Source organism: Manis pentadactyla, chromosome 7, assembly GCF_030020395.1.
Source record: "Manis pentadactyla isolate mManPen7 chromosome 7, mManPen7.hap1, whole genome shotgun sequence".
NCBI classification, from domain to species: Eukaryota; Metazoa; Chordata; class Mammalia; order Pholidota; family Manidae; genus Manis; species Manis pentadactyla.
Genome location: NC_080025.1, coordinates 92,031,370 through 92,319,727, shown reverse-complemented (window position 1 = coordinate 92,319,727; position 288,358 = coordinate 92,031,370). Strand labels below are relative to the sequence as shown.

Sequence of the window (288,358 nt, the reverse complement as noted above, 5' to 3'; positions counted from 1 at the left end):
GGCTGGAGGACACAGCACTGGAGAGTGCGGCTCTGAAAATTTTCGTTTGCCTTTAGGAGATGATTTAATAGTGAACCTCTGGATGGCTTGGGAAACCGAGGAGACATATCTGTACATGACATGGGTAACTACACCACATGGCAAAGTGACTTGAAGTGCCGGCACCCACATGGTACTGTCCATTGATGCCAGACTTTAGGAATTAGAGTAATACTTCCTGGAATGGACTGAGGCAGATGATCCTAGAAATCTTGCTGGTTGAGGGTAGGACTTCCCCAAAAGAGAAGGGAGAGGTATGCTGTGGATATTTTTTAAAGGAGCTGCTTGTCTCAGTGTGTGGGGGGAGACAGGTAGGGGAAGGGGATGGCCAGGATTTGAAAAAAAGAACATAATAAAGACCTGGGCTTTGTCCATGAGGGTCCTCCAATAATGTGTTTAATACTTTGTGCTTCGTCCCTTTGTACTAGAGTCAGTCATAGTTAGCTGTGATAGCTTTCAGTTGCCTGCAATGCTTCAATTATTCTGACACACCCTTGTAGCCTGGTGTGAGTGACATCGTAAGGAATAAAACATGACAGTAAAGAGAACGATGCCTGCCTCACATGAAGTCCTCTAGAGGGGTGTCTGCTGGGAGAGAACAGCACTGCAGGTCAAGGGCATGGCCAGCAGCGAAGAGGAGCACCTGATGAGAAGCAGCAGCAGCTGAAGGCACGCAGCTCAGGAACAGGTGTGAGAAAAACTCTCAATCTCAAATATTCTGAAAGGAGGCAACAATGAGGCAGCATTGCAGTTGGTTTCCCCAGAAAGCAGACTCTGAGACAGAGATTAATGTGCAGAAAGCCTATCTGTAGAGCTCCTGGGACCACCCCTTGTGGGAAGGAAAGGCAGCATGATTGGGCAGAGGAAGAAGCCGGGCTGTGGTGCAGCCACAGCACAGCCTTGGCTGAAGCTGGAGGGCCCTTCTGAGCTGTCCAGAGCTGGGGTGCAGAGGTTGAGCTATTTTTCCTAAGTTCAAAGGCATAAATTTGAACAAGGAGGCTCTCTTCAACAGAGCACAATTCTTCCCATCAGCTGAGAGAATAAATCCCTCGATTTGGAACAGGGATTTGGACCACACAGCACATATCCATGATGGTGAAGAAGACTAGTATATGGGAAAATGTTAAAACAGAACATATACTGATATTTATCCAATTATCCAATGATACATATGTATATGGCAGAGGAAGAGAGTTTGAAAATAATTATATTAACATGAATAAGTAATAAGATGGTAAAGATGAGTATAAAGATTGTGATGATATGATGAGAATTTTCTTGGCATTTTATATTGTTCCTTATTCAAATTAATACCAAATAAGAATAATATATTTTCAGCCTACGTTGTAGTCCCATCCAAACTTGGGAAAAAATGTGTATTGATTTGGAGAATTCCCTCTTCAGCACCCATCTCTTTCTTTTTCTTTCTCTGTCTGTCTTTGTCTCTCTTTTTGTCTCTCTGTCTCTCCTTATCTCTCTCCCTTGCATACACACACACACACACACACACACACACACACACACACACACACACACTTAAAGAGACCTGTTTTGTTGGGTAGCTATTTGGATAAGTACTTTGATATGGATGGTCAGTGACCTAAAAGATAAGTTGAGTTACAGTAGAAGTTTGCTAACCTCTGTTAAATGTGGAAGAGGTTTGTTTTGCAGAGGGTGGAGGGTAAGCAAGCCTGTAAACAAAAGGGTGTTATTTGGGTAGTAAGGGGGTTTCTCATAGGTAGTGAAAGGGGTGAGGGAAGAGAATGAAGAAGTGACATCTGGTAGCCTAAGGAAAACTTTGAGGGGGAAGAACAAAGGAGGGGATTTTTATTACATTTTACCTATGCAGTGTGTACTGCTAACTTTCTTTTCTGTCAAACCACAAAAATCTGCAATAAACTTTTCATTACTCAACAGTACATTGTAGCATTGGATGTTTTCTGGTTACTTTTTGTTGCTTGTAACTTCAACAATGTGTGAGTACTGTCTCCTACTGGCCTTGATATCAGAAGGCCGAGACTGCTCACAGTGGCCAGCCCCAGCTAGCAACAAACACACTCACAATGAAGACAATCATAAAGCTGGAAGTTAAAAGTAGAGCAAAGAACTGTGCTCAGTATTATCATCAGGCACACTTCAACTACATCAAAACATTTAAAAACAACCTGCTTACACTATCACCATTAGAAAAGACAACAGCTTTGGACCTATGGATTTGATCTCATAAGTGAATTCAGTCTTATCTTTTAAATACCACTTATATATGGTGAGTTCCAAACGTATATTCCACCTCAGCTCTCTCCACTCATTCCAGGCTTTGGCTTGCCACTTACCAGGTTCACTTCAATGTCTAAAACCAGGTGTCTGACCTTCCCTTTGCAATCAAGCACCACTTACAGTTTTTAGCATCCCAGTTAATAACCACTTCAAACTTCCAACTACTCAAGCCCAAAATTTGGATGCATGTTTAATTGTGCTCTTTCTCTCATAAATTACTTCCAATGCATTAGCAAATCCTGGTAGCTCTACCTTCAAAATATATCCAGAATCTGGCTACATCTTACCACCTTTACCATTCCTCCCACAACATCACTACCTCTCACCTGGATTATTTCAGCAGCCTCTTACCTAGTCTCTCTGCTTCCACCCTTGTCACACTACAGCTTTTTCTCAGGACAGAAGTGAACACAAATCAAAGACAAAGTCTTGACAATGGCATACAAGATCTCTAGGTGATCAACTCTCTGCTGACTCTCCTGACCTCCTATCTGATAGTTCTTCATCTCTCATTTTCCTCTAGTCTCCGTGCTTGAACACTGTCCCTTGAACACTGTCTAGACCCTTTGCACTTGCTGTTTTCTCTATAGCAATTCTGTTCCCCCAGGTATATGCACAACACATCCTCTCTAATGTTTATGTACTTACTCACAAGTCACCTACTTAAAATTGACACCCACATACACACATCCTGTCATTCCTAATGCCCCTTCCCTTCTTATTTCCTTGGCACCTATCTCCATTTGATGTACTATATTTTTTAACTTACTTAACTTATTTAGTTGAGTACTATATGTCTTCCCCCACTTCCACTTGATGCAAACTCCATAAGTTTAGAGGTTTTGCCCTATTCAGTGCTGTATTCCTTTCCTGGCTGGCTAGAGCAATACTTAGCACATAGTAAGCATGTGATAAAATTGAATGAACTTAATAATTTGACACTATGAATGCTCAAGAATGCTAATGTCTTCATCTTGATCTTTATTTGAGGATTTTATCAAGTCTAATATTTTCTAATTGATCCTCTGCAAAAAGGAGAGTTTCATTTGACTATTTCACCATCTAGTATTTGTTTACTCTAAGTTGCTCAGGTCTGCTATTAAACCAAGATAACATAATCTTAACATATACTGCATAATCTTCCATGAGTATATGCAGGAGGCAATATAAGATGCCTGTAATCCAGACCCCAAATCCCAGCCCCTCTCTTGCAGCACACTCCTTCTGTAAAGCTACATATAACATTTCTAAGAGAATGAGATTGTTTGGGGAAGGTAGAATGGAAAACCAAGTGGGAAGCTTAAGAGAAAAACACTGGAAGTCATAATCTGTCTTTCATAAATTCACATAAGTGAGAAATTCATTTAAAAATGGAAATTCTAAAACAACCAGGAAAAAAAAAAGACAGTATAGACCAAATCTTTGTTTTTCTTTTTCTTCTTTTGTAAAACTGGCTTCCGTTTCCTGTGATTTCATCACCCGAAAGGGACTCTACCTTGGTAAGTACTCTCCTGGGGTGCATCTCTGCTTTCACCCCCATCAATCAGCAACACTTACTGAGTGCCCACTGTGGGCACCCTATACTGTGATGTGCCTACAAAGAATTAGAAGGCACTTTCCTTACTCTTAATTTTTCCAATTGGAATGAGGAGTATTAGAAAAGCTACAATATGTCTTTAAGTCACACTCCACTAAAGCTGAATTTGTAATTATTCAGAATGTTTATACTTTATCTAAAGAAAGTCTTTGTTAAGTAAATGAATTTTCCACAAAATTTCATGAAAACTGTTCAAATTATTTTAGACCACTGTTTTCAAGTATCTTTAAGCATTTAAAAACACTCATTTACACATAGTGCCTTGACCTACTTAGAAATAATTTTGATCTATTTGCTAATAGATCAGCAAAGTACATCTAAGACAGGTTTCTCTCAGATGTAGTTATTGTAACTTCCTTAAAAGAGGGGAAAAAACTATAATTATTTGTAAATATTTTCTCCAGGCTTCACAAATTTAGATGAGGATTTTTCTGATTTAATGTAAATTAGAATTTTTTTATATACTTACAAGTTTTAAGACATCTCTATAACTAACTGAAGTTATGTAGAAATACACACTCATGCTATATAGGTAGGGAGGGAAAGAAGAAGGAAAGAAGGAAGGAAAAAGTCTTAGATTTAGAATCAATGACTAAATACATTAATATTACATTTAAGGTAATGGAAATCAATTATGTGACAACTACAGATTACTCAGTTGGACCATCAGAGCTTCTGTGAACTGTTTCTATCTTTTCCAATTCATCCTCTAAATAAAGATATCTGTGTATTTATTGATGGTCTGGAAAATTTCCCAATGATGAGGACCATGCAATTTACATATTTTGCATCCCTAGTAAAAATATGGATTTGGACATGGCACATAGTTTAGGCTTATTATCCAAGAAAATCAGTGGATTAGGAGTCAAAACTTTTAATCCTAACCCTTCCATTTGTCATTTCTGAGTAGCAACATAGCATAGGTGCTTCAGAGCTCTATAGACAGAGAGCCTGAGTCCAAATTCTGACTTCACCCCTTACTAGCTCAATAAGCATGTCACAACCTCTGTGTCCCCCAGGTCCCTCATCTGGGAAATGAAGGTACAATAGTGAGTATATACTTCAAGGTTGCTTCTGTGAAGATCAAATATGTTATTGCCTGTAAAGTGTTTAGTACAGTGCCTGGCACAAAGTGAATGCTCCATGAATGTTAGCTGTAATTATTACTGCTATTGTTATTATGAGTAACTCATGCATTACCTGTATGTTTAGTTTCTTCATGTACTTGGTGAAGATAACTGCCCTGTCACACATCTGCCTTTCAAGCCAAACTAGCAATGTAACCAGAAGCAAGCTGGACTTAGTCTGTAAATGGAAAATGCATAATCAACACTGAATAAGTAAATCAAGAGAAAAAATACTGGATAATACAACTAAATGCCATGAAAGACATTTAAGTCTTTATTTATTGCTTCAATAGGACAAGCCACTGATCCATGCTTCTCTAAATAAGACTGATATTCAGCAACCTAATACAGGTTTTAATAAAGGTTCCTACCAGAGATGCCCACATTCATCTTCAAGACTCTTCTCTCAGAGTGTTGGGGTAAAGGAAATAAATTATGTCTTCATCAATATAGTAATAGCCTTAGACATTTAGTCCCTGAAATAAAAAACAAATCCATAGGCACTTTAGTAGCCTTCTACTTTCAGGTTAGAATTAAGTTCTTGCCCTTATGATAAGCAAGAAAAATGGTCTAAATCACTTTATTCCTGATGGAAAAAAGTTAAATGTGCTATAAAGCCACAAACAAAAGAAGGAATTTAGGTACTCATTGATCAGCAATTATTCCCTTTAAAACAGCAGTAGTTTGTGTATAACATTCCCTTTTGAAATTCTTACATTTAAAAAGCATCTTTACAATTTACAGTAAGTGTTTATATATGCTATTTCATTTGATCTTTATAACAACCAAGTAAGGGATATATATTATTACTATGTAAAGTAGATATTACTATTTTTAAATAAAGTGTCTTACAGAGTCTAAGGGACTAAGCCACAGTCAAAGAACTAGTAAATAAGGAAAAAGATTCACATTCTAAGTCAAATTCATTCAGCATTCAGTAACTTTTTAGCAAGCATACATTATGTCCTAAATATTATGCTTAGTTCTAGGGTAGTAATTGCTCTTTGCCCTTTAATGGCTTTTAAGTCTTCGGAAGATAATAGAAAAGCAACAAAGTCATTCAATACAATGATAATGAAAGTTACATTCATTCATTCAATATTTATTGTCTGTTGTATCAGTCAGGGTTCTAGCAGAAAACAAAGGCATAGTCAAAGTATTTAACTGAGAAGAGTTAAATGAAGGCCTTTCTACAGTGTTACAAGCTATAGTTAAGGAACCAACAAAAGATGGTGATGCACCAGCAAGCTAGCAGCAGAGAGAGCCTATTACCAGAAACCATGGAAGAGGGGTTGCTGCATAAGGGCTGTAGCCAGAGGAAAATCACAATCCTTAATTCAGTTAGAGCCCCACAATAAACAGTTGGTGATCTCAATTTAGGATTATTTAAGTAAGGCTTAATAAAGGCATGATTTATAAAGATAATACTGCAGTTCCCCAAGACTAGTAATAAACAGTAACAATACAAGCCTATTTTTTAGTGACATGGATGTAAATACCCTAAGAATCAGCTTAAAAGAGTAAAAGTGACTGTCTCTTTGGAGGGGGAAATAAATCATGGGGAGGTCATTCTCAGCCAGGGTTCCCTGGAGTAGATATTTAAACCTTAATGTCCTACAGCATCTGCTGTGTGTTATTAATTAACCTCTCTCTCTCCTATGCATTATGAAGGGGACTATGGCTCCACTATCCACAGGAGATTTGAAGAAAAAAATAGTCTCTCAAATCATATTCTTTAGGGCTGCATTTTCTCATGCAAACCTGGTTGAGAAAGGCATGTGTAGATGGACAGAATAAAAGTAAACTTTAAAAAGAAAACAGGAAATAAAAGGAAAAGGAATGGAAATAGTGTCTTTCAAAAGTTTGGCTGTTAAGAAGATGAAGGGGAAGTCCTGACAGATGCACAGAGTTCCTGGAGGAGGTGGGAGAGTTGTTTGAGATGGAAAAAGAGGCACTTTCACAACTGGTGGAGAAATAGGGAAATGGAATAGATGCTAGTAGATTTTAGGTGTGGGGCAGGAAGTTGAATAAATTAATACATGATAACTTTTATTCTCTCTGTTTGAGATAAGAAAGTTTGCATAATTCTACTTCATTCCCTATTGTTTTATGAAAATGAAGCCATTAGGATTCAATAACTGGAATCATTTTGTCTTTTTTTAAAAGGAGGCATCCAACTTCAACTTGATATTTGAGTTAACATCCACTAATAATCATTTTCTGAAGTGGTCTATTCAATTTACACCTCTCGTCTCCTAGGAGGAAGAATGTTAGTGGTGAGGAAAGCTGTCAAGTCCCTGATTGCTGCCTACAAATGTTATCACTTGCTACTGTTCAACAATGTTCTGATGAAAATATTACTACTAATGAAACAACATGCATATGTTCTTAGGATAGAAATAGTATTGCTACATTCTGTTTGCTTACAAGTAAATTAACATTGAACTGAAGTAAAAAGTAATTCCTTGAGCAAAGTTATCATGAAATTGTAACTCTGAATGCATGCATTTCATAGAAGATTGAAAGAGACTTCAAACTTGAACATTTTCCTAAAAAAATACCCCCTCCTCTCAGTAGGTATTATTATTGAATGAAAACAGTTAATGCAGTTCTTGAAAGCCAATTTCGTGTTTCTGGGCACACTACATGTTTACTGTCATAACTTCCCCCAAGGGACTGACAAAAGACAAAAGACAGAGCCAGAAATCACCATCAAATCAATCTAAAAGCAAGTTTCACACATACCAGCCATCTAACCAGTTGTCTATCTTAAATGCAAAATAAATTTTACAGAGATGTGTCCAATATCTTCAATGATAATGGCTGAACTGCAAACTTAAATGTAAAAGACTTTTCAGATATAGTGTATTAAAAAGTAAAGGCTAAGTATAAGAATTTTACATGACATAAGGAATAGCAACCAAATTTTTTAAATCAAGCCATAGAAAATTTGTAATAATTATCAAGTCTTAAGATTTTTCACATACTTGAATAAATAATTCCAAGAGTGAGACTTTATTCAAAGGAAATAATTTTATGTGCAAATGCTGTTTATAGGTAGAGATGTTCATCACGCCATATTTTTAGTTTAGAATTATTCCTAGTTGTAAAAGTTAAAAAAAAATTAAGTATTGATGGGAAAGTGGGAGTGGGCAGTGAGGAAAGGTTAAGTACACTATAGCACATCTATTCAATGGAATTTTATGTAATCATGAAAATTATTTTTATGGTATAACACTATGCAGCTGTTTAATGAGATAAACAATAAATATATAGAAAATAGTTAGGTATCCAAAATGTATTAAGTGATAAATATAGGTTGTCAAACTACATTTACAATAAACAAATACAAAATGAGATCTCAGTGTTGTATGTTTATATATTATATATATATTTTCTGACCATATGCATAGAAGTTAGTGTTTAAGTTCATGGACAAAAATTTGGAAGACTGTAAGATAAATTTCACAGCATTTATTTCTGTATGGTGGGATTACTGTTGCTATAGACACTTATGTATTATTTGAAATTTTTATAACTAACATGAATTATTCATATAATGAGACTAGAAAACAAAGAAATACCATTTTGCCTTAAAACTTATTTGCTTGATGTTTTAAATGGCATAGGGATATCCTCATGTTGTAATAAATGCAAAAGTAGGATATGAGATTGTATATATGGTCAAGTCTCAAATATGTAACAAAAAATGCAAGAAATATGCCAAAACAAGTAGTAGGATTTTGCATGACTTTTCCTACTCGTTTACACTTTCTCAGTCATTTCAAAATGTCAACAATGAATGTTTATTAATTTAAAAATAAGAAATAAAACATAAAGCTTCAAAGTGTAGAATTCTGGACAAAAGTACCCTAGGAACTGATGTCCACCACTGAAAAATTCCCACTGGAACATGCTCACTCAGTACAGCGTTTGTGACAGGAACTTCTTACCAAGGGACCACTGATTCCTTTTTACAAATGATCTTGAAACTTTTTGTGGAGTAGAGCTCCCAAATTTTTAGCTTCTGGGGTAACTGCATGGCTAACCCATTCAAGTAAGAATCAGTCAGTGGCTAAGTTTTTAATAAAAGATGAACAAGTCACATAATATGTCCTTGAGCTGTTAACAAATGGATAGATACAAAATACAGATAACAAAGCTTTAAATTCAGACATTAAAAAAGAGGGTGCTACTGTGACTTAAGAAAATTAAACTGGGGGTGAGAAAGTATGAGGAGGGCAAAAGTGTAGGACTTAAGTTGGGCTTTAAAGGACAGTCAATATTTGACTAAAATTGGGGAAAGTATTTCACATAGTCATCCTTTACATATAACTGGGTTGAAAATTAACATCTTACCACACAGATATGCAAAGAAAGTGTTTTGTAATGGTCATAATATATATCCTGAGCCCAGTACTGCAGGGAGTTGGTGGGGAGAGCGAAGGATGCAAATCTATCAAGTGATGGCTTCACAGTCTCTTAAACTTTAACTGATAACTGTTATTTTTAAGGTTAATGAACAGCCTTTCAAATTTCCTTCTGGAAACAATGGAGGAATAAGTCATTCTATATAAAAAGAATAGTTGGGGTAATCACAAGGTTATGAAAGTTCTGGATCAATTTCCTTCTCCACAGACCCATCCAGGTAAAATGAAGGCATGCCCTATCACTTAGATAAAGGACTTGTGAAGTTAGCCATGCTATCTTTCCCAAGAACAGATGCTAATTTTGGAAAGCTAAACTTCGTCTACAGACCCTATGGAAATGTTTTCTCAATTAATGAGGTCCCTCCCCCTTGCCACATTGTGAAATGGCCCACTCAGCTTCTTCCATCTGAGGGAGCTTACAGAGAAATAACACCTTCCAAGGAGTTACTGGGCACTTTAAATGCTGTTCCCTTGTTTCTCTAAGAAGAGTCCAGATTCTAGAAATTTCTTTATGCTTAGTAGTTTAGAAGTATGTATGGGCAATCAGGGAGACAAGGATGCTAATGCATGTTTTTAAGCATCAAATACTTCCCTTTCAGCTTTCCGACTGTGCTGCCCTCTGGCCTTGGTGACTGAGAGAGCTGCTTCATTGCCCACCACTCATCTGGGGGCTCTGGGCCATGTGTCTTCTCTTTGAAAAGACCTTTCCCTTGACTCTGCCATATATCCAGAGAGAGGAAGGGGTTGGGGAGGCAAGATCTGGGCTGAAGCGCCCTCTACATATTGTGATTTGTGATTCTTTCAAAGTTGCCTTTCCCTTCTGACCTTCATCCACTGTGTCTGGGCCAAGTCAGCTCTTTTGCCACTCAGGAGGCACTCATTCTCCATCAAGCATACTGCCAAGAAAGTTTGAGCATAGTGTTTATTACCAACCTGGGGAGGACAGCCATCAACGCCAAAAACTCTAGTCACTGGCCTTCCCATGAGGCCCCTAGTCCATTTCAAGAAGGACTAGATGCGTCCTATTTCTCCATATCCCAGCTTAGACCTCTCTTTGATTCACCCACCACTAACCAAATGTGTCCTGAGCATCCACCACCTGCCAGACACTGAGCTTCAGCTCAATTTGGAATAAAAAGACAGAAAGGCATGTTTCGACACTAAAATACATCAGAGGCTAAGGAGAAATGAAAGGCAAGAGTGGAAAAATTCCCTCTTAAGACTGGACTGTAGAGGGTCCGGGGAGGGAGTGAATGCTGGAGGTGTCTGGGAGGTAAGCTGGGGCTAGATTATGTACAACCTTTAATTCTGAAGATAATTCTCATGAGTTTTGATGAGAAGTGACAAATCTTGTGTCTCAAGCAGTGGTATTTCTGTGATTTATGTCAACAGTTTATTTTTGAATCTTAAAAAATGTTATTTTGGTCACTTTAAATATACCACAAGCACATTTTTAAACTCTTAGATTTTGTTAACACCTGCAGCTTTGTCATTGTACAAAATAAGTCACATTAAATGCTAAGTAGAAAAGCTTAAATTAAGTCTTTCAAGAATAGCTTCATCTGGAAACCAGTGCTTATGATGAACTTGGGAGCACTCCTTCTTTAATGCCCTGCTCATCATTCTGAAATTTGACTCTATGATAGAACCTTAAGGAGATGTGAAGAAAGGAAGCCAATTGCTTGCTGGTCATTCATCGAAATCATTATTGAGTGTTTATTAATATGTGATACTATGCTGGGTGCTGTTAAGGAGGAAGTTAAATGCATCATTTTCCCTCTTTCACATTTATAGCCCTAAAATAAATTTAATTCTAAAAATTCTAATGTCTTAAATCAAACTTCATATTGACTTTTAACCTATCATCATAAATCTGTTATGTGGTCTTCACTTTTTTCAAGAATCTCCCAATAATGCTAAATACATTTTAGTTATTGACTGTCCACTTTATTATTTATTTACTGAGCACAAATTATGTTTGACCTTTACATATATTACCTAATTTAATGTTCTCAACAATCACATGAGACAGACTTCATTATCCTCAGTAACCTGACTCTAAACAAAGTTGAATGACAAGGCTTAGTCATGTGGCTAAAAAGGGCCCAACCTACTTTTGCCTGATTGCAAAACCTGTTCTCTTTCTCCATCATGCATTGTCTGAGCATCAGGTTAAGAAAATACAATGTATAGAAGATCACAATGAAGACATATACTGGGTATGACGGAGTCATAAATGTTAGCATGTCTGATTTTGACTGATGGAGCCAGTAAGCAAAGAAATCTTCCCACACAAGGGCAGAAACCTAGGTCCAGATTTAAAGGATAAGAGCTTAACTAGATAGAGAAGTCAGCATGTTCAAAGATAAATATGATGAACAGGCATGTTGGTTTCAGAGACCTTCTCATGATTTGATAACATTAGAATGCAGAGCAAGCATAGAGGAGGGTTACAAAGTGAACTAGGCAAGGAATAAAACATCAAAAGCTTCCTAGGGTTTGCTTGTGAAGAAGGTCTTGTTTTCAGAAAATACAAGTTTCACTTATGGGAATCTTACGGTTATAACTGAGGTTCCTTTGCTCAAGTTGCCAAATGGAAAATATGGCACTCAGGCAAAAATAATTTGTTCATTCATCAGACATTTTTTTGAGTATTATTGCAATATGCCAGAAACTGCTAAGTACTGGGGATACAAAGATGGGTAAGATATTTTTCTATTTAGGATACTTCACTGTAATTGATGTTGAGTGACCTCCCATCCTCCAGCCTAGCACTCTCCCTTACTATAATAGCAATGTGGCTTTGAGGACTGACCCCAGTCACAGGCTGTAATGATCTTCCAAGTCAAATGTTGGAATTCCATCTTCCTTTCAAGTGAATGGTTCAGGAAACCATATTCAAGCCAAGCAGAGTTTCAAAATATCCTTGACATAATTCTTGCCATAGATTGACTCATCATCCAGTTTTTAATAGACTGATAGACAAATTGATTGATACACCACTTTATTCCAAAAGAGGACTTGAGACACCTGTAAATATGTACACAAAATAGCAGGATAAAGAATAAACTGCTGAAGAATTGAGAATAAGGGGCGTAAAAGAACAGTGAAGGACTGTTAGAAGAAGCACATTTGATCCTAAGGTTCCTAACAGAAAAAGAAAACATGAATAGTTATAAGAATCACCAATTCCATAACAAAATAATAATAATAGTAATAGCTTACATTTATTAAGTATTTATGTTCCAAGTACTGTCTAAGCACTTGTGATAGATACATTAATTCATTGGATCTGAAGAATAAGGTGGGTAAAATGTTTATGCTTATCTTTGAAAGGAGAGAAAGTGAGGCCCAAAGTTTCATAAATTCTTATAGTCTTAGATCTAATAAGTGACAGAGCTAAGAAGTTCATTGTTGAAAAACAAATGGGTAGCTTAGGGGAAGAATAGTATTTCTTAATGCATCATCAAAGAGAAATATCTCTCATGGGTCCTCATAAAGATAGGTTTTGCATTACAATAGTTAACTTGGTTGTGAAACAATGCAGAAAATTCCATGGCAGATAAATAAGATTTTTTTTTAAGTGTAGAGAAAAGTCCATGAGAGATAAGATTTAGAAGTAAACTCTGGATCCTCTGAAAGATCTTTGTATTTCCTCTCAGTAGTTATGATCCTTTTCTCTGACAGATGAGTGAGGTTTCAAGTTTCAAAAATACAGGCCTAAGCTGATTGTGAAATGAATCCTTCATTGAGGACTGGAAAATCTTCTTACCTAGCAACTATCTTTCAAAGATGTGTACACACACACACACACACATTTCTAACATGTTATTTGAAGTTACCAGTAGAATAACTATTTTGAGAAACAGTAATTTCTGTATTCTTTCTTACAATAAATAAAATAGAAAAAAACAGCTTTAAGCCTCATGTTTTCACAAAGCAATCTTCTTACATGTATTTCCTTCATCAACAACTTTTTTGGATTGTTTTTCAATTAACATTCTGACATTAAAATCATGAGTCAGTCTCTGGTGCTCTATTATCAGGCATGTGGCCCAGAGAGGCATGGCCTCTCCTGATAGGGTCCCTTCTCTACACCTGAATTGCTCAGTTCCGTCTTGACTTTTCTCCTTTTCTTTAAAAGCCATTATCAAGAAAGGCTCTTAACAATTCACTCTCACTAAGGGTAAATACGGGTGAGGCTTAATATCTTCTTATATCTTAACCATGGAAAGAACCTGAAGGATCCAGTCCCTGAATGCAGGGATTGTCTGAAGCTGACCAGAGCTAGTCTTTTAAAGAAATACTGCAAGTTGAGGGAGGGGAATAAGGAAGGGAGAAGCAAAGGGATTAAGTTTCAAAAGTTACAGTTAACTTCTCATTCTTATTCAAAAATTGTAAGGAAAAATATTTTCTGTAAATGAAGAGGTGAATGTTTTCACTATAATATCAGAGTATTGAGATGTAATATATTTTTGCTAAAGAATTTCAAACTTACAAAAACAATAAAGTCATACTTGCTTCACGAGACAAGTAGAACTCAATGCGTATCCACAGATCAATATAGTTCTATGAACTCTTTGCTATCTGTTTATAACAAATATTGATGTTGAGAATAAATGTTTGAGAGAAATAATTTTAGAGTAGTATGACAGATTAATTTTATGTCTATTGCAACAAATAACATTAAAACTGGGATTTGGTATTTTTTTTGTCTTTTTAAAAATATCCTTTTCTAGTTACTCATTTTTACCGTGTTTTACAAAAGCACTGGTATGCAATTGATTAGATATTTAAAAAAAGAACTGTCTCTTTACTGCAGATAGTTTGAGAAGCACTATGTTATAATATAAATAATATACTATAACATAAGTAATTTTGTCTTAAATAGGACACTCATATTTTGTTCTAATATAAACAAATGGTACCAGCTGTCAGAGGTTTAAAAATATTTTATGGGAGAAGTCTTCTATCTATTAATTCATCTTTTATGTGTGTGTATATGTGTGTGAATTAGGAAAAGATTTCCATTATGTGTGTAATTAAATGTATATACAGGAAATCAATATTTGAGAAATACTATAATCAGGTACTAAAAATACTGGGTGACAGAAAATAAAGCAATTTTGCAGGAATTGTTAGAACTCTAACTAAGGAAAGGATCTCTAGGTAATGGAGCTGTTATGTTTTTGGGAAATGGCTGGTAATGGAGAAAAGATAAATAGAACCAAAAGTTAAAAATCGCAGAATCCTACTTCTTTGTTTTGACAAATAAGTTTGAAATATGGAAGAAATTGCTGAAACTAAAAGATGAGCTGGTGGATAAGAACTGCAGTTGCCCTTTTATACACAGTTTACATATATAAATATATCCTTGTTGCTATTTTTTAATATCTAGAATCACATATTAGAAGAAGAAACCATCACTATCATATATCATAGCTTCTAAATTTTACATATATGACAACTGAAGACTTCAGAGGTTAAGTTAAAGTGCCTGAAATTGCCCAGTACTTTCAGAAAGGAGAAATAAGACTGGGAAGATTAGAATATAAATATTCTTATTCCCATGTCAGTAATTTTACGTGGCATCATGTTATGGGAGACTTTTAATGGAGCTACTCTCTTAATTCCTCAGGAAAAGTCTCCTACTTAGTACCTAAAGTAGTATATTTCGTAAGAATGAAGCTTTGCCTTTCTTATGTAAATCGATTAAAAACTAAATTTTATTTAACAAATTAAATGATTAACCATAATGATAGGACCAGAGGAATGTTGCCAACTAAACTTAATGAATCTGGGTGAATGATACAATTTGTGAAAATCCGAGAATTCAAGGGTTAAAATAAATCTTAACAATCTGTATGCACAAACTGGAACCATACAGCCTACCCTTGGGAAGAATGGCAATGAATCCAAACCCAAAATCTCTGTTTTTGGACTCATAAACTGTGATGATTTATCAAACAAAAGTTATTTCCTGCATACTTCTGCAATTCAGGCAACAAGCTAACCCTTTATTTAAAGCCTCATAATAACCCTGGGAAGATGGCAGTATTATTAACCCCATTTTACAGATGGGGTAATTGAAGCCATGAGAAATTAAGTAAATTGTAAATTAACAAATTGTAAATTAAGATTGCTTATATGAGATTGGACTTCCATCTGCTTCTGTACCCCTCATTCATTTTTCTTATACTGTTTGCGGTCCATGGTAAGTCAAGGTTGGCACCATAGTCAGCTGTGAGGGTGCTGGAGTTAGACTGCTTGTGTTCAAACCAGCCTTCATGGCATAGGAACTGTGTGTCTTCAGGAAAGTTACTTAGCCGTCATGTGCCTGCCATTTCCTTTCTTGTAAAATGGTGGTGGAGCTATGCTGAGGAAATCTAAGTATTTGGCATATAGTAAGTACTCACTCAATATTAGCTCTTCTTACCAAGTGTCAAGGAGCCAACCAGAGCTAAAGCAGACTTCTGGCTATCCTGGGCACGGCAAAGTCACTCATTATCTCTACCGTCCCCGTTCTCCCTGTCTATAGGCTCTCTGCCTGGTGGGAGGAAGGCAATCCAGCTTACACAGTACTTCTCAGAGAAGTCATACATTTCTCCTGCGGAGGTGAACAGACTCAGACATCTCTGGATGCCAGAACTGGCTTGGTGTCAGACTCTGCTTCTCCCAGAGGTTACCAGTGTAAATTTATATACTAAAAAAGAAATATTTGAAGATAGTAATTAAACTTTAAAATTGTAAACCAAATCAATATTCACTATAAGAAACTCTGAATGTCATACTTCTAATCAAGAAATGTATTGTTTAGAGTAGTAGTGCTCAGAAGCGGGGACATTAGTATGAAAAGCTTTCTGGATTTGGGTTAGAGACAGGGTGATCCAGAACCAGTTGTATCAGGTTCTCTGGGGATGGAGTGGAGGCATCAGATTTTCTTTTTTTTTTTTTAACACCCCCAGGGGCTTCTGAAGTGCAGTCTAGGTTGAGAGTCACTGGTTTAATGCTGCAGAGTAAAACAAAATTTCCTGAGGCTGAGGCTGAAAATCTGTATTTTCAGAAAACAACCCAGATGATACTGATGATTGGCTATATTGGGAATCATGAATTTAGAATATGTAACCCCTGTAAAATAGCTGAGGGCCTAGAATTACAGTTATGAAGTCTAAGGAAATATTGCCAATAGAGGCTTTCAGACAGAAAATAATTGGTAATAGTTTGCATTCCAGATTGTGATATTAGAAATCAATTCTTAAGATCTCATTATGTACCAACCTATAAACAACATACAGGAGTCGAAGGTTTAAGGTGAAATTTAAATGTGTATTTCCCACATCCACTATACTTAAATCATAATCCTTAACACTGAACTATCATAATTATCTTTTACCTACCAAGAATTATTTTCAAATGCAAATTGTATGAAACTCAGACCCTATAATACAGAAGAGACAGCACAAAAATCACAGCTATGTAGCAACCAAGCAAAAACAGTGCTGATTTATGAAACTTCACAGACTTAGAAATAGAAACAAAGTACTACATATTCATGAGATCCCATACAGCACTTGCCCATAAGTTACATCTCAGTGATTTGTAACTTAGTTAGAGGGAAAAAATAATAATCTGAGCACATTCAAACATATGGAACTTTTCAAAGGTTAAGTTTCACTAATTTCTGGTCTTATTTTATTTTGAGTTATAAATAATTATGAATAGACTGTAAATGGCTGGCCATAATCTAAACCTCCCAAAGAAAAGTAAACAAAAACTTCATCAGCAAAACAAGGGAGTAAATATGGAAAGAAGGATTTAATGAAAATCTTCATGGCAATGTTTTCAAAAAGTCATAAAAGCTCTTTAAAGACACATGTGAAAGAAGCAGATAAAATGTCATCATTCAACAATGGAACATCATAAACCTATATGCAAGTAGAGTTAAAATAAGAAAACAATCAGTGCCATGGACTCTTTGGACCAATCATAACATGCCAGAAATAATCACATAACTAATACAATAATGAAGACAATCTTACATTTTTGTTGAGTTACTGTGCCAATTTAGGTTCCAGTTTCATAACATAACTATCTCTGTTTTATTTAACTATACTAATGACAGATGCAGATGTCAAACACAAACACTAGGCCTACTATCCATGTTTAAAGTGAAAAGATTAAAGGCATATCCCTGGTGAAATCTAACAATTCAACCCAAGATCTGTTTATTTATTTTGGACACATTGGCTTTTTCAAAGAAATATAATTTGATTAATTGCTAAAAATCCATTCTTTTCATCCTTTTTGCACCCTGTGTTATTTTTTTTTTTCCCTTCAATGTGTCTTAAACCATAATTAACCCCAAGTAGCTCTGGAACATGGTGCTGTTCTTTAGCAACTGTGAAAGAACTTGTTTAATTTGAGAAAATTTACAATCTCGATGTACTCTTTTTGTATGTGTGTAAAGAGAGAGTGTTTGTTTTCAAGTGGCCTTAGTTTACCTGTGACACAAATAAATGTTCAGAGATAACGTATCACCTCCATTGAAATGCTTTTACTGCTCTTAAAAAAGCAAGTGTGCTACTGGGATGTATAAATAGTAGTTAAGCATTAGGAATGTGAGTTGACACAGCCAGTATAATACTAGACTGGTCAGACCCACATGAGCACAAACTGTTTAGATTCAGAGATTTAAGAGAGAGATGTGGGAGAGCAGTAAAAATGATCAAAGGATTTAAAAATAGAACCTATAATGAAGGCCTTGACAAAACAGCATTAATTCAGCAAAGGAATTTTTGAAAACTGCTTCTCAAGTATATGAAGAGAATGACATCAGCTGCTCTCCATCTTTATTGAGGAATGAATAAGCAAGAGTAAGATTAAACTTCATAGAGTACACTTAAGTGAGATATAAGAGAATTTCCCAAATGAGTTAATTTTTTAAAAAAGCAAATCATCAAAAGGGTCTGTGGAGCTTTCTTTCCTGGAGATATTTATAAATAAAGTATATATTTCTTTGCTCAAAATGTTTCAGAGATGTCTAACTGGGAGGGATAGTCTATTATCCTAGAATCTCAAAATAGGAACATCATGTTTCCCAATCACCATTTATTGCTATAAAATATGCTAAAAATGGAGACTTAACATACAGTATATTGAACTGTCCAAAGAATTCATGATCTGTAGTTAAAATATGCTTAATCCCTACTAGATAAACTAAGGAAAATAAGGAAACATCCTCTTTTAGTTAACCAAAATTTTCCACATGCCTTATGACTAAACTTTTGTTGTAGGCACCTCACTCTGTCCATGTGGAGAGGGCCTGTGATCCTAAGGATGTGTTAAGCTGTCAGTGCCTTCCCAACTCTCACCTGATGTAGGACTCCTTGGATAAAGACCCAGTCTAGTCCAAGGATTTGGCTGGACCCATGCACTCTTTGGAGCAGATACACCTTTTTGTCACAGCTTACCCTATCTGCATAGGAGAGAAATGGACATGGCAACAATCTGTCACTTCAGCTACAATGTTATTGCCCCTCTAGGAGGAAGTTAAATGTCAAGTAAAGAAGAACCTGAAGAAAATCAGCAGGCAGAGAAAATGAAACTTATACTTCTTCTCTGTCACTCTAGAAATAAATATTTCTTCAACAACAACAAAGAAGAGAGAGAGAGAGAGAGAGAGAGAGAGAGAGAGAGAGAGAAGAACCTGGCTATGGTCTCCATGTAGAATGGTTCTGTTATCATTTGTCAAAATTTTCAACACCGATCTGTGTCATGTATATATAAATAGCTAACATTTATAAAAGACATATGATATATAAAGTGCTTTTGCTAACTGGTTCTATTTATTTAATCTTCACAATCTTAAAGCCTGGTACTATAGCCATCCATTTTACAGATGAGGAAACTTTGGCCAAGATATGTTAGGTAACTTGCCCCAAATCACTCACATTTTAAGTTATTGAGTCAGGATTTCAAACCCAGACAGTCTGCCATAAGCCTGTGTACAAATCCATAACATCAAACAGCCCCTCAGTAGTTGGATTAAATTTTTTTAGGAAACAAGAAATCAGCTATTTCCATTCTATTCTTTATACTCACTAATCATCATTTTTCTAGGCCCCAAACACAGAGAAGAACCCTCCAAAGCTAGAATAAAATATACTTTAAAAATATATAATTTTCAGGAAACAAAATAATAGCTTATTGTCATAAATTCATTTATACACTGGCAAAACCTCTTTTCTTATGTCTATAATAGAAGGAAAACAGATTGACACTAATAAGCTGTTTCTTGTTTTTCATTGTAGTTTATTTGAAACAAGAGCTCATGAGTTGAATTGATAAGAAGCAAATTAACATATAAGGATATGAAGCAGAATGTATTTATACAAAAAGTGACTGTTGGTGTAGTAAACTGCTAAAGTCAACAACAATTGCAAGTAACATTTTTAAAGACAAATGACTAGAAGTAGTATATAGAATATATATTCATTTTATATGCATTTAATCTCCCTTATCACTGATCTTGAGTTTATCATAAATATCAGCATAACCTGGAATTTGAAGGTCCTAGCAGACATATGAAAACCAAGTTGAAACTGTAAATTTAATAAGAGCACAAGCTTACACTAGCTAATCCCACAAATTAGCCCCCATCTCCAAGTGTCCCACAGAAAGCTATTTCTGACCATTTCTCAGACCACTGGTCTCTGTTTCTTACACGAGATCTGCAGATCTGTCCATCCCAGCCTCTTCATCAGCCATCATGGCATCACCTCTGCTACCACTAAGCTTCCTGAGATGGCTTCTCCCCAGGGACACATGGCCTCTGCCAGTGGCAGTGTGGCTTGCTGCCTCCACCATTCTGCCCTCAGAGATGGCATATGAGCACAGGCTCATCCTAGATTCTGATGCAAGAGCTAAGACTAGTATGATTACCTTACGTTGAAGTTTTATAGACTTCATGGGTCAAGGGTGATGCAAGTTAAGGCCCAAGGCCTGTCCAAGGTAAGGAGTCTCAAAAGAGACCTACTCATTACGTTGGAACTCAGAAGCTTTTTTCTATCTTCAGAATAATGATGAACCAGAAATAAACCTGCATCCACAGCCGATGGTAAGGACTGATGACTTATTGGCGAACATAGCAAACAGCAGAGTAAAATAGGGTGAGAAAGGTCAGGAGGAGTGCGTCCCTTAGAAGTTGTGACCTTAGGATAATCTTGCACAGATCTGCAGTTTGGGGTTATATCACCTGGATAGTCCAGGGAACCTTAAGTGCTGTAATGTGGTTTAAGGTGGTCACAACTAATAGCAACTCCATATAGGAATCAGAAGCAAGTTCTTTCTGGAGGAAGAAACTTTCATTGTAGAATTCGAAGAATTTACTCAAATAAAATTTCATTTTCCATGGGAGGACATAGTTAAACATAAACAAGCACAAAAGAAAAAGGCCAGCATGAACAAGAAAATAGACAACACACAGACATTCCAAAAACTTTAGACATTGGAATCACCAGATACATATTATAAAACAGCTATTATACTATGTTTTTAAAAACAGTTTGAAATAAGAACAAGTTTAAAGATGTCTTCAAAGAGCAATGAACTCCAAAAACGGTCGCAGTGGAATTAAAAAAGGGTTACACAAAAATGTCTTCAAAAGAAAAATATTATAATTAAAATAAAAAACTCAGTAGATATATGGATCTCTTAGAATGGCCAAAATCCTGAACACTGGCAACACCAAATGGTGCTGAGGACATGGAGCAACAGGAACTCTTAGACACTGTTGGTGGGAACGCAGAATGGCACAGTCACTTGGGAAGACAGTTTGGTGCTTTCTTACAGAACTAAACTTATTCTTACCCTATGATCCAGAAATCACACTTCTTGGTATTTACTCAAAGAAGCTGAACATTTATGTCCACACAAAAACCCTCACACAGATATTTGTAGCAGCTTTCCTCATAACTGCCAAAGCTTGGAAGCAACCAGGTGCTGCCATTTTGGTGGCCACACTTGTGAAAACCACCAGTTTATACTATCACATTTATTTTGTCATTTGGAAAAATAAAAGGTATAGTTGATTTATTTGGTTTGTACTCATTTCAGTACCCCTTACAATATGCAATGTGGCTAGTTAGAAACGCAAGGTCTGGGGCTCCACCCCAGACATCCTATTAGTAACTCTGGGAGTGGGGCTCAGGAATCTGTATTCTAACACTACCTCCTGGTGATCCTGATGCCCTAGAAGTTGGAGAACCACTGAACCTTTCCAACCCATACCATACTCAGTGTTACTTATGTGAACGCACAGCCTGTCTTAATGTTTATTATGAGGATTAAATAAATGAACACAAGTGAAGATAAAAAATAATATGTCTTTAAAAGGGGTTAGAATAGCATAAATGGAGCTTTATTTTGTCAATATAATTAACATTAGTATATTTTTACTGATTTCATGAAACTAATATTTTATATAAGCAGGGAAAGATCCATATCAAAAACCACTTTAAAATATTTTAAAATATTTCATGTAAGTATGATTTTCTTATTTACAATTTACTAGTTATGGAAATTCTCCCTATATTGCTCTGTTATTCCAATTATGTATTATCACATGAGTCTAACATAATGCTCAGAATTGAAATCACACTTCTAAATCACAAAATTTTCTCCTTTTCTCTTATTTGTTTCATTCAGCTTTATTTGCCTAAACACTATCTTCACATCTATTGTATAAAATGACAGATTTCCAACTGAAATCTCAGTAAACACACACAGTAGTCAACTTTAATTAAAAACAATCACAAAACAAACTTTAAAGCATTTCTACCAATGTAAAGCTCTGTGGGAAAATTTCTTAAAGTATTGTGGGTGTATATTATGAACAAAACAAATGAGGTAGGGTAATGTTACAATAATGATCTGGAGCTGTGAGTCAAATGAGTAAGATTAAAGGCACAAAGAAACTCTTCCTAATAAACAAGCAGATAACTGCTGGAAAGAAAAATATGTTCCTTGTTTGAAATTAACTGCCAAACATTCTCAACCTACATAAAGCTGTCATAAAGGACATCTAAATCTGTCCTTGTTTGTAACATGTGTTGTGACAAGATTTGACAGTTTATCAAAGAACTATAATTGCCACCTAAACATCTAGCATTTTGTCAACTGCAAGTATGTTTAGTGAAAGCATTTATTTTACTTAAAATACAACAATCAGTTTTCTTCACTTTCTGAAAGAAACTGACTGAATTCCTTTTCTCCTGAGCTGAACAAGACAGATCAAGCTCTCTTTGAATTATTTATGTTGGAATTGTGAAGGGAAAAAGAATAATCAGTAAAGCAAGAAACTATTACCAAGGTAATATACATATTCTGGGTATTGACTCAAAAGACCTTCAAAATACAACAATTCTCACATATCTGTAGAGATGACATTTAAATATGCTTGCCTTGGGAAGGAGAAAGATAGGCATTTTTCTCTATACCACAATTTTTGTTTCCAGGTAATTTATTAAGAAATGATGGCTTAAATAGAGAGAATGTGTTATTCAATAGGCATCATACCCACGTGTAACTTTGCTTAGAAACAGTCAATGATAAGATAAATATCTTTCTCAACCTATGGAGATGAAAGTAAACAGGAGCTAAATTTCCTTGCAAGAGATCCATGTAACAGAGATTCTTTGTGGAAATAATATTTAAAAGTAAAAGGACTTTCTAGTCTCAGGTTTGAGGTTTTGTTCTTTGTTGCAGTTGTTTGATAAAAGAGTAAAGCTTTATGCAAAAAATTTCTGCACAACTTTTGAATTCCTTCTTCATTCGCTAAAACCTCAAATAGAAGGCCTAGAAGTTGCTTAGCAAGAAAAGCCCTATTTGGAAATTCAGGAGTCCCATGTTCTAGTCCATACTGCCTCTAATTAGCTGTTAGATCCCAAGCAAGTTGCTTCATTTCTCTGGGTCTGTGTTCCAGAGAATGGGATGTTAGACTGGGTAGTCTCTAAAACCATTTCCATCTTTAATATTTTATAATTCTAGACAAATCCCTGGAACTATGAGGTGCTGTAACAGCCAGAGCTTGGAGCAAAAATAGCAGCAAGACAAAAATTACTCCTACTTAACACCTCAAGGAAAATGCAACCAACTATGGGTTTTTAATGTTTACATTAGCATTCAGTCCTATTTAGGTAATAATGTCTATTTAAAAATCTGTTTTGTTTTTCTTTAAAAACTGAAAATGTGTGACACATTGAGAACACTAAGAGAAAAATCATTTTAATTGAAGCTGCAAGTACTTTTTAATGCTGCTAAATTGAGACACAAAATTTTCTTTAGAAATCACTGCAAGTACTCTGGCTGGGGATGAGAATTATATAGCATAGGTGGGTCTGTTGATTTTATGATAGGAAAGAACATGAATGAAGGGTGTGGACAGAAATGAGCTGGCATGCACTGTCAACCGTGAAGAGTTTGAACTGAGGAGAAAAGCACATTGATGTCAGGGAGACATGTGACTCATCAGCAGCAGGACATTTGAATTAGCCTTTTTGACATAGCTGTGTATATGACTTTATAATAATAGCGCATTTGATATATAAAAAATTTTTTTCTTAGCAAAGTAATGTGTTTCACAGACATGGCCAGATCTTACCCATTTCTCTTGTCTACCCATTTCTGAGTTTTTCCTATCCATAAGCCCATCCCAGTGAGGAAGCTCAAAAGTGGGGTGAGAAACTGTATTCAGCAGATTCTTTAGTAATTTCAAAATGTGAAAAAATGATGACTTGGTTTTTGACTAAATGAAAATATCCTAGAACCAAATGTCAGACACACTGTGGGGTAACTGGCAGAATTTCCAGAATCTCCTGCCTAGACTTCCTTCACTTATATATCAAAAGGTGTTTACCACTGCAGAGCCTCCCGACCATCTGGGGCAAAGGGTGGAGAGAAAATGGCCATTCTCTCCTCCCCTCCATTCCTGGTACATGACTGATCTGGCATCTGCCAGTCACCAAGGACCCGCCCATGGAGCTCCTGCTGGGAAGGAGAGTGGGAACCACAGCTGGAGGAGACAGATGGTGCTGAGCCTGGCTAGCAACTGTAAGGAATAAAAGCCTTTCTCCCAACCTACACTTGCCCTTGACTTATTTTGTCAACACAGTTTTTTGTTGAAATTCCTGGTATGTATTGTACCTCCCATTACTTCTTGGCCCATTCCTCCAACCCCAATGCACTTTGGAAGCTATGTAGTTAAAATTTGCTAACAAACACTTAACCATCATATATATATATATATATATATATATATATATATATATATATATATATATATAGTCATTCTTTTTTAATTATGAAATTAATGAAAGTTAAATACTATATTAACAGATGGCAATAAAATGTGACAGTCCTCCTTCATCCCAAACTCCCATCAAGCTATTCCCTCTCCAAAGATAATCATAATAAATAGTCTTTCCCTAATGATTTGTTGTTTTGACTATTAGTTAATTGTAAATACATAAATATTATACTATACATATTTTTGTGATTGGGTTTTTACATTTAAAAATGTGTTGGAGACATTTCCATATGACTACACATAAGTCAGTCCCTATAATGTCTGCCTGTGTAATAACTTACCTATCAATAGACATTTGTTAGTTTCCAGATTTGGCTTCTATAAGCAATTCTAGAGAGGTAACCATTTGTCATTCACCATCTTAAACCCTGTTAAATGATACAACACCTGACATACAGATGCCTTAGGAAATATTGACTGAATGCATTACTAAAGAAATAAAATATCAATATATTTTGGGGATGCTTGTGAATATTTCTATTGAGAAGATTCCTAGAAGCAGACACATTGGGTCAAAAGTTATATGCAGAATTTCCCTTGTAAAATATAATTATAGATTAATTATCTAATGATTTTGTGCTACCTGACATGTGAAAATAAGCATTTTGTGCTTACTGGCATTTTTTCATATGTTTATGACTATCCTTTTTTCTTGTGAATTGTTTATTCATACCATTTTCAAACTTTTTAATTTATCTTTTTCTCACTCAACTGGAAGAACTCTAAAATATATTTTAGACACTTTTTCCAGTCTGTAACTTTCCTTTTAAACTTACATGTCTTTTGCCTTGTATAAGTTTTATATTTTTATGTATTTAATTTTGTTTAAGCAGTCCCAGGAAAATTATATAGGCACTAATAGAAGAAAAAAATCCATGAACTGAAGGAAGATTTGGTTCTTTAGTTTAAAAGTGTGAAATGGGTGCCAACAGGAATTTTTTTTAAAAGATCTAAGGGCAATTTAGAGCAATGTGCAACTGGAAGATACTGTAAACCACCTAGTAACAACCAGAAGCTGCTAGTTTAGAATCTGATCTGACTTTCATTTCATTCTGGATGGCAGTGGTGATCCATGGATGGAGTGCCTAGGGTACTTGGCCAAAATGACAAACATCAGTCTTCAGTGGCAGCTCCCATCCAGTGCTGACCACCTGGACCTGGAGCTGGGCAAGGCTGTGACCAAGAAATTCAGCAAACATGGGACCTGCATGGAAATCAGCAAGAGTATGCAAGAAGAAGATGTCTATATTGTGCAGAATGGTTGTGGAGAGATCAATGAAAATCCAGTGGAGCTTTTGATCATGATTAATGCCTGCAAGATGGCCTCAGCCAGCCTGGTTACTGCAGTCATCCCATGCTTCCCTTAAGCCTGGCAGGATAAGAAGGGCAAGAGGTGGGCCCCAATGTCCACCAAGCTTGCTGCAAATACGCTGTCTATAGCAGGTGCAGACCATATCATCACCATGGAACCACATGCTTCTAAAATGCAGGGCTTTTTTGATATCCCAGTAGATAATTTGTATGCAGAGCCAGCTGTCTTGAAGTGGATAAGAGAGAATGTCTGAGTGGAGGAACTGTACCATTGTCTCATCAGATACTGGTGGAGCTAAGAGAGTGACTTCCATTGCAGACAGTTTGAATGTGGACTTTGCCTTGATTCATAAGAAACAGAAGAAGGCCAGTGAAGTCAAACCCATGGTGATAGTAGGAGATGTGAAGGATCATGTGGCTATTCTTGTGGATGACATGGCTGACATTTGTGGTATGACCTGCCATGCAACTGACAAACTTCTCTCACCGGAGCCACCAGAGTTTATGTGGCCTTGACTCACTATATCTTTTCTGGCCCAGCCATTAACTGCATCAGCAAGGCATCCTTTGAAGCAGTAGTCATCATCAACACCATACCTCAGGAGGTAAGATGAAGCACTGCCCCAAAATACAGGCAATTGACATCTCTATGAGCCTTGCAGAAGCCATTAGGAGAACTCACAATGCAGAATCTGTTTCCTACCTATTCACCCATGTCTCTTTATATTAAAATAACACAGGGATTATTCAATTTTAAAATAAAATAAGGTAAAACAAAATAAAAATAAAAATGGGCCCTGCCCATTGTTTTCTCTGGGTATTTGACAGAAAGTTCAGCAGAAGAGTCAGCTTACTCCTGTGTGGCTTTCCACATCCCATATCAAGTGTATTAGAGTTTATCTTAAATTGGGGAAAGAAAGAAGTGATTGTTGGGATTTCCTATCTGGGCTGTCTCATTCTGGCTTCTTTGATGATTTTGTGATCCTTACAGCTTATTTCAGACTTTGAGGGTATTGTACAGAGGTGTTGGAGAGTGACTGGAGAAGCCTTGACTTCTTTACGTGGGAGTGCTTCAGGGTGCTCTTTGTTCAGAACAATTAGTAATGCAGCCAAACCAATCCACCATCACGGTCTGTCCATCTCCTACCCCCGCTCCTCCTCCCCATCTTTCCCCTCCCCACCACTCGTCACAAGTTCTCCAGGATCTATGGTCATTGCATCAAGAGCCCTGGGCAACCGCAAACCTATACACCTGCTTCCTGAACCCCCTGTGAGGTAGGAGCAACAGCTTTCAGCTTGAACAGCCATCGGGTAGGATGATGAGAGGAGGCCACAAAGTGCAGCAAATGCTTCTTAAGAGGAAGAAGATGAATCCATCACCAACTGTTTGGAGACTATGTATCTTAGAATCTCCATCATATCTGTTCCTTTTGACTTAACTTTACCTCCAAACAGTTTGACCTTATTGGGTCCAAATGACCAGTGTACCAATCTTCTGGAGAGCAAATCCACTTTCAGCTATGTAATTTCTAATATTTGATTAGATATTTTTGATTTAACTTGATCTTAGCCTACGAACACTACTAAAATAGTAGTAGGTTTTCAAGTGGTATTGTAGTGCCTTTTAATAAAGCATTTACTTTACATCTCCCCCTTCTCTTTATTTGGTTGGCTTCTCAGATTTATATTTAAAAATAGGTGTTATTGTCCCTTGTATGGGAAACCAATAAAATGTCTGCATATGTCTGGGGAAAAAAAGGTCCACATCTGGTCATATCATGAAATTTCTGATCACCAATAAAATTCAAACATAGTCTAAAATCTTCTAAAGGGTAAGACATAAATAAGATAACTTTAAAGAAACAATATTTAGATTTCTGTCAGACTCTTCATTTGCTCTCCTAGGCAATACATCAAATGGAACAATTTTTTTTGCCATTCTAAATGAATATGATTTTCAAATAAGATTTCTTTGCCCAGCCAGGCTATTATTTAAATTTGAGGGCAAAATTACATATTAAGGTACTCAGAAACTTTACCACCATGAATGTTTCCTGAAGGTATCACTTGAAAATACAGGAAATAAAAAATATGTAAAACTAAGAGGAAAAAAAGAGATAATGGGAAGCAAAGAAGTGAACTGATAGAAAAATAATTTTTCATGAAGTTATCGTGAAGATTATCACAGTAAGATAAAGTTCACATAAAAATTGAGCCACAATGTAGAGCAAGTTATTTAAAAATCTGTAAATAAAAGTCCAGGTGATAACAACAAAACTTGAGAGGTTGAGTTTAGCCAAAATGCATTAACTACCTTAATCTAGGTAGTAACTCAGAAGAAACCTGAGTTTAAATATTTTGTAAAATTCAAGGAAGGACAAAAAAGAGCAGAATGAGATAAATTACTTCCTAACTCCTAGAAAAAAAGAAAAGGTGAGATGTCCATTATAATGGCACAATGAATGAAGCAAACAAATCCAGCTGAAGATAGGAAAGAAATGAGGAAGAAAACAGCAAATAGAAAATACCAAATATATGTCATCACAACTATAGTTAGTCATTAAGTTAATCTTATAAAAGATAAAATTATTTGAATAGGCAGAAAAATATGTAATGATATGCTGTTTACAGGAGATGCTAAAATTTAGGCATAAAGTGATGATGAGAAATATACCAAATAAATGCTGACAAAGAAGAACTAGGAATGATACTTTTAATCAAAGAAAAAAAATGTAATGTGTTTTGCTGATTAAACTCCCCAGTAAATTACAACCATCATGAATCTTTATGCACTTAAGAATCATACATTGAAATATAAAAAGAAAAACAAATTAGTGACAATGTGTGGAAAAATGTATAATCTATATTAACAGGGAAATTTTAACAAGACTGTCTCATAAATAATCAAGAAAAGATATTAGAGGATTTAAATAACTCCATTATCACAATTTAATAACTATTTATGGAAACTCAGCAGATAATTCACGTTTTTCCAACATCAATGAAAACATTTATAAATATTAAAAATAGCTCACAAAAAGTCTCCATAAGTTTTTTAAAAAAGAATTTATATGAACCATATATAATAAAGTGTATTTACTACAATTATCTTTATAATATTGTGAAAAAAATAAAATTATCAGTAAAATAGAAATAGAATGAAGCTTGCTTGACCTGATAAAGAAAATCTACTAGAGACTTATGAAGATACACTTAATGATGAAATATTGAAAATATTCCCATTAAAATCAGACAAATTTCTAAGGCAGTGGAGCAAAGCAAGGAAAAGAAGGGAGTAACAATACTGGAAAACAAGGATGAAAAACTGGCATTATTTGCATATATCATGATTGTCACCAGAAAAAAATCCAACAACTGAAAGAAAAACTATTCCTACAAGAGGTCAATAAAATGACTGCATGTCTGATAAATTAAATCATTGCCTTTCCTGAATGTCAACAAAACAAAATTTAAAAATATAACAATTGAAAATATATATATGTGAAGAAAGCGTGTACAACTTAGAGTAATAAAACCTGCTAAATGACAGTTATAAACTCCCATACTGTAGGATTTGTATTAAAAAATTTTACTAAGGGATGTAGATAAGACCTGAATAAATATATTATGAACCCGGAGAGGAAGAACAAGACGAGAGTTTCCTCTAATCATCTAGTCAGTACAAGCCAAATCAAAATCCTAATAGGATTTTTGAAAAAGAGAACTTAACAAACTTTTTTTAAAGTTCATCTGGAAAAATAAGTGATTGAACATATTCACAATATTTTTGAAAATATTTTTGCACTGCAATAAAAACACCAGAAAACTCCAGTAATTAAAACTGTTGCATTGATGCAGGAATGGACACAAATTAATATTGCAGAATTTTGATTCCTGAAACAAATTCACATATATGGAGAGGAGTTTAGTGCACGTGTACCCTACTTAATGGAGGGATTGTGTTACCAGAAAAGGTAGCATAACTGAATCAATTCTATTGAAGAATCACTATTATAAAGTCCCTCTGGAGATGCTTTTCTGGTATCCTGTCTTGGCAACCACTCTGGCAATCTATTCAGATTCTCTGAAATGGGGATGACACTACTGCCATAATTTTTCTAAATTCCTTCATACAATTGTTGGTTAATCCAGATCATAGTGACGCTTATCATGAGCTTCTTAATGTCAGTTGTCCCTTACCTGACTTCTTGATGATCTTAACATCCTGCTTCCTTGATTACTTCCCAGAAAGCACCACCAGCAGCTTTAAAACTTCCACTTTAAGTACCATTATAACACTATTACCTTGTTTATATAACGCATGGTCAATATTATTTTCACACATTTAAGCACTCATTTTGGACAAACTGTTTTCAGAGTACAAAACAAACAAAAGAGAGGCCATAACATAATAAATAACACACACTGCAGAATATGTTCACCCCATGGTTAGCAAAGTAGCAGATTCGCTAGATGAGAGCTATACTGTACTTATTCTTATTGGACAAGAATGGTTTAATACAATTGGTCACACTACATACCAGCTCCCACTGGCTGAGAGCTCACAACAGTACTTAGAGACAGAGGTTGGGAGAGAGAGACAGAGAGACAGAGACAGAGACAGAGAGGGAATTAATTCTGCCAAAGTGGCATTAAATCAAGTATGCACATGTATGATAAAACTCATATATAATGTCATTAGCTAAATAATGCACTAATCAATTGATGCTGGACAACTATTAATTAGGACACCAGTTTTTCTCATCCTTAAGTGATACATAAAAATAAATGCCATAAATAATGGTTGTAAAGAACACAACAAAAAAGCCCTGGAAGAAAAGGTGGAGTAACTTTTATATTCTAATTATGGAAAAGGCCTCATTAAGAAGGATGGAAAACTCGAAATTTATGAAAGATGAGACAGACATGAATCTGGAGTTCTACAGGCAGGAAATAGGCTGATAGAGCTACTTAGCTGCAAACATGTGCTACCCTTCAAGAAACAAGAAGAATGACTCCAAGGGCAGAGCTGCCAAGAGGGTGCAGAGGCCAGTTGGGCTGCTGAGAGTGGCCTAGAGGCCAAATGGGCTGCTGCCACGACCTCAGAGGCTGATGGGACCACTGCAAAGGCCGAAAGGTTAGACCCGTGGACCCCGCAAGTGGAGCATAAATCTACAGAGGATTATTCTCAGGACTTAAAACCTAATGAAATTTTCCCTATGGATTAGGTATGTGACTCATGGACCCAGTCTACCATCTCAGCAGAAGACAGGAATACGAATATTTATCATGGCAGGATCAGTGAGAACCCCTCTTCTCTAACAGTGGGGACCCCATGACATGCGCAAAATCAAAGGGGACATGGACAGGATAAGATGAATGAGTGCTGTCATATCTTTTGGGGGCCAGTGTTCCCTCACTACACTGTCTCTTTTTCCTTCCCTAGTTATCTTCATTTGGATCCCCTATTAGATGGGCATTATATCCTCTGGATATATCTTCCCTATCTTCCCTATCCTACCCTATCCCACTTCCTCATGTTTTTCATCATTATATTCTCTGTCACTGTGTTCTTGGAGAATTCTTTAACTTGATCTTCCAGTCTAGCTCAGTCTCCAGTTGTATTAATTCTATTACTCCCATCTATTGAATTTCTTTTTAGTATCAGCAATAATACTTTTATTTTCCAAATGCTCCATTTCTTTTTCATAACAAACGCATTTTTTGTGGTAGATGTCATTGATACTATTTTTCATTTTGTGGGATGTAATTTTTCTCAATTCTCTTTGTAGACATTAATTGTATTTAACTTTTAGTTCTATTTCCCAGTATTTACTGTTTTATTGAGAATGACAAAAATGGAGAGAATGAAGTACAGCTGGTGACTTTTCCTTTATGGCATGTAGATGTTTTGACTTCTGGATGCAAGGACTTCCTAGCTGTTGGGGTGACCATAACTTCATTGAGATACTGCACAGCTTTTCAAACCCAGAAGCCCACCCTGAAATTCTTCCCTCTTACTTCTAAGAACTATATGCTCAGATTGTCTCTTGTGGCAAAATTCTGAAGGCCACCAGTCTGAAAGTTGGAAAAGTCACCACTCTTCCACTTCTCTTTATGTGTTCATTGAATTCATTCAAATCAACAAATTGCTCATAAGACTATTCCCTTTCTCAATACCCAATACCTCTTTGAGGGTTTTTACAGAAATTTGCTACAATTATTTAGTGATCCTTTTATCTCTATGAACTACCAATTCTTCACCTTTATTAGGATTTGTTTGTTGATAATTGGCTTCCATATACTTTACCTTAGAAATTATTCACTTTCTAATTTTTTGATGATTTCCCTTCAGGCTAAATAAATCTTCATTTATTCATTCACTTCTGTTGACCTTCCTCATTCTCTTTGACCTTTCTAAAAACCACTGCAAGATTGATAACTATTTTTTTTATCAGGCTGACTTCACTTACAGGTACTTTTCTCCCAACTCTTGACTCTTCTCAAATTTCTTCTCTGCATCCATTGGTTAAGCTCATTTTCAGCTTCTATGGGCAAATGTGAAGGGTCAAGCCCTCTTCATATCACTAATGTTTCAGGTAAGCACTTGTTTAGCTTAATATCCTCTTATAGATTCTCTCTACACTTCTGCCAGACTTAATTTCCTAAAGTTTTATTTTCATTACCTTAATTCCATAATCAAAAATTTCAGTGGTATTTTTTTCATTGCTTACAGAAAAACCCATCCTTTATTTTGATGCAGGAATACCAAAATCTGGCCCACTACTCCCAAAATAAACTGTCTACTCTTTTCTTGTTGATCTATTCATTGCCCCAGAAAATACTGGCAAATCTCTGCCATCATTCCTTTACACATATTCATCTAACTGGCAATAGCTTCTCTGTTATCTCCCAGTTGACTAAATCTTACTTTTCTTCAAGACCCATTTCTTTACAAACATCTCAATATCTGACCTCTTTCTGTCTCTCTCTCCCATAAACTCCTATTGTCTGTACCATTCTTTACAATGTTGACTTCTCTTGTGAGATTGATTCCAGTAGCCATTTAAGGACTGGGAATATTTCATATATTCTTTATATCTTCAAGATGACTTTTGCTTAATATATACTAAGCAGTCAGTTATTACACTAATTTGATTTTTTCTAATTGATATAAGCCTTACCTCATGATGGGTAAACCCAGCAATAACAAAGTATGTGTCTTTGGAATTTTATTTATTTATTGGGTATATTTTCAGTAGATAACTGTTGCAATGAAAATCCTACTTTCTGAAGAGCATGCAGCAACATCGTGTAAAGTGGAAGATAGATAGACTGTGCAACCGGGAGACCAAATGTGCCTAAGTGGGTTCAATTTTGAGGAAATAGGCTAAATACCATTTGTTCTTAGATATATAGTAAAAAATGAAGTCTTCATTTTCCTACTACCTAATGCATACAAGGGATGTTTACTGGAATTCAGTCTGAGGATAAATTTCTAAATGTAATGCTGACAGTATCTCTTATCAGACAACATGATTAATGATGTTTTCTTTGGAGTAGCTTCAGTTAGTGTTTATTAAGATGCTTCCCAAATCCTAATGCCATTTCAAAGATACACTCAGATGATTATACTTATGAGCACCCTGTGAGAATCAGAAAAGATAAAGCAGTGATTGAATGGTTTTAAATAACACATTTTACCCAGATTTAATTATTATGCAACTAGTGACTTTGTTCTCCCTTTTTTATGCTATCATTATCTCTCTCTTTTCTACGAAAAACATTATTTTCTTTACCCAGATTTCATTGCTTAACAGTGCTTTTCAATGACTGGTATAACTCACTGCTGGAGGTAGGAAAGAAAGCCTCCCTTTTACAATATTAAATGGGGTCCGGTATCAGATAGGCCTTGAATCTGCTTTACAGTCCTAAAATTTGTGCTTTTCTTCTTCCTCCTCGCTTACCATTTGGCTTTTTCACTTAAAACCCCTACTGCTTAAGAAAGAATTAGACACTAGCCTTGTGAAGGTCTCCAGGAATAACAGGCCGTGCAGGGGAACCGCAGGACAAAGGCTTTGAGGTGGGAACATGTACATGTTAGAGCAACAGAAAGTAGACCAGTGTAGCTAGAGTGAGCAAGTGGAAAAGCAGAATGAAATTGAGTAAGTAAATTGGGCAGAGCCCAGAAGGTAGATAAGCTATCATACTTCCTGAATTTCCCTGATCACTAGTCACCATCAGATCGTCTTGTTTTTTGCCTCTGGCCTGCAAATGCTCAGATCTCTCCTAGAAAGGCTATGTCATAAATTATTACTAAGTTAATAATTAATACTATCAATAAATTAATAAATATTAACAAGTTAATATTTGTCCTTCACAGGGGCTTTCTGAATATAAAAGCAATCAAACATATCTAGACCTTTCAGATCATGAAAATTCCTGGCCTCCCTCTCTCCATCTCCTGAATCTCTGCATAAGAGGTCTTGGAAACTGTATTTTTAAGCAATTAACTGAGATGATTCTTAGGATCAGGCAAGCTTAGGAAACACAAAGCCCCCAGAAGTGAGATTTAATTTTGATAGAATTAAAGCAGAAGAAATTTGAGTGTGGAAGACAGTTTTGAGTAGTAGCATCTCAAATTACATACTACACTATTAATTCTTGTGTCAGCTCTAGTCAGTCTGTGCTATGTGAGCTGCCATTTTCCTCTTCTGTCTTCATAGTTTTCATCTCCAGTGGATCCCAAGGTTCCTTCCTGCTGTCTCTAGACACGACCTCAGGTTTCTTCTCCATGCAGGGATCCTGAAGGCCACTACCAACTGTTAAGACCTGTAGGCCATCCCTCTTAGAGGTCTATCCTTAGACCTGGGGGACTCCTCGGCTGATTTTTTTTTTGAGCAATATTTTATTATTACATAGAAAACTGTATTTGTGCTTGGGGGTTGATCTTTACTGCTGACTCAACAATATATACAGACATAGACCTCATAGCTGCAGTATCTGAAGAAAAAATGGATTTTGAAGTTTCCTCTTTAAAAGTGTATGCCTACAGACATATTTCAGAAATATGAGCAGTAAAAACAAAAATGAGCTTTAGAATTAGATAGACCTTAATTTTAATCCTGGATGTGTTGCTTACCAGTTATATATTACCTAGTTTATATTATATTACACTACATTATATCATATTGTATTTTATATATATTTATAATTATATATATATATAATTATAACTGGGTAATACATATATATTACCCAGCTAATATTTATCTTTGAATCTCTAATTCCTTATCTCCATGATAGAGAGACACAAATATTGCACACAATTGCTATCATTCAATATGAACATGTGTAAAAGAGAGCAGTTTTGGTCACATTGTGTGTACATGAAATAAAGCCTAGATTTCCTGCTTTCCTTTGCTTGAAACAAAAATCTTCCTCTATTAATAGACTTGCTTATAAGGTTTTTCCTGTGTTCCTCTATTTGGTAACAGAATTTGGATAGTATAATGAAGAAATTTTAAGTATTCTAAAATGTTATATTCACCATTTGATAATAAGCAAAATCCTTTTTTATGTGTATGGTATATGACCTGGACTTGCAAGGAAACCACAGCATCATAGTCCCTTAGAGTTAAGTGGGACTCTCAACATCATTAGTGCAACAAGCTGAATTCCTATAGGCAAATGATGAGAAAATAAGCTCAAATTAGAGGCCATATTTACAAAATTGTAGGTCCTGGAGTTAATACAATTGTCTAAAACGAAACTTACTGCTGCTTCAGTAAAGAGTAATTACTGTAAGTGATGTGCAATTTTTGAAGTAATATTAAGTTATGTGCTTTATACAATCATGATAAGTCAGGGAAGTTCATCTAACACAAGAAAAATATATATAACAAGAGTTTATATCTAAAAAAGTTTTCTACATAGCTCAAATAATCAGAAATCTAAATGAATCAGAACAACCCAATCCCTGCCCATAATGGTCATTCAACATTTTACTGAAGTTGAATATAAGTGCCTCCCAACTTCTCTTCTCTGTTTCCTCTGTCCCTCAGGCCTATACACTTCTTCAAAACAAATATCATTAGGCTAAAATATCAAAAAGTTAAATTATAGGCTCTTACTACCTGTATTATCACATCAGTTCCAAGAGTCAACTCTTATTATATGTCTCCCACCTCTCCTTCCTCAGCTACTCTCAGAGAGATTTGCTAGTATCTGAACCAATTCTAAAAGTCAGGATCAAGAGCTTCGAATCTGCAATCTGGTACAGGCTTAGAATTAATCACAGTAATGCAATAGTTACCCATAGTAGTTGAGATCCTACATATCCTGTTTCTTCCTTACTATCAATATAGCTCAGTCCAAGGTCTGCTACATGAGGATGACACCTCAGTCTCTGGACATCCCTTAGGTTGGCACACTCTGTGATGCCTCTTTGTTAGCCATTAGACCAGAATTTTCCTTTGGTTATCTCTCTTCTCCATATTCGATCAGCTCTGCACCCTGGCCAGTGTTTGGACTGGGGCCCTACACTGAGCCCAGACACTTGCTGGTGCCAGTGCCTGCATCCTTTCCTAAAGACAAGCCTGGAATGATTTTTCCCACACCTGCTGCATTGTCATATCTGGTCATCCCTTTTGCACCATCATCTAGAGTTCCTATCATTGTGTTCTATCAAATCAACCCTCCTGATTCTGGACGTTGCCAATAGCATGCCCAAGCATACCTTTTGGATGTGTGCTTTTGGAGCCTCCATCTGACCTCACTGGGGTTACTCTCTGTAGGGAAAATGGAAGTTCCTATGGCCAGGATCCTCACCTGACCCTAAACTACTTGATGATATAATTGGTCTACTGCTAGGCCAATGCTTTCTTATGCCCAATACCTGTGGGCAATGAGCCATTATTGCCGGTGTTATTATGTAAAGAGCTTCACCCAGTACTATGCCTGATGGCAGGGACTAGATGGATTGCAAGCACCCCAGAGGCAGATGTGATTCCAGCACTTGACCTGCTGCTTCAAGAGTCAAGCTTGGTATAAACCCTTTTACCTCTAATGTTCTGTTGTTATTATTAGGTCTCACTGAACCCAGAGTGGATTTGCCAGGTGGCAATCTCCCTCAGGCGAGACACCCTTCCATTTCCCATACCCTTAACTCTGCCACAGTGAATAAGCAGCTTTCCACCCAGTTTTGGTCTTCACCTCGTCCCTGCTGAGGCCCTCATGTGCCTTCTAACAAGGCCCACCTAACTTACTTCTACTTGATCCCCTGCCACTAATCTTTACCTATACAGTCTCTCCGTAATGCTGGCAAACTTATCTCCAAAGGCATCCTTGCAATGTCACCATTCTGATGCTTAAAAGCATTATAACAGCTTCCTATTTCCTATTGCATTTAATAAATCCATCTGTTGGCTTTTAGGGACTTCCCAGGATCCATCTGAATTTCCTGATAATTCCCAAGAGTCAAATATGACTTGCTCATGGCCAAGTCCTTTGCTCATGCTGTTGATCCCACACTGCCCTCCTACCTCCTTTCTGCACCCCCTACCCCCCAGTACTGGTCACTGCTCAAAGACAAGCTCAAGTAGAAATCTCAACAGTCTTTCATGACCCCCCCCCAGCTCTTTGATACATTAATCCAGTTTTTAACAATTTGATACTTAATTCTTTCCTAGTTGCTTCATGTGTTATTAGTCCTGACTTTCCTAAGAAGTTTGGAAAGATTCTATAAGAAATGACCATTTACTTTTGTATCCATAACAGTGCTTAATAAGATAATAGGAGGCATGAAGTAGACTGATAAAATGAGTACATTTGATTTTTAAAGTGCCCTGGAGGCAAATCTTTCATTCCCATTGAAAACACTGGACACTAAGCTGAGCAGTGATTCAATTATGTATGATATAGTGATTCAGTTATATGGTGCTTTTCTCTGTCAAAGTATCAGAGAAGGCATAAGGTGACTCCACCTGAGTAAAGCAGAAACAGGTGTTATAATCATGGAAGCCTGTCTGGAGAGGTAACTGAGATGGTACCTGAGTCAGCTGAGTTAAAGGGCCTGAAAATAACTGTTTCCTGATTGTTTCACCCAGAATTTCTAGGGAATTTATTTCAAACAGAACAGAGGACTTTGAAATACCTGAGGAAAAGTATAGGTTGATGAACTATGTTCCCAGGAAGAAAGAGAGAGGAGGGTGGGGGCAGGTAGTAGGGGAAGAAACATGAATGTAAATAATAAAGGCTCTAAATCTATGAACCAGCTAGAGTTGAACCAGAAAAAGCACTATAGGAGAACCACGCCTAGTTACATTTCCCTTGCATATAAATAGTAAGGTGCTAGTAAATGTTTAACAACCAGCTCTCTGGAAGAAGATTCCTGATTTGTACTGTTTACATATTTCCATGGAATAAATACTCCCTATGCCAAATTTGAGCTACCAATGCACCCTCAATGAACATGGAATTGGGAAGAATGCACCCAATCAGATTCAGTGACCTTGTAGGAGATGGCTCTAGCATACCCTTGCTTAAAAATTTAGGAAGACCATGAGAACTTCCTGAAATTAATGTGAAGTCTTGTAAATTCTCATTTAGTCTCCTGAGATGGCAATCAGTGAACCCCATATTGAAAAGGACCTAATTGTTTTTATTAAAATAAGACCAATGAAATAGTTTTCTGCAAAGTCTAGTCCTATTCTTCAAATAGTCTCTGGAGGCAAGCAACCCAATGTTATAGAATATATAGAAACATTTCTCATCATTTTTTCTGTCCCTGAAGTAATCTTTTTATAACTAATAATATTCATTCATATGGCAATCCGGAGAGGACTTTTAAAGTTTACTAAGAGACTGTTTGATCTAACTACTGTTCTACATGAAAGCATAAAAAAAAAAAAATCAATGGCTTGGTCCCTGCCTCAGTATTTTAAAAAGCCTTTTCTGTTTTTTGTTTTTTTATAGAGACCCTGGAAGTTTCCTATGAGAAGAATTTTACTTTTCACAGTGGCAACCTGTGTTAGTCAGTTTGGGCTGCTTTAACAAGATACTGTGGATTGGGAGACTCAAACAACAAAAATTGGAAGCCCAAGATCAAGATGCAGGCAGATCTGATGTCTGGTGAGAGCACTCTTCCTGTTTTGCAACCTTCTAGCTATACCCTCACACTGTAGAGAGAGAGATTTTGTGACCCCTCTTCTTTTTTTATTAGGACATTAATCCCATCATGAGTGTCCCACCCTCAGGACCTAATCTAAGTCTAATTACCCCCCCCCCACCCCAAAGGCCCTGCCTCCTAATACCATCACACTGGGGTTTAAGGCTTCAACCAGTGAATATGAGTGGGTGGGGTGGTGGTGGTGTAGACATCATAACCATTTTCATATGACCAATAGAAACAGAGGTTGGAAGGTTGTGGTCAGAGTTGGAGGCAGAAGGGAATTGAGAGATGAGCTAAAACAGAGAGTCTTATGGAGAGCTCAGTTTACCTGAAAAAAATCTTCTTTCTGCCTCTTGGGCCAACAGGGACAATAACCTAGCTATAGTAATATTAGAATTGTGAAGGTAAGAAACCATTTAAGAATTAGTTGACCAAACAGGAAGAAAACTGATCTAGCTAAAAGTTTACAAAAATAAATCAATGTTAGAGTGGTCTGTACAAAATAAGTTTGGACAACTTTGATTTATTTAAATGAATAAAAACAAAATGTTAATTTATGGACATAATTCGGTAGGCTAATTAGTCATGCAGTGCAGCATTGCCCTTCGACAGTTTATTTCCATCAGCAGAATTAATCACAGCAGAGCAGATGTAGTAGGGACAATCCAAGGTTAAGACAAATGATACAAAATAATGAACTAGAGCACAAGATGATAACCTGGAGAAAGTAATGATTTATTATTCTGCCAGAGCCTTCTGTGGATTGTGCAGCCACTTTACGCAAGCCTTTCTCCCTTTTAACCAGATATCTCTGATTGTAGTGATCTTTTATTTTGCATTAATTTTATCTGCCTTTAAGGTAATGTAACTGTGATAAGAGCCAATTAGTTTTGCACCATTGAGAAGCACAATGAAATGTGACTTAAGGAAACAAAGATAAAATTAACTGTCTAAAGGAAACTACAAGACAGTCTCATCTTTGCTATTTTCTTATAGGGCTAGAGTGCCATACGTTCAGCATCATAAACAGAAGGACAGCTATAAGGATATTTGAGTTGGTTCAAAGACATGCTGTAATGAACACGATTCTTCCAGAGTAACATTAACCAGTAATTTAATGCTAACTTTCCACAGGACTTGAGATCTATATCTACAGAATACATTACAGCCAAACACAAATGTGAGGATAACACCATGGAGAAGCACACCCATTTTAACCTTTAAGTTTGGGATTTTGATTACAAAACAATACAAGCAAAAGGGTCTCCAGTTGATCATCATCTGGCTTTATTACACCATCATCATCTTTTCCCTTTGCTCAATATACTCAGGAAAATTCCAGTGTTTCACTTCAGAAGTGTTGCAGAAAGGACAAACTTTTGGTAGAATTGAACTTTTGCATGTCTCTTGTGTTTTTTAGCTTATGCTTCTGGTAAGAAATGGATGCAAATAATGGTTAAATAATATAAACCTACTATGTTTTTCTAGATCTCATTAATCATAAAATAATAATTTTATTCTATATTAAGGTTATTTTTTAATGGTGAGAAACATTGATAATAAACGATTTTTTTAAAGCCATGACACTGGCATTCATAGGTCAAAGGAACAGAATAGAGAGCCCAGAAATAAACTCACACACACATATATATAGTCAATTGCTTTACAACAAAGGAGGCAAGAATATGCAATGGAGAAAAGACAGTCTCTTCAATAAGTGGTGTTGGAAAAACTGGACAGCTACATACAGAAGAATGAAACAAGACTACTATCTTATACCAGATACAAAAATTAACTCGAAATGGGTTAAAAACTTGAACATAAGACCTGAAGCCATAAACCTCCTAGAAAAAAATGTAGGCAGTAATCTCCTTGACATAGGCCTTTGTGATGATTTTTTGGAATTGACCCCAAAGCCAAGACAACTTAATAAATAAATAAATGGGATTATATCGAACCAAACAGTTTCTTCACAGGGAAAGAAACCATCAACAAAATGAAAAGGCAACCTACTGAATGGGAGAAAACATTTGTGAATCATAGATCTGATAAGGAGTAAATAACCAAAATATATAAAGGACTCATACAACTCAATAGCAAAAAAAACCACATCTGATTAAAAAATAGGTGAACTGAATAGACATTATTTCCAAAGAAGACGTACAGATGGCCAACAGGAACATGAAAAGATGCTCAACATCATTAATCATCAGGATAGGCAAATCAAAAACACAATGAGAAATCACTTCACACCCAACAGAATGGCTTATATAAAAAAGACAAGAAATAACAAGTATTGGCAAAGCTGTGGAAAAAAGGGAAAATTTGTACTCTGTTGGCGAAAATGTACATCGGCATAGGACAACAGTATAGAAGTTTGGAATTTGGAAAACAGTATAGAAGTTACTCAAAAAATGAAAACTAGAACTGCCATATCATCCAGCAATTCCACTTCTGAGTATTTATCCAGAGAAAATAAAATCAGTATTTCAAAAAGATATATGAATTCCCATGTTTACAACAGCCACAATATGGAAACAAACTAAATGTCCATCAATGGCTGAATGGATAAAGATGTGGCATATTTACATAATGGAGTATTACTCAGCCATAAAAAATAATGAAAATTTGCCATTTGCTATGACATGGGTGGACCTTGAGGGCATTATGCTGAGTGAAATAAGACAAAGAAAGACAGATACCATATGATCTCACTTATATGTAAAAGACAAAGACAAAAACAAAGCTAACATATACAGAGAACAAATTATTGGTTGCCAGAGGCAGGGGCTAGGGGTGGGTTAAATGGGTGAAGGTGGTCAAAAGTTATGAACTTCCAATTATATAATGAATGAGGATATAATAAATCACAGAGATATAATGTACATCATTGTGACTATGGTTAATACTCTTGCATATTTGAGAGTTGCTAAGAGAGTAGATCTTAAAAGTCCCCATCACAAGAAAGACAAGAAAAAAATTATGTAGCTATGTATGGTGATGGATGTCAACTAGATTTATTGTGATAATTTTGTATTGTGTACAAATATTGAATCATTATATTGTATACCTGAAACCATTATAGTTTATATCTCAATAAAATTATATTTCAATACAAAAAGAAACTGGCACTAAAAAATGGAGACAATAAAAAAGATTGAATTATTTGACATTATTAAGAAATTTGCATGGCAAAGTAATAATGAAAGATAAACAACCTTTCATTCAACCTTGTGAATATATACACAACATATATGATAAAGGGTCTATAACTATAGTATATAAAGAGAAATAAATAAGTCAAAGAAAAAATGAGCACCACAGAGAAAAATGAACAAGATAATAGGTATGAATATTCACAGAAGAAATAAAAGGGCAAAATAAACTGAGGAGGAAGTTGAATTCAACCTTTCTAATAATGTAAGAAATGAAGCTAAAATAAAATACACCATTTTTTTCCAAATAGAAAAAATAAATAAATAAATATTCAGCATTAGCTGGTAATAGGAAAAGATATTCACACATACGTCATTTCTAAAAGTGTAAACTTGTGAATCCTTTTTGAGAGCAGTTTGAAACTGTTCATAGTTTTTGATCCAGTATCCCAGTAGTAGGAATTTGTCCTGTGAAAGTAACCACTGCTGTCCTCAAAAATGTTGCTATGAGGATGTTTTTGTTAATGTAGTTTGAAATAGTGAAAACTAAACAGCAACCTTAAAATAATATCCACTGGAATAATATTCATTAAATAAGTTACAGCGTATCCATTCAAGGACATTACATCATTAAAGCCATTGGTTCTCAAACTTGTCTGCAATTTAGAATCATCTGGAGATCTTTTAAAAATTCCAAAACCCAGGTCACATTCCACATCAATTAAATCATAATTTCTTAGAGTGAGACACAGGCATCATTATTTTTTAAGCTCCCCAGTTGCACTGTGCAATGTTGTTAGAAACTATTGCATTAAGGTGATACTAGGAAAATATTTATTATCATGAAACAATATTAAAACAACCAAGATATAAAATGGTACTATGAGGATATAGACATGTTCTATAGAACACTAGCTTCTGCTATACTTAAAGGTGGATTGTCTTACTGAAGGGATAGCCTCAAGCCTCTGGTGACACACCCACCTTACCCAAATTGGACTGCTCCAAGAGAAAGCTCCTGACCTTCAGATAGCCAGTCTATGAGCTGCCCAGAAGCTCAGGGTATCTTTGCATCAAAATTTTTCACCAAGTAGAAACAAGCTGGGTCAATTAGAATCTTGCTCTAAGGAAACAGTAACTGTGAATTTTTAAAAAATCAGGCAGTGAGATTGAAGCTGAAGGAATGTACGAAGGGATGAGGCAGAGAAGGGCCAAGAGAAAACAAAAGAAGTGAAGAAGCAGAAAGCATTGGTAAACAAAAGCTGTGAAGCAAAGAGGGACTGATAGATAGCAAGCAGATAGTAAAAGAGATGGTTTGAAAAGAGAGATGCAAAATGAGAGAGACCAAGAGAGGACCTGAAGCGGGCATGAGTGAAGCTACACAAACACTTGTCGAGGGCCTGCAGAGCTTCCCTGGGCTCAGAAGAGCCACAGGGCCCAGTTGCCCTGAGGCCAGTAGACCCCCAAAGACAATTATCGAGGTAAATACTATGCATGGTGAGGAAAGTGGAGCCAGTTTCTAGGAAAGCAAAAGCTTAAAACTCCAAAGACCAAGAAGGCAAAACACCAAAGCAGAACTGAGGAAACAAATATTGGTAAAATCAGGAACAAACTGATACAGTGAGGACACTAGAATTCAGGTTCTGTGAAATTTAGGTTAATTTCCTGGCAAGACGCTTGTTTGTAGAGAAGCCCCTTCACCAGGTTCTCTGTACTGGCACCTGGAGATTTTTGAATTCTAGTTTGAAACTATATTAAAGCTGTACTTAAAAGAATAAATGGAAGACAATTTCTTTCCTCACCATTATGGTCCATAAAAGAAGCATTTGGTTTGTAATCTTAGTTACCCTGTTACCATGAACTACATAGGTGACTTAGAAAGGATCATTCCCCTCTCTGGGCTTATCAGCTTTTCATCTTTTACCAGGGAGGGGATTGAGCTAGTCTCTACCAGCCATAAACTGTTATCACTAAGGGTCCTATATAATAAAATCTAGGATTGTTAGGAATTTCCTCTCTCTGAGTAACCATCTTAAAAGCAAATATGCTTTAACATCGATCACTTAAGTCAGTGTGTTTTGGCAAATGTTTCAGTGTTACAGACATAGTATGCAAATGATGTTCAACACAAAGTTCAGTATCCTTGGGGGATATTTGAAGGCACTCCGTATGGAACACAAGTATTGACAGTCTTAAGAAAATCAATTTCCAGATTTTCATTTTTAAAATGATCTTTTTCTTACATCTGAGATTTGCCTGTGGTCAAAGCATCATGTCTATTTTCCTTCTTCACCTTCTTTTTTCCTAATGCTTTATCCTTACCAAAGAGGGCACACCTGAATTTAGGAAGGTTGCATTTCCCCAGCTTGCATACAAGGTATGGGTGCCAGACAAAGGGCGATTCAAAATTTGTCTACCTGTGAAACCTCCTTTAATCAAGATGCTGTCTAGGTTTCTGTTGTGTGTTTTTGTTTTTTGTATTTAATGATTTCTGGGAGGAAGTAGTGAAATATTCAGGTTTTATTACCTATGAGCATCTCAAGTTTGGATGAAAACAATGGTGGAGGTAAGTTGGTGGGTCTTTGTTTTGCTTTTTTTATGCATGTACTTAGACCATAGGAGGTATGTTTCCATTAACATTTGCTAAGATATTACTGATCCTGTCAATTCACATTTGTTTTTGCTTTGTGTAGGTCTCCTGCTCCATCATATGCCAACCACTTCTCTGCTTAGTTTTTCAATCCTGCCACATACCTATTCAATTTGGACTAACTTAAAGGGGATGTATTGTGGACTCTTCTATAAATAAGACACTCAGAAACAATCATGAAAAACTTCATGTAAGCTGAATACTTACTAATGACCTTTCAGTTAACCTCCACTGAAACCTGTCTCATTTTAGAAAGAAGGCATACTTAGTCATAGATATACCCTTTATTTAAAAAAAAACTATGTCCATCATATTAAGAAATGCATTCTGGTAAAATCTTAATGTTTAATAATAGTTTATAAAAAGCATAATTTATCTAGGTTTCTTTGATGGATTACTTAATATAAATATAATCGTAACTCAATCCCAGAGAAAATTTAACACTTGGAGTTCTATGATAACAGATAACAAATGAATTTCCAAATGTCATTTTAAGTGTACATTTTATTTCAGAGAGGTATAAGGTGTAAACAAATCCTTTCAAAACATAAAAATTTTAAACATAACAAGAGGCTATGTTAAGATTAAAAAAACAGTGGGGTAAGTATAATAAAAATATAAGAAGAAGGAACAATGAATACTTTCTGACAAAAGAACTTGATGTATCTTTCAAAGATGATTGTGGGCATCAAATCACTATGATATTAGATTCCATTAGCTATATTTAAGATTACTGTAACAGTTTTAATTTAATTATGAATATCTTAATATTGTGGAAATGGCACATTTGGTAACTATTAAACCCATGATAGCAAATTTAAATGTTGACTCAAGTGAGCAATTGAGTATCTAAATTTTTCAAAACATTCTTAGAGTAATAAAACAAAAAATTGAAGATTCCTAAGTGAGACACCTTATATTTGGTGTCCAGTACTTTTGTGCCATTACAAATGGTCTGTCAAAGATGAAAAAACATTCACGATATATTTTTCCCTAAATGATAGTCATAATATGATACATTCCAATTTTATAAATCTAGAGAATGTAAAAATTTTAACACTACCATCAATTTTAGCATTTCTAGTAACTATTTGAAATATACTCATGAGATTATAATATTAATATTAAATACTAATAATGGTTATCTCTGGGTGGTGGAATTATGAGTGATTTTTATTTCCATTTTAGTTTATCTTTTTTTCTAATTTTCCTATGCTGAGCACATATCATTTACATTGTAAGAAAAAACTTACTTAAAATAAACCTGTAAGGTGTTATCTTTGATTTGGCTGTCAACAGCTTTTCTAAGCAAAAACAATAAGAAGGACAAAAATTCCTACAGAATTAGGTTCTTATTTGGTAGATCTGAAGTTTTAGCCACAACCATTGCTAAAATAAAACCTTCCTTCCTGATCCTAAATTCAGCTGCCTTTACCCAGGATTCTCAGGATATTTATTCTGAACAAGAAGTGCAGAATCAAGCCCCCTAATAGCAACAGTACTACATTACTGAAAATATGCTGCATAAGTCTTTGTAAAAAAGCCAATCAGCCAAAAACATATTCTGTAAAGGAACCTCCTGCATGGACCTGAATTATAACTTACCTTAACTGAAAACTATAGAAACTAAAGAACACAGAAATAGTAGACAACTTATATTCCACATTAAGTTTGAATTATTATTCTGCAAGGAGTTCTAAGGCTGTTCACTGTGTATTAAATCTCAAACAAGTTACAGGTTTTTGGAACCGAACAGTAATTGGTTTGTAAAACTGGCTTAAGCATTTCCATCTGCACACATAAAATTTTGATTAATTTTCTTTCTAGCTATGTGGTGAGGCATAGCAATGTATTTTGACATTGAGTTCTTATCCACGTTTAGAGGGATGAAAGGTCATTATACTTTCACTCTCTGTTTAGACATTTCTTGATAATAATAGACTACAAAAATAGTACCAGGTGATACTTGGCTAGCTGTCAAATGGAGCTCTGCTTTGTCTAAAACTACAATTGTCAAATGACTTAATTCTGCAAACAGTTGACTGAACACTTTGGTTATGTTAGTCTCAGCTTGCATATTTTGGAAATATCCTGACCAGAAGACACCCTAATAATCCTTGGCTGATATACGTCCCTTTCCTCATCTTAAACACTGACTGCGAAATATCCCTTGAATTTAAAATAGAAAACAAAATTTTTCAGAGAACATAAATAAGAACATTCTAATAAGCATAGAAGAAATTTTACTTAATCTAGCTCAATGAGTTAATGAAATAGAACTTTGAATGGCGAAAGGAATATTAAGGCAAGACCATCAAGTCCTGAATCTACACTTACCTCAAATGTACCAATTATGGCATTCTGTGGGTTACATTTAAATACTTAGGGAAGAAAACATTTAAGTTTCACGTAGAGATAGAAGATACTTCTCCCCTAGAAGTGGAACTCTGAAATAAAAGCATCTCAAAATAAGCAATGATGAGCAATTCCAGTGCACTTTGATTTGAAATGGGGGCTCATGGAGAGAAGAAACTGTACTAAAGTTTGAACAGCCCACCAAACAAGTCCTCACCTACTTTTAAAAACCTATTTTTCATTTTAATATGATTTATTTGTCCAAAATACACTGCTGAGTGTTATTTATTTACATATAAAATTCCTCATAATAGCAGATATTTGTGCTGGATTTTGCTATCCATTTATGCTTCTCCATCATGGTTTCACCCTATAATTAATTGTCTACATTGTCCCCTCAAAAATTTTTCATAGTTTGTCTGCAGACTAACAATGACTACTGTAATTTCATAATTACTTCTGATGAGGTATTAGGAACAGTAGGCTTGAACACCAGAATTTGAACACCAATTCTAAAACTGACTGGGTGTTTGACATTTGACAAGTTACTTAAACATCAGAAATGTTTGTTTCATCTTCATTTAAACAAAAATAGTAATATCTACCTCACAGTTGCTGCAAATAAATAAACCAAGTAACCCAGGAAAAAAATTTACCAGCATTTCTAACATATAATAGTTCCCCAGGAAGTGTTCTGTTACATTGTATCCCACTGTCCCACATATTGGCTTACATTTACAGAAAAATAGCCATTGGAAATCTCTATAGCAATAAATCTAAGATATCAGTATCTATGTGAAAACAATATTCTTCTGATTATCAAAGCCCATTGAATCAGGTCAGAGCTAAATCTGCATTAAACTGAATTCCATGTCATAATTGGTCTAAATGTGTTATGTATTAACCATCTCATGCTCTAATGTGCTCACCTTATTGGTGCATTTGTTTAATGAATATCCTTAATAATTCTGTCATTGTCAATGCTATTTACTCTAAACTTTTAATTGCTTTTGGATTTCAGTTAGCAGTGTTGGTACATTAAAAGAAGAATATAGTTGTAGAACTTAAGTGTCAAACACGTGGTTTTATTTGGTTTAAAGTCTAAAGGCAAATGATGAAAAGAGAATTTGCTGCCATGGATAGATTGACCTTAAGTGCAGATCAAATAATTGAAGGCTTACTGCAAGGGGAGATTTATTAATGAAAACCTTCCTGCAAATGTAGGATTAACAACAAAGCAATTAAGGAAAAGTGAGTGTCACTCATTTACATGTGGAGAAACTATTAGTCATTTCAATCCTATAGTGACCTTTCTTTCCCCAGGAAATGACATCTTTGGAAGCAATCAAAGTTATACAATAATCACATTAGTAATTGGGTCCAGCTGCCATACAGAATTTTTCCTGGGACTCTAAATTTTTTTTTCCTGGTGGGGCTAAAAAAAAAGAAAGTTAATAGTGCTAGTCAATTAACCTATGTAATGCTACTCTGGATATTTCCATGGATATGTTAAAAGGGCAAGTTAATTAGAATAAAAAGAGACAACTACTAGTTTTCTTAATCAACTCCCATCTGTTGTTAAGAACTCATAATTACAACATACTTTCACTGATAAATAGTATATATAACAGGAAACAGAAGGGAGATACACAATCCCTTTCTTCATTGGAAAGGTTCTAGCTCAATTCGCCTCTAACTGGTATGCTGAGTAGATACAAGCTCAGAGTAGTAAAATCTCTACTTATTCAGTTCAGAATCACCATGGAAACATCTCCCTCTCAGTGAAATAATAAGATGGTAATGGAAACAGCTGCCACATAATGAACCTAGGCACAAGCAGAAACCAAGTACTCATGCCAAAAAGTATGTGACAGGATGGTCAAATAGATGGGATAGATGGGAGTGGGATAGGCGAGGAGTAAGAAGAAAGTTCATCGTGTGTATTAAGGGAAAAGATGGGAAGAACTGCATGGAATTCTAATATGGAAACTCTTAGAATTTGGTTATTGCAATGTTGTTACTGAATTTGTGGCATTCCCATTGCAGAGACAATGGGGTACGGAACTTGAGTTTTGATTATCTGAGTTCAGTCTTATGTTTCACACACTTCATACTTCAAGCTCAAAATATGTGGCTTGACTATTTAGAGTTCTATATTCTGCTGTGTCCTAAGGAAAATGTGTAAAGTGGGAACATTAGGAAGCCAGAAGGACAACTACATTTGGGGAATGAAAGGATATGATGCCTTCCCTTGAAATGCTCCCTAGTGAATACAAATTACACCTTCCTATTCAAAGGTGATCTGGGTCCACTGATTTCAAGATTAAAAGTAGAAATAGGTTGGAACTGATTAATTGACTTGGATGCATAGAGCAAAGGGAGACAAATGAGAAACTGTCTTGTGGAAAAATTCACATTAAAAGTATGAACCAGAAGTCTGGACCAAGAGTGAGGAACAAGGAATATAACAACATGGAATATATGCACCATATATACAATTGACATATAGTTGATACTTAACTTAAGTATCATGTTTATCATATTGACAATTGGTTCAAAAATCCTCCCTAAGGAGAGACCTGCTTTTGCTTGATCAGCCCCTGGGAGACAGGGTCTTCAGAGCTGTGAGGTAGTTAGTCGTTAACAGAGACTGGAAAATCATGGATCTTACCCTAGATTTCATTCTGACATAGGGTGAAAACTAGTCCCAGAGTAAATATTTCAAAGGAGAATAAGAGAAAAGCAAAGATTTTTTTGTTACTATACTACATAAGCTATACTGGTTTGATGTAATAATTGTACCTGGTAGCTTGTAGCATATATGGGATAAGGAAAAAGAAGCTGTTATAAAAAGAGAAAGAGGCATGACGAGGGAAAATAATGAGTTTGAATTCAGATGAAGCAGAACTACCAGAGTTTTCAAAAACTTATTGTAGATGGAAATCTTATTTATTTCTTCCATGCATCCCTGTATCCATTCATTAGTCAAATAGAACTTTATCAAATGCATTATTAGTGCCTCCACTGTGCTAAGTGTGGGGGGTGAGTGGGTAACTGTGAACAAGATAGATGTGGTCCTGTCCTCATGGGCTTCACCATCTCAAGGGTTGAGACCAGAGGCACAGACTATTCTTTCACGGAGCTTGACTATGAAAGTGAAAAATGGAAGTACCTAGAGGAAATGGTCGTGTTAACGATTTCTTCTTAAGGAGAAAAATATTTGACATGCTCATATCTTGTAAGGCAACAGCAAACAGAAGAGATTAAATATACTGAAGAGGGAATAAATGATAAAAACCCAGAAGAAGAAAGGAGAACATGGACTTGATAATCCTTACATGCACAGTGAGGGGAAGATGGTGGTACGAATGGGTGGCCGGGGAAGCAGTTAGAGTTGCTCCACTCTGCCAGCTTCTTCTACTCCTGCAGTGATGTGCAAAGTAAGAACAATGCTGAAAAGAACTGCAGGGCAGAAGTCTTAGGGGTTTTTAGTGGGGAGCAGTGGAAGGTTAGAATAGCCTATTGAAAAGTAGGCAGAGTTGCCAATTGGTTACAAGGCATTATTTGGAATCAGAGAGGAATTGTTCTGAATTCTGACTCCCTATACTAACTGTGACCAGGAGCAAATGGCTTAATGTCTCCATTCGCCTGTAAAATTGGGCCAATAATAGTACCTATTATGGGGTGGTTGTGAGGATTGGGGATTAAATAAGACAATGCTTGTAAAACATCTATCACAAGGATTGTTCAATCAATATTAGCTATTATTTCTATTAATACAAGTAAAAGGGCTGACACATTACTAGAGAATGTATGTATATCAACACATAACATTTTTAAGGGAGCCTCACACCGTTTTAAAGGACCAACTGAGAGTGAGTAGACTATACCCAAAGGCCCAGCAGTGGAGATGCTGGAATGGCCCCATTCTCTACAAGGCAATATTTTATAGCTGTGATTTGCAGCCTGGATATAACAAGGGGAAAAAGAGAAACTGTACAATTGATAGCTGAGAATCTGCAGCCAGGGTTCTGGTCAAATTCTTCATTTCAGATGCTGCCCCTGGCTAGTTCTTGATTAATAGTTTCTCCACTGATGGGTCCTTATGCTCTCTCCTGCCTCGGTCTGGCTGCTGAAGTGCTCCGAGCTGCTTCAAGAGATCACTCATTAATGCCAGTACAACATCTCCTGACTGGTATTAGCTGAGGTAAACAGGAAGGCTGCCAAAGGATGCCATAAGTTTTCATCCTTATGTGTATCAGTCAGAAAACCTTTGTTGATGAAAGGAATGGAATGGATGATGGAAGACACGAGCCGTTAGATAATGTATCACTTTTCGCAGTTATGTTTAGTAGTTTAATATGTGCAGTCATTACCCCAAAGTGCAGGCATAATGGTGGAAATTTCATACTTTTGCCATTTCAATATCTTAAACTCCTATCTTAATCCAATTCAGTAGCTTAAATTCAACGTCTTTCAGGCATAGTAAAAAAATAAATAATAAAAAAAAGTTTCCTTCTCTTTCTCCTCCTGCTCTTCAGTCTTCTCTTTTTTCCCCTCAGTGAACAAGTTCCCTTGCATCACTTAGTGCTGTGAGGGTGAGGATAGGGAATATCTCGTCCAGAAGCTGGATTCTGGTTAGCTGTGTCTGGGCTGTGCTCCCTGCCCCACCATCTTCAAGCATCATAACTTGCACATTTGCTGTGTTTAGCTGCTCATACTTAGTCTCCAAGTTATCATAGGCTGGCATCTGATGCCTGGTCACAGGATTCCATGCATTTGAAGGTTTTCTCATCCTAATCTCAGGGCCTTTTTCAGTCTCCCAGGCCTTTCTTCCGTATACCTCTTGAGAGCTCAAGGGCACTCATTTTCCCCTCCCATACTGGAATGTGTGTGGGCCTGTGTGAGTGTGCCTTCTCTCTGTTGCCCAGATACCTCTTACAACCATGGGCATCAACGTCCTATAGCATCAGGGTCCTTGCAAAGTTCCTCTAAGGTGTTTGTGATCTTCTCTGTTATTTTCCTTGAATTCCTCCTCAACTAATCCTGCTAAGCAGGATCTAACTCTTAGTCATGTTCCTCTCATATTCTTCTTGATATCTAGACGAAATATTATCTCTTTTCATACTGGTGAGAAAGATGCCCTGAAATTAAGTAATAAATTCTTAACATGTCATGATTTGTAGTATAAGCTGTAGATTTTTCAAACAATAAATTTGATTCATTAATGGTTATAAAATCAATTTGTTTTGTTAAAATTAAATACAAACAGAATAGAAAAAACTACTCTGTATCATGTAATAAAAATATTGTTTTATACAATGTCTGTTGTGTGTGTATGTTGTATGGTGAATCAAGATGTAAAACATATTTGTTTCTGAGTTACTATCAAAAAAAGATTGGAAGACTCTTTTATAAACTTTGCTCAGTTCTCTGGGTTCTGACCTTTTGGGACCTGAAGTATTTTTCTGCTTCAAATTGTTTGGCTCTTGCAAATCAAAGTGTTTTGACCTATTATCTTTGCTATACATTTTTAGAAATCAGTAATACCTCTTTATTCCAGAGCTATCATATCTTCCTCTGAGGCAGTGAATAACACTGGATGATTTGGTAAAAAGGCTGTGACAAGAAAAAAAAAAAAAGGAATGAAGAAACTAGGGACTAAAATCTTCATAAATTTTCCTATTAAATGGTCTCAGAATGCATACCAACAATTAATTCCCCAAGAGGGTAAAAACAAAAGAATTCACACAGTTCTACATAAATGAAGCTATGATCTTTTTTTATGAAATAAATACGTCTAACACTTATTAACATATAACATGTGCCAGGGACTGGAACATAGAGATGAATAAGAAATTTCTGCTTACATCCTAAGTGGGTAGAAAGATATCAATAATTAATAATTCAGTAAGTGCTAGTAACAAAATTCAGTGCAGAGTGCTAAAAATCCATAGAGTAAGGATGTCAAACTTCATAATTTTAGAGTGGCTACTCCATTTGAACTCTGAGGATAAGTAGATGTTCCCCAGGCAAAGGACAAGAGGAAGGGTACTCCAAGCAGAAGAAACGACAAACATGGGAAAAATTCACAAACGAACAGTGCCTGCTCAGGGCGATGAGAAAGAAGGCACGAGGCAGAAGTGTCATGAGATGAGGCTGAAAACACAGATTGAGGATGGGCTGAAAAGTAGGAAGTTCTTTACACAGGCAATAGTACTTACTTTTGTAGGCTCATGGGAGCCAGAAAGTTTTAAGCAAGGGTGGAATATTTCAATATATTTTAGGTAAGTGTAGTGGAGAAATGTCACAATGTGAAGGAAGTTGATAAAATAAAACAAAAACATGACCAGTTAGAGGTAGGGAACAAGGGAGTCAAGGGCCTTCCAAATGCTCCTGGCTTAGGAAATGTGTAGATGGAGACAGTGGTGCCTGAGATGTGGCTCATAAAAGAAAGTGCAGACTTGAGAGGCTTGGGAGCCTAACTGTAGTTTGGCATAAAAGTACAACTAAGGGGAAAACTGTAAAAGTTATTGATAGCATAAGAGAATTTACTCTTGTGTGGACTTACAGTGAGGAAAGACTGACAGTAAAATGCTTGCCTATCATAAAGGCATTCCTTCTCATGGGATTCAATGAGATTTTCTGGCTGCATCAGGGCTGGGCAGAGTGGGAGAATACATAACCCGAGTACAAAACTTGGGTAGAACACATGTTGAGGCAATAAACCCAACTGAAGGCTGAGGAAGGAAGCCTGTGGCATCTGGAGTGGATAATGACAGGCAGTTTGTGATAGTAGAGACAAACCCCTGGTGATGGCAAAATCTATTGTGACTTGGTTTTCCAATGGGAAACCAAGCAAAATTATACAGAATTCAGGAAAGGGTGCTACCTGGGAATCCCAGCAGGCAGACAGCTACTGCAGGGGAAGGCTGTCAGCCAGTGATCCATTCACTGGGTGGGGTCTTATGAGAGAATTCTAATGCCTGAGAGGGAAACTAATAAGGCAAGGGACTACAGACCCTTGGGAAATGGAATATTATGTGGCTGTTAAGTAGGGACCAAGGTAGGGGAAAAAAACAAGGAACCAAGTACAAGGCTCTGCATACAGTTTGGGAATTGGGTCCTCGAAACAAGATGGAAGCCTGTTACCAGCGGGTCAAGAATATCATGATGTAAAGAGCTGAGAGCATACTGAATTTGAACGTGTCAGTCAATGTTTTGCACATGGCTTGTACATTACAGACATCTGTGGGAAATTTAAACAAATATCTTTTAAAAAACTGGGAAATTTACCCAGTGTAAACCAATTAAGATCAGACTCTCTGGAGGGTGGGAGAGATTAGGCATCACTATTTAAAACAAAACTATGCAAGGGTTCTAAGCAAAGATGAGAAACACTAGCTTAGAGGGCTGTCAACATTAGCTACCCACTGTAATAACCCGGGTAACTTAAAAAAAGTTCTGAGGCTATGTTCCATGCCAATGGATTCTAATTTAATGAGTCTGGGCTTTGGCTTGGACATAGGGCTTTTAAAAGACCGCTAGATGATTCTAACAGGCAACCAAAGTTAGATTCATAATCTAGAACTGTACTGCTCAATATGGTAGCCACTAGCCACATGTGGCTATAAAGCACACAAAATATCAGTTGTCTGAATCGAGATGTGCTCTAAGTGTAAAATGCCACTGGATTTCAAAGATTTACTGTGAAAATAGTAATGTAAAATACTGGCTAACAATTTTTATATTTATATATGTATATATAAATGGTTTATATAATAAATGCTATACTTATGTTTTTTATATAAATGTAAATATTTTGGCTATTCTGGGATAAATAATATATCATTAAAATGAATTTTGCCTTTTAAAAATTTTTTCAAATGTGGCTATCAGAACATTTAAAATTACATGTGTGACTCATCTTATATTTCTGTTGGATAGTGCTAGTCTAGAGCTTCTTACATGTTTCCAGCCTGAAGTCCAAATTGGTCCTAAGACTGCAACTGAAATGAGCCTGGGGTAGACTAGCTGTGGGAGGAAAAGGGCCTGTGGCCAAAAAGATCTTTCCCTTATGCAACTCTATTTAGTCATAAAATTAAAGGACATCAGTACAAAAGGGAACATCAAAACTCATCCAGTTTAACTCCTTCATTTTATAATAGGAACTATATATGTCATTTCACTTTGTTGTCCTGAATGAAATTCTTCCACTTAACTATACTTATTAGGTAATATGCATTCTCCTTTAATAATGTAAATAACTTGAATCTAAAGAAACTATTATTCACTGATGCAAAAATTCAAATTAATTCAATCAGATTTCTTTCCTCATAATACCTAAAGCAACCAAGTGGGAAGGCAACCAAGCTGCTTTTTTAAAAATAGCTAAAGGAATGCTGTGTGAGCAAAATTTGAGTTTGAACTTGGGGAGAGGAGCTAAGATAATTGGAAACAGTGAGTACCCCGGAGAGTAGGATGGGTCTCAGAAGAGTCCTACAAAGGGCACTTAGGGCAGGAAGAAGACCAGGAGATTATAAAAAGAAGAAAAATATACTAAGAGGGAATCAGGAAACTTTTTATTTCAAATTTGTGTCTGTTTTCAAGGAAACAAGGGAAAGAAAACTAGATTTTCCTTTCTGCAGTTCCCATAAGTCTGACTGATACTACAGTATTAATGTTAAGTGATACTGAAAGTTATATAAGCTTTTAAAAATTAAGAGTTACCCATGTAGAACACTGACTGTTTCATGGAAAATTCCTCACAAAACTTAGCTATATATACTGCACCTGGATTTTCTAAGTGATAGAACATGGAATAAATCTGGCCAAAACCAAGCATATCATGTACTCAGGAGGTGGTAACATTATAGCTCAGAGTTTTTGTCTGATGGCTAACATCCTTGAGTTGGATATTTTGGACAAGAAGGAAGTATTCATTTCCTCTTCATATACCAGAGTCTACCTGATAACTGTTTAGAAAATCAAAAATATTAGAACAGGCCTACAAGTCTAAACTTGATTGGTAACTTTCTTACAGCAATTGACTTTTTAAAAATAGTTTCATGTACCACCAGAAAGAGGTTTTTGCTTCTCCTGTGACTTCCTCATATGAGAGTCATGACCATTTACAACCAGTTCTGTCTGTGCAACAACTAACAAATGCAAGATTCTTCTTTAGGGTGAGGCATTCTGCTTGGTACAAAAAGAGAACCTCAATGGGATGGTAAACAGCAACTCAGGCTAAGCTAAAGGGGCTGTGTGAAGAGAAAAATTAGGTCAGGCAAAATAATTTTGAATTGATAATCTACTCTAAGTTGGCTCACACACACCAAACACAACAAAACAAAACCCTTTACATGATTTTTATAAGAAAATCCAAATTTGACTGAAAATTTTAACAATAATAAAAGAAAATTCTAAGATTAAAAGGGTAATTGTTTAGTCAATAGGCTTGTGGATATTTAGATTCTAGTGTATCTTAGGGACTTTATTCTTTCCAACTTTATAAACCAAGATCCACCACCCAGAACTTTGAATAGCAGGTTGCTTTCTGAGTCTCTGAAATGTCTCTTCATGTAGTGCAATTCATCTAAAACCCTAAAGCTTGATTTATCTACCTTACTCAACTCTGTAGCAATGGCTTTATCTGATTCATATTTGAGGATATAGTTAATTGCCTTTTCTCAAAAAGACACCCTTGATTGCCTCCAAATTATAGGTGTGTGAGCTTAACAAATTTTTCTTCTCAAATATAAACTGATTTCATTTTTCTTGATCAAAAAACAAGTCTACGATTCTCAAGCTTATTAGGAATTAGAGTTGAGGCATAGAGAAGCAAATTCAAGAAGAGCCGAAGAGGCTTCTGTAAACTAGCTTCACTAAACCTCACAAACACCTTAGGAAATGTAGCAATTATGGAATTATTGTGTACCAAATTCCCAACAGGGTTTTTACTATTCCTAGTCAAAAGTTTATTCTTCTTTAATTTTTATGCATACAAGTTTAACTTATCAGAATAACATTGGTCCAAATAAGCAAGTATGTTATAATAATCTAAGTAAAATTTTAGTAAAATAATATCACATCACTTGTGATTAGTAATGGAACTCTTGTTTATTACCTCAGTACATGGTTACCCAGAAAAAAGACTATATTTCTCAGTTGTCCATTTGGGTAGGAATGGACACCAAATAAGTTCTATTCAATGGGATAAAAGTAGAAGTGGTGAGCACAACTGTTAGAAAGAATATCATTCAATAAAATGAGCATGCAGATGCTGATCACATTACAGTGCATACCTCTCTCCATCCACACATATTATAAAAATATATGCACATATATACACATACACTCACACACACAAGTATCAAAGAGAAATGCAGAAACCATTTCAAGTTTTTCCAAATATAATTTTATATTCATTTTTACAAACAATTAGACACATTTTAGAAATTGTTCATTTTCTCACTTCAGTGACTAATATCCTCACCCCCTACGCCCATGCCATATGGCTTTTCCCTATGTTCCTTTACACTTAGAAGAGTATGGAGGCAGGGCTAAGGCTCAGGGAAGCCAAAGGCTTGCAACTCCACAAACAAAGGCTCTTCATGAGTTTGTCACATTGACCAATCTCTTTGTGACTCCAGTGGGTACTGTTTAGTAATAAAAAATAAAATTATTAAGAATACCTAATATGCTCAGAATGTTGGGTGCCTGATACTGTGTACAAACATAATTTTACTACACGTTCACAACAACACAGAGAAATAGGTACTGTTATTATCCCCATCTTAAGAAAACCTAATTTTAGTACAAAGTTTAAATCATCACCTGTTTCTCTCCTGCTAGGACTAAAAAATGAAAGAACTGTTAAGTGTAGCAAGTTATTTGGGTGGTAAGTGCCAACCCATCCCATTATAAAACAAAGAAAAACACCTCATACAGATGTGCTTTTTGGGTGAGTGAATTGGGGGGAAGCATCGTTTTTAATCAGGCAGCCTAAGAATTGGCCTTGACAATCTAATTAAACTTTAGCATTGGCTATTTGCACTAATGAGATGCAAAAAACACAGATATGAGTCATTTTCCTTCTTTTAGAGAATATTTTTCCTTCAACTAAATCAATATCATTAAACAATCTCAGAAAATCCTAAGTCTTGGACATCCTTGATATTTCCAAAATTCAATGTATTCATGAAAAATTTATTCATACTAAATTCTGTTCTGTGTGATAGAAACACAACCTTGACATAGAACTGCTATCATGATTTGAGAATTATATTCTTCAAAAAAAATGGTTGAAACATTCATCTTTATTCTCTTTTACTTCACCCATCAGCTTGAACCAAGAATGTCAAGATACATGGAAAACCTGCATCTCAAGCCATGATTTTATTCCTAAAATCAAATCTATTTTTAACAGCTACTGAGAGCCAGGGACTAATTTTTACACAAGATTATACATTCAAGGAAAAACTGAATGAATCTAATGCTTGTTAAATGAACATGAGTAAGTGTTGGAGTAAACTGCCACCTAGAGTTGAGATTTTAATTTTGTTCACAATATAATATAAAAATGATTCTATCAGACTGAGATTTTTTTGTTGAAGTATCATTGATATACAATCTTATATTGGTTTCAAATATACAACCCAGTGGTTCAACAGTTACCCATATTATTAAATCCACTGCCCCCCCAGTGCAGTTACTATCTGTCAACATAGGAAGATGTTATAGAATCATTAGCTATATTCTCCATGCTGTACCACTATCCCCAGGAAACATTTATATTATGATTGAGAATTTTGTGCCCCATTATCCTCCTCAACCTCCCCACTCACCCACCCCAACCCATCCCCCATGGTAACCACTTATCACTTCTCAGCGCTCTAAAACTACTGCTATCTTGTTCATTCTGTTTTCCTTTGTTTTCATATTCCACAAATAAGTGAAGTCATATGGTATTTGTCATTCTTCACCTGGCTTATTTCACTTAGCATAATACCCTCTAAGTCCATCTATATTGTTGCAAATGGCAGGATTTCCTTGTTTTATGGCTGAATAATGTTCCATTGTGTACATGCACCACTTCTTTTTTATCCATTCATCTATTGATGGACACTTAAGTTGCCTCCATATCTTGGTATTGTAAATAATGCATCAATAAACATAGGGGTACATATATCTTTTTGAATCAGGGATTTTGTTTTCTTTGGGTAAATTCCTGGAAGTGGAATTACTGGGTCACATGGTAATTCTATTTTTAGTTTTTTGAGGAACCTCCATATTGCTTTCCACAATAGTTGAACTAATTTACGTTCCCACCAACAGGGTGGGAGGGTTCTCTTTCTCCGCATCCTCGCCAGCATCTGTTGTTCCTTGTCTTTTGGATGTTGACCATCCTAACTGGTGTGAGGTGGTATTTCATCGTGGTTTTGATTCATATTTCCCTGGTGATTAGCAATGTGGAACATCTTTTCATGTGCCTGTCGGCCATCTGAATTTCTTCTTTGGACAAGTGTTCATATCCTCCACCCATTTTTTCATTGGGTTATTTGCTTTTTGGGTGTTGATGTGTGTGAGCTTTTTATATATTTTGTACATTAACCCCTTATTGGATATGTCATTTATGAATATATTCTCCCATACTGTAGAATGCCTTTTTGTTCTGTTGATGGTGTCCTTTGCTGTACAGAAGCTTTTTAGTTTGTTGTAGTCCATTTGTTCATTTTTGCTTTTGTTTCCTTTGTGTGAGGAGATGTGTTCAGGAAAAAGTTGCTCATGTTTAGATTCAAGAGATTTTTTCCCTATGTTTTCTTCTAAGAGTTTTATGGTTTCATGACTTAAATTCAGGTCTTTGATCCAGTTCAAGTTTACTTTTGTGTGGAGTTAGACAATAATCCAGTTTCATTCTCTTACATGTTGCTGTCTAGTTTTCCCAATGCCAGTTATTGAAGAGCTGTCATTTCCCCATTGTATATCCATGGCTCCTTTATTGTATATTAACTGGCCATATATATGTGGGTTTATATGTTGGGTCTCTAGTCTGTTCCATTTGCTCTATGGGTCTGTTCTTGGGCCATTACCAAACTGCTTTGATTACTGTGGCTTTGTAGTAGAGCTTGAAGTTGGGGAGCATAATCCTGCCAGGTTTATTCTTTCATCTCTGGATTGCTTTGGTTATTTAGGGTCTTTTGTGGTTCCATATGAATTTTAGAACTATTTGTTCCAGTTCATTGAAGAATGCTGTTGGTATTTTGATAGGGATTGCATTGAATCTGTAGATTGCTTTGGGCAGGATGGCCATTCTGACCATATTAATTCTTCCCATGCATGAAGCATGGGATATATTTCCATTTATTAGTGTCTTCTTTAATTTCTCTCATGAGGGTCTTGTAGTTTTCTAGGTATAGGTCTTTCACCTCCTTGATTAGTTTTGTTCCTAGGTATTTTGCTCTTTTTGATGCAATTGTAAATGTTTTCCTGATTTTTCTTTCTGCTTGTTCATTGTTAGTATATAGGAATGCAACATATTTCTGTGTATTATTTTGTATCCTGCAACTTTGCTGAATCTTCATATTAGTTCTAATAGTTTTTTGATGGAGTCTTTAGGGTTTTCAATGTATAATATCATGTCATTTGAAAATAGTGACAGTTTAACTTATTCCTTACTAATTTGCATGCCTTATATCTCTTTGTGTTGTCTGATGGCTGTGGCTAGGAAGTCCAGTACTATGTTGACTAAAAGTGGTGAGAATGGACATCCTTGTCTTGTTCACGATCTTAGAGAAAAGGCGTTCAGCTTTTCACCCCTGAGTATGATGAGCGCTGTGGGTTTGTTGTATATGGCCTTTATTATGTTGAGATGCATACTGTCTATAATCATTTTATTGAGAGTTTTTACCATGACTGGATGTTGAATTTGTCAACTTCTTTCTTAGCATCTATTGAGATGATCATGTGGTTTTTATCCTTCTTTTGTTAATGTGGTGTATCACAATGATTGATTTGTGAATATTATACTATTCTTGCATCCCTGGAATGAATTCCACTTGGTTGTGATAGATGATCCTTTTGATGTATTTTTGAATTTGGTTTGCTAACATTTTGTTGAGGATTTTTGTGTCTATAGTCATCAGGGACATTGGTCTGTAATTGTCTTTTTTTGCAGTGTCTATTTGATGCTGGCCTCTTAGAATGAGTTTGGAAGTGCTCCCCTCTCTTCTATCTTTTGGAATACTTTAGTAAAGATGGGTGTTAGCTCTTCTTTAAACATTTGGTACAATTCATCTCTGAAGCCATCTGGTTCTGGAATATTTTTGCTGGGAGTTTTTGGTTACCAATTCAATTTCATTGCTGGTAATTGGTCTGTTCATATTTTCTGTTTCTTCCTGGGTCAATCTTGAAAGGTTGTATTTTTCTAGGAATTTGTTCATTCCTTTTAGGTTGTCCAATTTATTGGCATATAATTTTTCATAGAATTCTCTTATCTTGTACTTTTGTGCTATCCATTACGACTATTCACTTTTGGTTCTGATTTTATTTGTGTAGTATCTTTATCTTAATAAGTCTCACTAGTGGTTTGTCTATTTTATTTTCTCAAAGAACCATCTTGGTTTCACTGATTTTTTCCTATTGTTTAATCTTCTCTATTTCATTTATTTCTACTCTGATCTTTATTATGTCCTTCCTTCTACTAACTTTGGATTTCATTTGTTCTTCTTTTTTCAGTTTCTTTAATTGTGAAGTTTGACTGTTTATTTGGGATTGTTCTTGTTTCTTGAGGTAAGCCTGTATTGCTATATATTTCCCTCTTAGAACTGCTTTTGCAGCATCCCACAATTTTTGGACTGTTGTATTTTTGTTTTCATTGGTCTGCGTTTATTGCTTGATCCCATTTTAATTTGTTCATTGGTCCATTAACTATTTAGAAGGATGTTATTTAGCCTTCAAATGTTTGTAGGCTTTTTTTTCTTTATGTAATTTATTTCTAGTTTCATACCATTGTGGTATGAGCAGTTGCTTGATACAATTTCAATACTTTTTTAATTTATTGAAGCTCTTTTTGTGGCCTACTGTGTGATCTATTCTGAAGAATGTTCCATGTACACTTGAGAAAAATGTGTATCTTGTTGGGTTTTGGTGGAATGTTCTGTAAATATCTGTTAAGTCACTCTTATCGAATGTGTTGTTCAGTCCCACTGTTTCCTTATTTATTTTCTGTCTGGTTTTTCTGTCTATTGATGTGAGTGGTTTGTTAAAGTCTCCCTTGTATCTTTGTATCCCTTGATTGATTTTGTATATAGTTGGTTTTACTACTTCTGTTTTTTTTGTTTTAATTTTATACTTGCTTTGTAAGTAATTTGTCTACTACCTTTACTATGGGTTTCCTTTCACTGGTGAGAATTACATAGGCTTAATAACATTTCCATCTACATTTCCATGTTAAAGAAGTCCCTTTAACATGTCCTGTAATGCCAGTTTAGTGGTTATAAATTCCTTCAGCCTTCATTTATCAGGGAAATTTTAAATCTCTCTTTCAAATTTGTATGATAATCTTGCTGGGTAGAGGGTTCTTGCTGGGTAGAAAGTCCTTCTGTTTCAATACATTATGTGTTTCATCCCTCTTGCTTCTGGCCTGTAAAGTTTCTGCTGAGAAGTCTGCTGATAGCCTGAAGGGGTTTCCCTTATAAGTAATCTTCTTTCTCTCTGTGGCTGCTTTCAATACTTTCTCCTTATCCTTAATCTTTGTCATTTTAATTATTGTATGTCTTGGTGTCTTTCTAGGCCCTTTTGTTAAAGGGCCTCTGCACTTCCATGCTCTGAGTATCTATTTCCTTCCTCAGATTGGGGATGTTTTCAACAATTATTTCCTCCAAGAGACTTTCTATCCCTTTGTCTCTGTTTTTTCTCTGGCACCTCTATTAAACAATATCATTTTGTTTGGAGTTGTCACACAGCTCTCTTTTCATTCTTTCTTTTTCTAGATGTTCTTTTTCTCTCTGTTCCACAGCTTCACTGTTTTCCTGTTCTCTAATTTCGATCTCATTGTCTCCTCTACTTGCAGTAACCTATTATTCATTCCTTCCATTGTATATTGCATTTTAGTTACTATATTCTTCAGCTCTGAGTGGCTCTTTTTCAGCTCTCATATCTTTTTGTTGAAGTCCTCTCTGAGATCTTCAATACTTATCTGCAGATCTGTGAACATATTTATGACTTTTACTTTGAAATCTTTATCAAGAAGATTGGTGAACTCCATTTCATTTAGCCCTCTTCCTGGTCTCTTATCCAGTAGCTTTGTTTGGAACATATTCCTCTGTGTCCTCATTTTTTCAGGTTCCTGTGTTTTTTCTTTTGTATTAGATGGATCTGCTATGCTTCCTGGACTAGAGAGTAATGGCTTTTTTATGAAGAAATCACCCTGTGGTGCCCAGAAGCTCAAGACACTTTACTTTCCAGTGCCTGGGTCTCCATTGTGGTAGAGCCCCAGTTGCTGTTGGTGGGCTATGGGCAGGGCCACCTTTCTGTCTGTCTGCCAGCAGTGGTCTATCTCAGTCCACCAGAGGATGACAGTTTGCTTCAGCTGGCCCTTTGTAATCAGAACAGTGGCTTTTTCTGGAATTATTCTGGGGCAGGCAGGCTGCACTCTGCCTGCCCTGCAGCAATGGTGGGGCTGCTGGGTTAAAAGGGTGGGCAGAGAGGTGAAGGGCTCAGGGGCAGGTGCATGGGGGCAGGGTGTGCAGACAGTTGGAGGTGGAATGTCAAGGGGGTACATGTGGTCAGCAGGTCCCACAATACCAGGCTGGAAAACCAGCAAGGAGGAAGGAGTGCTTAGTGCTGGCTCCTTAAGGTGCCTCTCTAATTGGGCTGAGACAGGGCCAAGAAAGCTGGGAAAGCCTCCCTCTGCCTGCCATGAAGCAAAGTCTGACACTGCTGGGCTGAATGGGCCAGCAAGCCAGTGGTGCACAGGGAAGTGCCTGAGGGCTGAGCTGCTAGAAAAGTGGATGGAGTGTTTGGAACTCCTGAGAATGTCCAACTTGTTGGGTCAAGGGAGGGCTGGGGAAGAGTCATTCACCTGCCCTTTCTCCTGCAGAGAGAGCTCAGTTCAACCTTCACCCCTCTGGCACCACTCCCACTGCTGGCAAATCTTTCAAACTACCATCTCTGTGTTGGGTCTCTGGGAGCATAGGAGTGTGCCTGTCCTCCACAAGCAGCTGGAGTCTCAGTGTCTCTGAAATCTCCAACGCTCCCTGGTGTCTAGTCCTGCTAATCACCAGACCCCAGTGCAATTTGGACTTGTCTTTCCAGAGCTGATCTTCAGGGCCAAATGTCTAGAGTTCCTGAGTCCCTGCTATGTTTTTCTTCCTCCCACCTGTGGGCTAGGATGGGGGAAGGCTTTGGGTTCCACTTGATCATGGCTCTGCTTCTTCTCTGTATGGTCGTCTCTTCTTCCCCAGGTGTAGGTGGTCTGTTCTGCAGTTTTTAGGTCGTTTTCAGGTTTAATTGTACTTGCTGTAGTTGCTTCCTTAGTGTGTGGAAGGAGGTTTCTGCCTTGGCTTCCTCTCTACCACCTTTTCTCCCCCACCTTCAATCTGAGATTTTTTAAATATCTTAATATTTAAATATATACTGAAGTCCTTTACTTCTGAAAGCTAATGTCTCTATAGATTTGGAAGTTATGCCAAAACGAGATGGGATGTGGGTAATTATTTTTATGAGGAAAATACAAGATTACTAGAAGCAAAATATGCTGATATTTATTAGCAATAGTTATATGAAGATAAGCCTTTGGGAAATGTATTTAATATATTAACATATGTGTCTTGCCTGAGGGTTTCAACCCCAGTGTGGTTCACTATGGATTCGGTGAGACTGAGATATGACAACAGAATGTTCTTGGTGTAAAAGGGTTTATACCCTGCTTTATTCTCCCAGTAGTAGGTCAAGCACAAGAATCATGTCTGCATCTAGCAGTCTACAGGTCCATAATCCACCTCCTCTCTGCCTCTGCCCATAGCACTGGGTGGAGCTCTTTATATATTGACTCAGTCAATAACAGCTCATTGCCAGCAGGTGTGGAAGCAGTAGCCTAGCATTAAGCCAATTACATCATCAAGTAGTTTAGGGTCAGGTGGGGATCCTGGCCAAAGGAACTTCCATTTTGCCCACAAAATATAAATGTTCCAAAAACAAAAAGTCAAAAGATTTTAGATTATTTTATGTTATAAAATTCCTGGAACAAAAGTATATTAAGCCCAGCTCTTTCATTTATAACTGATTCAATTTTCTGCTTCACTTATTGCCACACTGCAGACCAAAGGCTTCTACTGCATGCGAGGATTGCTGTCAAAATCTGAGTGAACTATTGAGATTTAAATTTGATGGTTAATTGTTCTGGTATTTTTACTTCCTTGAAGTAGGTTGCTCCAAAATCATATCCTTGTCAGAACCCCTGAAATTAATAGATTAGCCATAATAGAACTCAGCTGGCTTAATAAATTGTAAATAGCTCATTCTTATCCCAAATTTACACCTACCCACAGTGTGAAAAGGATTTCTACAGCCTAACCTCTCATGTAAGCACAGATCAAGCTGTAACTCTGCGTGTATCCATACTCTGTGAGTGTGCATTTCTGGGTCAAGCAGAGAGTGTCTTTGAGATATGGATTTAGAAGTAAGCTATCACCAACTCTTTACCTACGTAATTCTATGATTGATTGTATGTTTATCACCTGACTACACTCATTTTTCCACCCTTGCCATGTACCTGGTTTATCTTTAAGTCTCTTGGGACATGGAAAATAAGTTGTAGACTCTTTTCTGCCTCATAAAATGTACTATTTATTTCTCCTACTCCAGGACTTCCTCATTCTTATCATCTCCACCCTCCTTCCCAGCACAATTTGTTATTCTCATTTTCTCTCACAAATTCTTCACCAGTACTCCTTTCCCTCTTACTTCCATTATTTCTTTGTGACCTCCCTGGCCCAATCCCCTGCTTAGTCCTGTCTATTTCTCATAGCTTTCCTTCATCTTTTCTAAGCTCTCCCTTGCCAGGTGTCTCTGCATCTCTTACATCTTCCCCTAGGAAGCTTTGCCCTTGCTGCCTCTATACTCTATAATCATCCAGAAAGGAAGGAAGATGGGTTTCCTTCTCACTCTCTAACAGTTTTGGTATTGTTAAATTGTATTCTTTTAATTATTATTTGACACTTACACCTTATTTCTTCTGTTCAACTTGCCTAGAAATCCTTACACACCTTCTCCCACCTTTCATTAAGCCAATTTTTGTCTAATTTAGAGGATTTCTCTCCATGTTGCCCTCTTGACTTCTACCCCCATGTCCAACTATGACATTAATGTCTTGCCATTTGTATTGAAATATCTTACAACACGAATTGAATATTCCCCATTTGAGAGGCATTATTTCATGTGCTTTGCAGTATTTATTAATTCATGTTTTTTAAAAAAACTCCATGAAGTTGTTATTATTATTATTATTGTCCCCATTTGGCAGATAAAGAAACCTATGCACAAAAGGGTTAAGTAAAATGCCCAAGGGAACATAGGCAGTAAGTAGAAAAGCTGGAATTTGAACCCCAAGAGGTTAGGTTTCAGAGTCCATAGACATAGGCCCTGGGCACTACTGCTTCTGTGCCTCAGCACTTTGTTTCTTCCTCCTACATCCACTGTGCACTAGCCATGAATCTCAAAAGACATCTGAAAACCTACTTTGCAAAGGGACTAGAAAGCAGCTCACCTCAGACCATTGCAGTAAAAAAAGCATCATTGATCCAGGCAGCGCTACTCTGTAAATAGAAAAATGGTAGGAAGAATTTGAAATCAGAAAGACTGGGATTTGATTCCAGGCTCTACCTGCTCTGTGGTAGGCTTTGTGTGGTTATTTGATCTGTCAAGTTCCTCTTGTGTGAAATGGAGATAGGGGTGTCTGCCTTTAGCCCTCATTCTGATTATAATCCAAGCTCGGTCTCTTTTTATTTCCTTCCTTCCTACTGCCTGTCATGTCTCTTCCAATCTAACACTGCCTTTGGCTGGCGCTATCTGAACCAATGAAGACCTGGAGCCACAGGCCTTATCCTTTCCCCCTCCAATCACTGTTATTGTTCACTCTTGTATATATCTGTCAATATCTGCTCTTGCCAATATCTGCTAAATGGCAGGCTAATAGAATTCACTAGAAATAATAAGTAAAGCCTTAGAGAACAAAAGATATTTTCTATAGGAAATAAATGACAAATGGGAAAACTGCATATCAATGCAGGGTGACTAGAAGAATTTTCATAGTTCTCATAAAATCATATCACTGAGAAAGTTGTTTAATCTACATAATGGAGAATTAGGCAAATATACACATACATTCTGCCATCTATCAGTATACACAGCATGTATATGTGATATGGGTCATAGATTTTTTGGGGGTGATATTAGGTGAGATAATCGAAGTCTAATAATTAGTAAAGTGCCAGGCTATGGAGAAAGTGAAGGTTCCTATGGCCAGGAATCTCACCTGGCCCTGGCCAGCTTGCTTACTATACACATGTTGGCAGTATGTTGTGATTGACTCTACATAAAGAGCTCCACCCAGTGCTCTGAGCTGCACGGCTGCAGGAGAGCAGAGGCTGGAGTTGTAGCAGCGCCTAGACAGAGACTGAGACAGCAGTGGGGGCAGAAAGGCCTGGAGGCAGAGACCGGCTTGCTGCATGCAGACTCAGTCTGAGTGGATGCCATTCTAGTGATAGACCTGCCAACATGAGAATAAAGTTGGGTATAAACCCTTTCACCCCAAGAACATTCCACTGTCATTTTTTCAGTGTCCCTGACTCCGTAGTGACACGGGCATATAGGCAAGACATGGGCACATAGTAGGTGATCAATAAATATTAGCTATTGCTGTTGTTATTATTATCCTATAAGTGAGTCTGTCACTTGACTGTTAAAAGCCTGATGAATATTCTTTGCAAAAACATAACAGGACATGCCCACTTGAGAAATGGATACAACTCTGTTTCCATAATTGTTTCTTTTCAAACTGATCTAATAGATTACACTGCTCACACACCTCCAGTAATGTACTTCAATTTTTATCTATATTAACTTTGTTTTAATGTTGTAGTCTGAATGGGGCCCTCAGAGTATGTCCTGTAAGGGGAAACTTTAAGCATAGCAATATTGCTTTATCAATATGTAGATCAGATCATTTCCATACACTAATATGTTTGAGAACTCTGAAGATATACTACAGTGATGTACATGTTTTAGGTGTTTAGAAAACAAAAAATATTTTTCTAGGTGATTATTTTAGTATGTATTATTGCCTAATGTAATATCCCCAGCATGGGCAAAGAAGATCCCTGGGGACTGGTCTGGTCAGTAAAATAGCCCTTATGATAGAATGTCTAGTTCTGTCCAAATTTTGGGAAATGACATCAAATATTGACAGAAGTTTCAGTAACAGTTTTATACCAAAAAATGCATACCATAATTATTCCTGAGGAAAAAATCAGCATCTCCATGATCTTGATATAATTTTAACTGGAAAATAGATGGGGCAGCTAAGTACTGTCAACAAAAGTGATCAGGAAAAAGATGAATTCAGATTAATTTTTCCATATAGTTTATCTCCTAAAATAACTATTTTTGTTAATCTAGTCACACATACAAAAGTTTGCCCCAAGTATGGTGATGCCTAAAAGGCGTTGTTCTGCCTAAGACACTGACAGGGAAATTGTGGGTGTCATAAAAAGATATGTAGAAACAGAGTTCAGAGTTCATGTGTACTCAGGAATACTGTTAGACATGTGAGTCAACAAGATAATTGAGAGGCTCTGGCCACAGTAGTAAACTCTCTGTGCTTGTATTTTCTTATCTAGCAGTAAAAAGACAGTACTAGTGAAAGAGAACCAATGATTATTTTCTTCTTTACACTTATTCCAGCATAAGGATTGAAAAATCATGTTGCCTTGTGTCAAAACAATTCCCAACAAAGTTATACTAGCTCTTCATAATTGAGAAGGGCTTGATATTTTCAAGCAACTTTAAATATTAACTGAACAGCATCCATATGAAGGTTAGTACCTTCATCTTTCAGAGGCAATCAACACGACACAGTGACATAAAATAACAATTTGTCTTACTTCACAAACTAGTTCAACATTTGAATTGACTTCCCATCAGTTAACTAGTCTGTGGTTCAATCTGCTAGTCCAAGCTACTACTGACAAAATATCAAAATACTAATTGGTATGTTGTTATATTTAGTGGGTCATCAGTGTATCCTGTTCCTTCTAAGTCTGAGCTTTGTGTCTCATGTTCTTGCTGCCTGAGACGACCTTCCTTCTCCATCCCCCTTATTTTTCTAGCTAATTTCCTCAGATGTTTTATAACAACTCATATGTAACCTCGTCTAAGAAGGCTTCCCTGTCTTGTTGTTTGATTTAGAGTCTCCTAGTCATTGTCATATAACACTCCGGATCCCACAGCGTATCTCTATTACGGCACTAACTATACTCTATTGTGGCAAATAGGCTTTCAAATGGAAAAAAGAAAAAACGTATTTTCTTTTTCTTCATATTCTCTAGCACAATGCAAAAACATGGTATTTTCTCAACAAATATTTTTGAAGGAAGAATGTCCTTTGTCTGGAAATGTCAATATTAGTGGTATCATTGATTTATTTTTACCATTTGTTATCAGCTTTTTATATGTAGGGGGAAAGCCTATGCAGATATCTAAGTAACTTGTATGGAATAGAAAATGGTACTTGATTCTTACCCTTCTGAAGTATAGCATCAATTTGCTAAATGTTCGGAAAACTGTTCATAATTTATTTTTTGACAGTTTCTCTACACTTCATGGGGTAAGTGTTAAGCATATTAATGACCTGTGCATATCATCTGCTTGTGGTGTTTAAGATACTCCTTAGTATTTAAAAAGTCTTTGGTGTAAACAGCTGCCATAAGGATCTGTTGGTTATTTAAAGTGCCTTTTTGGACTTCATCTGCATATCACATAGAATAATGACTTAACTATATGCTAAGCTCAGTTTTATAACAGATTATTTAGTTTGGGTAAGTTACTACTTTTGATGTCAAGGTAAGATGTCTTATGGAAGAAATTAATAATATCAATAAGTAAATTATAAAGAATAACAAGTCATGTATTTCTTGTCCCAAATGAGATGTCTTTTAGTCTTTTTTATTCTTGGAGCTGAACACCTAGGGCCATGTCAATTTGTACTTCTTTATAATGAACTATTCTGAAAAATCTGAGATCCATGGTCAGGAACATCAGGGGGCCAATTCCTTAACTTGACTGTACCCACACTTTTCTTTTAGCTATATATTCAAGGATGACAAGACACTGTTTCTGTTTGTGATCCGGGCCTTCACAGCTTTCTGTCTCATATCTTTCTATCAGTCTACTTGTACACACATTTGGATTAACATAGCCAATAGCAAAATTAATATGTGTGAAGAAACTACAGATCCAAGAATGTTAGGCTTAAACTGGCAGACTACCTGACCCACTCATTAAATAGGTATAAATTACTGCAGCCTTGGAATTAAGGATAGAATTTCTTTCTGAGCATCGATTAATCATTCTCAACTGGTAACTTAATGCTTTGTGTAAGTTAGAGAAGCGACACTAACTTTCCACTAAGAGTAAAGGTTAAATGTAGTAATTGTTTTCTTAAAATGGTCTAGTTAATTTGATAGATTTAGCTCCTAAAACTCACATTTACTAAATTTACCAATTAACCTGATACCTCAATCTAATTGTGTTCAATATAAGCCTAAACATGATTTATTCACTTCAGCCTTGACAGGATATTTATAATGTTGTCCACTGGCTCTGATGGCAAAGTATTTTCATTTATTTTTTAGAAACTTAAATGTAGCACATTTTAATTTTCAAACCAAACCAAAGCAAAGGAATTTTGACTCTATTATTTTATTATGTCTATTATGTTTGAAATAATATTTAAATAACTTCTTTTTAGTGCAATAGGTACAATCACTCAAAACTCTTATAAAGGATAACAATATATTCCTTCAGTTAGGTGAGCAGGACCTGCACAGCCTTCTGTGTCATGTTTATCCAAGCAATAAATTACTTTTTTAGATAAAACTCATCCTCTGAAATTGCTTTAGCTTTTTCTGAAGTAAAGGTATTGAATGCATAGTATTGGGAACACTTTATTTTCCTTTTTATCACATACAATTATTTTCCACTTGATAGGTAACATCACAAAAGAACAAGATGGGTTTCTTATATTTTACTGATTTCTCATTAACATTGAGCCTAGTTTTAATTTGCCCCAATAAGGATTCTTCCTGCCCTATAACTTAATTTCAGAGTAATCTTAAGACATCTGAGATATCTTTATGATTTCAATTTAATACCTGATATTATTTCCCTGAAAATTATTTCTAAATATAGATAAAAGTCATGTTTAAAAGTTCTGAAAGGATATGGATACTGGCTTCTTATTAGATGCTCTTCGTCCCTCATGCTTTGTAAGTCAAGTGAATAACAAGTGCCTCTCATTTTAGTCTCTCTTGAGAAATATGCTAACAATATCACACATATACAAATAGGCTAGTATGTGAAGAAAGTAGCAACAAAGAAGGAATTAACTGAAAATTAAATGTGTTTGGTATTTAAAACTCTTAAGAAAACTTAAAATACAGGTTAAAAACATCTGGCAAAAACATTCAAATTCATAGGTGAATGTAACCACCTCTAGGTGGGTGTGGCATATGCTGGGCAAATTATGATACACAGAGTTACTTGTTTATCTTGATTTACATTAACTTAAGTGAGCTTTTGTGGGTTTATACATCTTTTTCTGAATCTAAAGGAAGCAATGAACCTTATTCCTGGGGGGAAAATGCGCTTAAACACAAACCCACAAAATTTTGCATACAATTTCAGGCAGTTTGCAGACTTGCTGAAGCCTGTCCAGTTACCACATAAGGATTTGTAGTAGTTAGAACTCTAGTATTGTAAGTAAGAGAAAAGCAGCTCATTTCTTAAGACAAAGATAAATGTATTGGTACATAGCTGGGAAGATATTGAAATAACTCACAGTAATCAAGAAATGGTTATATGAAGCAATACCTGTATGAAGATTTGGATCTAGGAACTCAACATCATCAGGCTATACTGTATTTGCTATTCATTTCTGCTTGTCTCTACTTCTCTTCACATATTAATGTCATTTTATCATGCTAAAGACATGCCTTCTTCTTGTGGTAGAGAATATATCTGCCAGCAGATCCTATTTAGCAACCCCAGGAAAAACAGCATTCGTGAGAATCCAAAGTATTAAAGCCAGGGCAGGGGACTCTATCTCTGCTTAGGTCACTCATCAATCCACTAGTCACTGTTGCTCAAATTAATCAAGTCCAAGTTCCAAGGCCACCTCAGTGGCAAGTGAGGCAGCGTCTGTAACTAGAAGAAAGAGGATGGATCACCTAAACACTATAACCAACATCCATGGGGCCCTGCACCAAGAGTGAAAGACAATAGAGATAATAGCCAAGGAATTACTCTTAACCTTTATCTGAGAACAATTTCAAGTTTTATCCAATCAGCTGTGACACTGGAGGAGAGAGAAATAAGCTGGCAACCAACGAGTACACAGAGACTGTGTGAAGGGGGTCACAGAGTGTCAGCACTGGACAATGGTGAGCTGGTGAACTGCCTCTCTAGAAAAACAATGCATGCAATTTACTTTCAGATGCATATAAATTTGTTATGTATTTTATTTATATAAAGAATGAATGACAGACAATTTATTTAAAATAACTCAGTATCAACATTTATATTATCTGCATATAAACAATTGATTCTTTTCTAAAGCTTTTGTTGATTTTTACCAAACTCTCATATCCTAGCTAAACTGTAGTTACAATAGACAAATAAGTGTTTGATGAGCATGAATGTTGGTTGGTATTTTCTTTTTTGTTAACAAGATGTCAGACCTTCATCAATGGTGTGAGCAACTTCTTTGCTGAATTCAATAATGGTTTTTGAATAGTAGAAGGATAGTTTCTCCATTGTGTGTGTGTGTTTTTCACAATGTAACAGCTAGCCATGATACCTTTTAAGTTGAATATGCATTAGCAATATGGTCTTGGTCATATTAACTCTAGAAAGTCAACAAAACAGTAATTCAAGCCTTGATTTGTAGTATTTGCCAACTTCTATGGTGAAAATATTCCCATCACAGCCAGTTTTAAGCTACCAACAGGACATTGCTGAACAAAGATTGGAAAGAGATGTGAACCAGCCCCATTATTCTATAGTATTTTCACCATACAATAAATATAAATTACCTCAAAAACATAGATAATTGTAAAAAGTAGTCAAATAATTAGAGTGAAGATTTTTAAGGTATTTATTACTTTTGTTTTATATATAGTTTGTTTAATTGTAAGCTTATATACTTTAATTTTTAATAATGACCATGTCTTAAAAATTGACTAGTAAAATTCCAAGATTTCTAACAAATGCCCCTAGCTCTTGAGTCAATCCAAATCAACTCCAGTGATATTCCAAACACCACTAGTGATGGTTTGCATGATTCCTATGAAGAAAAGGGTAGATAAGAAATAATAACTTCAAGTTATTGTAAAATAGAGAGCTGATGTGTGAAGTTCAGTTTCTGCGATGGCATCAGTATGGTTTATCTACAATAAATAGAGCTACATGAATATCCAGTATTAGATACATGCAAATTTGAATGGTTTACTTTATAGTTTGACAAGTTTTAGATTATTCACCATTTTGGACTTTTCAAATCCGTTTTCTCTCTTACTAGTGCAAGTGATTGAGAGCTCATATTATTACATTTACAAAAGGTGTAATTTCCATAAGTTTTAAATTTTAGTTAGAAAAAGGAAGCAAAAGCACCATCTCTGAAAGCCTTTTCTGCTCCTTCATTTGTGTGCGTGATTAAAATCTGACTTCCATTTCTTCACATTATAAACTATCAGAATCTCTTTCACAATCTAATAATCTCCTAAAAAACTACCTTAGACAATGTGGGACAATGAAGCCTAGGAATATGCTGTTTATCTCAGATATACTGCCATGTTTCAGTGAATATGATTTGCCTAAGAAATAGGCATAAAGAAAAAAGCAGTGAGAAACACTTTGATATTTTACTTCACTTTTAAGTATTTAGCATTCAATATAGAAGTATCTGCTTCTTGGCTTTCCTGCAACTCAAACTCTTATGTGCTTTAAGCAATAAATAAATTAGATAAATGGGAGTAATTGCTAAATAAATAAAGTTGAAAACTAGATAGTAATTGTGTCATTTTGTCTTTGATGTCATGTCGAGTGCAAACTTGTTGCTCTTAAATATTGAATAGTTAAAAACCTATTAGTTTTCTCAGTATACATTTTAAATTTTAATGTCTTTCTTTCTTAAAATAAGCAAAGCAAAGCAAAACACAATTATGTGAGATACAGAATATCAAACATATTTCTAAGGGATTGGTTAAAAAGAAAAAAGACAATGAATGAGACTAATAAATAAGGGGAAAATAATTTGGAGTTTAGGAGACAAATCATCAGAAATGACTGAAAATAAATTGACATTAGTAGTTTGCAATATCAAAAATGGAAGGCTTTGGGGGGCCACGGGCAGGGGTGTACAACACAGAGAAGACAAGTAGTGATTCTACAGCATCTTACTATGCTGATGGACAGTGACTGCAATGGGGTATGTGGGGGGAACTTGGTGATGGGAGGAGTTTAGTAAACATAATGTTCCTCATGTAATTGTAGATTAATGATACCAAAATAAAATTAAAAAAATGGAAGGCTTTGCAAATCAACTTTGGACTTCTCATAAATGTCCATGTGTTGCAGCAAAATAGGCCTGCTGATGAAGTTAGCATACAGTTTGTACTTTGTGGTTTGTTCTTTCTGGTGATTATGGATCACAGGGTCATCCCTTTCTGTTCTACTGGGGCTCAGCGGCAGCCTATGACCGGTCACAAAAGATACTTTAGGGAGTAGGAATTAGCCTGAGGAGAAAGAGGAAGCGTTGATTAATGATAGACTTACCAATTTGGGAAACAGATGAGAAGACAGGGATGCAGTTGGTCCAGAGGAACAGGAAAGCATAGGCTTCTAAAGGAGAAAAGTGAAGGAGAACAGAATGACATCATTTAAGTCTGGTACCTCACTTGGAAAGGGAGGCTGAGTGAAAGAAATAGACCAGACAGCCTTAGGTTACAGTGCAGGGACAGCATGAGGCAGGGGCCAGTAGGTGTGAGGCAGACATCTAAAAATCATATGATATCTATGATAAAGAGACCTTGAGTGGGTTCTGTGAGATTAGCTGAATGTATAATGTATGTCAACAAATGAGAAAAATTCAATTAATATGTGAGACTAGCATTTTATCATCAGGAGATGTAAAGTGTGTTTACATTAGAGTAGAACTATGGTTAGATTTTGACAAATCAACAGAAGAAATCAGATAAAACTCCTTTGTGCTTATACACTTCTTTCTTTTCATATGAGAGGGAGAAAAAGTGGGTAAACTAGAAAAGCTAGACATCAATAGGTAAATGATAGCTTATTCCAAAAGATACTCCTCATGAACTCTGGACTGTAAAAAGCAGGAAAAGCTTCAGAAAAAGAGATGGGTTTTTATTGGCCATTCAAAGTATATATTAACTCCTAGATCTGAGGCTGAGCTTGTGGGACATACAGTAGAAAAAAGAGTTAAGTTTCAATTCAGAAGAGTCTGGACTCAAATTGACTTGCTACTTATTAGCAGAAAACTCTTAGGCAAATCAAATAACCTCTGAGCGTTAATTTCCTCATTTTAAAAATGGGGCTAACAATATTTACCATGAGATTTAAAGGTTTAAGAGATACACAATGCACCTGGCACAGACGAGGCATTTAATAAACACTAGTTTCCTTGTTCCCTAGTGAACTAACTATATAGTATGGGAGACTCGCTCATCAAGGTGAGGAGCTGTCCTCAGGGCAAAACCTGCCCCACAGTCCACAGGACCAGAAAGTGATTCTTTGATGTTTAAGTCCTGAGTCAAACACCTGCCTGTGCTCCTTTCTTAGTTTGCAATTTGGCAACATCTTTGAGTAATGGCTATTAGAACTCTCTGTAAAGGTTCTTGGGATTTTCTCCGGTCCTTGATTCTGGTTCATGCTTGTCTCTTGCTCACTCTTTTTCCTTATTCCATTAGCTTCCCTGGTTTTCTTTTTATGTAGACTGGATAGAGCTGGGTCTTCTGCCCGTCCCTCTCCCTGAGAAATCTTTAGGTGTTCTGTGTGTGTGTGTGTGTGTGTGTATGTGTAATCTATAATACCCAGGCCATGACTTATTAAAGTGTTTTTTCTTAAAAAACTGTAACTTTTGAAGATTTACTTAAGTAATATTTATACAATTGTTTCCTCATTCTGGGGTAGGGGAAGAGAGGGTGAAGATGTTTGAGGCTAGACACTTTCTTCCCTTAGTAAGTAGGGTTGAGTGTTTTATTCAGGGGACATATTGCTAGCTGCTATAATAACAACCCACTTTAGTAAAAAAATTTGTCACTCATGTAAAGTCCAATTCCCATGGTTCTGCTGGATGGTTCCTCCCATTGATAGCCTGTATTATCTCAGCCAGTAGCATCCAAGGTCACCTTAGAAGATAGAGGATAACTGCTGCATTCCATTGTTCTGAACTAGTTACATGGCTCCACCTACGTAGGCAGGAGTTGTATCCCTTCAATGCCCAGGCGGAAAATGAAATGACTAGGTCAACACAGAAGCATCATGCCACAGATTGATTTAGAGAGATAATATGAAATATTCCCTCATTCCCAAAGCCAAGCTCATAGATAGATTAACAACTTGCTTCAAAGACAAAAAGGAGGTTTGGAACCCAGAAACCCAATTATATTTTCACAGCGTAGAGTTTCAGAGTAACTAGAATTTCTGGCATAAACTGTAAAGTATAAATCTGATGAATTACTCAGAGACACAGCTCCAAACAAGTAAGAGCTCTTGTTTAAGAAATCAGCAGTCTTTCACAGAATACGACAACACAATTAAGGTGGTGATGATGTAGAACTAATTTCGAGTTAACAAAATCACATTAAAAATAAATCTATTATTTTTATCTTAACTTTCGGATACCAGAATGGCCATTTTTTCATGCAGTTTTAAGCACAGCATATACCAAAGTAATATTTTGTATTGATGTGCTTGCCTATGATATTTCCTTCATGAGTTTCCTGCCCTAAACAATGCAAGAAATTATATATAATGATGAGGAACAAGAAGGCTTGTATTTTAGTTATATGATCATAAGCTTTGAAGGGAAAGCAGATCTCATCTATTTCTCTCCCTACTCTTTTTTTGAAACTGAATTGCATCAGGCCAAAGGCAAAGATGATAAATATCCTCTTTGTATCTTCTAACCACTGGAGGTTGAGTGGTAATAGATGTTTCTATGTGAATTCTATAATCCTGTGATCGTCAAAATTTGAAGAGTTAGCCCATTTAAGGTTTAGTGAATAAAATGATGTGTAAACACTGAGCAAACTCCATGATTCTATTAAAGGATTCTCTGGTAAATAGCCAGTCATATGCCTTTACCCAGAAGGCAGACATCTCACAGAAACACAGTTTTGAAAAAATGGATTCCTTCATTCATCCTTCTGCCACTCCTACCCATAAAAAACAAACATGTCCCATTCAAAGCAGAACATTTAGCTCTCTGTTAGCAACCAAAAGAACACTTCCCCAGCAACAGGAAAACCCGAAAAGGACATCTATTTTTAAAAATAAAATGTGAAACCCTCAGCATTTTGCTGACTTAATGAGCAAGATAGATCTTATCCTTCTAAATTAGGTGAATGTCCTGTAAATTTCAAGAATAAATAGCCTTATTTTACATGCCTTATATTTGATTATTTGCTTTGTTTATTACATGCCAGACCTTTTCTTGACATTTCTGATGATTTCTCTATTCATGGATAGTTACACACATGGCTATGTAAGGTAGGAGGTGACTCATTTTAAGTGAAAAGATGGTAATTCAAGGAATTCATTACCATACGCAAAATAGTTCACAGCAGAGTGTGCCTCTGCTTGGTAGCAAAGTTTTTGAAAAAGGTGGTGATGAATATGCTTGTTGAAGGAAAGTGAGAGGAAAATAAACTGTAACTTACTTGCTCTCATAAGCACTAGAGTTTTAAAATAGAAAAAAAATACATTTGATCTTGAGCCACAGGATATTGCCCAATGCTTCAGATAGCAATTGGACTGTATTAATGTACACAGTATATTAGAGTTAATCTGATTATCTGTTTCAATCTCCTAACTTTACAGAAAAGACACTGACACTCAACAAATGATGAATTTTCACTTCAAAGTTCTAATCCTACTTAATAGCAAAAACAATACCACAAAGCAAATCTTCTCGGGCTCCTATTTTTTTCATTCTACAGCCAATATTATGGGGCATATTCCAATATCTCTTCCATTTAACTGTGTGTATATCCATTACAAATAGTTTTAAATTTAAAATTTATGTTGCAAACAGAATGAGCATAAATGCAAGGGTGAAGACAGGTCAAAATAACTGTGCTAATTAAGATATTACCATTTATAAACAATAGTAATTGTTAGAATAATCTTTTTTTTTTTTTTTTTACATTAGTTGTTAAGCTTAGTAGGAAGCACTAGCAGTCTTTGATTTCACCCTTCGTCTGTAAAAATGAAACTAGCTGAGGTAAGCCATAAATATGGGACATATTAGGTTCTGTATGAGTATTGATTCCTTTTCTCATTTCCTTCTTTAGCTGAAGGCAAAACAGGAGATCAAAAGCCAATCACAATTCTTATCATTCAAATAAAAAATTGAAAAAAGATCATTGAAAAATTTTTAATTTTGAAAGATAACTTATTTAATATACTTAAATAAAGTATATATATATATAGTTCTGAATATATTATATAGAATATGTATATATATATCCACATACATATATGTATATGCCTAATTTTTTCATTTAATGTTCTGGGCCTCAGTTCTCTTATTTGTAAAATTGGAATAACAGCATTTCCTATCTTATAAAGTAATTGTGAAGCACTTAGGACAGAGCTGCCTATGGTAAGAACTTAATATTAGGTATTATAGACAATTATATATCTAATATAACATGTGCATATATCTATATGTGAATATATATATATATATATATATATATATATATATATATATATATCTTTATTGATGTCCCTGTCTATATCCAAGTGAAGTTTCTTCTCTAAAATCACCATTTTGGTCTAAGAAAAAATGTAAAAGTAATTTTATTATGTATTTCCCTTTTCCTTTATGTTTTAGGGCTGTGAAACTATTCTGTATGCTAGTATGCATTTGTCAAAAGTCAGAACAGAGAATGAAACTTACTTATAAGTTTTAAAAATACTTCTAAAAAAATATTTAAAATAATTTAAAAATTAAAAAAAAATCAAATCATTTAGAAGGTTGGGGGAAATCTCAAGAAAGATAATAAACTGCAACAGGAGAATCAAACAGTATTACAAATGAATGAAACAACCTCACCAAAAGGAGTGGGGAAAAGGTGGAACTAAGAAACTTTGGAAATGACTGAAGTTTATAAGACTAATGACAAAAGAAATTTTGTCTAGGCCCTGTACTTTAGTTGATAAGGGTGTTTCCCAAGGGGGTATGGGCTAAAAATTCTGTATACTGTACAGAAAATGCATGTAAAAAAATACATGTATACTGAAATTGAACAATTAAGTAAATGGATGGCAGATGGTAGGAACTAGGTTTCTCACTGTTGGAGTCGGAATTTACAGATAAGCAAAGGGAGGAGGCCAGAATGATCCATCTGGTAATGGGTTAGAGTTGGAGACATCAGTACAAACTCATGTTTAGCTTAATGTAGATACAGATGGCTACATAACAGAAATATTTATAGAAAGGGGTATGTATATATGGATTAGTGTACACTCGTGTATTTCTTTGCTTTGTCAACTGCAAGGGATGAAAAGAAAGGACGCCCTGAGTGGCAAAGAACACATCTAGTGCCTATGTGCTTGGTTTCTAATGCCATTTTCCAATAAAGGAACCAAAGTTACTTAGAGAAATGGCTAATTCTAAGACTGAGGTATGATAAGCTTAGAGTATCTTATAGTGCCAGAGAGTAAGGAAGTGCTCAAAAGCAAATAAACAAAAAAACCACCCTACATTGATGTGAATAGACACAGGACAACTGGATGAGCTCCCAATGGTCAAAACTGAGACAAGTTGAGCAATAAAAATAAAATAGTATTAGGTTTAAACCAAAGTATAAAATCAATGTCTGTGAGTCCATTCTTATATAAATGATTGAATCATTAAAAACTGGAGATGACACAAATTTCCTATGCAAAATAATTCCAAATAATTTATGGAGCTACTCCACCTTTAAGGAGGAGCATAAATCCGTGCTCCTTGAGGGTGGACTGCTCATGGTGACTTCTTCCCAAAGAGTTTAATAAGAAAAGGGGGAAGGAAAAGTAACTTTGCAGTGGAGAACCTGACAAACACTTCCTCAGCCAAGTGATCATGGTTAGCATCAGCAGTGATAAATCATGTCCATAGTTTGTATCCTTGGTGGGTGACTTGGGGAGATTTACTAAACCTCTCATGGCCTGTGGGGGTATTAAGATCTATGATATGGCCTTTTTCAACTGTTAAATATAAGCAAAATGCTTCCCTCAGCACCTGGCCTGTTATAAGTACTGAGAAATGGCATTCACAATTGAGAATTAAATGTTTGCAAAGTGCTTTAGGTCTAATTTTGTGATGTTAAATGCTTGTTTTAAAAATAATTGGCTAGATTTCCAGTGGTCTACTAGTACTTCTGAATTATACTGTAGACCTGTATATATTTATAGTATGGTCCTTTCTATTTAGATCTTGGTATCATTGTGGAACTATTATTGGAGAGACTTGTGAACATTATTATGTTGTATGGCTGCATCTGCTGTTAACAGTTTCATATTATTTCTGTCTCTGTCTCTTAGGCTTGAGTTACTTCAGTATTTCTTCATAAAATACCATGCACAAAGAAAGCACATGCTGTGTTATCTGAAGATGGACTTCAGATCACTAGACTGCTCTGCAATTACTAGTTACTGTTGTGCTACTAAGGCTGTAACAAAGAATCAGGTTATCCTGCTGTTGTCTATTCTTAGAATGTGTCTCCTCATTATTCCAATACTGATTCACTGGTTTTGATACTGGACCTTTTTAATGAAAGTATAGTACTATTTAATGTACAGTAGAGATGATGGGTGACAGGTGATACTGCATTATTTAGAAACTGGAGTTAATAGAATGACTTAAAAAAAACCAAAAGATTAAATGTGACAATTATTTGGTAGATGTAATTTGCTTGGAAGGTTGATGCTATAATTCTCCAGTTTCTCAAACAGAGTTTTAGCCAATATAGTGACAACCTGAGTATGCAGAATACTTTTTTTAAACTTTTGTCTTTTAAAAAATAGGCAGACTGGGTATTCTGAATTGTTGCTTGGAGGTGTAGAAATCACTGGCAGTGGCCTGTTTAAGAGCATCACCCACTTGACTTTTGCCTCTGACCTTCTTTTGTCATCCTTTCCTGTGTTAATCAGACAGATTGTACACTGCTGTTGAGGAATCAAACCTTTTGCAATAACACCCACAGACGTGTTCTTATCATGCATTTCTTAAGATGGAATGTTATGTTTTGTTTTGAATTTCTGACTGATAGCCAAAGAACCGGGCGTCTCAGATCAGCCTGTTCCAGGTTTCCTCTATAGTGACTGATACGATGTTTTTCAGACCACATGGAATGAAACAGCAATCTGTATCAAGTTAGGTGCTTACTTTTTTTTTTAAGTTAACTGCTTCTGTAAGCATTTTCTTTCTCAACTACATAACTTCGCAATTTCCATAACTCTCTGAAGTGGTGTATCTTATTCATTTTGTTGCTTCCCTTGCTAGCAAATTAATTTGACTTATGCTCAAGATATATGTAAGCAGGTTTGTTTTTAACATATTTTATCTTTATTATCCCCCCATCCCAATACCACCATTAAAATTATCAGCAGTGACATAGGTGAAAGGAGAGGTGTGCTCACAATTCTGTCATAAACTTCTCTCCAGCATTCTGGTGACAGTAAAAATAATTTCCCATGACTGGAAGATAAGAACACACAATGGCAAATTTTTTTAAAAGCTAATATTTCAACACTCTTAATTAGGCTTTTTCTTTTTGGAGTCTTTTAGGAAACAATTTACCCTCTCATTTAATATTTATTGAGGGTCTACTATGTGCTATCGCACTCTTCTAGTATTCTAGGTACTGAGGAAACATTATTAAACAAAACAGAAAAAGCACGACCTCATGGAGTTTACCTTCTAGTGGAGGGAAGACAGAAAATAAGAAAGAAAAATATCAAGTAATTTTGTTAGAAGGTGTCAGTGCTATGATGAAAACTGAAGTAAGGGAGGGTGCTAGGCAAAGGGCAACCTTTTAAATGAAAACACTGAAAAAGGTGACATTTGACTAAGAATGAGACAGAAGTAAGGGATTTAGTCATGCTGGTATTTGGTGGAAATATCCTTGCAGATAAAGAAAATAGTCACTGTAAAGGCCCCAGGGCAAGCAGATGCCATGCTGTTTTAGGAGTAGGGTAGTTGGAACGAAGTGCTTAGTAGAGATGAGGTCAGAGAGGTGGATGTGAGGTGGGCCTTGGGATGCTAGGTATGGTTAGGTTTTTTAGGTCACAGAAAGGACTCATTGAGAAAACTGGGAGTTAATGACTTTGGCTTGCTCCTAGGTCTACAGAAAAACTTCTAAATGTTAAAAACATATCCATGTCATATTACAGATTGGTATAAACCTCAAGTTGTGTCTACAGTTAATTTACCATTTTTAAAATAAGTGAAAATGCCTTGCTTCTGAAATGGGAAAACATGTTAAAATTAAATACTCAGGCCAGACACTTAAATTAGTTTTAATTCTCCAGGTGGTATCTTAAATATTAATGAGCTTCCTTCTCTGCTTTCTTATTTACAGGTTGGAACAGTATCTTTTTTCAGGTTATTTGTTGTCTCTAGTACTCTTAGTTTTTCCCTTAATACCTTAGTTCAGATAGTATTTTCCATCTTCAGTTCCTATTCATAGTTTAATTGGTCAATACCAGTTAACCCATTTTATTGTGTTGCAGGGGCCAGAATTTTGCTGGCCCAGTAATATGGAAATTACTTATCAGATGTAGATCAAAACAATGGAAACTACTTTGCCTCAATTAAGTGAATTGAGTAAAATGACTTTTCTTGAATTTCTGCTTACCTAAATGAACCATTTTGTTTCCTTGTTGAGGACACAATAGAATATAGAGATAACACAGGGTTTGTAAAGCTTTTACTTAATGTTTTGAGAATTTAACAGAAATGTAGTCAGTCAGTTTCATCTTATATAATAGTGATATTGTTAAGGAAGGGAGTATGAGTTGGGGGGAGCTCTGGTAAGGCAGAGGGGAATGAACTACTGGCCTTAGTTTTCCAAAATCCCTTTGTACCCTTTATGAAAAAGAGGTGGAAGGGTTCTGTATGCCAAATCTGAAAATGTTTTCTTGGAAACTGGTTTCTAACATACAATAGGGTAACACTTTTGACAGCAGGATCTGGTGAAAACTACCTTCATCACAATTTAGGTGGAAGCGACTGCCTACACACTGTAACACATCCAGAGGTAAGTTCAGATTGGTGTGGGTCTGAGGGGCTTCTATGCACACTGCATTCTAGAGTTTAGTCCCATGTATATCGGGACTATTTACAATGACAGCTGCTGAAATTTGCTCATCCTGATACACAAACACACTATCAAGGAGCCAGTAAAGCTGTACAGATAGATGGCAGTAAAAAAGCAAACGTGGCTTTATTTTTTTTAGAGGTCTCTTACAAGAAGCAAAACTAAGCCCTTATTGTTATGTGCTGGCCAATCACCGAATCAGCGACGGTCCTGCCAGGATCATGGTCAAGCTGATATGCCTGTATCACTTCTACAACCTGTCGCGCACCTCAGTAAACTCGCTGAGGATTGGTAAAGACAAAGGAAAGTTTCTGTCAAAGGGGAGAGCGACCTCGCGGGGAGCGGTTGCCTATCATATTTAAGCCGCAGACCGTGGAGGAAACCGAACCTCCCGCGTGCTCTTCGGTCCCCGCATGGCCAGGGAAATACGAGAGGCGAGCTTTTCTACAGGACAGCGGCCTCTTGGTCCCTCAGACGCGCGAGCGCCGCAACGCCGCCAGTCGAAGGCTCGGTCTCCGCCGGTTTCGCTCCGCCCTACGGCCTGCCAGTCCCGGAGTGCGGCAGATGATGTGCATCCCCCGCGGACGCGTGCGCAGGCTCCTGAGCCGGCCCTGCGTTGGGGCTTCTCTACAATCTCCGCGGTCCCACATCAGCAGGGTAATCCAGCCCTGCGGCCCCTGCCAACAGCGCGAAGCTGGCCTTCGGGTGCTCGCCTAGGCTTCCCTGCGCGCAGGCGCTATGGAGACGGTCACGAGACTCCGGCGGCTCCAGCGCCCGCCAATGGGAGCGCACGTTGCGGGGAGACGCGGACGTCGCTCTTCCAAGATGGCGGTGCGTCCGTCTGGAGCAGCCGGGCCGGGGGGAAGCCAGCAAAGCCGGGTAAAGCCGCCGCCCGGGAGAGGACTGCAGGAGCTGTTGCGGCCGTTGGCGGCGGCTCGGGCAGTTTTTGCTGCTGCTACGGCTGTTGCCATGCGGCGAGGCTAGGGAGGAGCTCACTTCCCTGGGGAGTAATAATGTTAACAGAGGTAAGCGGCGACGGCGGCCAGTGTTTACCTGTGAAATGGGGAAGGGGTCGGCGCCAGCCCGTCAGAGCACTTCATTTCCCCTGCCGGCGTGCCCAGTTCTCCGCAGCGGGTCCTGGGCCGGAGGAGCAGCGGGGATGCTACAAGTGCCTCCCGAATAGGAGCTGTGCTGACTCAACAGAGCCCCACCACCTCCAGCTGCCGGTGCCTTTTCTTTCGCGCTTGCCACTTGCCCGTCGCCCCTGGCATTGGTCTCCGTCCTGCTGTCGCTACCGCCTAACTCATCGCTCCCTTCGTGGTGTCCCCTTACGCGCTGCTCTGTGGCGGCGTTGGTATCCGCTTTGCTGCTGGTTCCTGTTGCCCTACGGTTTGCCTGTTATCTTCCTTCTCCGGTCCCTGGCCTCCAGGCCCCTCCGCTTCCAAGCTCGGTCAGCGCCCTGGGTTTGTCACTCGGCCACAGCGGTTTGTTTCCCACCCCTTACTTTGACTACTTCGTGAAGTGGACCTCCTTTTTCCTCAAGCGCCTCCTGGTTGGCCCAGTTATGTCACCCCGCCCCCCACACTCCTGTCATCTTTTGCTTAAACATGGGAATCAGAAAACTAAGTTTCCCATCTACCCCCCCAAGATTTGCCTAAGGCTCCCTTGGTACTGTGTGTGGAACAGTTTTTTTCCTTGGACCTGAAATGGAAGTAGGGCAACTATGACTAGCCAATCAGTTTCCCTTTTCTAGTGCTTAATGTCCATTGCAAAAAGCAGACTTTTTGGAGAAGTAGAATTGCCTTTACTAACAGTAAAGGGGAAGAACTATATCGACGTAAGTAGGTTCTTGACCCAATTATCCCAGTTGTGTAGTGTTATTTATATGCTGGTGAAGGCATCATTGAAGATAAATTTTTAAGCTTGCTGATTTGAGGAAATATTTTAGCTACTCACTTGAAGCCCTGTGAGAATTCTGTCATCTGTCAGGGACTGTTTTGATAGGAAAACAAATATAATGGGCAATGGGAAGTATTCCTACTTGGGCCAAAAAGGGAATAACGTTTGTAGCTGAGTGGCTTTTGTTGTGTGAAAGTAAGATAATAAAGGACTTACTTGCCTTTCCAACCTGATTAATTCTGAGGAACTTCATACTTTGGTATTTGTACTTCATTATGCACAGATCCTGACATATGATGTGTCTGGTAAATACTTTTTGGTTGATTTTTAACTCATAAGCTACTTCCTTCTGGTAGTTTGTGGTTCACTTTATATTTCTAAATTTCACAGATTTTTCATTCCTGGAGTTTGTCTTCCCCAGAGATAAGCTTCTGTTGTCATTAGCAGTATTAGATTAAAAGAGGACTTAAAAGTAACAGAAGTTCTATTTTTACCTTTAGTGTGATATTTTGGTGAGAAAAATTAGCATTATAATAAGTTGAGTGGTGTCTCCAATGTGCAGTATTTTATGAGATGATCTGATTAAATTTGACATAGATTAGCACATTTTAGAGTTGTATTCCTTTCTCATGAACTGTAGTCTGCTAGTGAAATGATAGTATTTTAATCTGGGAAGACTGAACTTTCTAAGCTTCTGTATTTTAAAGTAATTTTGTGTTTCAGTGAAATACTTCAAACAGTAAGTCACTGATGGTAATAAGATGTACTTTACTGTTTTGTGTATGTATACTCTGCACTGCTATTGAGTGGCGTAGCCAGGGTTGGCAGAGCAAGGGTTCCAACTTGGGCAGACCCTGCCCGGTCCATTCCGTCAACCACTACACCAGATTGCCTCTCCTAAGTACTTGATTAAATGGTACTAGAATCTTTTCTGTTGTTTTTTAGTAGTCATTTTGTAGATTAGAAAACAGAAGCTCAGAGAGTTGTCTAAGGTCAATTATTAGTGGCAAAGGTGAAGCTAGTGGCCGATTTCCTCTCTGTACAGAACTGTGACCATTTAGCTCTCAATTAGTAATTCTCAGCTCCCTTGCTAGCTTTTAAAATCTACTATTGTCTTCTCTGAATACTATCATTAGATAAACTGAGAATTATCATTATTAGTGACTTTTAGTTTTACCGTAGCTTTTTCTTTTTTTAAAGTAAGGCTTAGAAATAGTACTGTTTTGAAATATTTTAGATACAGAATTTTACTCAATATTGGTTACTAAAAAATTAGTAGTGTTAGACTCCTTTTTACTGCTTCTCTTAGGGATAACAGATCAGCAGATTTTAGGGGATGTGGTTTATGTTAGATCTCAAAATATATAATGAATTATGTCAAGATTCTTACGTTCAACAAGCATATACTGTGTTCAGAAAGTGGTGAATCATACTGTTTGATTCTTTTACATCTCGGTATTGAGATAGGAGATTATCTCCATTAGCCAGATGAGAAGACAGATTGAGAGTTGAAATAGCTTGCTTAAATTTTATAACCAGTGGTGTAGCCAGGGGTCATACCCAAGTCCTCCTCTTCCCAATCATGTGATGTTTTAATGGCTCAGTATGGAATGCATCATTAATGTTTTTTGTGGCTTATCATCAGTATACTGTTTTTAGGGTCTTTTTTTTTGGTGTTTTTTTTACACCAAGATGGGAATGCCATATATATATATATATATGTATATGTAATAGTAACAGTTATGATAAACATTCATATGAAACTTTTCAGTTTTGCAGTTTGCCAAAATCTTTGAAACCTTTTCAGAAATGAGATACCATGCAAGTGATTAATTAAGGGCTATATTAAGTTACGGTAAAAGGGAAAATTACTCAGTTGAGCAAATTAGTGTGTACATTGAATTTTGAAACCTGTGAAATGTGATAGATAAGTATGAATTGAAAGTACAGCCCCAGCTTTTTCTTTCTTTTTAAAGATGAGTTAACACAATTTTAAATTTGAACTTTTAGCTTCATTTGGATTATTTTTCATTCTACTTATAACTGAAAATTCAGAAGACTTGCTAGCCATATTTGTGTTTTGCATTTTCTACATAGGGATGAGAGTTGTTTTTTTTTTTTAATGTCCAGTTAAATTTTTTTCCCTTCTACTTATTTGTCTGTTAGCACTTCTTACTATTAATGTTACTCTTACAACATTTTGGCAAAAAATTTGTCATAGTGTACCAGAAAACAATTTGTTTAGTACTCCCTCCATTCACTCCTATTTTCAATGAGTTAACTTCCATATACTGGAATTAGTCAGGGTATGGGATGTTTTCCCGAGAATTTGTTTCAATTTAAATTTTACAGCATTAGAATATAATGAAATATTTATTAGTGAGTTTTTATTTTAACACAGTTTACATCTTTAATGTTCAAAACTATTAGAGTTATTCTGAGCATTTTTTTATTACTGAGAACTAAAGGCATAGAAGATGTAGGAAAATATGCTGAGTTTGTACAAGAGCTGTGGCATACTCTGGAGGTTTTTGCATAAAAACCAATTATCAGTCTGTTGACACTTGTCTTGTGCTTATCTTATTGAAAAATAATGAATAAAAATTGTTGCTATTTAAACTAACTAGTGATTTGGGTTTTGTGCAAATGTGGAGCATTAGTAAATGGTAGTAAAAATGGTTTGTATTTGTCTTATAATTTCCACTGGAATTTATTGGTTTTTTTCTATTGTTACTAATTATTTTCTTTGTGGTTAACAAATAGCACAGATGGGAAAAGCCTAAACTGTGGCTTTTAGAAGTCTCTTTTAGAAGTCTCAGGTTAATAGTTAAGGGAGTAAAATTTTGTGATTCAAATAAATTTGGAAGATAATTCCCTGAAGAAGGTAAATAGATTTCTTCTGGGAAGGGCTGCTCAAAGCTTTTGCTAGGTTTACTCTCAAAGAAGATGATAGAATTTGCATCATATTGCAGTTGTTTAACCTTAAGGACTGTAGTGGTTAATTTTATGTCAATTTGAGTGGCCCTAGGGTCCTCAGATTAAATTTTACTTCTGGGTGTACCTGTGAGTGTGTATCTGGGTGAGGATGAGATTAGCATCCGAATCAGTGGACTCCTTAAAGTAGATTGTCCTCCCAGGTGTGGGTGAGAACCCTCAGATCTGTTGAGGGCCTGAATGGAAGACTAGGTGGAGCAGGGAGGAATTAGTCTTTAGATTCTGCCTCCCTCTTAGCTGGGACATCTCATTTCGTCTTCTGCGCTTGGACGGGATTTGAGCCATCACCTCCCCTGATTCTCAGGCCTTTGGACTGAATTATACCACTGGTTTTCCTGGGCCTCCACTTTGCAGACGTGGAATTCCACTCAATAATAATGTGAGTCATAGTAAATCTCCTTAAAAAATATATTTGTACATACACACATACACAGCATGTGTGTGTGTGTATATATACCACTATCTAGAATGAGGTTGGCATGCCACTCTACACAAAACATTGTTTTGCATTTTTTGATAAGTCAGGTTGGATATTGCCACCCATTTGTCAAGAATTTTAAAGGGCCTTTGTTTAATTTTTACCCGTTGGTTCCAAGTTTTCAGAGTTTATAGATAAATTATATTTAGTACTTATTTTTATTATATTTTATTAATCCAGCACACATAACCTTGTTAATCATTTCTCATCGGCAGCTGGCTATCTAGTTGATAGAATTGCAAACAAAAGCTAATATATGTGATTTTTTTTAGTTAAGCCTAACAACTTTATATTAGATACATACTTGCCATTAGGCATTTTGAAATATTAAAATAGAGGTTTTAGATTTCCATAACTATCCTTGGGAGTCCTAGCTAGGGAGATATCAGTATACAGTTGACCCTTGAGCATGATGGGTTTGAAACACCTGGGTCCACTGATATGCAGATTTTTTTCAATAAATATATTGCAAAATTGTTAGGAGATTTGTGACAATTTGAAAAAATATTTTCTTTTCCTTATTTTAGGAATAGAGTATACAGTATGTATAACATACAAAATCTATGTTAATCAACTGCTTATGTTACCAGTAAGTCTTCTAATCAACAGTAGTCTATTAGTAATGTTTTTTCAGAAGTAAGAAGTTCTATGTGGATTTACAACTGCGTGGATCAGGGTCAGCATCCCTAACCCCTGTGATGTTCAGTGGTCAATTATTTACCTCTTGTGTTTGGTTCGATTGTTCCGAAGTTTGTTGACCAGTTTTCCATAGACATTTTTAGAGGATAGTTTCTTAACTAGCTCACTGTATATTTATGATTAAAAGCATTATATTAATTGCTACAAGTTTATGAAGTTAGTTTATTTGAGGAGATATCTAAATTTGGGAAAAAGACTGGGATGTAAGCAATTTGAAATGTTCATAGTTTTGAGTATTTAAGGCATTGGTTTGTGTATCATAAAGCCACTGCAAAATGTATGGCTCTTGATCTCTTCACGTGGTGACTACCATATAGACTTGGCAGGTTATAATGGGTGTTTTATGTCTTAATCTAATTATAGTTAGATGTACTCATGCTTACTTAGGTTTAGTTTCATTTCTAGTTTGTAGAACAAAGAGAGTTTTAGAGTAAAGGAGAACAAAAAGGTATGAGTGGATGTTTGCTTTAGGTTGAATTAGCTAAGCTGTTTTAGCTAATAATGAAAAGGAGTGGGCATGAGCTTCTGGAAGAGGAAGTAAATGGGTTCTACCTGGGGAAGAGTTTTCCACTGCCAGCAACTAACTAACCTAGCCATTTGGTGGCAAAGCTCAGTGGCTTTATGACATTTCTTTGAATGAGGTTGTGAAAATAGTTTTTAAATTGTGTTTTGAAATTTTGTGGTTTCACAGACTATCGTGTCCCCTCAATTGATGGTAACCTAAAATTGGCTTTCTACTTATGAGTTAGATTTCATTTTGTTATTACAGTACCTTAAATATTTGTGAGGAGAGCAAATTCTGAATTAAAGCAAGTAGACAGCTCTTAGACTTATTTTACCATTTTAAAATTGGGTGAATAAGTAGGCTGGAGTTATGGTGATGCATACTTACATCTATCAACAAATTATACCTACCACAGTAGTGCGGCGACACACAAATGATCTGTATGTTAAGGATTATAAGGATGAGTCTGGACTTCACCGCTTATTTATGACGTGACACTGGGGAAGTTGTTTGAACTTTCTGAGTCTTAGTTTCCTTCTCTTTAAAATTGGGATAATAATAGCACCTTCCTAGCTGCTCTCACATTGTCCTGAGGTGAAATAAAGTGATGCAGGGCATAACTCTTTGTAAACTGTTGTCATTGTGTTAATAAAATCATGTTTCTTCTCCTTATGCCTTGCATTATTAATATGAATTCAGGTTCTAAGCTCCATCTACCTTTATGGCTCAGTAGTTTCTCAGTGGATGGATGGATTGCAAGAGAAATAGGGGGTCCTGTGGCCATTGGTGTAGTTCCAGGAGGCCGGAGGGTAGACTAAAAGAAGTGAAAGGAAAAAAATAAAAAACAGACTGAGAGTAACGAGGGAGGTTTCTTGTGTGGTTGGTAAACTGATTCCAAAGAACTTCTGAAAGGGAAGTTCCAAAAAATATTTTGAAAAAGATTATTTATTTGAAGATTAGTACTCATTTGCTTGTACATATTCTGAAATACTTGTGGGAAGAGAAATTTTTATTTTTATTCAACCCTGGTAAATTTTTAAAGTCCTGGTAAATTCTTAAAAGGAAAAGCTGATGTTTAGGATCATTTTTATAAGGTTTTGGTTAAAATTTATACTGGGGTTTAATTTTTGTGGATAAATTTGTTCACCAAACACAAATACACCAGCTGTGTGGTAGGCACTTGCTAATAAGTTCAGATGCTGAAGTGGTTGGTGAGTTAGACTTGAAATCTGCCCTCAGAAAATTCACTGTCAAAACTAAATTGTGCCAGCCAGTTTGGCCATCATTCAACCAAAGCATTTTAGGTCTTTTGTCAGAAAAAAACAAAGGGTGAAAAGGGATTTTTAGATCTCCTTAAAAGGTTTGTCTACCAAATTTGACTGAAAGATCCATTACTCTTGTGAAAATATTACTTGGTCCCCCTTCCCATGTATTTTTTATTCATTCATTTGCTTATTATTTCTTCCCAACTAGAATGTCAGACTCCTGAAGATGGGGCTCACGGTTGTATTCATATTACCTGGAACAGAGCTTGACACATAGTATTCCTCACTAAATACCTGTTGAATGAATGAATCAATGTTGAATATTCCCTCCAGTAAAATTAAGGTAAAAGTGAAAAATTATCAAGACAAAAATTGTCTATGGTAAGTTTAAATTATCACGTTAACTACCCTTCAAGGATTGGTTACTTACCTATGTCAGACATTTTTTAATAGTACACTGTGGTTAAATATTGTGTTTGGGATCACAAAACACAAAAAAAGTTCAACAAAGGAAGTCCAATACCCAGATTTTAGTTTGAATATAACTTTGTCTTAATTTTTCCTACAGGGAAAAATCAAATTTGATTGCTGTTATTTTCATATAACCAATTATATAAAAGAGCAATTATGAAAGAACAACTTGGATTTTATCTTGTATCTCTTACTACTTGATTTTTATTATGATTTCATGGTGTACCACTTAAAATTTCTTTCCTGAACTAGATAAACTTAAAGAAATCTTTGTGATAGTACAATATGCTGATTTCTGTGGTGCTTTTTGGAATGTTTCACAGTTTATATGACCTTAATGCTAAAAAGTTTGTCAGTATAAATACAGATTTGGTTGTGGATTTCAAAAAGGTGGAAATTTGGGGGTGGGGGGCACATTTTCTAGGAGGGCTGCTGCCAGCACAGTATCTTAACTAAAATACCTCTCACTGTCACATTAGAGATAGCGTCGTTAGATCATTTCACCCATCTGCAATTCACTATACATTAAGAAATAATATGTACCAGGAAAGTTTAGTGAAACAATTCTGTTGCGTTCAACTGTGAAAATTAAACTGGTTTAATGATCCTTAAATTAGCATGAGAGGCTCTTATACATCAGTTGGAATAATTAACTGTTGTTGGCTTTTTGCACTGTTTTCTCCAATTTCTTGAAGCACTTTTTTATTCTGACATTTGTGAAACTGCTAAGGTGAATCTTGCTTTTCTTTTGACTGTAGCCGTGCATTGTTCGAGAGAACTTGTATGTTACTCCATTTAAACCTGAATTGATTTTGGTCCTGGAACTGTGGAGCTAATTTTAGGTTGGCTGTGGTTTGGCACATGAGAGCATATGTGATTCTTTGTATTGTGACTTTTTTATTTTCAGGCTAGAGTTGTGTGACAACATGCATGTGTGGAGAATGACTTTTGATTTCACCAATATTTGAGGCTTGGAAATTATAAAACTGAAGTTGTACAGTTTGAATGGGAGAGTTAAGTATGAAATGAAATTTCACATTTTAGTTTATTACATTTTATTACGTGCATTTTGGGATGTAATGGTGTTAAGATATGACATTATGTGTTATCCAGTGTTTCTCTAAGTCATAATACTTTAGTTCAGAATTTGTTCTTGATTTCTCTTCCTGAGCTTGAGATGGCGTTTTTTCCTCAGAACTTTTCTCAGGGTGTTTAATGAGATTGCAACAACTGTTAATATAATAAGCTACTTTTACATCTGATGTTGATGACTAACCTCTGATGTTTTTTTCTTGAGTATTACCTAAACTCTCAAAACTTAAATTGTTGCAATAATGTAATCTGGTAAAAGCAGAATAAGAGGAAATGGGATAGACTGAGGTTGGAGACAACTTGAAAGGTGGAGCACAAGGATACAGAAAAAGAAACTGAAATAATGTGCTTTATAAATAATGTGTTGATTAAATAAAAATTTTAGAGAAACCAGTTTAAGTTTCAGAGTATTTTATAATTTATGAAAAAAATGTATTTTATGAGCCAAAAAGCTGTACAGTTAATATCTGTTAGCTCAGAATATTCAGTCAAATAATTGTACTAATATAAAATTTATAGGACTACAGAAGTTAATAAGACTGTCTTTGTACTGGGACTCACAGTGTTAACCTTTCTGTGCATGCCCACACATATATGTAACTTACAGTCACAAATTGAACATTCCTGATTTCTGAAGAAGAGTGTATAGTTTTGTTACTTCAAAGCATTTTGACCTTTGAAAGTTGTTTACCTTTTTGAGTCTCATTTTTCTCATCTGTGTAACTTGTAAATTAATGGTTGTTACCCCATAGGGCCATTGACAGTATTAAGTGAAATAACACATACTAAGAACTGCGTACAGTGTTTCTCACAATAAAACTAAAAAAATATTAGGTTCTGTTATTACTTCATCAGATGTAAGTAGCAAGTGGTTAATTTTCGTAACTTCAGAATTTAATGTTGGAAGTTGTTTTCTGTGTTCTTTGCTTCATTGAGGAAGTTTAAAAATGTCAAAGTAATCCTCTTTTACCCAGATGATCTAATTCATTCCTTACTCTCTATCTCAGTTTTTACTTTCTAATTTATTTATTACATTAAGAGTTAGATTAGACTGAAATTTCAGGAGGAAATCAAGAGAGGTGACACCTGTATAATATGAATTGGCTATAACTAGGATTTTTGACTAACCAATGTATTTCTTCTGGACATTAGGGATTAAATTGTAGATGAAGTGAAAGGGAAAAATTGTAGTATATCTTATATGCTTTAAAAATGTCAGTGTTATATAGTTTTCTGCAATGGAAAGTAATATGGTTCTTGTCAGTTTGATAGTTCTATGCAAACTAGGTCTACGTTTCTTTTAAGTTCTTTTATTGAATTGTGCCTTTTATAACAAATAGGTGAGGAATGTTAAAAACCCTTTGTTTAGTCAAATATATGGTTGGCCTGATGGGTATTAGTAGTACTATGTAATGGGTTAAGAAAAGGACTATGGCTAAATTATTACAAATAAAATTTGATATTATAAATTTAAATATTGGTAATAAGCATATAAGTAATTTCAGTCCCTTTATACAACAGCTCCTTATCTGCATTCATGTTATAGTACACTAAACTGTTATACTCAAGGAATGGGGTATTCATGTTACAATAACATTTTACTTAGCTTTAAATTATGCCGTTGGGTCCTTTGTGGGTGAATCTGTGTCTCTATTTTTCTTTCTTTCTTTGTTTTTTCCCTCTTGCTGCTGTTGCCTTGTAGATGTGCTGATTTTTTCCCCCTGTCTCTGACTTTTATTATTTTCCTCTATGTAAGCTTGCAGCTTGCTCTCTGGGTTTTTTCCCCCAGCCTCCAACCTTTCCTCCCCCTGTCAAATAAATTTATAAACAGGTCACAGTAGAGAATGTAACTTTTATTTTTTAAGTTGTACTTATGGGTATAAAAATATTTTCCATTGTTAATTCAAAAACTAACAAATAAACCACTATATATATATATATTTAAAACAGTACTGCCTGGTGTATTTTACTTTTATGATTGTATGCCTCTTGTCTGAATTTATCCTGATTAAAAAGACTCATAAACTCTGAGGCAGTGAACACTGTTGAGCTTTATTTTTTACTCTGAATTAAGAGGATCTTGTACTACTTTCAGGGTCATTGTTCTGATACTGAATTGTTACTGTAGAGCCTTCAGAAATGTGATGGAAATTTACATGAAGCTACCAATTCTAGAACATACCCTAAGAGTTATCTGAGTACTAATACCTACAAAATCTACATCAAATTCTCAGTGTACCAAGGACTTGAAGGTGTTGGTGTCAGTTTAGTTGCCTTAGGGTTTTCTGATAAATTGAATTTTTGAATTTTAATCACATTAATTTGATTATTCATATATTGGGTACAAAATTTTGCCCATTTCTACCCCACTGCTTTTTTCAAACCTGTTTTGAAATGATTCAGAACATACTTGAATTTTAAACCAAGCTCAGTTTATTGTCCAGTTCTGTGACTTAGCTGTTCGCTTATCTATAGAATAAATGATATAACTTTATGTTCTACAGTTGTGAGAATTAGAAATATGTAAATTGGTTAGCAAAGGTCCTAGCCAATACCAAACACTTAATAAATAACAGCTTCTATTGTTCAAGAGGATTCTCTTTTTCCTTTTCATATGAAAGAAAGGAAAGGAAGGTAGGAAAGGAGATGGGTGACAATTCAGTGTTAGGTTTTGCATTGAAAATCTCTCTTCACTGTGATAGGCTTGTGTTGTTTTGATTTCCCCTTTGTTTATATATTATGGGGAAAAGCAGAAGCTGAGTTGTGAATATTGGGACTTTTACTGTTATTGTTGTAGTCCTATATGAATGAGAGTAAAGGCAGGCCTTTATGAATATGGCTGGTTCTATCTTGCTTTTGCACCATTGAACTGCTGTGGTCAGAGTTTTGTATACTTTAATAGAGGAACACTTTGTGAATGGAAATCTTTTGATATATAAACTAAATTCATTCTTTCTGATTCGCCTTTCTTAAAGGAGCATAAGATGAATTGCTGTGTAACTGAACTTATTTTTCAGTATGAGATAATGATAGAAATGGGGTTTGATGTTTGAGGGTCTTTATGTACTATCACGTGGTCCAAATAGGGTGGGTAGGATGTTGGGTAAGAAATACCAAATGCAATACTATATTATGGCAAAATAATACTTTTTATTTTAGTTTAATGTCATAATGACCAGATCTAAAGAGAACAGGGTATTTATAGAATAGGATAAAATTATTGAGAATCTGAACATTGAAGATTTTAATTTCTTTTTGATGTTTTCTTTCTGGCCTTGGAAAATGTAGTGGAACAATGCTCCCTTCTCTATTAAAACATGTCCATAGTTGTTTCAAAAAACGATTGAATAAGACTCCATTATTCAGAGAGAGTTTTTTTAAAGAAATGATTTAAATATAATAAAAAGAACACTTTAATTGTTAGATGTTTTATAAGAACTACAATTTTTAATGTTCAATTATTTCTAAGAATATGATTAAAATGACTAACAACATAGTTTTCAATCTTCTTAAATTCTCACAAACTGTTGGTGGAAATTTAGCTTTTTTTTCTTTATGCATATACATTGGTCATACATTGGTCTTCTAGGTATAGGAGTAGTAACCTGCTAGAGATGATACCTTTTTAATTCAGACTTGTTTCTGTTTGAGCCTCAAGGTTATAGATAGGTCTCCTTTCTTTATGTGGGCAGTCACAACTAAATTTTCTTTTTCAAACAGTGATAGCTTTCTTGGCAGAGTTAGTTTAAAAAAATGCTTACAAAATTTTGAAACATAAAATTAAATAAAGAAAAAATATTAATCACTTGTAATTTCATCACTCAGAAAGCTACAGTTGACATTTCCCATCTTCAGAATTCTGTATTATATTTGTAAACTTTTAAAAAAAGTGGGGTCACTAAATGGTAACCTGTTTTTACTAATATAAATTTACAGAGCAATTTTATTCATGAATATTCGCCTAAACTTTTAAGTAAAGTAGACTAACATCAGATTGTACATTAAGCGAAGACTATGCTACAGTTAAGTGAGATTCATTGCAGATATTCAAAGATGGCTCATTATTTAGAAATACATTATTCTAACTCATAAATTTATTAATTGGTCAGTGGAAAAAAATCCTTAGAATTATAGGAAACACCAAGAAGGCATTTGATAAAATTCATCTTCTGTGTTTGATTAAAAATATTTAATAAAGTAGAAATAGATGAAAATTGTATGTTTAAAGTCAACAGCATATTTTATAATTTTTAATTTTATATTTAGCTGTCTTATGAACAAATTTGACTCAGTTTTTCACCTTTGCCTGTATACATGTGAAAAATTATACTCTTGATTTAAAGTTTGGATTCTTGATTGCTGATAGGGTTGATAATTTTCATATGCTTATTGGTCATTTGTATTTTCTGTTTCGAATTGCCTGTTCCTATACTCTTTCTTTGGAGTATTGGTCTATTTCTTATTGAAATATAGCATCTCTTATTCACAGATTTTAACCTTCTGTTGTATATGATGCATAAATACATGATGTATATATTTTTACATGTGTGTATATGTATTTAACTAGATGAATTTTTTTGCTATTAGTAAAAATTTAATGTCAAATGTATGAATCCTTTCCTACAGATTTTTCCATTTTTAAATCTTTGGCTTGGCTTTTCATTTCCTTTATGGTGTCATTTGCAGTACAGATTTTTCTAATTTGACCTAACCCAAATTGTCTATCTTTCTTTTGTCGATTCTTCTTTTGGTGTCAAAAGGCATTTAAATTTAGCAATATTTTTTTAGTTAGCTAAGGAGATGGCATCAAGTATCACATAAGCAAGACAAAATATAGAGATAAAAGTAGGACTGAAATTAAGCCATTATAGTTATCCCCAACTTGAAATTTTAAAAAATATATTTTTTTGTGATTTATCATATCTAGACGTGTGTGTGTGTGTGTGTGTGTGTGTGTGTGTGTGTGTGTGTGTGTGTGTGTGTGTGTGTGTGTGTGTGTGTGTGTGTGTGTGTGTGTGTGTGACCATACTTTGCCCTTTCTGCCTGTATATGCTGAGTTTCTGGCTGCATTGTCTCATGATGATTGGGGTGCTTATTCATTATTTTTTCTCTCCATATTCTGAGTCTCTGGGTCTTAACTTTGGAGCGTGGTGTGGCTTTTCAGCAGCACTCCAGGTTAGGAAACCTGGCTCAGATCAGTATTTTCTTGAGGTTCATCTCTGGTCAGTTGCCTCTTTACAGCCACTTGCAACAATGTGCCTTCATCACCTCTACCTTCTTAGTGTCATACTTCTTAAACGTTTTGAAATTTTAATTTCCTACTTAGATAATTAAACCTTGACAATGTACATATATATATTTTTTTTTTTTCAAGATTTTCCACACACAGATCTGTTTTAAAAGTTATGAGCAACAGTTTTTGTCTTGCTTTCTCAAAGAGGATGTTAGTTTCATGTTTTTCACTTGGTGGAGTACAAGCCTTTATGATCATTGTTTTATAGATATAAATATAGTAATAGTGTATTAAATATTTTACATGACTGTTTATTAAAAGTTAATAAAATGAGTTAAGGATATAGTTATCTTGTAGGAAAAGTCCCATGTGCAATCTAACAACAATAAGGTACTATTTGCAATATATTTTTTGTTAGAAAATTATGTGATTCTTGAAAAGCGAACTTGTGCAAAAGTGTATTTACTAACAAGTGAAAATATTGGTTACTCTTTCCATTTTAAAAATAGTCTGGGACTTACTTCCATACCTCTGTCTATGTTTAAATACATGTGAGAGAGAATTGTCATTAAATTTAAAAAAATTACTTTTTAAGGTGGTGATGTGAATTTACCCACTTTTGTAAGTTTCTCAAATGTTTATCTCATTTTTCCAATAGGTTTTATTTACTGCTACACTTGATACCCTTCTCCATTTCTCTTTGCCCTATAGGTAGTAGTTGCTCAACGGTTTGATTTGACACAGAAACCAAGGGCAAGTAGAACCTAAGTGATAAGATGTCAAGTAATGATCAGAAAGGAAGGTAAACTGGTAAAGCTTATCACTGGGGAAAAAAAAATCTTCATTTATAACATTGATTTAGATGATTAATCAGAAGATCTACAGTATATTCAGTATATACTTACTGAGAGCATACTGTATGTGCCAGATGTTATTCTTGGCACCAAGACTACATCAGTGAACAAATTATATACAATTTTATGTCCTCGTGAGACTTATAGCATATGGTATTATATAGGAAAATAGACAATTCCAACATAATGTGAGAAATGAGGAATTGGCAAGAGAGTGGTTGAAATGGTGAACCATGGAGTTCAAGTTAGGTAGGGAAGTGAATATGAAAGGGGCTAAGTATTAGAAAGTAGAAGAATCAAGTGTCTGCAACTCTGAATGACAGTGAAAAATAGGTGTAGATGGAATAGCTAATTGAGAACTGGAAGATTGTGGTCACAGAATAAGACAGCTAATTTTCACCTTTCCCATTTAGAGAAGACAAGGTGATAAGTCTAGAGTGGGTCTTACAGTGGCTGATGTGGAATTACAAAAAATTTTTTTAATTTTATCAAATGTGGTTTTCTGTGCACACTCCTCCCCCTTGGTAACCACTAGTCACTTCTCAGTGTCTATGAGTCTAATGTTGTTTTGTTCCTTCTGTTTTGCTTTGTTTTTATATTCCATAAATAAGTGAAATCATATATTTGTCTTTCTCCACCTGGCTTATTTGACTAATACCCTCTAGATCCATGTTGTTGCAAATGGCAGGATTTCTTTTCTTTTTATGGCTGAATAATATTCCATTGTGTATATGTACCACATCTTCTTTATCCATTAGTCTATTGATGGACACTAAGGTTGCTTCCATATGTTGGCTATTGCAAGCAGTGCGACGGTAAACATAGGGGGTGCATATATCTTTTTGAATCAGGGATTTTGTTTTCTTTGGGTAAATTCCTAGAAGTGGAATTACTGGGTCAAGTGGTATTTCTATTTTTAGTTTTTTGAAGAAGCTCCATACTGCTTTCCACAGCAGTTGCACTATGTCTCTACACCCTCACCAGCATTTGTTATTTGTTGTCTTTTGGATAGTGGCTATTCTAACTGGTGTGAGGTGATATATCATTGTGGTTTTAATTTGTATTTCCAATTTTAATATTTGTCTTTTTGGTGTTCAAGTATATGAGTTCTTACATATTTTGGATGTTAACCCCTTATCACATGAGTCATCTGTAAATATATTCTCCCATACTGTAGTATGCCTTTTTTGTTCTGCTGATGGTGTCCTTTGCTGCACAGAGCTTTTTAATTTGATGTAGTCCCACTTGTTCATTTTTGATTTTGTTTCCCTTGCCCGAGGAGATGTGTTCAGGGAAAAGTTGCTCATATTTACATTCAAGAGACTTTTGCCTATGTTTTTGTCTAAGAGTTTTATAGTTCCATGACATATATTCGGGTCTTTGATCTGTTTTGAGTTTCCTTTTGTGTATGGAGTTAGACAATAATCCAGTTTCATTCTCTTACATGTAGCTGTCCAGTTTTCCAAACAGCAGTTGTTGAAGAGGCTGTCTTTTCCCCATTGTGTATCCATGGCTCCTTTATTGTATATTAATTGGCCATATATGTGTGGGTTTATATGTTGGCTTCCTATTCTGTTCCATTGATATATGGGTCTGTTCTTGTGCCAGTACCCAGTTGTTTTGATGACTGTAGCTTTGTAGTGGAGCTTGAAGTTAGGGAGCAAAATTTCACCAGCTTTGTTCTTTCTCAGGATTGCTTTGGTTATTCAGGGTCTTTTGTGGTTCCATATGCATTTTAGACCTATTTGTTCTAGTTCATTGAAGAGTGCTGTTGACATTTTGATAGGGATTGCATTGAATCTGTAAATTGCTTTGGGCAGGATGGCCATTTTGACAATATTAATTCTTCCTATCCATGAGCATGGGATCTATTTCCATTTATTGGTGTCTACTTTAATTTCTTTCATGAGTGTCTTGTAGTTTTTAGAGTATAGGACTCTCACCTCCTTGGTTAGTTTTATTCCTAGGTATTTTTTTTTGAATTGTAAATGGAATTGTTTTCCTGATTTCTCTTTCTGCTAGTTCTTTGTTAGTATATAGGAATGCAAAAGATTTCTTTGTATTAATTTTGTACCCTGTAGCTTTGCCGAATTCAGTTATTAGTTCTAGTAGTTTTGTGGTGGATTCTTTAGGATTTTCTGTGTATAATGTCATGTTACCTGCAAATAGTGAGAGTTTAGTTTCTTCCTTATCAGTTTGGATATCTTTTATCTCTTTGTGTTGTCTGATGGTGGTGGCTAGGAAGTCCAGTACTATGTTGAATAAAAGTGGGGAGACTGGGCATCCTTGTCTTAGAGGAAAAGCTTTATCTTAGAGGAAAAGCTTTTAGCTTTTTGCTATTAAGTACAATCTTGGCTGTGGGTTTGTCATACATGGCCTTTGTTATGCTGAAGTATGTAACCCTCTATACCCATTTTTTTGAGTTTTCATCATGAATGGATGTCAGATTTTGTCAAATGCTTTTTCAGCATCTATTGAGGTGTTCATGTGGTTTTTGTCCTTTTGTTGATGAATTTTTGAATATTGTGCCATCCTTCCATCCCTGGAATAAACTCTACTTGGTCATGATGGATATATTTCTGATGTGTTTTTGGATTTGGTTTGGTAATATTTCGTTGAGAACTTTTGCATCTATGTTCATTAGGGATATTGGTTTGTAATTTTCTTTTTTTGTGGTGTCTTTGCCTGGTTTTGGTATTAGAGTCATGCTGGCCTCATAGAACGAGTTTGGAAGTATTCCCTTCTCTTCTTCTTTTCGGAATGCTTTAAGAAGGATGGGTACTGGCTCTTCCTTAAATGTTTGGTAGAATTTGTCTGTGAAGCCATCTGGACCTGGAGTTTTTTTGGGGGGAGTTTTTTGATTACCAATATGATTTCATTGCTGGTAAAGGTCTGTTCCGATTTTCTGCTTCTTTCTGGGTCAGTCTTGAAAGATTGTATTTTTCTAGGAAGTTGTCCAATTATTTTTTATAGTATTCTCTAAATAATTCTTCATATTTCAGCAGTATCTGTTATTATTCTTTTTCTGTTTCTGATTCTGTTTATGTGTGTACACTGTCTTTTTTTCTTGTTAAGTCTGGCTAGGGGGTTATCTGTGTTTATTTTCTCAAAGAATCAGCTCCTGGTTTCATTGATTTTTTTTTTCTATTGTTTTATTCTTCTCTATTTTATTTATTTCTGCTCTGAATCTTATTATGCCCCTCCTACTGACTTTGGGTTTCATTTGTTCTTCTTTTCCCAGTTTCCTTAATTGTGATTTTAGACTGTTTATTTGGGATTGTTCTTGTTTCTTGAGGTAAACCTGGACTGCTTTTTACTGTCCTCTTGGAACTGCCTTTGGAGTGTCCCACAGATTTTGGGCTGTTGTGTTTTGTTTTCATTTGTCTTTATGTATTGCTTGAGTTCTTTTTTAATTTGTTCATTGATCCATTGAACGTGTTTAGCCTTCATGTGTTTGTAAGTCTTTTTGTTTTCTTTGTGAATTTATTTCTAGTTATATACCATTGTGTTCTGAGAAGTTGCCTGATATAATTTCAGTCTTTTTTAATTTACTGAGGCTCTTCTTATGGCCTCATCTGTGATCTATTCTGGAGAACGTTCCATATACACTTGAGAAGAATGTGTATCCTGCTGCCATTGGATGGAGTGTTCTGTAGCTGTCAGATCCATCTGTTCTAATGTGGTGTTCAGTTCCTCTATGTCCTTACTTATTTTCTGTCTGGTTGATATGTCCTTTGGATGAGTGGTGTGTCTCCTAAAATGAGTGCATTGCATTTTATTTCCCCCTTTAATTCTGTTAGTATTTGTTGCACTGTTAATATTTAGGTGCTCCTATGTTGGGTGCTTAGATATTTATAGTGGTTATATCCTTTTGTTGGACTGACCCCTTTATCATTATGTAATGATGATACTTTGTCTCTTGTTACTCTCTTTGTTTTGAAGTCTATTTTGTCTGCTACAAGTACTGCAACTCCTGCTTTTTGCTCTATTATTTGCATGAAATATCTTTTTTCCATCCCTTCACTTTTTGTCTGTCTATGTCTTTGGGTTTGAAGTGAGTCTCTTGTAGACAGCATATAGATGGCTCTTGGTTTTTTATCCATTCTGCCACTCTGTCTTTTGATTGGTGCATTTAGTCCATTTACATTTAAGGTGATTATTGATAGATATGTACTTATTACCATTTTAGTAATTGTTTTCTGCTGTGTCTTATATTCTCTTGTTATTGATGGTTTTCTTTAATGTTATAATTGGATTTCCCCCTTTTTAAGATTTATTTTTGTTTGTGTTGATTTATTGTAGGCTTTATTTCTGTGGTTACCAAAGGTTCAAAGATAGTTTCCTTACTGTATAATAGTTTATCTTAAGTTGTTGATTATTTCAAACACAATCTAAAGGTACTTTTTCCCTTCTTCTTCTTCTTTCTCCTCCACATTTTTCATATTAGATGTCATAATATGCACTTTTTGTGTATCCTTTGACTGATTTTGTGTATAGTTGATTTGCTTCTTTTGTTTTAATTTCATACTTGCTTGGTAATTAGTTGGTCTACTACTTTTAATGTGGGTTTATTTGCACTGGTGAAAGCTCTTTAGCCTTAGGGTTATTTCCATCTACAGCAAATCCTTTAACATATTGTGTAAGACTGGCTTAATGATGGTGAATTTCTTCAGCTTTTACTTATCTGGAAATTGCTTAATCTCTGCTTCAAATTTAAAAGACAGTCTTATGGATAGAGGATTCTTGGTTGGAGGCCCTTCTGTTTCAGTACATTAAATGTATCATGCCACTCCCTTCTGGCTTAAAGAGTTTCTGTTGAGAAGTCTGCTGATAGCCTGATGGGATTTTCTTTATAAATAATCTTTTTTCTCTCTCTAGCTGCTTTCAACACTCTCTCCTTATCCTTGATCTTTGCCATTTTAATTATTATGTGTCTTGTTGATTTGTCTTGCTGGGATTCCTTTTGTTAGGGAATCTGTGCACTTCCATGACCTGAGTGTGTATTTTCTTTCTCAGATTGGGGAAGTTCTCAACAGTTATTTCCTTGAGACTTTCTATCACTTTGTCTTTCTCTTCTCCTTCTGGTACCCCTATTACATGAATATTGTTTTGTTTGGATTGGTCACATAGCTCCCATCATTCTTTCATTCCTAGAGATCCTTTCTTCTCTCTGTTCCTCAGCTTCGTGGTTTTCCTGTTCTCTAATTTCTATTTCATTTACCTTCTCTTTATGATCAAATCTACTTTTAAGTCCCTACATTGTATGTTTCATTTCAGAAACTTTTCTTCAGCTCTGAGTGGCTCTCTTTCAGGATTCTTTCTCTTTGTTGAAGTCTTCCCTGAGATCTTGAATACTTTTCTGTATATCTGTAAGCATGTTTATGACTTTTATTTTGAAATCTTTATATCAAGAAAATTGGTGATCTCTGTTTCATTTAGCCCTCTTTCTGGGGTTCTGTCTTGCAGTTTTGATTGGATCAATTTCCTCTGCCTGCTTATTTTGTCAGGGATTCTGTTTCTTCCTTTATATTAGATGTCTCTGCTGTACTTTCTGGTCTAAATAGTAATAGCTTTATGAAGAAGGTGTGTTATGGTGCCCAGAAGCTCAAGATTCTTTACTCTCTAGTGCCTGGTTTTATTTTGGGGGTCCCAGTTGTTTGTTGGCATGCCTTGGGTGGGGCATCTGTCTATCTGGCATCTGTAGTGGTCTTAGTCTGGGTGGGCAGTTTGCTTTAGCTGTTGCCTTTGTGATCAGCTCAGGAATCTGTTGAGCTCTCCGTGGGTGGGGCCACCCTCTGCCTGGCCTGCAGCAATGGTGGGGCTTCAGGTTTAATGAGGTGGGTGGACCCATGTGCCCCTGGCAGACAAACAGCACCAGGTGTGGACACTAGTTGGGAGGAAGGAGCTCTTGGGGTTGGCTCCTCCAGGCACCTCTCTGGTTGGGCTGAGATGGAGCCAAGCAAGCTGGGAGAGTCTCCCTCTGCCTGCCAGGCAGCACAGTCTGATGCTGTGGCTGGGCCAAGTGGGTTGGTTCCCATCAGTACACAGGGTGTTGCCTTGGGGCTGTGTTACCAGCAAGGGGGATGGAGCATCTGGAGCTCCCAAGACTTCCTCATCTGTTGGGCTGAGGAAGGGCTGGGGAGGTATCCTCCACCTGCCCTTTGTCCTGAGAAGATGGTTCTGTTGAACACTCATCACCTCTGGTACCCCTCCCACTGCTGGCAAGTCTTTCAAACTGCTGCCTCTGCTCTGGGTCTCAGGACAGGAAGAGTGTGCCTGCCCTCCACACTGGCTGAAGTCTCAGCCTCCCATAGTTTTCTGCCTGTCCCTGGTGTCCAGCCCTGATAATCACCAAAACCCAATGTATTGTAGGTTTGTGCTCCCAGAACAGATCTCCATGGCTAGGTGTGCAGTGTTCCTGGGCTTCTGCCCTCTCCCCATTCTGTTTCTCTTCCTCCCACCTGTAGGCTGGTGTGGGGGGAGGGCTTGGGTCCCACTCAATCTTGTCTTTGCTGCCTCACCCTTTTTTGTGTGGTCCTCTTTTCTTCCTCAGATGTAGGGGGTTATGTTCTGCAGTCTTCAGGTCGTTTTCAGTTCTAGTTGCATTTTCTATATTTTCCTTTTATAGGTTTTTGGGAGGAAGTTTCCATCTTGCCTTCTTATTCTGCCGTCTTCAATCCAATAATCGGATGTGGAATTGAAATGAAATTTCGTAGAGGTAAAATGCTTATGATGTTAAAAGTAGAGTAATGGATTGGTTATCCATATATATGTTGAAATAATTCAAGGTTGTGTAATACTTGAGGTAGAGAATGTTGCGCCATGTGTCACTTTTGAGTGAATGATTAGAAGTTCCGTAGAAATCTGGTTCTCACTTGTTACTGCATATTGGAGTCATCTGGGAGACTTCAGAGACTACTAATGTGCTCCTACCCTAACTTTGCTGCTCATTGAAAATTCTAATTGCGAGCTCCTATACTTAGCTATTCTGATTTAATTTGTATGGGATGTAACTTAGGCAGTGGGACTTTAAAAGGGCTCCAGGTAATTCTTTTTTTTTTTTTTTTTTTTTTTTAGATAATTATTTTTTATTGAAGGGTAGTTGACACACAGTATTACATTACATTAGTTTCAGGTGTACAACACAGTGATTCAACATTTATATACATGATAATTCTAAGTACCAGCTATCACCATACCAAGTTGTTACAATATTTTGACTATATTCCTTATGCTATACATTACATCCCGGTTGCTTATTTATTTTACAATTGGAAGTGTGTACTTTTTCTTGGTTGTTGTTGTTAGGGCATCTCTCATATTTATTGATCAAATGGTTGTTAACAACAATAAAATTCTGTATAGGGGAGTCAATGCTCAATGCACAATCATTAATCCACCCCAAGCCTAATTTTCGTCAGTCTCCAATCTTCTGAAGCATAACGAACAAGTTCTTACATGGAGAACAAATTCTTACATAGTGAATAAGTTACATGGTGAACAGTACAAGGGCAGTCATCACAGAAACTTTTGGTTTTGCTCATGCATTATGAACTATAAACAGTCAGTTCAAATATGAATACACATTTGATTTTTATACTTGATTTATATGTGGATACCACATTTCTCTCTTTATTATTTTTAATAAGATGCTGAAGTGGTAGGTAGATACAACATAAAGGTAGAAAACATAGTTTAGTGTTGTAAGAGAGCAAATGTAGATGATCAGGTGTGTGCCTGTAGACTATGTGTTAATCCAAGCTAGACAAGGGCAATAAAACATCCACATATGCAGAAGATTTCTCTCAGAACAGGGGGGGTGAGGTTCTAAGCCTCACCTCTGTTGATCCCCAATTTCTCACCTGCTGGCCCCCCTGCGACTGTGCCTGTCTTAGGTTGTTCCTCCCTTGAGGAATCTTACCCGTCTCTGGCTAACCAGTCATCTTCCGGGGCCATACAGGGAAATGTTAAGTTGGTAAGTGAGAGAGAAGCCTTATTGTTTGAAAAGGTTAGCTTTTTACTTCTTTGCATATTTATGCCCTGTGGCTTCTATGCCCAGCATTTGTCTTGAGGTATCTTTACCACTTGGAGGAGTTATGATACTCGGTAAATTTGATATGAGGCACGAATTCTATTTAAGGGTTGTAATTAGGAAGGAAGAAGAAAAGCTATAGAAGTAGCAGGCGGGAGAAAACATGGGAAGATTGATTATTTCTTTGACATATCTTCTTGTAGAGTAACTTCAGCATGTATATATTTTAAGCTACTACTTAAATTGCGCACACACATTAACATAATAGGAGTACAGTTACATAACCAAAGCATATCTGTAATTACCAGCCATCTCCAGTGAAACCAAGAAAACCAGTTAGGCACCCTAGGCATTTATGAAAACTTATCAATGATATGATGGTTATTATCTAACTGAATTTGAATAGTTTGAGAAAAATCAGACAAATTAAAACAACCCATTCCTGGGCACTGTTCACATCCCATATGTTCTTTTAACAGTAAATAGTCTGTAGTTGTAAGATTTTGGAGCGCTACAATTTGCACTTCTCCTAATTCTTGGTTGAGTTCCAACAGTATAGATCCAGTCAAATTTGTTGTTTTACTGTATGCACAGGCCAGCTTAGATATCTCCTTCATTCCCATGGCAAGTCCAGGAGCTGGTGGGATGAGTGCATCTACAGCTGTAGCAGTGCGTGGATCTTTGTTGGGGTTTTTTGATGATCATCTTCTGGCATGAGTCTTCCCGAGAGTGCTGATGTTGGAAGTTCTCTTTCATATCGTTTCTTAGTTCATTTTCGGGGTATCCAAATTAGGCTTTGATCCTCTGTATAAACACAAACAGACCCTTTGCCTACACTTTTATATGTCCTTTATATCATTGTGTAGAACTCATTAGAGGTCACAACATAGGAACTGCATTTTTTTTTTTTTAATCATTAATCTACACTTACATGACGAATACTTACGAATACTTTGTTTACTAGGCTCTCCCCTATACCAGGTCCCCCCTATATACTCCTTTACAGTCACTGTCCATCAGCGTAGCAACCTGTTGTAGAATCACTACTTGTCTTCTCTGTGTTGTACAGCCCTCCCCTTTCTCCCACCCCGCTATGGATGCTAATCTTAATACCCCCCTACTTCTCCCCCCCTTATCCCTCCCTACCCACCCATCCTCCCCAGTCCCTTTCCCTTTGGTACCTGTTAGTCCATTCTTGAGTTCTGTGATTCTGCTGCTGTTTTGTTCCTTCAGTTTTTCCTTTGTTCTTATATTCCACAGATGAGTGAAATCATTTGGTATTTCTCTTTCTCTGCTTGGCTTGTTTCACTGAGCAAAATACCCTCCAGCTCCATCCATGTTGCTGCAAATGGTTGGATTTGCCCTTTTCTTATGGCTGAGTAGTATTCCATTGTGTATATGTACCACATCTTCTTTATCCATTCATCTATCGATGGACATTTAGGTTGCTTCCAATTCTTGGCTATTGTAAATAGTGCTGCGATAAACATAGGGGTGCACTGATCTTTCTCATACTTGATTGCTGCATTCTTAGGGTAAATTCCTAGGAGTGCAATTCCTGGGTCAAATGGTAAGTCTGTTTTGAGCATTTTGATGTACCTCCATACTGCTTTCCACAATGGTTGAACAAGTTTACATTCCCACCAGCAGTGTAGGAGGGTTCCCCTTTCTCCACAGCCTCGCCAACATTTGTTGTTGTTTGTCTTTTGGATGGCAGCCATCCTTACTGGTGTGAGGTGATACCTCATTGTAGTTTTAATTTGCATTTCTCTGATAATTAGCGATGTGGAGCATCTTTTCATGTGTCTGTTGGCCATCTGTATTTCTTTTTTGGAGAACCGTCTGTTCAGTTCCTTTGCCCATTTTTTAATTGGGTTATTTGTTTTTTGTTTGTTGAGGCGTGTGAGCTCTTTATATATTCTGGACGTCAAGCCTTTATCGGATGTGTCATTTTCAAAGATATTCTCCCATACTGTAGGGTTTCTTTTTGTTCTATTGATGGTGTCTTTTGCTGTACAGAAGCTTTTCAGCTTAATATAGTCCCACTTGTTCATTTTTGCTGTTGTTTTCCTTGCCCGGGGAGATATGTTCAAGAAGAGGTCACTCATGTTTATGTCTAAGAGGTTTGTGCCTATGTTTTCTTCCAAGAGTTTAATGGTTTCATGACTTACATTCAGGTCTTTGATCCATTTTGAGTTTACTTTTGTATATGGGGTTAGACGATGGTCCAGTTTCATTCTCCTACATGTAGCTGTCCAGTTTTGCCAGCACCATCTGTTGAAGAGACTGTCATTTCGCCATTGTATGTCCATGGCTCCTTTATCAAATATTAATTGACCATATATGTCTGAGTTAATGTCTGGATTCTCTAGTCTGTTCCATTGGTCTGTGGCTCTGTTCTTGTGCCAGTACCAAATTGTCTTGATTACTATGGCTTTATAATAGAGCTTGAAGTTGGGGAGTGAGATCCCCCCTACTTTATTCTTCTTTCTCAGGATTGCTTTGGCTATTCGGGGTCTTTGGTGGTTCCATATGAATTTTTGAATTATTTGTTCCAGTTCATTGAAGAATGTTGCTGGTAGTTTCATAGGGATTGCATCAAATCTGTATATTGCTTTGGGCAGGATGGCCATTTTGACGATATTAATTCTTCCTAGCCATGAGCATGGGATGCGTTTCCATCTGTTAGTGTCCCCTTTAATTTCTTTTAAGAGTGACTTGTAGTTTTCAGAATATAAGTCTTTCACTTCTTTGGTTAGGTTTATTCCTAGGTATTTTATTTTTTTTGATGCAATTGTGAATGGAGTTGTTTTCCTGATTTCTCTTTCTGTTGGTTCATTGTTGGTATATAGGAAAGCCACAGATTTCTGTGTGTTGATTTTGTATCCTGCAACTTTGCTGTATTCCGATATCAGTTCTAGTAGTTCTGGGGTGGAGTCTTTAGGGTTTTTTATGTACAGTATCATGTCATCTGCAAATAGTGACAGTTTGACTTCTTCTTTGCCAATCTGGATTCCTTGTATTTTTTTGTTTTGTCTGATTGCCGTGGCTAGGACCTCCAGTACTATGTTAAATAACAGTGGAGAGAGTGGGCATCCCTGTCTAGTTCCCGATCTCAGCGGAAATGCTTTCAGCTTCTCGCTATTCAATATAATGTTGGCTGTGGGTTTTTCATAGATGGCCTTTATTATGTTGAGGTACTTGCCCTCTATTCCCATTTTGCTGAGAGTTTTTATCATGAATGGATGTTGAACTTTGTCAAATGCTTTTTCAGCATCTATGGAGATGATCATGTGGTTTTTGTCTTTCTTTTTGCTGATGTGGTGGATGATATTGATGGACTTTCGAATGTTGTGCCATCCTTGCATCCCTGGGATGAATCCCACTTGGTCATGGTGTACGATGGTTTTGATGTATTTTTGAATTCGGTTTGCTAAAATTTTGTTGAGTATTTTTGCGTCTACGTTCATCAGGGATATTGGTCTATAGTTTTCTTTTTTGGTGGTGTCTTTGCCTGGTTTTGGTATTAGGGTGATGTTAGCTTCATAGAATGAGTTTGGGAGTATCCCCTCCTCTTCTATTTCTTGGAAAACTTTAAGGAGAATGGGTATTATGTCTTCCCTGTATGTCTGATAAAATTCCGAGGTAAATCCATCTGGCCCGGGGGTTTTGTTCTTTGGTAGTTTTTTGATTACCGCTTCAATTTCGTTGCTGGTAATTGGTCTGTTTAGATTTTCTGTTTCTTTTTGGGTCAGTCTTGGAAGGTTGTATTTTTCTAGGAAGTTGTCCATTTCTCCTAGGTTTCCCAGCTTGTTAGCATATAGGTTTTCATAGTAGTCTCTAATAATTCTTTGTATTTCTGCGGGATCTGTTGTGATTTTTCCTTTCTCATTTCTGATACTGTTGATTTGTGTTGACTCTCTTTTCCTCTTAATAAGTCTGGCTAGAGGCTTATCTATTTTGTTTATTTTCTCGAAGAACCAGCTCTTGGTTTCATTGATTTTTGCTATTGTTTTATTCTTCTCAATTTTATTTATTTCTTCTCTGATCTTTATTATGTCCCTCCTTCTGCTGACCTTAGGCCTCATTTGTTCTTCTTTTTCCAATTTCGGTAGTTGTGACATTAGACCGTTCATTTGGGATTGCTCTTCCTTTTTTAAATATGCTTGGATTGGTATATACTTTCCTCTTAAGACTGCTTTTGCTGTGTCCCACAGAAGTTGGGGCTTAGTGTTGTTGTTGTCATTTGTTTCCATATATTGCTGGATCTCCATTTTGATTTGGTCATTGATCCATTGATTATTTAGGAGCGTGTTGTTTAGCCTCCATGTGTTTGTGAGCCTTTTTGCTTTCTTTGAACAGTTTATTTCTAGTTTAATGCCTTTGTGGTCTGAAAAGTTGGTTGGTAGGGTTTCAATCTTTTGGAATTTACTGAGGCTCTTTTTGTGTCCTAGTATGTGGTCTATTCTGGAGAATGTTCCATGTGCACTTGAGAAGAATGTGTATCCTGTTGCTTTTGGATGTAGAGTTCTGTAGATGTCTATTAGGTCCATCTGTTCTAGTGTGTTGTTCAGTGCCTCTGTGTCCTTACTTATTTTCTGTCTGGTGGATCTGTCCTTTGGAGTGAGTGGTGTGTTGAAGTCTCCTAGAATGAATGCATTGCATTCTATTTCCTCCTTTAGTTCTATTAATATTTGTTTCAGGTATGTTGGTGCTCCTGTATTGGGTGCATATATATTTATAATGGTTATATCCTCTTGACGGACTGAGCCCTTTATCATTATGTAATGTCCTTCTTTGTCTTTTGTTACTTTCTTTATTTTGAAGTCTGTTTTGTCTGATACCAGAATTGCAACACCTGCTTTCTTCTCTCTGTTGTTTGCTTGAAATATCTTTTTCCATCCCTTGACTTTAAGTCTGTGTGCATCTTTGGGTTTGAGGTGAGTCTCTTGTAAGCAGCATATGGATGGATCTTGCTTTTTTATCCATTCTATTACTCTGTGTCTTTTGATTGGTGCATTCAGTCCATTTACATTTAGGGTGATTATTGAAAGGTATGAATTTATTGCCATTGCAGGCTTTAAGTTTGTGGTTACCAAAGGTTTAGGGTTAGCTTCTTTACTGTCTTACTGTCTAACTTAACTCGCTTGTTGAGCTATTATAAACACAATCTGATGATTCTTTATTTCTCTCCCTTCTTATTCCTCCTCCTCCCTTCTTCATATGTTGGGTGTTTTGTTGTGTGCTCTTTTTAGGAGTGCTCCCATCTAGAGCAGTCCCTGTAGGATGCCCTGTAGAGGTGGTTTGTGGGAGGCAAATTCCCTCAACTTTTGCTTGTCTGGGAATTGTTTAATCCCTCCTTCATATTTAAATGATATTCGTGCTGGATACAGTAGTCTTGGTTCGAGGCCCTTCTGTTTCATTGCATTAAGTATATCATGCCATTCTCTTCTGGCCTGTAGGGTTTCTGTTGAGAAGTCTGATGATAGCCTGATGGGTTTTCCTTTGTAGGTAACCTTTTTTTTCTCTCTGGCTGCTTGTAATACTTTGTCCTTGTCTTTGATCTTTGCCATTTTAATTATTATGTGTCTTGGTGTTGCCCTCCTTGGATCCCTTGTCATGGGAGTTCTGTGTACCTCTGTGGTCTGAGAGGCCATTTCTTCCCCTAGTTTGGGGAAATTTTCAGCAATTATTTCTTCAAAGACATTTTCTATCCCCTTTTCTCTCTCTACTTCTTCTGGAATGCCTATGATTCTTATATTATTTCTTTTATATTGATCACTCAGCTCTCTTAAAATTCTTTTATTCCTGGAGATCCTTTTATCTCTCTCTGCATCAGCTTCTCTGCGTTCCTGTTCTCTGTTTTCTAGTCCATTAATGGTCTCTTGCATCTCGTCCATTCTGTTTTGAAGTCCTTCCAGAGCTTGTTTTATTTCTGAATTCTCCTTCCTTAGTTCTTGCATATTTCTCTGCAAGTCCATTAGCATGGTTATGACTTTTGTTTTGAATTCTTTTTCAGGTAGACTGGCTAAATCTATCTCCCCAGATTCCTTCTCAGGGGAAGATGTAGCAGATGCCGAAGCTGTCTGGGTTAGTCTTGTCTGAATCATATTTTTTTGCCTTTTCATGTTGACAGGTGCTATTGACTGTCAGCTGGGAGGGCCAAAATTTTCACTTACTACTGGCCTTTCTTTACTGGGGCAACTGCGACCCCTAGTGGCTTGTGTTGGGTAATTGCGTGTAGAGTGGGTCTTTGTGTCTTGCCCGGCCGGAAGGGAGAAATTTCCCTTTCTGTGGGCGGAATTTGTCTCAGGCTGCTTCTCTGCTTTCGCAGCGCCCGGTGGGGTAATGGATGGGGGTGCTGCTTGACTGTTTGCCTCCGTGAGGGGTCTCAGAGCTGTTGCCCAGGGGGTTAGTGCGCCCGGTTTTCCCTGTAATTTCCAGCTGCTGTACTGTGACCTGGGTTGTTTCCGTCAAGCTGTTAAGTCCCTGTCCCTTTAAGACTTTCAAAAAGCCCCCGCTTTTCTTTGTCACAGGGGCATCAGCTTCAGCACCCGCTCTGAGGTCTTACCCCCTGTTCTCCCAGTATCCAGGGCCCCCTGGGCATATACTGTGTCTGCGCTCTGGCCCGGATGGCTGGGGCTGGGTGTTCGGCAGTCCTGGGCTCCATCTCCCTCCCGCTCTGCCTATTGTTCTCCCACCGGGAGCTGGGGGGAGGGGCGCTCGGGTCCCGCCGGGCCGGGGCTTGTATCTTACCCCTTTCACCAGTCGCTGGGTTCTCGCTGGTGTAGCTGCAGTCTGGCCACTGTCCTGCGTCTTCTGGTCTCTCTTTTAGGGCTAGTTGTGTTTGTTGTATTTTCAAAAGTATATATGTTTTTGGGAGGAGATTCCCACTGTCCTACTCACGCCGCCATGTTGGCCCCAGGTAATTCTTATGTGTAGGAATTGCACAGGTTCAGGTCTTTTTACAGTAGAGCGGCTGAGAGTTGTGGTTAGGATCATGACCCTGCATCTTGAAGTTGGGATACATGATAAATGAAAGAATTAGCAACCTTTGAGAGGGCTACTGGAGAAGCAGCTTTTACTTAAAGCAAATTGTGGTGTTTTTGAGGATATAGGTATATTTCTTTTTACCATGGAACAGAATAAGCCTAGAGGGAAGCTTTGGGAGGGAGGGAAGCAGAAGTTGGATAAAGGAGGAAAAAACAAGAATAGTGTATGGCTAGAGTGCAGGAGAAGACTGATAACTGAATAAGTTATCTCCTGGTAGTGACCAAAGATAACAGGGCAGAGTTGGTTAAGAATTAGCCTGGAAAATATGTTCAGCAGTCTCATGATGGATGACAGTGGGAATTGGGTGAGTGGTTCCCGGGAGTAAGTTTTGTCCTTCATGAATGGAACTTCATAGGAACTTCCTAGACTTGTATTCTTTGTTATGAGGCTTGGGTTGATTGTGTAAGATCTGTGGAGAGACCCAGAGTTCAGGCTGCTCTTCTACAGGCTCTCAGTGGTTATGTTTTTTTGGTTTGTTCGGACACTGGCAGGTGGAGGCTCTGGAGTGTGAGGGTTTGGTCAGTTCTGCACAACATAACTGCTCACTCCCATGTTTGGCTTGTGTGAGTTTGATGGTCTGCTGACCCTAATAATGGCAAAACCTTTACTATTTTTTTACTTTATACTTGGTACTTCCCAGGAAGAATTTTAATTCCCCAATTCTCCAGTTGCACTTTTGTGGGCATCTGTTGTTTTTTTTTTCCCCAATGTACAAGAAATATTATAGACTTAGAAACAATGAAAATAGATCTTATGTATTACCTAGGCAAACTTCCCTTATTTGTACATTAGAATTTTATGCATGGAGAGTAGAAGTGAGTTTCACAAAAACCAAGCAGGCTAGGTTAACTAAAGTCTAAACTATGGGACTAGAAATTTATCATTGTTACACTGATACAAATTTGTTGTAAGAATAAATTGGTTAACTGCAACTCATTTTATTAATTTGACATGTAACAGTTTTTTTGCATAGTTAAATTTGGAGAATGAGGACATCAGATATCACTGTTAGCAGAATGCAGCAGCAAATGTATTTTACTTTTAAAGCTTGCAGGCTTCAAGACTACCCCAGTTATGCAAATGAACTATGAAATGAATTATGAAGAGTTCATTCAAAACATCAAAAATTTTCAATATGTTTCTGGTCAGAATAAGTTAAGTAGTGAAATAGTAAATCTGGTAACAACTTGATGTAGAAATAAGAAAATTGTATGCTAAGTAGAAAATAAGACTTTTACATAATTATAGCATATCATGTTAACTAGTAATTACAACCCATGGGCTTTTTATTAAGCAAAATATGTCCTGATTAAAGCTTTTATACATTTTAAAATTAGATTTTGCATACAGTGACGTTATTTTACATTTGTTTGAACTATGAAACTAAAAGTAACTTTTCAAGGCTGGGTTATGACATGCATTTTTATATGTATCTTTTATATTCATAGTTTTCATATATGCTTATTAGCAAGATGAAAACAAAAGCAGTTATGCTAAATGGTGTTTGTTTTCTTTGTGGATTGTATTGATTTACCTGATGTTTAAGTGGCTATGAATGGTACCCATTTTTCTGTAACTCAATTGATATTTATTAAAACCTCTGCACAGCAAGTCAACTGTCTCAGTCATCTGTGGGTATATTTCATTGTTCAGTTTCATCGATACAGATTCAGATGATTCATAGGAATGTGAAGCTATTTTTTTGGCTGTAGCAGCTGATATCATTTGGCTTTAAACTCTTTTAGGCCAAAATTGTTTCTGCTACTGTATGGTGGGAAATTCTGATAACTTAAGTGAACATTTGTTATGTTGGAATGTATCCAAAGCTGCTTCCCAAAGAAAATTTTGCCTTTGATTATTTGTCTTTGCTATAGTCTGTCACCTTAGTAAAGTAGGGTGGTGAGAACCCTAGTTAGGCTTTTTAGTTTTTATGGCTTGTATGATTTTTAGGTGTATATGGATTAACTCTAAATCAGAAATTATATACAGACTGCAACCATTGAGTGACCTCAGACTATTTGATACTCAGTACCTCCCAAAGGCAGAAGAACTGATATTGGGAAAATATGCCCAGGAGTTATTTAATACAACTTTTTTCTAGATTCTCTAATTTCATCTATTTATTTATTTGTTTGTTTATAATTGTGGTTAGATTATCTAATTTCTCTCCTTGCATACAGTTTGACAAAAACACTGTAATTTTAGAATACATTAGTTTTGCTTCTTGCAGAATTGCCTTCATTGAATTGTCTTTTAATGTTTGTACCACTTTTATTTAAAGTCATTATGAGAAGCAATTTCATTAAGCTTTCCAGTGACTTCCCTGGAAAACTGCTCCTGAGAACATTAACCAGTATTTCATCCTTCATTTTTCAGATAAATTCCTATATGATACAATTCTTTAAAAATTCAGAGCTGCAGATATAAAGTGCCAGTTAATGAGAGGAACCTTGGATATCATCTGTTCCTATCCTGTTTACAGATGAAGAAATTGAGGCTCAGAGAGGTCAGCTCTAGATTTATCTGTTCTGTATATTTAATATAAATGGAATCATACAATATTTGACATGTTGTGGCTGGCTTCTTTCACTTAACAAAATGTATGCATTTCTTTTTTCAGTATTTCAGTTTTCATTTGGTTTTAGTCATAAAATTGCCCTCACTAAATTATGTCTTTGCCAAGAGAAAAGAAGCTTATGTCAACTCTTGAAGGCTTAATTGAATTTTCTTGTTAACAGAAGACTTCGTACTACTGAATAAGTATAAACCTATATTTATAATACCGAGGAAAGAATCTGAAGGCCATTATTTTTTTACTTTAGTTTTAAAAGATAAAGACCTACCAATAGGTACATAGGATGCATTTAACTTTATGAAAAGTATTAGGTATGTTAGGCTCTTTTTTTTTAAGGGTGTAAGGGCACAGAGGGATTCTGTAATTACCTAAGGTGACAATTTTACATGGTGAAATCAACAAAATAAGAGCCTCATTAGATTGCCAAGCTTCACAATAGAACAGAAATGGCTGTCCTGCCTGGTTTCAGATAGTTTAAGATGTAGACTGGAGTTAAGGATACAACATGTTGTTTGGCTGCCAGAGAGAGAGAGAGAGAGAGAGAGAGAGAGAGAGAGTGTGTGTGTGTGTGTGTGTGTGTAAATACAGGTAGGTATTTTTGAGAAGTCCAAGAGAGGGAGGTAGTATATCAAGTAAATGCCCTTATTTGTCATGAAAGGAGATTGTAACATAGATACGACATTCGCTTCAGGTACTGCTTTTTGGATTTTTGGAATCTTAGTTATGATTTCAATAACAAAATAATTTATTACACATAATCTAGCTGATGGTCTTAGGAAAGAGCCATTTTATACTCCTAAGTTTGCATCCTTGCAGTTAACAGAAAATTCACAAGACTTCCAAAGTGTTGCTTTAAGAGTGTATCTTTGAATTGGTGGTGTCTGTACACACATGTACACACAATACACCCCTCACAGTATCATCTTAAGTTAATTTTTAAGCCATCTGCGGATAGGAAGTCTATAACCCAGTTCCTTTAGAAGTGAGTAAGCAGAGGTTGAGAGACATTGTGATTGCCCAGATTCACTCAATGTTTTAGGGCAGAGCTAGGTTAGAAACTGCAGTTTCCTATTTACTTCTGTGTTATAATATGTAGTGACTATCTAATGACTTAAAAAAACAAAAAGCAACTTCTGTATTCCTGGCATTTATCTAAACTTGTTTAGGATTTTTCCAGTTGGGACTCTTGGTTGTAAGGAACAGAAATATACTCCAGTTACTTCATAAGAAAAGGAGAATCCAGGGAAATAAAACGGAATGTAGTTGGTACTATGGGAATTTAAAAGCTGACAAAGGTCTCAACTCTTTATCTCTCTCTCGGGGAACCACAGTCTCTTATCTTGGCTTTTCAGAGAGTATCGGCTTTATTTTTAGTTTTTCTCTCAGCTGGTTTCTTGGCACTTACTGGCCTATATGTACCCTTAAAATGGTCACCTCAGCCCCACAATATACATATCCTCTTTTAGGATGTATATATATATTGTACCATTGGCTGGCAACGATTTGTCACTTCCCAAGTTACTAAGAGTTTAGCTTCGATCACTGGTGGTGCTAGGTCTCACAAAGTGTACAGTGCCTGCCACACGTTATGTTGGCTGCCTTTGTGTCAGGTGTATATCTGGTAAGACCAGGTTGGGGTTGAGGGAGGGAAAAGTAGATAAGATAATGTGATTCTTAGGGCTATGGATGAAAGGATGGGATAGACACATGAAACCTGCCTTTTATAGTATGTAACAATTACTCAGTTGTTTGTTTATAAACTCCTGAATAGATATTATATTTGGATGGCATAGACTGAGCAGACACTAACACAGGACATCACTTCATAACCCATGCATTTTTAAGTTTATTAATTGTAAATGAATCTCTGAAGTGATAACCCTTGAGGGTGGAGGTTCATGCTTCTGAAGAGAATATTTCTTCTTAGCTCATTTTTTGTTGGGGGTGGTTAATGACTGTTTATTTTAATGCTTATTTCTAGTATTTTGTGGTCTACTAAGAGTTTTTGTGAGTTTACAAGGGGAGACTTCCAAATTCATTCATGTATTCATGCATATCACAGAATCTTTTGAGTAACCAGCAAAAACCAGGGATTTTGGTGGTTATGGGGAAATGAAATTGAATGTAGTATATTCCTTGCCCTTATGGAATTTTAAGCTTTGGAAACTGAGTTATCCCTCTTGGAATTCTTAAGAGGTCAAACCCTCTTTATACTTTGAATCCTTCACCTACTGATCCATGAGCCATGCCTTATTTCAGCAGTACTCTCTCTCTAATGGATCCTTCCCTAGTGTGTCCAACATACATACAAATCTCTTTCTACCTATTTCTAAACCTACTGCAGTCTGGGTCTATGGTCCTTATGTTGATGCTGCTCCCAGTAAGATCAAGTAACCTTGTAATTGTCAAATTCCCTGGACATTTACTGGTTTTTAATTTACTGAACTGTTCTCCATCTTTTGGACACTGCTGATCACTTTTTTCTTACGAAGTTACTATTCTCTTGGCTTCTGGGACTCCACTCATTACTGGTTCTTACATCTTTTCTGTGTCTTACATATTTCTTCTCAGTCATCTTCATGGGCTTCTTTTTCTGTCCCTTAAAATGTTGATGTTACCAGTATTTCATCCTTGACTTGCTGCTCTCTTCACAATCTACTTCAGTCTAGTTTTTAAGATTACTTCAAATTCTGTATCTCTAGCCCAGAGTATTCCTTTGAAAATAACTTGTGCTACTATATCCAGTTGTTTGCTGGCTATCTTCACTTGAGGTATGTACGTATCTTACCCTAAACATGTCTCATACTGAACTTGATTTCTTTATCCATAAAACAAAACCAACATACTGTCTCCCAACCCTGTTTTCCTGTATCTGGCTTGGGGTGATTAAGTGTTCAAGCCGGTTATTACTCAGGCTTAAGCTGACGATGGCTCTCATTCTCCATGCCATTGATCACATATCTGTTGATTGGGTCTCCCTGCTACCTCTGGTCTAATTCTGGTTTTAGATAATACGAGTATAATTGCCCTTCGTAGGTGTTCGTGCCTTCAGGTTTGCCTATTTCATATCTTGCAGGTAGTTGATAGAACGCTTTAAACTTGTATGTCTCATATGCTCCTTACAGATCACCTTTTAAAAACAAAATAACCTACAGTGGCTTCTCCATGGAACATTGTTTCTTGCTTCAATACCTACTCCTGCTGTTTTTCTTTATCAGTTGCCCTATTCTTCACCTGGCTATGTCCTGTTATCCTCAGATTAATCTTAGGTGTCACTCTTTTCAGGATACTTCTCCTACTTCGCTGCCCCTCCCTTCCTTCATGCTGAATCAGGTCATATGTTCCTTTTTAGTGTCTTATAACAGCTAATGTATATAATTTTGCTTACTGTATTGTTTTATATATATATACACACATATATAAAATGATGTTTTATATATATATATAAATATAGTTTATATATATATATAAATTTATTTGTGATTCACTTCCACAAGACTGAGCTTCTTGAGGCCAGAAATAATATTTTACTTATCTTTGAAATCATAGAGCCTGGATATAGTGGGCACACTATAGACCCCAATAAATGTTTAATCAGTGAATGAAAGAAGCTTCCAGTGTAGAAAAGGCAAATATATATATAAATAACTACTATAGAACTTTTAAGTAGTGCTGTGGAGGCAGAGAATGCAAAGACTGAACATTCTGTTTGGGAAGTGGGAGAAGTAATTATGAGGGAAGTCTTCATAGAAGATGTACCTGTAAGCTGGTTCTTGAAGGGAAACTTGATAGAGGTTCTTGCTAAACAGGAAGGGTAGTCCGTCCTAGAAACAGAACAGGCCCTGCTCATAGAAAAGTCAGGCATTTCAGAATCTTTTTTCAGAGGTCATTTTGGCAGCAAGGAGGGTGGACTAGAGGAATTGTAGTCTTGCATACTGTTACAAAGTTCTGTTTAAAGCTTTGGTGGTGAGGAAGGCCCCCCAAATATTTAGGATATAAAATATAATTAGTTGAATGTGAGATTTCCAAGAGGACAGTCCAAGATTACTCTGATATTTCTCTTTTCAATAATTGGATAGACACTGATGCCTCATTTTAAATAAGGGTATGTAAGAGATATTTGGGGATGTAATGAATTTAATTTTAGACATGAGTTTGAGGTACCCATGAGAAAGGCAGAAGTTTCAGTATGCATTTGAATGTTAAGTTTTAGAAACTCTGGCAGTATATCTGAGCTGAAGGCACAGGTTTAGAAGTCCCAATACATATGAGGTAGTTAAAAATTGTAGATTAGAAAAGAAGATTACTCAGGGACTGTATATTTAGTAAGACTAGAAGAGAGAGAAAACAGAATCCTGGGAATTGCAGTCTTTCTTCTACTTAAAGATAATCAAGGGCATACTTGCAAATCTCTTTTATTTCCTTTTATTCTTTACCCCTTTAATAAATTTCAGAAATTTTCCCTTGGCAGCCCCTATGTGTGATATCCTAATTTTCTTCCTTCCCTTCATTTAATTGGATTCTTGTTGAGGTTTTAGCTTATTCTTCTTTGAAGTGTTTGTTGTTAGGCTAAACTTAGAGAAGAGGAAATGCTTAAATCAGATACATGAATTCCTCCCATTGATGACATGGGCATATATATTTATACCTTTGCTTTGACTAAGAAATAGTGTCTACCATTTTTTAAGCATATTATTCTCTTGGTTTATCTTTTGTTTTCCCACTTTTGATAGTGACATAGGTATAAATATTTCACTTCTTTCATTAAAACAATGATAAAGTTATGATAAATCACATCTTGGACTCAAAATCAGGTAAACCTTACAGCAAGTTTTGGTACTATGGCAATACTGAAGAGCTCCTGGCTCATTTTCATGGGGGTTGTATGACTCAGCTTTATTCCATTATTGCCTTGCCAGGAATGTGATTCCACTGATTCCAGATTTTTCTGTTTTTCAAGAGAAGCCAGAAATCCTGATTTTTATGTGATCTTTTAAATGTTTATTCATAATTTAAAAAAATGCTATGTTGGCCAAATAAAACATGCCAGTTTGTGATCTCTTCTCAAACTTTCAATTCTTTATAGCAAAGACAACCGGCATCAGTCACCTACTGAGATACTTGAGTTGTGTTTGGTTCTATTGCATAGGAGGGTAAGAAAAGTAACTTGACTAGAAGCTACAGAAGACTGGGGAGGAAAAGGAGACAGGCTCAATCCCTTGATTTGGAAGACTGAGTAATAATGGAGTCATGAAGTCAGATGGGTTGAGACTTACCTCATCTTCAGTAAATACACAGGTGGTGAATCCTTGTCAGCTTTAGTTACTTGCCGAGATCTTGATCCTGGCCACAGTGATCAGTGGCTTAAAAATGGAGTGTACAGAGAGTACTTTTCATTTTTTTATCCTGAATATGTAAGTACAAAATAAGAACAGACACACATTCTCTACTTTGGTGTTTTGCCTCAAGAATGTAAGCCACATGAATAGTAATGTTTCTATCAGTCAGTGGGTTTCAAGTTCTGAATACCTGGTTTATGAAATGATCTCAGTGTAATTTGTTAGGGCTTTGTTCTTGTTGAGTCAAAAAATTTTTATGCTCATTCCATAGGAAAATCAGGGAGATATGTTGGAACTGACTTTTGGCTTTTTGGTCTCTGGGTGGGAAGAAAAATTATTCTTGCAAGTGGAACTTTCATACTTGGTGCATGCTCCCTTTCGGCAACAGCTTTCCCTTATAAATAAATTCCATTTTTATAAAAATTAGGTCTTACAATTCAAGATTATATTTAAAATATTGCCACATGTGTTGATTCTTGATTTAATTGGCTTTGGCTACATCAGATAAGATTATTAGAGGAATTTGTATAGTAGACACCCTGAATAAAGGAAGTATAATTTTTTTTTGGAGGTAGAGAGGAGTCTAGGTGAAGCTAGTTGAAGTGTGTGCTAATGTGTCATGTCAACTAAAATTTTGATCATTTAACAATTTTCTGTAATTACATGATATGTATTACATATATATAGTTTCTTCTAAGTCTTTCTGCATCAGATTTGTTCATCTCTAGTTTCTTATGCTAAAAGAGATTATGAAGTCTCTGAAGTGAATCTAAATTAGCCAACTTTAACATCAGTTTTGACAACAATTAAATTAACATTTAATAGTCATTTAAATGTTTTATTGAAAATTGAGTGCATTTTAAGTAGTTTGACCTAACATTTGTTCTATTGGGAATTGATAAGGCTATCAGTTTATTATAATGCATGACTTGTCATCTTATTATTCTCTCCCTTTGAAAAATCACCAGTTATTTGTGATTATTTATATGTAGCTCTTTTTAAGACTTCATTTTTTTAAAGCAGTTTTTGATTGACAATAAAACTGAGAGGAAGGTACAGAGATTTCCATATCCTCGCTGACCTTAGTCTCCCTCATTATCACATACCAGATCTCCCTCATTATCAGCATCACTCACCAGAATGTTCCATTTTTTATCAAGGATGAACCTCTGTTAACAGATGATAATCACCCACAGTCCAAGGCTTACCTTGGGGTTCACTTCTGGTGGTGTACATTCTTTGGGTTTGGACAAAAGTATAGTAACATACATCCATTTCAATATTTTCATTCCCCTAAAAATTCTCTGTGCTCTGTCTGTTCATTTTCACCTCTTCCCTCTATCCTAACCACTGTTCTTTTTACTGTTTCCATAGTTTTGCCTTTTCCAGAATATTATACAGTATGTAGCCTTTTTACATTAGCATTTAAAATTGTCCATGTCTTCTCATGGCTTGATAGCTTATTTCTTTTTAGTGCTGACTGATACTCCATTGTCTGGATGTACCACAGTTTACTCACCTACTTTAGGACATCTTGGTTGCTTCCAAGTTTTGTCAATTATGAATAAAGCCACCATAAACATCTGTGTGCAGGTCTTGTGTGGACATAACTTTTCAGTTTCTTTGGGTAAATATAAAGGATGTCATTGCTGGATCATATGGTAAAAGTATATTTAGTTTTGTAAAAAAATTGCCAAACTGTCTTCCAAAGTGGCTATATGATTTTGCCTTCCCACTTTCTTATTTGCAGTAAATGAATTTCTGTGCTCCATATTCTTGTTAGCATTTGTTGTTCTCAGTGTTCTGGATTTTGGCTATTCTAATAGATATATAGTGGTATCTAATTTTGGTTTTAATTTGCATCTCCCTGCTGACATGTGATGTCGAGCACTTTCTTATGCTTATTTGCCATCTTTGGTGAGGTGTCAAAGTCTTTGACTGACATTTTAAGTAGGGTTGTTTTCTTAATGTTGAGATTTAAGAGTCCTGTATCAGTCCTTTATTAGATGTGTCTTTTGCAAATAATTTTTCCTAGTCTTGCTGTCTTTTAATTACAATGATACTGTCTTTTGCAGAGCAGAAGACTTTTAATTTTAATGAAGCCCATCTTACCAATTATTTCTTTAATGGATTGTATCTTTGGTGTTATATCTAAAAAGGTGTCACCATACCCAAGATGATCTAGCTTTTCTCCTCTTACTTTCTGGAGTTTTATAGTTTGGTGTTTTTACATTAGGTCTATATCTGTTTTGCATTAATTTTTGTGAAGGTTGTAGGATCTATTTCTTAGATTCTGTTTTTTGCATGCGAATGTCTGGTTTCTCCAGTACCATTTGTTGAAAAGACTGTTTGGTTATGTGTAGTTTTTTGAGACTCTTGAGTGCATTTATTCCTCATAGCTTACTTTGTTGCCATTTATAAATAGAATCTTTAAATATATTTAGACATAAAAGTGTAAATAGTCTCAAGTATTGGGCTTAAGTTCAGTAAACATGATACTCTCTGTTCTACTTTGGAATCAAAGATTACCTTCCCTGTGACATAATCTTGAATAGTCTTAGAACTGGTAAATCTTTGTGCACTTGGAGTTTTCATTTTTGGAAATTATTAAGACTTCAGTAATTAGTAATCAGTTTTGAGTAATACCATTTTGATGGAAAAAAATGAGTAAGTGTAAATAAAAGATTGATTTTTCTTGTTTAACTGCAAAACTGCCTTATGAGCACTATTTAAAAGGAGTTTCAGTATGTTTAAACTCTGGAGGCCTTATCTTTTCTCACAAACACTTTGTAAATCTTTTTATTATGGTACTAATCACATTTATGTTATCATTACTTGTATATAGTTTGTGAGCATATTGAGGCCAGAAAACTAATCGATCTGTGTATAATTAAGGTCCAATACATAGCTACCTAGTTATAGAATCAATATGAAACCCCCCAAAATAATTATTTTGAAGGATAGTAGTTCTTTCATAAAATGTACACATAAATACACACAAAGAGGATATTAAAACTTATTACTTAATTCCATATTTAAAAGAATTGTTTTCTTAATTGAATAGCCAAGTGTGTCTTGCTCTACTATCAACTGATCACAGGAAATTTTTAATCTCAGGTTAGTTCCCTAAACTGTAAACATGTAGCATGGTTACACATATAAGTACAAACATGTTACCATGTTTATGAGCTGTTGGTTTCCTGCAGTGATTACTGAAGAATGTTGTGCATTTACTGTGTAAGTGAATTTTATGATTATTGTGCGTTAGAGAATTTTTTTTAGTGAAAAATTTTAATCATTAAAAGTAGCAGGATTAGTATAATGAACTCCCTGTCCTCATGCCCAGTTTAGACATTTATCATCTCATGGCCACTTTAGATTTTGTCTTTATACTTTTTCACTTTTCCCCTACTCTCTACTTCCAGAATGATTCTGAAACATATTCCAGATACATAATTTCATCTGTATATTTTATCATGTGTCTCTAAATCATAAAGGGTTCTTTTTGTTAAAACATAACTATACTGCAACAGCTAAAAAATAAGCAGTAATTTAATATCAGTAAATATCCAGCAAATGATTAGAATTACCCAATTTCTCTTTCCTCCTTTTGCTCCTCATCCTTCTCCCTCTTCTCCTTTTCCACTGTTTTTTTGTTAAAATCAAGTTGAATAATCCCTACATGTTGCAGTTTAACCCACAGAACCCACAGATTTTCCTAAGCCCTACTCTACCCCAACTCCTCACCCCTTTTCTCTTTCTCTTTCCCTTTACCATCATTTGTTGAAGGAACTGGGTCTTTTGCCCTTTATGTGTTTCCCACTGCCTGAATTTTGTTTACTTCATCATGGTGTATGTAGAAAAAAATGGAAATTCCATGGCCAGGATTCTCACCTGATCCTAATCTTGTCCATTGTATACCTGTGATGAGGTAATACTTAGCCTACTGCACAGGTACATAACTTGTATACCTGTTGGCAATAAGCCAATACTGCCATTATTGATATAAGAAGAGCTCCTCCCAGTGCTAAAGGCAGAGAGAAGCAGGAGAGTGGACCCTAGAGAGTAGCAGAGGCTGAGCAGGGGTCCGAGATGAGGCGGATGGGCTTCCAGCACTCGACCTACTGCCATGAGTATAAAGCTTGGTATGAGCCCCTTTTACCCCCAGTGTTCTTTTGTCATTATTCAGTCTCATCGAATTCTTAGTGAACTTGCCTGGAGCTGGAAAGCCCCTTCGCCTGGACCTACAGTGTATTATAACAATTTCTATTTTCTGCATTTCCTGAATCAGATTAAGGTTTAATTCCTCCCCAACCCCAGCAATACTCTCTCATAGATGGTGATTTGTGTTTTTCTTTTGGGAGGCATATAATATCTGGGTTGTTCTTACTTTCTCTCTCTCTGTGTCAACTGCTAGACCTCTGATACGTTAAGGATCACAATATGATGAGAGTCTAATTCTGTCATCTTTATTATATGTAATATTTCCTTAAAGGGAAACTGAATTTTCATCAGCTCTCTGATTACCCTGATAAATGCTTAATTCACTACTCCTTTTCAAGAAGAGTTGGCCCTTTGGCATCCTTCAAAAGTGACCAGTGGAATTTATGATTTAATGCAAATACTTGAAGTTCTCCAGTTTGTTGTAGTTACTGGGGTTCCTGATAACATCTTCAGCCAACTGAAGCCTATGTAGGTTGGCTCCTTAGTCCTTTTTATGTGTCCCCAGTGGTCTTTGGTGGCTTCCTGGTATGATAAGGTGCTTCAGGCTCATCTTAAACCCATTTCCTGCTCCAGATTTGGAATCAGCCATTGTTCCTGTAGCCCTGTTTTGTTTTAGTGTAACTGTCAACACTATTTTTAATTGAAGCAACTTAAGATTTTTTTGTAGTATTTTTTGTTCTTAGGATATTTACCACTAAAGATTCATAGTCAAATTACTTACTTGAAATAGTTTCTCTGTGTCATTATTCCACATTGTTAGTGTGTATAGTTAGATTTGTTTGAGAGATTGCTTTTGAAGTTCTTACTTTTTATATGTAAAATATTTATACCATTATAAAATCAACTCTGCAGAACAAGGTGTTTTCAGAGATATTCTGGTTCTTATCCCTGTCCCCTCCTCTACTCTATTTTCTCCATTCCTCCTAGATATCATTTTCAAAAGTTTCTGTATTTCTGTATATCCTTACATTAAAAAAAAAAGCAAATGTGTATGTAACTCTCTCCCTTCTTTTCTTAGATGAATGATATAGTTATACATACTTTACTATAATGTAATTGAATTTAAAAAATAATCAGAATAAATATGCTGATAGAAAAATAAAATTTTTTCAAAATACATAGAATTGGCATTTTCTGATATCCTGATGGATTCTATTGGCTCACATAATTAGAAATTTACCTTTCTTGTTTGGAGGCTCTAAGTTTTTTGCTTCAATCATTTTTAAGGAATACTTTTCTGTATGTCATATATATCTATGTCATGTATATATACACATATATACATCCACATAAAAATAGGTATATACACACCTTTATCTGTTGAGGAAACATTTATAAGGAAAATAATCTTTCTTTTTGAGGAAGATTAAAGATTATTATTTAAAAGTATGTGTTATAAGTAATTTATTACATAGCCATGAGAACAGTATATATAGCTAGAAAAATACAGTTTCATAAAGCTCTTTTGATTAACTTATTTCAGTCTGGTGTATCTACTAGATCTTTTATCAGAAATTCAGTAAAGCTTGGTAAAGTAGTTTTGTAATTTGAGGCTTTCAGTGTTTGCTGGAAGCCTGTGAGGACTGTTCTTTGCTCTACTGCCCATCTACTTTGAAAATACTTTCATTATTCTTCCAGTGTAAGAGAAGAGTGTTCAGTAAATACAGTCTTTTGTTTTCATTACTGTTCTTGCTTCTAGACCTTAATTCATTGATGTCCAGTGTATTTCTGCTGTTTGCAACATAAATAAAATACATATTATGAATGTATCTGCTGCTATTTCAAACTGTGTACAGGTATTTTGTTATTGATAGAATCTAGTTTAAAAGGCACTGAATTCATTGTAGCTTTTTTTGTTTTCTTTCTTAATTTGTCATTGGATGCTAGGAGTCCTAATTATTTGGTAGTCTATGACCTTTTAAAACCTCTGCTCTAATAAAAAACAAAGAGTTTGTTTAGGTAGTCACTGACATATATGTACATAATTTATTCTTGAAAATGTGTAACAGTTGAACAATAGATTTATGTTATAAAGGAGGGGGTTCTATTACCAAAGAATTAAAAATACATAGGGAGTGGTGTGTATATGTGTATATAACCTATTATTGTGGACACCCCCAGTTGGGAAAGTGAGGAGAAACTCCATGGATATCATTGTCTTTGCTAGCTGGGCAATGGGCCATCTTGGAGACAGGCATAGTTGATTGAGATGTCTACCCTTTCCACAGGCCCTGTATCCCTCTTGGTGGCTCAGCAACTGGATCATATCACACTAGTGTTTAATCATCCTCACAGAAATATACTAAGGTTCTTCAGTAGGGGTGAGTGGAAGAGGAGCTTTGTTCCCTTGTCACTGGGGCATGAAAAGAGGGGTTTAGCGTCAGTTGACTCAACAAATGTGTTGATGAACTCTGTGGCTGCTGTCCCATGGCTGCCTCCCTGTAGAGGAAGTCATGACGTGGGTGGGTTGGTGTCAGTAATGTGACAGCCAAAAAAAACGCTGTGTCTGTACATCATGGGAGAATAAGGACCAAGCTCTGGGTAACTTTGTTTTTGCTTTTTTTTGAGGGTGGGAGTTGGTGTGGTTTCTGTTGCCTTAAGTCATGAGGTGGGGGTGAGGAGAAGCACTTTAATTAGGATCTTTTTCCTCTTCAATTTTCCTTTCTCTGTGCTCTTTACCCTTTCTTTTGTGCTCTTTTCTCCTCTCCCTTCTTTTCCCATTCCCTCCCCAATTTCACTTCTCTGGTTAATAAATTAATTTATTAGTTCTATATTTAGTGAGCAACTTCTTTGTACCAGGTTTTGGTTAAATATATAATGTTGAACAAGACAATGTCAGGAGCACATTCCATTGAAATTGGAGAAGAACTTGCAACTTAATATGAATGGAGTAAGATGGGAGGAAAACAATCGGTAGTTGCAGTAAGGCCTCTCTTATGGGTACTTATTTTTGTGGTTGAACTCATACCTGTAATTTCTGTGACCCAAGTTGCCACTGAGGTAGTAATATCAGCTTTCAGATTCTTAGCTCTGTCTGGCTGCCTAATACCATATAATATGTTCAGATAAACCAGGTCAGTATAACTGGGAGTGGTTGACTCCACTCTAGTGAGACTCATATCAGAGTCCAAGGTCTATTGTGTGGGAGCTCTGACAGTTTGTTCTTCCTGTGATTTAAAATAGCTCTTTCCACTTAGCTCCACTTTCCACACGAAGCTAGGAGAGTCTAGGCATGGCTGTGCATCAAATTAGCTGTGTCAATATGAGCAGTTACTCAACCGTCTGCTGCAGCTAGACTTGACTTGAAAGATGAACTCACAACTTAGCGCCTTCAGTGTGCTCATGGGAATTCTCTATCAAAGAGAGGTTAAGCAGGGGGTCACATGGAATGTTAGTGGCAAGCTGGAACTGTAATTTCTGAATCTGTGTTCTTAGTACTACTGTATTATGCTACCTTTCCTATCATACAAGCCTGTGGAGAAAATAATGTGAGATAAATGTCAGTATAACTTGATAGGCATAAAATATCACAAGGTAAATTATTTCCACTTGCTTTCTATATAGTTAGGAGGCATATATGATCCTTAGCATTTGTCAGTTTTTGTTTTATAAGCATCTTGTTGGCAGCAGGGGTAATTTTTTAATGTTTTTGTGTGTCCCTGTGCTCAAGTCCAGACTGATCCATATAGGTATCAGGGCATAATTCAAACCTTTTGAAAGCAAAAATCTTTCCATTATTTATGTAGGCTATACATGGGGAAACTGTTTAATAATAAAAATTATGTATTTTATATTCAGACCAGGGATTTATTACATTCTTAGAAGCATTTTTCTTAGTAATTTCTTGGGAGGTATATTAAGCTTATTAATATTTAGATAAAAGGCACTCATTTGTGATTTTCCCATTATTTAAAATTGTGACTTCAGGTAGCTGTCTGCTGACAAATTTTAAGATTCATTAAGGTGTCAAAGTTTGCCTGTGATCAAAATCTGACTCCTAGAACTTATCGGCTGTGTTACCTTGGGCATTTTATTCTTTAAACTTCATCATGTCTGAGTTTCTCTGTTGTTTATCTGGAAATAATAATAATAGTGATTAAAATAAAATTGGCCACTAGACCATGGACTCATTTATCTCTCACAACAACCACAGGACATAGGTGAGGAAATGAAGGCATGTAGTTATACAGCTAGTAAATAATAAAGGTAAGATTTGCAATCAGTCTCAGAGTCTCTACTTTTTGACTATGCTGTACCACCTTCTTGATTACTTCATAAGTTCTGAGAAGTAAATACATAGGGTAAGTAGAATGCTTGATACAGTTTTGGTGTTTGGAGCTTTTTGGGTTTTGTCGACCTAGAGATCATTTTAGGGAGAACTATAAAATATGATTGTCCTTAATTCTAAACAGTCTGTAACTTGTTGGATATGAAAGACTAACAGACCCTTCCCAGATTTAATGGGTCATAATCTGCATTTTAAGTATCTGCATTTAAGATCCATAAAGTTTGAGAAGTACTGCAATAGATGACTTGAAGGTTTCTTCAACTCAGAATTGATGGGTCATTGATTCTAGGGAACCAGACAGCATTGGCATTTCAGTGTTGATTATGTGGTTTAGAGAAGAAAATAATATTTCAAGTATTATTTTAATGTAAACCACTGTAAAGTAGATTTATCTCTATTGCTTGCTTCCATTGTAGGTCAGTTCTTGAGGTAATACCTGTTTGAGTTTGTTAAAAGTTTCTGATGTACTACAAAATTACCCTAAATTTTGTCATCTTGTGTCATCTTAGGAAATAATTAGAACTTGATTTTTAAGTGATATTAGATCAAATATTTCTTAATCTCACCAAATTATAGTATTAGCCAATTATATATATGGGAACATAAGCATAATATAAAACTTTCTTGATTTTGGACTATTTACTGTTTTGATGATTCAATGAACAGTTTAACATTTGAAGTAACTATTATAAGAAATTTACTGTAAAGAAAATGAGCACCTGATTTAAACTTAATTAAGGAATGGGACTTCTCATGTAGATCCTTTTTTAATGTGACAGTAATGTCTGTTTTGTTGACTGTTAAATCTAGTCCCCGGTATATTGTAGGTATCAAATACTTGTTGAATGAATAAATAAGAGTTTGTTTTGTGATGATTTTGCTGTCACTTTCAAATGAGTAAGAGGAAACTTGCAAGATTCTGAAAGCTTGCATTTTTATACAGTTAGCATCTCCACATATTAACTAATTGCTGCATTAAATAATCTTTCCCACATTAACTAATTGTGATTCTTTTTTTGAATATTTCTTTAATTGGGAAAGATGATTCAAACAGAAGAGGAAATATTATGTTTATACTGTTTAAAGCAAAAACCTGGTTGAGTATTATTACACTACTGAATATCTGAGAAGTCCCCTATGTGTTTTCCTCCAATTGCATGCTCCCTTCCTTGATTTACAGAGATAGCCACTTTATTGGCTTCATTTTTAAAACTTCTTAATATGTCTTTAAACAAGTTATTTAGCTCTGAAAAACTGGCTAGCAAGTATAGATCTAACTGTGCAAAGAAGGAGTAATAATATTGTTAAGGTTAGGTCAAATCTCACTGAAGAAGGTAGGTGAATAAAGTATCTAGGGATCATAGTCTGATTTTAACTTTCCTGAAAGTTTTCAGGGGAAGTCAGTATATAAGGTTTTGAAAAAATCTTGGGAAATAGCATGTTTTCCACAATTGGGCATCTGGCAGTACCATAGTGTGGATCAGGTACTGGATGGTCAGCAAAAGTATTGTTAGAGGAACTGGACTCTGTAAAGAGTACTTTATTATAAATCACCATGGCCTACTTGCTGCTCCTAGAAGTCAGAGACTACTTCTTTGAGTGAAATAGTATTCCCAGCTGATTCAGGGAGATCATGAGAGCAGAGCCAAAACTTTATTCGGCAGGCATTTTGTCCTCTGGTTAAAATAAGATGATGGTGGTGAGGAAAAAGGATAATAAAAATCCAAATGGACAGGAGTTGTGCCAGCCTTATATAGAAGAAGAAATTTAAAAACCTCCACTAAGGGACATAAGAAAGAAGATACAAATTAATGGAAAAGTTCAATTTTGGGGTAGGAGGACTCAGTATTATAAATTCTCCCTTAATACATCATGTCTAAGATTTCTGTTCATGTGTCATCTAATCACTGTAGAGCTTCTTAGACCAACCATATGTGTGTGTGTGTGTGTGTGTGTGTGTGTGTATATATATATATATATATGCTTTATTTTTCTCCATAGCACTTAACCCCATCTGATATAACTATGTATTTACTTACTATCCCTTTTTTTTCTCTCCTGCTGGAATACAAATTTATGAAGGTATATACATTTATGAGAGTGTGCTTGTCTTTATTCCCTTACTAAAATGTAGACTTTTGAGGGTACATTTTATTCCTTGTGTCATCCCCAAGCACCTTGAATTTGTAGCATATAGAAAGCAGTCAATGACTGGTGAACGAATGAATAAAGAAAACTGTTCTTTCTCTTCTAATCCACAACATGTATTGTCCATTCCATAGTTTTTTGGCCATTAATTTTGTTCAGTGTCTAATTGTTTCATTCCTATAAGACATTCTCTGTGCTCCTTGATGGCAGGAATAGGACAAATACTTTCTTTGTATACCTCACAGTACAAGGCAAATGGGTATAGGATCTAGTTGAACTGAATATATTTATTTATTCATAATGACTTAAATTGCTAAAATCCAGTTTGCCTTCAACAAAAGGAGTACTTGAAATAATATAGCATCACTTTAAATGAAATTGGGCTTTTTTGTTTATTTTTAAGGATGGAGGATTTTTGGAGATGTTTTGTTGAGCTCCTAGTAAATTTTGGTAACTGGAATTTGGAATATATACAATTATAATTTTTACAAATTTCTACACACAATTTGAATGAAGCAAAAATATAACAATTTTCAGTGAGATATGGATTTCTTGATATTTTAATTTTAAAAGGAGATCCTCAGTGTAGCTTCTGTTGGAAATTAATTTTAAAATGAAATACTCTAAACAAGTACAACTTGGTAGTCTGCTTAACTTTATATATATATTTTTGCATATGTAAGTACACAAATATTTTTATAAATATTTTATTATTTCTCATACAAGTATATTATTCAACAATTTGTGTAACTATTTCTTGTACCTTTATATTGCCATTAGAGTTTTAAAAAATAATTGCTGATGTACTGAATCTCTTGCTAGATACAGATTTTGTGTATTGTTTCTCAGAGATAAATTTCCAAGAGTATACTTAACATTTTCAAAAGTAAATATTTTAAACAATACCATATAGATTTTTAAAAAGAGAAATTTAAAACTGTAAAAATTTTGTTGGTTCTTTTCTAATTCATATGGAAAATTATTTATTTATTTATTAAAACAATTTTTTTTTTACTTTGCTTTATTTCAGACCAGTCTATCCATATGGGGATGGGGAAGTCTTGGCATTGTCCTTTCTCTTATAACCTTTGGACCCTTTGTAATACTGTATTTGGCATTTTATATCCTCTGCTTTGTGGGTGGGTAAGTATTGTTAATGATCATTTTACAATTCATATGTCATGTTCTGTTCAAAATTGAAATAAATGACCATGAGACCTCGATAAGAAAAAAAAAAAATGACTGTGAGAGGTGGAAGTATGCTTTATTTGTGAATGCTAATTTTGCACGTTGTTTTTACCAGTTGAAAAAGTAAAATCAAGATATCCAAAGAAATAAAAGTGGTATTATTTAAAGTAGAAATATGGATAGTCCTCTTCAAAAGTAAATTTCAGTTTCTAATGATGTAAACTTTTTTGTTTAATTTGAAAAGCTTTTAAGATTTTTTATTACTTTTGGTGTTATTCTCCCTCTAAGATTGAAATAGTTCCTTGTCTATTATAATAATAACATAAATAAGTTGGGATGATGATAGTAAAAGATATTGTTTCATTGATTGGACTCCAACCAGTGAAGTTGGTAATAATTCCAGTAGTGAATGTTCTCATTTTGTTCTATAAAATTCAAACACCTGCTCTTGCAGTTTTCTCTTTATGGTTATTTGGTTTATAGTGTTTATGCTTTACCTTGAGTTGATGAACCTTCATAAGGGTTTCAGTTATGATTTAGTATAACTTAGTATATATAGTATTTAATGTAGTTTTAGTATAATATTTCTATACAAGAAAATGTATAGATGAGAGAGATGTGCTTGTTATTTATAAGATAGTCTAAGGCAGCTTAGTTGAAATGAACATTTTGTTGTTATTATACATATGTGTGTGTGATAGGTTTATGTAATTATTTGTGGACTGACTACCTTTAAGTTCTTTTAAAAGTCTTTTGAGACCCCCCAAAATTTGGAGGGTGCCTGTAAGTTTAGAGGACTTAACTGAATCAAATAGCATATATAAACTGCCGTATAAGAGATTGTATAAGACACTAAAGGGGTGGCTTCTGATTATATCTACCACCTGTCACCTCTTTTACATTATGGGTCTGAATGTCATGTGTAGCCATTTTATAGAGAGTATACCCATTGATTGTTAGACAAGTGAGAATTAATTGAGTAGCTACCTCAAGGACTATTCATAAAACTGCATTTTATTAGAGATTTAGTATGTTCATTGTTGCTTAGATCTGATACTGCATATTCAAACAATTAAGAAATAAACGTAGGAGTCGATAAATGGAATTCTGAATATCTTTATTGATTATAAAGATGATTGAAGACTTTATAGATCTGCAGCCATTTGAGCTTCCTAAATTACACTTCTTCTTCACCAGTTAGGGCCAGAGCTGCATGGTTGTACTTCTCTACAGGGTCATGGCTGCTTTTACTGACTGGAAAGGAAATTGTCTTGAAGAGATGCTTTTTTGAAAAGGAGATTATTTCTTCCATTTCACTAATTGAATAAGACCTTGGGCAAATGTGAAGAAGGATTTCAGAGTATTTCCCAGTACTTCACAAGGGAGGAAATTGTAGCTTTTTAGACCAAGGTAGGAGCCGTAGGATGAAATTGCTCAATATAAAATTTAGGAAATGGAGAAGGACCAAGAGTCCTTGAATTTCAAAGTCACTGGAAACTGTTCCCTTTTTGAGTCTGCTAATTTATTAGTGAATAATTAAAAAAATTTTTTTAGATACGTGTAAAGTTATGTAAAGAATTTTAGAGAAGGTAGAATATCGAAGGGTATGGCAGGATCACTACAACCTCTTTGGATACTATTATTAAGAGTTCACATGGTAGGGTTTGAAATTCTAGTTTGTGCTGTATCATAAATTGATCTGATGCTGTTACAGACTGTTGATCTCAGTGAAACTTACTGTCACAGTTAGGGGACTTCAATCTATATACTAGTAAGCCTCCCACATTTTTCTCAGGGGACTAATTAAGCATTCCCAGCTTACTTAATTTTGATCTACTGAGCACCATAATTCCTGAGTCACATATTTTTATTTTGCTTCTAATTGTGAATGATTGTCTTTTCTTTAATGTTACTTAATATAGTTTAATGTCTTATGAATTTTAAGAGCGAAAATAGGCTTTTAAATACTAATCTTAAGTGAAGTAATTACATTTCATAAAATTAAACATGGTCTTAGTTTTAGTGTGTTTTCTAAATTGCGTACACTTTTAAAGATGTGGTTTTTTTTTTTTTTTTTTTTACTTCGCATGCGAGTTTGAGAGGAATTAATAAATTTACCTATGGAAATCACCTTTTTCTGGGAGTTAAATTCTATAGTTACCTCTCTACAATGTTGATAATGTATATATTTTGCTTATGGTCAAATCTAATCCCTTCTTTTCTAATATAAAGGAAACTTCTGGGAAGAAAACTACTCAGGTCCTTTTTGTTGTTATTATTTTGGTACTGTATAATGGGTCATTTATTATTGATACTGTATAATGGGTCATTTTATTTAATGGCATTCTGTTATGTTTGGTTATACAATCATTTGTAACACCTGTTTTTACTTAAACCTAAGACTGAAGCTATTAGTGTGCTTATAGCATTGTATGTGTAAATGTGCTTATAACCAGATAAAACCAAAATAGAAGAACACTTTGATTCTTAGTAATAATATGAGACACAACACGAGATAGGTGAAATTTACTGATAATTCTGAGGCCAGCCTTTTTAAAAAGCAAAAACAATTGATGACATGGAATGATTTGACTTTATCTGTGTTCACTTTCCTCCCGGCATTTGTGGTGCCTGTACTGAAGAGCAGTACAGTGACAGATAACTTTGAGAGTCCCTTTCAGTAGTTGAGGCTGACCATATTTAATATTTTACTGTCCCTTCTTGTCACTACAGTCTTTGAATCCTTTTGAAGTTACTAAATTAAAATTTAATTTTCTTCTTTTATGGACTTCCTTTCTACTTAGTAGTGCTTAGATTTATTTATTAAATCTTAAATATAGGAATTATTGAAAGCATTTAGTCAGTAGTTATGGGAAAGTAGTTCTAAACCATATTTATCTTACCTTGATTCTGTAATTGTTTTAAAAATAACCTTTTGGAATATATTTCTTTTTTAAATTCTGGGCTTATTTTAAACAAATCATAAATTGGATCACTTTTTTCCTGTATGGCCTTTGTTTTATTGTATTTTCATAGTGGCAAGTTACATTAATATCTCATGTTAATTAGTTAACAAAATTATAAGAGTGTGTGACTTAGCTATGGATTTAGATCTTGTTTGTCTTTATCCTTTATTATTAGCTAGCCTTCTTATTTAATGAGAGCTGATTTTCCTTAAGTTTGAAAATATTGCCTGAGATTCTTTACTCATATATTGGTTGAAAACTTTCACGGGCATTATATGTAAATTTACAGATGTATAGTTGTTTTAAATTTTAGAACATAACAAAATCTGTCAGTTCCTTTCTTTAACAAAGTCACAAACTGAGTTTAGTGATGATGGCTATCTATTAAATCAGAAAAATATATTTGGTAATAGATGTGTTAAATTATAGTAAAACCTTGTTTTTGTATCTGTAATTAATTTTTTTTCCCAGGGGTTTTGTGGTTACTCTCCTATTTGGGAAAACAAACTCAGAGAAGTACCTAGAGCAGTGTGAACACTCTTTTCTTCCTCCAACATCAACTGGGATTCCTAAGGTAAATAGGGTAAAAGATGTAACACCTTGAAGTCCTGTTATATGCACTGATAATAATGTGATTTTCTGTATATGGCTTGGCAGATTGTCTTATAATTTGCTAGCACTGACTATTAATTTATGGGAGACAAATGTGATCATGCTTGGAAATGTATTTTAAAAGATCACCTTGAAAACTTTTTTAGTGTTAGATATTAAAAGTGGGAACGCGAATTTGAGGAAAAGATAGAAATTCGGCGTCTTTTCCTACTATCTTAACATAGAATTTCAAAGCATCATTCATATGATTTGTGGAAATGTCAATGAATATACTGTTTCGAATGAAATAAATTCCATATGAACCAGAGGGAAGAAAATGGGCACTTTTTCTTTAACTCACTTGAAAATACATATATAAAAATATAGCTTGCAAGAGGCTCTTTAATAGTGTAGTTTTATAGTTTTTCTATTATGTTTAAAAAATAGTCTCTAAATAAGATTGGAATTGCCTTCAATTCTTATGGATTGGACTGGTATGAAGAGAGACAAATGGTTTGGAGTTGATGCCATTAACTTAACTTTACAATTATTGACTTAACCCATTATGTGCTAAGATGTAGGAGATGCAGGGAAAGTAATACACAATATTATTGTATATTGCTGACACAAAAGAATTTTAGCCTATCCTACTTTCATATTGATAGATATTTTTTTCTAATACCTATTGTAACTTTTAAAATAACATCAGACTTTTTTCTGTCCCTCTTAGGATTCCCATTAATGTGTATTCTTTTAGTTTGCTCAGAAAATCTTTCTGAGGAAATGAACCTTTTCTTTTTTTTTAAGTCACTTTGTAGCCATCCATAGTTCCCGTTCATTTGAGTGGTACATATAAGAGATGGGAAGTACTTTAAGAAAATAAGATCCTAAACAGTTATTACTTAGTCAAGACTGATTATAATAATTAATATTAAGTAACACTATTTCATACACATTAACTTAATTATTAACATCTTATCATATAATTATAATAATACATATTATAAAGATGTACTTTATAATTATTATTTAGTCCATGGTATAAAAAATGGTGATTTTGCAATGGAATATTATTTAGCCATAGAAAAGAAATCCTGCCATTTGCAACAACATGGATGAACCTAGTGGGTATTATGCTAAGTGAAATAAGCCAGGCAGAGAAAGACAAGTAACAAACATATGGTTTCACTTATTTAGGGAATATAAACCAAAATAAAACAAATGAAAAAAATGGTAGTGGAACTCATAGACACTGAGAAATGACTGGTGGTTACCATGGGGAAAGGGTTGGCAGGCTGGGTGGAGAGGGTGAGGGGGATAAAAGGGCACAAAAATTCTTAATCATAATGTAAGTTGGTCACAGGAATAGTAGTACAGCATGGGGAATATAGCCAATGATTCTCTAACATCTTCCTATGTTGACAGATAGTAGCTGCACTAGTGGGGGTGAGAATTTTATAATATGAGTAACTGTTGAACCACTGTGTTGTATATTTGAAACCAGTGTAAGATTGTATATCAATGATACTTCAATAAAAACAAAGACACTAAAAAAGGAAAAAAACAGTGATTTTGATTTGCTGTTTCTAAAATGATGTATGTTTAAAAAATTTTTTTTATTAAGGTATCATCGATATGCAATCTTATGAAAGTTTCACATGAGCAACATTGTGCTTACTACATGGACCCATATTATCAAGTCTCCCCCAAACACATCCCATTTCAGTCACTCTCCATCAGCATAGTAAGATGCTATAGAGTCACTACTTATCTTCTCTGTGCTATACTGCCATCCCTGTAACCCCCCTACATTATGTGTGCTAATAATAATACCCCTTAATCCTTTTCTCCCTTGCTCCTCACACCCTTTCCCTTTTGTAATCACTAGTGCCTTCTTGGAGTCTGAGAGTATGCTGTTGTTTTGTTCCTTCAGTTTTGCTTTGTTATTATACTCCACAGATGAGTGAAATCATTTGGTACTTGCCTTTCTCCTCCACCTGGCTTATTTCATTGAGCATAATACACACCAGATCCATCCAAACTGTTGCCAATGGTAGGATTTCTGTTCTTGTGGCAAAATAATATTGCATTGTGTATATGTACCACATCTTCTTTAGTCATTCATCTATTGGTGGACACTTAAGTTGCTTCTATATATTGGTTATTGTAAATAGTGCTGCAGTAAACATAGGGGTGCATATGTCTTTTTGAATCTGTGATACTATTTTCTTTGGGTAAATTCTTAGGAGTGGAATTCCTGGATCAAATGGTATCTCTATTTTTAGTTTTAGCAATGTCCATGTTGCTTTCAACAATGGTTGAACTAATTTACATTCCCACCAACAATGTAGGAGGGTTCCCCTTTCTCCGCTTCCTCACCAGCATTTGTTGTTCCTTGTCATTTGGATGCTGGCCATCCTAACTGGTGTGAGGTGATATACCATTGTGGTTTTAATTTGCATTTTCCTGATGATTAGCGATGTGGAGCGTCTTTTCATGTGCCTGTTGGCCATCTGAATTTCTTTGGAGAAGTGTCTGTTCATATCCTTCACCCATTTTTTCATCAGGTTATTTGCTTTTTGGGTGTTGAGGCATGTGAATTTTTTATATATTTTGGATGTTAACCCCTTATTGGATATATCACTTATGAATATATTCTCCCATACTATAGGATGCCTTTTGTTCTGCTGATGGTATCCTTTGCTATACAGAAGTTTTTAGTTTGATGTAGTCCTATTTGTTCATTTTTGCTTTTGTTTCCCTTGCCATATTCAAGAGATTTTTGCCTATATTCTTCTAAGAGTTTTATGGTTTCATGACTTCCATTCAGGTCTTTGATACATTTCAAGTTTTTTTTTGTATATGGAGTTAGACAATAATCCAGGTTCATTCTCTTACATGTAGCTATTCAAATTTGCCAACACTAGTTGTTGAAGAGGCTGTCATTTCTCCTTTGTATATCCATGGTTCCATTATCATAAATTAATTGGCCTATATGTGTGGGTTTATATCTGGGCTCTCTATTCTATTCTATTGATCTATGGGTCTGTTCTTGTCTCAGTACCAAATTGTCTTGATTACTGTAGCTTTGTAGTAGAGCTGGAAGTTGGGGAGTATAATCTCCCCAGCTTTATTCTTCCTTCTCAGGATTGCTTTGGTTATCCTAGGTCTTCTGTGGTTCCATATGAATCTTAGAACTGTTCTAGTTTATAAAAGAATACTGTTGGTATTTTGATAGGCATTGCATGAATTTGTAGATTGTTTTAGGCAGGATGGCCGTTTTGACAATATTAATTCTTCCTATCCATGATCATGAGATGTATTTCTACTTATTGGTGTCTTCTTTAATTTCTCTCACCAGTGTCTTGTAGTTTTCAGGGTATAGGTGTTTCACCTCCTTGGTTAGGTTTATTCCTAGGTATTTTATTCTTTTTGATGGAATTGTGAATGGAATTGTTTTCCTGATTTCTCTTTCTGCTTTGTAATTTTTAGTATATAGGAATGCAGCAGATTTCTGTGTATTAATTTCGTATCCTGCAACTTTGCTGAATCTTGTTATTCTGATAGTGTTTTTATGGAGTCTTTAGGGTGTTCAATATGTAATATCTTGTCATTTGTAAATAGTGACAATTTAATTTCTTCCATACCAATTTGGATGCCTTTTGTCTATCTGTTGTCTGATAGCTGTGGCTAGGACCTCCAGTACTATGTTGAATAAAAGTGGGGAGAGTGGGCATCCTTGTCTTGTTCCTAATCTAAGGGGAAAGGCTTTCAGTTTTTCACTGTTAAGTAGGATATTGGCTGTGGGTTTGTAGTATATGGCCTTTATTATGTTGAGGTATGTGCTCTCTATACCCATTTTGTTAAGAGTTTTTATCATGAATGGATGTTAAATTTTGTCAAATGCTTTTTCAGCATCTATTGAGATGATCATATGCTTTTTGTCCTTATTTTTGTTGATGTGGTGTATAATGCTGATGGATTTTTGAGTGTTGTATCATCCTTACATCCCTGGAATGAATCCCACTTGGTCATGATGGATGATTTTTTTTTGAATTCGGATTGCTAATGTTTGTTGAGTATTTTACAGCTATGTTCATCAGCAATATTGGTCCGTAGTTTTCTTTTTTTATGGTGTCTTTGCCTGGTTTTGGTATTAGGGTGATGCTGGCTTCATAGAATGAGTTTGGAAGTATTCCCTCCTCTTCTACTTATCAGAAAACTTTAAGGAGGAAGAATATTATGTTTTCTCTAAGTGTTTGATAAAATTCACTGGTGAAACCATCTGGTGAGTTGTGTTGTTCTTAGGTAGTTTTTTGGTTACCAGTCCAATTTCAGTGCTGGTAATTTGTTCAGATTTTCTGTTTCTTCTTTGGTCAGTCTTGGAAGGTTGTATTTTTCTATCCATTTCTCAAGGTTTTTCAATTTGTTAGCATATAATTATTCATAGTATTCTCTAATACTAATTTATATTTCTCTGGTGTCTATTGATGTTTCCTTTCTCATTTCTGATTCTGTTTATGTTTGTAGACTCTCTTTTTTCTTGATAAGTCTGGCTAGGAGTTTATCTGTTTTGTTTATTTTCTCAAAAAAATCAGTTCCTGGTTTCATTGATTCTTTCTGTTATTTTATTCTTCTCAATTTTATTTATTTCTGCTCTGATCTTTATTATGTTCCTCTTTCTTCTTTTTCTATTTTCATTAATTGTGAGTTATACTGTTCATTTAGGATTGTTCTTCATTGTTCAGATAAGCCTGTATTGCTATATACTTTCCTCTTAGAATTGCCTTCACTAAATCCCACAGAAGTTGGCATGTTGAGTTGTTGTTTTCATTTGTCTTCATATATTGCTTAATTTCTCCTTTTATTTGGTCATTGATTCATTGATTATTTAAGAGTATGTTGTTAAATCTCCATGTGTTTGTGGGCTTTTTGTTTTCTTTGCATAATTTATTTGTGGTATTATACCACTGTGGTCTGAGAAGCTGGTTGGTACAATTCCAGTCCTTTTGAATTTACTGAGGCTCTTTTTGTGGCCTAGTATGATCTATTCTAGAAAATGTTCCATGTGCGCTTGAGGAGAATGTGTATCCTATTTCTTTTGGGTTGAGTTTTCTGTAGCTGTCTGTTAGGTCCATCTATTCTAATGTGTTGTTCAGTGCCTCTTCGTCCTTCTTATTTTCTGTCTGGTTGATCTGTCCTCTGAATGAGTGGTGTGTCTCCTCAAATGAGTGCATTGCATTCTATTTCCTATGTTGGGTGCATAGATATTTATAGTGGTTATATCCTCTTGTTGGACTGATCCCTTTATCATTAAGTAGTGTCCTTCTTTGCCTTTTGTGACTCTGTTTTGAAGTCTATTTTGTCTGATACAAATACTGCAACTCCTTTTTCTCCCTATTATTTGCATGAAATATCTGCATGAAATATCTTTGTCCATCTCTTCACCTTTAGTCTGTTTATGTCTTTGGGTTTAAAGTGAGTCTCTTATAGGCAGCATATAGATGCATCTTGTTTTTTAATCCATTCTGTAACTCTATGTGTTTTGAATGGTGCTTCAGTTCTTTAACATTTAAGGTGATTATTGGTAGATACGTACTTATTACCATTGCAGGCTTTAGATTCGTGGTTACCAAAGGTTCAAGGGCAGCTTCCTAACTGTCTAACAGTCTAACTTAACTCATTTAGTATGCTATTACAAACACAATCTAAAGGTTTTTTTTTTCCCCAATTCTTTTTCTTCTTCTTCCACTCTATACGTTAGGTGTCATATTCTGTGCTTTTTGTGTATACCTTGACTGACTTTGTGGGTAGTTGATTTAATTTTGCATCTGCTTAGTAATTGAATGTGGTTTTATTTTCCTTTACTGTGGTTTTATTTTCTGTTCAGCCTTAGGAGCACTTTCATCTATAGCAGTCCCTTGAAAATAAACTGTAGAGATGGTTTGTGGAAAATAAATTACCTCAACTTTTGCTTATCTGGAAATTGTTTAATCCTTGCTTCAAATTTCAATGATACTCTTTCTGGGTAGAGTATTCTTGGTTAGTGGCCCTTCTGTTTTGTTGCATTAAAATATCACGCCACTCCCTTCTGGCCTATAAGGTTTCTACTGAGAAGTCTGATGACAGTCTGATGGGTTTTTCTTTGTATGTGATCTTTTTTTCTCTGGCTACTTTTAATACTCTGTTCTTGTTCTTGATATTTGCCATTTTAATTGTATCTCTTGGTGTTGTCTTCCTTGGGTTCCTTGTGTTTGGAGATTTGTGCACTTCATGGCCTGAGAGACTATTTCCTTTCCCCAACTGTGGAAGTTTTCAGCAATTATTTCCTCAAAGACACTTTCTATCCCCTTTTCTCTATCCTCTTCTGGTTCCCCTGTAAGGCAAATATTATTTTGTTTTGATTGGTCGCAGAGTTGTGTTAGTATTTCATTCCTAGAGATCCTTTTTTCTGTGTGTGCACAGCTGCTTTTTATTTCTGTTCTCTAATTTCTATTCCATTTACTGGCTTCTCTACCTCTTCTAATATGCTTTTAAATCCATCTATTGTATGTTTGATTTCAGATACTGTGTTTTCAAAGTTCCTTTCTCTTTCTTGAAGTCATCCCTCAGTTTCTGAATATTTTTCTGTAGCTCTGTGAGTATGTTTATGATTTTTATTTTGAAATCTTAATAAGTAGATTGGTGATTTCAGTTTCACTGAGCCCTCTTTCTGGTGTTTGACAGATTTTGGTTTGTACAAGGTTCTGTTGCTGCTTTGTATTTCTGACAGATAATATGTAATAACTTTGTGTAAACTGTGCCCTCTAGTGCCCAGAAGGTATACTCTGTGGAGCTGCCCAGCACCTGGATTGATGACGGTGTTCACAGGCGTGCAGCGTGGGTGCCTTCTGGGAAGAAAGAGCTCTTTTCTGCTGCCCAGCTGCAGTGCCTACCTGCCTCCACTGCCTGGGCCAGTGGGCTGAGCGCTCAGCAAGCAACCTCTGCGTTATGGCTCTTTGGCGGGGCTGCCATCTGACTGGCCTGGTCCAATTGTGGGGGCTTGCAGGTTTGCGAACTGGCCCCGGGAGGAAGGAGCAGCATGTTGCATATCATGGTTGGGCCTCTGCTCTTCATTGCCAGCCAGGGAGATGGAGCCCCTGAAGCTCCTGAAACTTCCCAACCTGCTGGTCTGAGTGTGCTGGCACAATTTTGTCCACATGTCCTTTCTCCTGAGCATCTAGCTCTGTGTAATCTTTGCCCCTTTTGCAGCCCTTTCACTGCTGGGAAGTCTTTCAAAGCACCTCACCTGGGTTTTGTCCCAGAGTGGCCAGTTGTGGGCACCTGTTCTCCACAAGCGGCTGGAATCTCAGTCTCTCCAAGTATTCCACCTGTCTTTGCTTTCCAACCCCTCTAATCTCCAGAGCACCATGTCATGTGGTTTTGTGCTCCCAGAGCAGAACTCCAGGGCTGGGTGTTTAGCAGTCCCAGACTTTCCCTCCATCCCTGCTCTGTTTCTCTTCCTCTTGCCTGTGAGCTTGAGTTGGGGTGGGGCTTGGGTCCTGCTGGATTACAGCTTTGCTGCTTTAACCTTTTCCGTGAGGTCTCCTTTTTTCTGCAGATGTAAGCCATCTGTTGCAGTTGTCTTGCTGGTCGCTCCTCATAATTAGTTGTATTTGCTGTATTTTTGTGTTACATGTGTTTTTGGGAGGAGGATTCTGACTCACTTCTCACACTGCCATCATTTATTTCCCTAAAATGATGTATTTTTTTTTTTGGAATCATTAATCTATAATTACATGAAGAACATAGGCTCCCCTCTTCACCAAGTCCCCCCCACAAACCCCATTACAGTCACTGTCCATCAGCATAGTAAGATGCTGTAAAATCACTACTTGTCTTCTCTGTGTTGCACAGCCCTCCCTGTGCCCCCACACACACATTATACATGCTAATCATAATGCCCCCTTTCTTTTTACCCGCCCTTATCAGTCCCTTCCCACCCATCCTCCCCAGTCCCTTTCCCTTTGGTACCTGTTAGTGCTTTCTTGGGTTCTGTGATTCTGCTGCTGTTTTGTTCCCTCAGTTTTTCCTTGTTCTTATACTCCACATATGAGTGAAATCATTTGGTACTTGTCTTTCTCTGCCTGGCTTATTTCACTGACCATAATACCCTCTAGCTCCATCCATGTTGTTGCAAGTGGTAGGATTTGTTTTCTTCTTATGGCTGAATAATATTCCATTGTGTATATGTACCACTTCTTCTTTATCCATTCATCTACTGATGGACACTTAGGTTGCTTCCATTTCTTGGCTATTGTAAGTAGTGCTGGATTAACATAGGGGTGCATCTGTCTTTTTCAAACTGGGCTGCTGTATTCGTAGGGTAAATTCCTAGAAGTGGAATTCCTAGGTCAAATGGTATTTCCATTTTGGGCTCTTCGAGGAACCTCCATATTACTTTCCACAATAGTTGAACTAATTTACATTCCCACCAGCAGTGTAGGAGGGTTCCCGTTTCTCCACAGCCTCGCCAACATTTGTTGTTGTTTGTCTTTTGGATGGTGGCGATCCTTACTGGTGTGAGGTGATATCTCATTGTGGTTTTAATTTGCATTTCTCTGATGATTAGCGATGAGGAACATCTTTTCATGTGTCTGTTGGCCATCTGAATTTCTTCTTTGAAGAACTGTCTGTTCAGCTCCTCTGCCCCTTTTTTAATTGGATTGTTTGCTTTTTGTTTGTTGAGGTGCATGAGCTCTTTATATATTTTGGATGTCAGCCTTTTATCGGGTCTGTCATTTATGAATATATTCTCCTGTTCTGTCAGATGCCTTTTGTTCTGTTGATGGTGTCCTTTGCTGTACAGAAGCTTTTTAGCTTGATATAGTCCCACATGTTCATTTTTGCTTTTGTTTCCCTTGCCCAGGGAGATATGTTCATGAAGAAGTCACTCATGTTTATGTCCAAGAGATATTTGCCTATGTTTTTTTCTAAGAGTTTTATGGTTTCATGAGTAACATTCAGGTCTTTGACCATTTTAAATTAACCTTTGTGTATGGGGTTAGAGAGTGATCCAGTTTCATTCTCTTACATGTAGCTGTCTGGTTTTGCCAGCACCAACTGTTGAAGAGACTGTCATTTCCCCATTGTATGTCCATGGCTCCTTTATCATATATTGATTGACCATATATGTTTGGGTTAATGTCTGGAGCCTCTATTCTGTTCCACTGGTCTGTGGCTCTGTTCTTGTGCCAGTACAAAATTGTCTTGATTACTGTGGCTTTGTAGTAGAGCTTGAAGTTGGGAAGTGAGATCCCCCCCCCAATTTATTCTTCCTTCTCAGCGTTGTTTGGCTATTCAGGGTCTTTGGTGTTTCCATATGAATTTTTGAACTTTTTATTCCAGTTCGTTGAAGAATGCTGTTGGTAATTTGAGAGGGATTGCTTTGAATCTGTCTATTGCTTTGGGCAAGATGGCCATTTTGGCAATATTCTTCCTAGCCAAGAGCATGGGATGAGTTTCCATTTGTTAGTGTCCTCTTTTATTTCTCTTAAGAGTGTCTTATAGTTTTCAGAGTATAGGTCTTTCACTTCCTTGGTTAGGTTTATTCCTAGGTATTTTATTCTTTTTGATGCAATTGTGAATGGAATTGTTTTCTGATTTTTCTTTCTATTAGTTCATTGTTAGTGTATAGGAAAGCCACAGATTTCTGTGTATTAATTTTGTATCCTGCAACTTTGCTGAATTCTGATATTAGTTCTAGTAGTTTTGGAGTCTTTAGGGTTTTTTATGTACAATATCATGTCATCTGCAAATAGAGACAGTTTGACTTCTTCTTTACCAATCTGGATTCCTCGTATTTCTTTGTGTTGTCTAATTGCCATGGCTAGGACATCCAGTACTATGTTGAATAACAATGGGGAGAGTGGGCGTCCATGTCTTGTTCCTGATCTCAGAGCAAAAGCTTTCAGCTTCTCGCTATTCAGTATGATGTTGGCTGTGCGTTTATCCGATATGGTCTTTATTATGTTGAGGTATTTGCCCTCTATACCCATTTTGTTTAGAGTTTTTATCATGAATGGATGTTGAATTTTGTCGAATGCTTTTTCAGCATCTATGGAGATGGTCATGTGGTTTTTGGTCTTCTTTTTGTTTATGTGGTGGATGATTTTGATGGATTTTCGAATGTTGTACCATCCTTGATTCCTTGAGATGAATCCCACTTGGTCATGGTGTATGATCCTCTTCATGTATTTTTGAATTCGGTTTGCTAATATTTTGTTGAGTATTTTTGCATCTATGTTCATCAGGGATATTGGTCTGTAGTTTTCTTTTTTGGTGGTGTCTTTGCCTGGTTTTGGTATTAGGGTGCTGTTGACTTCATAGAATGAGTTTGGGAGTATTCCCTCCTCTTCTATTTTTTGCAAAACTTTGAGGAGAATGGGTATTGTGTCTTCTCTGTATGTCCCATGAAATTCCAAGGTAAATCCATCTGGCCCGGGTGTTTTGTTCTTTGGTAGTTTTTTGATTAGCACTTCAGTTTTGTTGCTGGTGATTGGTCTGTTTAGATTTTGTGTTTTTTCCTTGATCAGTTTTGGAAGGTTTTATTTTTCTAGGAAATTGTCCATGTTTTCTAGCTTTTCCAGCTTGTTAGCATATAGGTTTAGATTTTCTGTTTCTTTCTGGGTCAATCTTGGAAGGTTGTATTTTTCTAGGAAGTTGTCCATTTCTCCTAGGTTTCCCAGCTTGTTAGCATATAGGTTTTCATAGTATTCTCTAATAATTCTTTGTATTTCTGCGGGGTCTGTCGTGATTTTTCCTTTCTCGTTTCTGATTCTGTTGATGTGTGTTGACTCTTTTTCTCTTAATAAGTCTGGCTAGAGGCTTATCTATTTTGTTTATTTTCTCAAAAAACCAGCTCTTGGTTTCATTGATTTTTTTTTCTATTGTTTTATTCTTCTCAATTTTATTTATTTCTTCTCTGATCTTTATTGTGTCCCTCCTTCTGCTGACTTTAGGCCTCTTTTGTTCTTTTTCCAATTTTGATAATTGTGACTTTAGACTATTCATTTGGGATTGTTCCTCATTCTTTAAATATGCCTGGATTGCTATGTACTTTCCTCTTAAGACTGCTTTCACTGTGTCCCACAGAATTTGAGGCTTTGTGTTATTGTTGTCATTTGTCTCCATATATTGCTAGATCTCTATTTTAATTTGGTCATTGATCCATTGATTATTAGGAGCATGTTGTTAAGCTTCCATGTATTTGTGAGCCTTTTTGCATTTTTTGTGCAGTTTATTTCTAGTTTTATACCTTTTTGGTCTGAAAAGTTGGTTGGTGGAATTTCAGTCTTTTTTTATTTACTGAGGCTCTTTTTGTGGCCTAGTATGTGGTCTATTCTGGACAATGTTCCATGTACACTTGAGAAGAATGTGTATCCTGTTGCTTTTGGATGTAGAGTTCTATAGATGTCTGTCAGGTCCATCTGTTCTAGTGTGTTGTTCAGTGCCTCTATGTCCTTACTTATTTTCTGTCTGTTGGATCTATCCTTTGGAGTGAGTGTCGTGCTGAAGTCTCCTAAAATGAATGCATTGCATTTTATTTCCTCCTTTAATTCTTTTAGTATTTCTTTCACATATGCTGGTGCTCCTGTATTTGATGCATATATATTTATAATGGTTATATCCTCTTGTTGGGGTGACCCCTTTATCAGTATATAATGTCCTTCTTTATCTCTTGTTACTTTCTTTGTTTTCAAGTCTGTTTTGTCTGATACTAGTACTGCAACACCTGCTTTTTCTCCCTGTTGTTTGCATGAAATATCTTTTTCCACCTCTTGACTTTTAGTCTGTGCATGTCTTTGGGTTTTAGCTGAGTCTCTTGTGAGCAGCATATAGATGGGTCTTGCTTTTTTATCCATTCTATTACTCTGTGTCTTTTGATTGGTGCATGTAAATGATTTACATTTAGGGTGATTATTGAAGGATATGTACTTATTGCCATTGCAGGCTTTAGATTTGTGGTTACCAAAGGTTCAAGGTTAGCTTCTTTACTATCTTACTGTATAACTTAACTTGTTTATTAAGCTATTATAAACACTATCTGATGGTTCTTTATTTCTCTCCTTTCTTATTTCTCCTCCTCCATTCTTTATATGTTGGGTGTTTTATTCTGTGCTCTTTTGTGTTTCCTTTAACTGCTTTTGTGGGTAGTTGATTTTATTTTTTTGCCTTTAGTTAATATTTGGTTGGTCTGCTTTCTTTTGTGTGATTTTATTTTCTCTGGTGACATCTGTTTAGCCTTAGGAGTGCTCCCATCTAGAGCAGTCCCTCTAAAATACCTTGTAGAGGTGGTTTGTGGGAGGTAAATTCCCTCAACTTTTGCGTGTCTGGGAATTGATTAATCCCTCCTTCATATTTAAATGATAATCGTGCTGGATTCAGTATCCTTGGTTCAAGGCCCTTCTGTTTCATTGCATTAAATATACCATGCCATTCTCTTCTGGCCTGTAAGGTTTCTGTTGAGAAGTCTGGTGATAGCCTGATGGGTTTTCCTTTGTAGGTGACCTTTTTTCTCTCTAGCTGCCTTTAAAACTCTGTCCTTGTCCTTGATCTTTGCCATTTTAGTTATTATGTTTCTTGGTGTTGTTCTCCTTGGGTCCCTTCTTTTGGGAGTTCTGTGTGCTCTCATGGTCTGAGCTACTATTTCCTCCCTGGTTTTGGGGAAATTTTCAGCAATTATTTTTCAAGTATACTTTCTGTCCCTTTTTCTCTCCTTCCTCTGGTACCCCTATAATGTGGATATTGTTCCTTTTGGATTGGTCGCACAGTTCTCTTACTATTGTTTCATTTCTGGAGATCCTTTCATCTCTCTCTGCTTCAACTTCTCTGCGTTCCTGTTGTCTGTTTTCTATTCCTTTAATGGCCCCTTGCATCTCATCCATTCTGCTTTTAAGTCCTTCCAGAGATTGTTTTATTTCTGTAGTCTCCCTCCCTACTTTGTCCGTTAGCTCTTGCATTTTTCTCTGCAGCTCTGTCAGCATGGTTATGACCTTTATTTTGAATTCTTTTTCAGGAAGATTGATTAGGTCTGTCTCCTGAAGCTCCTTCTCAGTGGTTGTCTCTGTTAGTCTGGTCTGGATCAAATTGTTCTGCCTTTTCATGGTGATAAAGGTTGTTGTGGGGAGTTGGCACGTGTGTCAGCCTTGAAAACGTCCTTTCTTGCTAGTCTGTTGCCTTCCTCTCCTGTGAGAATGGCGACCCCTAGTGGCTTGTGCTGGGTAGCTGTGTGCAGATGGGGTGTCTGATTCTTGCCCGGGCCGCTGTCAAGCTCAGCGCTGCTGCTGTGGGCATGGCCAGCCTCAGGCTGCTGCTACCCTTTGGCGAGGCCACACCGGATGGGTAATGGGCAGGAGGCTGTTTATTTATTGCCATGAGGGTCCTCCAAGCTATGCTGCTGCCTTGGGTGTTTGGGTGCCCGGAGTTCCCCAGGGATTCCCAGCTGCTAGGCAGAGTGCGCCAGGTCACTTCAGTGCAGCTGTGAGTCCCCTGTCCCTTTAAGTCTTTCAAAGAGCACTCGCTTTTCTTTTGTCCCAGGAGCACTGGCTGTGGGGAGCCACTCACAGATTTTACTGTCCCATTTCCCTGGTATTCAGCACACCACACACTGTGTGTCTGCGCTCCCAGTGTGGATGTCTAGGTCTGGGTATTTAGCAGTCCTGGGTTCCCTCTCCCTCCCCGCTCTGACTCCTCTCCTCACGCCCAGGAGCTGGGGTGGGGGGCACTCGGGTCCCTCCGGGCTGTGGTTTGTATCTTACCCCTTTGTGAGGTGCTGGGTTCTCACAGGTATAGATGTAGCCTGGCTGTTGTCCTGGTCTCTCTTTTAGGAATAGTTGTATTAGTTGTATTTTCAAAAATATATATGGTTTTGGGAGGAGATTTCCACTGCTCTACTCACAGTGCCATCTTGGCTCCTCCTAAAATGGTTTATTTTTTAATGAAAAAATTCTTAGAGAGCTTGAGTCATGAGTCATGATGTTTTATGTATAAACATTTTTGTTTTGGTTTGCATTTTAATTTGTAGAGTGTCCCACTACTTTTTACCCCATTTCCAGGCTACTGATATTTGTGAAGACCATAGAGAAATCTAGCAGTTAATTTTCTTTAGTGGTAAAAAATTATCCCTAAATAAATTAAAAATATATGTATTTGGCAGGTGGTTTACTGTTTTGTGCTCAGAAGGGGAAGTGGGAAAAGGGAGATTAATTAATAAAGACTGTTACTAAGTTGATTTACCTCAAAGACTAACTTATGGTTTTTAAGGTTCATCTAAATATGGCAACACTATATGTGTATATTTTCATTTATATCACATTCTGAATAATGTCTGCTGATTTATTTAAAGTTTTGAGAATAACAGTAGATTTTTTTCTGGGTGTCTGTTTTTGTCAACTTGAGAAATAGTGTTTGATTTATACCAGAGTCTCAAGGAAATAAAGTTATTTATTGTCTTGATGATAATGGCAAGGAAGTTACAATGAATATTCATTTATAAATAAACTTTGGAGATTTTAACTAACAAAAATTTTGTAGTAAAATGTTATGGTTTCCTTTCAGTGCTTAGAAGAAATGAAACGGGAAGCCAGGACTATAAAGATTGATAGAAGATTGACAGGTGCCAATATAATTGATGAGCCTCTTCAGCAAGTGAGTTTCAGTATGTGGTATTTGAATTGCATATATTGTGTGCTAGGTGTATTTCTTTTGAAACTACTAAGATAAAATCTTTGCTGTTTATGTTATGTGCCGGAAATTCATTATAACATTATCCTTGGATTCTGTACTTAAAGATGTTACATTATTTATAAACTCATATAGAATGATGTTGCTTACTTAATATTAAAGCTTTTTGGTTGAATTTGCATTTAGAAAAAAAGTTCTTACATATTTGATCATGTTCTATTTTATAGTGAAAAATGTTACAAGTTTAGTGGTTTGGTAAATCATACATTTTTTTCCCACTAGTTTTATCACTTTGAAAATGTTTATACATGGTTTGATCCAAAAATATTAAAATATTAGAATTAAAAAAAATGATTCATCCCTAAAATGTTTTTCATTGATATGTGCCTGATTATATGATTATAAATAATGTGTACTTTAAGATTTTGACATTTATTTGATAAATGAACCCTTATTTAGCTTATCTGCCTTTCCTAGAACATAAAGTATATTATTTTCTATTTATTGGCTAACCTAATACTGTTACCGATATCAAAGGTATTATAAATAGGTAAACCCCCTATGTCTTTTTTGAAATTTGACTACAATATATCTGATGATATAATCTTAGGAAATGGTTTCTTTTTGAGAATTAGAGTCCATCTACATTGTTTTGCATCATTCCATTATGTTGACTAAAACCCTGTATTATAGCATGGAAAATTTATTTTTTCTTCAAGATCCATCCTTATTTGAGTTTGGGTGGGGCTTGACCGTAGATAACTCTTTAATTGTTAAAAAACTTGGGCAGTGGATGAATTGGGATACCAAAATAAAGTTTTTTGAAGTAGTTTTTAATGTTTTGATGCTTTCGTAATGAAGGCATTGATTTACCACCATTATTTCTATGTAGAGAGTAAATATAAATAGGCAAATAGTCCTTTTAGGTTTTAGTTTACTGCTGTTACTTTTTAAATCCTAAAAAGTTGTATTATTTTCCAATATTTGTATTTTAGGTTATCCAGTTTTCCTTGAGGGATTATGTCCAGTATTGGTATTATACACTAAGTGATGATGAATCTTTTCTTCTTGAAATTAGACAGACTCTTCAAAATGCACTCATTCAGTTTGCTACCAGGTAAGATCACTGCATTGTATTATGCAGAAAAATTTAAATATATTCTACATACCAATATGTATGTATCCCCACTTTTAAATGGGTGGGGAAAGTTGATTATTAAAACTAGAACAGTAGATTAATTTTGTGGGATAACTCATTATAGAACCAGAGCCCTGAAAACCTCCGCTCCTTTAAATTTAAACTTTACATTTATAGAATGTTTATCTTGATTAAGCCCTGTTCTCTCAATCTATATTTTAGTTTTTTTCTCAGTGTCCATCATGTGACTTTTCAGTTTTTCATCCCACTTTTTTTCCTGTTCTCACAGTTGATCTGTTGTGAGTGCTGTGGAAATGGTTTCAGTATAACTGCTCTCTTACTTTTGACACGTATGTAATGGGAATCCTCTTAGAGCGGGAAGAAACCAAAGGAGCTTGTCAATGGAGAATGTTCAGTTTGTTTATTTGTTTTCAGAAGAGAAGTATATTTTGATGAGTTTGCTTTAAGAAACTTTTCTTGGGAATCCATGTCTGTGGCTTCCCTTTAAGTACATAATTAAACTTTGTTGGTTTTTTTTTTAATAGAAACTTTTTTCCTGTGAGATACACTATAATTATCACTTTGTAAAACCCCCTTATGTACTACTTCCTATATGACAATATTTTGTTCTTTGTCACTGTGCTTAAACTACTTGATGATTTGGAGGGCCATTTCATATCCAGAAATTTCTTTTTATAAGAAAGGATTTTGTTTGAATGAATTTTTTTTAGAAGATTTTACCACCCAGTTTCTACAAAGATTTCCCTACTAGCCTATAGCCTCAAGGCAGGAAGCTGCATATCTTGGGCACTAGTACACTCTCAGATTTGAAGGTGTTATTCTTCAGCCAACCCCTTCTTCACCTCTTAGGTTCTTGAAATATAGGCTTGGAGAGTCTTGGGGGATAGTTTTGCCCTAGGGCTCTTTCTGTGTTTTCACCTCTGTGAATATACATTATTTCCAGCTCATGCTGTCCTTTTGGGACTTTTTCTCTATAACTCAGTTGATCCTGAGCTTTAGAGTGGGAATTTAGTTCTTCAGTTTCAGGTCATTGGGAGGTCTGTGGTAAGGTTTATTGTTTGAACACTAACCTTACTTGTAGAGATACATTTGAGCTCCTCTCCCTTAGGATTAACAGCAAACATTTACAAAGTCCCAGACATTAATTACAACTGTAGACTCATTGAAAATACAAGAAACTATAATCAAAGAAGGTCAGAAATTGGATTGTTACCTCCTTTATTTCATATATGTAACATTGAGTATATTAGTTATTCTTTCAGATAACTCCTCTGAGTCATTCATTCACTGCTTCCTATTGCTAACACCATTCTAATCATTTTTTTTCCTTTGTAAGGGAGGGAATAAGAAGGGTTCATTATTCTGTCTGACCTCCTAAAACTGTATTAAAATGTAATAGTAAACAGTATATAAAACCACATTTTAGATCTGGAGAACTTTAAACTAGTGAGTGGAGGACTTGAATTTGCAATTACTTAGCTGTGGGATTGGGAGTATTTTAAACTCTTTGAACCTTGGTTGTTCTCTTATGTGAAATAAGCATAATAACACCTGCCCTGTTCTGCATTCCTCACAGGACTATGGTCAGGATCAAATTAATCTCTTCATTCAGCTAGTATTTTGTGCCCAGGTTGTACCAACCAGGTGCTGTGGGTACTGCAGTGAATAAAACAAAATCCCTGCCCAGTTGAATGTAATGAAAATAATACTGGTGAAATGTTTTGAAATTGTGAAGGAATTTTGAAATTTAAGTTCTTATGCCATGCAACATCCATAATTTCACAGATGAGGAAGCTAAGATCCAGAAGAACTAAGTGATTAGTCCAAGATTATCCAGTGAGTTGTGGGCAGGGTAAGAAATAGAATCAGAGATTGTTCTTAACAGCAGTGTTCTTTCCTCCATTCCTATTATGATTTGGATTATTTATTTTTGTTTTCCCACCTTTCTTTCCCTTAGTACGTAAAATTTTTCCCCTTCTGTAACATTCTATGCTATCAAGTTAAATATTTGGGTAATTACAGAAAGAACCAGTTTTTTTCCATTCTAGACTGATATTAATTTGTCTTTGTTTTGCCATTGGCCTTAAGTTTTGGCTCAAATTAGCTTCCCTGGAGTTTTATGTCCCTCACCTGTGAAAGGCTGATGATAACTAAGTTTATTTAGAGGGTGCTTTCAGGCTACAAATGATGGAATGTAAAGTCCCTAGTGTACAGTAGGCTCAGTAGTTATTTTGGCATGCCTTCTCTGTGAACGACTTTTTGTGCTATGTTGGCTTTTTAAAATTACTCCTAAAATGTTATGTCTTAACAAAGGCTTTCTGACTGCTTAAAACGCAGCATCAAGAAACTTAGTTCTTTTTACAATCATTTGAATACTACTTTAATCCTTGTTCTATGCTGTCAGCTGTGCAACGTGAAGCATATGACAGGATCACAAGTTAGCCCCTGTACTTTAAGTTACAATCTTATATAGGGGTCTTAACCAGGGTTCTTAACCCATGAAGCCCTGTTTTATTTCATTTTAAAAAGGGCTTGTAAACCCTGGAAAGATTTAAAACCACTGAATTCTAGTGTTCATATATATCACTTAGGGGAAGCAATTACAAAATACCAGCGTAAGACAAAATGCTAATTTTGAGTCATAACAGGAAGAAAAGGACATACTTAGAGTGTAAAGTCATGTCTTTGAACTTTGGTACTAATAATTATTAAGCTTTATGGCCTTGAATGAGCAAAACGTATGATTCTTTGAATCTGATGATAATCCATATCTACTTACCAGGTTGTTGTTAGGATTAAATGACATCACATGTGAGAGAGTATTTTGTAAAGATTACAATTTATGTTAACATTAGTCCCTGATACTCTCTAGTAACCCGTTGAGGAAGGAATCCCTCCTAGGGCACTCTTGAGTTATGCGTGAAACCTGGGCATAAATTAGGCTGGAGGCTAGGGGATGACTCACATATTTTTATTCCAGTTTCAAATAAGCTATTATGACATAGGACAAAAAGCCCTGGGCCATGTGTATTATAATTCTACCTGCACCATTAGGTTGCAGTGTACTTAAATTTTCTTAACATCTCTGTAAAACAATAGTTACTAATACTTGTAGCAAACTTAGTGTTGTAAGGGACAAATGACATGATGTGCATAAGACGTTTCATAAGATATTTGTCAACCAATAAATAACATTTGAGCAAGTTAATTGACTTTTCTGTACCTGAATCTCTGTATCAGTAGTACAGTGGGATTAATTACCTGCTATGACTGTTGTAATGATTATGTAGGAGAAAAGTGCATGCAGAACAACACCACAAGACCTGGCAAAGAGTGCTGTGTTCAGTGAATGTTAACTTTGTTGTTGTTATTGTTACTTTGGTTATTTATTATGTTCCTAGGATATATACACAGATTCTGTGACCTTGGCTTAGCTTTTTTGGGAGGGTGGGGATGGGGGTAGAGGGTGACAAAATTAAGGCACATGATAATGGTGAGAAATAAAATGATAATTTCTGTGATACTGAGCAATATTCATCTAAAGAAAATGGACCAGAGTAACTGATGAAGACCTCATAAGCACTGAGACCAAAACCAGTCTTCAAGAATGTATGGTATATTGGGATACAGAGAGGAGGATAGTATGAGCAAAGCTGTAAGAAGGTGGATAAGGTTAGTGTGGTGGAAGCCATAGGAAATACAAGTAAACAAGGAACTTTGTTGGTCTTGAAAGTGAAATGTGTTTACTCCCTTCGTCTAATTCCCCTTATAAGGCAAGATTAGCTGAAAGGAGAGGTGTTCTAATGCCAGTGTGTTACTTCCTGAAAGGTTTCTCCACTGGGAGAGGAGGTATGGATATGTAAGTGCTAAGATTCAGTGGTTATGATACCGATGATATCACTGTTAATGGAATGGCAGGGGGTGAAGATGGGTATATCCCGAAAGGTTTGTCATTTTTCACTTTTCTTTTTGCCACAGAAATAATAAATCATATGTTCCTAAACTAGTCCAAAATGCAAGCACAGCTTAAATAATGGACGTTTGCAACAGTAAAGCTTTATACTCTTTTACCATTTTATTTTCTTTGCCATTGGAAAACTTAGCTCAAAACTATCAGAAATATGGTTATTGCCATATTTAAAACAGTAGAGTAAAAGCAATTAGGAGCCATCTAAGTATTTAAAAGAAGGGGAAATAAGGCAATGTTTTTATACCTGTAGAATAGATCAGGGGTTATTCATTGCATATTTATGTAATTCACATACCATGCATTTCACCCACTTAAAGTCAGCTAATTTTAGTCCAGTCACAAGAGTGGTGCAATCTTCATCACAATCAGTTTGAAAACATTTTAATAACCCTACAAAGAAACTTTGTATCTACTCTCCGTCACTCTCTTCTTCTCTCCCAAGCTTTTAGTTTTATGCAGCCGGTTTACCTACATTTTATCTCTGAATTTGCCTATTCTGGACACTTTATATGAATGACATTATATAATATGTGGTCTTTTGTGACTGGCTTCTTTCACTTAGCGTGATGTTTTCAAGGTTCATCCACGTTGTAGCATCTATTATTACTTATTTCTTCTTATTGCTGAATAGTATCCCATTATATTGATGATATACCACATTTTATTTATCTGTTTATCAGTTTGGTGGCCATTTGGGCTGATTCCATGTTTTGGATATTGTGAAGAATGCTACTGTGAATATTTGTGTGTAAGTTTTTGTCTGGATTTATATTTTCATTTCTCTTTGGTTATATACCTTGGAATGGGATTTGTGGGTAATATGGTAACTCTTTTTAACATTTTGAGGAACACACTTTTAAAAACTGATTTGCATATTCTCACCAACAATGTATAAAGGTTCCAACTTATCCACATTCTTGCTTTTACTTGTTATTGTCTGTCTTTTTGATGATACCACCCTAGTGGGTGTAAAATGGTATTTCACTTGGTTTTCATTTGCATTTCACTGATAGTTAATGACATTGAACATGTTTTCACATGCTTATTAGTCATTTATGTATCTTTGGAGAATGCCTCTGCAGATCTTTCCCATTGTAAAATCACTTTATTATTTGTGTGTACTGTCCTGCAGCCTGTTCTTGTAAATGCAGGGTTACTGGGGAGTCAAGAGCATTTGTTTGCATTTTGTCCATGACTGCTTTTGTGCTGCAGTGGCAGAGCAGATGCGTTGTGCCTGAGGTGCTGTGGCCTGCAAAGCATAAGAGTTTCTGTTTGGCTATTTAGGGAAAGTTTGCTGATCCCTGAAATAGATAGTTTTGTAGTGTTTAAAGTATTTATGAAGCACAGTTAAACAATAGGACATATATTAGAATAAAAATCATACAAAATGGTGTGTACTATGTGAACTTAGCTGTGTAAAAAAGTGAAATGTATGTACACAGCAAAGAAACTAAAAGAAGATACATTAAAATATTAGTAGTGCTCTTTGGATTATGGTATGGCTGATTATAGCTGATGCAGAAAATCAAAAGAAGGAAATTACATTTTACAAAATGGGCATGTCTTACCTTTATGGCCAGAGACAGATAGAAACATTTGGTAATCAGCAATAAAGATATTGAGGATGACTTTTTTAAAACTAAATTCATTTTCCTATTTTTTTTTATGTTCTTATGAACACATACATGTAAGAATTTTTTTCAAGTATAAGGTAACTATATACAGCTATATATGTTTTGTATAGGTAGCTGCTATCTGTTTTTTTGGGAAGTGATCTTGAAACTAAGTGCTTAATATAGTGTTAATTACTTAACATAGGTGAATGTGCTTCATGTATGTTCCTCTAAGTTCATTATATTCTAAGATCCAAATCCTTTAGAACATCTGGATCTTTGACCTCTTTGAAGCATTGGGACACAGAATATAGAACTGGACTTCTTATGTGGCATTGTAGTTCACTAAATACTATTTACTATAATTTGTCATATAAAACTACATGCCTGAATTTTTCCATTTTCATCAGTTTGTTTCTGATTTTTATGAGTGAGGAGATTCTGTATTGTTATTAAGGTGCAATAGAGAAGATACTGGATTGAAAGTTAAGAACCTTGATTTTTTTATTTGGTAGCAAAGCTTTGATCTCACTAAGTAATCTAGAATATGTAATTTAAGTTCTGTCTGTATAATTATAGGGGCTTATGGTAATTATTTCAGATTGTATTCAGTACTCAAATAGTAAAATTCCCTGGTCACGTTGGTACTGATCTTGATTTGTTTGTTGTTGATCATACCTCCGCCTCAAAACTCTCATTCACATACTCTGTTATACTCTGTAGTTTGAATACAACAATTTGGGGAGTTATTTTTTATAGTTTGTAAGGTTGCTAATTAGATTTAACTTATGTTAGGATTAAAGGATTCCTATGGGCCTTTGTTTTACTAGTAGATCTTGGAGTAGGATAATAATATAGTTTATTTAAACCTTTTATTGTATTTCCATGTAGTTAGAAAGGATCTTGATTTCAAACATGAAACACATATAGGCTAATCTTTTCTCAATGGTTAGCAGTCTAGTACCAGTGAAACTTAAAAAAAAAATTGATTATCCAAATTCCTATTTTTTATAGAATGTTGAAAACAGTATTATAGTTTTACAAGTCTGCTATAAGTTTTGGGAGGTGTAAATACTTCCACCATGTTGGATTTTAAGCTATGTGCATGAAGTCGCTGGACATGGAGTTAGGAAAGAGGTGTGCATACTTGGCTCTCCCACTTCAGCACACAACTGGGAGAAGGTACAGCCAAGTGAAGGAAGCAGACAAATTTATAACCATGAAGGAATGAGTCTTGTTTCCTTGTGTGGTTGCTGATTTAGCTCCTATTAAAGAGGAATTCTCCATATATTTTTAGGATTATGGTAGAGAGTAATAGTAACTTTAATGTAAGTTCAGGAATGTTGTGAAAAAAATCACTTTCATTATGGTATACTGAATCCTTAAAGTAGATTTTAAAAGGGAAAAAAGATGCTCTAGAGAGATGGTTATGGTAAAGTGCAGTATTTTTGAGTGAACTGAGATTGGAAAAAGGGGAATTCTTTTAATGGATTTAGAATTCTGTGCCTTTAAAATTTTGCCCAAATTCAATTACAGGCTGATGCTTTGACACTGTAACAAAGCAGTCTGTCAAGGATTCTTGAAGGATGGAAATAATAATGGTTTACATATTTTAGACTGTATCCTTTCTGATAATGAATTATGAAGGGGAAGTCTATGGCTTGATTTAGTGGCTCAAGGAAGAAGATATTTCTTATTTCACAGAGAGGCCACCCAGTTTCTACAAAAGGTATCTGGAGCAATTGATCAGAAAGCCCTTTAGTGGAATACAGTTTTTCTCAAAATCTTTAAGATGTTGCTTATCAGAATCTACCCAGAAAAACTAGAAATTTTACTACACTAATAATTTTTTGTCTGTTTTTCTACAAAGAAGGTGGAAGACCTTACATAGGAGATTAATACATATCATTATAATTTTATGCAACTGGCTATTACATTGCCCTTATTGATTAATATAACTTTAAACAGACTTTTTGTATGTATATATATGGATATTATATATGTATGTGTGTGTATACATATATATTATGTGTGTGCATATATATATATATATATATATATATATGCAGTATATACTGTGATGTGCCATTGTTACTGTTTTTAAATAAGGTCTTGGTAGTCATTTTTGTGAAAAAATAATGTGGCATGAGGAACAGTGTTCATTATAGGATTATTTCTATGGGAAATTCAGTTTTTACTTTTATCAGTTTGAAATAAAGGGCCTTTCCAGGGAAGTATTCTGCCAAGAATGTGAAGATTGCCTTTACTGCCAAAAGATCACCCACTTCTCAGTCAGGCAAGTCTACATGATAACCCTTGTGTATACCCTGTTCTTTCCCCTCTTCTGCTCATTCCTATCTCTTTCCTTTTCTCATTTAAATACTACTCATTCATCAAGATTTAAGTGTGGCCTTTTTATTTAATCCTTTAAAAATTACAACATAACAGTTAACCTCTACTTACTTCTCTGTTTATCATCAAAAAAAATTAAGCTATTTTTTAACATCCATTCATGATAAAATCTCTAAATAATAGGTATAGAGGTATCCGTATATAACAAACCCACAGCTAACAGTATACTCAATGGTGAAAAGCGAAAAGTTTTTATATCTTTTTTATTGAAGTGTAGTTGGTAGACAGTATTGGTTTCAACTATATAACCTAGTGATTCAACAGTTATATATATTACTAAATGCTGACGCCAAGTTACTATCAACATAGTCTATATTACAGAACTGTTTGCTATATTCTCTCTCTATACTGTATTTTCCCATGCCTAATTCATAGTATGATTGAAATTTTGTGCCTCTTTAGCCCCTTCACCTGTATCACTCACTCACCCCAAACCCTCCCCCCATGATAACTACTGGTCACTTCTCAGTGTCTATGGGTCTATTGCTGTTTTGTTTTCTATGTATAAGTGAAATCATATGATATTTGTCTTTGCTTCCTGGCTTATTTCACTTACCATAATACCTTCTGGCCCATGTTGCAAATGGCAAGATTTCATTCTTTTAATGGCTGAATAATATTCCATTGATTGTGTGTACCCCAACTTCTTTATCCATTCATCTATTGGCTGACACTAGAACAAATGCTTTTTCAGCATCTATTGAGATGATTATATATTTTTTATTCTTTTGTTAATGTGGTGTATCACATTAATTGATTTACAAGTATTGTACCTTCCTTGTATCCCTGGAATAGATCCCACTTGGTCATGATGGATGATCCTTTTGCTGTATTTTTGAATTCAGTTTGCTTATATTTTGTTGAGGATTTTTGCATCCACGTTCATCAGGGATATTAGTCTGTAATTTTCTTTTTTTGTAATATCTTTGTGTGATTTTGGTATTAGAATCATGCTGGCCTCATAGAATGAGATTGGAAGTATTCCCTCCTCTTCTACTTTTGGGAGTGCTTTAAGAAGGATGGGTACTAGCTCTTCCTTAAATATTTAGTAGAATTTATCTGTGAAGCCATCTGGTCCTGGATTTTTGGTTTTGTTTGTTGGGAGTTTTTTGATTTCCAATTCAGTTTTGTTACTGGTAATTAGTCTGTTCAGATTTTCTGTTTCTTTCTGGTTCAGTCTTGGAAGATTGTATGTTCCTAGGAATTTGTCCAGTTCTTCTATGTTGTTCAATTTATTGGCATATAATTTTTCATATACTCATAATTCTTTGAAATTTGTGTGGTGTCAGTTGTAACTTCTTTTTTGTTTCTGTTTTTATTTATTTGTGTCCTTTTTCTCTTGATAAGTCTGGATAAGGGTTTGTTTGTATTTTTTTGAAGAACCACCTCCTGGTTTTCATCAATTTTTTTTCTATTTTTTCCTCCATTTTATTTGTTTTTGCTCTTATTTTTATTATGACCTTCCTTCTACTAACTTTGGGCTTTATTTGTTCTTTTTTTTCTAGTTCCTTTAGTTTGTAGTTTAGATTATTTATTTGAGATTGTTCTTGTTTCTTGAGATAACCCTATATTACTATGTACTTCCCACTTAGAAATGCTTTTGCTGCATCCCACATATTTTAAATCATTGTGTTTCTTCTGTTCTCGTATGTCTCCATGTATTGTTTGATTTCCTCTTTGCTTTGTTTGTTGATCCATTGATTATTTAAATGCAGTTGTTTAGCCTCCATGTTTGTGTTTTTCATTTTGTTGTTTTCATGTACTTGATTTCTAGTTTCATACCATTGTTGTCTGAAAAGATGCTTGATAAAATTTTAATCTTTCTGAATTGATTGAGGCTCCTTTTGTGTCCTAATAAGTCATCTGTTCTGGAGAGCATTCCATGTGCACTTAAGAAAAATGTTCATCCTGCTGCTTTTGAGTGGAATGTTCTGTATATATCTGTTCAGTCTATCTGGTCTACTGTGTTGTTCAACACTTCTGTTTCCTTATTTATTTTCTTTGTGGATTATCTATCCATTGTGTAAGTTGGATGTTAAAATCTCCTAATAGGATTGTGTTGCTCTTGCCCTCCTTAGGTCTGTCAGTATATGTTTTATATATTTAGGTGCTCCTATGTTGGTTGCATAGATATTTATAATGGTTATATCCTTTTGTTGGACTGATCCCTTTATCGTTACGTAATATCCTTCATTATCTCTTGTTGCTTTTCTTTTTTTGAAACCTGTTTTGTCTTATATATAAGTATTGTTACTCCTCCTTTTTTCTCTCTATTATTTGCATGAAATATCATTTTCCAACCCTTTACTTTTAGTCTGTGTATGTCTTAGGGTCTGAAATGAGTCTCTCGTAGGCAGCATATGGATGGGCCTTGTATCTTTTTCCATTCTGCCACTCTATGTCTTTTGATTGGTGCATTCAGTCCATTGACATTTAAGTTAATTATTGATAGGTATGTACTTATTGCCATTTTATTGATTATTTTCTGTAGTTCCTCTCTGTTACTTTCTCCCTCTCTTATACTCTCCTTTTGTGATTTGATTGTTTTCTTTAGTGTTATGCTTGGAACTCCTTTTGTTTAGGTTTTAGTGGATTTATTATATGCTTTAGGTTTGTGGTTACAAAACTGTTTTGTTAGTTTCCAAATACACTACAGTCTATATTAAGTTGATGGCTGCTTGATTTTGAACACATTCTAAATGTACTTCTTTTTATTCTTCCTCCTCCACACTTTATATATAAGGTGTTATAATTTACATCTTATGTTTGTCCCTTGACTAATTTTATGTATAGTTGATTTTACTACTTTTGTATTTTTGAACTTCATATCTGCTTTATTAGTTAACTTGTCTACTACTTTTACTGTAGGTTTATATTATTTATTTCACTGATGAAAATGGATGTAGGAACACTTCTGTGTAAAGAATTCCCTCTAATATAGCCTCTAAGTCCTGTTCAGTGTGGTGAATTCTTTTAACCTTCATTTATCTGGGAAACTTTTAATCTCTCCTTCAATTCTGATGATGAACTTTCTGGGTAGAGAATTCTTGGTTGTAGGCTCTTCCCTTTCAATACTTTGAATATTTCATGCCACTCTTCTGGTCTTTAAAGTTCCTGCTGAGAAATCTGCTGATACTCTTAGGGAGTTTCCTGTATAGGTAACAATCTACTTCTCTCTTGCTGCTTCTAAGAGTCCCTATCTTTTTTTTTTTAAGGTATTATTGATATATACTCTTATGAAGGTTACACATGAAAAACAATGTGGTTACTACATTTACCCATATTATCAAATTCCCACCCATTATGTAATATCCTTCTTTATCTCTTGCAGTCACTGTCCATTAGTGCAGCAAGACACAACAGATTCACTATTTGCATCTCTGTGCTACACTGTTTTCCCCATGATCCCCCACACCATGTGTACTAAACATAATACCCTTCAGTCCTCTTCTCCCTCCCTCCCCACCTGCCTTCCCACACCGCTTCCCTTTGGTAACCACTAGTTCCTTTTTGAAGTCTCTGAGTCTGCTGCTGTTTTGTTCCTTCAGTTTTGCTTTGCTGTTATGCTCCACAAATGAGAGAAGTCATTTGGCACTTGTCTTTCTCCGCCTGGCTTATTTCACTGAGGATAATATCCTCCAGCTCCATCCATGTTGTTGCAAATGGTAGGATTTGTTTCTTTCTTATGGCTGAATAGTATTCCATTGTGTATATATATCACATCTTCTTTATACATTCATCTACTGATGGACACTTAGGTTGCTTCCATATCTTGGCTACTATAAATAGTGCTGCTATAAACATAGGGGTGCATCTGTCTTTTTGAGTCTGCGAAGTTGTATTCTTTGGGTAACTTACAAGGAGTGGGATTCCCAGGTCAAATGGTATTTCTATTTTTGGTTTTTTGAGGAACCTCCATACTGCTTTCCACAGTGATTTAACTAGTTTACTTTCCCACCAGCAGTGTAGGAGGTTTCCCCTTTCTCCACATCCTTGCCAGGATTTCTTGTTCTTAGTCTTTTTGACGCCGGCCATCCTTACTGGTGTGAGGTGATATCTCATGGTTTTAATTTGCATTTCCCTGATGATCAGTGATGTGGAACATCTTTTCATGTGTCTGTTGGCCGTCTGAACTTCTTCTTTGAAGAATCATCTGTTCATATCCTCTGCCCATTTTTTGATTGGGTTATTTGCTTTTTGGGTGTTGAGGTGTGTGAGTTCTTAATATATTTTGGATGTTAACCCCTTGTTGGATATGTTGTTTACAAATATATTCTCCCATACTGTAGGATGCCTTTTTGTTCTGTTGATAGTGTCCTTTGTGGTACAGAAACTTTTTCATTTGATGTAGTTCCATGAGTTCATTTTTGCCTTTGTTTCCCTTGCTCGAGGAGATGTGTTCAGGAAGAAGTTTCTCATGCTTATATTCAGGAGATTTTTGCCTATGTTGTCTTCTAAGAGTTTTATGGTTTCATGACTTATATTTAGGTCTTTGATCCATTTTGAGTTTACTTTTGTGTATCAGGTTAAACAATAATCTCCTTTCATTCTCTTGCATGTAGCTGTCCAATTTTGCAAACACCAGCTGTTGAAGAGGCTGTCATTTCCCCATTGTATGTCCATGACTCCTTTATCATATATTAATTGACCATATATGGTTGGGTTTATATCAGGGCTCTCTAGTCTACTCCATTGGACTATGGCTCTGTTCTTGTGCCAGTATCAAATTGTCTTGATTTCTGTGGCTTTGTAGTAGAGTTTGAAGTTGGGAAGCATAATCCCTCCAGCTTTATTCTTCCTTGTCAGGATTGCTTTGGCTATTCGGAGTCTTTTCTGGTTCCATACATATTTTAGAACGATTTTCTCTAGTTCATTGAAGAGTGCTGTTGGTATTTTGATAGGAATTGCATTTAATCTGCAGATTGCTTTAGGCAAGATGACCATTTTGACAATATTAATTCTTCCTATTCATGAGCATGGGATGTGTTTCCATTTATTGGTGTCTTCCTTAATTCCTCTCATGAGTGTCTTGTAGTTTTCAGAGTATAGGTCTTTCACTTCCTTGGTTAGGTTTATTCCTAGGTATTTTTTTTTTTGATGCAACTGTGAATAGAATTGTTTTCCTGATTTCTCTTTCAGCTAGTTCATTGTTAGTGTGTAGGAATGCCACAGATTTCTGCATATTAATTTTGTATCCTGCAACTTTGCTGAATTTAGATATTAGGTCTATTAGTTTTGGAGTGGATTCTTAAGGGTTTTTTATGTACAATATCATGTCATCTGTAAACAAGGACAGTTTAACTTCTCCCTTGCCAATCTGGATGCTTTTTATTTCTTTATGTTGTCTTGATTGCCGTGGCTAGGACCTCCAATACTATGTTGAGTAGAAGTGGGGAGAGTGGGCATCCTTGTCTTGTTCCCGTTCTTATGTGAAAAGCTTTCAGCTTCTCATTGTTAGATGTTGGCTGTGGGTTTGTCATATATGGCCTTTATTATGTTGAGGTACTTGCCCTCTATATCCATTTTGTTGAGAGTTTTTATCATGAATGAATGTTGAATTTTGTCAAATGCTTTTTCAGCATCTATGGAGATAATCATGTGGTTTTGTTCCTTCTTTTGTTGATGTGGTGCATGATGTCGATGGATTTTTTAATGTACCTTTCTTGCATCTCTGGAATAAATCCTACTTGATCATGATGGTTGATCTTTTTGATGTATGTTTGAATTTGGTTTGCTAATATTTTGTTGAATATTTTTGCATCTATTTTCATCAGGGATATTTGTCTGCAATTCTCTTTTTTTTTTTGGTGTCTGCCTGGTTTTGGTATTAGAGTGATGCTGGCTTCATAGAATGAATTTGGAAGGTATTCCCTCTTCTACTCTTTGGAAAACTTTTAGGAGGATGGGTATTAAGTCTTTACTAAGTGTTTGATAAAATTCAGCGGTGAAGCCATCTGGTCCAGGTGTTTTGTTCTTAGGTAGTTTTTTGATTACCAGCTCAATTTCATTGCTGGTAATTGGTCTGTTCAGATTTTCTGTTTCTTTCTGGATCTGCCTTGGAAAGTTGTATTTTTCTAGAAAGTTGTCTATTTCTTCTATATTATCCAGTTTGTTAGCTAGCATATAATTTTTCATAGTATTCTCTAATAATTCTTTGTATTTCTGTGGTGTCCATAGTGATTTTTCCTTTCTCATTTCTGATTCTGCTTATGTGAGTAGAGTCTATTTTTTTCTTGATAAGATTGGCTTGGGGCTTATCTATTTTGCTAATTTTCTTAAAGAACTAGCTCTTGCTTTCATTGATTCTTTCAGTTGTTTTATTCTTTGCTATTTTACTTATTTCTGCTGTAATCTTTATTATGTCCCTTCTTCTACTGACTTTGGGCCTCATTTGTTCTTCTTTTTCTAGTTTCGTTAATTGTGAGTTGAGACCACTCATATGGGATTGTTCTTCTTTCCTGAGGTAGGCCTGTGTTGCAATATACTTTCCTCCTACCATGGCCTTCTCTGTGTCCCACAGGTTTTGTGTTGTTGAATTATTATTTTCATTTGTCTCCATATATTGCTTGATCTCTGTTTTTATTTGGTCATTGGTCCATTGGTTATTTAGAAGCGTGTTGTGAAGCCTCCATGTGTTTGTGGGATTTTTCATTTTCTTTGCATAATTTATTTCTAGTTTCATACTTTTCTGGTCTGAGAAACTGGTTGGTACAATTTCAACCTTTTTGAATTTATTGAGGCTCTTTTCGTGGCCTAGTATATGATCTATTCTTAAAAATGTTCCTTGTGCGCTTGAGAAGAATATGTATTCTGCTGCTTTTGGGTGTAGAGTTCTGTAGGTGTCTGTTAGGTCCATCTGTTCTAATACATTGTTCAGAGCCTCTGTGTCCTTACTTATTTTCTCTCTGGTTGATCTGTCCTTCAGAGTGAGTGGAGTGTTGAAATCTCCTAGAATGAATGCATTGCATTCTATTTCCCCTTTTAATTCTGCTAGTATTTTTTTCACAAATGTAGGTGCTCCTGTGTTGGGCACATAGATATTTATAATGGTTATATCTTCTTGTTGGATTGACCCCTGACTAATTATGTAATGTCCTTTGTCCGTTGTGACTTTCTTTGTTTTGAACTCTATTTTGTCTGATACAAGTACTGTAACTCCTGCTTTTTTCTCCCTATTAGTTGCATGCAATGTCTTTTTCCATTCCTTCACTTTTAGTCTGTGTATATCTTTCAGTTTAAATTGAGTGTCTTGTAGGCAGCATATATATGGGTCTTGGTTTTTTATCCATTCAGTGACTCTATGTCTTTTGATTGGTACGTTCTGTCCATTTACATTTAGGGTGATTATTGATAGGTATGTACTTATTGCCATTGCAGGCTTTAGATTCGTGGTTACCAAAGGTTCAAGGTTAACTTCCTTACTGTCTAAGAGTCTAACTTAACTCACTCAATATGTTATTACAAACACAATATAAAGGTTCTTTTTTAACTCCTCCTTTTTCTTCCTCCTCCATTCTTTATTTATTAGGTATCACATTCTGTACTCTTTGTCTATCCCTTGATTGACTTTGGGGATAGTTAATTTAATTTTGCATTTGCATAGTAATTAGCTGTTCTGCTTTCTTTACTGTGGTTTTATTACCTCTGGTGACAGCTATGAAACCTTAGAAACACTTCTATCTGTAGCAGTCCCTCCAAAATACACAGTAGAGATGGTTTGTGGGAGGTAAATTCTCTCAGCTTTTGCTTATCTGGAAATTGTTTAATCCCTCCTTCAAATATAAATGATAATCTTGCCAGATAAAGTAATCTTGGTTCAAGGCCCTTCTGCTTCATTGCATTAAATACACCATGCCACTCTCTTCTGGCCTGTAAGGTTTCTGCTGAGAAGTCTGATGGTAGCCTGATGGGCTTTCCTTTGTATGTGATCTTATTTCTCTCTCTGGCTGCTTTTAATAGTCTGTCATTATCCTTGATCTTTGCCATTTTAATTACTATATGTCTTGGTGTTGTCTTCCTTGGGTCCCTTGTGTTGGGAGATCTGTGCACCTCCATGGCCTGAGAGACTATCTCCTTCCCCAGATTGGTGAAGTTTTCAGCAATTACCTCCTCAAAGACACTTTCTATCCCTTTTTCTCTCTCTTCTTCTGGTACCTCTCTAATGCGAATATTGTTCCGTTTGGATTGGTCACACAGTTTTCTCAATATTCTTTCATTCTTAGAGATCCTTTTTTCTCTCTGTGCCTCAGCTTCTTCTTATTGCTCTTCTCTAATTTCTGTTTCATTTATCATCTCCTCCATTGTATCTTAGCTGCTTTTAATACCCTCCATTGTGCTCTTCAACGATTGGATCTCTGACCGGAATTCATTCCTGAGTTCTTGAATGTCTTTCTGTACCTCCATGAGCATGTTAATGATTTTTATTTTGAACTCTCTTTCAAGAAGATTCATGAGGTCAATGTCATCTTTCTCAGGAGTTGTATTAATTTTACTTTGAATGAGGTTCCTTTGGCATTTCATATTTGTATACGGCACCCTCTAGTGCCCCGAAGCTCTACTCTCTGGAGCTGCTCAGCCCCTGAAGCAATGTTGGGGGTCACAGGGGAATGGTATTGTTGCCTTGGGGGAGGAAAGAGCTGTTTCCTGCTTCCTGGCTTCTATGCCTGTCTCCACTGCCTGAACCAGTGGGCTGAGCACACATGTATAAGCCTCTGTGTTTTGAGTTTGTAGTTACTGTAGACAGGTCTTCCATCTGGCTGGCCTAATGCCAGGTTTCGGTTGGCCGGTTTGCATTCCAGGTGGGGCTGGCCGACAGAAAAGTGCAGTAGGCTGTTTATCACAAAGGGGGTCCCATTGAGCCACAGCTTTGGTACGTTACCCTGTTCCGTGAGGTTTATTTTCTCCAAGTGTATGCAGTTCGGTGCAGTCCTCTTTCTTGTTGCTCTTTCAGGATTAATTGTATTAATTATATTTTCGTATTACATGCAGTTTTAGGAGGAAGCCTCTGCCTCACCCCTCACGCTGCCATCTTTCTCTTTCTCTTTAATCTTTGCATTTTAATTACTATAGGTCTTGGTGCAGTTTTCCTCTGGTTACTCCATTTAGGAGCACTTTGTGCTTCCAGGACCTGGATGTTTGTTTCTTTCTCCAGCTTTGGTGAAGTTTTCATCTAGTACTTCTTCAGAGAGACTTCCCACTCCTTTGTCTCTCTTTTTTCCTTCCAGAACCCATTTTAAGTGACTGTTGTTTTGATTGGAGTTGCCACACAACTCTTTTAGCATCTTTCCATCTTTTGAATTTCTTTTTTATCTCTGTTCCTCAGCATAGTTACTATTTTGTTCTCTATCTTCCATCACACTGATTCTTTCCTGTTCTCCCAGCAGTCTACTATTCATTTTCTCTTATCGTGTTTTTCATTTCAGTTACTCTGTTTTTCAGCCCTGAGTGGCTCTTTTTCATTTTCTCTCTCTTTGAAGTTTTCGCTGAGATCATCATTTTGTTCCCCATTTCAGTGATTGTCTTTATGACTATTACTTTGAATTCTTTAACAAGAATATGGCTGATCTCCATTTCATTTAGTCCTTTTTCTTGTATCTCATCTCATTGTTTTGCTTGAAACACATCCCTCTGCCTTCTCATTTTGTAAGGGCTTTTGTGTTTCTTCGTTTGTGTTAGATCAGCTCTGCTTCCTGTTCTTGAAAGTACTGGCTTTAAGAAGTGGGTGTCCTGTGGTGCCCAGAAGCTCAAGACTCTTTGCTCACAGTCTCTCGTTCCCTTTTGTGGCTGAGCTGCACTTGCTGTTGTTGGGCTAAAGTGGGGCTTGCCTGTCTGCCTGTCTGCTGGCAATGGCTGATCCCCACTACAAGCCTTTGTGTGACCTTTGTTTGATGAGAGGCATTTGGGCTGAGATTCAGTGCAGGCAGGGTCATCCTATGCCTGCTGGGTAGCAGTGGCAGATCACTGCTGGGCCAAGTTGCCGGGTGGGGTGTGCATGCCATGGGGTGCTGGAGTTGAGCCCATGGGGCAGATAGAGAGTTTAGAGCTGGCTCCCTCAAGTGTCTTGGTAGTTGAGCTGAGGGAGGGCTGAGAGAGCCAGGAAAGTATAGTCCACCATCCGCCTGCAAGTCAGCAATATCTGACTGCCACTGGGCTGAGTGTACAGGTGGGAACAGGTTCCCAGGGAGCACTGCCATGAAGCTGAGCCACCAGCAAGGGAGATGGAATGTTATAGAGCTGGCTTCTGCAGGTGCCCAACCACCTGCAGTGAGGGAAGGCTGTGAAAGCTAGGAAAGTGTCATCTGCCCTCTGCCTGCCAGTAAGGAAAGTCAGACTGCTGCTGGGCTCAGTGGGCTGGGCAGAGTTGCAATGCAGGGGACCACCTCCACCAGGTTGAGCTGTCAGTGAGGAAGATGGAGTATTTTGGAGCTGGCTCCCACAAGTGTCCGAGGCTGAGGGAGGCTGGGAAAGTGTTGTTCCCCTGCCCCTTCTCCTCTGGAGCTTTCCCTCCAAGCCCCACCTCTCTAGCACACTTTCTGCTGTTGGTAAATCTTTAAAACTGCTGCCCCTGTGTTGGGTCTCAGAAGGACTGACAGAGCGTGCCTGTCCTTCACAATCAACAGGCGTGTCAACCTCCCAGAGTGCTCCAGCTCTCCCTGGTGTCTACCCCTGTTGCTCACCAGAGCCCAGAGCAATGTGGATATGTTTTCCCAGAGCAGATCTCCAGCCATGCTGGATTCCTGAGCATTTATCCCCTTCCCACTCTGTTCCTCTCCTTCCTGCTTGTGGGCTAGGACGGGAGTATAGCTTAGGTCCCTATCATTCATTGCTCTGACCCATTACCCTTCTCAATTTTGTCCTTTCTTCCTCACCAGTATAGGTGGTCTGTAGTATTTAGGTCCTTTTCCTGGATAGTTGTATTTGCTGTAGTTGCTTCCTTGGGGTGTACAAGGGAGGAGGTATTCGCCTTGCTGTCCTACTCCACCATCTTTTTCTGCCCCCTCTGAAACATTCTTATATGGTACCAATTTTGTACTACTGTAGTATAAATTCTCTTAACTTACTTTAGTTACCCAGTATTTTCCATTCCCTTTGTAATATACTGATCATGCTTTTAGCATTAAAGGTAGACTAATAGACCACTTTCTTGTACTTCTACTTCTGTTCTCACTTTTTGGGTTCTAAACTTATCAAAAGTGTGATGCCTGAGCCATGTACCCAGAAGATCTGATACAGTTGGTCTGTGGTGTGAGCTGAACATGGATGATTTAGAGGAGAAAAGATAATCAAGTGTGTTAAAAAGGTTGTGTTTGTTTCTGAATTTGGGTGTCCAGCTATACTTTTTATTATAATCATATAATTTAATTTGCTTCTGTGTAGATTGAAGAAATGTGAGTAGGGCAAAGGAGTTTCTATGAAAACTAAGTCATTGCTTTGGAATTTTACTCAGAGCTAGTTGCTAAATAGATTGCATTTGAATTAGGTGTGCAAAAGACAATGAAATATTGGTGGAAGTCTTGAAGGACTCTGCTTTCACATTTATTCATAAATATCTTTAGTTTTCATGCCATTTAAAAGAAACCAGAAACTATAACTTTCTAGTTGGTATGGAATGGCTAATTCAAAACAAAGGCCACAGTAATAACTACTAAGCAAAGCCTTAGTCAAAGAAAAGGTCTTAGAAGTATTTAAAATTAAATTAATTGTATTCATGGCTATTGCTTTTGATTAAATATTTTGATTTACTTACCAGTTACCAGTTCTCCATGTAGTCTGTCCATGTGTGTGTGTGTTTGTGAGTGTCTTGGGATGGATATTTAGTTAATACAATCAGAATTTTAAAGCTGTAAGTGTCCTTAGAGAAAACAAACCCTGAACAGTGATGAGACTTGCCAAATTTCAGAAATAATGAAATGGTGAATCTTTTGCTTGAATGGAAGGTATATATACCAGTCCAATGCACTTTGCAGAAATGATTAATTGATTTTGGTGTGTTTTGTGTTACTGATGATGGGCTATACACTGCTTAGAATAGATGGAACCAGAGAAGCAACTTATATAATATCTCGGTCTCAGCCCACATATTTGGGGTGTTTATTGCCTTTTTTAGGCATTAGCATTAAATAGCTTTGGGGTTTAGAAAGGCAAAAAGGACTTCTTAGTGTATGCTCTATTTCAGAACTTTAAGGAGTAAAGAAGCAACTGTCTGTATGTGCCTCATGTGGCCATTCTCCAAGCACTTGTTAACAAGGCTCTGACCCTGCAAGAGGAATCAATAAATCAATAGGTACTGAGTGCTTCCAATGTTCAACACATTATTTAGCCACTGGGAATACCATTGTGAATAAAGTAAACACAGTAGAATAAAACAAAGCCTCTGACTTGCTGAGACTTTTATATCAGCAGTTGAATTTATGTCTAGCAATTCAATTATTTAACATAGGTTGAAAGTGCTATAAAAAGTGAAAAATTATTGCTATGAGAATATATAACTGGAGATCCAGACCTAGTCTGAAGGAATAAGGCATAGGTTGAGGGTCAAAGAAGGCTGCTGTGTGGAATTGATACTAAAGGTGAATTATAAAGTGTAAGAGGGACTTGCCAAGTGAATGTGGGAGAGAAGGGAAATTTGTGGAGAATGGGCAGTTGTGAGCAAACTTAGCAGAGGGAGTAATCTGTCCAGAGGCAGTGAGATAAGAAGGGGCATATTTGAGTTTGAGAAATGGAAAGAAAGGCTGTGAGTCTGCCCAACAGAAAGGAAGATAGAGGGTGGAACAGATGATGATGATGAAGTAAGTGAGGTCCTGGATGTGCAGTATCTTTGAGAAAGTGTTCTTGCTTTTTAAGCCCTTAAGTCAATAGGAAGTTTTTGAAGGATTTTTAAATCTCTTTCTTTCCACTATCATATTTGTGCTTTTAGAAGGTCTCTCTGGCTGCTCTATGGAAAACAGAATGGAGGGGAGACAAAGGTGGATGTGAGAAGCCAATTAAAAGACCAGCAATAGGATGCTGTTATTAGAGATAGAGATAAAGGCATGCAGAATGTATGTTCAGAGAGGTTTATAGTTTGTTTTTGCTTTTATTAAAACTTCATTACTTGTTTGCATTCCTAATTTATCTTTTTAATGCTTGCAACCATTCTGTCAAGATACATAAGCTTCAGGGGCCTACTTTAAATTTTATGTTTAAGGGTAGAATTGAATATAACTCTTATTCTCTTGGTTATATAGGAAATATGCTCTTATTTTTAAATTCAAGAAATGAAAGCTTATAAGTAAGAATAATAAAATGAAGGTGTAGGTTACAGATTCATTGTATAATAATCCAGGCATTTTTACTAGAATAGGAGTCGTGTGGGGAATATTTTAAATAATGTGAAAAAGAGCCTTGACTACCTTAGCATGATATAAAAACAATTGATGATAAGAGTTCTAATAGAAATCTGCATGTACATCAATAGAAGAAAGTGTGGCTGTTGCATAAATAAAATGAATTTTTTAATTGATTTGTGTGCACATTCCATTCATTACATATTTATCATATACTATCACTTTAAAAAGTACTGTCACCAAAATATTTTCAAATTTTGTCAAGACAGTTACTACTAGGTATTGTTTGTAGATATTTTCCTAATTTATAAATGTGAAACAATGTGCCACTATTGTTTTTATCTTCCTAACCTAGAAAAGTTCCTTTGAATTGAGATTTACATTAGATTATATGTTTTCAAGGAAATGAGTCAAGCAGAGAAAAAATGATTTTAGATAAACTACTGTGTTCCTTGTTTTCCTTACTGTCAACATATTTATGTATTGAAAGCAGAAATCTGTTTTAAATTTAAAATAATTTTTATATTTGTATTCCTTGTTTAATTTCATACATTTTAAATGTCATATCCTCTATTGTGAATTGAAATGGTTTTAAAATGCCTTCTAAAATTAGTAAATTTTATTTTGTTGGAATATTTCAAAAATTATATAAATAGCATTGTACCTTGAAAGAATAGATGTAACCTGAAAGATTATATGTTCTGCTTTCTTCCAAATTTGTTAGAATGAAGCTTTTGTAGATTAAATTGACTAATGACCTATACCAGGTAATTTCTATTTTTATAAAATATTCAAATATGATTTTGTATAAATATTCATATAAAGATTTTCAAAAGATGCTCATACAGATGGTGATTTTTTTAATAAGAAAAAAGAGACTCTAGAGACGACTGATATAAATTTTGTTTTAGGTTTTAAGTTGAGACTGAGTAAGTTTAGTGTATGCATATGTGTATGGCTCTTAGAGTAGTCTAAATAATGTTACACCTCCTCAGATCCCTGAACTTGTTACCTTTTTTATGTTAATTTGATTTTGTGTTCATATACTTTCTTTCCATGTAACAAAATCAAAGTTGTGCATTAAAAAAAGTATGACTGTTAACTTACATTTTTATTTTTAAACAGGTATATTTATATTCCTGAGACCATCACCCACTTTTAAAAGTTTTCTCTCAAAAAAGTGATAGTAACCAAGTTAACTTCTTCACTAGTTTCTTTATTATATTTGTTTGGGTAATTAACATAATGAATTATGGTATACCTTTTTTTTTTTTACTTTCCACATTGCCCAGCATCTTTATGAACAGACACTGTCTTTTATCTACTTTGTATGTTCCTAAAAGAGTAAATTAATTTTAGTGCTAATTTAAGGGGAATAGCTTTGAAAAAAATGTTTAAAAGTAATTACTTAATCCAAGGAGAGATATAAACTGCTTTTTGGCGTATCTGTTGTATTTGCTAGTTTACTGGTATACTAAATTAGCAGTGTTTCTTGGGGTCTTTTGTTTTTGAGATAAAGTAACAGGTAACTTAATAAAATTAGTAATCACCCTTTTCATGGGTAAGTGCAGTGTTTTATATTTTACATCATTCTTTAAACCATTTCTGTGTGACTATAGTTACCTAATGTTGGTCAGATTTTCAAGTGCTAGTATATACAAACAGATATCAGGCTCATAAAGAGGTATTTGGTTCAGAACTTGGGCCATAAACTTAAGAGAAGAATATGGAGAATTTAGAAAGGTTCAGAGGAAACTGAGAAATGTCTTAAATACTCTTTTAAAAGTAAGCAAAAATCATTCTGAGTCCCAAATGTATTTTCACTTCAGGATGAGAAATTGCATAATATATCTGTAGTCAGACTCATTTCAGATTTAACTGGAGGAAAATTAACTTCTTTCCCTATTTATTTTAATCACTTAGTATTAAGCTTTTGTACTTAAACTGCTTCAAATAATATCGTTAGGAGACTTAGTCAAGTGGATTTTGATATACCTTGCATCTTGTGAAAGGGAGTGCTAAGATGTAATAGTAATTAAATGAACAAAGCTCAGTATAAATAAATTCATCTTTGTGACAATTATGCTGTCTTTAGTCATTAAAACGAATTTCTATTTTTGATTAAAAAATCATTTATATAATGCTTTCATGTAATGTGTTTTTTTATTAGGTCAAAAGAAATAGACTGGCAGCCTTATTTTACTACACGCATTGTAGATGATTTTGGCACACACCTACGAGTATTCAGAAAGGCTCAACAGAAAATAACAGAGAAGGATGATCAAGTAAAAGGTAGTATCTTTATCTTTATTTCATTTGAAATTAGGATATTAAAATCTGTTTTTCTTTATCATTCTGTATATGTTTAATTGTTCCTTTCTTTGTCCAGGTACAGCAGAAGATCTCATAGATACCTTCTTTGAAGTTGAAGTTGAAATGGAGAAGGGCGTTTGTCGTGATCTAGTGTGCACTTCTCCCAAAGATGAAGAAGGTTTTCTTTTCAGTTTTACTATTGAGAACTGTAACTGTTCAAATTGGTTGGAGACAAGTTAGCAGAACCAGTAAACAAATAGAAGGGTCAAATTTAAGGGGAGAATTATTCTTATAGGACAAGTAGCAAAGTAAGAACACTGTTAGTATTCATTTTATTTTACTTTTAACTCTTCAAAGTCATTTCCAGATTATTTTTTCTTTTTTAAAGGCCGTCTTTAAAATTTAAAGATGGTAATTAAAGATTATTTCTGTTGTCTTCTTTTAAAATATACTAAGCACAAATATTTAGTAATTGCAAATTTACTTTTTTTTTATCTATAGTAGTTTATTTTGCCCTTAAATTCATTATTTTTACTTTAAGAGTACACCTGTTATTGTTGATAAAATATTTTCTAAGGGAATGATTTCAAATAAAACCTACAGAGTTGAATGAACTTGTCTTTTCTTTGTGGGAGGCTAGAACAGATAAACTTTAGCTGAGGTTGTTGTCTTTTCCTAGTTGTGCTGCTTGGCACATTTTTTGATTAACAGGATCAGCTACGTAATTATATTTCCAGGAGGTGTCAGCATTTGAACAACTAAAGAAAAGCATTTCTATAGTTGTGGAAATTATTTACTTAGATTTTTAAAATGTACTCAGCTTTTGAATTTTTTTGTCTTTCCTTTTTCCTTTTTCCTTTTTTCTCCTTCCCTTTTATATTTATTGTGCAGTTCAGTTTTTAATTGATACTTAATTTGCACTGATATGAAATAGTAACTAAATGTAAGAAATACAGTGATATGCAGTAGTTTTGTGTAAATCAGCAATACAGAAGAACATAACTCCTCTTTTGTTATTAACCTGTCAGGTAGCAGAGGTTCTTAAGGGTTATGTATGCAAAGTGGGCAAAGAAAGTTAGTGTGCTAGAAGTGCAGAATACATGGTATAACTAAAATTGTTTTGGGGGAAAACACCTTTGCAATTGAAGTTTTTTAATGGTTAATAAAAAGGTGTAAAATTGAGCAGAATAAAAATATATTAGTTTGATTAATGAATAGTTACTATTTGGAGAACAGTGCAGTACTTTTAACGAATACTGGTATGTACTAATTAATAACTAAAATAGTAAGCAGTATAATCAGAAGACTGCTTGCTTGTATTCTGTCTTTATATGTTTTATATCAAGAGGAGGTGGAGATTTATGTTTTCTGAAGTTATTATAGCTACCTTTTTTATTTCTAGGATTCCTAAGGGATTTGTGTGAGGTCTTACTGTATTTATTGCTACCTCCTGGAGATTTCCAGAACAAGATCATGCGATACTTTGTCAGGGTAAGCTTAAATTCGTATCAAATAAGTAGTTGTAGAGAAACGTAAGAGTAGTAATTCTCAAAAATTGTGGTCTCAGGACCTAGATAACACTCTTACTAAAATTACTGAGAACCACAAAGAGCATTGTTTTTATGTGTTTTATCTATCAATATTTACCATGTTATAAATTAAAAAATAAGAAATTTGGAAGCAGAAGAAGGTACAAACACACATTCTATTAGTTTATTGATGATACCATTACATGATTATGTTCCTTTTTGAAATTACTACTGTATGCTTGTCTTCTTCCGGCCCCTAGAGGTCCATAGTCAACACTTTGAGAACTGCCTAACTTAGAGTTAGGTACTTGGATTTTTGGCTATAACAAAGATATGTTTTATATTTTCTTTAATTTAGCTTTCCCTAAATTTACCACAATTAGGCTAATTAAAATAACACGTCTGGAAAGAAACTTAAACAAAACTGGGAGGTTAAAGTCCTGCTTTTTATAATTGGAAAAATGAGTAAGTCAGATGAGAACAATAGTCTTGGACTTTTTATTCCCTTGGTATAAACTTTTACGGTAAAATTTTGTGTACAAATGTAGAGGAGTAACATTTGGTTTTACTGCTTGTTGTGATTGAGAAATACTAGCTACATAAGCCCTTAACTGGTTGAATGGATAAAATCAATGTTTCCAATTTTTCTAAAAATGAAAGCTTGTGATCTCTGTAGTCCTGCAAAACAGATACTGATTCTTGATGTGTGCTTTTATATTTGTAATTATTTAAGCAGTTCCACACAGTTTCCTAATACATACTAAAGGAGTTCAGGTGCACTTCTCAGCGGAATGGTATTGTGAAGTGAGTAGAAAATGCTTGGCTTTGATGGGAAGAGTCTGATAGATTCTATATAACCAGTTTGAGTTAGTCATTATCAAGGGTGGTAAATACCTGACATGTCTATTATTAAAGTCACATCTACCACTGAAGGAAGATACTGCTAACCAGTTACATCACCCATTCATGTATATATTTGATGCAGAATCTTTATCTACCTGGTACTCCTGACAGCCACTGTTAGGCAATATCTCAGTTGCATTTCACATGGCTGGCCATCTTTTCCTTCTTGAAACTGTCTTTCTTGGGTTCCATGTCATTGTTCTCATCTGTTTTTTCTCCTTTGGTCTCCTTTTTGGTCACCTTTATACACTTTAACTCCTCTGCCTAGCTTTTAAATATCCAAGCTCTTTAATCCTGGGTGTTCTTGCTCATCTATTCTTATGATGTGACTTTAAATACCATCCAAATACTAATGACTTCCAAATTTATATCTTTAATCCAGACTTCCATCCCAAGCTCTGAGCTACTCTGACCAGCTGCCCACTGATACCACCGTTTGATTGACTTATAGCCCTTTTAAACTTTAAATGTCCAAAATGAAAATCTTACTTTTGCTTCCATATCCTGTCTTCCTTTTAGTCTTTTCTCCTTTCTAGTTAGTGGTATGACCATCCAGCAAATTTTTCATATCTCGAGTCCTTCCAGAGGCTTACAAGGCCATGCATGATGTGACTTTGTTTACATCTCTGGCCTTCATGCCTTGCAGTCACTGTGTTCCAGACACACTAGCCATCTTCTCCAAAAGTACCATTTTCTCCCCACCATGGGGCTGTCTTATACTGTTTTCCTCTACTTAGAATGACTACTCTTATTATCTTGGCTTAATTGTATTCATCCCTTATAACTCACTTCCTCAGAAATCCCTCTTGACCACCCAATCTAAAGCTCCTCATAATTCCTTATTATTATAAGTAAGCACCCATTTGTTTTCCTTCATAGCATTTACTATATTTTTAAATTATAATTTGGCTTTGGTATTTACTTTCTTGATGCCTCTTTCCCACAATAGACTTGTAATTCCCTGAAGGACAAGGGCCATATCTGTATCATCATTATGTACTTAATGGTTATCACAGTTCTTGGAACATAGTAGATATGCCATCAGAGAATCATTTTTATGCAATAAGAAGACCTATTTGCCCTTCTTGGTAGCTGTAGTGCATATGCTACTGCAGATCTGTAAAGATTAAGCTGATCAGGAGACCTGAATGAAGGTCTGCCTTGTTACATGAGGTTATAGTTTAAAATAAATACAGTTGTTTAAAAAGCAAATATGTTTTGCTACAGATTCTCTTTTAGACCAGAATTTCATTTCTATTTGTTTGAATCTAATTGAGTATAAAGGTAGAGTATTGTATTCGGCATATTGGGGTTTTTTTTCATTTAATTTTATAGTTATTTATCAGTATTTTGTTGGTAATTAAATCCAGTTTTTCCTGAAAGAAGTTTTTGTTCAGATTAAGTAACAGATTAAAGAGCTCTTACTTCTCTCCTTTACATGGATCTTTTGTATGGATTGTACAAATCATGGTATTTGAGATAATTGCTATTTAAGTGCCTCTGCTTTCTTTTCATTACCATGTTTTATTTATTTAAAGATTCGTGGTCTCAAGGACTTTGAAGCCTTTATATTTGATATCTGGTGCTTGTCTTCAAGTAGAAATTCTATGGAAATAGCTACTTATTTTGGAATATTTAGAGCTTTCACTAGAACCTGTGTAGGAATTGTTGAGTTATATGGTTACATCTTGACTAACCAAACCCTTTTATGAGGCAAATTAGGAGATCAAGTAGTTTTCTAAGGCAGACAAATTGTATTAACTAATATGAAGCACTAAATTCATTCAAAATTTTTCCCCATGTTTTTTTTTCTCATTTTGAGAAGAAACTTTCAGAGAACATTTTTTGTTTATGAATTTTCTTCTTACAAAGTTCATTTTAAAATTTGATCATGTGGGGCCAGAGAAATAATTTGAAGGAAGAAGTTATATAAATAAATATAATACCCTGGAGAGAATAAACAATTCCTTCTAACTTGAGACTGTAAAGTGTTTCAAAATTCGCTGAAGCCTGTTAGTGCCTTTGGAGATAACTGATTCATCATGGGGTAATAGTTGTCAGAGATTTATACAGTTTACAAAAGTAGAATTTATATAAAATATTCCTCTAAAGGAAAATAAAGTGATGGCTACCTTTTATGAACTTATTATACCAGAAAATGGCCTAGATAAATTAGATATCTGCAAAAAAGGAATAAATAAATCAGTCCTTTACTTAGAAAAGTGAAACATCCTGTTAAAGCTTGTAGTTTTTTAGCCTCTCCAGTATTTTTAAGAAATGGTATTTCATAAACTTAGATAACACAGGCAATAAAAGAATGCAATTAATAATAGGTAAAATATTATATAATATAATTAGCACTAAATTCTTAGTTTCTTTATTTCCATTCATTTAATAGTTACCAATGCCTTCCATGTTTACTACAGTGACCTTGATAAATCGGGGGCAAGAGGGTAAATATTGTTAAAGATAGATAAACTAGTAGGTCAGCTAACTAATCTCACTGATACAAAAGGTTCCTAGATATTTGTAGTGAAGTTAGAGAAATAGAAAATGCACAATTACATAGAGAATGGTAAGTGGTAAATGCCGTAAATACAGGGAGGGTTTGAATATATTTTAAGCATGTAAGTAAAAAAGTGTTCAGTTGGAATGATCAGGGTTTATTTAACTGGAGAATTGATTCTATATTCAGTCCTTGAAGAAACAGCAGAATTTTAATAGATAGGAGCATAAATAGCTGCAAAAAATGGGAAGCCATATTCTAGTGAATGGTGAATAATTGTATTAACATATTATTATTTTCTTATTTTCTATTAGGACATAAACCAGACAAGTATAGAGAATAATAGAATAAACATTTATGTATCAACTACCCAGGTTCAACACTGTTAACATTTTACTATAGTTGCTCTGTTCCTCTTGAAGGTAACCACTATTCTAAAATTGATGTCTATTTTTCCCTTTTCTTCGTTTTTATATTTTTAATGTACATGAGGGAATACATAAAAACATATAGTGCCGTGTTTTTGCCTTCTAAAAATTGACATGAGTGCTAACATACTAGAGATACCCATTTGCTTTTTTCCACTTGACTCTAGTTGTCCTTGTGGAGATGTATCCAAATTGGTATAAGTGGCCTCATCTCATTTATTTTAACAAACATATACTTGCTCATCTTTTTATATATAAAATTGTGTTGGTTATCAAATTTTACTTTTATGGGCATCATACTTTTTTCTTTAAGTAAGAGCATTGTGTTAGGAAATTTACATTATGTTACTGATTTGAGAAGTATATTAAATTTGTTTTTGTTTTTAAAATTTTTTGTCTAGGAAATCCTTGCACGAGGAATTCTTCTTCCATTAATAAATCAACTCAGTGATCCTGATTATATTAATCAATATATCATATGGATGGTATGTACTTTCTAAAATTACTACTCTTTTTAAAACAGTTTTTAAAAATTAAAAAATATGATTTGGAGATCCAGATGATTAAGCAATAATTTATTAAAGAAATTATGTAAAAATGTATCTAAAGATAATCTTTATATTTCCGATATTTCTATTTGCTAATATGTTGACTGTGTTAACCAAATTTTGTTTTAAGAAGTTTGTTGATAAGATAGTCTTCCTTATAATTTTGGTTTGTTACTACTTAATTAAATTAAAAGAAGGCTATTTTGCTGCCTGTGTGTATAGATTATTAGTATTTTTAAAAGCTGCTATTTGGTTTTAAATACAACTTATGATCTGAGTTACTTAAATAGTATGTAGCTTGTACCTTATACTATACAGTGGAGGAAAATATGGAGGAAAGAACAGTAGACTGAAAATGACAAGACCTGTGTTCTGGATCTGTTTCCTTAAGTTGCTTAGTGTGTTTATAAGAAGATAACTCAGTTTTCTCATCTGTCAGACATATCAAACCAAGAGATAGTGACTACTAAGTTTACTAGCTCTAATTTTTTTTCTTTTTCTGATTAAATATGCTTTTCCTCAATAACTTCATGGTTCAAGAAAGAGTTGTAAATGGGCTATTGCTGGGAATACTTTGATATACTGGGAATACTTTGATATATGTTTCTAGATCCTAATTCATCTACTTGAATCTAAAATTTCTTCTCTTCAGTTACCTTATCTCAGTCTGGCTTTCCTAGGAAGGAACTGCTTTTTGATCGCTTTTTGTGCTCCCATGGCCATGACAAAACTTGCTGTTGCTTCATTGTTGCTGCTGCTGCAGTGTTTGTCTCTCCCAGCAAATTTGGGGTTACCTGCAGGCAGAAACTGTCATTAACTGTGTATTCCTAGAGCCTTTCATGGAGGTCACAGAATTCGATTCTTCTCTTCCTTGGTCAATTTTTTTAGAGTCCTAGTAGGCCTCACCAAGAGCTTTAAAAATATGTATATCCACATAAATGAAAATTTAAAATATGCATTATCTCTTTGTTAGGAATTCTATTCCTGAAACTTATTCTAAAGTGATAATCAAGTTTGCAACAATCTATAGTTAAGGCCATTAATGGAAACATTGCCTATAATACTAAAAAATCAAAAACAAGTGTCACATAGAGGATTAGTTAAATAAATTATGGCCTATTGATACAATTGAATACTATGCAGCCATTAAAAAGAGTGATGGTAGTGTATCTTTATGAATACAAAAAGATGTTTATGTTTTTTATGTGCAAAGGATAAAATGATGTCTAGAGATATATAGTCCTTTTTAAAAATAAATATGTAAGTATATTTATGAGTCACTAAAATTCTGGTAGAGGATGTGTGCTGATTGAAATGATAATAGGTAGGTTATGAAGTTTAAATTTTTCTCTTTTTATATATTTTATTTAGCAAAGAACATGGGCTATATACTAAAAGGCTATTTTTTAAGAAGAAAAAATAGGTAAAATTTAAGAATATTTAAGTAACAAGTAAGGGTAAATCATACTTAAAACTTTGTAACACTAACATATTAACCTTAAATAATCAGGATATAATACTATATAATCTTACCTGTGTTATAGAAAAGGATGAAGTTTTAGCAGAATACTATGGTTGTCTCTCATGGCATTAGGAATTATTTTTACTACTATTTATATTTTTCTTTAGTTTTCAATTTTTCTTCTGTTGAGTTAATTGTATTAATTATATGGTGAAAAACAATTTAGAGGACTTAACACATTTTCTAAAAGAAATCAAACCACTAAGTTTTTGCTTGCTCTTTCTATAGTTGGGCTAGTACTAGCTGTTGTGTAGGACACTTGGGTCTTGTTATTTAATGGACAGGAATTGATCACTATGGAACTTTGCAATGAAATGTCAGAAAATATATTTAAAAGAGAATTTATCAATAAAGTATCTTTAGCCTACCCTGTTGTCTAGTTTACACTCTTTTTGACATTATTTGTGTAGAAAACCTTTTATGCATAGGCATTTAAAAGATTAAAATTCTTACTCTTCCACTCAACTTAATAATCATATTTATGGTATCTAACTGTGTAGTTCATTTCTATTTGAAAGGGAAAGTGTAAAGCAGTGTAGTAATAACGTGTTCTCTGTATATAAAGGTGTTATTGTTACCTAGCAATACTTTCAAGTTTCTAAGTCATTTCTAGAAATAATATGGCAGATTTGCATTGTTCATTTCTAAGTATGTAACTTACTTCTTTTTAAGACAAACTAGTTAAATCCTATCTCTGACTATGGAATACATTACCTAACTGGTTCATATTGTTATCTCCATTAGAGCAGATAAATAAACAGCTATTTGTTTCTTACTGTAATCTTAGAAAAATCAGGTCTTTAATAACCTTCTTTTTTGTTTATTACTGAAGTACATCTATATAAAGTAAGAGAAATGGCCAAGTAATTTTCCAGAGTTGTAGTATAATTTTGCATTTCTACTAGCACTATTTGAGAATTCCTGTCTCTACATTCTGATCAACATTTGATATTGTCATTTTGTTATGGTTAACTTGTACATCCCTGATAGCCAGCTAATGATGTGCTTATTGACCAGTTTTTTTCATAGTTCTAGACATACAGAGTACTCAGTTCTTTGATTCCTTGTGGAGAATGGACAGTATCCCAAATCTGCTCCCTTTTAATAACTCCTCTTCCTTTTTTACTTAGCTTAAATTTTATTGGCAGTCATAGTGGTTAGTCCCTTCACAACATCCTCAACTACCTTTTCTCTGTCTCAGTTATGTGCTTGGAGAAACCACACTGGTTAAATCCAACTTAACCATCTACTCCATTTCTATTCTTAAGTAGCAAGTGTCTGGAAAAAAAGATAAAATTATGCATGTCATCAAAGTCACTCTGTTAAATTCAGGCCAGGGAAATCCACTCTTCTGTTTAAAACCCACCAGTAGCTTTTTATTCCACTCAGAGTGAAAATCAAAACATGTACTGTACGCCAGCAGGTTTGCCTCTGTTACCACTGAGGTTGTCTCTCTGCCTTTCTTTGGTTTAGCTACAGCCATCATGACTTCCTTGCTATCATCAAACATTCTGAATACTCTTCTGTACATTTTAGCATGCTGTATACTGGCTTTGTTTATAGTCTGTGACCCACGAGAATGTAAGTACAATGAGTACAGAGATTTTCGTTTTGTTTTGATAAACTGAAAAAAGCTGGCCAACAAGTGCAATGGCTATATAACAAGTTGTACCTAGCACATGATAGGTACCCAATATTCTGTTTTCCCGTAAAAGTGAATCCCCTTTCTACCTGTTCACTAAATTTTGTTTTCAGATCCGTGATTCTAATTGCAACTATGAGGCCTTTATGAACATTATTAAATTGAGTGACAATATGGGAGAACTAGAAGCAGTCAGAGATAAGGCAGCGGAAGAATTACAGTATCTTCGGTCTCTAGACACAGCGGGTGATGGTAACTACTTAAGTATAAGAATGTTTTACTTCTTTAAGCAGTTTTACCTCTTTAACAGAACTTTAATTTACCTAAATGTCATTTTATGTTACCAGTTATTCTTAACTAAATCTAAATCTTCCTTATTATGTTAACATATGCTAAGAATTAAGCATTGTAATTTTCTGAATGTGAGACTATTAATATTGCAATTATCTCTAAAATATAATTGGCATGTTTTAATTTTAATTTTAAATTGATTTTAATTAAATTGGCATTATTTTAATTTGATTTATAGACACACTAAAACTTCAGATTATTTCTTTTATTAAATAATTGCTCTGTTCATTGGTTATTATTTTAAATTACAGTAACTACTTGTTCAAAGTATTTCACAAATAACATTACCACTTTTTAGCTCATAATTAATTTGTTTGTTTTTAGATATCAACACTATCAAAAATCAAATAAATAGTTTATTATTTGTAAAGAAAATCTGTGATTCAAGAATACAGCGGTTGCAGTCAGGCAAGGTAAGTAAAGTACTTTTGGATTACTGTTTCATTATAAATACTTCATATTCACTAAAATATCTAACAAATGACAAAAAGTAGAATATTAACCAGTATAAGACTCCACAAACTTGTAGAAAAAATTCCTCTTACACAAATGTAGTATGATAAATATTCGTTAAACCAAAGATAATTAAAAACTGCCTGAAAAATGCTACAGTAATTAAAGATTTTATTTCTTGATTTATTTAATCATCTCATTTATAATTTATTTATTCAAAAGTCAACACTTACTGAGTTTTGTACATTGGGCACCATTTTAGATGGACCTAATGACAAAAATCTCTGTTCATGGAGCTTAGATTTTAGTTGCAGGGTCAGAAAATTAACCAATAGATAAGTTGATATATAATATTTAAAAAATGCAAACTATAAGTAATACATGAAAAAAATAATTAAAGCAACATGGATAGAGAATGTCTATAATTATTTTAGATAGGTCCTGAGAGATTTGGTGACATTTGACCATAGAGAGATCTGAGTAATATGGGAGAGTCCTGTGAGTTCTTTTTAAAGAACCTTTCAGACAGAGGTGAGAGCAAAAGCAAAGGCTCTGTGATAGGGATGTGCTTGGTGAGTTAGAGGAGGTCAGTGTGGTTGGTATGTAATGAATGAGAGGGACTGTAGAAGGAATGAAATTGGAGAGGAACTTTGGGGGTTAGATCATAAATGGTTTTACCAGTCATAGTAAGATTTTAAAAAATTTTAATTGTGATGGAAATCCATTCAAAATTTGTACTGGTAAGTGACATGATCTGACTTACAAGTTAAAATGGTTACTTTGTGATAAGTAGATTGTGGTTGAATTGTGGGGACAAGAATGGGAGAGATCATTTATGAGACTATGGCTTTGGTCCATTAAGAGATGTCTGTGGAGGTTGTGAGGATTAGGACTGGATGTACTGCTAATAGGATTTGTTAATGGATTAAATGTGGGGTAAGATAGAAAAAAAGGACTCGAGTGATATATAGGTTTCTTTGACCTGAGCGATTTCATGGGTAGTGTTTCTCTGTTTTCTAAAATGGGTAAAACTGAGGGAGGAGAAAGTTTGGAAGAATCAAATTTTGGATGTTTTAGCTTGGCATCACTGTTCGACATTCAAGTAGACATGCTGCATAATTGGTAAGCTCTAGTTAAAGGGAAAGTTTAGTGATGGACCTAACACTTTGAAAATCCTCAGGATTATCAGATGTTTATTTAAAGTTAAGAGGTTAGATGAGGTTACCTAATAAGAGAGTGAGTGTGAGAAGATACCAAGAATTTAGTCCTGAGGCACATGGTTACTAGAATTTAAAACTAAATGAAAGATCTAGCCAAAGAAACAAATCAGTGGCTGATGAGATTCAAGGAAAACTTGGGAATATGATTTTAGAAGCTAAGTGTAGAAAGTGTTTTAAAAAGTACAGGTGTAGATTTGTTGAAGACTAGTAAGTTGAATAAGATGAAGATTTATAACTGACCATGGATTTATCACAAGGGAATTATTGCTGATTTAATGATGTCATTTTGGTGGAAGAGTGGGGAGAAACCCTGACTGGAGTCAGTCTAGGAGAAGATGGGAAGAGATGTATTATAAACAGTGGTTATAAGTAGCTGTTTGTAGTTTAAGTATAAAGGAGAACAGACTTGGGGCTTTGAGAGAGAAAAAAAGCATTTTTTACTACCTTTAGTATTTCATGTAGACATGTTTTTTTGCACTGGTTTTCTATTTTGGAAATTTATTGGTGACTCTCTAGTCTTGTAATTTTGCAGTGTATTTAAATTCTTTAAGGAATGGAAGGCTTATTTTTTTAAATGTTAAGAGTTCAGTATGCTAGATCAATTATAACACATTACTTGAGGTCCCACATTCATCATATACGTGTGTGCATGTGAATGTATGTCTGTATTTCAGTTAATTTTATTTTAAAATTAGTTTCTGTATTGATACCCTTGTGAATTCAGAAGAGAAGAATGATATGGTTTCACTTGTGCTTGTTTCTCTGACTAGCTGCTTACAGTGTTAGTGAAGCTTCAACATCATTATTTAGTCTATTTGCCCACATATGTTTTGATATTAAATAAATACTTTTAAACTTTAGATACCTTGTTTGGAAGCCTGCCAATTCTATTTTGAATATCAAGCTCTACCTTTTTAATAGCTCAGGTCATACAGTGGTTTCTTTTGGAAGAAACTCAAAATCCCTACAGAGATAGAGTTTTTCAACCATACTGCTTACCTTGAAATTTTAAAAAATCCTTTATCCTTTTTAATACAAATAAAGTTAGAGTGAATACTTTTCCACATCCCATACCAGCTGCTGTTGGGTAGGAGAAAGAGGTGATAAAATTTGAAGAAGGAAGATTTAGATAGGGGAATCATGTGCTGGCACAGGTTGCTTTCTCCTGGACATATTAAGTCAGTTGTCTGTTATTTTATTATTCAGTCCTTCTATGAAGGGAGATACTAATTTCTTCCTTTTTTCAAATTACATTCCTTCTCTTTTATGAACCTCCTATGCACCCTAACTTTCAGGAAACCTGCTTATCTTCCTTTTTAATAGAGGATTGTGAAATACAGAGTTGAGAATACAGAGAAGCTGGTTTAAGTAGTCACAGAAACATCATGAGTGTTAAAGGGGAAAGGGCAGCAGCCATTGAAAACACTGACTCATTCTTTCTAGCCTTGATCAAAGGCAGGCTTTCTGATCTTTAGCTTTCTTGTCTGGTAAGTGGAATTTGTGATATTTATCCAGTAGTATTGCTGTGGAGAATAGATGGAGTAATGTGTGTAATGTACCTAGCAGAGTGCTTGATACATAGATTCTCTAAATTTTGAACCTATTTTTTTCATATGTAGGTAGATACCTTGCTCTGTTACTCTGAAAAGTATATTTCTTTGAAAAGTATAATTTATTGTTTAGTTAGTGTGAAAAGAAATACATTTTCTATAAAAACTAGAGTTTTTACTCTGTTAGGAGCAAAATTACTCTCTGGGAATGTTGTTTTCCCAGTAGGTAGACTTTAATCTATACTTGAAAATGTTGAAAATTTTGGAATTTGTTTGTTCCTGGACATACTAAGCATTCAAAACATCCCTTTTGGCCAGCCCCTAAAATGTTCACTTATATGTAGAGATAGAGAATACTTAAAAATATAGTCATTTAAATTTATTTTGTATTGGAAGAAATGAATACTTATCATGCTTCTAATGTAAATTTACTGAACCAACTCTTAAAGTATTTCTAGGAAATTCACTTAATTGAGATATTTTGTTGAGAACCCACATGTACAAAAAAGGGAAATATTTTGTTTTTATTCTATTTAAAATTTTTTTACATCTGTGTTAAGATCTTTAAACTAGTGAATTACTAGATGAAATATTAACCTATGTTCATTTTTATTTGTAGGAAATAAATACTGTGAAACTGGCAGCCAACTTTGGGAAACTTTGCACAGTCCCCCTGGACAGCATTCTTGTAGACAATGTTGCACTACAATTTTTTATGGGTAGGTAAATCCATTTTATGAAAATATACAGCCCTTGAAATTTTTAATAATTGTAAATATTATTAAATTTTAAATACTTAATATTAAGTATGCCAGATGTGTCTGACTCTCCTCTACCCCCCATTCTCTGAAATGTTCCTTTTTCTTTGGAAACCATAGAGGTAGAGATTTATTTTGTTTTGAAGGAAATAAATGCTTATTTTAACTCTAATGTGCATTTGCTAAACTGCTTTTAAAATAAAACCTAGGAGATAAGACTATGAGTTTAAATTATTTGAGAAAGAGTTCTTAATCAGGAATACATGGTATAATATAACCTGTTTGTATCATTTTTATGCATGAATGGGGGATGGGCTTAGTTTTTGTGCCATTTTGATACACGTAAATATTAATTTTATTAATGATACATCAAAATTGATTTTGTCTGGATATTTTCAACAAAACCCCCTTTTCTTCATTTTCATGATCAAACATAAGTGCATGGCTTGTTGAAGAGCCCAGTCCCTATTTTTAATATTTATGGAAATACTAATATTATGATTAATAATGTATATTGAGAAGAGAAGCTGAATGGTGGTGAAGTAGTTTATTTCTGATTAAGCCTTCTGTAACATTTTTATCCATGATAGATTTTAACATGAAAAATGAGATTTTTAAAAACAAAGTATGTGCTTCTCTTTTGTGTTTCTCTCATAACTGGTCTTTTTCACTTAACTAGTTTTGTGATACAACTTTTTTCATCTCATGCATTTGCTAAACATTTCCAAAATGCAGAGTTTTAAGTATTTGGAACTTTAATCCTTCTTAACTTAGTTGTCATACAGCTCATGCACCCAAAATGATACTAATATCAGTGTTGTTACGGGTTTTGTTTGTTAGATTACATGCAGCAAACTGGAGGTCAAGCACATCTCTTCTTCTGGATGACAGTCGAAGGTTACCGAGTTACAGCCCAACAGCAGCTGGAAGTTTTATTAAGTCATCGGAAAGATGGAAAACATCAAAGCAACCAAACCAAAGGTCTTTTAAGAGCAGCTGCTGTTGGAATTTATGATCAGTATCTGTCAGAAAAGGTGAGGATATGTTTTGATTACTATTTTTTTATCTTCTTTGGCAGTATCATTAATAATAATTTTTGTAATATTTATAAATATCCATTACTTGCGCTAGGCTTAACTACCTTGCAAACACTGGCTCATCTAATCTTGATAACAGTCTTACTGTATATTATTATCCTCACTTTATAGGTGAAGAAACTGATGTTCAGAAAAATGAATGTACTTGGCCATGGTCATACACTAAATGACAAAGTCAAGATTCAAGATCATACACACTTTAGATTCAGAGACACAATAGGAGGAAAGTAAAATGATAAAAAAAGATAAACCATGCAAACAGTAACTGAGACAGAACTGGAGTGGCTATATTAATATTAGGCATTTGGTTTTAAGACAAAAATTGTTACTAGAGAAAAGAGGAGGGTTTTATAATAATAAAAGGGTTAGTTGATCAGGATGATAAAATAATTATAAACATAACAGAGACTCCATACATGAAATAAAAACTGACAGAATGGAAGAGAGAAATAGACAATTTAGTGTTAATAAGTTGGACTTAAACCTACTCTCAATAGAACAGCTAGAAAATGACCAAGGATATACAGGAATTGAAAAACTGTAAACCAGTGAGACCTAACACATCTTTACAATATTCTCCTGACAACAGTAGAATCCACATTATTTTCAGGCACACTTGAAACATTCTCCAGCATACACCTCATGCTAGGCTATATAAAACACCTCTCAATTTAAATAAAAGTATTGAAATAATATAAAGTATGTCCTTTTCTCGTAACACAATCAATAGAAATCAACAACAAAGGATTTTGATAAATCTGTAAATGTTTGAAAATAAAACAACACCCTTCTAAATAGTATCTAGGTCAAAAAGAAATCAGAAGGAAATTAGGAAGCATTTTGAATTGAATGAAAATGAAAACAATGTATCAAAATTTATGGGATGTAACTAAAGCAGTGCTTAGACGGAACTATGGAGCTTTAAATGCCTAATTAGGAAAGAAGAAAGATCTCCGACAGTCTATGTTTTCACCTTAAAAATCTAGACAAAGAAAAGCAAAGTAAACTCAATGTACACTGAAGGAAGGAAACAGTAAAGGTAAGAATGGAAATGAGTTAAAGAGAAAACAGAAAAATAACAGTGAAAGTAAATGAAAGTAAAAATTGGTTCTTTGAAAAGGAAATAGAATTGAAAAACCTTTAGCTAGATTGGCCAAGAAGAAAGAAAGGCACAAAATCATGAATGAAAGAAGAACTCATCACCAATCCTATGGAAATTAAAAAGACTACAAGCAAATATTTTAAACAACTTTATGACAACAAATTAGACAATTTAGATGAAATGGATAGATTGATGGAAACATACAAATTGCCAAACTGACTCAAGAAGAAATAGAAAATATAACAAATTTAATTAGTAATTAAAAATTATCTCAGACAAGCAAGACCTAGATGGTTTCATTGGTGAATTCTGTCAGGTATTTCAAGAAGAAATAATACCAATATTTACTATTCCCAAAAATAGAGAAAAAAAGAAACAATTTTGAACTCATTTTATGAGGCCAATATCATTCTGATCGAAGCTAGACAAAGATATTTAGAAAACTACAGACCAATATTCCTCATGAATGTGGACACAAAATCCTCAGGATTCAGAAGTATTCATACTCCATTACTTTTAATGGGTATGCTATAATACCTTTTAATTTATACTTAGCACAAAAATTGTATTTGAAATATAAGTATGAATTATATTTGAACACTGCTAACTAGTGCATTTGATTACATTTTTGGCTTATGAAATATACTTAGAAGAATGTGGTTTTAAGAAATAGAATAACAGATACCTTTATGTACTCCATTGAACATAAGAAAACATTCCCTATATTTTGGAGATCCCTATATGTTTTTCACCTATCCTCACCTGTATTGCTCACCTGTTTCCTTATTTCCTGATGAAGCCAGTTTCCCAAAATTACTCACTTGCTTTCCTGCACAGTTTCACTATACATGTGTGTTCGAAACGATATATTGCTTAGCTTTGTTTTTAACTCTTATATAAATGGAATGATACTATATATATTGCTTTTCCCCACTCACTATTGTATTGAAATCCATACATGTTAATTCATGCAGGTGTAGTTCATTTTCACTAAATATTTCATTGCACAGGTATTTAAGTTTATTTACCTTTGATAATGTTTATGAGCAGGTGGTTTGTTTCCATTTCTTTTCTATTACACTAGTGCTCTGAATATTATTGTTCATGTTTCTTCATGCATGCACAATTTCAAGAATTTCTGCTATTTGAAAACACTTTGTCAGGGCATATGTGTGTCTTTTTCATGTTAGTTCTTAAATTAAGTTGTAAAGTAAATTCTATTGTAGTCCAATAGTATAGATTACAATGATACTGGAAAAATTAAAAATTAAGTTACTTAAGTCAGTTTCTTTCAGCATTTTAAAGATACCTTTTCATTATTTTCTGGTTCTCATTTTTTTTCTTTGAAAAATCAGCCATGAATTTATTTCACTGTTACTCTTTTGAAGGTAATTTCTCTTTTCAGCATTGACAAACATCCCATGTCTTGGGACACCCTTCCCAGGTTACAGAAAGTCCCAGATTTTAGTAATGGATGTAGAAGGTTGAGGAAAACTACAAAACCTATACTGTGATTCTAGAATTAACATCTGAAAGCAACAAGTTTTTAGTGTTAAATGATTTTGGCATGGATTATTTATCTTTTGTAGTCATTGATATTTTTCCCTTGGTCTTTAAATGTTGGGAACTATAATTTGCTCTTCACAATAATGAATTCTCCATGCTCTATCACTCTCAGTACAGTTTTAGTGCATTGTTATCATGTGTTAACAGTCCATCTTTCACTTTTCCCGTTGTCTACTTTGTATTGTGATAGGAATAATTGTGAATATTGTAACCATTTTTTCTAAAAGTTTAGACAATGAAAATGGGAATGGTTGCAATACCAGCACCAGCATGACCCAGACATCACCGAAAAAGATGACTGAATGACTGGTTATTCTATTGATATATATAGAATACATAGAGATCCATACAGCTGGGTTATATATAGCAAGAGTAACTAACTGAAGTAGAGCATACTGCACAATGTGCAAAAAGCACTTTGGGATAGGTCATGGTGGAGAATGGGATAGGAAAGCAAATGTGGAGACTGAATATTACAAGTACTTTTAAGTTAATAAGAACTCCTTTTTTTATCTCCCAAAATATCTCAGTGATCAGTTGAAAATTGTGGCTATTGAATTAGCCTGGGCATGCTACGCAAATGAACATACATTGGCCTGCCTTTCTTTCCTTTGATTGCTTTGTAAAACTGAGTAGAGTTGCATTTCATGATTCAGAAGTTTCAACTGAAATGTCCTGTGGGTAAATGAGGAAATTTTGATAACAGATGTTATGGTCCTTTAAAGTTGAGGGCCTATTCTGTCAGATCTTAGAAGCAACCATGCTTTCTATAGTACATTATTTTATATCAAACTGTGGCAACAAGAGTTCATGTCCCATAGTTCCCAGGTACTTTGAGAAAATGGAGTTTTAGATATCTTCTTGATATCTACAATTTTAGTAAACTGCAGAAAACATAAAACAAACTTTGCTTATCTATCTGCATATTGGCAGACAGTACAAAAGTAAATTTTAACAAATTCCATTCAGTCCATAAACTTCTTATCAAAGAAAATAAAAAGACCATACCTGCTAAATTCATGTGTTCCTTCTATGCAGCACTGCTCAAATGGGATATGGTTTGCTCATCTGCGATATTGAGGTTTTCATAATGTAAATTTTTGGTCAATTTTTTAGTTTCTTCTAAACGTGCAGAAATACTGAGATTTTTGACATTATAAAAATGTCAGGAGATAACTTTTTTAGACGTTTGCTTTCAAGATGGCTGTTGTTGCCAGCCATAGTAAAGATGCTAAAATGTTGGCCTTCAGTGAAACCATATTTTCGAAGGAAGTGACAAGAATAATGTCCTCTAATTTAAAAATACATCAGAAATGTGTATGATTGAAAGAATGACAGTAAACAGAAAATTCTATTTTTTTTCTCTCCAAAATTCTTGAATTATCTTTGGCTACGTTAAAAGGAACTTTGAAAAGGATGGAGTGACTTGAGTTGTTTATATGTAAGCTATAACAAAAACTCATTCTGTGAAAAACAGGACTCATTTTTTAGCATTAAGACTATTGAGAACTTAGAAAATATCACCAGAAAGAGATACCTAGCTTAAACAGAATTTTCTTAATTTCTTTACCAAAACTAGTTTATTTGGAATCCACCTTCACTCTGACAAGTTTAAATGATCTGTGTGTCTTAAAACCATTTCCCTCAAGAAAAAGAGATTTAACTTATTATGACATCCATTATACTTTGAAGTATTTTAAGTGTGCATTTTAGACATGGGTAGCCTATATGATGAACTAATAGATGCAAAGGACCTGACTGACAAACAGCTGGTCTACCAGACAAGCCTGTAGATATAAAGTGGTAGACATCTTTGGAGAGCTAAAAACAAATCCCCGCAGGTCTAAAAATCTGCTGTTTTTTTGTAAGTAAAATCTCATATTCTATGCCTAAATGATTTTATTGAAAGTATATTTAAATTGATGCCATCACATTGGACTGATAAGAAAAATAAGTGTGATGTAAGCTTAAGAGCAGAGTTGAAAGTCAAAGTGGATTTCATGTTTGAATATATTCAGTTATACCACTGTGTTAAAAAAAAGGATGTCTAAAACCTGCAGGAAATCAGAGAAGTATTGTTAAAAAAGGAAACATAAGAAGTAAAAATATCCTATGGGATCATGGACTAAAAAGAAAGTAATTGTTATTTTTTATTAAATATAGATAATATGTTTAATTAGTCTATTGTATGTAGAGTCTTATAAAAAGTTTTACATTTATGTCCTAAGAATACACAATAATATAGCTTCTATTTAAATATCTAAACATCTAATAGTTAAAAAAGTTAAAGCAAATTGCTGTATCAGAAGACAGATACAAATGTACTGTTACATTTTTTCAAACATATTATTTGTTTAATTAGCCCTACTAATGACTAATTGCCCATGTTAACAGCTACTATTATTGTTTTGTTTAAATAACCACATGTGTGTAATAGCAAAGAACACAGATTAATAGATCATTTGGATATAACACCCATTTTTGTATATTTATGTTAAAGTAGTAAAAAGTCTGTGTTCTATATTACTTTTTTTGAGTAGGGATTTTGCTTGGTTGTGTCCCATGATAACTCTTCAAAATTATTGGTCACACATATACCAAGGATGAGGCTTAATTCAACTCTGTTTCTTAGATTATAGAAAAAATAAAATTAAATAAATGTAAAATACTATTTTCAAATTTGCCTCTTCTTATTTTCTAGGAACTGAGTTTAGTGAGGTCAGAGGGCAAATGAAAGGACAAAACCATCTAACATGCTCCTCTCTAATCTTTGTTACATACTTGAAGATGTTGAATTCTCATGTTTCAGGAGAAAACACACATACCACCCACCACTACACCACATCCTAACATACAGAGTCAACAAATAACACCCATCTCCTCCTCCTCCAAAAAAACCAACTACCATTCAATTTACTTGGGTTTACTGACAAGAGTGTGAGTTAACAAGGGAACATTAGAAGTTGTGTAGCCCTTTTCCTATACATTTATACCCTGCTGTTTACTTCTACTTTTTCTCCTTGATTTACTCATTCTGTTCCTTAGATATTCTTTTGTCGAGTATAGAAACTTAAACAGTGCATACTTCTGCTAGTTTCTCTAAAAGTAGCAAAAAAGTATCATCCTTTTTACTCATATATTTCAGAGCTTTCAAAACTAAAAATTCAAAACTTGACATGCCAAAAATGACCATATCCCTAGTTTTCTAGCATTTTTTTCAATAAAGTATTTTTTACATTGAACATCAGATTTTGTATTTCTGTATGGTATCAGTCACTTTGAAATGGAAATTATTAGAACAAATTAACTTACTCATTTTTTTTTTCCCTCGATGGCACACTGGAATGTTGCTTCAGCATTATAAAACCAAATTTAGGATAAGGGTACTGTATTTTAAAGGCTTTATGAAAGGGTTGCCTAATGTTAAACGATAAGAACGAACGGCTTATGCTTTTGGCAATTATATTAAAAATAATCCAAGACTACTGAATGTTTAACTCCTAAGGCTGTTTCCCATGTGCCAGGCACTGTACTTATATTCCTTACGTAAATCTCTTTTAATCCTTATAATAACCATATTGTAATAGTATTTCCATTTTCAGGTTAAGTAAGTGAAACCTAGTGAGAGGTAACTTTCTCAGCAAAAAGTCAAAATCTAAATCTATGTCTAGTACACAGTGAGAAGGTTCTTGGCTCTTATTTCAGCCTTTTTAAATGTCAAAGTGTCATTTACAAACTAAGGATTTTCTGCCAATTACTTTCAATAACACAACTTCATTATTTAATTCTCCTACCATTAAGAATTAACTTATATATAGAAACTCCAAAAATCATTACTACTGTTATTTCTCTCTGTTTGTTAGGCCTCTCCAAGAGTTATTGTTGATGATTATTTAGTAGCAAAATTAGCAGATACTTTGAATCATGAAGATCCAACTCCTGAAATCTTTGATGACATTCAAAGAAAGGTATTATATACAACATTTATTATTGTATCTTTCTTGGGAAAAATGTATATTCCTACATGCATGTAATTCATTTAAAAAGATTATTGAAACAGAGTGCTAACTGAAAAGATGAGTTATGGTAATGTGATTACTCCTTTCTCAGTTATAAAAAAGTAAGCTAGTTTTTGTTTTTTTCATTGACAAATGAGGAAAATCCTTAGGTTGGGTTGTTTTATTTTAATCTGAAGAGCCATGTACATATTCTTAGAGTTTCATGAATTAATGATATATAAATAACATGACTCATTTTAATATGTTCCTTAAGCCTTTATGTACTTGTTTCCTAAAGAAAGAACACTGCTTCCTATAACATTATATGTAACCTACTATCAAGTGACTAGTGTTACATTAGGACCTTTTTCAGTACAATTGAGGTTCTAGAGGGACCAGAAGAAATCATTAGTTCTGACTTGGTCTTTTTGCTGACATTTTATAAATACGGAGCCTGTGATTCATTATAGCAAGGCCTTAGTCTAGCTTTTGATGAAATCTTACTAGTTAAAATTAGTACATTACCTGTATTAATGATGAATATTCTTGATTTATTTCAATAAGGTATATGAATTGATGCTACGAGATGAAAGATTTTATCCTTCCTTCAGACAGAATGCACTTTATGTGCGCATGTTAGCTGAGCTGGATATGTTAAAAGATCCTAGTTTCAGAGGATCAGATGATGGAGATGGAGGTAAGGTGGTACACATTGTACATTTATATGTAACTATGTATATATACATTTTTCACTGCTTACCAAAAAAATGACCTTTAAATAAGATAAAAAATATTCTTGAAATCCATAAATTTTAGTATATTTAAAAATCTGTGAATGAATGACAAATTTTAGTTACTATATTAAAAAATGTTGAAAACTTAATAATAGATTAGAACATAAGTATAAAATCCTTTAGTTCTTAAAGAAAAATATTTTTTTGAGTTGTGTCACCCAAATATTTTTATGGTAGTTTCCTTCTTGCTAGTAAGTAATATTACTCAAGACTAATAGGAATATTGAGAAGATTAAGTGAGATGACCAGGAAAGATTCTGAGAGTATACAGTATACCATAGACCAATAAGCATTATTTTTCAGAGTAAGTTTTTCTCTCTTTAATTATAACTGTTTCCAGAACCTGCTCAGTACAAATTGGAAGACCGTGTAAGAGTCTTTTATTCTAATCTTTCAGTTTTTTCAAGTAAGAATACTATGAGCATAATATAGTGGGAAACAAAACAGACTTTGAGTCAGAATATTTAGATTTTACTCTTACCACTTATTACCCGTGTAATGTTGGCCAGATAATATCTTTCTCATTTTTCTCAGTTGTAAATCTGCAGTAATATTCTTCTCATAAGAGTATCTTACCTCAGAGTCATTGTCAGATGTAAATGGATTTATGTATACGAAAGTGATTTATAAACTAAAGCACAAATTCCAGTTTTTATTAGTAGTAAGCATTCAGTTGTTCAAGAATAGTGGGAAAGGCAGCCTTTAAAGCACAAGTCTCCAGATTCTTAGGCCCAGTGACCATTTTACCAAGTCAAAAGTACTTGTTCAGTCTAATTAAATATCTAAGGTTTGATACTTTTTGCTGTGTTCTACTAAGCAAATAAACAAAGTAAATAAAAAGTAAATAGAGAAGATTTGACTAAGAGAGTGCTTTAATTATAATCATTTACTTATGAATAGGTTTTATGGCAGGATTTGGGGTTGGAGATAATGATAATCTATTAAGTACTGAGCACTGCTTTAAAAAATACCTCTATTTTGGAAGCTTCCTAGCCTCCCCTCTCTTAGAACCTTCTTCCCTGGCTAGCTTAGATTACTGAGATTTAACTTTATAAATAATCTAAGGAAGCTAGTTACAGAAATTTGTATTTGAGTTTATATTGGGTGTTGATCTAATATCTTGGGTTTTCAAATTAATATTCTTTCTGGTTTAATTTGTAAAATTGAATAATGCTCAGTGACCTGCATTTAATTGCATTAGAAGTTTTTAAAGTGTACTGTGGGAACTGAATAGTAAAATAAAGTAGGCCTCAAGCTTATTATATGGTATATCTGTATTTACTGTCTCTGTTGAAAAATGTTTTACAGAACTGCTATGAAATTTACAGTAGCAGCTTTACTTCCAGAGAGGACTATTATGTTTTTGTTGTTTATCTACTGTAAACGTTTCTTAGTATTGTCAAATGGATTTGCTATAAGACCCAGAATGAAGATAAATTGAATTGTAATCAACTAATTAAATGAACTTCTCAGTAATGTATAATTTAAAATGATGATGATATCAATATATTCTGTGGGAGTAGTTTTTGATCCTAGAGTGTAAGAACTTTTCCAAAGTCGTCTACATTTACTTTTAGTTTCCATTTATGTATTTCTAGCTAGTCTGTCTTCTTGTAGACAGCTAATAGAATCAAATTGCTAAACCATCTGAAATCCAAAACCTCATACTTATAAAGTAGATTAAAAAATTTTTTTTTCTGCAACTGGTTTTGATATGAAATAAATGACCTTACCTTATATCTCAGTCATTGAGTCATCCCTCACATTGAAATCATTGACTGTAACAGCTTGGAATTCTAAATGTATATGTCTTGTCTTTCTAGGTCATGGCTTTTTAATATTCTCTGGCCTAGTTGATGAGCTTTAATATATTTTATAACTAGGAAATTGCTAACTGGTTTTGAGACCATTTGAAAAAAGTATGTGGAGTGATGCATGTAATATGAAACATTAAAAATACCTTTAAGGTTTATTGTCTTTGTTAGTGTGTAGGTTTTAGGCAATTGCTACAACTTTTTCATACAGTAATGCTTATGATTTTCTTGTCTATATAAGATTATTTAATAAAAAATAGGCCTTTTTCCCATTTTTGATGATAAATTCTGACTTTTTTCTGACTTAAAATTAAGCTTGACACTGATTTTTTTAGACATTCTGAAATGTTGGCTACTTTTTAGACATTATGAAGTAATTTTCTAGTCTAGTGTTTAATGTGTAGCTGATTTTTTAAAAAATTGCAGGCTATAATTGACCCTAAAATTAATGGACTAAGTCTTATGTGTGATACCAGCCTGTGGTGGTTTTTCTTTGCTGGGGAAGAAATTTCATTCCTGTTTAGCCAAACTTAAGTAGATAGGTAGGTACCTGGATGGTTTGCTTATTCATACTCTTTCTCCACTCTCCTCACTTCCTCCCCATTCTTCCTTCTCTTTCTCTTAATTTGTGACTGCTTTCTTTAGTTAGTTCAGTTTTTAAATAATTTTAAAAGTGTATTTTTCTCCTTATTAAAACATGTTCTTGAAGTTTTTAAAAGTACTTAAATTATGCTATTTTAAATAGTAATTTGAGTCACATTTTTCACACCATGTAAACTGTACTTTTCTTCTCTTTTCTGATGTTTATAGGAAATTACCAAATTCTTGATGAGATGGACCCAGACTGATTTTAGATTCTATTTTTAGATCTTATTGTAGATCAAGAAAACAAACTGTCTTGTTTTGCTCTTGATTTCTCCCTTAATTTGACTTGTCTTCGGTAGAAAGATATTAAGAGGTAGGAGGCATGTAATTGAATAAGGAGAATAGAGAACTATTTGTTATTAATTTTAGTTATCACCTTGCTATTAAACAAGGGGTAATCCTAGGTGGAATTTCCTGTTTACCTTTTGTGACCAAAGGTCATAGAAACCAAGAAATGTTCTTGGGCATTTACAGTTGTTGAAAACAATACCAACTGCCTTTTTATAAAAGTAAAGAAATTTTTGCTTTCAAGACTCATTTAGAGATCCAAATTCATAAATAACCTCTTAAGTACTAGAAACCCTACATTAACTTTAAATTGTTACAATATATTCATTTGTCTTTTTAACAAAGGGGCATCTTAATTGGTATCTTAATTTGCTCAGAAAAAAGAATAAAAACTCAAGGGAAAACCATTAATTTTAATAATGTGTAATTGACCTACTCTCTTTTTTTGCCATTTGTTTGTTTATTTTTGAGCAAAGCCTCTTTATTTTTTTGGTAGTGAGGTACATACAATAAAATGTATAAATCTTAATGTACAGCTGGATGAATTTTGACATGTATATACTTATGTAACCATTTCCCAGATCAAGATATCAAACATTCTCACTAATTTTTTCCCCTTCACCTGTTTAACCTATTCCCCCATCTCCTTCTACGCTATGTCAACCACCAGTTGTTCTCTGCATTTATGAGTCTATTTCAGTGTGTTTGTTCATTTTACAATGTTCCATCCATGTGGTCACAAATGTCAAGATTTCATTCTTTTTATGGCTGGGTAATAATTCCATTGTATATATGTACCACATCTTTTTTATCCATTCATCTATTGATGGACATTTAAGTTGTTTCCATATTTTGGCTATTATAAATAATGCTGCAATAAATGTAAGAGTATATATCTCTTCTAATTGGTGATTTTGTTTTTCTTCGGGTCAATTTCCAGCAATGGGATTGCAAGGTCATATGCAATTTCGACCTAGTTTTTGAGAAACTTCCATACTGCTTTCCATAGTGTCTGTACAAATTTGCATCCACATTAACAGTATATGAAGGTTTCCTTTTCTCCACACTCTTGCCAGTGCTTGTTATTTCTTGTCTTATTGGTATTAGCCGTTCTGACTAGTGTGAAGTGGTATCTCATTTTAGTTTTGATTTGCATTTCCCTGATAATGAGTTGTGTTGAGCATCTTTTCATGTGTCTTGACCATCTGTATATCTTTTTGGAAAAATGTCTATTCAGGTCCTCTGCCCATTTTTTAATTGGATTATTTGTATTTTTGGTGTTGAATCTTTATGTATATTGGATGTTAGTCCCTTATTGGATATATCACTTGTAAATATATTCTTCCATACAATAGATTACCTTTTCATTTTGTTGTTTGTTTCCTTTGCAGTGTAGAAGCTTTTTAGTTTATTGTAGTCCTGCTTGTTTGTTTTTCCTTTTTTCCCCTTGCTTGGGGAGACATCTCCAGAAAAAAGTTACTAATGTTCAAGAGTTTACAGCCAGTTTTCTTCTAGGAGTTTTCTGATTTTATGTTGTACATTTAGGTTTTTAAACAATTTTGAGTTTATCTTTGTGTATGGTATGAGATAGTAATCCAGTTTCATTCTTTTTCATGTAGCTATTTAGTTTTCCCAGCACCCTTTATTGAAGAGGCTTTCTTTTCCCTGCTGTATATTCTTGTCTCCTTTGTCTAGATTAATTGGCCCTATAGATGTGGGTTTATTTCTGAACTTTCTTTTGTGTTCCATTGGTCTGTGTATCTCTTTTGTGCCAGTACCGTACTGTTTTGATTATGGTAATTTTGTAATATAGTTTGAATCCCAGGAGCATGATACCCCTAGCTTTGTTCTTTTTCAAGATCGCTTGAGCTATTCGGAGTTTTTTGTGGTTCCATACAAATTTTAGGATTATTTGCTCTAGTTCAGTGAAAACTCATTGGTATTTTAATGGGATTGCATTAAATCTACAGATTGCTTTGGGCAGTATGGCCATTTAACTATCTTAATTCTTTCTATCCATGAGCATGGCATAGCTTTTGATTTATTTGTGTGTTTTTCACTTTCTTTCATCAATGTCTTAATAGTTTTCAGAGCTCACATCTTTAACCTCCTGGGTTAAATTTATTCCTAGGTGTTTTATTCTTTTTTATGCATATGTAAAATATTTTTTTCTTAATTTCTCTTCCTGTTCATTATTTTTATATAGAAATACCAAAATTTCTGTATATTGATTTTGTATCCTGTGACTCTACTGAATTCATTTATTAATTCTAGTAGTTTTTTATTGGTGTCTTCAGGATTTTCTGTATATACTGTCATGCCATCTTCAAATAGTGACACTTTTACTTCTTAACAATTTGGATTCCTTTTATTTCTCTTTTTTGCCTCATTGCTATGGCTATGACTTAGCCATAAAGTTGAATAAAAGTGGTGAGAAGGAGCATCCTTCTAAATCAGAATTTATTCCTGATTTTAGAGGAAAAGCTTTCAACTTTTCACCATTAATTATGATGTTAGCTGCAGGTTTGTCACGTGTGGTCTTTATTATATTGAGATATGTGCCCTCTCTATGCACTTTGTTGAGAGTTTTTATCATGAGTGGATGTTGCTTTTCAGCATCTTTTGAGATGGTCATATGGTTTTTATCCTTCCTTTTATTAATTTGTATCATACTGATTTGTTGATGTAGAATCATCCTTGCATGCCTGGAGTAAATCCCATTTTGTGGTGAATGATTCTTTTAATGTACTTTTGAATTTAATTTGCTAATATTTTGTTGAAGATTTTACCTCTATGTTCATCAGGTATATTGGTCTGTAATTTTCTTTTTTGTAGTGTCTTTGTCTGGTTTTGGTATAAAGATGATGCTGACCTCATAGAATAAATTTGAATTACCTTCCTCTTCAGTGTTTTGGAATGGTTTGAAAAGGATAGGCATTAACTCTTACTTAAAAGTTTGGTGGAATTCTCCTGTGAAGTCATCTGGTCCTGGTATTTGTTGGGAATTTTTGATTACTGCTTCAATTTCATTACTAAAAATAGGTCTATTCAGATTTTCTATTTCTTCCTGGTTCAGTCTTGGGAGATTGCATGTTCCCAGGAATTTATCCATTTCTTCTAGGTTGTCCAGTTGGTTTGCATATAATTTTTAATAATAATCTTTTATAATTGTTTGTATTTCTGTGATACCAGTTGTAATTTCTCTTTCATTTCTGGTTTCTTTGAGTCCTCTCTTTTTCTTGATGAATCTAGCTAAAGATTGAGCACTTTTGTTCATTTTTTTCAAAGATACTAAGATTAATTTTTAAAAATAACTTTTAGTTGTTTTTTGATTAAATGGCATTGCATAAGCAGTTTTACACATTATGCTATTAGTTATATATTGATTTCAGAATCAAGACTGCCAATGTATTTGAGCCAAATCTAAAAGAATGTGAACATAATACAGATATGAAAAATTAATGTATTTATCCTTCACAGTAAAGAATAGTTTTATTGTAATATTTCTTTATCCAGTGAGGCAAATAACAAAATACTCCAAAATTTTCTAATGAACTTCACTCTGCATTGTTTTCCTGATATTTACATTGTATTTCAGCTTAATATGGTACTGTGAGGATAAGATATTTGATCATTGCTCTCCTGTACATGAATGCCTTTTGAGATATGGCGAATTTGAGTGCATACACATTTTCACTAAAATACCTGGCTTAGAACCCATGAGGCATAAGGGAACAAGTGTTTGAAAGTAGTGCAACACAATTTTCATTACTGTTCTTTATGTTTTGGCTTATGTGACTTTCGTTCTTGGTGTTTGACCCTTAGATAAAGCAACTGTTTAAAAAAAGATTTTTACTCTATTCTAAGTTGAAATTCTCATCCCACAGAATCTTTTAATGGGTCTCCTACAGGAAGTATAAATTTGGTAAGTACTATTATCAGTACTTTAATTATTAAAGTGGCTTAAAAATAATAAGAAAGGCTGAGCCTTAATATAATGTAAATGAATGATGTATTTGAAGCCCCCAAAACATCCTTTAGTATTATGAGAAGTTATGCTTTTAGAAAAATGTTAAATTCACACATGAGGCCTCTGTGAATTAAAAATTAAAAATGAAATTTATTTTCATTTTTAAAAATGAGCTGCAGAGATCACACCTGCAGTATTCAGTTGCATTTGATGAAAATTTATTTTTTTATCCCAATATTTAGTATTTTTAAATGACTCTCTTATTTGTGCTATGATAAGCAGTAAATTTGTGACATATAAATGTTTACATTGGAATTAGTTTTTTCTTCTTTTGTATTTGGAAAAGAAATATAAAGTAGTTGGGATATCTGATAACTTCTAGATATTTCTTAAAGTCTATAACATTCAGGTTGTTGCAAAAAAATTATTTTAAGCTTAGAGAGTTTTATAGTGAATTAATGATATACTGTGGTTAGTTTTAAGAACGTGTTTTTAAACATAAGCTGTCATTGGCATTTACATATATTCAAGGTGAAGTGTAAAATAATGAACATTTCAGTTCTCTTAGCCTTTGAATAACTTATTTCATAAAATGTTCATAGAAAGAAATATTTGTGTTCTGTGAGTTTCAGTCTAGAGTTTGTGGGGTTGGGGGTAGGTAGGTGTTTTTCTTTCTGCATACATTACCTTTTCTTTCAGACTTTTTGTTATATTTATTTTTGTAATAGTATTGAGTAAATGTTCTTTTACTATACAAAGAATAACTTTTAACACAACACTTAAGCAAATAAGCCATAGTGTTGTTAGAAAGTTTGTAACATTCAAAATGTTTTCCTAAATCGTTTGATATCACTTCTGTTTACTTGTTATATTCTATAGCTTTATAAGAACCTAGAACATGCACAAAGTGTTAGCAATAATGTCATCTTATAGAAAGTTTCTATTGACAAAACTTTTCCTTTATTAGAAATTTTCCAGTATTCACATTTGTGATGCTTATATAAGCATTTAAACACTAGTAAAAAAAGTATTTTTTTTCTTTATTCCATATTGAAATTAAGGCTTTTTCAAATAAGAGAAATCCCTTTTGTTGCATGGTGATATAAAGCAGAACAGTCTCTCAGTTGAAAAAAGGTCACTCTTAAGATCAGTGACTTGCAATATTTTGTTACATAAACTTATTAAATTTAAGCTTGTAAGTAGCTGGAGTCATTTGGCTTCTTTTTTTTTTTTTTTGCCCCATAGACAAATTTTAGTGGATAGCTGCTTTGTTCAAGGCTTACTTTATGTCTAAATCACAATATCTAAGTGTCAGAAGTCCCCAAAACCACACCTATGTTCACTGATTTAGTGAGAGAGCTCATAGGCCTCAGCATAGTCATACTAATGGCTAAAATTTATTACCATGAATGTATGTAAAGCAAAATCAGCAAAGGGAAAAGGTGCTTGGGGCAAAGTCCAGAGGAAACCAGGCACAATTTTCCAAGAGTCCTCTCCCATGGAGGTCATAGGACAAATTTAAATCTCCCAGCAATTAATGTGCCACGTGTGAAATGCCACCAGGAAAGCTCATCTGAGACTAAGTGCCCAGGGTTTTTATTGGAGGCACTCTCTGCTTAGTGCATACCAACATTCCAGCTCCCAGAAGGAAAGCAGCTGTTCAGCATTAACCACATTGTTTGTACAGTTTGGGTACAGTCAGTCACTCTAAGCAGTTAAGGGACGGTGAAAAACTTTCATAAATCTAAATGTCATCCAAGAGCCAACCTGGGAAGCAGTCCTTTCTAAGGAGAGCAATTTCATGTTAACTCTTCCGTACAGTCTACTTTCATTATGTGATTATTCTCTCTTTTATGGATGTGTGGGTATATGTGTACATGGCAAAAAAATTTTAAACTTAGATCTAAAGTCCATAATTATAAAAGATTCATTCTGGGTCGATCGGTAATAATTCTTGTGGAATTGTTTTTGAAAATTATTTAAAATCTTTCTTAGGCTATGGAAACACTTCATTTAATAAATAATCATATTCATAGTTAACATTTTTTGGGTTAGGCGGTCTTCTAAATGTTCTATATATCATTTAATCCTCATATAATCCTATGACATAGGTACTATTATTATTCTCATTTTATACATAAGGAATCTAAATTATTTCCAAATTAATGAAACACTAAGTTAAAAAAATACAGAGTTGGCTCTGGTATATTTCAACATTTAAAAAAATTAAAATGTTAACTTAAGAATATGTCTACTTATTTTTATGCACACTTTTTTCATGTATTGAATATAGTCGAGAAGTAACAAATTATAGTATATGGACCAGCAATGAAGGAAGAAATAATCTGATGTATTAAGTTGATTTCTAATTTGCTTTGTTTTATAGTTTCTTAATGTTGGCCCTTCTCTTTCCAGTTAGATAATTAGGATTATTATTGATGGGAACATACAAATAATATAAAGCTTATGTGGGACAAAGATAAGTAATGCATATATGATGTAAGATTCTTTAACACTTATTTCCTATAAAATGTAAAAGTTGTTTCCTTAATTTATTTTTTTTCAGTCTTTAGATGACCTTTCAAATGTCTCTTCTGATGACTCAGTACAACTTCATGCGTACATTTCAGACACTGGTAAGAAACTTTGTGGCATAATAATTACTGAAAATTTTTAATCATTGTTACCCCTTCATTATTTTCCACATTTATTTTTGTAAACATTTACTGTTCTGTGGTCATATTTTTAAGTTACTTTGTTTTCTGCAGCACATTCTTCATTAAATTCTTTGATGTTTGTTTACTTGTGTGTGTGGGTATTTCCTTTCTCTAAGATTGTCACTGTTAACACTGGCAAAAGCGTAAAATTCTAAGCCTTTTGTTAGTGCTAATAAACTCAAACCAGTCTTTCCTCTTCACATCCAGCTGATAATTGTTTGTTCCTATTGAATCATGTTGGGACAGATCTTTAGTTCATACTTATTTTCATACATGCAAAGTCAGACTAGTTAACTGGATAAATAAAGCTTTGGGTATAGGAATTCACAAAAGTTCAGAAATGCTTGGGTGAGATGAGAAACACCTAAGATTTTGTGACTCAATCAGCATATGTGCAAAGTGGTTAGTGAGCTACAGGAAAAAAATCAGTTTCCATCTTTGCCATAGGGTTATTAGACAATACCAATAAGTAGTAGGTAATGGTGGTTTTCTTATCTGGCCTCTCATTATTCCTAGAATATAGGAGTGTGTTTGTCAGACTACATACTGAAGTATACACATACTGAAGTATATTCCTTAGTTCAAATTTATGCATACATTTCAGATTTTGTTTTTTACTTTTGCTTCATTTCAGATCTTGAAAAGAGATTTTATAATATAAATGTAACATAAAAGGTAGTTTGCATTTTTACTTAAAGTCTGTTTTCTTTTGCTTTTTATTAAAACTGGAGTCTTATTTTGTATTCTGTTCTCTGCCAAATTTCTAGAATAAGTTATCTATAATTGCTATCTCAATTGTTCCTAATTTATTTTTACAAACAGTTGGTAAATACTTTGCCCTTAAAGATCATTAGATAACACCCTTGTCAATAAAACCAGAGGTTTGTGGCCTTTTTTCCAGCTTTTGAAAGTTCTCTTACATTTTCCTCCCTTAATATTTTTAAATTCTTTAAAAAAATCCCTTATTTTCTTTGTTGACTTATCTTTCAAATATGAAAACCTTTGTTCAAGTGCAAGCATTTGGTATTTGTCCTTTTATTTCCTTCTCAAAGATTTAAACTTTTATGTCTTGAAGAAGATGCTCGTGTCCATGTTCTTATATGGATCTTTCTCTTCTCTGAGGGTTCTGATTTTCTAGGTGCTTTGTCCATCTTTTCAAAAAGTATTTATTAGCTTCTTAAAATGTGTGAAGTACTACGCTAAGCATTTTTTATAAATTGTTATTTCTGTCAGGCAAACTGATGTATAAATACTAAAGAGGAAGCATGGTTAAGAGCATAACTTTTGGTTCAGATTGTTTGGGTTCAAACCCCAGCTCTGCTATTTAATAGTTGGGTGAACTTGAGCACGTTCCTTAACTTGTCTTGTACCTCAATCTCATTATCAAAAGTAATAGTGTTTATTATACATAGAATTGTTATGGGACTAGTTAAACTAATTGCATTAATAATTACATGGGTGGGCACTATGTGTTGGTGTTTGTTCAATGAATATTTATTTGACTAATTGGATTCCAGAGTCTCTGAGTCTAGATCCATGTCCTTAACATCTTTATCATAGGAAATAGAATGTAGTGCACTGTTACTCAAGGACTGGTCCATGACGTGTACGAACTGCTCTCTTCATGAGAAATCTTACTTTAAAAAATATTGACTAAATTAAGCAATGTGTTTATTGACAAAATTGATTTGTTTTCTGGTCCTAGTTCCTTATCTGGTCATGAATTAGTAACAAATAGTTTGCATATCACCTGCTATGAGTAGTATTGTCCTAGTGAAAACAGAACATAACTATTTCCACTATATTATACCACTATATAACATAACTATATTCCTCACCACTATCTCAAAATCAGTACATATAATTTCATTATCTTTTAAAATCAAATAACCTTCTGTCTTCTGCACTTCTTTTATAACAACCTCATTATTCTTCCAAATGTGCATACATCCTGGTCATGATCTCCCCTGCATACTGTTACATGACAAATATGATTTTTCTTTTTTAGAATGCTTTCTTACATTCATCTCTTATTTTCTTTTCTATCCCTTGTTTTTCTCCTGGCTCTTGCTAATGCCTAATTGGTTATGGTTTGTTGCCTAATTGGCCTCTGCTTTCTGTTTTCCTTTACCAGACATGTCCTGAACACAACAGAGAAAGCCATTCCCTTGTTGTCATGCTAACTCTGTTGAGTAATGGGGGTTCTGATAACATGATGAGAAAGTGTTGTGTAGTGTGTTCTACACAGGTCCCTGAGAGAAGAGATTGGAAGAGGTGAACAGTGAATACTAGTTTTACCTATTTTTAAAGCCTCTGAAAGCAGGATGGTCATGTTTTGTCAAATCAAGAACACCGATATTACAAGGAAAGGGCATGAAAGATAGTTTTTGTATAGAAAGTGCAAATCCTAGAAAAATTTTGATGAATGCTCGAGAGATTTCTGTTCAACTACATTTGCCATAGATTTCTAGCTTTTATGGGATTAAAATAATTTACTAAGGTGCTACAAAGACTCTTCTTTGTCTAATTATATACAAAATCCCAAATATTTAGTCAACTCCACAACTTGGCCACTTTTTCCCCCAACCCCCTAGTTATGAAACAGAACAGTGTAATCTGTTATTATAAGAACAAGTTAATATTTCTGTTCAATATTGTAGCCTAATTTACCATGGGAAATCTTGCCTCCCATACACAGAAAGGCTAAAAACAATAAAATAGCTAAAGAAGGAAATTGACACTTGGCCATAGACCATGTGGAAAAACAAATTTAAGCAAGTAAAGAGGAATTGAAGCCAAGGAACTAATTGGAGCATAAAGACAGCTCTCTTGATTTTGACTGCATTTTCATGCCCACAAGTTTAGGAGAGACCTAATGAGCAAAGCCTTGGAAACCTGGAACCAAATCCTTTACATAAAGCCCAGAATCACGAAGTGTGCCTTGATGTGAAAGAGGAAGTAGAAAAATTTAGTGTACTGTCAAGGGAAAAAGCAAAGAATGTCAAGATCATGGTTTGGAATGGTGTCTGTCTCCCATATGGAATTGAAAGCCTGTTTGTATCTCAGCATGGGTATGTCCAAGTTCAGCCATCCACAAATCATGGTTTCCTAGTCTGAAAGAATGCTGAAAGTATTCATAGAGATAAAATCTAAGGCAAGAATACAACACTATGAAAAAAGAACCAAATAAAATTAAGGAAATAAAAAAATACAATGATTGAAATTAAGGTCAGTGGTGGATTGAGAAATAGGCTAGATCCAGATAAGTGGAGACTTGGTAAACTTTTGGAGACCTGAGGAAATGATCTAGAATAGAAAAAAAAAAGATAAGAAATGAAAGATAAGAAAATGAAAAATAGGAAAGACAAATCAAAGAAAATAATTTGAAGTATATTCTTTACTTAAGGTTAGTACAAAATGGGAACTGGTTTGATTTTAGAGAATACCTGATTTGTGTGGCTTATGGCAAATCAGCAGTAAAATGCCTCTAAGCTCCAGAGTAAACTACACTTGTAAATGTTGAATATTATAATATAGAAACACTTGCCAAAAGAGCAGGTAAATCTTAATTCTGTGGCTTTTGCTTTTTGTTTAGTTGAAGAGATTTTAATTGAAATACAACTAAGTAGTGAAGGTTAGTACAGAAAGTTACTTAGTTTTTGTTATTTTTCTTCTTTTAAATTAAGGAGATTCTAATAGTATACTATGAGGTAACATAACTGAATAATAGGTATAAGCTCTTTGGGAAGAGTCCAAAGTAGGTATCACTGTGTGGTTGGTAGTGTCATGATAAACTTGCAGTTTGTTTTGTAATGTAGCCATCATAGTAACATCTAATAGATGTGAGTACAGAGGATGGGAATCTATTTTATTTCTTTGTGACATCCTTTTCTCTCAGTCTGTCATTTCAAATTCTTCATTTCATGTTGTCCTTTTTGTTTTTACTCTTCATCTTCCTCCTGTCTGTGTCTTTTGTTCTTCATTTTCTTTAAAATGACTAGTGTATGCTGACTATGACCCATATGCTGTGGCAGGTGTTTGTAATGATCATGGCAAGACATACGCATTATATGCCATCACTGTGCACCGGCGCAGTCTGAACAGTGAGGAGATGTGGAAAACCTATCGTCGTTACAGTGACTTCCATGACTTCCACATGAGAATCACTGAACAGGTAATGAGGCCTTTAAAGTTTGTATACTTTACTTTGTTTCCTGATTTCATGTTTGATTCTAAATAGTTCTGAGGATGCTAAGGTAATTGCCCAAAACTAATGAAAGAAGGTATGAATTTCTGCATTAGTGTAAATGTTTATGATTATGAGCCTTTAACCAATAAATCAAACTTTAACCAGTGCTAACCATTGTGGACTAATGACAAAATACCAGTGGTATACCCTGGAAAATTAAAATGGGTATATATCTTTTATTTTAAGAGGTGTGTGTGTGTATGGGTACTTTCAAGACGTATTTGAGTTTGGTTTAAAGTAGGGGTAAGAGATCATTGTAGGACATTTTGTAGTCTTGTGGTAAAATTCAGAGTTGTAATTATTTTAAATAGCATCCTTATCCAACAAATAATTAATTCCTTGATCTGTTATTTTAATGACCACAACCTAAATTAAATAAATTAGTAAATAAATTAACCAAATAATGTTTTTAATTCTTACTAAATATAGTTCTCTTGTTTTATAGAAGTATAAGGACTCTTAAAGATAACGAAAGTAAACAAATTATTTCTCTGTTCTATTTCTTGTTAAACATTTTTTTCTTCCCCCTAATCTAGAAAAAAATATTTCCAGATGAATTGGAACAAGTGATCTATGGAATTTATCTTATGTCTTAGGAGTCTTTGATTTCATTCACTGTTTTTAAACATACAACTATTATTAATCCAATAAAAATAATGGTAACAGTGACATGTGGATTGACTAAAGCTTTGAAATAATGTTGTACTACTTTAGTAATCAGAAATATCTTTGTAAATTATGATAGTGGAAAAAATAATGGTTGACACCATGATAATATCATTCAAATATTTTGTGAATAGAGTGAGATAAACTTTTAAGAGCTTAAGAGTGATTGAAAATAAAAGATTAATGTTGATGCCAATGACCATATTAAAAGCACTTTTTAAATTGTATTCATGAGAAAATAACTTTGGACATGTCTGGTTTTCTCTTATTGTTGAAAAAATTAACATCTTGATTTGTTTTTTCACATTTACCATGATTTATTTGCAGAAATGAAAGAATTTTCACTCCACATTAAAGAAGTAATTACTTCTAAAAATATTACCTGTTTGATATTGTTTTAAAATCAAATAGCTCGTATATCTTCTTCTTCCCATCTTTAACCTAACATGACAAATTTTAAGATAATTAGGATTACTGAGAGTAGTTTAATTTACTTGCAGATTAATAGGAATTTGGCATAATATGACAATTTCTTTGTGTGAATAGCTGTAATTTTCTTTATGCTATTAAAAGGAATAGTCATTGCCTACTTAAATGTTCTAGGCTAGGCCTACTGTGTTCACAATTGACAAATACAAATGAAGATCATACTTTTGAAAAGTTTATTAATAGAACAGTTCAGATGAAAATATCCCTTTTTGATATAGCACCAAAAAGTTAAGTGAAATTAATAAAGCACAATTCATTTTTTAATTGCTTGTGAAGTAGATCTGTTCTGAACTTAGTGTTTCCTAAAAGTCATAGTAATGTGGAATTACTTAAGTATTTAGATTGCTCACAAATCTTAAGAAATTAAAAACTAAGGTGGTAAGTGAAAATTTAGGTTTAAGCAAAATACTAAGTAAGCATTTGTTAAGTAAGACTCAGGCTGTTTGCCTTTTAGCTCTGCTGTATCTATAGTTTTTAAACTCAGATCCCCTATAAAATAGCAAAAGAAAATGGTGACTTGTAATTCACCATTTTATAATAGTGCAGCCTGTTGACACAAATTTTAAGTCATTAGAGTTCTTAAAGTATTTTTTAAAACAGGTTTCCTTTTGTTTTTCAACTTTGTGATGTAAATTTTCATCCAGTCTAAATATATGAACTATTGTTTATTTTCTTTAAAAAATATTGAATGGTCTAATTTGATATTTTATGTATAAAGATTTATAAAATCAAAAGAAAATTAAAATGTTAAGTGTCGTATAATTTAGAAGTGGCCTTAACTACGCATTCAGGTTATTCAACAAGTATGTATTGAACCTTTCCAATGTGCCTGATATTTGCAGTTTTGAGAATGTGATAGTGAACAAGATAGACCAAGTCCTTGGCTCTGGGAGTTTACATTCCAGTAGATATTGTACATTTCTGTTTTTTGGGCAAACTGTGTAAATACTAGTGGCTTAAAATGCATTAAGTTACCTTAATGCTAACTGAGTAAAAGTATTTATCCACCAGCATATAAATGAATTTTGAATCCTGATGGTGTAAAATATCAGGCATGCTTTTTAAATTTTCAAGCAGTGTATTAGGAATCTAAACCTGACATACGCAGTGTAGAAAGATAAAATCTTTGATTTTGGAATGTCTATGATTTATATATAGTATTTGAATTCTTTGTGAACATTGAAATACTCTAATTTATATGAGTTCTTACCTTTAGGTAAATTTCTAATTTCTTTTATATGCCTTTTAAAAATATTTTAATGAATTTTTGGCAGAGAAAATTATATTACTTTTTAGGGAATGGGCTTCTTTTACTTGTATTTAGAAATAATCTTTTAAATACCAAGCTTGCAATGAATTAATATATAATATAAAATTTCCCCATTTTTTTCCCTTACCTTCATAATAAAGGTATTTTTAGAAAACTCTTAGTCATATATGCTTCTGTTCCAGACAGTTTGAAAAAGAGCTTTTGATAATTGAGACTTTCAGAAAATAACTGCTATTGTGACATGTAATTTTTTTCTTTTTATTAATAAAGTTTACTATTTTAGAGTTTCTGAAATAAATTGTTTTACTGGATACGGTTATATTTCCTTGGTGTTTTAGCTTGTAAAGACTGCCATAACAAAAACAAAAATGGACAGCTTAAGCAACAGATTTTTTTTCTTACCGTTTTGGAAGCTATAAGTTCAAGATGGAGGTGTTGGCAAATGTGCTTGCTCCTAAAAGTGTCTCTCCTTGGCTTTCGGATGGCTGCCCTTCTTGCTGTGGCCTCATATGGCATTTGTTTGTGTGCTTACATCCCTGGAGTATCTTTGTGTGTCCAGATTTCCTCCTTTTGTAAGTACAGCAGTCAGATTAGATTAGGGCCCCACTAAGGGCTTCATTTTAGTTTAATCACCTCTCTCAGAACCCTATCTGTAAATACGTTAATGTTCAGAATTATTGGAGCTTATACTGATAGATAAGTAATAGTCCAGCAAATATCTTTTGGGGTACCTTGAAAAAGTAAATTTACTTCCGTAAGGTGTGCTTTTTTAAAAATTTGTGAAACGAGGTACTCTCCATTGCACATTTGCTATCAGTGCAGACCCATTCTAATACTTTGTGAAACACCAAATTTGTGGATATCACTACAACATAACATTTTTTCCTGTCACTCCCCATTCTTGTTTTTCTTATCTTGGCTGAGGCAAAAGGGCTGCCTTTTAGTTGTCATGTATAACATACCATGAACTTATTGACATTATAGGTTCAAGCAACTATCTGATTTGTCATTACATTTAATAATTATCAGAATCTTCCAGTTTGGGCATGAAAATTATCCTACATTTTTTCATTTCCTCTGATTTAATCTCTACACCAGGAATGAGTTTTCTTTACAGAAGCAGAATTGTTGTTTTTATTAAAAAATGGTTTTAGAAAGCTTGTTTTACTTCAGGAAATGTATCACATGGGAAAAGCAGTAAAACCACTTGAAGTTTCAGATACTAGGTTGTTGGCCAGGCAGTCAATAATAGCTCAGTGACTTTGCTCTTACACCATGTTAGCAGCTAGTATGGTTTCAATCTGCACTTCATGGGGGCACAACAGATTACTACATATCTGGACCTTCAAAGGTGCCCCCAAATATTAAGTCTATAAGGGCTAGATTTAGTGTATATACATTTTGTTTTTGTGGCTTTACAAAGATAAGATACATGCTGATGGCACTTAATTTGTTTTCTCAGTTACCTATAAGTTTATTTTGCGTCTAGTTGGTGGGGAACAAGTATCAGTGTTGTATATACACATGTTGTTATAGTTGTATATACACAGAGTTGTGATATAGCTGTAATCTATATTTTAAACTTTGCCTTTTCTACTTGTAAGAATTAGCCATTATAATGATTAATTGATTTGAAGTCATCAATATTAAAAAATATTTGTGAGTTTTTTTAACAAGGCAGGAACTCATAACTTTGATTATTAAAATCATATTTGTTAATGCTTTATTGACAGGTCAAAGGATTGTTAAGGAAAATATTTTTAAAAACCTTTTATGATGAAAATTTTGAAAAATCTCAAACTTACAGAGTATTAAAATGAAATCCCATGTGGACATCACCCATCTTCATCAGTTATCCATGTTTGTCATTCTTAATTGAAAATACTTCTTTATAATAAATAACAGTAGAATTGTGATTTGCACAACATTTTTCTATTTCTGGTTTTGCTCAATATAATAAAATATATTACAAAATGGTCTGTTCAAAATGCTTTTGTTATCTAGAGGAATTGTCACTTAGAAAATGCTTTTCTAAATAGTAAACTAAGATTAAATATATTTTTTCTTACAGTTTGAAAATCTGTCAAGCATATTAAAGCTTCCTGGTAAAAAGACTTTTAATAATATGGACAGAGATTTTTTGGAAAAGAGAAAGAAAGATCTAAATGCATATTTGCAGGTAGGTCAGTTTATTACCTGTAGATCATGATTTTCATATAGCGCACAGATACAGTAGATTTCTTTTATTAAAGAATGTTTTTTACATAATTATGGGATGGCAGCCACTTTTAAGTAGCATGTCAGGTATGATCTACAATCTGCTCAGTAATTTATAAATACTATTTCTGATACTGCTTACCTAGAAGTTTTCTGGACACTTAGTACTAGGGATTTTGCTTCAGGTTTAAATGAATCTACACATATAGGCATACATACCCATTCTACATTACTGTAAATTCTAGGTATTAAGTGGTACACTAAGCAGTTAAACGTTTCCAATCAATGGATAGTAGCTCTTCATGGTGTATCCAAAGCAGAATTTTATTCCCAAGTAAATGTGTGCAGCTGCCTCCCATGGTTGAGAATGAGTCTACAGCTTCTAAAATTATAGGATTATTCAAGAGAGGAATAGATCTGAGGGACTTTTTCTAATGGGTAGCATCCTAGGCATATAGATTTGTCTTGTAGAATAACAAAATATGTCTCTTATTTTATAAGCTATTAGGATTCCCAGAAATAACTTTGTTTTAGACCTGGGTACCCAGATGCCAGACATAATAATATCACCTTATAGCTGTTTATACTAATGAATGTTGTAAAGTTAGCTGTGCTGAAAGTCAAAATAGCAAATGGGAAGAATAATATATACCAAATTTAATGGTCATAGAATTATTTATTGATGACTTTAACTGTATAATTGTTTCTTAAAATATAAAATTAAATTTCTATACATTCTTGACTTTCTAGCATGAAATTATAAATAAAAGTTAATTTCCAGTGCCCTTTCAATGTAAGATACCTTTTTTTCCTGTTAGTTACTATTAACTCCTGAAATGATGAAAGCATTTCCAGCTTTGCCTCACTATGTATATGATTTCCTTGAGAACAAAGCCTACAGTAAAGGGAAAGGAGATTTTGCTCGCAAGGTAAGGAGACTAATGCTTTGGTTTTCTTTATAGATCTCTTTTCATACTTTGTCTTTTAATGAAAGAAAATTATATTTTTACGTTTGGAAACTAGAAAATTTTATTAAATGCTCCTGGTCATGTTTATCGTCTATGTTTTATTAAGCCTACTATTGAAAGACATATTTAATAAGTATAAACTTATGTTTTTATATGTAGATAAAACCAACAGAAACTGCTTTGAAAGAAAAAAAATTTTTTTGAAATGATGCAGGAAGGAAGGTTTGCCTAAGACAAGTCACAAGCTTTTTATTAGCTTCTGAAGGAATTATTTCTTACTGGGAGTAAACGTCTTTTACTTGGAGTGAGGATAAGAAAAATGTTAAAGAAAGTGTGCCTCTTAAGTGAAATTTTTTTTTTAATTCCTTTGTGGATATAAGACCTATACTTGGAATAAGATGTTAAGACAATAAATCATTAAGTGCTCAGATTAGGCAAGGTAGTTTAGTGGGTGAGGATACAACAAACTTTGGAGCTGCAACATGTCCCTTAATCTTTTGGTCCTTTAGTTTTTCCAAGAAGTGAAGATGTTAATCCTCACTTTACAGCATTGTGTGAATCAAATGAGATGATCTGTGTATCACAGTGCTTGGCACATAATTAACCTCAGAATAAATGTTGGCTCTTAGTAGCAGTAGTAGCAAGAACAGTGAGAGCAGTTGGGGAAGCTGGGTGAAGAGTGTGTAGAACTTCTTTGTATTATTTTCTCAACTTCTTGAAAATCTGCAAGTATTTCAAAATGAAAATTGAAAGAAAAAAAAAAGCCTCCCCTGCCACTTCTCTCCCCAAAAAGGACTTTTTTAAAAAAAGAATTAAGGAATTGGTACAAAATCAATAAAAATTAACAGCTGTAAGCATAAGAATTTCTCATGATTACTCTAACATGCTGGGTTTTGACATTCAAGTGGATGTTAACGTTTTTAAGGAGAATGTTGTAATAATTCATTATTGTGTACCTTATATATAATAATGGGGAAAAAATCTGGTGCCCTTAATCTTTATCTTTCATGATGGAAATTATTGAGTTTAGATTGCAACTCGAAATACTTTGTCAATAGAGATGTGTTCTATTATTCTATCTTTTTTTACCTAATTTTCTCTCTTAAGATTACATCAATTTTAAGATTAATAAGTTGTTAGCAGCTTTTTGAGATTAAAGAAGCATTATATTAATTGTATACTATTTTGTTTTATCAACCAAACAGGTTATATATCACTTTTTTAGTAGATTACTAGATTATAAAGAGCCTTCTGAATAAATTCTGGAAATTCGTAGTTACGTATGTTTTTCATAAATCACATCAGTGATCACCAACGTTATCTTGATCTCTTTTAGATTGTCGGGATAATTTTCATTCATATCAAGAATTAGGGGTTTTCAGCTTTATTTTCTTTTTGGCTAAATTACAGTTTAGTATTTTAAATATTTCACTGGAAATTATATAGCTATTAGAGAAAATCATCTGCAAACATTTTATAGGTGACTGTTGAGAGCTTGAAAAATAATACTTTAGAACACATTTTCTTGGTCACACAATTTTTTTAGCTTTGCAAAATCTGTGGGCCAATTCCTAGAAAGAGTAACTGAACAAGCAAGTCTTCCTCTAGGCCCACAGTATCTTTCTATCCAGTTTTATATCAGTGAAAGCATTTTAAGCTGTAGTTAGGTGCGTACATTTAAGTTAAAATTCCTTTGTGTTGTTACTAATCAAATAACTCAACTGAAGTGGTAATTGAGTGAACAGACACTGTCTATGTAAGTCAGAGAAAGTGTATGCTATACATCCATAATTTACTCTTCTGCTTGGTAATTTGCAAGTTTCTGTCTGTTTTTGTTTTAAACATCTGTTTTAAGCAAATCCTGTTTTTGGAAATGTTATCATTCAGTGATGGATTCTGCTATTGTGCTTCTAAAATTCTGCTTTCTTCTGGGTTAGGCATGAGAAGCACAGGTGGAGGGAGGTTTTCTCATCACCTTTGCTCTCCCATTCCCCCCCTCCATTGCGGGCTCCTGTTTTCCTCTTCCAGTGAGGGTGCCTGGACTGTACTTCAGAAGCTGAAAAACAAACACATACATAGATAGAAGGAAAGGAAGGAAGGAGAAAAAAATGGATTCTCTTAAGTCTGGGATGGTGCACAGACAACTGTTTTAATTATTATCTAATTCATGATACAGATTTCAGTTCTCTTAAGAGTATCAGTGGTAGCTTAGCCCATATCTAGGTAGCATGTGAGGTTGTATTCATTTAACCAACTCTAAAGATTATATTAGCTGAACCCACATTTCTAATGTGAAGTATAAGATATATGTGAATTCTAAAATATGTTTGAGGTTGCACAAACAATTTTTAATTGTAGGTTGTGGATTAAAGTGAAATTCATGCCTTTCATGCTTCTAAACTTTTACCTTTACTATGATAGAGAGGTGGCAATTTTTCCTTAAGCTGTATGTTTTAAATGTGGCATTCTCACATTTGTCTCTCAAGAATTCTACTTATGCTCTCATGACACAAGTTACATATCTTATCTATATATCTTAGGTCTTTTATTTATAATATTATTACAGTTTTTAAAAACACTTGACAGTGATGTCAGTGTTGAAAGTAATACCCTGATTGATTTGAACACACTTTTCTGGTTAGCCAAAAACCACTGCATGTCAGATTAGAATTACATACACACACAACACACACGAGTCAGCTTCATCTATTTATCTTTTTCTCTCTGTATCTTTCTACCAGTGTAGTGCTTTTCAGACCCTTCCTCATTCTCATTTCTATCCTTTGGTTCTACTCTGAATTGTTTCACTGTGACAGTGGCCCTCTTAAAGGGTTGCATATTCCATCAATCACATCCATGGCACTGTTGGCTCCGTGAAAGCCAGAGAATCACTAGAACTCCCAGCCCTTTTACAGTTACCTTGAAATCCACTTTTTGTTGTTGTATTCATTTTATGTTTTCTATTTTTTCATAATGAAAACATATTAGAGTGAATGAGTTAAGGCTTCTTAATATCAGCTGTTAACATTGTGCTATGTTCCTTAAGTGGTAGGGTTGGTTTTTACTACTATTTCATTTTCTTTTTTTTTCCATGGAGAGTAATTTGTTTTTGTGGTGGTTTTTATGAGACTCAACACTTTCTGGAAAATTTTCTTGTAGTTTTATATTACTTTCATTTTGTATCCTTTTATTTTATTTTTTCTGTTAAAAATCTCAGTTCTGTAGGCAGCTACTTTGTGGTTTCTTTAGATGTGTCTCCTTTTCTTAATTGAAATGATCTGACATTTGTACAGTCAGAATGTCAATTTTAATGTTACTTGTCCCTCTGGAGATTATTCCTTTTTGTATCTCTGATCATATTTTCTTCTGTAAATTCTCTATTCTGCTTTACCTAAAATGTTTTACATGTCTGGTTTGTAACTTCTCCTTGTCTTCTTTGTAATGGATTCCAAATTCCCTTCATAGAATCTAATTACATATGTAATGTATCATAAAATTATTTTTAAATAAAACTTAGTTACTTGTTAGTTAAACTTTATATTTGTTAATCTGCTTGTTTATTACTTTTCAATATTTCCTCAAAATATGTATATAATTGGTGCCTTGAATTGTGGCAGAAGTATGTTGTGGTTCATTCCACTTGAATCAATTTCTATTTTGGGAATTCTCAGAAATTTTTCGGAATTTCTTTAATAAGAAAACAGCCAAACTTATATTCATTTTCTAGCAATAGCCTTATCACTCCATTTTTAAATTATAAATTATATATGTGTAAAAATATGATTTTTAGATATACTGAAGACAGCAATTCTATACATTTAATTTGCAATAAGATGTTACTGACTGGAAAACTACTGCATCTTTCATTTATTGCACTCTGTATTTTCCCAGGCTTCACATTTGAATAACAATCTTATACAATTAAGTCTGATATAATATCTTTTCCCTTTAGATGGACACTTTTGTAAATCCACTTCGAAATTCTATGAGGAATGTTTCAAATGCAGTTAAATCCTTTCCTGATAGCTTGGCAGAGGGAATGACTAAAATGTCAGACAACATGGGAAAAATGTCAGAAAGATTAGGTCAAGACATAAAGCAATCATTTTTCAAGGTAAGAAGATGTTTTCAGTAATGTCTAAAGCAAAATATTTTTAAGTCAACTAACATTTATTGAGCCCCTGGTTAGATTTACCTTATTTCCTTTCAGAAGTCCAAAGCCCCATAGTCATATAGTTACATAAAGAAAGAAAAAATTAATAAAAGAGAATAATTCTTATCTGCAAAATCCAGTCACTTCTCAGTTCTCTGCTATGGTGGAATTTTCAAATGCACTTAAAACAAATATTTGAAATTAGTACTAAATTAATGTGCTGTGTACTGCTTTAGTCCCTATGCCATTTTTATCCTACAAAGCTATTAAATTTTATAACAAAATAAGTACTATTGTACAAATTAGTTATACTAGTATTCATCAGGAAACAAAGTCTGATTTCTCTTGATTGACATGATCAAGTGAACAGTCAGAAGGAGCAAAAGTCTTTCAGCATTGTCAGTGCCTCGGCCCCACCTGCGCACCTGTGAGTGGCATAGGAGAGTTCCCTGTGAAGCTTTTTCATTATGTTAGCAGGTACAGTAGTGGCCCAGTAGTTTGTTCCTTCCTAATTTATATTTTTTATAATGCTGACCTAGCTTAAGGTAATAGTCAAGACTATACAAGAAAACATACAGCTATTAGAGTTTTTTATTTGTTAGATTATGTTTGAATGAAGAGGAAATAAGAACATAATGTCTTTACTGTAAGAGACAACTCCTAAAATAGTGTGTAAATCATACTTTTTTTATTAATTTGCATATTTTCTTTGATGTTTCATCTTTATTTCTAATCATGGAAAGTGCACTAACACTGAAATGAATATTGTCCGGTGTCACATCTGCTGATAACTACTTATATAAGACTTCACACAAAAGTCACTGAATTTTTCCAAGCTCCTCTTTCCTCACCAGTAATATGAAGGGGTTGCCATAGGTGATCTTGATGATCCCTCTTGTTCTGACAATTGATAATCAGCTAACACTGGTCCTTCTGTCCTTTTTCTCCGTAACTTACACTCTCTAACAGCTAATTAATTCCTAAAGCTTATTAATATACTCTTAAGCTCTTAATGGTAAAAGAAAAGAAGGTTGAAGTTCTGTTCTCTGGCTGTGCAACTAACTTTTTGTTTTTAAATGACTTAACTTTGACATTCTTCTAAAAAAAATATGGGAGTTTGACTTATCTCTTCTAACAAAAGTCAGTATTTTTTTTAAAGGAAAAAAAAATCTTGTAATGAAATAATCACCCTTTTAAATTTGTTTTCTAATTTTAGATTGTTAATAATTTGTTAATACTATGTAAACTTTATATTTTGTCCCAAAATAAGATAAAACACTGTTTATTATGCTTAGTACTCATTTTGGTTTATTATCGTATTTTGTTCTTCCACTGTCTGCTTTAGTGTGTTTACTTTTTTTTTTTTAATGTTAGGTGCCTCCTTTAATTCCGAAGACTGATTCAGATCCTGAACATTGTCGAGTCTCAGCTCAACTTGATGATACCGTGAGTTAATTTTATATTTGGTAGTATTCAACTGTAATTCAAGTCATACTTGACAGATCTTTTTAACTTTTCAATGACATACAATATGTATACCTATCATTAATATTGTGTTAAGTTTGTTGAATTCTTACAAGCTGAACATGCCCATGTAATCACATTCTAAACAAGAAACGTTCAGAACAAGTACCAGTACCCCAGAAAGCCCCTAATGTTCTCTTCCTGTCACTGTCCTCTCCTCTACCAAGGATAATCACTATCCTGACTTCTACCCTGCTTTTATACTTTAAATAAATGAAACTGTAGGGCATGTATCCTTTTTTTTTTTTATGTTTGGCTTTTTTTGCTCAACATTGTGATATTTTTCCATATTGTTTTGTGTGATTATAGTTTCTTCATTCTTGTGGCCTTTTATTATCCCATTTTATAAATATAGTATGGTTTATTTGTATTGTATTATGAACAGTTCTCCTATGAATATTCTGGTATATATCTTTTGATTTTAAAAAATTAGTAATGCCATTTATGTTGGGTCTATACCCAGGAGTGGAATTGCTTTGTCAGAGGGTATGCGTAAGTTCAGTTTTAATAGATACTGTCGAAGAGCTCTCTATAAAGTATTTGTACTGCTTAACACTGCCACAAGCAATGCATGAGAATCCCAGTTCCCCACAACCTGCCAGTACCCAGTATGTTGTGCCTTTTTTATTTTAGCTATTCTGGTTGTTGTAGCTCATGTGGATTTCCATTTCTCTGATGGCTGTTGATACGTTGAGCCCCTTTTCATATATTTATTGGCCATTTGGGTTTCTTGTCTTTCCCCCATTTTTCTGTTGGCTTGGCTGTCTTTGTCTTTTTGATGAGTAAGAGTGCTTTATATAATCTGAATATTGGCTCTTTGTCAGATGTAAGTATTTGTGTATTGTGAATATCTTCTACTTTATGTGATTTTGTGCAGTGTACCTATAATCTGCCTACTGCATGGTCACAAAGATGTTCTCCTATGATTTTCTTTAAAAATTCTTTTTGTTTTACCATGCCCAAATTTAGATTTGCCGTTCATCTAGGATTGATTTTTGTATATGGAATGAGGTAGGGGTCCAGTTGACATTAGCACCATTTACTGAGAAGGTTCCCTGTTCCCTAGTGTACTATGTTTCTCCCTGTCACAAATCAGATCATCATGTATGTTTGGGTCTGGGCTTTGTGTACTGTTATTAAGCAGATTCATTTTAAAGTTACAATGATCTCCCTTAAGTTTCTCATTGAATTTCTTTATAACAAGCTGTCTTAAACAAAGATAATGTTTTTATTTGCTTTTTCAACAACATTTTAAATGTTTAATTGAGTTGTTGTAGTATAATATCCTTAACATCATACCTTTTGTCAAGAGTTTTTACAGTTTAACTGTTTATTAGAATTGTCATTGGCTCCAAACTCATGAATGTACTCAAGAGAATAGAGCAGTATTTATTTTGCCTCTGTAATGAAATGTGTCTCTCCCCTGACCCCACCCTACCCCCTGTTAACTACCTCCGACACCCGTTTGGTTAAGCTATGAGCTTTCAATATGTTAAAAGGAGGGTGCACTGAGAAAATGTTTACAACATGTCAGTGAAAAATGAATATCTCGTGCTAGGTTTCCTCAATATTTAAATTGCCACATTGATGAGAAAATATTGCAAAGAGTATCTTAATGTATTTTTCATATCAAAGCATTCTACTTGTTTTCGTTTCCATTTTACATCATTAACTGAATATTCCCATAGTAAAAAGTGTCTAAGTTTTTACTTAACTAAAGGTTAAAAGAAAATTCTAGTAGCTTAGTGAATATGCCTTTTGTAACGTTAGCTTATTTGTGTACTGAGTTTTAGTTCAGCTGCTTTTTCCTAAAAATATACAAAACTCACTAAGAAAAACATGTTATTCTTTGTAGATTGGGTTTGTTTTATTAAATAAGGAGAAATATGTTGGGAGTGTTTTGTTTTGTTTTTTAAAAGATGCCCCCAGAAAATAGGCAAAGGAGCTATCATTTGCTCTATCAAGCTAGTACAGACACTATAATAAAAGAGGCAAATCATGTTTTCCTAAGATCATCATGAATCCATTTTGAGAATTGTTTTCATTACAGCCTTGAAATTTGCTCAATCCTTGTAAGGTTGTAAAATTTTGCATTCTGTAGTCAAAGTACTGTTAAAAATATATTTTTTTAATTAAAATGAAATGTCAGGTTATGAAATCTATCGTATAACTTGTTCTCTGACTTGTGAAATAGTAGCAATTATTTTGTAAAAGCAGCAAAAGTAGACATTCATAGTAGATAGGTAACTCAAATAAACATACCCTCATTTCTTGCCATATTTTGTCAGGTGGATGACAACATTCCACTCAGAGTGATGCTGCTTCTCATGGATGAAGTATTCGACTTAAAAGAGAGAAATCAGTGGTTGCGAAGGAACATAAAAAACCTACTTCAACAGCTGATAAGAGCCACCTATGGTGATACTATTAATAGGTACCACTTTTTTTTTCCCCTCACTTAGAGCTGATTTTATTTAGCTTTTAAGCTTTTACTTGTGGAAGTAAGATTACTCAACCTATATAGGAGAATCTCCTTCTCTGTGCCTTTTAAGATCATTAAAGCAGTCCAGTGCTCTCAGATAATTTACAAATTAAGTTGCTTACTCCATGAAAGTAGTGTTTCTTTATTTTATTCACCTTCTAAAATTTTGACCTTACTTAATTAAGTCTCTTTACTTTCAGAAAAATAGTTGACCATGTTGATTGGATGACTTCACCTGAGCAAGTAGCTGACTTAGTGAAACGTTTCAGGTATATTTTAAGACACAGTCACTTCTTTCAGGTAGTATAGGGTTTAGCACTGTTATCACTAATTAACCTTCATTGCTTTTCTTTTCTTCATGGCCATAAAGTTGGTTTTAGTCATCACTGGTCAGCAAAAAGACTTGTAAGAGTTACAACAAACATTTGTCCCAGGGACCCATTGATCTTTGCTTCTTTTAAATAAAAAAAGGAGAAAGTGTAAAAGTCTTTAAGATACTAGGCTACATTTTGTCTCAGTTATGTGTCTTTTAAATATTAATGTAGACATGGCATGATCATATAATCAAATACTTGGTTTTGGGGATTAGTTTTTCTCAGTTACATTTGCTAACCTTGATTTTAAATGAAAATTTAAAAAATAAATATGTCTCTGGCTGTATTTAAGTTTTATTAGTTATTTGAACCTCTAAAAAGAATGCAAATTAAGATTCAGTGGTACTCCAGTTCATATATTCATCCTACGAAAATATTCTGAGCCCCTCCTGTGTGCCTAGCACTTTGCCAATCACTGGGGACTGAGAGGTAAGATGCAGTCACTTCAAGGAAAGCAGGACATAGTAGAGATACAAACATCTTCTCTAGAAGTTGAAGGTTCAGCAAGTCATAAATATTCATGGCATCGTGTATTTTGAAGTAAGAAAGGCATGAAGAGAGCTATCAGTATTGAACACTAGTTTCTTGGTGCTATGCCAACTGCTTTATGTATACTTTCTGATTTATCCTTTTTTATGACATAGGGATTTTTGTCTCCATTTTGTTATGTGGAAACCGAGGATTAGAGAAGTTAAGCAGCTTGCCCAAAGGCTCATGTGCTGGAAAGTGGAGAATAGATTTCTCTAATCTGAAGCTAAGTTTCTCCTCACTGTACCATACTGTTTCCAAAAGTCAGACCACCTGTCCTGGCACGTTCATTCTCTTTCAGAGTAGGTAAATGATGTTCCTCAGGAGCAGTGATTCTCAGTCTTGGCTACTCATTGGAATCACTCGGAGAGCTTTAAAAAGTACTGATTCTTGGATCCCATCAGCAGAGACTCTTACTAAATCTGTTGGAAGGCCTCTGAACATTAAGATTTTTTAAAGCTCCCAGGTAGTTTCTACTGTGCAAAGTTAAGAACAGCTGCTCAGAGGAGTATTCCTCCCTCAGACCAAATTCCCAGATGGAAGCTTAGTTACTGTGCTCAATTCCTTCCCCTGGCCAGAGACCTAGGGAACAGGAATCAAGTACACTGTGAAAGTGAAGGAGAATGGGTTATGAGAGGAACAGTGTCATCAATCCAGCTGGAAGGTATGGACATCGAACTTGTTTTACATTGGCTCAGTCATGAAGAAACTCAGGGAAATTAAGGTATCCAGATTCAGTATATTGTGAGGATGTATTTAGATGAGATGTTCAATTCAGCGAGGAATGTATGCAAAATACACAATGCCATTTTGCATATATTCCATTTTGCTCTCTTTATCGTTTGTTAGTGTTTGTAGATTATTCCAGGGCAGAGATCATCTGTTACTTTTCTTTTTTTTTTTTTTTTTTTTTTAATAATTATTTTTTATTGAAGGGTAGTTGACACACAGTATTACATTACATGAGTTTCAAGTGTACAACACAGTGGTAGAACATTTATATACATAATTCTAGGTTCCAGCTATCACCCTACCAGGCTGTTACAATATCTTGACTATATTCCTTATGCTATACATTACATCCCGGTTACTAATTTATTTTACCATTGGAAGTCTGTCCTTTTTTTTTTTTTTTTTTTTTTTTTTTTTTTTTTTTTTGTGAGGGCATCTCTCATATTTATTGATCAAATGGTTGTTAACGACAATAAAATTCTGTATAGGGGAGTCAATGCTCAATGCACAATCATTATTCCACCCCAAGCCTAATTTTTGTCAGTCTCCAATCTTCTGAGGCATAACAAACAAGTTTTTACATGTAGAACAAATTCTTACATAATGAATAAGTTACATAGTGAACAGTACAAGGGCAGTCATCACAGAAACTTTCGGTTTTGCTCATGCATTATGAACTATAAACAGTCAGTTCAAATATGAATACTCATTTGGTTTTTATACTTGATTTATATGTGGATACCACATTTCTCTCTTTATTATTATTATTTTTAATAAAATGCTGAAGTGGTAGGTAGATACAAGATAAAGGTAGAAAACATAGTTTAGTGTTGTAAGAGAGCACATGTAGATGATCAGGTGTGTGCCTGTAGACTATGTGTTAATCCAAGCTAGACCAGGGCAATAAAACATCCACGTATGCAGAAGATTTCTCTCAGAACGGGGGGGTGAGGTTCTAAGCCTCACCTCTGTTGATCCCCAATTTCTCACCTGATGGCCCCCCTGCGACTGTGCCTGTCTTAGGTTGTTCCTCCCTTGAGGAATCTTACCCGTCTCTGGCTCATCTGTTACTTTTCTTGTGTATATCCTTTTACACGAAGAATTTAACCCTAAACTTACTGTTTGTTGAATATCATACCTATATCAAATTTCAGAAACATTTCCACTTTCTCTTTACATTTGTGTTTTCTGTGGAAAATTGGAATAATTTTACCAACTTGTGTCATTAGAAAATGAAAATATTTACAAATTTTATTTAATCTTCTTAAATAGAGATGCCTTTTGGCCCAATGGCATTTTAGCAGAGACTGTTCCATGCAGAGATAAAGCTATTCGAATGAGAACAAGAGTTGCAGGAAAAACTAAATTACTTTCAATTATGCCAGGTGAGTGAACATGTTTGATAAAAATCTCATTAATTTGTAGTTCTCCTGAATTTTTTGCATTAAGTATGCTAGTTTTCCTGCCTTTTGATTATAATAACTACCATTTGACGGCTTATTATATACCAGGCACTTTTCTAGGCATTTTTCATATATTCTTAACTAGTTCTCATAACAATATTATGAAGCTAGGCACTGATACCATCACAGCTTTATAAATGAGGAAAAAAGCTCAGAGGTTAAGTAAGCAACCCGAAGTTTATAGCCAGCAAGTGACAGTTGGGTTCTGACTCAGTTCTGAGTGACTTGAAAGCTCCTGCTTTCAACCACTTCAAAACAACTGGTTCTTTTACACTTCACTTTGCTACCTTGAGACATTTTGAGAGTAAAGTTGATGATAAATAAAATGTGACGACTAAAGAGCTAATAAAAGAATATGAAGCATGAGGTTTTCAGGAAGAGTGTTTGTTCTACATAAGAAAGCAATTCTGTGTGAGAATTCCTTCACATAGAAATAGCTGGCCCATTATTAATCTTTATTAAAATATGATCACAAAGGAAGTATATATAGTGGCCATTCTATTTGTCTAATTTGACTTACTTCCTTAGAACACCACTATGTCACTTAGATTGACTTTTTTCCCTTTGTCTTCTCTCAAGAGAGGCTGTATAACATGAATAGCAGTATTGTGTGTAGCTAGATGTTTGTCCCTTCTTTAGTTATGAATATCTTTGAAAATACCTAGTTTCACTTCTCCACATTTTAACTCTGGATGTAGAGAATGGAAAAGAATATTTATATTCTTTAATATCATATAATACCTGTTTCTTTTCCTATAATTCTCTTTTTCTTTAACTTCATCATAGATTTTATTAATCAACTCTTATCAGTTAAATTGGAAATTCACCACATGGCTATTAATTCTGCCCTATGGGACTATACTGTTGTTGTCTTTGGATATAAAAAGCAAATTACAGAAATGATATTTTAGAAAAATAAAAAGAAACAATTGGATATTAACATACTTTTAGAGTAAATCATATTATAGACTGATTAAGTTATTCAGTTGGAAAAAATGTTAATACATTTACAGTAAATATTTATTGAAAAAGTGTCATGAGTCAGACAGTATTCTTTGCATGAATCTTTGTCTTCTTGGAGACTACATTCTATTAGAAGGACACAGAAAATAAACAAAACAAATAAAACCCAATATGTTGATAGTGGTGAGTGGTAAGGAGACATAGTGCAGGCCAAGAGAAGTGTTAGGTCAGCTGCAGGTATAGACAGGTGGCTGAGGCAGGGCTTCCTGAGATGACAACTGAGTGAAGATGTGAAGGAAGTGAAGGTAGATAAAATAGAACATATGTATGTATATGCACACACATACATATGTATATAATCCCTTGCCTGTTTTTCAGTAAATTCACAAACTCTTTGCCTCAAATAATACTATACCCATAGATAGGAACATACCTTTTGGAAGCAGCATGTTTCTTTTGAAAGCAATAAAATAATATTCACTGCTGTCGGGGCCCTGATTATGAATAATTAAGAAAATCATACATGTTCCATAATCAAATATCTCTAATAACTTCATGTTGCTTGTGAGGACAGTCACAGCACCATCACTTTTCCATTCTCTACTTTCTCATAAAAGAATCCTAAAATTCAGCTAAACTGTACCCACATTTCCTAAACCTGCCTTGTTTTCTACTTAGCACTCCTTTGCTCACTGATGTTCTCCCTACCAAAGCCAGTCCTATTTGTGCCTGTCACAGTCCTGCCCAGGTACTACTTGAGTTATCACTTCCTTGAAGCTTTCCTTACTATCTCATGTGGAATTCTCTCCCCTGTAGACTGCTTTCTACTTGCAGTATTTACTATAATTGTCCCAAGTTCTTTGAGGTCATACATCTACTTTGACCCATTGTTTCTGTGTAGCATTTCTCACTGTGCAGTAGACTTAATAAGGATATTTGTATGGTGTTTTAGAATTTAAAGATCACTTTTCACATCATCTCATTAAAGCCTTCTGAATTTTTAAAGTCATAGGGTATTGGTTATTGTAAATCCCATCTTACGGATGAGGAAACACTGAAGGTGGGAAGTATAATATTGGTATTAAGGAACAGGATTGTGCCTCTGAGGTTTCTTGAGTCTGGATCTTCCTTCTTTCTCCTGTACTATATTGTCTCCCAGTACCTATTACATAAGTAGATGGATGCAAATTTTAAGTCTCAGTTACAGCACATAGCTGAAACACATTAAGTGAATATAATTTATCATTACTCTGCTGTGTACTTTGTATGTTTTATTTAACTTAAAACATAGTTTAGGCCTTATGTTTCCTTTATATGAGTAATGAGTTACGTTTATTTGTCCCCTTTTCATTTAGATGAACTGAAGCACATTATTGGGGCTGAGACAACACGGAAAGGTATTCTTCGTGTTTTTGAAATGTTTCAGCACAACCAATTAAATAGAAGAATGGTTTATGTCTTCTTGGAAGGCTTTTTGGAAACTTTATTTCCCCAGTATAAATTCCGTGACCTTTTCAACAAACTGCACTCAAGGTCAAAGCAGATACAGAAGTATAAACAGAAACTGCAAACTACTCCAGCACCTTCTTCACAGAAAAGGTGACACTCCAATCTGTGAAGCTGGTATTCATTTTGTCCAGGACTAGTAGTATGGACAGATCTTCTGGGGCTGAACACATACTGTTGTGTGCACCAGTCTTTTAGTGTCTCACAATAGATTGTCAATATGTGAAACTGTGGTTCTTCTCATCCTCGTCTATAATCCAGCCATTACCAAGAGAGATTTCCGTGTCTTAAATGATTTGGTGCATATTTTTGCAACATTGAGTGAATACTGCCCCTTTCTTGAGCAAGAATGATGTTGGTCTCTTCATTTCAAGCTAATCAGCATTCTCCAGCAGTGACAAAGTGCCAGAATGTATATATGAGAGCTAAGGGAAGCACAAAACAATGGTTCACAGATAAGTTGGCTAATTTAACAGTGGGGGACTGTGCAATGTATGGTTTTTAGAGGGGCTTTTTTTGTATAATGATTTTATAGGTCTTTGTCAGAATTTTGATAATAGTGTGAATTAGTCAGGTAAATGATCTTCGGAACATCTGTTTCAGGTCTGGAGAAAGTGGCAGAATGTCCTTAAAGTATGAAGTAATCTTATACCCAAGTTATAGTTTTTTGACATTAAAAAAACCTAGTATATAACAAACCAATGAAAAACAGAATTTGATTGTATTTGTTATTCATTGGTATTAAACAAATTTTAATTGTTTCTTACATGCTTTAAGGGCTCTTTTTTGCTCTTAATGGTACTCAATCATAAGTTCCCTTGACATTCTGTGTGCAAAGAAGCATATGGTGGCTCTCACTTAAGTTTCCAAATTATTAGTTTTAGTTATCTTTAAGAGATTACTGATTATACAGTGAGGAATATAATTTGTTAAAAGAACTGCCAAACACATTCTGTCCTTCTGAAAATAAGACAATATTTTAAAAAGTACTCTTGAAAGTTACCATATGATCATTTTAAATTGTGTGATCTAGACATACTTTAGGTGATTGCAAATGTAGCAAATCAAAGGATTAAATGAGCTTATTAGTCATATGTCATATGTAAACATACAAATCCCTAATTCTATTAGTGTATGTATATGAAAATAAATAATGAAAACAGAACTATAATATTTTTTAAAATATGCTTTTATTTATATTTTGCATAATGTAAAATTCTACTAAATAAAGCAAGTTGGCAAAACCCCTCAGTGTATACATTTAAGTCCCTAAAATAATTTTATACCAACAACAGCAAATTACCTTTTCCAGTTTTGGAGACTGCATTTCTTACAGTGTTGTCATTCTCCATGTCCATCTTGGAAGTCTTCATGTCCCTTATATGCAGGGTTTCTGCATGGTTTTAAATACTTCCACTGAAGGGTATGGGTATGTTAGTGCTTTTTTGTTTTAAAAATATTTAACACTAAAACCTTAAAATAGTGAAGCTACTTAACAGACCACTGAGCCAAGATCCTGGTTTTAGAAGAACAGCCAGGTGCTAAGATAAAGGGACACAGTATTGGTATCCCAGTTATTTGGGAGCTTTAAGATTGGAACAAGATATTAACGTCTTGTTTTTCACTGATAGTCTACTTAAAAAGTGAAGCCTAATAACAGAATAAAGCCTTCCTTTAAAGCTGTATAATAATAATCATTTATTTAAAATGCTGTTGTGCATACTTATGGTATGCATATATTCAGCATGTGTTGCATGTCTTCAGAATTACATAAATGAAATCCCTTTCACTGCAACTTGCAAATGAGAAAAGATTTTCATTGACTGGTGGAAAAAAGCATTTTTTCTCGTCAGTGTGTCTCCCTGCCCTGGTCCCTCCTTATGCCCCAAGCTTTAAAGGTGAGGATATGTAAGGTATGTCTGTAGGAAGCATCAGCATGGCGTAAGTGCAATGACTTTCAGATTTACCCCTGCCCACTTCCAGTATATTTGTGACATAAATAAATCTAAGAGTAAACAATTCAAGTAAGAGCCTAGTGTGTATGTGTGAAGAAGCATTTCTAGATAATGTAAGGCTGGCTATCAACCAGGGAAAGAAAGCAGGGCTGCAAATCTGTGTAATAGAGCCCTGCAAAATAACTGTAATCATACCAAAAACTTTGAGTAAATGGGTTTTTAAAATAATTTTTGTTTCTAGAGTTTATATTTCAAAAGCAGAAATGTCAGATGGTAGTCTCTGTAAATGGTTGTGCATCTTCTCTATGCACATCTGTGTTTTACATCAGAGAGTGTGGTCATGCTAAAGTTGGAGATACTTTTTGAATGACTTGGTCAGGCTGTGTGTAAAATATTTAACCCCTAAGTCAAGTACAGTGTACTATGTTTAATCAAGTTACTACATTTAATGCATTTATTGCATATATGAATATATATATGAAGAGGCTTTATGTCTTCTGATAATTGATTTTTGAATGCATTTTTAAGTCTGGTGCCTTTAGGCAAGAAACTTCGAAATTAATCATTCTTTGGGTTTTTTCTGATTTTTAACATACGAACTATTCACTACTAACTTAGAGTTCATTCATCTAAAATATTGGTTGTATGATTTAATAAAGCACTTAGATGGACATTTCCTACAATTAGGGTATTCTGAATAGTTGCTGAAAACAATTGTGCCATTGACCAATGGATGCACTTGGTTAGCCTTAATTTTTTTTTAAAAAAAGAACATGAAAAACTTTCTTGGATATTTCATTTCACTCATGTTAAGTTTGTGCTGCTGGTGTTTGGAAAAAAAGTCAAGCAGTTAAAGTGCTACCAGAAAGTGTACCAATTTTTTAAAAATTAAGAACAATACAAATTTCACAATCCAAAATTTTAATTTTGTGCAATATTTTTGGTTAGTGCATGTGTATTTGAGTAATTGTAAAATAAATGAATTTTTAACGTTTTGAGGTCTAGTTTAAATTGTCTTTTAACCCAACAACTTACATTCCGTTGTTGCTGCATATCCTTTTATTTAAGGACTTGTTTTAAAAGTCTTTTTTGTCATTTCTTGTAAAATTCTTCTGTTATTAGTACATTTTGCTTATAGGAGTATTGCTCCTGTATCACAAGGGAAAAATATAAAGAGCACATTTTAGGATTATAATTGTTAAAAGATAACTTGTGCATATCATTGTACAGTAAGTGTCAACTGTGTGCCTAACTATTCTATCACTACTTTCCTTCTTTAACAAAGAAGAAACAACAATCAGAATGTCAGTTATTTTTATTGAAATAGAAAGAAAATTAAATTTTTATTTGGTTTGTGTTATATTCTGTCCATTAGAAGATACTAATAAAGTATTAACAAAACCTTTTTGTTGAATTTATTTAGTATTGATGTAGTTTTATTATTTTAAGAAATGCTTGCTCAGTCGTCTTATTTTTAGTATCTTTTTTAGATCATATTATTTAGTATGATATTTTTAGTGTCATTTTAGAAATCAAGCTATTCAGTTTCAGATACATAGATGATCTATTGAGTGGTTACTGACTTCGAACTAACTGAATTTAATTGTTCCTTTTATGGGCAAGTAGTTTATTGCTGTAATGTTAAGGAAATTTCATACTTACATACAAATTACCAAGTAGTTTTCCTATAGATTTATAGTAAGTAATCCATTAGCAATTTTTACTTGGTCTCATTTTTTAATTCATAATCTTCTTAGTATTTAAGATGTTTTCAGTCTAAAGGCAATAGATTGAGCACTGAGCGATGTAGCTATGACTGGTTGGTCATAGTTTACAATGTCCTTGGACCTGTATCCCCAGACTTCTCAGATGTCAGCTGTTATTACTGCTGCCCCACCAGGGACAGGCTTAGTGTTTCTTGAAATACATACTTTAAAATATTCCTGGGGGAATAATTTTGTACTTTTATGTAATTGTGTAATTCTGTGTACTATCCAAAACCCTAAAATATTCTTCACAATTCAAATATAGTCATCAAAGTTTCTAAAAGTTCTATAATAAATCGGTTTAGTTATTTTTGCCTAACTTCCCAAACTTAGATAGCCACAGGATATTTGTCAGAAACACCTATTAATAGCTTGAGGATAATGTTCCCAGGGAATGTTGTTTGAGAAATCTTAGTAGGGGACAAAAAAAAGGCAAAGCATATTTAATTAGGGAATATAAATTCTGGACAGAAAAACCAGTGGAGTTGGAATCCTTTTTTTTTTAGGCTATCATTCCAATGTAAAGTTCAGTCTTTGGGAAAAAAGAAAGGAGGGCAGGGGATATGAAAAATTAACAGCTAATTATATAGCAGATTAGAGTTGAATTTGGCTCAGGGTATCAGAATAATGAACTCAGGGATAATAAAGTATGTCTCATGAGAAGTGGGAAAGAAACTTGCCAGGGATCTTGCTGATACCATCAAAAATGTAGTAGCTAGGAAATACAGAAGGGAAAAAGGTAAAATAGTTCAGTGTTTAAAACATGTGCCAAACATTGCCATATATATAGTTGCAGTAGCATGTTTAGATTAAGAAAAATTGGCAGCAGCTGAGGACTTAGTGCTTTGTAAGAAAAAAAATAGAATGAAAATTACACTCAATCAACTCATGTCTGTCTGCCAATGCAGTGTATGAGAAATGTGTGAAATGTGATCTTCTAAGTTGGTCAACATGACCATTATATGTCATTGAGTGGAATAAAACAATAGGACTGTATCACCCCCTGGTGATTTACTAGCAGGGGTTACAGGACTCAGCCTATAATCATGCTCACAGCTAAGATTCACTACAGCAAATGGGTATAGAAAGTTCAAAGGGAAAGGTTGCATGGCGCAAAGTCTGACGCAAGCCATGCACCAGTTTGCAAGGTCTCCTCCCAGTGGAGTCTCACAGAATATACTTCATTCCCCCCAGCAATGAATTGTAACAACACCTGTGAAATGTTGCCAACCAGGGAAGCTCAAGATGCTTATGATTTTTATTGGAGACAGGTCAAGTAGGTACCCTCTGCCTGGCAGGTACCAAAATTCTGGACTCCTAGAAGGAATGCATGTGGTCTACATAAACCATGTATTTTGTACAGACAGTATAGGCATAGTAAGCCACTGTTACGTTAACACTTTTCTGCGTAACTATGTACCTTAATCCAAAGAAATGGCTAATAGAGACTGATGAGGAGAAAATGGGTAAGATTTTTCCTCTTGGAAGCTGAAGGTGAAATATGGCTGAGAGAATTGAGATGTAGATCAAAAGGAAAAAGGATCGTATATATATTACAATCCAAGAAACTACAGAAACAGATTTGTATATTTCCAATAATGATTACCATGGCAAACAGTTACACAGCACTACTAATCAACTTTTTGAGGAGTAGATACTGCTATCTCCAGTTCATAGATAGGAAAATGCAGGCATACAGTGGTTGAGTCAATTATTGGAAGTTTCACAACGGTTAAGTGATGAGACTGAACTCTCAAACCAGGTCATCTAACTGGCTAGAGTCTATATGCCACAGTTTTTCAACAGCAGCACTATGGACATTTTGAACTGCATAATTCTTCATTGTGGGAGCTGTCCTGTGTATTACAGGATGTTTAGCGGCATCCCTGAACTCCTACCCCCAGCTGTGACAACTAACAGAGTCTCCAGACATTGCCAAACGACATCTGGGGGCAAAATTATCGCCAGTTGAGAATCACTGACCACAAATGTAAGATAAAGTATGGACTGAGGACTTCAGTTCTGGATATTTGTGTCTTCTCTCCCTAAGCAAACACCTGACATATTACTGGCTTGCCATGTAGGGAGAAGGTAAATGGGATGACTCTTTGCTTTAAGGAGGAGAAGGGGGAAATATTTTACCTTGTCTTTAAGCAACTCGTAGTTGAGAGGGAGAGAGACTTTGCAACCTGAGATAAACAAGAAAAACGGGGTTTTTCTTGAAGTTGTGAGATAAATGATTCTATGAGAAACTGCCTTTTCCTCCCATGCCCAGGCTTAACTCAGTAACACTGATAGTGTGGGATATTTTTATTTCAAGCACCTGTTGTCCTTTTCGTTTTGTGAGCCAGAGCTTCTAGAGCCTGAATATCCCCTTGCAGTCTGCTTTGCAAGTGAACACCTTTCCTAAATGCTCTCGGGTCTTGTTTTCCTTGGACCAGGTGCAAGTGCAAGGTCCCCGGGAAGGCCCAGGTGACTCATCTTCAGCACTGATTTTGCCTCCGGGGGGAACCTCCTCAACCATTATAGTTTTTACCCTTGCTGACTGTTTTGGTCTTTTTTTGCCCTCTGCTGCTTTTCTGGGTCTTGGCCCAGCCTGGTTCCGTGACTAGTGAGTGCCAAGCTGCTGTATTTCTTGATTGGTGAAAGCAATGTTGGGAAGCTGAGTTTGTGGTCTGACCTTTTGAGTCTCTATCAGGCAGTCATTTGCCTTTTTGTTTGCTTGTCTTGAGGATTCTTAAAATCTTAACGGCCTTTCAGTCACGGGTTTACTCAGGCCAATAGGTTTACTCAGGTCTCACCTGAGGGATTAAGTTGATCACGTTGCAGCCCGCACCAGTAACTGTGTTTCTTCTGCCAGAGGTAGAATCCTCCGTGTTTTCTGTCTTACTTACACAGCCCTGTAAGGTACAACATTCAAGAAAAAAGTTCTTGTGCCTGCTGGAAAGCAGCTGGCTTCCTGCAATCCTTTGTGTGTCTGATCTCCTTCCTTCCAAAGCTGCTACAACAAATTGGTGAGTTTTGTTGTTTATTTTTGATTCATGGATGAAATTGTAAAAGTGAACCTACTACTTCTGTGTACATGTGTGTGTATGCAAATGGAAAAAAAAAGGCTTTTCTGTCCTTGTGAAAGAAATTAGCCTTTTCAAAATGGTCTGTTTATAATTTTAATATTGTATTTGCTGCTGGGATTCACTTCTCTTGAAATTAATTAGGTGTAAAAATTGGTCAGTTATATACACTACTTGGGATATCTAATTTAAAATACAGGTTAACCATCAAAGAGAAAATGCACACAAAGATTTAAGAAAAAAATCAAATTAGTTTCATGTGCTTTTAGAGGAAGAGTTGAGACTGAAGAATTCTCCTTGGTTTTTTTTTTTTGCAGGTTGATAAGTTTTAATACATAACAAAAAGCGAAGTAAAAAGACAACTGGGGAAAAAAGTTATGAATTATATTACAGACAAAGGGTTAATAACTCTGATAAAAAATTTCTAAAAATACATTGCTCATAGTTTTTAAAAATGCAAGTTAAAACTGCTATGAGATCTCATATATTACCCATGAGAATGGCATAATCCAAAATTTTGATAGCATACTCTGTTGGCCTGGCTATGAAGCACTCGAATATGTTGAATGACTCCTTGGTTTTTATAAAAACTATATCAGTAAGTTAGATTATGAAGTCTCAAATTTAACGGAACACCTATTTTGATTGCATAAACAGACTAAGTAGGACATCTTTGAATTAAAAATTTTAAAAAACAAGTAAACTTCAGAGAGAAAGTAAAGAAAAAGTGCCCAATGAATCAGTTTGCTAATTCTTTAAGAAAACTCAAATATTTGCTGATGGAGTTATTGCAACAAGTTAGCCATTCTTTAAATTAATGGCTGTGATTGCTTGGTTACAAGAAACAAAGGCATATATATATGTTGCCAAATAACCAAAAGAAAAATGCCAAGACTTTGTTTAAAAAGGTATGCAAATGTAGAAGAAGTCAGATAATATTATGAAACAAAGTGAATATTTGGACAAATTACACTTAGAAAAATTTTGGTTTGAAGCAACTCTGCATCTTTGCCTTAGTGTGAAAGGTATTATTATTCTGAAGTTTCTTGTTTATACCAAACCTTGTATATGTATTCCTATGGAAAGTCTAATTTGAGTGTCGTAAATTTCCTGCACTGATTTAATGGAGCATGTTATCTTTGTCTCCACAAAACATTCAAGATTATGAAAATGTAGAAGTTGTGTTTGGCTAAATTACTAGTTTTCAACTCCGGGTGAGTTTACCCCTCAGGGAACATTTGGGAGTGTCTGGCCATTCTTGAGTGTTGGCTCTGAAGTTGCTACTAGCATCTTAATGAGTAGAGGTGGGGTGCTACTAAATATCCTGAAGCACCCCCACAACAAAGAACCATCTGGTCCAAAATGTCAACTGTTGTTAAAACCCTGAACTAAATGAAAAATGGCTTTAGAAAAAAAGGGTTTATTTCTCTGATGCTACAGATAATGCTATATAGATAGTGTGTTTATAATGCCTATGTAAAAAAATTGTCATATTGTCTTTGAAATTTATCTATGTTGTTACATATATGAATAACTCATCCTTTCTATTGTTAATAATACTCCATAGTATGGGTGTGCCACAATTTTTTATCCACTCACCAGCTGAACGACATTTGGGTTATTTCAAAATTGATGTAATTATGAATAAAGCTGCTATAAACAGTGTTGTATAATAAAGAACTTGACTGGCCTCTATCCCTGGTTCCTTAAAGGTAGACTCTGAATCCATGGAACTTCCCAAGTAATAGGAGTGTCTTGCCCTTCATGAGCCCCTTAGAGTTTATGCTGAAGAGATTAATTAAGGACGGGAGCTGGTCACCAGAAAAATCAATCATGTATTTGAAAATTTGGAACTTTGAGCCAGCCAACTTTTTGGGAAGGGGAGGCGGACTTGAGATTGAGTTCAGTCACATGGCCAGGCAATCATGTCTCTGTAATGAAACCCCAGTATGAACACTGGACATCAAAAATGCAGAATTGTGTCCTGGTTAGAGAACACATTGCTGTGCCAGTAGTGTGTCCCACCCTGATTCCGTGGGAAAAGGGAATGGAGGATCTGCACTGGGGAACCTCCCAGACCTCACCCTCTGTGCTGACTGCTGCTGATTTTTATCTTTTATAGTTAAACTGTAATCAAGACTAGAATGCTTTTCTGAATTCTAAGAGTAGTGAATTACTGAACCTGAGGAGGTTGTGGAACCCCTGGAACTTTCAATTAATCCCAGCCAGTTAATTGAAAGTACAGGTGTCCTAGGCACCCCCAAGTGTGGCTAGCATCAAGCTCCATCTTGTTGGAGACTGGACCTCTAAGCCTGTGGATTGTGATGTTAACTCCAAGTGGCTTGTCAGAATTATATTGCAGTATACCAGTTGGTGTCAGAGTAAGCATTCACATGCAAGTCTGTATGTGTGGACATACACTTTCATTCTCTTGGGTTAATTCTTAGAGATTGCTAGGTTATATGATAAGTATAAATTTAATTTTATTCAAAACTGCCAAACTATTTGCTAATGTAGCATTTTGCACTCCCACTAGCAATTTATGAGAATTTGAGTTTCTCTGCATCCTTGTCAGCACTTGGTATTATAAGGCTTTTTCTTTTTAAGCATTTCCCTGATGACTAATATTTTATACAATTTTTCTTATGCTTATTTGCCATCCTGTCTCTTCTTTGGTGAAGTGTTTGCTGAAATATTTTGCTCATTTTTTTCTAATTGGGTTGTTTTCTTATTAATGAATTCTGAAACTATATATATCCTGGAAACATACTCCTTATGAGATGTGTGTTTTGAAAAGATTTTCTCCCAGTGTATGGCTTATCTTTCAATTTCCTTAAGTGTCTTTCAAAGAACAGGAGTTTTTAATTTTGATTAAGTATAATTTAGAATTTTTCCTTTTTGATTCTTCTGTCTTGTCTAAGAAAATTTTACTTAATACCACAGAGATATCCTCACATGTTTTCTTTCAGACATTTTAATGTTTTATAGTTTTAGGTCTGACTTTTAGGTCTTCAATCCATCTCAAATTAAGTTTTGTATATGGTGTGAAGTGTTAGTTGAGAGGAATTTTTTGCCTATTAATACCCAATTATTCCTGTACCATTGTTCTAAGACTATCCTGTTTCCCAATGAATTACCTTGGCACCTTTGTTGAAATCTGTTGACCATACACTTGTGGTTCTATTTTTATTAAATGGATCTATATATCCTCTTGCCAACACCGTACTATGTAGCTTTGTAGTAAATCTCAAAATTAAGTCACATGAGTCTTCTTTCTTGGTTTCAGTTTTTCAAAATAATTGGAGCTATGTAGGCTCCTTTTCTTCTCCAAACAAATTTTAGAATGAACTTGTCTGCAAAACAAGATAAAAACAAAAAACTACCAGGGTTTTGACTCTTAGTATATTTAATCAATATCTCAGTATGGTGAGAATTGACATCTTGATATTTAATCTTTCAGTTCATAAATACAATTTATGAATTGACATCTTGATGTTTAATCTTTCAGTTCATAAATATAATTTATTTCCTCAGCGTTTTCTAGTTTTACTGGACAAGTCTGTCACATATTTTGTTAGATTTAATCAGTATTCCATGTTTTTTTTTCGTTCTTGCAAATGGAATATATTTTAATTTAAATTCAAGTTGTTTTTGCAGTTGTTCATTGCTAGTATATAGGAATGTAATGTTTTTATTGACCTTAAATTCTGTGACCTCAAAGATTCGTTGGGATTTTCTGCATAGATAATCATATCCATCTGTCAATAAGGGCAGTTTTTTTTTTAAGGTATTGATATACACTCTTATGAAGGTTTCACATGAAAAACAATGTGGTTACTACATTCACCCATATTATCGAGTATCCCCCCATACCCCATCGCAGTCACATCTTTCAATCTAGTAAGATGCCACAGAGTCACTGTTTGCTCATAAGGGCAATTTTAAATCTTGCCTTGCATCACTGGCTACGAGCTCCAGGATACTGCTGAACAGGAGTGATGGGAATGAATGTCCTTGTCTTGTTCCTTCACCATAAGTTTGGAGGTTAGTGTAGGCTTCTTGTAGATGCCCTTATTCAGACCAACAGAGTCCTTTTTATTCCTAGTTGCTGAAAGCTTTGATCACAAATGGGTGTGGAAGGTTTTCAAATGCTTTCAAATTTTCAGTGATCATATAGTTAGTTTTTAGTCTGTTGATACGGTGAATTGTTGTATATATTTTGTTATTTTGGAAAAATTATCTTCATGTATTTTATTGTTCTCTTACTTTATGGGACTCCACCTGCCCATATGTTAGTTTGATTGATGGTATAGTATATTTCTAGGATTTGTTCATTCTTTTTTCTCTTTGTGTTCAATCTAGGGGAGAGGATTTGATTGATGCAACCAGTCCACATCCAGTTTAGGGCATTCCTGTTGGGTAGCAATTTTAGGACAGACCACCTTAGAAGTCAGCCTTGGTTCAGGAGCCATTCTTTGCACAGTCATCCATGACAGTGCTTTATTGTATGGAGCAAGGATGCCTACAGCTGAATCTCTCGGCAGGGCATCAGAGGCAAGGAGATTTCTGACAGAAAGATGTCACAGGCATGGCTAACACCCCAAGTATGGCAGTCTCTCCTGCACAATATAGGTTACAAAGGAGGTCAAAGTAGGAAAAGCAAAATCATCCTTTGGGAGAGGAATCAAGATAGTTTTCACAATCCTATTCTAAATCACAGAAATCCTGTGAAGAAACTCATCTATCCTCTGGGTTTCTGTGTGAGTTCAGAGGATATAGTTCCTTCCATTTTACCTGGAATTTATATGGGTAGAATTTCCTCTAAAGAAACAGAGAACAGTTTAAATGATACCTACAATCATGTAGTTAATAATTGATATACTGAAGATGAGGTACCAGCTCTATGTTCCTGTTACAATACCACACATCACCCTCAAGCTATGTTTGTCTGAAGTTTGTACATAGAAACAGTTTTTAAGGAATTCACTTAATTAATCCCCTCTGTTGAAGGGTAATTGTGGGGAAATATAATCCTTTATTAGAGTTAGTGAGACTGGCCCTTTCTGACTACTGCTCCTATTTGTACTTGACTTTCACTATTTTACAGAGTGAGGCAGTAAGCAGTAAGGGAAAAGAAAAAGAAAAATGGCTTTGGAATAACACTTCTGTGGCTATAGTAGTAGTTCTGTGACCCTGGTTCCCCACAAAATCATGCTGGGCAGGGCCAGCTTGAGCCTTAGATGTGCTCATTCTCAAATTCAGATACTTTCACCTTAGCAAATATAACTGATATAGGGAGAGTCCCTAAGATTCCTTTTGAAGAGGGTGTGTCCTCAAAGAAGAAGGAGTCTGGATTAGAGGGCTGGTTGAATAATGTTGACCAAGAGGTGAGAAAGGAGTAGTAAAATACTGAGGACAGTGTCTCAAAGAGGGGCCTTTCCAAAATCCTGGCAAAACCTTGGAGTCACGTGGGCGATTGTTCAGGACCCATTTAATCAAGAGTGGAGCTCAGAGATGGAGCCAAGATGAATTCTCACGTCAGGACGGCTTTGGTGCCCTGGGTCTCTGAAGGACAGAGCAGCATCTTGGGTACCTGTGAGCTACTGGCATGAGGGCCAGCAGAGCTCTGGGCCCTGGCCTTTCCTCTGCATTCTTTTGGGAATTGTTTTCCTGTTAGCCTGAGTCATTTGTTTTTCTTTGAGGCTTTTCACCTGTTAGGACTAGGCTTTCTAGGTGATGTCCACACGTTCTTTTGTGGAACCATTTCTATTTCTTGAATTATTGTTGAGCTTACAAATAATTTTTTTGGAGGGGTGTTCCTTTTGGGTAGAACAGCATCAAATAGCAAGTGGTAAAGAAATGAATGATTCTGTTCTTTCAGTCCATCTGCCAGCTGGTACTTAGTTGGTACCCTCTCATGTTGGTGCAGTAAAGTGTACAAAGATAGAGCCTCCGGTTTATGGAGTCAGTCAGTTTATTTCTGTTGAGCTGTAGTCACGGAGATAAATTTATCAAGAGCCAGTTTACATCTTAAGGAAGTAACTAGATACTTTAACATTACACATCCTCTAATTCTGCACTTAAGAGTGGCCTTTCAGAATTTGATTCATGAAATTTCTATTACTGGTAGCTAAAGGCATGCCTTTTCCTGAATAATAATAGTCCTACATAATATTTAGCGAATGATTGACATTTGAAGTACTTTACATGTTTTGCCTCATGTAATCCTTGGAAACTCCCCATGAGGTTAGTATTATTATTGTTATTATTATCCCCATTCTGTAGCTGCTGAGACTCAGTTACAAGGGCAGTGTAAGAATCTTCAGGGTCACACAGCTGGGACTTGGTTGAGCCAGAACTCCAAGTTGCTTTCAATGCCATCTTGTCTCTGAATAGAATGTCACTGGGTGAAAGCCACGCTTGAAAGCAAAGGGACTGAATGAGTCACAGTGGAGACAAATGGCCAGGACAAGAGAACCCCAGCCTATGAGGTGTGACGTTCATGGATCTGGAAGCCTTGAGTATTTATTACTGTGAACAGGATAACTCCTTGAAAATTGGGCTGGACACAGGAAAGGTACGACACTATTATTGTCGTACAGCAGTTGGTGGGCCCATTTCTGTGAAGTGACAGCCATGGATGTGGACCTTTTCCTTTGAATTACCAATTCTTGCTTCCCTTCAGTGATTTGGAAGGGAACTGAGGTGACTTCCAGTTGTTAGCAGAAGTAAAACTATTCTACACCCATAGGATTATACATTCAGAATGCCAGTTTCAAGAAGAAATAACATTTCAAGGTTGATTTTGCTTTTAATCTCATAGCAGAAGTCCTCTGTAAGTTGGTTCTGGAACTCGGACATGCCTAAAGGACTGTGGATCAGGACCACCAGGACTCCCTGGGCACGAAGGACTGGGAAGCCTTTTGAGGTAGCAAGTTCTTAGAACCCCTTCTAAGGACAGAGGATTCAAGAATGTTAGGCTTCAAGGAAAGAGTAGGAAATACCTCACTCATTTAGATGGTCTTCAAGTCCTATTTCCACCTTTGAGTCTGAAGATGAAGGCTACAGTGAAAGATGAGGTCAACAATGAATCAAGCCAGAATCCTGAGAGCACAACGTGCCAGGAACTTGGGTGCCATCTCCAAGAGATGGCCCTTTAGATGGAGCACCTTAGCATGGGATTTGCAGTCTGGACACAGAGATGTGACGTGAGGATGTCAGCAGCCCCGGTGGTATGTTCTACAGGTATAATCCATACAACACAGTGAACCAGAGCTGGCAAGGAAGAAAGGCTGAAAGCTAATGGGTAGCCAAGAAGTCCAGGCCAAGGAACACATGAGATGCTTCCTAGAAGACTTCAGGGGGAATTGCGAACGTGTAGTTCCCAGGCAAGGACAGGTGGAGCCTGAGAACTACTCACGGGTGGCTGCATTGCAACCCAGTATACACACGCAGGCTGTGGTGGCTGCTTGCTGTGCAGTGGAGGGTGTGGCTGTTTTCTGGAAGTGTCACCTTTGGGTCTCTTGCTTAGTATTCACAAATCATCGGAGGCATGTGAGAGGCTTTGGAATCAGTACTGTTGTGATGCAAGCTTATGACTTTCTAAAATCTAATAAAAAGTTCAGGCTTGAAAACAGACAACTGTCAGACATTAAGTTGGAAAATTACAATAAAGGGACAGTTGTACTGCTCAGCTAGTTCTTGAAGAGGTTGGTTTCTGAAAGACACCATTGTTAAATCCACGCAGTATGGAACAGTGGAGCATTTGAGATTGCTGGGGACAAGCCTACTATTATACTGGAAAACCTTTCAGCAACAGGTGTCACTTCCTTTTCTCTTCAGGAGATCAGAAGGTCAAAGAAGCATGAAATTTTCCCTAATGCAGCTTAGTTGCTAATCATACACAAAGAAGTTGTGATGGTGTTGTGAACAAATGCCCTTTGCCACCTGTTTTTGCCACCTCGGTTTATTTTTCTTCGCATAGCATTTTATACCTCCTGATGTAATTTGTGGCTGGCCCCCTTCCTCCCAGCTGTTCAGCCTAGAGAGCACCCATACACATTCAGATTGGGATTATTGGGGTTTAACATGGGGCAGGGTTGAACCAAGAGCATTGGCTGAATCATCTGCAGGTCTTGAGGCCTGGCACTCCTGTTCTTTATCCCACTATGTGCTGGTAATTTGAGACTCGGGGTCTGCAAAGTTCAAAAACTGTCAGAAAGTCTATCCTATTCTAACAGGACTTTCAGGAGATTAAAGGGATTTTGGGTCATGGAGTGGCCCATGCAGGTGCTTTGTGATAGGAAAGGTGACTTTGGTTAGAATAGTTCTGTGACGTTCTCACCATACTCCTGAGTCAAGCTGCCATTTTGTTGTGGTTTCTGGGGAATATGGGCAGATCCTGGAAGCCAACAACAGACGTGCCAAGTTAGGAGTCTGGAAACTGAAATGTTTGATTTCCATCCCTTACTTTCACACAGTGCCGGTGAGATGTGGACGGACAGAGGCAGCACCCTTTCTCTCCTGAGCCTCAGACAATTGAATTTAATCCTAGTCCTCCTGGCTGCTATCTTCCAAAGTGTACCTGCAGGGTTAAAGGGCTGAATAATATGCATTTGAAAATCTCATCAGGGGAATGTCACAATACCTTTATCAACAGGGGCAGAATTTTTCTGAATCTATTTGCTTCCAAAGCCATCACTGTAAAACCACTGTTCATTACTTCTGCTATGCAATGAGACATGTTGGCAATAATATGGTACATTCTCCTCCTCCTCCTCCTCCTCCTCTTCCCTCCTCCCTCCTCCCTCCTCCCTCTCTTCTCCCTTCTTCCTTCTTCTTCTTTTTTGCTTTAAACCATTTTTTTTTTCAAAAAAAAAAAAAAAGAAATTGCTTCTGAAGCATAGACTGTGAAGTCTGATTGCCTGTGGGTTCCAGTTTTAGTGATTATCTATTTCAAGATACGTGACCTTGACCTTGGGCCTTTGTTTCCTCCTCTGTGTAATGAATTTAAAGTTAACAGTATAAATAACATGAGATTGTTCTGAGGATTTAATGTGTTAATATATAGGTAAAGAACTTAGAATAGTCCCTGGCCCATGATAATTTTGATGGAAATGTTAGTTGTTATTGTCACTATGTGGCAAACAATATAAATTTTACTGGCTTTCTAAACTTCTGTCTTTATAACATTTAGTACTCATATAATAAGAGAGGAAGAGAACTTAAGAGGGATATACTGTTTCCTAAAGGGAAAAAGTGGGATCCACTGGTGAGGAAATAAATCTTACTTGCTGTCTCTTGCTTTTTTGTGAAGAGCTGCTTAGAAATGCAGCATGGCAGACCTGGATGTCAGTAAATGTGGGGGCAGCTCTGGAAGGCATTTTAATAAGCATAGCAGGTGGTCCCAGACAACATTTTGAGAAAGTACTGCACACTGTTCCCTGGGTGGATATTCCAATTAGAAGCATCGTGACTTACATAAATTGATTAGGCTCAAGTTTCTTAAAAGTTTAGCTACTGTGTAACTTTAACAAACATCATAAACCAGCCCAGAAGAGAAAATAGACTTTATTGAGGCATTATTACTACATAACTCTTCAGGTTACGTTGCTTGTGTTTTACATTCTAATTTACATTGCAAGTCCTTGAGGTCAGTAAACTTGATTCCCATTTTTTTCAGTGTCCTTTAAGTTCAGTACATATTCTCTTAGCACGTTCTTGTTAATATTTTAATGTTGTATAGAGCTACTAAAGGAAGAAGCAAGTTCTAATGCTGCTTCAAGATTCTTCATTGCACTGTAAGATTGAGATTTAATGTTACGAAAGAAAGACCACAGGCTTCCTAGTCAGTCAGCTCTCAACTCATCAATCAATGACTGAACTGACAACTATTGCTAAAGTTACTAACCTTACCTGAGAATCAGTTGGCTCATTTATAATATCAGATCCCAATACTTAATGTCCACAGTTTTTCCAATGACTAGAGATAATATAAAGAGGATGCCACACCACAGGTACTCAGTGAATGGTACATGTTATTGATTAAAGCTGATTTTTCCAGGGGATTGTCTTCTGGTTGTCTGATGCCCCCTGCTGGAAAGTCCAGAACCTGGACCAGGCAAAGGTCAGCTTGCTGGCTTCAAATTCAGGGTCATGTGGCTTCCAGCGGCAGTGTATCAGAAAGAGTCTGAAATCAGAGCCAGATAGCAAGTCCAACCAAGAAGAAAATCTGGGAGAGAGGCACTGGAGTGGAAACCAGAGAAATGAGATAAAGATGGAAGGCAGAGCCCAAAATTTTCTGAATGATAATGTTAATTGTGATAATAACTTCCTACTGATATTTACATGTCCAGAACGTACACATATTATCTCAGCTAATCTTCACTGAAATTCTGTAGGACATAGAAAGAAGTAAATCTTCATGACCTTTGATTAGGCAACAGTACCAAAAACACAAAGAGCCGATGAAAAAAGTAGATAAATTGGGCTTCATCAAAATTAAAAGTGTTTTCATATATGTGGAATCTAAAAAAATCCCCACCAAATTCATAGAAAAAGAGATCAGATTTGTGGTTACCAGAGGCAGAGGGTGTGTGTAGGGGGAAGGGGGAAGTGGAGGAAAGCGACCAAAAGATACAAGCTTTCAATTATAAACAAGTCCTAGGGGTGTCATGTACGTAGGCTATAACTAACACTGCTGTACCATTTATAGGAAAGCTGTTTAGACTAACCCTGAGTTCTCATTAAAAAGGAAATTTTTTCTCATTTTTTCTTTTCTTATTAGATCTATATGAGAATATAGCTGAATCTATTGTAATTATTTCACAGTATGCATAAATCTAGCCATCATGCTGTATACCTTAAACATATACAGTGATATATGTCAATTCTTTTTCAGTAAGTGTAAAAAAAATTAAAGTGTTTTGCTTCAAAGATCACTTAAGTGAAAAGACTACTCACAAGAAGAAAATATTTGAAATCATGTTGATGAGGAAATACTCAGAAAGTTCTCAAATCCCTCCCCTTCTTGGTAGGTGTGGTAGGAAGCCAAGAAAGCCCAGGAAACAGGGTTTCTATTAAAGCTTCAGAAATACAGAGGAATCACAAGGTGCTTGGGTGCTTGGGATTGAAACAATATGACAATGTATTCCCCCTTCATGGGGACCCAGAGGTATGGAACAGCTTGTTAATCATAGTCATGGAAGGCCATTAGTTTATAATACTGTATCTGGGTAACCTTTACAGAAATGGATTAAAATGTAACTAGAATCCTGAATACACCTATAGTGACCTAATAGCTCCTACTGCAACAGTTTCTGGTTGCTGCCTCCCCCCGTAGCTTTGTAGTAAATATGACACGGCCTGGCTGTACTCAGGGCTCAGACCTTTGGAGATCACTCTCCTCTGAGCCCGCTGGCGTAAAATAAACCTCCGCCTTCCAAGACCTCCGAGTGCCGCTTGGTTCTTCTGTCAGCCATCCAGTCCAAGTTTTCCGGTTTTCTGTAATAATGTATCTGAAAGGAAACTTGTATCCAGAATATAAAGAACCCTTGCAACTCACTAATAAAATCAGTGATTACTCAATTAAAAAATGGGCAAAGGATCTGGATAAACATTTATCTGAAGAAGATGTACAAGTAGCCAACTGAACATGAAAACATGGTCAATGTTATTAGTCATTAGGGAAATGCAAATTAAAACCGCAATGAGATACCACTTCATATTCATTAGGATGGCTTTAATAAAAAGTACAGGAATGTGAAGAAATTAGAACCTTCATACACTGCTAGTGGGAATGTAAAATGGTGCAGTCACTTTGGAAAAATGACAGTTCTTCAAAATATTAAACATAGAGTTACCATATTATCCAGCAATTCCACTATATACTCAAGCAAAATGAAAATATTTGTTCACCCAAAAACTTGTACACAAATGTTCATAGCAGCGCTTTTCATAATAGCCCAAAGTTAGAAACAATGCAACTATCCATCAACTTGATGAATGGATAAGCAAACTATGGTATGTTTATAAGATGGAATATTCTTTGGCAATAACGTGAAATAAATAATGATATGTGCTACAACATGGATAAACCTTGAAAAAAAAGCTAAATGAAAGAAAGTAGCTGCAAAAGGCCACATAGTGTATGATTCCATTTATATGAAAAGTCCTAACTAGGGAAACCTAGAGCCACAGAAAGTAGATTAGTGGTTAACAAGCACCAGGGGAAGGAGTTGGGAAGTGGCTGCTAATGGATATGTAGTTCCCTTCTGAGGTGATAAAAATGTTCTGGAATTAGTAGTGATGGTTGCGCAACTCTGTGAATATACTAAAAAATACAGAACCATATTCTTCAAATGTGTGAATTGTATAGTTTGTGAATTACATCTCAATAAAGCTGTTAACTGAAAATTCCAAAAATCTTCTAAAGTAGGTATTATTTCTCTTTGATAGATTAAGTAACTGAGGCTTGCTGAAGGCCAGATGGACTAGTGATGGAGCTAGAATTAAAAAGCTGTCTGTGAACTCTAAAACCTGGATTCTTGGCCAGAATTTTCTAATGCTCTAAGGCCTTCCCGAGCTAGCAAGAGAACCTCAATTGACTTTTACAAGGGTCCTATGGTCTTACACCTGCGGGGGAGGGAGCCATTTCTTAATGGCTAGGTTTGGAATTAATGGCTAGGTTAATGGTTCTGGTTTCCCACTTCATTAAGGGCTATCCACAAATAGCCATTGGGATATCTATAAATAAGGGCTGGCCTCAGGATGCTGAAGTTATTCATTGGTTGCTAAGACTTTGACAAGACTGACTGATGTGTAGGACACAGAAGGCTCTGTTCCATTGTAGAGAACATTCCCTGGGACATACTGAGTCCAAGTGCTCTGAAACTTTGGTGTGTTTCGGCAGCACTTGATAAGCTTGCTGAAAATGCGAATATCCAAGCTCCAGCCCAGATATACTGAATTAAAAACTGAACACCGCTGCCTGGTGAGTGTTGTCAGCAGTGGGCTAAAGCAGAGAATCTGGTGAGAACCAATAGGCTCCTGCCTGTAGGTGTTGCTAACAAGCTGCTGAGCGGGCTTCTTACAGGGCAGAGAGCTGCTGTGCATGGAAGCTGACCCTCAGCTGCCATCTGAGGGCTCCGGAGGCCTTGCTTCAAGTTGGGGATCACAGTAGTTCTGCAGAAAGCAAAACTCTCATTTGGGGAGATCCAGTACATGTCTTGACTATGTTGGTAAAAGTAATTTGTCTTCCTTTGAAAGCTACTCAAATAATCAAAAATAGGAAGTTTTGAGTAGCATTCATCCCTCATCTTTCTTCCAGAGAAAACCATCTATACTTTGATGAACAATCCCATATGATATGACTCTGAGCCTACATATATGTAGAGAGAGTCTTCTGCAATTTTGCATAAATGGGATAATCAATACATGATATCTTATAAAGTTGCTATCAATATCTTTTGGACCATTACATTTTAGGGAGAAAATATTTTAATGAGAGAAAAACAGCTTAGATTTGATTTTCTTCAGTTTCATGACATTCATCACTTAATATGAAGAATAAAAACAATCCTAGTCTTAAAATATATATCCCAAATCAACACAACACAAATGTTCATTGATGTATATGTCATTACCCTTTCTTTCCTTTGTATATTGCAAACTTAATGAAAAATAGATGAAAATAAAAAGTTTATTTCTACCATAAATTTTTAGTAGTACAGAAATATTGCAGTTGTCAAAAATTTTTATGTCTGCTTTCTAGGTGTGCAAATGTGATCAGGAAGAATAAAAAGGAATCTTAAGGAAGAATAAAAAGTGTGGTGTTTGAGAGTTTATATATTTTAAGTTAATCTTTTTATATGGAAAAAGACAGAATATTAGTTTTTTTAATCACTCCAAGTTTCTTTGCAATTCTAAAATTCTACTGGGGCAAGAATCAACTGACAAACTATTCTACAGACCTCATTGCATTTTGTAATAAACATGCAATGAAAATGTCCCAATAAATGTTCACTGGCAGGAATTCTAGAAATTTTCAAAACCAAGCTTTATGTCCTGGTAATCATTCTTCCTATCTTCAGGGAATTCAACAGAATATTTCATGGTTTTACACTAGGGGATGTCTTTATGAGACTAGAATTCTTGTTTCTAACTGAAGCAAGAGGTAAATTTATCTACAGAAAAATTACATGGAAGAAACTTTGTTTGGAAACATGTTGTTTATTATTTCCCATGACATGACAGTTGCTCTGAACACATTAGTTGTTTCTCAAGAAAAATAATCAATCTGATCTACAGAAATAGTGAGAAAGAGTGAATTTTTTTTATTCACACTTAAGTGGACTATTAGTATGGATTAAGGAAACATCTGGAACAAACTGATAGAAATCTCTTGTGCTAAACGGTAGCACATTTAAATATAAAGATTTTTTGACCTTTTTTTGTCCACATATAATTGCCTTTTCCCACTGTTGATAAGAATCCATGTTCTTTTTTTAGATGTGTATTTGTCCCTCTATAAAATATTAAAATTCTCTTGGGATATCCATAAATAAGCAAAATTTTACTTTAATTTCGAGGAATTTTGCACATAACTCTTTCATTCTTGTAATTGGACAGCTTGATAAAAGTGAAAATTAAACTTTCCCCCAAAAGCATAGAAATACCAATCATTTATTAAAACCTTTTCCCTTTTATGCCCACAGGGACTGTGTTATCTCACAAAGCCTTTTATTTATTTTTTTTTTCTGAACCTGCTGGCAATGCCTGAGAGAGAATAAAACAGTTCCTAGTTTCTGAAGGGTTAATGTTCAACTATATATTTGGTCTTTTGCTTTTAGCAGCTTTAGTTACTGACTAACCAATTATCACATGTAGGTAGCATATCACATTATGTTTTTGCAGAGCAAAGAAACCAAAGAGAGAAAACATTGAAAAATCAAAGTGTCCATTGGCACTAATATTGGGCATGCTCTATTTTCCATCCAAAGAACAGTGTCAGAATGAATTTAGAGGCCCTTTCATACTGGCACACACATGTGGACACTGCAATTGGATGGAAGCCCTTGCTGACAGAAAGGATTCTTGAGGTTTTCCTTTGAATGTCTCACCTCCCTGCCACCAAACAAGCCTCGGGGTGAGAACGCGCAGCTTGATTATCTTCACACAGATGTGAATGTGGGCATAACTGACGTGGAAGCCCCCAAATAGAGGCATTCAGTCTTTATGGATGCCTGCTTATTTAGAGAGAGATTCTTATTTTTCAGGAACATGCCAGTCCAAGTTTATATGATCCTTGAAATGAGGCAGAGGCATTTGGATAGGCCACTGAATTGCATTAAAAGGAAGGAGGGGGCACCAAGGTGGCCTCATATTGCTCTACTGGGAACTTACTTGCCCTTGTGAGGTTATGGCCAAAGGCAGTTAAATTGCTTAAGGAAGGATGTTGAGTACTACTGAGAGAGTCAGAAAATGTTTGGAAATACCATTGGGATGCTAAAGCTATGTAAATGGGATTCACCACTTTCCACTCATATGTGCTGGAATGTCAGTAACATCTGAGCTGCAGAAGCCTAACTATGAGGCGTGGTAGGAATTATGAAGAGATCAGGGACTGAGGTTTGAGAACCACTCAGCCATTTTGCAGTGATGCCTGTGAGTTACTGCCATTAGATAACAAACACTACAGACATCTGATTTAGATTTATTGAAATGGAAGGTCCTTCAGAGACCGCCTAATACACTACATTTCAGTTTAAAAAAATAGGGTTTAACTAGTATTATGAAAAACATAGCCTATGTATTAATATAAATAGGTTTCTACCCTAGCTCTCACTAGAAAATTTAATCTCTTTGTGTCTCTTATGCTCTGTAAGAAATTAATGTAAAATTAGGTAAGAAAGTAATTTCAAATTATAAATACATTATGATCACTAAAGTTGTGATCATTCTGTGAGACTAGAATCTTTGATATTCTTCAGGCTTCCTGAGATAGTTCCAGAGTATAATTTATTATTAAATCTTAATATCAAATGACAAGATGGGATCTTGCATTAGGTCCTGAATGGAAATACCTTTATACCGTTACTAGTACAGCTTGATACACTGAATCCCAACCCAGTCCAAAGGATGAGAATCACAAAGATGCTTGATATGCTGAGATACACAGGCATTGCTGAAGAACCACTCTGTGCTGAGGCAGGTCTGGAGGGTCCTGGTGCCCATTATTGTTGGGCAGGGCACCCTGCAGCTTCCTAAGCCAGACAGTGAAACAACAGGACTGCTTTCGGCTTCTGGAAATAAAAGTGGTCACTGGAAGACAAACCCTCCCACTGAATACATCTAGAGACGCTAGACAAAGGAAACAAACATGGTTTCAAGATATTAGATCACTACCAAGGCAATCCGAAATTGAGGCAAGGAGAAGAAGGATGAATGGATTTGTAAGGGGCCTCAAACCAAGGAGCTTAGAAGTCACACAGCTGCTGCTGAGAAAACTGAGTGGAGCTCTGAGCTGTCTCACATGGGTGGAAAGATAAAACAAGGATTCCTGGATCTTCCAAGGAATGGGAGCTCTGGAAACACCCACACTTCCAGTAAGGATGTCAGAAGGGGCTAAACCCCAGAGTAAGGGTAAGCTGGGGAAATACCAGCCTTTATAAAGACTGAAACCCAGCTTTGCAACAGTTAAAGCCCAGATTGGAGTAAGGTGATCTGCTAATACTATACTGCCAATCTTGCTCCTACCTCTGACTCCAAAAAGTAAAGTAAGTCCTCTCTGAAGGGATATAAAATTAACCAGAGACTCAAATGATCTCAGAAACTATTATTGAATTCATACATGCTATTATGGAAGACAATAAATGACAAAAATCAGAGACAAAGTATATAAGAAATCAGTAAGTGATTCAATTATTGGAGTATTCTAACAGACTTTAAAATGACTTTTTAAGCATTATTTCAATAAAACAGATAAGATGGAGGAATTCATAAAACCTGACATTTATACAAAATAAAATGGGAATGCAAGTTTTTTTGAATGAAAAATAACTCTATAGCTGAATTTAATAATTAGACACGTAGAGGATTAAAGAAAAGAAAGATAAATTAGGAAATGTACAGATGAAGAGAAAAAAATAAACATGACATTTTATGAAAAGGTCTAACACAGATGTAATAGTAGTCTCCAAAATAGAGAATAGAAGGGGACCAAAGCAGTATTTGAAAAGATACTGACTGAGAATTCTCTGAAACAGATAAAAGACATCAAGCCACAAATTGAAAAGCTCTATAAACCTCAAGTAGGATAAATATAAAGAAATCACACCACAGCATATTCTAGTAAAACTGTTTTAAGAGAAAATATTAAGAGAACCCAAAAGGAAAGAGGCATTACCTTCAGAGGTAATAAAAAGTTGAATTCTCTACAGAAACGGTTGAGGTCAGAAGACAATGTGATAGCAACTTTAAAGTCCTAAAAGAAATAAATGCCAATCTAGAATGATAAATCCAATGAATGGGTCTTTCAAAAATGTAGACAAAATAATATTTGCAAATAAGAACAAAAAAAATTGCCACTCCCACTAGACTCACTAAAATAGAAAATCTGAAGTGGATTTTCAGAAAGAAGGAAAGCATGAAATGCAAAAGATTGAAGAGAAAGGGCAAATACATGAGTCAATCTCAGTAATTAGTTATAATGTTAAAGAAAAACATCGGTTTAAAATAAGAATAATGAAAATACATGATAATTGTACAAAAGGCAGGAAAGTGAATAATGGAGTCATAGTGCTGTAAGACTCCTCAACTCTCTGGGAATTGATAAAAGCAAAGGTCAGTGAGGCATGACATAATCTCTAATAACCAATGAGAGCAGTGAAGAATAAAGCCTCAGAAGCTAATAGAGGAGGAAAATAAAATGATGGAAATAGTTGACTAATACATTGGAAGACAAAGGGAAGAAAAGACAACATAAAACAAGTAGACCAAATAGAAAACTAGAGTGGAGACAGACCAAAATGCACGTGTTATATTAACTATAAATAGAACTCAAAAGTGAAGGAGTATCAGACTAGATTTAAAAAAAATAACACATTGCCATGTTCAAGAAATACACATTACTTACAAACAAAAAGAAAGAATGAAAGTAAATGGATGAAAAAGATACAGTGTGCAAACTTGAACCAAGGTGGGGAAAGGCTGGTGTGGTCACGCTTCTGTCCAGTGAAGTAGGCTCAGGTAAGCTTCTTGAGAAGGAGAGGGATTCTTCCTACTGATAAAAGTATTGCTGTATTAGGAAGTTGTACAATTTTTAATTTGTATACATCTAATAATAGAGCCTCAGCTTTAAATATATAAAGCCAAATTAACAAGATAAATGAGAAAAGTAGACAAATACAGAGTTATAGTGGGAGATTGGAATACATCTCCCTCAGTAACAAACAGACCATGTATACAAAATATAAATCTATAGGGTCACAGAATACTTGAGTAACAAAATTATCAAATTTGACCAAATAACATAGTCATAGCTTTACATGTGATAACAGAATATTGGTTATATTTTTAAAATGTATTTATCAGAGAAACACACTGGAGTATTGAAAGTGAAAAAAAAAAAAGGCACTGAAGACCATAACCTTAGATAAGTAATGGGAACTAGAGGTTGGACTGGAAAAGGAAATGGCAGCCCAGGCCACATTAGAGAATTAGGGTGGCCTGGACTTCCAGCCACAGAATCAGAGTAGGACTGAAAAGCAGCAGGTAACACAATGAGAAATAATTTCAAAACATAATTTTCACGGCTTAGGTTGCTTATCATTATGCTTCAAAAATTTTAAAGCATGTAGCAATCCATATGACACTTTAAAAACAATCTTACCAATCAAACTCAGTGATATCCCAGCATTTCATGTGTATCTGTTACTTTAACATGTTGTAAATGTGCAAAAAATGGAGTATACTACCTCTTTTGTTACAATACACTGTTCTTTGATAGTCTGCAACAGTTTCACTTTTGCAGTGAAACCTTTTTCAACCGCATGTGTACTTGGAAATGCTATAAATAAATGCTTTAGACCTTTCCAAAGAAATAAGTGTAAAAGTCTTAATATATCCAATTCTTTTGTAGTTATCCTAGTTAAATTACGCTTTACCTTCAAAGTCAATTTTTAGTTCATTGATTCTTCCTGAAAATATTGGCTAATGTTATATTTTTTTTTAATGGATAAATCACAGAAAATGGTATTGTGAAGATTGTGTAGATCTTTAAACGTCATCATCAAATCTTTTTAACAACTTCCAATTAGGAGTATATTTTCAGATCAAAAGCTCAAGCCAGTCACTTTCTAATTGCTAAAAAACAGAAGCTCTGGAAATTCTGTGGGCAAGTCACTTTAAAATTATGTAAAATTGTCTATTAGCTCTCATTAAGCTTTCTTTTACTTTAATAATCTTATTTCCTTCCAGTTTAGTAAAGATTTCATTTAAACTTTTAAATGTATTATAGAGGGGTTTGTATACTTTTCATAATATATTAATTGCTTAGTTTTTCATTTGATACAATAATAATAGCATTCCACAATAGTATCAAAAATTTTTTTAAAACCCTCAAGTAATTTCTTTTGTAGGGTCAACTTATCTTCTTTTGTAGGATACGGTATAGAGAAACTCTTCATATCATTGAACATTTTATCAAGTAATCTATCATTTAAAGGGTTACTCATTTTTATAACTGAACTAGTAGTACCTATTGATCTGTTGAGTCTTTCATTACAATTCTTAGCAGTTAATTGCCAAGGAATAACATACCGAATTGCTAAAGTAGTTGGTACTGCTTTTTTTAAAGCTACTATAAACCTATTGTTAAAAAAAGAAGATACAAGCCAAAAATGGACTTGCTTATGCTAAGTCTCATGTCCCCTACCTAAGATTTAACTTAATTACAGTTTTGGCTCCCAGAATGGAATCTTCAAGCCATAGTCAGGAATTGCCTGATCAACACTCTTTAAGTCATTTGCCTGATAGACCCCTGCTGTCCCCTAAAGGAAAATCAGCTTGCAAAAAACGACCCGTTTTTTTGTGAGTTTTGCCTCATATGACATCCTTGTTCCTTCTCTCTTCTGCCTGTAAATATCTTTCATTTTGTACAGCTCCTCAGGACCCCTTTCCATCTGCTATATTCGATGCCGCCCAATTCAGAATCAATTTTTTCTCAAACTCTTGCCATTTTCAGTGCCTCCGTTTATTTTTTAATACTATGTTGCTAACCAATTAGAGTTGCAACTTTACCTTTTGCAGAAGTAACAAATTGGGAAAGGTAATACTTTCTCTATTAATTGTAAAAGTTTCAAACATTGACAACTCTTTTATATACACTAACAGTAATTTTAAAAAAATCATCTGTATTACTTTTTCTCCTTAAAACTGTTACTTAAGTATGTGGCCTCCTTATCACACAGACTACATTTTCATTTGACAGCTATTTATTCCATGGCTGAATTTGGCCATTTTTCCCCATCTTATTGGTTATTCTTAAAACAGTATCACTCTTTAATAGGAGGCTATACATAATTTCATTTAGATTTTTTTCTTCTTTTTTTCACACAAAAAAGCTTATCATACACCTGGTAAGATCACCTTTCTCCAACACTGGGTGCCTACTCCATCTGTGGACATTCATTCTATTTGATAATCTTTCTAATTTAAAGATTTAAAAAAAAACTTTCAGTGGCAGTATTCGTAGTCTTCAAACTTCTTTTTAACTCTTAGATGGATAGCTCTATGTTGCTAACCCTGTAATGTGTTTCTTATAAAATGTTGAGTTAACCCTGCTGCCTTGGTAAAAAAAAAAGTACATGGAACATTTGCAGGACTGACAGATGGCTTGTCCCGGTAGAGGCATATTAATTGTTATAATAATGGAATATTCCCATTCCAGCAAATAACCTCCATCTGGAGTCTCCGTGTTTGCAAAGCAGTATGTTTGTATATATCTTTTGTGTTTGCATACAAATCAGCAACAGGGTCTAGGCTCAGATATCTGTGAGCAGGTATCTTTGTTTTTCTTATCCACATGAATGACTGTAGAAGTATCTGAACACTCAAAGACTGTGGGACAATTGTCTGGAATGCTGGACTTCTGACATTCCTGGTCCCACACTGAATTGCAGTAGTGTTCCTCAGTCATTGGGACAACCAAAAAAGAGCCTATGAGTTTCTAAAAATTTCCATGAAGGGCAGTACTGTCCCCACGGAGAAATACTGATTAGTGTATGTTATGAAGTACTAGCACATTCCCTGCTTTGGCCCATCAAGAAGTCCTGAGTCAGAACATTTAGCTTTAGCTGATCTCTTTGAAAAACCAGTAGAATGATCTTATTCCCATACGATCAAAGAATGTGAGGCATATAACAAAACTGCATAGTGAGGGTCAGTGACAAGTACTTAGCCATAAGGACATTATTTGAAATAAAAACATATGAGCACATGTGATTTTTCCGTAACAACAATGATAAAAACCAATCATTATTTATTGGTAATTCATGTTGTGCCAGACTCTGTGATTATTCTTTTATATTTTTGAATTTTATTTGATCCTCTCAACAACCTAATCTGGAGTAGGTATTGCTATCCACTTTCAAGGAAGGGCATAGTCTCAGGAAATCTGCCTACTGTGCGCTCTGAGCCTGATGGCTGGCTCCTGTGTGAGCAGGCTCTCTGAGGATAAGGGTTGGAGCTAGTGTCTAAGGACCACCACCGTGCTCAGACCCAGGAAATACACAGAGTGAACAGTTGAGAGGACAGCCAGTATGGTGTATTTCTGCCTCACTACATCCTAGGATCTTGATTTTTTCAGACAGTTAATGTGCTGTTTCCATTTTATAAAACTCTCTTCCTCTAAATTTTCAAAATTGGGCTATTAACTTGAGACAATCATGTTTTGTTTTGTTTTGTTTTTTCGTATTTTGTCTGCCTCTCCTTGAATTCTTGGACCGATCATCAGAGTTTTGTTTTCATGTAGAAGCATTTAAACTCTGTATCTGATTATTTTCCGTAAATAGAAATTGCTGTTTGGCAATAAATGATTTCTCGCAGAACTTGAAGCTACAACACATTGGCTAGAAGTAAGCCGTTTAGTCCAAATATTTGTTAGAGGAAACAATGGTTGGTTAATCACTGTCATTTGCAAATTAAATGTTGATTCTTCTAAATTCAGGTCTGTTGATGGTGATATGTGGGCTCAGAAATGTGCAGGTAAGGCAAAAAGAAAGTGTTGTTTGGGTTTTAATCAAATGCATCCTGGTGGTATGATGGCATTAGAAAACCACGGTGGAACTACAGAAGCCCAGTGAGAACCCCTAAGAGTTAAGTTCTGGGAAGGATACAGCCTTGCTCACGTTACCTGAAGTGCTTCACGTATGGGCAATTTCTTTTAAACATAAGCAGCTTTGCCTTAACTCTAGGACAGGAGGTGTCTATATTAAAGACCAAATGACAACAAACTTTAGTCATTTTATTATTCTCACCACTCTTGGGAAAAGAAGAGTTAATGAGGAGAGGAAGTTCTATATACATTTACAGATTTGTTATCTGAACTATTAGAAAAGATTGAGGCTCTAGGACACCTAGTGTCTTCTGGTGATGAAATCTGTCAGCATAAACCCAATTCAAACTAATATTTAATGAATAAAGAAAAATAAGATGGGTAGGATTTGGGTTCCAAAGGCTAATAAAATTTCAAAGTTCAGAGTCTCTCCCTGGGGTGGGAACTGGGGAGTCATCAGGAACCCAGAGAGAAATGAGACAAAATGCTTGAGTGTGTAAGGCTGGAAAAGAAGGTTTATGAGTACTAATGTGCTTTCCAAGGATTGGGAGTACATGTATAAAAGCTTTGCATAGCTAAAGGGCATGTGCGGCACAGCCTGACGGGGGGGCAGAGCTCAACAAGGCTGAGCGTGGGGAGTGTTAGCAGAGGAAATGGTCTCTTGTGGGAACTGGATCCAAACAAATAGCACTTCTGTGCCCAGACTGTCCCTTCAATCATTTGATATATGTAAACTTTCAAAAAAAGTTGGCAGATCCAAAGCAATATACAGAATCGATGCAATCCCTATCAAATTACCAACAGCTTTCTTCAATGAGCTGGAACAAATAGTTCAAAAATTCATATGGAAACACCAAAGACCCCGAATAGCTAAGGCAATCCTGAGAAGGAAGAATAAAGTGGGGGGATCTCACTCCCCAATGTCAAGCTCTGCTACAAAGCCACAGTAATCAAGACAATTTGGTACTGACACAAGAACAGAGCCACAGACCAATGGAACAGAATAGAGACTCCAAACACTAACCCAAACATATATGGTCAACTAATATTCGATAAAGGGGCCATGGACATATAATGGGGAAATGACAGTCTCTTCAACAGATGGTGCTGGCAAAACTGGACAGCTACATGTAGGAGAATGAAACTGGATCACTGTCTAACCCCATACACAAAAGTAAATTCGAAATGGATCAAAGACTTGAATGTAAGTCATGAAACCATAAAACTCTTAGAAAAAAACATAGGCAAAAATCTCTTAGACATAAACATGAGTGACCTCTTCTTGAACATATCTCCCCGGGCAAGGAAAACAACAGCAAAAATGAACAAATGGGACTTTATCAAGCTGAAAAGCTTCTGTACAGCAAAGGACACCATCAATAGAACAAAAAGGTATCCTACAGTACGGGAGAATATATTAGAAAATGACAGATCCGATAAAGGCTTGACGTCCAAAATATATAAAGAGCTCTCACACCTCAACAAACAAAAAGCAAATAATCCAATTAAAAAATGGGCAGAGGAGCTGAATAGACAGTTCTCTAAAGAAGAAATTCAGATGGCCAACAGACACATGAAAAGATGCTCCACATCGCTTGTCACCAGAGAAATGCAAATTAAAACCACAATGAGATACCGTCTCACACCAGTAAGGATGGCTACCATCCAAAAGACAAACAACAACAAATGTTGGCGAGGTTGTGGAGAAAGGGGAACCCTCCTACACTGCTGGTGGGAATGTAAATTAGTTCAACCATTATGGGAAGCAGTATGGAGGTTCCTCAAAATGCTCAAAATAGAAATACCATTTGACCCAGGAATTCCACTTCTAGGAATTTACCCTAAAAATGCAGCACTTCAGTTTGAAAAAGACAGATGCACCCCTATGTTTATTGCTGCACTATTTACAGTAGCCAAGATATGGAAGCAACCTAAATGTCCATCAGTAGATGAATGGATAAAGAAGATGTGGTACATATACACAATGGAATATTACGCAGCCCTAAGAAAAAAACAAATCCTACCATTCGCAACAACATGAATGGAGCTAGAGGGTATTATGGTCAGTGAAATAAGCCAGGCAGAGAAAGACAAGTACCAAATGATCGCACTCGTATGTGGAGTATAAGAACAAAAGAAAACTGAAGGAACAAAACAGCAGCAGAAGCACAGAACCCAAGAATGGACTAATAGTTACCAAAGGGAAAGGGACTGGGGAGGACGGGTGGGAAGGGAGGGATAAGGGCGGGAAGAAAAGAAAGGGGGCATTACGATTAGCATGTATAGTGTGTGGGGTGGCATGGGGAGGGCTGTGCAACAGAGAGAAGACAAGTAGTGATTCTACAGCATCTTACTATGTTGAAGGATAGTGACTGTGAACTTGGTGACAAGTAGTGGTTTTACAGCATCTTACTATGTTGATGGACAGTGACTGTGAACAGGGATGTGGGGGTGACTTGGTGAAGGGGGAAGCCTAGTAAACATAATGTCCTTCATGTAATTGTAGATTAATGATACCAAAATAATAAAAAAGTTGGCAGATGCAAGTTGTTTATAGAACATTTTTAACTTAGTGGCAAATTAGGGGCCAACGCTGAAATCTAAGAGGGTGACTGGAAATAAGTGATATATTTTTAAAATATTGGTGGTGTTTTAGCCCAGATTCTGCAGAAAATGGAGCCAGCAAAAGTTTGAACGTGTTATTAGGAGGTGCAGCCCCAAGGGAGCAGCAGTGAGGGCACTGAGAAGGAGGGAGGGCAAGGATGGGGAAGCACGTGGCAGGCTTGGCCACATCTGTTCAGAGCAACTGACATTTTCTGAGAGGCCACAGGACTGATTTTTAGGAAAGTCCTTCTGGAGGGAGAAAGGAGAAAAACTTGTTTGAAAACCCCCATTTCCCGTTGGTCAAAGATTAATCCCACAAGGTGTTAATTCTTTACCTCACAAGATATTAACTCATACAGCCCAGTGTTAATGCTTGATGCTTAAGAAGCCCCCTGGCTTCTCACACTTCAGTAGCAATAGAGAAGCTGTGGGAGGGGCAAGGTGTGTGCTGTGGCCATGAGGCCAGGCAGTGCAGACTTGGGCCATAGGAACTAATGCAAAAGCAAGTGGCCAAGGGGCCTGCAGACAGGTACTTCCAGGAGAAGCCACCATAGCAAGTATGTGTCCCTGTTGGGAGCATTGCTACCCTCTCTGCCACCATACAGCTTTCCCCATTGTTCCTGCCATGCCCTCCCCATACTGAGCCACCTCACCCATCTATTGGGTAATGACTTCTCATATTATTCTTTGCTGAAAATCATAAAAAGTTAATACTACTTGCATTTCAAAGTGGAGACCTCTATAACAGAATTGATTTTTTCAGTCCCTATGGCCTCTGAAGACGTGTTTTTTCAATAGTGAATCTTAAGTATTATCCAATAGCAAGCTTAATTATATGTGATCTGTTTCCCCTCTGGGGTTTCACTACAGATGATTGATATTTTCTCCCCATTGGTTTTACTTTGGTTTTAATCAAATAAGATCAGATAATTTGAATTTTCTGCCAGCATATTTGGCATGTTTTCTGGCAACTAAATGAACAAATTTATTGAGCATGACTAGCTTGAAATTTTCTGATGATATTTAGCATTTTATTGATTTGCTCTTTTGTAGTGAAATCAAATAAACTAACATTTCTAGGTACCCAGGCAGAAAGAACATGACTTAAACATTTATTGGACTAGATTTGTTGTTTTGTGAAATTGTGCTGATGGACACACTGAACCATGCAAGATGAGATGTGAAATGTACTAAATCTCATGTATTATCTACAGAGCAAAATCTACTTTTATCTAAGTTGTCCAGATTTTTTAGCACCAGCTGAGAAGGAAAAAGCCTGAGTAATGGTGGCTTATATTAACCATATAAGTGTGATTACAGCTAGAAAAAAGTGGATTATTTTCAGCCCAGAGGGTCTTTCCTCCAAGGAACCTCCAAACTGTAAGTACATTTTGCAGATGTTTTCTATATGTATTCAGTTCAAGAAAATCAGCAGTAGTCAATCAAAAAATTTAGTTATAGAAATGGGATCCATGGGACATACATGAACAAAGCATTTGACTATCTTTTTAATCCCTAAACCAGAATTTAAGCTGTTAATGTTGAACTAGTCAACATTTTTCATAAATATGATATGCCTCCATTGAGACTGGTTAGGTCCATTCAAAAGGAAGAAATCAGAACACACAGGGCCTTAAAGAACTGCTTGTATTCCCAAAGTTGATTAACAGAATCAATAACTAGATTATTTTGCTTTTCATAAAGTGCAGTGAAACAATCCCTACTAGGCCCTTCACTGTAACCACAGAGTTACATAAGCCAGGCTGCTCACTGACCTGATCCTGCTAAAATTACATATGGGAAATTCAATCCAAATAAACCTAGAAATACTGTCTTTTTTTTCTAACCAAGGAAAAAGACCAGGACTTAAAGAGTGAAGTATTGAAACTGGATGTCATTCATACATGAAATATTTATAAATGGTATCACTGTGTGCTTGGCAACATTGTCCTTGGGCAACACTGCAGGAGGTTGTCCTCTTTCTACCGGATGGCAACGCTGGAGGGACAAAATGGGGCCAATTTGGAAAGCGTTCATCACTCTTTATGATCACTGCTAAATGAGCTCTTCTGGAAAGGTTGTTTAGCTCCTGGAGATACTTCAAAAGAGCCTGTGGAAGCATGTGGAATGCAGGTTTCCTCCACAAACTTTGAAGGGCTTTGGGAATTACCTGAGTTCCTTGGGCTGGAATGTATTCTGTACTTGGCAGTAATGGAACTAGCTGAATCAGATCCATTACAGACTCAAAGAGTCTGTGGCTCTTGACCTTGTAAAGATCGGGCGCTCCCTTTCAAACGCCTGACATTGTAATCCTAGTTGAGAGGTACAGATTGGGGGTGAGCTGCGATTTTCAGGTTTCCTTTTGATCCTCCAGCCCACCTCATTTGCTGCCCTGCCACATATGTGTTCCAGCAACTGTCCCTGTACCTTCCCAAGAGAGGCACCCACCTGCTCTCCTCCAGCTGCCCCTTTGAAGTGATGGACTGCATTTCACAGGATGCCCCCACCCCACCCTCCTGCTCTCCCAGGCTCTCCTGTCCCATTAAACATCCACACACACAGGCACGACTGAGCTGCTAGTTCAGACTGGAGAAGCTAAAATGATTTCTTTACATTTTGATTCCCCAGAGAAAAGTATTTAAAAAGTACTAAGAAACCCTGGTTTTCAATGATTTTGTAGCCAATAGGAATGATACCATTAAGCAAATATTATTCAGAACCGTTAATAAATTGGGCGTGTGTTCTGTATGGTGATCTGGGGGTAGTTTATAAGTATGAACAACTGCCACAATATGATCCAGCACAGAATATGTGTTGTTACTTTTCCTTTAAGTTATGAGTCGTAAGAACACTGTTGGGAAGTTCGTGTGGACTCACCCATAATTTCCAAGTTATTTTAATCATTTATCAAATCACTTAATCATCTAGCAAATGGCCAGTGGTTGCTATTTTCTGAGTGTGTCTTTTTAGAGTGATAATCAGTGATTAATCACTTGAACTATGTATATTATTTATGAGCAATTATTTAATAGCAAAACAAAAAAATCTTGGTTTCTTCACTTTTTAGTGGCAATTGGAAAATAAAAGCTCAGATAAATTTTTTTTTTAAAAAGACCCATCTCTTTAGTTTAATCACTATCATAAAAGAGTGCAGAGTCTAGAATAACAATGAAGATCTTTTTATCTTGGGGCCTCTGACATTAGTTTACATTTTAAAGGATGTTCTGTTTAAGGAGATAACAAGATGGAGTCTTGCTTTATTTTGTTAGCCTGGGACAGGGTTCTTAAGTTCTAAGAGCTTTAATCTCCTTGTTTGTATATAAGGGTAATCCCACTCCCTCATACAGTTGAATAAGAAAAGTACTCTAAAACTATGGCAGGAATCCTGAAACTGATTTTATGGATGAATGGAGGGCAGCTGACCCGTACTGACTTCCTCTTCCTGGGAGATGAAGGGAAGGTCTGTGAGTCCGGTCTTTCCTCCGTTACCTTCCAGTGAGTCACAGCCTCCAGGGCCCCCTTTACATTCTCTCAAGTGATTTCTTCCTCAGTGTCTAGCCTTAGCCACTTGACCCAGCAATTCCAATTCCCCAAGGCACAGATGTTTAAAAGATATCATTTGCCACATCCCCAGGTCAAGTTTATAGTATGTTTTCCCCACCAGCCATTTGACCAAACTAAACACACTCATGTTTGGACCCTCCCCACCTCATCCCCACCCCAACTACACAAAGACACAGCTGGACAATGAAGATATTCTTACAAACAGTTGAATATTGCAACATTTTAATGGAATTAGACCAACACTGAAGACTTTTCACAAGCTTCTTTCAATTTAATTACTTGATCAAAATTTTTATGTAGCACACTTAAACCCCTGTCTAATTTGTTAGTTTTCTTTGATTGAATTATTTTCACCAGGATCAGTTCTCTTCTATGGAACGTTTACAACAAAAATGTGATTTATTTTCATTCTCTTTTGACCCATGTCAGTTTTTTGTACCGTCTGCCATTATGGGGTTATTGCCGTTTTAGGGATTTTTGAAGAGCCGTTATTCATTTGATTTTTTTTTTATTTTTGAAAGTGTTCCAACCCACCAAAAAGTTGAAGAGTAAAATGAACGATAATCCTTTCATAAGTTCATTAAATCTTACTGGAGTTGTACCAACTCTTTAACACATTTCTCTTCCCCAAGACTTTTGAGAGTAAGATGCAGAATCAAGGTACTTCACCCCTAAATAGTTCATTTAGCATGTTTATCCCAAGAACAAGAACCTTATTCCACAAAAACCAATTTCTTAATTGTATTTGGCTCATAGTTAAGAAGGGGAAAATGATTTGGTCAACATAATTCAATAGCATCAAAGCATCAACTAACATAAAACCCATACTGAATTTTCCCAAATTATCCCTAAGCCAACCTCTGTAGTTTTTTGTTCATTTTTTTCTTTTTTGATGTAAGGTTCAAGCAGCTTCATGCCTTACATACATCACTAGATTGATTCACTGTTATGACTCACATAAGCTATCCTGGTCAAGAGGAAAGGCACTTAGAACTCTTGAGACAGACAAAAGTAACTGGGTCACTCTATATGCTTCTGACCCTAAAAAACAAAAGTACATTTGAACGTTTACCATAAACCTAAAGACCCTAGCAAAACAAATGTATCCTCAACTTTTACATTGTTAATATGGAATATATTTTGTGACAAATGTTAATCATAAAAAAGATGCTTTATTTCCACGATGAGCGGACTATGAAAACTCGGTCAACTAGATGAATTTTATGTTTTTCTCTTTAAATGCCTGTGTGACATTTTTTATGGTGAGCTAATTACCTTGTGCCTCTTTGCATGTCCTTAAAATGCATCTCCCAGTCTTCTTTAGACCCTCTTGACTCTCTCTCTGAATCTAGAACAATCCTATTGCCTCCTTCTGTTCTTCATGACACCGACTCCTTTCAAGAGTCCAGACATGTCCTGCAGAATATCTCACATTCAGGATTGTTCTGTTCAGTGTGATAATATCCATGGCCATCATTACTCTTTCTGATGCCAACATTTTTCCAAATTCAGCCAGTATGCGCCACTTCAAAAGCCAACTCCTGTGCCCACTAATGTTTGAGCACTGCCTTGCTTTCTGGTACAATGAGTTGTTCTAGGCTCAACCCAGCCCTGGAGTCAGTTATTTCTCCAAAGGATCCTGGTTCCCCTTTTAGTGGAGAATCATGTTTAGAAGACAAGATCTAGGCCCTTTCAATGGATAGAGCTAGGATAATTTTTTTAAATCAGTTTGTATTGATATTTCCAATCAAATTCAGCAACACACAAGTTTCCCCTGCTTTTTCCCTTTGCACTATAGATTTCCTTTCTCCCACAGTGAAACTAACAACATCATTATAGATATTCATTTATTCCAAACCTCAATATATTTCACTTTCAGAGTTGACACAACAAATCTACTAAGTAGTTTCAAGATTACTTTGCAGTTATTTTTGTCCTCAGAATATATCCTACCAATTACATGAATTGATTATTTTCTTTAGTTTCTAATTACATGAATTATTTTCTTTGTATGATTATCTTATTACTTACATATAAAGCTATCATAATTAGTTTCTGATCATATTTAATTATAGGGTTTACTTTTTCTATCATGTCAATTTAATTTTATTTATTGGATACATAAAACATTTATATGGTATAAAAGCTGAAACTAAAAAATAACTTGCACTCAGAAAAGTTTTGCTTCCCTTTCTATCTCTACACCATACCTACCCTATTGCTACTGGTTTATTTTTCCTTTGTTTCTTATAAGCAGAAACATGGATATTTTCCTATTCCTTTTCTTTTCTTACATAATTGGTAGAGTTCTATATAGCCCCCTTTGAGCCTTACTTTTTGTTTGCAACAATATAACCTGGAAATGACTGCTAACTGGTTCATAGAGCTTTCTCATTATGTCCATTATCTCTGTATAATTCAATTCTTCCAGGCTAAATGGAGTTCTCAATTTTAAATCAGTATTTACTGTGTGCAGCCATTGTCAATTATGTTTTTATGTTTTTCTCAGGTTATTATTTTTAAAAATTATTTCATTGTCACAAATTCATTATGATTCAGTCAGTTTTTCATCAAAAATATTTTCTCTGGTCATTTTCACTTTGCCTTTTTTAATCACAATAGTAATTTCAGCATTCTAAAACAATTGGATTATTTCTTTTAGAAATACTTATTATTAATTTGACCATTAGCCTATGATTTATATTTATTTTTCATATAATCTTTGAGAAGATTTTAAATGGTTTCCTTCAGGATTACTGTGCTGTTCAAGATTTGGTGACAAATCAATTTCACGTTTATTTACATCATTTTGGTGATGGGTGGTCACCAACCACATGGCTGGCTAGGCAGAGTAAGTGGCAGGGTTAAAACTGATTAAAGTCCCCTGTTTCATTTATTTATTTATTTATTTATTTTTATTATAGTATCATTGATATACAATCTGATGAAGGTCTCCCGTAAACAACACTCTGGTTTCAACTTTCACCCATATTATCAAGTCCTCACCCCTCCCGTTGTGGTCACTGTCCATCAGCGTAGTCAGAGGCTAGAGAGTCATTGTAAAGTCCCCTGGTTTAAAATGGCCCATTTAAATAGTACAGACCCATTGTCCAGCTCATCTTCAGGACAGCTGTACAGAGAGCCTATGCTGCTTCAGTAAGCACATGATTTTCTTATGATCTGTAGCAGGAAAATTCATCCATGTTGGCTTTTGACATTTTATCAGATGGCAAGAGCCTTATTATTACTACAAATTAGGGTTTTCTAATAAAGTATTGGAAAGATAAAATTGCAAGAAGAATTTGGTGACTTGATAACTCTATTGCTCAAGGCTAAAAACATCAAAAACAAAGCCCAGAAACTGTTGTTTGCTTGTGTTTGTGTCAATTACAGATTTATAGAATGGCCTTTGCCCACTACAGTTTGGTTTAAGTCTGAAAGCACTGTTCTGAGACACTGTGGACACACCCGTCATGTCTCAGTGGCTTCTTGAGGAAAACCTAAATTCCTGCCTTTCTTGCAATTCTTCCACTGACTTCTCCTTCTGTGACACCCCTAAATTTGCCTCAGACTCCTCCTCCACTAATAACCAAAAATGTTGGAAGTGAGCCAGCCAAGGGTGCTTGGGAGATGGGATGTAGAGAGATCTCACATTGAGGCATTACTATATTTTTACAGAGTTCAAGAGATTGGAGTTTTCTTAGCTTAGCCACTATAAGCCATGTTATCTCAGGCTCTTTTGTGTAACAGCTTTTCATCTGTAAAATGGAGGTAATGATATTTACCCTATCAACTTGGACAAGAGTTGCTGTCAATAGCTCAGTTAAACTGTGCCTATCTGCAGCCAAGCAATAGGGATACTTTAAAGATGTATCTAAATAAATGTAAGGTATTTTTTATTATTGCAATAGCTGTAGAGCAACACAGCACCATTGCATAATTCCTATTCCTATCTTACATCATAGTCTTTTACTTTGGTGGCTATTTGAATTTGCCAGAGTAGCGAGTATGAGCTTTGGAGTTTGTTATGATGTAATATGGTGACTCTTTCAAGTCATTGTTTAGTAACTGGAAAGTATCTAAGGATTCACTTTCTTTCCTCCATGGCTAGCAAATAAGTCATTATGATATCAAGCCAGGTTGGCAATCTACTTCTGATTCTGGGTAGAGGAGCTGTGAGAAGCATGTACTCTGGATCAGACAACACTAGCCCCTAGTAGGTAAGTAGCATGGAGATCCTGGGTTGAGTCCTACCTGTTTCTCCTAGTTTTGGACTGGTCTGCCAGTCCGGGGCAGGCTTCTAAGTGAGCATTTACAAAAGAAAAAAAGAACCCATCCTAAGTAATGAGACAGTCAGAAGACACAGGCCTGGTCTGATGACAGAATTCTGGCTTTGGAGTGGAGAGGGAACAGTGGATAACATGAGAATGGCCACTTGGGGTCTCCTCTGGCCTGGTCCACAAAACTGATTTAATGGGAACGGGGTTTGAGCAGAGCAGAAAGAGGGGGGTTTACAAAAGTCTCACTGAGCGGTTAGAGTCTTGAGACAGCTGTGTTTGGGGAACTGAGTAATAGGAAGAAGGAATCTGGTGGCCTTGCTTTGATGGACTGGGACCTCTGGTGCCAGCACTCCTAGCAGTGACAGAAGACAGAGCAGGTGGCAGCCACACTGTCAGAGGCTCCACAGGGACTCCAGAATTGTTATGTAGTAGAACACGTGTGTGTGTATGTTCAGGGGAAAGTATGAGAGGAGATACTTAAAAGGGTCTGTTAGTCCTAAGATTACAGGTGGAAAGAGCTCAAAACACCATTTTTCACTATTATCGGGACCTCTATTTTGTTCTAGGTGGGTACAATAGTTTGCTTAATGATTTAAAAATAAATGGGGGAGGTTGAGGCACAATATGACTGTACTTAGTGCCTGTGAGCTGCACACTTAACAATGGCTAAGATGGTAAATTTTATGTTATGTATATTTTACCACAACTGAAATTTAAAAATTAATTGAGGGGGAGGAGGGAAATACAGGTGACATTTTCTTTTAAGGGAAAAAAATGGTACTGAATTTAATAAGTAGAACAATGTGGGATTAAGGATAGCTGCAAAGGGATTTCTGTCAGGTGGGCTGAATAATAATCCCCTCTGGCTGGGTCATTAGTTCTTCTATCTGGCCATCAATCCCTGTGCCTTGAAAAAAGACAAGCATCAACTTCAGTCCTTCCATCCACGTTCCAATAGGGTCTCCGAACTATACTCACTCCACTGAACCTTTTCCAGACCAGATGTTTGAAGACTTTTCAGTCCTCTGGATGAAAACTGTCCTTTTCTTGTTGATTTATGACAGCCTTCTGTTTGATGATCAAACGGAACCACTGATAACTCTGTTACAGATGTCTTAGCAGGTCCTCAGGAGAATATTTATAACCTGTCCGCTTGGCCTCCAGCCCTGCTTCCCTCTCTCAGCAGCCCGGGTCCTAGTGCGCCATGCGCTTTCTTCACGGTGGAATTTTATGCCCACCACTGTCCTTTTCCCCTGGGTCCAGGCCTCAGGAGGGCGGTGCCTGCCGTGGCAGTCCCTCGGGCTGAAATGCCTCCGGGGCTGTGGAGCCACCCATGGGACACGGGCCTGTCAGGCTCCCAGTGCTGTGGTCAGGCTCAGGGTGCTGTTGGGAGCATGCTTCTGTTTTGCCTACTCCATCCAATAAGGAGATTTGGGAAGTGTAATTCTTGTGTGGTGAGAAATAAAATGACTATACTATTTTAAAATCTGTATTTTCTTTTAGAAGACAGGTAATGAGAATACTTTTTCTTTGAAATGATAGAAGTTGTTAGAGGACTCAACAATAAAACCCAAGTGGTTGGAGCATTCAGAGAAATGCACATTTAGAAGTATAACTTGCTATTTGTACTTGATCCCCACCCCAGAATCTGCCACCTGGCTCTGAGGACAGTGCCTCACAGAGCAGAGAGGCACAATCATTTTAGTCTTCTTAGACATTCAGTCTCACAGCCCATGCATTAATTGGTTGGAAAACACCTGGTTTGATTTTGAATAAGACCACAGACCAGTGAGTATTTATTCTTAGATGTATAAAGAAAAAAGGTGGTTATAGTATTGGTAGCTAAAAAGAAGAACATATGCAACTTCCAGGGCATAAGGAAACTACACTGTTTCCAGAATAGCTTTCTTGTCCATTGTCAAGTGCCTGAAATAACATTACTATTACTTTTTCTCTTTATCATTTAACCTCTGTGCAAAAGTCTCTGGAAGGAGTTAAGCCACTTTTTCTATGTGGGGGACTAGCTGTTTTAAAATCACCTAAGTTACTTGTTAAAAATGCAGATTTGGTGCCAAGACCTCCTGAATCAGCGATTTGGAGATCTACACTTTAACAAGAACACGGGTCATTTTTTTCCCACCAAAGACTGATATCACTGTTTTAATCTATTATTAGTCATTTTGAAATAATTGAGCTGTTGTGCCGAGAACAAACGTTGGTTGGAGGAGATCTAGAGGGCATTCCGAAGGAAAGGGAGAGGAGAGGATGGAGCACCCCCTGAGGGAAGGAAGGAAGAAGGGGGACGTCCCGCTGGGAATAGAGAGGCTGGTAGGAGAGACAGTTGCTCTATTTCAGTTTGGTCCTTGGAATTCGACAATTGGAAGGGTTTTGAGGGTGTTTCAGAACTTGCAGAACAAAATTAAAGGAGAAAGCACAAATCCAGCCCATAGACAAACTGGAATGAACAGAGTAGACATCTTACTCAACAAGGGAGGAATGGTAGCTTGAAGCTCTTGGAAACAATATCGTAAAGCGAAAGATAACTTACAGCTTCATAAAAACATAACGTTTTTTACATCCCCAAACAGAAGAACATGAATGCAAATGACAAAAAGATCGAAATGTAAACACACATTTACCAAAAATATGACAAAAATTAAGCAAGCAATTTAGTATGTATTGTAAACCTACTATTGGCCAGGAACTTGAACGTATTTTTCTAATTTAATCCTTACCACTACCCTATCAGGCTCTTATTTTTATGGCCAGATTGGAAAAATGAAAAAATCTAGCATCAAAAAGTTTAAGACCTTGCTTGATATGATAGTCAGATGGGTGTCTGACTTCAGAGTCCGCGTTCTAACCACTGAATAAAGCACGTTTCATTCTGTGCTGGAGACTGGTGGACCCTCACCACAATTCATGTAATCCTCTTCTTCCCGAGTACTCAGCTGGACTGCATTTCCCAGAACCCCTGCATTGAGTTGGCTATGTAACTGGGTTTACCAAATGGATTGGCAGTGGAAATAAGTGCCCCACTTCCAGGCCCAGCCTTAAAAACTCCTATGAATACTCCTCTTTCTCCTTTTCCTGTGCTTGCTGACTGGAACAGAGATGCATCATAGAGTTACATTGGAGCCTGTGGGCTAAATATGGCAGAGCCTATATGGCCTGGGATGGTGACTATATACATGCTGACATGCATAAGCAAAGAATATATGACATTCCTCATATACTTGAACCATGTCACATTTAGACTTTTTGATTATAATGATGATCCTGTCATAATGGATGATCGTGTGAAGAAATAACACCTCTAAAACTCCAGGGACAAATAACCAAGTAATATATAAACAAGCAGTTTACATAATAGGGAACATACCCAGTAAGTAAATATACAGAGCTATATTCCACCTAGAGATTAGAGAATTGTAAATTAAAATGTGGAATGTGTTGATAACACCATGGGGACAAACTTAACATTCACACAACAGTAAAGCATTATATATTGGTATAATCTTTTTTGGAGGGAAATTAGGAGATACTGAAGAGGAATTGTAACATCCTTTTTGAATTGAAATCTAGTCCCAGGGATTAATTCTAGATAATTCTTTGAAATAAAATCATTGGTATAGAGTTTTATTTATGAGAGCAAACCGACAAATAAACCCAAAGTACAAAACCAGTGTGTTAGGGTTCTCCAGAGAAACAGAACCAACAGGATGTGTTGTGTGTGTGTTTGTACATGTGGAGAAGAGAGGTTTATTTTAAGAAATTGGCTCATGTGATAATGGAGGTTTGATAAGATGAAAATCTGTAGGGTAGGCTGGCATGCTAGAGACCCAGGGAACAGTTGCAGTCTGAGTCCAGAGGCAGTCTCCTGGCGGATTTCCCCCCTTTCTCACATGATCAGTTCTTTTCTAGTAAGGCCTTTAACTAACTGGGTGAGGTACATCCACATAAGCAGAGTAGTACACTTTATTGAAAGTCCACTGATTTAAATGTTAATCTCATGTAAAATACACCTTCACAGAAACATCTAGACTAATATTTGGCCAAATATCTGGATACTGTGGCCTAGCCAAGTTGAGACATAACATTAACCATCCCAACTAGAATACTTAAATGTTCAAAACTGTGGATATGAAAACTATATAGAAAAGTGGAAAATACTGTTTTCTCATTTCATAGAAGCTTATCAGATGCCCTCATTGCCAAGTTGTGTGGACTGTGATGGACAAGCCTTACTCCTTATCTCGACATTCACAGCCCAGTGAAACACGCATCCTGGTGTGTAGTTTGTGGGGCAGGCTTTGCTTGTGGAAGGTGGGAATTAGTGACAGATGAAGCTGAGGGAATGGGAAATCAGCTCATGAAGGACTAAAAGATGAGTGTGTTACTGAGAGGCATGTGGGCTTTACCCTGCAGCAGTGGGCTGCCCCTGAAATGTTTGTAAAGAGAGTGGCTGTGCGTTTATAGAAGGCGATTTTAGTAGCAAGGTAGGGTTTGGTTTGTAAGAAGACCTAAAGCCAAGAGACTAATTAAATGGGCCTGGCGAGAAGTGACTCAAGTCTGAATTGAAGTAGTAGCAGTGGAACTGGAAGGGAAGGAAGAGATACCAGGGAAATACATGAGGCAGAATCAGTGGAATTTGATGACAGATTGTTTATAGAGGTTAAGGCAGAGGAAAAACATTAGAAAAAAATTCCCAGATTTCTGGCTTTGTTAGATACAGAAGATACAGAACCGAGAAGGAAAAGCAGTTCGGGGGAGGGGGAAATGAGATTTTCAGTCCACTTCTGAATATGTTTCACTTCCTTGCTTCGTGTGCTTTGGGACAACTACAGAGAACAGAAAGCAAACCAGTTATTTTAGCAGAAAGAAATGAATATAAGGGATTAGTTAAGCAAGAGAAAGCTAATAAGGGACACTTAGGTAACCCAGTGTGGGTATTTGCAGGAAGCCACTTTCATCCAGGACTGAGGGGACAGAGGGGAGAAATTGGGGCTTTTAGACCAAGATGTTGGGAAGAGATGCTCTATAGAGTTAGAGCAGAGCTAAGAAAGGATGATGAGGCTGGACTGAAGGACTAAGGAGTTTGGAGACTAGAACCAATAGGTGCTGCTGGCTGAAGTGCTCTTGCTGGATTGACAATTGCACAGTAGGGAGGGACCAGGAAAGGGTGACTCCCTTCTTCACCCCGTATTTTCAGACTCTGATCCACTAGTGGGGAATAAATGTAGTTTGCGTAGGTAAAGTCCCAGCATCACAGAATAGAGATGATGGGTTTGAAGAAGAAAAAATAATTTAGGAAACAGTATTAGAAAGAAGCCTGAAACTCAATGATCAAGGTACTCATCTCAAAAGTTAGGACACCAAAGAGAGGAAAGCAGTATTAAAGAGCAGCAGCCAATGGAATTGAAAGGGAACATATACTAAAATCAACAAGGCCAAAAGTTGTTTGTTTTTTTAAAAAAACTAGCAAAATTGATAAACACAGGAAATCTGACCATAAATAAAAGAGAGAATTTGGCAAAGTTCACCAAAATCTTGGCTAACTAAAGGATAGTATTACATATCCTGTCAGCATTAAGGAGAGAAGGAGGATATTAAGAACAACTTGATCCTTTGCATTTGAAATCCTTTGAAATTAAAAATGACAGAAAATGTTTCTTTTATGGACCAGCCTTGGAGGCCAAGGCATGCTAAATCAGAGCTGCCTCATTGTTCCCAGAAGGAACCCTCTGGTTTCAGAAAACCTGGGTCAGCTGTATAACCCTGGGCTCTTCTAGATGAGCAAATGCTCAGTAACCAGACTAGGAAGATGTCACTGTGGTTTATTCATACAATGACCATACTTGCCACACAAAAGGTGGAGGAATCTCACTGACTTAATGTTGGGCAACAGAAGCCAGACACAAAAATGTGTTGTGTATGACTCTGTGTACGTTCAAAGGAAGGTAAAACTGACTGATGGTAGAAACCAGAACTGTGGCTGCCTTTGGAAGAGAACTTGTGTCTGGGATGCATGAGGGAAGCTTCAGGGTGCTGGATTGCTGTGTGGCCATGGGGTGTATTTGATTTGAGAAAATTCACCAAACTGTACTCTTATAATTTATGTACTTTTCTATATGCATGTAATGCTTTAATAAAAAGTGTACTGTAAAAATTTGGGATAGACACTAAGTGAGGGATTCTGCCATGCTTTAGTATGGTTCTTCCCCTACTCTTACTTGACCACATACTGTCTTCTAATTTGCTTCTGTGCTTCAGTCTCAGCCGGGCTGGCAACCTCTTTAGGAAGGACTTAAGGTCTGGTTTGCAATGGCTGGAGATGTTGATACACAGGTATACCCTTTGGTTTTTCATGAGGAAGATGCCACCGGCTGGATTTCCTCGGTACTGGCTCTGCATGGGCCATCGTTGCTGTACAAGGCTGTCAGTAAGGGACCTGCAGGAAGAGGGACTTTTGCCCAGTGCCAATGCACTCAACTAAGACCTTAGGCAAAATAGCTGGTTGAAAATGTTGGGCAGGTGGACATTTTGTGCATTTCTTTATAACTGGCTTTAGAAAGGAAAAAATTACCTCTGGGCTGGGTATCATCCAGAAGTCCTTCCTGCTGTGGTCGTTTTCTAGGTGCTCACTAACGAGTATGCCCCTGACGAGCACTGAGATCCAAGGCTGTCTGTCAGCTTGCAGCTGAGCTGGGATTTCTGCCGTTAGCTTTTTCATAGCTATTTGCTTCTGTGTGTTACCTCCATAGTAATAACTGATGGATTGAATTGCATTTAGAAATTATACATTACAGAGTTGCTATATAAAAATACTAAAAAAAAAACACCATTAATACTCCTAAGAGATATGCACAGATACACTTTTTGAAAAAGTTCCCAACTATTGTTAAATTTGGTCTATTTGAGGAAAAAACACCAATATGGGCAGTTAAATGAGTTGTCATAGAAGCTAACATGATAGATGACTGATATTTTACTTCTCAATTGTGTGAATTGGTGTCATGTAGGCAGTTGTACAGCAGTGTCTTTCATATATTTGCAAACAGATTAACAATAGTTTTTTCATCATGTGACCACTTTCTGGCTCAATCCCCTAGTATGTTGCAAACAGGTGTGGGGCTGGAGGGAGGGCTGGGGAGGAGAACCAGATGGCTGGGGTGAAGCCAGTGGCAGGCTTCCATCCTTAGTGGTACCGGCTCTTTATTAGTTTTTGATACTAAGACATATTTTCAGCAGATGACAATGGAAACAGAATCCTAGATAGTCCATCTCTTGGTTTCTTGCTTTCACTTTTGAAAAATTTCTAAAGCTTTGATGCTTGCCATTGGACAATTGCGAGGTATTTTGGAGAAGCTCTTAGTGCTTTATCTGGAGTGTGTGGCTGTGATTTTAAAGCAAACAATAAAGTGTTTATGATGATTCCTTTAAAAAAACATTTGTTTTTTTAAGTTCACAGTAGAAAGTTTCTGATGGACTAAAAGTATAAAGAATGAAAGAATATAAACTCATGTACCTACTATGTGGTTTAAGGAAAACAATGAGTATTAACGTAGTTGAAATAGTCCTGTGTGTCTCACTTCTCCTCATAATCCTCCTCTCTCCTTCAGGGGTTCCCATTTCTTCAATGGGATGTTTGTCACTGTGTGAACTTCTTGATACTTTGCATGTATATCCCTAGTCCTTAATCCTTAATCCTTTAATTCTTTATATTATACTATATACTATCTATATATCCTTAATACTTAATCCCTTTGCACTTATTTATATATATAATACAGTATATTTATATACATATACTGTGTACTGAGATAAAATTATATCCCTAAGTGGTGCATGTGTGTGTGCACAGTATTGCTTTTTATTTAAAAAATTTTACATAAATGGTCTTTCACTATATACATTCTTTTATTTGTTTTATGGTCAAGTTTATGCTGATGCAGTACAGACTTGTTTTCAACTGCTGTGTAATACTCTACTGCTTTAATATATTTCTGTTTATCAATTCTGTTAATGAGCATGAGTTTATATTAACTATCCAGATTATAGTCTTGTTTTCACTGCTGTGTAATACTCTACTGCATTAATATGTTACTATTTATCAATTCTGTTAATGAGTATGAGTTTATATTAACTATCAAGATAAATAATTGAAGGAAAAAAAGAGAAACCATGTTACCATGTTTTCTTTGTTGTTTTTTTTGTCAATAAGCTGTAGTTTTCTTTCTAGTCAATATATGTTGAAAGAAGTCAGGCCTTTGTCTTCAAACAATATTTTGGAGACCCAGGTTGAGAATAAATTTATGCTACTGTTCTTTATTCTAGCAACTTAATGACTTCATTTCCACTTCTGTCTCATTCATGGTTGAGAATGTTACATGAAAGCCCATTCTCTCTCTCTGTTACTCTCTTAATTGAAATATAATTCACATACCATAAAAATTCACTCTTTAGAGCATAAAATTGTTTTTAGTATATTTGCAAAGTTAGGCACCCACCACCAGTATTTAATTCCATCACATTTCATCACTGCAAAACAAAGCCCCACACCCACTGGAATCATTCCCACTCCACTCAACCCCCAGCTCTTGAAAACTACTAATTTACTTTCAATCCCTGTGGAGTTGCCCAATCTGGAAATTTAATGTAAATGGAATACAGTGTATGCATTCGTGAGTGCTTTCTTTCATTCAGTGCATTTCTTCATCCATGTGGTAGCATGTATCAGTCCTCAGTTCCTTTGCATGGATGAATGCTACTCCATGGCATGGACATACCATCGCACGTTTAACTCTTTGTCACTTGATGGGCATTTGGCTTGTTTTCATTTTTGGGCCCTTATAAATATGCTGCTATGAACATTTGTGTACAAGTTTTTGTGTAAACATATGTTTTTAATTATCTTGGAATTAAAAGATAATGGAATCTCTGGGTTCAACTTTCTGAGGAACTGCCAAACTATTTTCTAAAGTGGCTGTACCATTTTATATTCTCATGAGCAGTATATGAGGGTTCCAATTTCTCTACATCTTTGTCAGTATTTGTTATGGTCATTTTAAAAATTATTTTGATTTATCTTAGTGAGTATGAAGTAAAAGCTCATTGTGACTTTGATTTTCATTTCTCTACTGACTAATGATTTTGGGTATTTTTCATGCACTTATTGGGCATTTACGTATCTTTTTTGGAGGAATTGCTGTCAAAACCTCTGCCCACTTTAAATTTGGGTTGTTTTCCTTTCAATAGTTGAAATCTAAGATTGCCTTGTATATTCTGCACACAGGTCCTTATCAGATATATGACTTGGGAATATTTTCTCCCATTCTGTGGGTTGTCTCCTCACTTTCTTGATTGTGCCCTTTGAAGCATAAAATTTTTAAATTTTGATGAAGTCAATTTATGTTTGTTTTTTTTTTTACCTTTTCTGCCTTGTACTTTGATGTCATATTTTAGAAACTATTGCCTAATTCAAGGTCATAAAATTTATACCTACGTTTTCTTCTAAGAGTTCTAGATCTTAATTTTGATTAATTTTAGGTTAATTTTTGTATATGGTGTAAATCAGGGGTCCAAACTCATTCTTTTATGTGTAGATGACAGTTCTCCAAGCACCATATGTTGAAAATATTTCTTCTTCTCTCATTGAATTGTCTTCTCATCCTTGTCAAAAATCAATAGATCATAGATCATAAATGTATGGGTTTATTTCTGGATTCTCAATTTGATTCCATTAGTTTACCCTTGTCCTAATACTACTCAGACTTGATTACTATATCTTTGTAGTAAGTTTTAAAACTGAAAAGGTATGAAATCTCCAAATTTGTTCTCCTTACATGTTTATATGAATTTTAGGGTTACCTTGTCAGCTTCTGCAAAAATCCAGCTGAGATTTTTCTAGGAATTGTGTTGAATCCGTAGATTTGTTTGCAGAGTATTACCAGCTTAACAAATTTGGAATAACTTAATATCTTCTAATCCATTAACTTAAAGTGTTTCTCAGTTTAGTCTTCAATTTCTAATGGTATTTTGCAGTTTTCAATGTATAAGCTTAGCAATTTTTTTGATAAATATATTCCTAACTATTTTATTGTTTATTTTATGGCAAATGAAGTTGTTTTCTAATTTAATTTTTAGATTTTTCATTGCTATTGAGCACATTCTATTTTGTCCAATAATGAACATTCAATTTGATCGAAATAGTCCTGACATAAAGAATTTAGAGGGAACATTAAGGCCATTAGGTAATTTTTTGTAACTGCTCAAAATTTGAACTCATACTTCTGAAATTTAGTTTAATCTCTTTAGAGGAGGTAGAGCTTTTACATACATCTTTGTAGTAAGTTATCATTGAGACAGTCATTGCTAATGCATATTAAGAGAGGCACAAAAAGCATTTATTTCCAATAGGAACATTTTGGAAAATATCTTATTCTTTAGATGTCACTTATTGTAACTCTGAAGTTTGATTAGTAACTTTCCTTTTGTCCACAGAGTCAGAGTGCTATGAGGTTTAAATTTCTTCCCTAAAATATGCTTCTGGAAAATGTATCTTTGTTATTCCCTGAGGATAGATTCATGTCTCAGAGATACTGTACTAAGCACTTATGTGTCTCTCATGAATTTTTACAATCTCCAAAAGTGCCTATAAAGTGCATTAGATCAACAAAATGGATTTCACTAACCCAACCTTTCCTGTCACTAGCAAACTGGTACTCTCAACTCCCTTCATTTCTAGGGTTGAAGCAAGACAATTTGTGGCTATTTATATGCCAGGATCACTCCATCAATTTCTGAGAAGACAAAAGGTGACTTTTACCAAGATTTTTCCTTTCAACACGGCTATGGACAAGAGAATTCTTCAGTTTTACTTAGGCTGGATCAACAGGTGAGGCAGCCAGCCAGCCTTCCTCTGCCTCCCACTCTGAACTACAATTGTTAAGCAGCACTGCCCTCTTGTGGGAAAACTAAAAAAATGACCGGCTTGAAAAATAACTGGTTTGAAACTGCAAATGCTACTTGTCTGTTTATAATAAAACTAGAGCCTAACTGGAACCTAAATTTTGTGAACCACCAATTTTTACCACAGATTTCCATCACAGGTTCAAAAAGCCTCTGATACTCAATGTTTATCCTAAAAGAACATTTCCAGTATTCTAGAAAACATGAGCCTCATTATACCATACCCCAAGTAATTAAATGTTTCTTTGATTTCTTAAATCTTAACTCATTTCACCAAATGAGTGCAGTTGAACAACCTCAAGTGTGGCTTTTCCTCAGGAAAGAAGGCTTCATGATGGCAAGGAATTGACCGTATGGCTGAAAACAAGAAAACTGATGTAAATTGTCAGTTTCATTCAGAGATGCTGTCCCTTCATCATGTGGATGAGAACCCAGAGAGCCAGAGAAAGGCAGGAATTACCAAAGTGCATGATTTGGAGTCCATGTTTTCTGTGTCAGTCCAGCCCTGTTATTGCCACAGGACTTTGCAGAGGCTGTAATGCCTTAAAAGCAGCTGCTGCTTCTGTAACATTTCTGTCAACTCGATAGCTTGGCATTGTGATGAACGTTGCACATAGAGGTTTTCTCACCCAGCAAATTTGACTCTCACTTTTAATCTCTTCTCTGAGCCCTATCCTTCCTCCCCTTGCAAACACTGAGTTTTTGAAAGAAAGGAGATGCAAGAAAGTAGGAAGAGTTAAGTAAGGAACTAGTGACGGGGGCACTCCGCAGTAGTTTGTATCTCACTCCAAGCGGAAAAGGGGATTTAAAGCTGCGAAATGGACAGGAGTACTTAGTCCTCTTTTGTTTTCTTGCTTTCCTGCCCTCTTTCCCTTCTCTTCCTGCCACCCCCCCATCTCACATGTTTCTGAGTAGCTGACTGAAATGTGTTTAAAAACCACCTCTTGACATAGCACATCATCTTTCCCCCAACCTGGCCGTGTTCATCTGCTTTACCCCATTTTCCCATTCTAGCTCCCTTTGCTCAGTCTGGTGGAAAGGCACACTTCACAAGCCCTGGTTGACATGTTTCTGTGAGTAGATCAGAAACAGGTTCGGTTCAATGACCTTCTATTATGAGGGGTTAAGGCTTTTTTTTTTTTTTAATTGAAGGGTAGTTGACACACAGTATTACATTACATTAGTTTCAGGTGTACAACACAGTGATTCAACATTTATATACATGATAATTCTAGGTACCAGCTATCACCATACCAAGTTGTTACAATATTTTGACTATATTCCTTATGCTATACATTACATCCCGGTTACTTATTTATTTTACAATTGGAAGTGTGTTTATATATATATATATATATTTTTTTTTGTGAGGGCATCTCTCATATTTATTGATCAAATAGTTGTTAACAACAATAAATTTCTGTATAGGGGGGTCAATGCTCAATGCACAATCATTAATCCACCCCAAGCCTAATTTTCGTCAGTCTCCAATCTTCTGATGCATAACGAACAAGTTCTTACATGGAGTACAAATTCTTACATAGTGAATAAGTTACATGGTGAACAGTGCAAGGGCAGTCATCACAGAAGCTTTCGGTTTTGTTCATGCATTATGAACTATAAACAGTTCAAATATGAATATTCATTTGATTTTTAAACTTGATTTATATGTGGATACCACATTTCTCTATTATTATTATTTTTAATAAAATGCTGAAGTGGTAGGTAGATACGAGATAAAGGTAGAAAACAGAGTTTAGTGTTGTAAGAGAGCAAATGTAGATGATCAGGTGTGTGCCTGTAGACTATGTGTTAATCCGAGCTAGACGAGGGCAATAAACATCCATGTATGCAGAAGATTTCTCTCAGAACATGAGGGGGGAGGTTCTAAGCCTCACCTCTGCTGCTCCCCATTTTCTGACCAGATGGCCCCCTGCGACTGTGCCTGTCTTAGGTTGTTCCTCCCTTGAGGAATCTTACCCGTCTCTGGCTAACCAGTCATCTTCCGGGGCCATACAGGGAAATGTTAAGTTGGTAAGTGAGAGAGAAGCCTTATTGTTTGAAAAGGTTAGCTTTTTACTTCTTTGCATATATATGCCCTGTGGCTTCTATGCCCAGCATTTCTCTTGAGGTGTCTTTACCACTTGGAAGAATTATGAAACTCGGTAAATTCGACATGTGGCACGAGTTCTATTTAAAGGTTGTGATTAGGTAGGAAGAAGAAAAGCTATAGAAGTAGCAGGCAGAAGAAAACCTGGGAAGATTGTTTATTTCTTTGACATATCTTCTTGTAGAGTAACTTCAGCATGGATAGGTTTTAAACTACTAATTAACTTGTGCACACACATTAACATAATAGGAATATAGTTACCTAACCAAAGCATACCTGTAATTATCAGCCATCTCCAGTGAAACCAAGAAAACCAGTTAGGCACCTTAGGCATTTGTGAAAACTTATCTATGATATGGTGGATATTGTCCAACTGAACTTGAACAGTCTGAGAGAATTCAGATAAATTAGAACAACCCATTCCTGGGGACTGTTCACATCCCATATGTTCTTTTAACAATAAATAGTCTGTGGTTGTAAGATTTTGGAGTGCTACAATTTGCACTTCTCCTAATTCTTGGTTGAGTTCCAACAGTATAGATCCAGTCAAATTTGTTGTTTTACTGTATGCACAGGCCAGCTTAGATATCTCCTTCATCATTCCCATGGCAAGTCCAGGAACTGGTGGGATGAGTGCAACTACACCTGTGGCAGTGCGTGGATCTTTGTTGGGGTTTTTTTTTTGCTGATCATCTTCTGTCATGAGTCTTCCCAAGAGTGCTGATGTTGGAAGTTCTTTTTCATATCGTATCTTAGTTCATTTTCGGGGTAGCCAAATTAGGCTTTGATCCTCTGTATAAACACAAACAGACCCTTTGCCTACACTTTTATATGCCCTTTATATCATTGTGTAGAACTCATTGGAGGTCACCACACAGGAACTGCTTTTTTTTTTTTAATCATTAACCTACACTTACATGAAGAATACTTTGTTTACTAGGCTCTCCCCTATACCAGGTCTCCCCTATAAACCCCTTTACAGTCACTGTCCCTTAGCATAGCAAAATGTTGTACAATCACTACTTGTCTTCTCTGTGTTGTACAGCCCTCCCCTTTCTCCCACCCACCCCATGCATGCTAATCTTAATACCCCTCTTTTTCTGCCCCCCCTTATCCCTCCCTACCCACCCATCCTCCCCAGTCCCTTTCCCTTTGGTACCTGTTAGTCCATTCTTGAGTTCTGTGATTCTGTTGCTGTTTTGTTCCTTCAGTTTTTCCTTTATTCTTATATTCCACAGATGAGTGAAATCATTTGGTATTTCTCTTTCTCTGCTTGGCTTGTTTCACTGAGCATAATACCCTCCAGCTCCATCCATGTTGCTGCAAATGGTTGGATTTGCCCTTTTCTTATGGCTGAGTAGTATTCCATTGTGTATATGTACCACTTCTTCTTTATCCATTCATCTATCGATGGACATTTAGGTTGCTTCCAATTCTTGGCTATTGTAAGTAGTGCTGCGATAAACATAGGGGTATAATTGGTCTTTCTCATACTTGATTGCTGCATTCTTAGGGTAAATTCCTAGGAGTGCAATTCCTGGGTCAAATGGTATGTCTGTTTTGAGCATTTTGATGTACCTCCATACTGCTTTCCACAATGGTTGAACAAGTTTACATTCCCATCAGCAGTGTAGGAGGGTTCCCCTTTCTCCACAGCCTCGCCAACATTTGTTGTTGTTTGTCTTTTGGATGGCAGCCATCCTTACTGGTGTGAGGTGATACCTCATTGTAGTTTTAATTTGCATTTCTCTGATAATTAGCGATGTGGAGCATCTTTTCATGTGTCTGTTGGCCATCTGTATTTCTTTTTTGGAGAACTGTCTGTTCAGTTCCTCTGCCCATTTTTTAATTGGGTTATTTGTTTTTTGTTTGTTGAGGCATGTGAGCTCTTTATATATTCTGGACGTCAAGCCTTTATCGGATGTGTCATTTTCAAATATATTCTCCCATACTGTAGGGATCCTTTTTGTTCTATTGATGGTGTCTTTTGCTGTACAGAAGCTTTTCAGTTTAATATAGTCCCACTTGTTCATTTTTGCTGTTGTTTTCCTTGCCCGGGGAGATATGTTCAAGAAGAGGTCACTCATGTTTATGTCTAAGAGGTTTTTGCCTATGTTTTCTTCCAAGAGTTTAATGGTTTCGTGACTTACATTCAGGTCTCTGATCCATTTTGAGTTTACTTTTGTATATGGGGTTAGACAATGGTCCAGTTTCATTCTCCTACATGTAGCTGTCCAGTTTTGTCAACACCATCTGTTGAAGAGACTGTCATTTTGCCATTGTATGTCCATGGCTCCTTTATCAAATATTAATTGACCATATATGTCTGGGTTAATGTCTGGATTGTCTAGTCTGTTCCATTGGTCTGTGGCTCTGTTCTTGTGCCAGTACCAAATTGTCTTGATTACTATGGCTTTATAATAGAGCTTGAAGTTGGGGAGTGAGATCCCCCCTACTTTATTCTTCTTTCTCAGGATTGCTTTGGCTATTTGGGGTCTTTGGTGGTTCCATATGAATTTTTGAATTATTTGTTCCAGTTCATTGAAGAATGTTGCTGGTAGTTTCATAGGGATTGCATTAAATCTGTATATTGCTTTGGGCAGGATGGCCATTTTGATGATATTAATTCTTCCTAGCCATGAGCATGGGATGCGTTTCCATCTGTTAGTGTCCCCTTTAATTTCTCTTAAGAGTGACTTGTAGTTTTCAGAGTATAAGTCTTTCACTTCCTTGGTTAGGTTTATTCCTACGTATTTTATTCTTTTTGATGTAAGTGTGAATGGAGTTGTTTTCCTGATTTCTCTTTCTGTTGGTTCATTGTTAGTGTATAGGAAAGCCACAGATTTCTGTGTGTTGATTTTGTATCCTGCAACTTTGCTGTATTCCGATATCAGTTCTAGTAGTTCTGGGGTGGAGTCTTTAGGGTTTTTTATGTACAGTATCATG

The 288,358-nt window shown here is 35.5% G+C and overlaps 2 protein-coding genes across 8 annotated transcripts; both read left to right on the top strand.

Annotated features, from left to right (window-relative positions):
• Positions 1–21,277: 21,277 nt before the first annotated feature.
• PRPS1L1 (phosphoribosyl pyrophosphate synthetase 1 like 1) lies at positions 21,278–26,875 on the top strand. The gene is given in 6 exon segments (XM_057504970.1): positions 21,278–21,549; positions 25,959–25,972; positions 25,975–26,395; positions 26,397–26,629; positions 26,632–26,748; positions 26,751–26,875. Coding segments are annotated over 6 exon segments (1,182 nt in total).
• Positions 26,876–85,212: 58,337 nt separating this feature from the next.
• Positions 85,213–236,114, top strand: SNX13 (sorting nexin 13). 7 transcript variants are annotated; one of them, XM_057504565.1, is made up of 27 exons: positions 85,213–85,388; positions 106,482–106,571; positions 134,543–134,651; positions 138,138–138,240; positions 152,856–152,945; positions 153,977–154,098; positions 177,631–177,752; positions 177,850–177,951; positions 179,176–179,264; positions 183,541–183,624; positions 186,965–187,103; positions 187,527–187,615; positions 191,045–191,144; positions 192,024–192,217; positions 198,812–198,916; positions 199,511–199,643; positions 206,375–206,412; positions 209,024–209,093; positions 213,176–213,348; positions 217,920–218,027; positions 218,884–218,994; positions 222,986–223,147; positions 224,561–224,632; positions 226,999–227,144; positions 227,393–227,461; positions 230,099–230,211; positions 232,608–236,114. In XM_057504565.1, exons 2-27 carry the CDS (start codon positions 106,556–106,558, stop codon positions 232,853–232,855), a joined length of 2,907 nt encoding a protein of 968 aa, XP_057360548.1. In that variant the 5' UTR covers positions 85,213–85,388; positions 106,482–106,555; the 3' UTR covers positions 232,856–236,114. The 7 variants fall into 7 exon arrangements, 6 of the variants coding, with proteins under 6 accessions (XP_057360548.1, XP_057360549.1, XP_036750354.1 ...); XM_057504566.1 differs by lacking the exon at positions 106,482–106,571; XM_036894459.2 differs by lacking the exon at positions 106,482–106,571 and having other exon boundaries at positions 134,543–134,655; positions 213,209–213,348.
• Positions 236,115–288,358: the final 52,244 nt, after the last annotated feature.

Coding starts and splice junctions, on each gene's coding strand:
- SNX13 (XM_057504564.1), top strand. Junction 218,028..218,883: donor ATCTAAATGCATATTTGCAG/GTAGGTCAGTTT, acceptor TTTTCCTGTTAG/TTACTATTAACTCCTGAAAT. Junction 218,995..222,985: donor AAGGAGATTTTGCTCGCAAG/GTAAGGAGACTA, acceptor TTTTCCCTTTAG/ATGGACACTTTTGTAAATCC.